This window comes from Scyliorhinus canicula, chromosome 6 (assembly GCF_902713615.1).
Source record: "Scyliorhinus canicula chromosome 6, sScyCan1.1, whole genome shotgun sequence".
NCBI classification, from domain to species: Eukaryota; Metazoa; Chordata; class Chondrichthyes; order Carcharhiniformes; family Scyliorhinidae; genus Scyliorhinus; species Scyliorhinus canicula.
Genome location: NC_052151.1, coordinates 29740993 through 30007875, shown reverse-complemented (window position 1 = coordinate 30007875; position 266883 = coordinate 29740993). Strand labels below are relative to the sequence as shown.

The 266883-nt window shown below is 47.9% G+C and overlaps 2 protein-coding genes across 4 annotated transcripts; both read left to right on the top strand.

Moving 5' to 3' along the window:
• Positions 1-24184: 24184 nt before the first annotated feature.
• Positions 24185-108792, top strand: tmem87b (transmembrane protein 87B). 2 transcript variants are annotated; one of them, XM_038799108.1, is made up of 21 exons: positions 24185-24481; positions 36221-36281; positions 50211-50302; positions 51656-51796; positions 51886-51939; positions 59349-59417; positions 59662-59703; positions 60490-60589; positions 61518-61579; positions 67483-67666; positions 69271-69370; positions 82911-83004; positions 87846-87917; positions 94408-94516; positions 94609-94667; positions 95689-95792; positions 97842-97909; positions 98225-98292; positions 101606-101655; positions 102797-102827; positions 106614-108792. In XM_038799108.1, exons 1-21 carry the CDS (start codon positions 24341-24343, stop codon positions 106653-106655), a joined length of 1743 nt encoding a protein of 580 aa, XP_038655036.1. In that variant the 5' UTR covers positions 24185-24340; the 3' UTR covers positions 106656-108792. The 2 variants fall into 2 exon arrangements, with proteins under 2 accessions (XP_038655036.1, XP_038655035.1); XM_038799107.1 differs by lacking the exon at positions 87846-87917 and adding an exon at positions 84480-84551.
• Positions 108793-125499: 16707 nt separating this feature from the next.
• On the top strand, positions 125500-193523 carry LOC119967065 (fibulin-7). 2 transcript variants are annotated; one of them, XM_038799104.1, is made up of 8 exons: positions 125500-125805; positions 157145-157304; positions 165346-165519; positions 180336-180461; positions 183366-183509; positions 187162-187299; positions 189287-189425; positions 192513-193523. In XM_038799104.1, the coding sequence occupies exons 1-8, from the start codon at positions 125731-125733 to the stop codon at positions 192883-192885; spliced, it is 1329 nt and encodes a 442-aa protein (XP_038655032.1). In that variant the 5' UTR covers positions 125500-125730; the 3' UTR covers positions 192886-193523. The 2 variants fall into 2 exon arrangements, with proteins under 2 accessions (XP_038655032.1, XP_038655034.1); XM_038799106.1 differs by lacking the exon at positions 180336-180461.
• The last annotated feature ends 73360 nt before the right edge of the window (positions 193524-266883 follow it).

Sequence of the window (266883 nt, the reverse complement as noted above, 5' to 3'; positions counted from 1 at the left end):
TTTTTATTACTCTTTCAGTAATCCCATGCTCAGCAAACATGACTCATGCTGCTGTGGTGATTGATGTAACTCAAATCTTTCACCCTTCTGCCTATCCAGTGCACAACTGATCTGGCTTTGAGCTCACAGTTCTCCATTCCCATGTGGCCTTCATGTATCTTCTGGAGAAGTTCTCTGTGCATTGTTTTGGGACGATGATTCTAGATCCAGCCAACAGACCACCAACTTCTAGTGAGATGTCATTTAAAAAAAAAATATTTTTATTCAGGTATTTAAAAATTTTGATAAAAATAAGATAGACAATGACATCAACATGGTATAATAAACATTCCCCCTCCCCCCATCTCAATCTTCAGACACCCCAACCATAAAACTTCAATCCGGCCCTCGCACCCCCCCCCCCCTCCCCCCCTCCCCCTCCCCCTTTGGAATACTGCATCTGCTGACATTTAATTTTCCCCGAGAAAGTCGACGAACAGCTGTCCGGGTGACCCCGACCATTGACCCTCTTAAGACAAACTTTATTTTCTCGAGACTGAGAAACCCAGCCATGTCACTAACCCAGGTCTCTAGACTCGGGGGCTTCGAGTCCCTCCACATTAACAAGATCCGTCTCCAGGCTACCAGGTGGTCAAAGGCCAAGACGTCGGCCTCTTTCGCCCCTGAACTCCCGGCTCTCCCGACACTCCAAAGATCGCTACCTCCGGACTCGGCACCACCCGTGTTTTAGTAACCGTGGACATTGCCTTAGCAAAACCCTGCCAAAACCCTCTAAGCTTCGGGCATGCCCAAAACATGTGGGCATGATTTGCTGGGCTTCCCACGCACCTCGCACACCTGACCTCTACCCCAAAAACCTGCTCATCCGGGCCACCATCATGTGTGCCCGGTGGACTACCTTAAATTATATCAGGCTGAGCCTGGCACATGATGAGGAGGCATTCACCCTGCTTAGGGCATCTGCCCATAGACCCACCTCTATCTTTCCTCCTAGCTTGTCCTCCACCGGAGTTTCCTCTGCCTCCGAAAGCTCCTAGTAAATATCTGAAACCTTCCCCTCTCCCACCCAGGTACTGGAGACTACTATCCTGTATCCCCCGTAGCGGCAGCAGCGGAAAGGCTGGCACCTGTTTTCTCAGGAAGTCTCACACCTGCAAATACCTAAACTGTTCCCTGCTGGCAATTCAAATTTATCCTCCAAGGCTTTCAAGCTGGGAAAGCTCCCGTCTATAAATAGATCCCCCATCCTTCTAATTCCTGCCCTCTGCCAACTCCAGAATCCACCATCTAGCCTGGTGGGATCCAAATCGATGCTCCTGCCACTCTCTTATATCTCCTCCATTGTCCCCAGATTCTCAGAGCCGCCACCACCACCGGGCTTGTGGAGTATCGGGCCGGCGAGAACGGAAGAGGTGCCGTTATCAGTGCTCCCAAACTGGTGTCTTTGCATGACGCCGCCTCCATCCGCTCCCATGCCAACCCCTCCCCCACTACCCACTTCCTAATCCCAGTAGTAATTGCAGAAGATCGGCAGCGCCAACCCACCCTCCCCCCGACTGCGCTCCCAGCAACACTTTTCTCACTCGCGGGGTTTTACCCACCCACACAAAGCCTGAAATAATCTTATTCACCCGCTTGAAAAAGGCCCTCGGGATGAAGATAGGGAGGCACTGAAAGACAAACAGAAATCTGGGGAGGACCGTAATTTTCACGGTCTGTACCCTCCACGCCAGTGATAGCAGGAGCATGTCCTATCTCTTAAAATCCTCTTTCATTTGTTCTACAAGCCGGGATAGGTTTAACTTGTGCAGTGCCTCCCATTCACGGGCCACCTGGATTCCCAGATATGTAAACGGCAGCTCTCCCACTCTCTTCTCCTGTCCTCTTGCCTGGATCGCAAACATCTCGCTTTTCCCCATGTTCAATTTATACCCCGAAAAATTGCCAAATTCCCCCAGGATTCGCATTACTTCCCCATCCCCTCCAAAGTGTCGGGAGATATATACAAGAGCAGGTCATCTGCATAAAGCAAGACGCGGTGCTCCACCCCCCCCCCCCCCCCCCCCCCCCCCCGAACCAGCTAGAGGCTCTTAACGCCATGGCCAATGGCTCTATGGCCAGAGCAAACTGTAACGGGGAGAGAGGGCACCCTTGCCTCATCCCTCGGTGTAGTTTAAAGTACCCCAACCTCAGCAGGTTCGTACGCACACTCGCTACTGATGCCTGATAGAGCAACCGCACCCAGTCAATAACAGCTCTCACCAAATCCAAACCTTCCCAGCGCCTCCCACAAGTAATTCCATTCCACCCGATCAAAATCCTTCTCTGCATCCATCGCTACCACCACCTCCATCTCCACCTCCTCTCCTTCTGAGGGCATCATAATAACATTTAAAAGCCTTCGAACATTGGCCTTGAGTTGCCTGCCCTTTACAAATCCCATCTGGTCTTCCCCTATCACCTCCGGGACACAGTCTTCTATCCTTGTGGCCAGGATCTTGGAGAAATCGGCTTGTATGACCCGTATTGCTCCGGATCCTTCTCCCGTTCCAGGATCAATGAAATCGAGGCTTGCAACATTGTTGGGGGGGGGGGGGGGGGGGGGGGGGGGGGGGAGGACTCCCTTCTCTCTTGCTTCATTAAATTTCCTCACCAGCAGTGGGCTCGATATTTCTAAAAACCTCTTATAGAATTCCACCGATTAGCCGTCAGGCCCCGGGGCCTTGCCCGACTGCATGTCCTCCAGTCCCTTGATTACTTCCTCAATCTTAATTGGGGCTCCCAGCCCTTACACCAGATTCTCATCTACCTCAACTGATCCAAAATCTGCCTCATCCCCTCCACCCCAGCCGGGGGTTCCAACTCATATAATTTACTATAGAAGTCCTTAAACACCTTGTTCACCCCCGCTGGGTCCAGGACAGTATTCTCACCTCAACTTTTTACTTTACCTATCTCTCTGGCCGCCTCATTTTTCCTGAGCTGGTGCGGCAACATTCTGATTGCCTTTCCTGTACTCTTAAATCGCCCCTCCCTTGCCTTCCTCATACTTTCCACTGCTTTTCCTGTGGTCAACAGCCCAAACTCCACCTGTAACCCCCACCGCTCCCTCAGTAGCCCCGCGTCCGGGGCCTCCGAGTATCTCCTGTCCACCTGGAGCATCTCCTCCACTAATCTATCCCTCTCAGCCCGTTCTGCCTTTTCTATGTGAGCCCGTTTCAAGATTAATTCCCCTCTGACCACTGCCTTCAGAGCTCCCCAAACCGCCGCTGCAGAGACCTCAACACGGCAGCATAGTGGTTAGCACAATTGCTTCACAGCTCCAGGGTCCCAGGTTCAATTCCCGGCTTGGGTCACTGTCTGTGCGGAGTCTGCACATTCTCCCCGTGTGTGCGTGGGTTTCCTCCGGGTGCTCCGGTTTCCTCCCAGTAAACCGGGCCATGGATCGGCCATGCTAAATTGCCCTCAGTGCCCAAAATTGCCTTTAGGGTTGGGTGGGGTTACGGGGTTATGGTAATCGGGTGTAAGTATGAGCTTGGATAGGGTTCTCCTTCCAAGAGCCGGTGCTGACTCGATGGGCCGAATGGCCTCCTTCTGCACTGTAAATTCTATGAAATCTATGAAATCATTTGTTTCCAGGTAGTTCTGGATGGACTTGTTAACCTGCCCACAGATTGCTTCATCCACTCGCAACCCCACATCCAGTCTCCACAGCGGGCATTGCCCTCTCCACACTAACCCATAGATCCACCCAGTGTGGGGCATGATCCGTCACTGCGATTGCAGAGTACTCAGTATACACTTCAGTATACACTTCCGGTATTAGTGCCCTGCTCAGAACAGAAAAGTCGATGCGAGAGTATACCTTGTAGACATGTGAGAAAAAGGAAACCTCCTTCGCCCTTGGCCGTGCAGACCTCCATGGGTCTACTCCCCCCATCTGTTCCATAAATCCCTTCAATTCCTTTGCCGCAGCCGGCCTCCTCCCTGTCCTGGATTTTGACCGGTCCAATGACTGTATTGAAGTCCCCTCCCATGATCAGGTTATGTGACTCTAAGTCTGGGATCTCACCTAAAACCCGCCTCATAAATTCCACATCGTCCCAATTCTGCGAATATATGTTCACGAGTACCACCCGCACCCCCTCCAGCTTCCCACTCACCATTATGTACCTACCCCCCTTGTCTGACACGATTCTCCCTGCCTCGAATGCCACTCGTTTGTTGATCAAGATCGTTACTACACTGGACTTCGAGTCCAGCCCCGAGTGGAATACTTGGCTGACCCATCCCTTTCTCAATCTCGTCTGGTCTATAACCTTTAGGTGTGTCTCGTAGCATTGCCATGTCCACCTTCAGCACCCTCAAATATGCAAACACGCGAGCCCTCTTGACCGGCCCATTCAGTCCTCTAACATTCCATGTGATCAGCCTGGACGGGGGAGGGTTTCCAGCCCCCCACCTCCCCCACTGCCAACTAGCCATCATCCTTTTTAGGCCAGCCTCTAGCTCACGCCCTCCGCCTCCTCAAGCCACCCTCGGGCAGTCACCGTTCCCGACCTCCCATTTGTCCCCCAGTAACAGTTCCTACCCTGTCAGCAAAGCAGCTACCCCCTCCCTCCCCCATAGCAACCACACTAGAAACCCAAACCCCCAAGTCAAGCTCCAGCTTAACACCTGCTCACCCCCCACTGCGCTTCCAAGAGTCAGCTGACCCATGCTGACTTGATAGGGCCTGCCCTTGGCACCAAGCAGTCTGTCTCCCCATTGTTCTCTCCCCCATGGAGAAACATTTTAAAAGCATCACATTCCCCAGTAAACAAACATCAGAAAAAACAGTGACGAAACAGCCACTTTCGAAAAATAATCACCCTAAAAGCAGAACCAACCCCAAAGCCCATTCCTCTTCTAACCAGCTCCTGGCAAGACAAAGTTGCCTTTAGCCATCCAAACAGCCCCTTATTACACATAGCGCTACTTAAATTTATACAATCCAGCACAACAAATCGCCGCCACAGTACTTCTCCAAGGCTTCAGTGTCTTTTAATTAGCCTCCAGCTTCATTTCTTTAATAAAAGTCCATACTTCGTCTGGCGTTTCAAAATAGAAGTCCTGTTCCTCATGTGTGACCACAGATGGGCTGGGTACAGCATCCCAAACTTCATCCCCTTCTAAAAGAGTCTTTGCCCGATTAAACCCAGCTCGCCTCTTGGCCAGACCCGCGCCCAGGTCCTGATAAATGCACAGCTATCAATTTTCCCATTTGCTGCTCCGTTCCTTCGTGGCCCACTGCAGAACGTGGTCCTTGTCCAGGAATTGGTGAAAGCGTACCACCATGACCCTCAGCAGCTCGTTCACTCAGGGCTTTTTCGCGAGGGCTCTGTGCATTCTATCCACTTCCAGGGGCCGAGGGAATGCCTCCGCCCCAATCAGCTTCTCCAGCACGTCCGTCACATAGATCCTCGCATCCGATCGCTCACTGCCTTCAGGGAGGCCGACAATTCTAAGATTCTGCCTCCTGGACCTGTTCTCCAGGTCCTCCAGCTTCTCCTGCATTCTTCTCTGGCGGTCCTTCATCATCTCCGCCTTGGTCTCCAGCACGGTTATGTATTCCTCGTGCTCGGACACCTTTTTCTCTACCTCCTGGATCGCTCTCCCGTGGGTCTCTTGATTCTGCACAACTTGATCAATTGAAGCCTTAAATCAGGTCCAGCGTGTCCTTCTTCAGCTTGGCGAAGCAATCTTCGAAAAACCTCACCAGCTGTTCCGTCGATCACTGTGCCATCTCCCTGTAGCCCTGCTTCTCTGCCATGCTTTCCCGCGCTACCAGCTCTGCTCGCGTCTTCCTTATAGGACTTTGTCTTCTCACACGGCCACTTCTGGTCCAATTCTCTATACACTGGAGGGGGATTTCTCCTTACTGTCTCACTCTCACTAATTTATCCCATAAAATCCCGAAAAAACAGGGGAAAAGGTCCAAAAGTCCGTCACAGGCAGGAGCTATCAAATGTGCGACCTACTCCTCCATGGCCGCCACCGGAAGTCCGTGAGATGTCATTTCTAATTAACCATATTATCAGGCCATGCCTCCATCACTTGCTGAGAGAATATCTGTAACTGTTTGACTGATCATTTCATGGTTTACTGAGATCAGTTGAAGCTCTTATAATTGGATAGCAAAACCATCTGTTTGAGAGATATAGAACATACAGTTAATGCCTTTTCCTTTGTGTGTTCCTCTGATTTGGGGTGTCCCCAGCTACCGAATCTCAGTTCCACTGTCAATCACGAGCATGGCATTGCAGCTTCAGAGTATCTTATAGAGTTTTACAGCACAGAAATAGGTTTTTCAGCCCATCGTGTCTGCACTAGCCATCAATCTCCTATCTATTCTAATACCACTTTCCAGAACCTGGTGCACTTCTGGTCACCACACTACAGGAAGTCTGGGATTACACCAGGAAGGTTGCATGGAAGCACAGTAGCACAAGTGGTTAGCACTGTGGCTTCACAGCGCCAGGGTCCCAGGTTCGATTCCCCATTGGGTCACTGTTTGTGCGGAGTCTGCACGTTCTCCCCGTGTGTGCATGGGTTTCCTCCGGGTGCTCCGGTTTCCTCCCACAGTCCAAATTAAATGCTTCTTAAACGTTGCGAGTATCCTGCATCTACTACCCTTTCGCGCAGTGAGTTCCAGATTCTCACCACCCTCTGGGTGAAAAAGGTTTTCCGCACATCTCCTGGATCATCTCCGTTGTGTTAAATCTATGGCCCCTTGACCTCTCTACTAAGGGGAAGAATCTTTTTCCTTTCTACCATATAGATTTCAATACCTGAATCAGGACCCCCCCCCCCCCCCCCCCCCCCCAACCTCAGCTTTATCTGCTCGAAGGAGAACAGCCCCAGGCTAACCAGCCTCTCTTCACAGCTGAAACACTGCAGACCAAGCAACATCATAGTGCATCTCCCATGCAACCTTTCTGGTGTAATCACAGACTTCCTGTAGTGTGGTGACCAGAATTGCACACAGTACTCTGGCTGTGGCCAAACATATATTTTATATAACTCCATCATAATCTCCTTGTTCATATATTCTATGCCTCGACTAATAAAGGCAAGTATCCCATATGCTTTTTTAAAATAAATTTAGAGTAACCAATTCTTTGTTTTTTCCAATTAAGGGGCAATTTAGCATGGCCAATTCATGTACCCCGCACATCTTTTTGGGTTATGGCGGTGAGACCCATGCAGATACAGGGAGAATGTGCAAACTCCACATGGTCAGAGAGCTGGGGCCGGGATTGAACTCGGTCCTCAGCGCCGTGAGGCAGCAGTGCTAACCACCACGCCACCATGCTGCTCCATTTGCCTTTTCAACCACCTTTTGAAGTGACCTGCTGCCTTCAGCGACCTAGGAACCTATGGACATGCACTTTGAACATCTCTCTGGTCCTCTCTACTTTGTAGCGTCCTACCATTCATGAAATGAAAAATGAAATGAAAATCGCTTATGGTCACAAGCACAGTAGCACAAGTGGTTAGCACTGTGGCTTCACAGCGCCAGGGTCCCAGGTTCGATTCCCCATTGGGTCGCTGTTTGTGCGGAGTCTGCACGTTCTCCCCGTGTGTGCATGGGTTTCCTCCGGGTGCTCCGGTTTCCTCCCACAGTCCAAAGACGTACAGGTTAGGTCGATTGGTCATGATAAATTGCCTTTAGTGACCAAAAAGGTTAAGAGGGGTTATTGGGTCACGGGAATAGGGTGGGAGTCAGGCCTTAAGTGGGTCAAGCAGACTCGATGGGCCAAATGGCCTCCTTCTACACTGTATGTTCTAGGTCTGTTCTATGAATTAAGTTACTGTGAAAAGCCCCCAGTCGCCACATTCCGGCGCCTGTTCGGGGAGGCTGGTACGGGAATTGAACCGTGCTGCTGGCCTGCCTTGGTCTGCTTTCAAAGCCAGCGATTTAGCCCTGTGCTAAACTAGCCCCATTGTGTATTCCCATGCCCTGTTAGTCCTCCCAAAATGCATTGCCTCGCACTTTTCAGGGTTAAATTCTACTTGCCACTGCTCTGCCCATCTGACTAGTACTGTAACTAAGACTTTCCTCCTCGCTATTTACCATGCCACTAATTATTGTGTCATCTGCAAACTTACTAGACTGATGGGTATCCATGAAGATAAGAAGCCAGAACTTCTTAGAGATGCTGTAATTGTGACCATCTTCAAGAAAGGTGACAAATCCGACTACGGTAACTTCAGAAGAATTTCCCTGCTGTTGGCACAGGGAAGGTCATTGAATGCATCCTCCTTAATTGCCTTTTTCCTGCGACTGAAGAGCTCTTCCCAGAGTTGCAATGTGAATTCTACCCACTACGAAGCACAATGGACATGATTGTCACTGAACGGCAACAACAAATAAAATGCAAGGAAAAGCACCTTGTACATGACCTGCTTTGACCTCACAAATGCCTTCAACACCGTCAATCATGAGGAATTATGGGGCTTCCTGCTCCAATTCGGGTACCCCCAAATATTTGTCAGCATCCTCCGCCTGGTCCATGATGACATAAAAGCTGCAATCCTGACCAATGGATCTACCAGACTCAGTCAGGCAAAGCAGTGCCATCGCACTGATGATCTTCTTATAATCAAAGAACCTCTACAGTGCAGAGGAGGCCATTTGGCCCATTGGGTCTGCACCAGCCCTCTAAAAGGCCTACCTCGGCCCAAACCCCACACTATCCCCGTAGCCCTACCTCGGGCCAATTTAGCATAGCCAATCCATGTAACCTGCACATTTTTATGGAAACCGGAGCACCCAGAGGAAACCCACACAGACATGGGGAGAAAGTGCAAACTCCGCACAGTCACCCGAGGTCGGAATTGAACCCAGGTCCCTTCCGCTGTGAAGAAATAGTGCTAACCACTGTGCCGCCCTAAGCTTCTCAATCTTCCTTTTTGCAATGGTCCATCACACCCTCAACAAGCTCCCTTCTGGAGTGGAGCACACTACAGAACAAATGGGAATCTGTTCATCCTTCACCGCCTGCAGGCCAGATCCAAGATCGTCCCATCTTTTGTCATTTCACCGTAGGCAGACAAGCTGCAAGCTGAGCTCCAAGCCATCATCAACACCTTCACAGAGGCCTATGAGAGCATGGGCATTACTTAAAACATCCATAAGACAAACGTCCTCTATCAACCCACCCCTGCCTCACAGCACCGCCTCCCTATTATCAAAATCCACGGCAAGGCCTTGCACAACGTTGACCATTTTCCATACTTTGGAAGCCGACTGTCAACAAGGGTAGACATCAGTGGTGAGATTCAGTATCACCTTCAGTGTGCCAATGCAGCCTTCGATCACCTGAGGAAGAGAGAGTATTTGAAGACCAGGTCCTCAGACCCAGCACCAAGCTCATGGTCTACAAAGAAATACGTAAGAACATAAGACTAGGAGCAGGAGTAGGCCATCTGTAGGCCTGCTCCGCCACTCAATAAGATCATGACTGAATCTTTTTGAGGACTTGGCTCCACTTACCCGCCTGCTCACCATTCCTTTACTGTTCAAAAATCTATCTATCTTTGCCTTAAAAACATCCAACGTGGTAGCCTCAACTGCTTCACTGGACAGGGAATTCCACAGTAGTGACTCCTCCCTCCTATATGACTCAGAGACATGGAGTGTGTACAGCTGGAACCTCAAAACTGTAGAGAAGTACGACCAGTGCTAATCCACAAGATCCTGCAAATTTATTGGCAGGATAGACACATCAATGTCCATGTTCTCACTCAAGCTGACATCCCAGCATTGAAGCATTGGCCATAATTGATCAGCTCCGCTGGGCGGGCCACATCTTTCGCATGCCTGACATGAGACTCCCAAAACAAGTGTTCTCCTTGGTGCTTCGACACAGCAAGTAAGCCCCAGCTGAGGCAGAGGAACCATTTCAAGGAGACCCTCAAAGCCTCCATGAAAAAGTGCAAAATCTCCACCAGCACCTCGGAATCTCTGGCTCAAGACTATCTGATGTGGAAGAAAAGCATTTGGGAAGGGATTGAATGCCTCGAATTTGATCACTGAGAACAAGCTGAAGCCAAGCATCAACAGAGAAAGGAATGCACTGCAGCCCCGGCACCTCACCCACTCGCTCCTCCAAGCACCATCTGCCCCAGCTGTGACTGAGATTGTACGTTGAGCATTGGACTCCTCAGTCACCAGTAAACTCGTTTTTAATGTAGAAGCAACTCAACAAAAGTATAGACATCAATGATCAGGTTCAACACCACCTTCAGTATGCCAGTGCAGCCTCGACCATCTGAGGAAGAGAGAGTGCCTGAAGACCAGGACCTTTGGCCCAGCAGCAAGCTCACGGTCTAGAAAGAAGTAGTGATCCCCCCCCCCCCTCCCCTATTTGGCTGAGATAAGTAGAGGAAGATAATGCTTCAGTCTTTTAACTAGTTAAAGGAAATTTCTGTTCATCCTGATCTAGATGTTGGACAGCAATGTAATAAATCAGAGATGCTGGAAGGGTTGAGAGAAGCGTTGGTACTGAGATAGAGATGAGTGTTCTCAGGTTGCATGTATATGATGATACGTTCTTGGATGATGTTGCCAAGGAGCAACATACAGATGAGGAATAGGAGGAGGACAATTCCCTGATGTAACATTGCTGGAACAGAAGAAAAGTCATGCAGCTGACTCTGAAGAACGCTAGTTAAGAATGGAACCAATCGATGGCAGTTTCTCCCAGCTAATTGGAGGAGGATGGTCCTGTGAATCAAGTCAATGGTTGCAGACTGGCCACTATGAACAAGGAGCAATAGTTTACCACAGTCACGTAGAATTTAATTTTCTAACTTTGACAAAGGTCATTCCAGTACTTAAGCAGAGGTCCACCAGATTGGAGGGATTCATACATGGAGTTAAAGGAAAGATAGACAAGGATTTTGGAAGGTGATAAAACATTCAAGGACTGAGTGGCAAAAGAGGGTGGAGGTGGAACAGCGGTTTGCACAAACAGAGGGGTCATGGTGGCAGATTTGAAGCAGGTGACTCTTCTCAGGTTCACCTGAGAAGAGGGAACTGTAAATAAAATCATTTAACGTGGTAGGTGGGGGTGGGGGGAGAGCAAGGGAGAGAAGTTAGATGGTCAGCACTTCAGTAGGAATAGGGTCAGGGAGGAGGAGTGGGTCTCATGGAAACGATAAGTTGAGATAGTGTGAAGGGACACAGGATAGAAGTTACAGGAGGCAGGGCTGGGGCAGGGGGAACCTTGGAGGAAGTTTGGCCTGGACGGCTAGGGGAAGGGAGGGAAGTAGCACAAGTAGCTGAATGGGTGGTCTCAAAATTTGGACAAAGAAGTCCATGAGCTGCTTGCACTTGTTGGACGAGGCAGGGGAGAGGGATTTCAGAAGATAGTTTGGAATGGAGAAGGGAGGCCACCGGTTATCTTTGCATTTCAGGCAGGCCAATTAGACTGGTTTTCTAGTGGGGCAGCACAGTGGTGCAATGGTTATCACTGCTGCCTCACAGCGCCGAGGACCCGGGTTCGATCCCGGCCCAAGTTCACTATCCGTGTGGAGTTTGCACATTCTTCCCATGTCTGCGTGGGTCTCACCCTGACAACAAGTATGCAGGGTATGTGGATTGGCTATGCTAAATTGCCCCTTAATTGTGGAAAAAAAAAGAAAATTGGGTGCTTTAAATCTATTTAAAAAAAAGACTGATTCTCTGGTACTATTAACTTGGCAGTTATCAAGGATTGAATTCTAAATTTATATCACCAATTCATCTGCTCTGAGCCGTACGGTAGCACAGTGGCTAGCACTGTTGCTTCACAGCTCCAGAGACCCGGGTTCTATTCCCGGCTTGGGTCACTGTCTGTACGGAGTCTGCACGTTCTCCCCGTGTCTGCGTGGGTTTCCTCCGAGTGCTCCGGTTTCCTGACACAAGTCTCGAAAGACCCGCTGTTAGATGAATTGGACATTTTGAATTCTCCCTCAGTGTACCCGAATAGGTACCCGAGTGTGGCGACTTGGGGATTTTCTCAGTAACTTCATTGCAGTGTCAATGTAAGACTACTTGTGACAATAATAAATATTATGATTATTACAGAAATTTACAGTCAACAAGCAGTTAATGCTGTATTGATGGTAGATAACTGAAATGCCTTTGTAACTTATTTTATTGTTTCAATTAACCCCATTTATCCTCATTCTTAATGTTTAAGTGTTGCTTCTGTGTGATTGTCAAGTTAATAAACAATTGTTAGCTCAAAATCTTGTAGTCTGAAATCTCTTGACAATTGGCAAGAATGGGTTTATTTATCCACTCAGCAAATTATGCAGCTCCTGATCGAGGCTGGGAAAAGAGGAAACGGTGGGTGAGTAGTGTAAACGTTAAGAAATTAAATCGGATTCTTACAGGACAACTGAACAAACCTCAGTGGTTAGCACTGTTGCTGCACAACGGCATGGCCCAGAGTTCGATTTTTGGCTTGGGTCACTGTGCGGAGTCTGCACGTTCTCCCTGTGTGCACGTGGGTTTCCTCCAGGCGCTCCGGTTTCCTCCCACAAGTCCTGAAAGACGTGCAATGAGGTGATTTGGACATTCTGAATTCTCCTTAAATGCACCCGAACAAGCACCGGAACGTGGCGACGAGGGGATTTTCACAGAAACTTCACTGCAGTGTTAATATAAGCCTACTTGTGCCAATAATAAAGACTATAAACATTATTGTTAATGTGCATTCTCCTGATTGCTATTGCTAGAAGAGAATATGGCCGATCATCAGAATTAACCTTGGCTCCTGATGCCCCCTTCTGGTCAAATAATTGTCAATACCGACTCTCAAAGATTTACACATAAATATTGGGTCATTTTAGCCCATGGGACCATGTCCCACCAAGGACTCACACTTGTAAAGAAGCCAAGAGAAGTAAATACATTTCAAAAACAATTTATGCTCGAGCAATCAAGTCATAGCTTCAAATTTGACTATGTTTACTTTCGGAGGTGAATTTACTGTTTGTATAGAGAATCTAGGTCATAGATTCTGGTCCGTGAGGATTGAATTCCATTGAAAATGTCAGTGTTGACACTTAAATAAACTGCCTAAAACACGTTTCTCAAATGTGTGATATAAACATGATAATGACCCGATCCGGTGAGAGAACACCAGAGGTGATCATCTCCCTGGACGCAGAAAAGACCTTCGACAGGGCCAAGTGGTAGTACCCCAGAGGTACTGGAGAAGTTCGGGCTTGGAGCATGCATGAAGCTCCTGTACAGCGCTCCCATGGCAAGTGTGCGGATTAACAGCACTTACTCTAAATACTTCCAGCTGCACAGAGGCACAAGGCAGGGATACCCGCTGGTATTCACCCTGGCAATTGAGCCATTAGCAATCGCACTTAGAGCAGCGAAAAACTGGAAGGGATCCGGAGGGGAGACAGAGAGCACAGAGTCTCGTTCTATGCGGATGACCTTCTCTACGGAAGCAGCATGGAGGGGAACAAGGCACTCCTGAAAGCGTTTGGAGCCTTCTCGGGCTACAAACCCAACCTGAGCAAAACTGAAATCATCCTGGTGAACCCCCAAGGGAAGGGCAGAGCTGGAGGGACTGCCATTTAAACAAACCCAAAACAAATTCCGCTACGTGGGGATCCAAATTGCCCACGAGTGGATACGGATTTACAAATGGAATCTGACAAGTCTGGTGGAGGAACTAAAGGAGGACCCGCAGAGGCGGGACACACTCCCACTCTCCCTCGGGGGCGGGTGCAGACATGCTGCCCAGGTTCCTCTTTCCGATCAGATCCATACCGATATACACCCCCAAGGCCTTCTTTAACACAATAGCCAAAATTATCATGTCATTTGTGTGTGTTTGGGTGTATGTATCTGGGCGGGGTGGGCCCGGGGAGGGGGGGGGGGGGGGGGGCATAGATCCCAAAACAATCTTTCAAAGAATGAGGAGCATGGGAGGCCTCGCCCTCCCAAGCGAGCATTACTACCAGTGGGCAGCCACAGCAGAAAGAGTGAGGGGATGGGTAAAGAAATCAGAAGCAGGCTCGCTAAGAATAGAGGAGAGATCCTACACAGAGACATCGCTCCGGGCTCTGGACACAGCAACGCTCCCATCCCCATTGCCAAGCACTCAGCAAGCCCAGTGAAAGCAGCCGCGTTCGGGACATGGAATCAACTATAACAACACCTGGTCTAAATGAAATGTCCGCTTAGGCCCCCATCTGCAACAATCACAGGTTTGTGCCAGCCAAAATGGACGTCATCTTTAAAAGGTGGACCCAGGATGGGGGTACACTGGCAGTTAGTGACTTCTCCATGGGCAGTAGACTGAAAACATTAGAAGAACTGATGGAGTGCCTTCAGCTGACTGGGAGAACGAGTTATGACTCATGCAAGTGAAAAAGTTCCTCCCTCAGGAAACGATAACGTAGTCACGGGAAACTGAACACACATTATTAGAAGAACTGTTGGATGCAGGATCCTTGGGGGGGAGGGGGGGTGGGGAGGGGGGGAGGGGGGGGGGGACTGCGGAGTAGAGAAAAATGAAAGGAAGACCTAGGGATTGAATAGGGTGGGGACTGTAGCAAAGCATTGAACAAGGTCAACTCCATCTTGACATGCGCAAGGCAAAGTCTAATGCAGCTAAACGTGGTACACAGAACGCATCTAACCAGAATCCAAATGAGCAAGTTCTTCTCGGAGCTGGAGGACAAATGTGAACTGTGCCAGGGAGGCCTGGCCAACCACACCCACATGTTCTGGGAATGGCCCAGACTGGATGGGTTTTAGACAGCCTTCTTCGAGGCAATGCCCAAGTGCTGGCCTTGAGAATTTTTTTTGTTTAAAATCCTCTCAATCGTAGTTACTCACTTAATTGCTGCTTGTGGGGTAATGCTGTGTGAAAAATACTTTTGAGGAAAATATGCTGCTGTGCTTCAATGCAGAAGCCATTGCCTATGGAATAGTTTTGACACGCTTCCAAAGGGTGTGGAAAATTGCTATTATTACTGAAGGTTATCTGACTCAATTTCTAAAAGACATTTTTATCTGTTTTGGCTTAGTTACTATAAGCTGACATCAAACCTATTGCCAGTTGGCCACAGGTTCCGACGAGATTTTGGGAAGAAGCTACCAGTATGCAAACTGAAAATTGTTATATATTAAAACATTCAGGGAGCAGAATAAAGCTTCGGGCTACAAGTTGCCATTGTACCCACCAGATCTGTATGTAAATCTCAAATTAGACAGGATTCATTTTTACGATCCCAACTTGGAATATTCAAGATCTCTCAAAGAAGCATGAGTTTTGTGACTGAGACCTTCTGACTTTCAGGCATTAGTCATGCATTTCAGAACAGAAAACAGACAGCATTTTGTGAAGCTCGGTCGGTCCCTGACCACTTTTGGATTAGACTATTTTTGCACACAGGATGAAAATGGCAAATGTGGCAAATTCCTGTCATTGCCTCCCAAGCAGTACCAATGAAATGTGGTTAACTCAAGATTTACACCTGACTTAACCCATCCAATTCCAAATATGTCACAGACTCATCTGCCTTCCCAGGCTAGGCCATCGTCTCACGATTCCTTGACATTATGGTTTTTATACTAGTAGGCCATTATGAGTGCATCAGCAATAATACAAAGATACAGTGGTGTCCTTGAACACCTAATGATTTCAGCAAGAGGCTCCTCTCTCTCCTTCACATCAAATTCCAAGTGAGTTGCCGAGTTTACATTCTGATGAGAATGTAGCTGCCTCTGCTTGCTTTTCTCTTCATATTTATGTTGTTCTTTTAATTAGCCATATTACCCATTACTTCTCTTTTACTTTTTCCAATTAAGGAGCAATTTAGCATAGCTAATCCATCTACCCTGCACAGCATTGGGTTATGGGGTGAGACCCATGCAGACACGGGGAGAAAATGCAAACTCCACCACACGGACAATGACCCAGGGCTGGGATCTAACCCGGGTCCTCAGCGCCATGAGGCAGCAGTGCTAACCACATCTCTCCTGCCATCGTAGGAATCAGCCCGTTAAACCTTTACTGTACTCACTCCATAGCAAGAACATCCTTCCTCAGATCAACGTGAATTAACAGGCAAATGATACTCAAATAAAAAGCTAATGTTAACTTTGATAGTCAATACAGGAAAGATATGTCTTCCACAACCCCAAACATTACACAGCCCTCAGCAATATGCAGTTCTTTATTCATGTGGGGTAGGTTAGGAATCCTACATGACAACTTCCACCCCCCCCCCCCCCCCCCCTCCCCCCCCCCCCCCCCGACACACACCACACACACACAAAGTTCAATGGATATACTTATCATCAGCAATACACACTTCTTCCCCTCGGGTCACAACTGTCCTGATTGGAACAGAGTTCCTTTTCAACTGACCAACCAATGACACCCTAGTTCATGGGCTTGGTCACTTAGAACATAGAACAGTACAGCACAGAACAGGCCCTTCGGCCCTCGATGTTGTGCCGAACAATGATCACCCTTCCACGTAACCCGTATACCCATAACCCAACAATCCCCCCATTAACCTTACACTACGGGCAATTTAGCATGGCCAATCCATCTAACCCGCACATCTTTGGACTGTGGGAGGAAACCGGAGCACCCGGAGGAAACCCACGCACACACGGGGAGGATGTGCAGACTCCACACAGACAGTGACCCAGCCGGGAATCGAACCTGGGACCCTGGAGCTGTGAAGCATTGATGCTAACCACCATGCTACCGTACTTCTGGTAAGACACCCAGTTCTGTACGCTTTCAAAGCTATTGATACAGCTTTCTGGGTTTTACATATTTGTCGTCCACTTGCACATTGCCTGCAATAGTTGCTGCATCTTTGTGCTGATCGCTTTCTGTCTCCGGCTCTCCATTATGTCTACCAGCTACATGGCCTGCATATGTTAACTTCCTTCCTTGCTGCTTCCAGGTCAAGGGTTTGCAGGTCACATCGACCAGTATTTCTTATTATCCAAGAAATTTGCAATTGACCACTTTACAGATGTGAACTCTCAAAAGTCTTTTTCAAACAATTAGATATTACACATTCTACAGGCATTGAAAAAAAAGACAAATTCTTCTTACTGTACTGCTTCCATGTCAAAGATTTCCATAATAGCATTCTTCCAATACCTTTGTTGGTGCCTATCCAGTATGTGGCTGACCTGGCTCTGAGCTTTCACTTTTCCATTCTCCTGTGGCCCGCACGTACCTTCTGGAGAAGTTCTTTGTGCATTATTTTGGGTCTGATAATTCTGGATCCAGCCAACCAGAACACCTCTTCGATAGGCCAATACTGCCATACATTTGGCTGTGTTTTCTGCATTTCTTTGGTCCATCCAGGATCATTTGCAGAGAGAACATCTGTAACTTTTCATCTTTACTAGTCTCATTTCTAATTTGACTCAATTGCAGTGGTATCACTTTCACTGCTGATGGGTCTTTATACCTCTTCTGTTGTGTTTCTCACGTGTAACAAAAGAGATAGGGCACCCCGCTCGCACCATTTCTCTCCCTGGCTTCTATTTCAGAGTGAAATTCCAACTCGGAAGCCTCAAGAGTAACTTCTGCAGTCTTGCTGGTGCTCTACTCAGATACTTATTTTAGATCTGCTCTAGTTGACAATAATCACGTTTCACTCTGAACCTTTTCTTGTAAGGATATTTATAGAATTGCTTGCATCCAGACATCACTGCAAGAAGCATTCTTTTTTAAAAAAGATTTAAAGTACCCAATTGTTATGGGCGAGGGTCTAGCGAACCCCGAAGTGTATCATAGTTCACTTGACCCACGCCTTTTAATCGATTGTGGTATGGGGAGCACATGGCCCACCTCTACAGGTGTGGTACAGCAGAAATGGAAAAATAATTTTTAAAGCAACACCATGTTTATTCTGTGAACTCAAGTTAACCTTTTTAAAACATACAGTGAACATCTTAGCAACCATTAATTCAAATACAACCCCCAAAGAATGTAACACTAAGTAACCCTTAATAACTTCCCAAACATCCAGAAGACAGAAGAAACACCTTTTAACAGAAGCACATTAGGTTTACATTCGCTACTGAGAACATTTATAATTCTGAATTCACCAAATGATCAAGAGATAGTCTTTTGATGGCAGAGAGATCAACAGTACACCTGTTCTGTCTGGCTTCAGCTCCAACACTGAAAACAAAACTAAATCTCCCTGCAGCCTGCTTAAAAACGAAAGTAAAAAGCTGACAGACAGCCCAGCTCCACCCACTCTCTGACATCACTGCAGTAGTAAACAGCCATTTCATAAAGGTACTCTCACTACAGATATTTATATACACACCCATTTATAAACACCCATTTCTTCAAGGTACTCTCACATGACACTATTATTTTTTCCAATTAAGGAGCAATTTTAGCGTGGCCAATTCACCTAACCTGCACATCTTTGGGTTGTGGGGTGAAACCCACGCAGACACGGGGAGAACGTGCAAACTCCACAAGGACAGTGACCCAGGGCCGGGATTGGAATCCGGGTCCTCAGCGCCGCAGTCCCAGTGCTAACCACTGTGCCACATGTCGCTCCCTGAAGCATTCGTTAAATGCTGGCATATCTGGTCACAGCTGATATTCGAGCTTTGGAGGTGAATGCCATCGGCTTTCCCTATTGTACCAAGGCTGCTCCCAGACCTTTTGTAGAAGGATCCTATGCAGAGTCACCTACTGGAGGCCAATAACAAAATTGGAGAAATGCTGGAGTGTTTAAAAGAGGAAATGCAAAATGCACAAAGCCAAGCAGAGCGGCAATATCATGAAAGTGCAAAAATGCTGGAAGACAGGCTGGAAGAGAAACACCAGCTACAGAGTTGTAACACAAAACTTGAGGAGATTGAACCATGGAAAAGTCGCAGCACAGAAGGAGGCTATTTGACCCAAGTTGTCATGCCAGCCCGAGGACACCCAGGTGCCCTTTCTAATCCCACCTTCCTCCCCCGGTCCAGAGCCCTTTAGCTTAGCGCACTTAAGGTACAGATCCAGGTACTTTTTAAAAGAGTTTGGGGTCTCCAACACCAACTTGGGCAGCGAATTCCAGACTCCCTTGACGCTCTGCATAAAATCTCTTCCTCATGTCCCCTTTACACCTTCTGCCACTTATTTTGAATCTATGTCCCCTGGTTCCAGATCTCGCCTCCAAGGGAAACAATTTTATCCTGTCCATCTTATCACTTCCCCTCACAATTTGTACATCTAATTAAGTCACCCCCTCAGCCTTCTTTGTTCCAAGGAAAACAACTCCAATCTATCCAATCACAGATGCGTAGCCAGGCCAATGGTGGACTGCACTCTGCTGCTTTAGCCTTGAAGAAGTGCCATGCATAATAGTTTACAGCATTCTTTCTGATCTGAATGGTTGTGTGAATCTATTTTCTCTGGGACTTATCATCAATTGTGGTTAAAAACCCAGCTGGTTCATTCATGACATTTAGTTAAGGAAACCTGCCACTTTTGCCTATTCCCGGCTGCACGCGACTCCAGCTCCACAACAATGTGGTTGACTCTTGGGTGCCTGGGCTGGATTGTCTCAGCCCAGGGCCGGGATGGAGAATCCCCGTGACTGGCGCGAATCGGGATGGGCCGAGCCGCCGTAGCAGAAAACCCAAGTCCCGTTCTAATCTGCTCTCAGCCGGCCGGTGCCAATGCGCATGCTTGGTCCCCGCGGTGCCCAGTTGACGCCGAGATCAGCAGCTGGAGCGACGTGGCCGTGCTGGCCCCCTGTAGGGGCCAGAATTGCTGATCCTGAGGCCGTGTTGACGCGGTCGAGAAACACCTCAGGATCAGAGAATCCTGCCCACAGTGTGGAGTTTGCATTTTCTCTCCGTGTCGACGTGGGTTTCCTCGAGGCATTCCGGTTTCCTCCCTCAGTCCGAAGATGTGCAGGTTAGGTGGATTGGCCATGCTAATTTGGCCTTAGTGTGAAGGTTAGGTAGGGTTCCGGGGATGGGTGGGGAAATGAGCTTAGGGAGGGTGCTCTTTCAGAGAGTCAGTGCAGACTGGATGGACCAAATGACCTCCTTCTGAACTATAGAGATTCTATGATCCTATTTAGAGGTGGGTAACAAATACTGGTCTTGCCAACGACAGTCACACCCTGTGAAATAATTTTGAAAAATGTTTTCTGGATTTTTCATTTTGAAATCCTAGTGCATCTTACGGTCCAACAAATACCGTAAAAGCAAAAGAAAAGGCAGCTGTTAGAAATTGAAAACAAACAGAAAATGCTGGAAACAGCGAACCAATCAACAACTGCAGGAGGAAACATTTCAGGTTAAAAAAGGTTATTAAAATGCATGGCCTTGATCTTTGTTCCACAGTCCTTCTTCAAAAGAGTTAACAGGATGATCATGAGCTTTGTCTGGGCGGGAAAATCCCCGTGGGTGAAGAAGGCGATGTTGGAGAGGAACCGCAGCGAGGGAGGGCTGGCTTTGCCGAGTCTGATTAATTATTACTGGGCGGCCAACAACGCTATGATAAGGAAGTGGATGGTGGGTACGGGGTCTATCTGGGAGCGGGTGGAGGCGGCTTCGTGCAGGGGCTCCAGCTTGGCAGCCCTGGTCACGGCTCCTCTACCGCTGCCGCCGGCCAAGTACTCCACCAGCCCGGTAGTGGTGGCGACCCTGCGGATATGGGGCCAGTGGAGGAGGCATGTAGGGGAGACGGGGGCGTCGGTTTGGGCTCCAATCTGCGACAACCATCGGTTTTCCCCCGGGAGTATGGATGGGGGGTTTTGAGTATGGCGGCGAGCGGGGGTGGGAAGGGTGGGCGATATGTTCCTGGAAGGGAGCTTTGCAAGTTTGAGGAGCTTATGGAGAAATTTGGGCTGGTAAGGGGAAATGATTTTAGGTACCTACAGTTGCGGGACTTTGTTCTCTAGGGGGGGAAGAAGGGGAGGGTAGAGTCTCGGGTATTTATAAGGTGCTCATGAGGGAGGAAGGGTCCCAGACGGAGGAACTGAAACTTAAATGGGAGGAGCTAGGCGGGGAAATGGAGGACGGGCTGTGGGCAGAGGCCCTGAGTAGGGTCAATTCGACCGCGACATGTGCCAGGCTCGGGCTGATTCAATTTAAGGTAGTTCACCGGGCCCATATGACGGTGGCTCTGATGAGCAAATTCTTTGGGATAGAGGACAAATGCACTAGGTGCGCGGGAGGACCAGCGAACCACGTTCACATGTTTTGGGCATGCCCTAAGCTGAGGGGGTACTGGGAGGGATTTGCGGATGTCATGTCCCGGGTGCTAAAAACAAGGGTGGCAATGGGTCCAGGTGTTGGCAATTTTTGGGGTTTCGGAAGACCCGGGAGTCCAGGGGGAGAAAGAGGCCGATGTTTTGGCCTTTGCTTCCCTGATAGCCCGGCGACGAATACTATTGGCGTGGAGGGACTCAAAGCCCCCGAAGACTGAGTTGTGGCTTGCGGACATGTCGAGTTTCCTGGGTATGGAAAAAATTAAGTTCGCCTTGAGGGGATCTGTACAGGGGTTCGCCCGGAGGTGGCAACCATTTATTGACTTCTTTGCGGGAGAGTGAGCTTCAGCAGGGGGGGGGGGGGGGTAGAGTAGAGTAGAAATGGCGGGTAGCACCGGTGGGAGAGGAGCGGGCTTGTGCAGTATGTTACGATTGAAGTATTGAAAGTACATGAAGTTTGCACATTTCTGCCTTTTTTGCTTTCTTTCTCTTGATGTCTGTAACTGTTTACAAAGCCAAAAACTACCTCAATAAAATTGATTATTAAAAAAAAAATGCATGGCCTTGACATCGATCATTATGCAATGCTTCGAGAGGTTAGTCAAGAGACACATCAAATCCATACTCCCAGAATGCCTTGACCCACTGCAATTCGCATACCGAAATTAAATTAAATGAAAATCGCTTGTCACGAGTAGGCTTTAATTAAGTTACTGTGAAAAGCCCCTAGTCGCCACATTCCGGCGCCTGTCCGGGGAGGCTGGTACGGGAATCGAACCGTGCTGCTGGCCTGCTTGGTCTGCTTTAAAAGCCAGCGATTTAGCCCAATGAAATAAACCAGCCCCTGCCATACCGCCACTAAAGGTACACAGCAGACGCATCTCTCTGGCCCTACACCCAGCCCTGGAGCATCTCGACAACAAGGACTTGAACTACAGACTCCTATTCATTGACTACAACTCTGCCTTCAACACCATAATTCCAGCCAAGATCATATCAAAACTCCAAAACCTAGGATTTAGCTCCTCCCTCTGTAGGTGGATCCTCCAATTCCTGACCCATAGACCACAATTAGTAAAAATGAACACCAACACCTTCTCCACGATAGTCCTCAATACTGGGACCCCGAAAGGCTGCGTACTTAGCCCCCTACTATACTCCCTCTTCACACGTGACTGTGTGGCAAACTTTGGCTCAAACTCCATCTACAGGTTTGCTAATGACACGACTGTAGTGGGTCAGATCTCAAAGAGTACAGGAGGGAGAACCTAGTGGCAAGGTGTACCGACAACAATCTCTCCCTCAACGTCAGCAAAACTAAGGAGCTGAACTAAGGACTTCAGGAATCAAAGTATCCTGCACATCCCTGTCTGCATCAACGGTGCCAAGGTGGCGATGGTTGGCCAGCTTCAAATTACGAGGTGTGCACATCACCAACAATCTGTCCTGGTCCACCCATGCGACACTAAGACCAAGAAAGCATAGCATCGCCTATACTTCCTCAGGAAACTAAGGAAACTTGCCATGTCCACTTTGGCTCTTACCAATTTTACAGTTTGGTATGGCAACTGCTCGGCCCAGGGTCGAGGGGAGGTTCTGGCATCATGGTGTTGTCACTGGACTAGTAAACTAGAGACCCAGAGTAATGCTCTGGGCACCCAGGTTCAAATCCCGCCACTACTGATGGTGAAATTTGAATTCAATAGAAATCTGGAATTAAAAGTCGAATGATGACCATGAAACCATGGTCGTAAAAACCCATCTGGTTCACTAACGTCCTTTAGGGAAGGAAATCTGTCATCCTTTTGCTGGTATGGCCTACATGTGACTCCATACCCTCAGCAATGTGGTTGACACTTAACTGCCCCCTCAAGGGCAATTAGGGCTGGGCAATAAATGCAGGCACAGCCTGCGATGCCCTTGTCACATGAACGAATAAAAGCACACCATAAGAAACTACAGAGTTGTAAACACAGCCCAGTCCATCAAGCGAAACCACCTCCCAGCCATTGACTCAGTCTACACTACCTGCTGCGTTGGGAAACCTGACAGCATAATCAAAGACCCCTCGCACCCGGGTTATTCTCTCCCAAACTCTTCCATCGGGCAGGAGATACAAAAGTCTGAGAATACACTCTGACAGATTCAAAGACAGCTTCTTCCCCGCTGCTACCAGACTCCTGAATGACCCTCTTATGGACTGAATTAATCTCTTCATGCATCTTCTCCACTGAGTACTCCACTTCATTTGCTTCACCCGATGTCTATGACATTGTGTATTTATCATAGAATTTACAGTGCAGAAGGAGGCCACCCTGCCCATCGAGTCTGCACCAGCTCCTCGAAAGAGCACCCCACCCAAGCCCACACCTCCACCCCATCCCCACAACCCAGTTACCCCACCCAACGCCAAGGGAAATTTTGTACACTAAGGACAATTTAGCATGGCCAATCCACCTAACCTGCACATCTTTGGACTGTGGGAGGAAAACGGAGCATCCGGAGGAAACCCACGCACACACAGGGACAACGTGCAGACTCCGCACAGAGACCCAAGCCGTGAATCGAACCTGGGACCCTGGAGCTGTGAAACAATTGTGCTAACCACTATGCTACCGTGCTGCCCCTAAGTTTTTTCATGTATGGAATTATCTGCCTGGACTGTACAAAGAACAATATTTTTCACTGTAGCTCGGTAGGTAAAGCTAAATCCAATTCAAATCCAATCTTTTGAAAGTCTCATCCTGAGACCAAGAGTCGGTGCGCAGACCGGGGACTCGAATCTACCACCGTCCCTTCATCGTTGGCCGCGATGCGAATTTCAGGCACGTGAACGGCGATCGACGCGGCAGTTTAAAAAAAGAGAGAACGTGACATGATGTGTTGCGGGCGCACGCGCATTTGGGCCGGCAGTGACGAGGCAGCGGCGCGCGCTGTCTCTCTCTCTCGCCAGCCATCGGCCCCGCCCCGCCCCCTTCCGCAAGCTTCCGGCAGGTAAAGCCCATGACGTCATCGGCTGACAGGTGAGCCAGCGAGGGGCGGGGCGAAGTGAGGCGGTGGAAAGATGGCTCGAGGTGGGCGGTCAGGATCAAGATGGGCAACGCAGGCCTCGGTCTTCTCTGCTCTTTACTTCTCCGCCTTCTTCTTTACCCGCGGCGCCCAGGCTGTACCAGAGCCCGGCTTGTGGAGCCAGACGGTGGGGCCGGTGAGTTAATTATTTTTTTTTACAAATCAAGTTGTTGGCGTTTTCGCACTCTGGGCAGATGGCGGCATTGGGTGCTGGCTGCTGATTTGGCAGGGATCCGACCTGTGATGCAAAATGTAATGTGTAGAGTAACTGCGCCCGCTGGCAACAGTTTGCTCTGGGGCTACTCGGGGGCTGCAAACTGTTGTGTCAGCCAAGGAGCGACAGCAGCCTGTCACCCACCCACAGTGACCAAAAACACATCGCACCAATGTTATCATTTAGATCATGTATTTCAAAGATAAATGTGTGCACATGTATGTATGTGTGAAAAATAGACCTCAATAAGTGGAACAACTACTGTTGAGCTGGAACATGGGGAAAATCCATCCGTAATGCTGCTAGACCTGCCAAGCATCAACTGGAAAAGTTGAAACATCTAGATCTCCCAAGCTGCTGGGTCCATACCTACTGTTCAATCTGTACATTCTCATTTCAAGCAAGTACAAATTTCACCAGTCAGCACATAATCAAGAGAATTGTTATCGTGTGGAAGGAGGTCATTGCACACCATGTTTGCACCAGCTCGCTGAATGACTATTATGACTCCATGCCAATCTCTTGCCCTTTCCCTATAACCCTGCCCATTGTTTCCTCTTTTTAAATAATCATCTGATGCCCTTTCAATTAAAACTGCCTGAATTGAATGCTGCATTTCCAGGCAAGTGCATTCCAGACCTGAAACACTTGCTGTGTGAAAGTTCTTTCTCACATCACATTTGCTTCTTTTACACTTCTCTTTAAATCTGTGCCCTTTTGTTCTCGATCCTTTTGCAAGCACCAAAACTACTCCTCATCAAAGAACTGGCTGTAAAACATGATGTACTGATTGTTTCCGATAAGCATCTTAAACTGTAGTGTGTGCTGTTGGATAACTTTTTGGACTGTTACTTGATTTTGAATCAGTTTAAGAAATAATTGATTGGATAGGTGTAGCGCTAACAATTATACTCAAAGCCGAGAGACTGGTTCAATAGAGGCTTTATTGTTGTACGATGTTGTCCCTCCATCTGCAACTGTAGACTAAGGGTCTGAGCAGCTCTCATACATTTATACATAAGCTCCCTGTGGGCGGAGCTAGCCGGCAGGGGCTTACCGGAGGAACCTGTATTACAGGTACAGGCATACATCCCCCTACTGCAGTACACATAACTACAGTGGTTATCTCACCACAATAGGCTGTTCTGTTTTTCAGTGGAAGCTGAGGAGAGATTTTAAAATTATTTGGGGCTGAGATAGAAAGAATAGGAAGGATCCCTTAGCAGAGAGATCGATAGCAAAGGGACAGGGCAGACTAGAGTTTTAAAGTAAAGAAACCTTAGAAGGGCGATGACGATTTATTTTCATTGCGAGCACATATTGAGTGCTTGGAGCTCTCAAACTGAAAAGGTAATTAGAAATTCTTAGCAAATTTAACCTATGCTTTGTTATGCACTTGTAGTGCCATAGCCTGCAATAGATCAAGAGCTGGAAAGTGCGATCAGACTGGATAGTTTTTTTTTGGCAGCACACATGATGAGCCAAATGGAGTGAATTTGTTTAGTTTCACGTGTACCAAGGTACAGTGAAAAGTATTGTTTTGCATGCAGCTCAAAACAAATCATTTAGTAAATAAAAAGAAAATACGTAATAGGGCAACACAAGGTACACAATGGCCTTCTACGCTGTAAATTTCTACTATATTGCAGTGTGGTTCAGTAGCATTTGTCAGAATGTTGCCCTTAGTGTTGGGTGGGGTTACTGGGTTATGGGGATTGGGTGGCGGTGTTGACCTTGGGTAGGGTGCTCTTTCCAAGAGCCGGTGCAGACTCGATGGGCCAAATGGCCTCCTTCTGCACTGTAAATTCTATGATAATCTATGTATTGATTCCAGAATTTGTTTGTTTTTTTATTTAGAGTAACCAATTCTTTTTTTCCAAATGAGGGATAATTTAGTGTGCCCAATTCACCTAGCCTGCACATCTTTGGATTGTGGGGGTGAGACCCACACAGACACGGGGAGAATGTGCAAACTCCACAATGATCCAGGGCTGCGATCGGACCTGGGTCCTCAGGGCCGTGAGGCAACAGTGCTAACCACTGCGCCACCTTGCCGCCTCTTGATTCCAGAGTTTAATTTCAAAAACGTGCTCTACTTGTGATTGAAAAACATAGATGAAAATTATGTTAGAACATAGAACAGTACATCACAGAACAGGCCCTCGATGTTGTGCCGAGCATTGTCCGAAACCAAGATCAAGCTATCCCACTCCCTGTCATTCTGGTGTGCTCCATGTGCCTATCCAATAACCGCTTGAAAGTTCCTAAAGTGTCCGACTCCACTATCGCAGCATGTTGGTCTTTCTCTTCCACAAAATTATACATTTTGCATCGCAAATGGGGGTTGCCTTGGTTTAAATAATCGTATTGGTTAATTTATATCAGGATCAAAGGGATGAGAAACATATCAGCCGTGATTGAATGGCAGAGCAGAGTCGATGAGCCGAATGGCCTAATTCTGCTCCTGTGTCTTATGGTCTTGTTTGGAGGATATCTCATCGTACTGCACATGAGGATATTTGTCCCATCATGTCTGTGCCACTTCTTGTAAAAAAGAGTTGTTCAATTTATGCTATTCCTTTGCCCTTTCCCCACAGCCCACAAACATGTTTCCCTTTATGTATTTTTCCAAATTCCCTTTTGAAAGTTAATCAGAAAGCTATGCACATCACTTTGGGCAGCACGGTAGTACAGTGGTTAGCATAAATGCTTCACAGCTCCAGGGTCCCAGATTCGATTCCCGGCTGGGTCACTGTCTGTGCGGAGTCTGCACGTCCTCCCCGTGTGTGCGTGTGTTTCCTCCAGGTGCTCCGGTTTCCTCCCACAGTCCAAAGATGTGCGGGTTAGGTGGATTGGCCATGCTAAATTGCCCGTAGTGTCCTAAAAAGTAAGGTTAAGGGGGGGGTTGTTGGGTTACGGGTATAGGGTGGATACGTGGGTTTGAGTAGGGTGATCATGGCTCAGCACAACATCGAGGGCCGAAGGGCCTGTTCTGTTCTGTACTTGACAGGAGTGGACAGTTAATGGATGATGTCAGAAACATTGCCATTGTTGTACAGGTTTTGTCTTTCTGGTCACAAGTGTATATCACAGAATCTGAGAAAACAAAATGAAGTGTATAATTTTCCTTTTCATTTAATTTCTGATCTTAGTATCTCGACTTAGCCTTTATCCATTAAATAAACAACCGTGTTAACACAGACCTATCAAGCTTTTGGACCGATATGTTCAAACAGGGCAACCAGATATGTGCGAATAGGACTGAGTTTTGTGTACTTTGAGGGTCAGATTGCAGGACGAGTAGGCTGCATATTTGATACTCCTGACATAGGAAGAAAGAATTCACATTTCAGCAAACTTAATCATTAATAACATTAAGTATAATCTGAAAAGTTCACATTTCTGAAGGTGATGAATTGGCTTGAGAATCTCAAACAATGACTAAAGGTCATTGCTCCAACAATTCTCATCATTCATTTAGCGATAAATTCAAAATTCCCTTCATGAGCCTTCCAACTGGTCTGAATAGTTTTTTTTTCCTTTTCAAAGAATATTCATTAATTTTAAAACCTCGGTTTAATCCTCTTAACCTTTTTATGCCACTGGAAGCAGTCCTTGTATCTCGAGGCTCTACTTGTAACATTTTGCCATTCAAGTAAATCTATAAACTTTGACCTTAATATCCTTTTTATTTCCAATTTTCCTTTTGGAAAAACATTTTATTGAAGGCATTTTTCAACATTCACAAAGACAAAAACGGCAAAACCTAAAGGACAACGGAAATACAAGCCCCAACCACCATACCAGGCCACAAAACCCCTCCATCCCCTCAGAAACCACCATTCACCCACATACCACCCTGGCACCCATCACCTCCCCTAACCCTAACCTTAACCCCCCAACCAGAGGCTACCCAGACCAAACAAAACTCCAAACCACCACCACCACCCACCAGCTGACGACGTAATCCTCCATGAAAAAAGTCAAAATACGGCTTCCACCTCGAAGTGAACCCCTCTTCCGCACCACGAATGGCAAACTTGATCTTTTTAAAAATAAATTTAGAGTACCCAATTCATTTTATCCAATTCAGGGGCAATTTAGCATGGCCAATCCACCTACCGTACACATCTTTGGGTTGTGGGGGGCGAAACCCACGCAAACACAGGGAGAATGTGCAACTCCACACGGACAGTGACCCAGAGCCGGTATCGAACCTGGGGCCTCTGCGGCGTGAGGCAGCAATGCTAACCACTGTGCCACCATGTTGTCCTGACTTGATCTTTTATAGCTGCAGAAATTCCACCTCCACACGGACAGTGACCCTGAGCCGGTATCGAACCTGAGACCTCTGCGCCGTGAGGCAGCAATGCTAACCACTGTGCCACCGTGCTGCCCTGACTTGATCTTTTATAGCTGCAGAAATTCCGCCAAGTCGCTCACCCATACCCTGGCCTTCGGTGGCTCTGGGTTCCGCCAGCACAACAAAATCCATCCTCGGGCTATCAGGGAAGCAAAGGCTGCCAGAACTATTCATGGGAAAGAGGGCCGATGCCCTTGCCTTTGTTTCCCTAATCGCCTGCTGCGGAATCCTGCTCAGCTGGTGATCAGCAGCACCACCCACAGCTGCAGACTGGCTGGCAGACGGGTGGAATTTATTCACCTGGAGAAGATCAAGTTTGCTATTTGGGGTTCACCATCTTTTTCCAGGAGCTGTTCGAGACCAGGAGCCAATAGGGAGGGGGGAAGCACGCGAGCCAACAGGGCCGCAGGGAACAGACAGGAAAGGGAGGGAAGTAGGGAGGGAAGTGGGGGGGGGGGGGGGGGGGCGGTGCGGCAGAGAAAAAGGAGGGGGAGGCAGGGTATCAAATGTAAGAACTTAAAAAAAAACATTTAAAAAAAAAGGGAGGCAAAGGTCAAAACATTGTGTAGTACCTGACCGGCGATAGCAGAAGGAGCACCAAAAACAGTGGCCTAAAACTGGTCCCCTTACATGAGGCTGCCTCCATCCGCCCCCACACAAACCGTGCCTCCACTGCCCCCCTCCTAACCATAGCAATGTCTGCTGCCCAGTAGTAGTTCATCAAATTTGGCAGCAAGTGGTTAAGGTCTGTCACGGCGCTGAGGTCCCAGGTTCGATCCTGGCTCTGGGACACTGTCCTTGTTGAGTTTGCATATTCTCCCTGTGTTTGCGTGGGTTTCGCCCCCACAACCCAAAGATGTGCAGGGTTGGTGGGTTGGCCACGCTAAATTGCCTTTTAATTAGAAAAAATTAATTGGGTACTCTAAATAATTTTTTTTTTTAAATGGTTAACGGTCTGGAATGCACGACCTGGGAAGATGGTAGAGCTGGATTTGCGTGTGACTCTTTGAGGGGAAATTGGATAAACACCTGGAGTGAGGGCAGCACGGCGGCGCAGTGGTAGCACTGCAGTCACACGGCACCAAGGTCCCAGGTTCGATCCTGGCTCTGGATCACTGTCCATGTGGAGTTTGCACATTTTCCCCGTGTTTGCGTGGGTTTATCCCCCACAACCCAAAGATGTGTAACGTAGGTGGATTGAACATGCTAAATTTCCCCCTAATTGGAAAAAATGAACTGAGTACTCTAAATTTTTTTAAAAAGCAACTAGAGTGAGAAAACTTTGGAGTTATGGAGAAAGAGCTACAGCCAGCTGATTTGTTGTTGCATAGAACTGACACAGACACATCAGACAAAATGGTTTCCTCCTGTGCTGTCATTAAAGTGTGAAATGTATGATAAATGAAAATACTTCATTAAGAAACTGGAAACAGGCAAATCCCGTTTTGACGTACTTCCATTTTACTGGAAATGTCAGTTTACAGAGCTGGCTGCTCCCCTCAACCATGTGAAATCACTTGAACACACACTTCCCTGTTCAATAAGTTGTGGAGGAAAGCAGAGAGTGGGGACTTTCTAAGAAGCATCTTGGCGTTTCACAGGAGTGAATTCCTGGAAGAGGTTTTTTCAAAATGTAGGCAGATCTCGGAGGTGAGAGTGATGAAGACAAAGATGGGGAAGAATCAGCCAGTTATAATCTATCCGGGGAAACACCAAGTTGTGAAATTAACGGATCTCCATCTGTCCACTAAACAATTTTTAAAAAAGTTTCTGTAGCTGCCACCTCAACTTTTTCTTGGCATGGTCCACCTGGATCTGGGATTTTCAATTCATTGCCTCCAGTAAATCCCTGGCATACTCCGGGTTTTCAAAAGCGATGAAACCAAGATCATGGGACTCCACAGTTATGGCCCGAAGCAGTAAGTATCTCAGGGAAATGGATTTTCTGAGTCTGGGCAGCACGGTAGCACAAGTGGATAACACTGTCCAGGATCCCAGGTTTGATTCCCCGCTGGGGTCACGGTCTGTGTGGAGTCTGCATGTTCTCCCTGTGTCTGCGTGGGTTTCTTCCGAGTGCTCCGGTTTCCTCCCACAGTCCAAAGATGTGCAGGTTAGGTGGATTGGCCATGCTAAACTGCCCTTGGTATCCAAAAAGGTTAGGAGGGGTTATTGGGATACGGGGATGGGGTGGAAGTGAGGTCTTAAGTGGGTCGGTGCAGACTCGATGGGCCGATTGGCCTCCTGCACTGTATGTTCTATGGAGAGGCAGCTGCTATGGAGATTGTAGCTCATACGACATGCAAATATTGAGTCTTGCTCTTGTTCTGAAATCCCACCTCCTCCCTTTCAGTTATAGGTACTTTTTCTTATTGTTTAGGGGAGTGATCCGTAAAGTCCCAGCCTCATGCTTCCCCAGCTAGATTATTATTTTTTTTTAAATTTAGAGTACCCGATTCATTTTTTCCAATTAAGGGGCAATTTAGCGTTGCCAATCCATCTACCCTGCACATCTTTGGGTTGTGGGTGCGAAACTCGCGCAAACACGGAGAGAATGTGCAAACTCCACATGGAAAATGACGCAGAGCCTGGATCGAACCTGGGACTTTGATGCTGTGAGGCAGCAGTGCTAACCACTGTGCCACCGTGCTGCCCTGTTAGATTATAATTGGCCAATTCATCCCCATCCATGTATCAGAGTGAGAAGCTGGCAGATGCTGATCTACCCAGGGTGAATAATACCGGTTTTAAGGAAAATCCTATTTTAAGGAAAGAATTCAGCCTCAACCCATTCTGTAAAAATAGGGTTTGCCTGTAATATGAATGCAAATTGAACACGTTTGGTTGATTCATTTACAAGGTAACTTGTGTTGATCTTCCAAGGTCAGTGTTAGAAGTGTAAACATTGAACAATGGCTGACCCATCTCTGAATGAAATGAGAGTTTTCTTGCATTTGAAGGGTCTCAAAGCAGACGTGGTGCTGTCACAGGTGAGCCATCTGAGGGTAAAGGACCAGATGAGGCTGAGGAAGGGTTGGGTGAGTCAGGTGTTCCATTCTGGCTTCAATTGTAGGGCACTGGGGGAGGGGGGGGGGGTGGCAGTGCTGGTGGGTAAGTGGGTGAGGTTGCAAATGGAGATGGTGGTGGCGGATCAAGGGGGCAGGTACGTGGTAGTGATGGGTGAACTGGAGGGGAGGTTGGTTGGTCTGCGTGTGTGCCCCGAACTGGGACGACGCTGGGTTTGTGAGGAGGATGTTAGCAGGAATATTGGACCTGGATACTCACCAGCTGCTAATGGGGGGGATTGGAATATGGTGTTGGATGGATAGGTCTTGGCCAGGGGTGGGTGTGGGGAGGGGGGTGGTGAAGAGGTGCTCGGGGGGCTTATGAAGGAGATGAGGGAAGGAGATGTGCGAGTAGGACTTATGAAGATGGGAGGAGTGGATCTGTGAAGTTTTTTGCCTCCACAGACCTGGAGTATTCCTTTTTCTCATCGGTAGACATAAGGCGTTGTTGGCGGAGGTAAAGAAGGCAGAGTACTCGGCGATCGTGATATTGGATTATGCGCTGCACTGGGTGGATGTGGTCATGGAGAGGGGGCTGGCCCAGAGGCAGGAGTGGAGGTTGGATGTGGGCTAGTTGGCGGACCCAAACTTTTACAACAAGATGGGGAGGGTGATGGAGGAGTATACGGAGTTCAATTGAAATGAGGAGGTCTCAATGTTGGTGGTTTGGGGGGCATTGAAGGACATCCCCCCCCCCACCTTCACCATCGCATCTGCAAACATTTCCACCATCAGCGGTACCAACTTGACTTTTATAAAAGGGGGAAGGTCATTGCATTTAAGGTGTGGATAGGGAGGCCCGGGAGGAGCGGCAGCGGCCGATAGAGGAGATTTTGGTGGATGAGAGATGCGCGGGGGAGCCGGGTCTGTTGGTGAGGAGGAAGGAGTTGCAGGCAAAGTTTGACCTTCTGTCTATGGGCAGGGCGGTTTGGTAGTTGAGAAGAGCTCAGGGCGTTGTGTGTGAGTATGGTGAGAAGGCCAGTCAATTGTTGGCAGGCCAGCTCCGTCGGCAGGCAGCGGCAATGGAGATTGTGTGTATTAGGGATAGGACAGAAGGGGCAATGGTAGCTCTGGAGCAGGTGAACAGGGTGTTTGACGTCTTTTTTATATGGGGTTATATAACTCTGAGCCGCCAGAGGATGAGTTGGCGATGAGGGAGGTTTGGAATGGCTGGAGGTGGGAGAGGTGGAGGAAGTGAAGGTAATAATGGGGAAGGTGCTGTCGGGTGAGGCGCCGGGGTCGGATGTGTTCCCACTGGAGTTTTATAAAAGTCAAGTTGGCACCGCTGATGGTGGAAATGTTTGCAGATGCGATGGCGAAGGTGGGGTATGCTTTACTGGATGGCAAATGCGGAGAAAGTGCAGGGTTGGAAGAAGGAGACGGAAGCTTTGTGGGTGCAGATGGGGGCAGAGTCCTGCAAGGGGTCGGGGCTGAAGGTGCTGGCAACAGCGCATCTGCCACTAGCCCCAGGAAAATATTCTGGGAATCCGATAAAGGAGAATCATGTGTTTGAGTTGTGATGATGGGAGGAGAAAGGAGTGAAAGAGGTGAAGGACCTGTTTCCTGGGGGGGGGGGGAGATTGGCAAGTTTAGAGGAGTTGGGTGAAGTATGGGCTGCAGCGTGAGGAAGGCTTTAGGTATGTGCAGGTGCGGAATTTCTTAAGACGACTTTTCCAAGTTTTATGTTGGCACTGCCCTCATTACTGGAAGACGTGCTGTCGGGGGGGAGGAAGGATGAGTTGGAGAGTGTGGTTGTCTCAGTGATTTATGGTTGGATTATGGAGGAGGATAACGAGTCGATGGAAGGGATTAAGGCTAAATGGAAGGCAGAGTTGGGAATGGGGCTGGAGGAAGGATTATGGTGTGAAGTGCTGCAAAGGATCAATGCCTCGACCTCGTGTGTGAGGCTGGGGTTGGTTCAGCGAAAGGTGGTGTATAGGAAGCACTTAACAAAGGTGAGGATAAGCCAGCTGTTTGAGGGGGTGGAGGATAATTGAGTGATGTGGGAGGGACCCAGCCAACCATGTCCATATGTTCTTGTCCTGCCCGAAGTGTATGAGATATCAGGGGTCATATTTTAGTACCATGTCCGAGGTCCTGCATATGGAATTGAAGCCGGGTCCACATGAGGCCATATTTAGCATGTTGGACCTGCCGGAGTTGCAGACGGGAGCAGATGTCTTGGCCTTCGCCTCACTGATCGCTCGCAGGCAGGGCTTGCTGGGGTAGAGGTCCGCTTCTCTTCCCAAATGTCTCTGTGTGGCTGGGGACCTGTTGGTGTTTTTTGGCCCTGGGAAAGGAAACATTTGCTCTCAGAGGGGCAGCCAGGGATTGGGGAGGTGGTGTTCGGGTACTGTTTGTGTTAAAATCTTGAATAAAAATATATTTCTTTTATAAAAGGCAATGGGTGGGATTCTCCGGTCTCTGACTATCAAGTTTGGTGATCAGCCGGAAAAGACGTTACCTGAGGCCCTCCCTCGATGCTCCGCCCCGATGGGCCGAGTTCCCGAAGGCGTGGGTCACTCATTTAAAAAAAAAATCATTTTATTGGCATTTTCCAAATTAATAAACAGTTTATTTATGTATATATATATATATGTTTGCCGCTTTGATTTATTGTGTTGCACAGAAATGTTGTCCTGTCCTTCCCCTAATTTAACCTATGTACATTTTGCTGCACTCTGGCTTGTCTTGTGGTGACGGGGGTCACGCGTGCTACTTTTTTTGGGAACCCAGGGTGGTGGCTGCGGACTGAGTCCAGTGCCGCTACAGTCGGGGGAGAGCCGATTCGTGGGCGGGGAGGGGGCTTTGGCGGGGGCTAAGGGCGCTGGTGGGAGGGTGGTTCGGGAGTGGCAAGCCTGGCCATAGGGGGTGACTATTTGGCAAGCTGGGTCCGTGCACGGCAGGTACCATGTTGCACGGTGCAGCCGCTGCAGGCCGCTGCTGTGCACATGCGCAGCCACGGACCCGGCAATTCTCTGGCCGTACCTGCAGCTGAAGCCGGGTGATCAACACTGCGTGCCTGCTAGCTCCCCACTAGACTGGGGATCGGTGGATCTTTTGCGCCGCTTCTTCAATCGGAAAACGCCATCATTCCCATGCCGGCGTCAGCACTTAGTCTCAGAATCAGAGAATCCGGCCCAACATTTTTGGCTGATAATTGACAGCTCTTTGCAAAGCTTATTCAGTCCTCCATAATTGTACTTCGGAAGCAAGGCTCCAATCGGAGTGCCCGAACATTAGAGAACAGCTTAACATCTGTGTTGAAAAGTGAGATGGATCAATATAAACTGCACTCGGTCAAGTCCTTGCCCATCTTAAGGAGCAAAGAAAAAGAGGCTTGAGTAAGGGTCAGAGGCAATGAACCACGTGATAGAGAATCAGTTAATCCTAACCCCACCCCTAAAATCTTGTCCATAAAAGAAGACGGAGCCCTAGCCATCCCTGAAGAGGCAAAAGATTTGGGATCTGGGTATTTCTCACAGATGACTGATGCAGGTTTGGTCGTGTTGGTTGCAGCTTGCTTGAGGTTCATGAGGAGAAAAATAGATTGCTAGGTTGCCTAATTTAGAGGAAGAAATCTACAGTGACACTGTGAAAATAAACATTTTGCTTAGAGAATGCAGTGAACATTAAGTTTGAGATGAGAAGTCCACACTTTTGAGATTTTAAAGGAAATTGGAGAATTGCTTAGACAAAAAGTTGATGAAAAGATCCCCATGAAATGTCATACTCTCTGAGACTAGCTGGATCTCTGAGGAGAAATTTAAGTGAATTCCAGAGGGCTGTGGCACACTCCAGGACTGATACCAGGAAAAGCGAATAAACGTTCACGTTATTTTTGGATAAGTGAAAATGTTGGGGGTAGGGGAGAAGTAAAATCAGATTTTTAGCACACATAATTAAAAGCCATAAAATTAAGTTGGTGCTTGCTTTCTTTGAAGTTTTTAAAAATGTATATAGAATTAAAAAAAAAAAATTTTTTTAAACATGAACTTCTTTGGTCTTTCGGTTAATTTACTGGGTATTCTGATTTCTCTTTAAGAATTAATGGTTTCCTCCGAGTTTGTGACACAATTATTATTTGATTTGGGGACGCAGTGATAGAACTAGAATAGTGGCGCTAGTGAACATAGTTCTAATTTTTAAACATACCTGAAACAATTTTATTTTGATCATTTTTTTTCTTGCTTTGCTATTTTTGACCAATGCTTATGATTCAAATTTTCTTTTCAGAACCATAAGCCACTGGTGTTCACAAAAACAATGTTTAACAAAACAGATATAGTACTTCAAGGTAAGTTAAGTTTATTTTGAACCCATGGTTAAGTCAGCAAGAGTTAATAAGTTGTGTAAAGAAATGGAGTTAAGTATATTTTTAACCTATTTTTTAGTTGAGTTGTAATTTTGCATGACCAAGTAACTTAATGACTTGAGATTTGTGCTTTCCCCTTTCTGCTGCTCCGTGTGGCTTCAGCAGCAGCAGTTCAATGTGATTTGAAACAAATTGTTGCCTAGTAATTTTGACACTGCAATTTTGATTATGAGAGTTTGTATCGATCTTTGAAACATAAAATATATTGTTTTAAAAAAAAAAGAAAATGTCAGTGACAAAAGATAAAGTGCTTTGGTCCATCTGTTTTGAATTTTTGTCATAAATCCTCTTCCTACTCTATCTCCTAAATTCTGATTATTTTTATGGTTTGTTTGCTCAATGTGAAAGTTGTCTACACTGGGAAATGTAATGTTTCCTGATTTTGCCGCCTGGTATCGTATCAAGAAATTCCACTGTTTTAAACAGGGTAATGCCTTAAACTTTGCTTGGCTATCAGAAGAGTGACTTCTGTTGCATCAGAGTATGGTGAAAATTTTGTATTGTTTTAGGGGTCTGGACTAGAGCCCCAATTTTGGTTAAGGTCCTAGATCAGAACACAACTATTTCCATTTAGTAAAACTGAGGAAATGTTACTGCATTGCAGGAGTGATAGCACTAACCAGTAGACAGCTTTATGTAAAATCAATCTTTAATTTGAGCACAGAAATAAGCACATTAGCACGAAAGAAAGTAGCGTTACAGTTAACAGGTACAACATCATAACTAACCTCCTGAAACCTGCCTCTACATTCCAATTGAGCAACCAGTATATTTCAAATATCACTTATGTATAAAGTTGACAACCAGGCTTGGCTTGCTTATTTTGGTGCAGTGTCTTAGGAGAGAGGAACCATTTTTTAAGGACCAAGCTGAAAACTTCTGCTTCGCTTAGAGCCCTGGAAGCAACTCTTTGTCCAGACAGACCTGGGCCCTTCCATTACCTACACCAGCTGCACTCAAAGCGTACAGCGTTCTTTTGTCTCTTGTTACAAGATGTGCCTTGATTTGTTTAGCCAGGCTCAAACTGTTACAACATTACGTCAACTTGCTTTCTGCAAACAGATAAATGGCTTTTAATATCCATTAACAAAACACTTTCCCTGCAAAAATCACAGATTAACACACCCTTTAACACACCTCAAGCAGACATACTGTCTGTAAGCATTTTGACCTAAGTTTTAATAATATTTCTGCAAAAATACAAACTATAAAATATGTCAATTTTTTATATTCATCACACTAGCTTCTCTATTCACCTTGGTACTGTTGCCTCAGAAGTTCCCAAGTCGCCATCCTTGGCTGATTGCTCTTCCTCATCTACATCTTGCTTCTTAAGAATCATTGAGTAATCATGACGTAGAAGGGGGCAATTGTCCCTCTCAAATCTATCTGACATTCTCTGTAACAGTTCAGTTATCCCTATTGTCCGGCTCTATCCCCATAGAACTACAAGTTTATTTCCTTCAAGTTTTCATTAGTTTTCTTTCGAAGTCACTGTGTTAATTTCACAGCCCTTGTAAGAAGCATGTTTGAAGTGATTGTGACTCGCGGAGTAAAAAAATCCTTCCTCACATCCCCTCTGCATCTCTTGCCAAAAATTTGAAATATGCGTCCCCTAGTGCCATCAGCTGAAGCAATCAATTCATCTTTGTCCTGGAAGGGAATGACAAAATTACAGAGACAGTGAGTCGCCACATTCCGGCGCCTGTTCGGGGAGGCCGATACGGGAATTGAACCCGCGCCCACTGTGCTAAACCAGGCCCTACTAAATCTGGATTGTTTGTCCATTCACAGAATCACGACTTGTGATGGGCACCATGTTTTGCAAGCAGATTCTGGTTGGTTATGGTCATAGAACATAGAACATTACAGCGCAGTACAGGCCCTTCGGCCCACGATGTTGCACCGTCCTCTAAAACCCTTCTAAAGTCCCTCTACACTATTCCCTTATCGTCCATCTGCCTATCCAATGACCATTTGAATGCGTTTAGTGTTGGCGAGTCCACTACTGTTGCAGGCAGGGAATTCCACACCCTTACTACTCTCTGAGTAAAGAACCTACCTCTAACATCTGTCATATATTTATCTCCCCTCAATTTAAAGCTATCTCCCCTCAATTTAAAGCTATGTCCTCTTATGCTGGACATCACCATCCGAGGAAAAGGCTCTCGATGTCCACCCTATCTAATCCTCTGATCATCTTGTATGCCTCAATTAAGTCCCCTCTTAACCTTCTTCTCTCTAACGAAAACAGCCTCAAGTCCTTCAGCCTTTCCTCATATGATCTTCCCTCCATACCAGGCAACATTCTTGTAAATCTCCTCTGTACCCTTTCCAATGCTTCCACATCCTTCCTATAATGTGGCGACCAGAACTGCACACAATACTCCAAATGCGGCCGCACCAGAGTTTTGTACAACTGCAACATGACCTCATGGCTCCGAAACTCAATTCCTCTGCCAATAAAAGCTAACACACCGTACGCCTTCTTAAAAACCCTCTCAACCTGGGTGGCAACTTTCAGGGATCTATGGACATGGACACCGAGATCTCTCTGCTCGTCCACACTACCAAGGATCTTACCATTAGCCCAGTACTCTGCCTTCCTGTTATTCCTTCCAAAATGAATCACCTCACACTTTTCTGCATTAAACTCCATTTGCCACCTGTCAGCCCAGCTCTGCAGCTTATCTATGTCCCTCTGTAACTTGTAACATCCTTCTGCACTGTCCACAACTCCACCGACTTTAGTGTCATCTGCAAATTTACTCACCCATCCTTCTACGCCCTCCTCCAGGTCATTTATAAAAATGACAAACAGCAACGGCCCCAAAACAGATCCTTGTGGCACGCCACTAGTAACTGGACACCAGTCAGAGCATTTCCCATCAACCACCACTCTTTGTCTTCTATCAGCTAGCCAATTTCTGATCCAAACTGCTAAATCACCTTGAATCCCATGCCTCTGTATTTTATGCAATAGCCTACCGTGGGGAACCTTATCAAATGCTTTACTGAAATCCATATACACCACTTCGACTGCTTTACCCTCATCCACCTGTTTGGTCACCTTCTCGAAGAACTCAATGAGGTTTGTGAGGCACGACCTACCCTTCACAAAACCATGTTGACTATCTCTAATCAAATTATTCCTTTCCAGATGATTATACAGCCTATCTCTTATAAACCTTTCCAAGACGTTCCCCACAACAGAAGTAAGGCTCACTGGCCTATAGTTACCAGGGTTATCTCTACTCCCCTCGTCAGTACTTTGCCTGTTCTGAACAGCTGAAGGGAAGCGCTGTTTGACATCATCTGCCAATCCTTGGAACGTATATACCTGGCAACACACGGGCGGTGAAATTCTTGTCCCACATTTCTCATTTGCGCGATACGACAGGTCATCTGTTTGGCTTCACACTAAAACCCTGTTAGTGACAAACAGCACTTGTGTTGCTCCTGCACGGTAGCAGCATGAAATGGCTAACTTCTTCAAAATAAATAAATAATGTTTATTGTCACAAGTAGGCTTTCATTAACACTGCAATGAAGTTACTGTGAAAAGCCCCTAGTCGCCACATTCCGGCAGTTGCTGACCTTGTTCTGCATCACAAACCAGCTGTCTAGCCCACTGAGCTAAACCAGCCTGAGGGAGACTGGGCACTTTTCAGGACCAAAAGTAGTGATTGTAGGCCCATTCATGTGTTTGCGTAATATATAGAGAGTGATGATATGATCAGGATTGAATCTGATCACATGGCAAACCAGTTTAAGATTGTAATTTAGGCTCACGGTGTGGCTCACTTATGCATGCTACATGCCACATATATTCACACACATCGCCCTATACTTTGCAGACAGAAGGAACATGTCCACACATTGCACTTTTCTCAACTATACAAAAGCTTCGTAAATGGCCAATCCCTGGCTCATTCGCCAGGCCAATGCCTTGAATAAACAATAAGCAATCAGAGTCGACCTGCATGGTTTGAATTCGAAGATAGCTGGGAAGTTGACTGTTCCATTCTGCATTCTCCATGGCACCCCCCCCCCCCCCCAAACCAATCACAGTCTACTTGCCAAGCAATCAGCTCTCTTCTCATACAGTATAAATATTGTTCCCCCATTACTGTTAGAAATTTCTAGTGAGCTATCCTTTTTTTTTGAAATAATTTTTATTGAAAAATTTTGAATTTATACAACAACAACGCACCATAGTAAAATACCAAAAATAACAATAATATTAACAATCACAAACATTCGCCCCACCTCCATGCACAACACAGCATTTTAACAACAACGCAAATTAACACAATATAAAGTTACAGAATAGACACTACAAAAAGGAACCCCCCCCCCCCCCCCCCCCCCCTCCCCCTCCCGGGGTTGCTGCTGCTATTGACCAAGATACCTATCTTTGAGCCAGGAAGTCTAGAAAAGGCTTCTAGTGAGGTATCCTAATGAGTGCAAGATGAAAAGCTTTGATAGTATTGTCCCTTGGTTTGTATGCTTCAAGTGATTCATATCAGCAAAGAAAAAACATTGGTGAAATTTAAGGGACTAAAATCTGACAAATCCCAGAACCTCATGGCCTACATTTTAGGGTTCTAAAAAAGGAAGATGCAGAGAAAGTGGTTATGCTGTTTATGATTTTCTAAAATTCCTTAGAGTCTAAAATGGTCCCAGTGGATTGGAAGTTGGCAAATATAATGTAGCTATTCAAAGAAAGGAGGAAGAGAGCGGGAAAATGGGAACCAAAGGCTTGTTAGTCTGACATCCGTCATTGGAAGAATACTGGAATCTGTTACCAAGCAAGTCTTTACAATGCATTTAGAAAACGCATGGAAAGCCGAGACAAAATCAGCACCAAGGCAAATTTATTTGTGTTCTTTGAGGATGTAATGAATTAGTATTGTAGATGGATGGGAATCAGCAGATGCAGTACACTTGGATTTCCAAACGGAATTCAGTAAGCTTCCACAAAAAAGTTTAGTGCACGGGGGGGGGGGGGGGGGGGGGGGGGGGGGGGAAGAATATGTTAGTGGGAATAGATGATTGGACCCAGAGTGTTGGGATAAATGGAGCTTTTTCCAAGTTCACAGCCTGTGACCAGTTGAGTGCCACAAGGATCAGTACTGAGGTCTCAGCTATGTATTATGTCATGGACGAATACAGAGAGACTTTGGCTCAGTTTCCTGACAATACAAAACTAGGTGGAATGCATGCTGTGAAAAGAACATGAGCCTGCAAAGAAATATTGTCAGATTAGTGAGCGAGCAACAAGTTGGTAAGTGGTGCCAGAGGCTGGTTTAGCTCATTTGACTAGACAGCTGGTTTGTGATGCAGAGCAAGGCCTGCAGCGCTGGTTCAATTCCTATACCGGCTGAGGTTATTCATGAAGGCCCCGCTTTCTCAACCTTGCCCCTCGCCTGAGGTGCGGTGATCCTCGGGCTAAATCACCACCAGTCACCCCTCCCCCTCAACGGTGTGAAACGTGTAATGTTGATGTTCAGTGGGATTTGGGTATAATCATGCAACATCCTGGGGGTTGCCATTGACCAGAAACTGAACTGGGCAGCATGGTAGCACAAGGGGATAGCACTGTGGCTTCACAGCGCCAGGGTCCCAGGTTCGATTCTCTGCTGGGTCACTGTCTGTGCGGAGTCTGCACGTTTTCCCCGTGTCTGAGTGGGTTTCCTCTGATGCTCCGGTTTGCTCCCACAGTCCAAAGACGTGCAGGCTAGGTGGATTGGCCATGATAAATTGCCCTTCGTGACCAAAAAAGGTTAGGATTACGGGGAGAGGGTGGAAGTGAGGGCTTAAGTGGGTTGGTGCATACTCGATGGGCCGAATGGCCTCCATCTACACTGTATGTTTTATGTTCTATGAACTGGACTAGCCATATAAATACGTAGCTACAAGAGCAAGTCAGAGGCTAGGAATCCAGAGGCAAATAACGCGCCTCACTCCGCAAAGCCTTCCACCATCTATAAGGCATGAGTCAGGAGTGCGATGGATGAGTGCAGCTCCAACAATCAAGAAGCTTGAGACCATTCGCGACAAAGCAGCCCATAGATTGGCACCTCATCCACAAACATTCACTTCCTCCACCACCAATGCACGGTCGTAGCAGTACGTACCATCTACAAGATGCACTTAAAGAACTCCCCAAACCGCCTTAGACAGCACCTTCCAAAACTTCAGCCACTAACATCTAGAAGGACAAGGGTAGCAAGTACATGGGGACACCACCACCCATAGGTTCCCCTCAAAAGTCACTCATCACCCTGACTTGAAAATGTATTATCATTCCTTCATTGACAAAATCCTGAACTCACTCCCCAAAGGTGCTGTGGGTAAAACTGCGCCACATGGACTGCATCGATTCAAGAAGGTAGCTCACTACTACCTTCTCGAGGGCAATTGGGAATGGGCAATAAATTCTGGCCTAACAACTGAAGTCCACATCTCAGTTGGACAGGGTTTTGTGAGACCATTCCTGGAATATTGTCTGCAGATTTGGTCTCCTATATTTGCATTGGAGGTGGTATGGTGAAGGTTCACTACATTGGTCTCTGGGATGTTTGTGTTATCCCATAATGATAGGCTGGGTAAATTGGGTCTATATTGTCTGGAGTTAAAAAGAATGAGTGGCCATCTCATTGAAACATACAAGATTCTGAAGGGGCTTGACAGGGTAGACATGTTGTTGTTGTTGTTGTTGTTTCCCCTAGCCTGGGAATCTAGGACATGGGGGCAGTCTCGGGATAAGGGGCCAATCATTTAGGATTGAGGTGACAAATCTCTTCACTCGAAGGGCTTGGAATCTTTTACCCTGGAGGCTTATGGATACTCTATTGCAGAATGTATTTAAGGCTTCAAAACTCAGATATTTGTTTCACTTGGCAGAGGGATATGGGAAGCAGGCAGCAAAATGGAGTTAAGGCAGAAGATCAGCTATTATTATGTTGAATGGCAGAGCAGGCTTTAGAGGCCATATGGTGTGCACCTGCTCCCATTTCCTGTGTTGTTATCTTTTACAGAAGATGGAGAATAGATTGTAACCTTGTACACTTCAATAAAATCTTCCCTCAATCTAATTTGCTTCAAGGAAAACAGCCACAGCTTCTCCAACCGAACCTTGCAGTGCAAATGCCTCATTTTTGGAACTGTTCTGGTAAATCTCCTCTGCGCACTTTCAAGGATCCTCACAGATTTCCTAAAGTACAGTGACCAGAACATGGTGCAATACTCTGGTTTGGGTGAAGCCATTCAACTCTACTTCTAACCCATTTGTCTAGATATGTTGTCAGACATCAGTTTTGAATTGAGATTCGCTTTCATCCAACTAAACGGTAGCAATGTGGAAATCATCGATGCCCGCCTGAAACTCTGTACACTTGCCGCTGATTCCATCCATCCCTCTCAGATTGATCACATCCTCTGCTTTCTATTCAACTTGAAGTTGAGCTTCCAATCTCTTTATCATTTCTTTCAGAAGATCTGTCTACTTCAACTCTGTAGTACCACCTACCTCTCCCTGTATGTCACTCAGCTGCCACCTTTTCGCTTGATCATTTGCAGTGCTATTCTGTCGGACCTCCCTTCTCTTTTATTCTACTCTAATATCTCTTTTAGATTTGGCTTTTTTTTAATGTGCATCCAAGCTCCTTTGATGTTTTACCATGTTAAATATATTATTTGAATGCAAACTGATTTTATAATCAAGTTTCATGATACTTTGAAATGGAAAAGTAACTTTGTAAAATAATATACTGGACTGTATTTCTACATGTTCCTGACCTTCTAGTGGTACAGAAGTAATTCTGTATTTGGAATGGAAATTGAAGGCCAGTAGTGATCTAATCATTTAACGTACCTTTATAATTTCACATCATCTCAAGCTGTGAAGAAACCATCGGCTACAAGACCAGGAAACACCAAGACTGGTTCAACAAGAATGACCACACCTTCCAAGAAGAGGAAAGCTCTCTGCTCCCGACAAAATGATATAGAACATAGAAAAATACAGCACAGAACAGGCCCTTCGGCCCATGATGTTGTGCCGAACTTTTGCCCTAGATAAGAACAAATTAATCTACACCCCATCACTCTACCGTAATCCATGTACCTATCCAATAGCCGCTTGAAGGTCCCTAATGTTTCTGACTCAACTACTTCCACAGGCAGTGCATTCCATGCCCCCACTATTCTCTGGGTAAAGAACCTACCTCTGACATCTTCCACCATTCACCTTAAATTTATGTCCCCTTGTATGGCCATCAATTAACTATGGCGGAGGTACAGAGATGAACTAGGGACATCAAGAACCCATGGTGGACTCTTAAAGATAAGGAGCTGCAACTCCTCACTGACGAGCATGACACCTGGAGCTTCTTCAGTGCCACCAAGGCAATGTATGGATCCAATACACAAGACCTCAAAATGGTGCGGAGTAAGGACGGAATCCTTTTGAGAGACAGAGAAAACATTGGTCTTCTACGGAAAGAACACTTCAAAGTACTCACAACCACAGATGAGGAAGTGTTTGATGAAATCTCCCAACTCTCCATCAAAGATTTTTTTTTTAATAAACATTTTATTGAGGTATTTTTGGTTTTACAGCAACCGACAAAATAAACAACATACATAAGTCTATAAACATAGTGCAAAAAGCCTGCTTCCTCCCTTACAAGTCCCTACTCTAATCTAAACTAACCCCTCCCCTTCTGCTGACGTTTAGTTTTCTGCAAGAAGTTGACAAATGGTTGCCACCTCTGGGTGAACCCTAACAGTGACCCTCTCGAGGCAAACTTGATTTTCTCCAAACAGAGAAAGCTAGCCATGTCAGATAGCCGTCTTCGGGGGCTTTGAGTCCCTCCAAGCTAATAATATCCACCTCCGGGCCACCAGGGAAGCAAAGACCATAACGTCTGCCTCTTTCTCCTCATAGATTCCCGGATCTTCTGACACCCCGAAAATCGCCACCTCCGGACTCGGTGTCACCCTTGTTTTCAATACCGTAGTAGACATGATGCCTGCAAACCCCTGCCAGAATCCCCTGAGCTTTGGGCAGGTCCAAAACATGTGGACATGGTTCGCTGCCCCCCCCCTGCACACTTTGCACATCTATCGTCTACCCCAAAGAACCTGCTCATCCGGGCCACTGTCATGTGAGTTCCCCATCAAAGATGATCTTGGACTCCACCAAGCGTGGACAAATTCAAAGCCGTAGTTAAATACATGAAAAATGGAAAAACCGCAGAAGTAAATGGGATCCCAGTGGAGATTTTAAAATTTAGGAGGAGAAGAGATCACCCATCATCGCCACCATCTTCAAGAAAAGAGACCGGCCGACTATGGGAACTATCAATTAATCCCCCTACTCTCCATCGGCGGGAAGATCATTGCCTGAATCTCCACCAGCCACCAGCTCCCAGTCTCTGAAATAATCTTTCCAGAAAGCCAGTGTGGCTTCGACCAAACCGTGGAACAGCGGACATGACTTTCACTGCTCGGGAACTCCCAAGAGTAATGCCAGGAGCAACATCATCCACTCTACATGGCCTTCATCGATCTTTCCAAGGCTTTTAACTCAATTGATCAGGAAGTGCTACAGAAGATCTTGTCAAAGGCTGGCTGGCCAGGTAAATTCATAAACATCCTCCGACTCCTCCATGTCACGATGTTGGCCAAAGTCCTCACTGATGGAAAAAAGATACAAACCTTCAAGGTCAAGACTGGTGTTGAATAAAAATATATATTTTTTAAAACTGGCTTCAAGCAGGCATGTTTCTTCGCCCCCACCCTTTTCTCCATCTTCATCGCCACTATCCTTCACCTTGTCAAGAGTAAGTTTCGCAGTAGAATGGACATCGTTTACAAGATGGACAGAAAACCTTTCAACCTCAAAAGGAAATCGACACTGACATCGCTGGTGGAACTTCAGTATATGGATGACATTGCCATCTCCACTCTCTCGGAAGAGAATTTCCAACTCATGATTGACACTTTCGCAGAAGCATACCAAAGAATCAGCCTCGAGTCAAGAAGACCTACCATTGGCCAAGACTTTGGCCACTAGGATTGAGGACTATGTCTCGGGAGTGATCAATGAGGATCAGACGGGGTTTGTGAAGGGCAGGCAGCTGAATATGAATTTGCGGAGGCTCCTGAATGTGATCATGATGCCCTCGGAAGGGGGGGGATGCAGAAGTGGTGGCGGCAATGGACACGGAGAAGGCCTTCAATCGGGTGGAGTGGAAGTACCTGTGGGAAGTGTTAGGCAGATTTGGGTTTGGAGAGGAATTTATAGAGTGGGTCAAATTGTTGTATCAGGCCCCGATAGCGAGTGTGTCGACGAACCGGCTGCGGTCGGGGTACTTTAGATTACATCGAGGGACGAGGCAGGGGTGCCCCCTGTACCCCCTGCTGTTTGCCCTGGTAATTGAGCCGCTGGCCATGGCGTTGAGGGAGTCCAGAAACTGGAGGGGGCTGGTTCGGGGGGGAGCATCGTGTTTCACTATGCGGATGACCTGCTCCTGTACATTGCGGATCCGGTGGAGGGGATGGGGGAGGTCATGCAGATTCTTAGGGATTTTGGAGACTTTTCGGGTATAAGCTGAAAGTTGGAAAAAGTGAGCTTTTTGTGATACATGCGAGGGGCAGGAAAAGAGACTTGGAGAGCAACTGCTTAAGATGGTGGAGAGGAGCTTTCGGTACTTGGGCATTCAGGTGGCTAAGAGCTGGGGTGCCCTGTACAAGTTCAATTTAGCACGGCTGGTGGATCAGATGGAGGAGGACTTTTAAGAGGTGGGACGTGCTGCCGCTTTCCCTGGCGGCCAGGCTGCAGTCCGTAAAGGTGACAGTCCTCCCCAGGTTCTTGTTCGTCTTCCAGTGCCTTCCCATTCTCATCCCCAAGTCCTTTTTCAAGTGGGTAAATAGGATTATTACGGGATTTGTGTGGGCAAACAGGACCCTGCGTGTTAAAGACTGTTCTTGGAGCGCAGTGGGGGGGGGGGTTTGGCGCTGCCGAACTTTTGCAGCTATTACTGGGCAGCGAATATATCCATGATTCGGAAATGGGTAATAGAGGGAGAGGGGGCGGCGTGGAAACGGCTAAAAGCGGCGTCCTTTATAGACACTAGCTTGGGGGCACTGGTGACGGCACTGTTGCCGCTTCCGCCGACACGGTATACCACGAGCCTGGTGGTGGCGTCAAAATTGAGGATCTGGGGGCAGTGGAGATGGCATAGGGGGGAGGCAAGGGCTTCAGTCTGGGCCCCGAGACGGAACAATCACAGGTTCGTTCCGGGTAGAATAGACGGGGGTTCCTAAGTTGGCACAGGGCAGGCATCAAAAGGATGGGGGGCTTGTTCATTGATGGGACTTTTGCTAGTCTGAGGGCGGTGGAGGAGAAATTTGGGCTACCCCGGGGAATACCTTTAGATACATGCGGGTTCAGGAGTTTGTGAAAAAGCAGGTGGGGGAATTCCCGCTGCTGCCTGCCCGGAGGGTACAGGACAGGGTGGTCTCGGGTGTGTGGGTAGGGGATGGCAAGGTATCGGAAATATATCAGGAGGCGGAGGAGGTCTCGGTGGAGGAGCTGAAGGGCAAATGGGAGGAGGAGCTGGGTGAGGAGCTGGATGAGGGCCTGTGGGCTGATGCCCTGGGCAGGGTCAATTCCTCCTCCTCTTGCGCCAGGCTTAGCCTGATTCAGTTTAAGGTGGTGCACTGGACGCATATGACGAGAATGAGTACGTTCTTTGGGGTGGAGGACAGGTGTGTGAGGTGCTCGGGGAGCCCAGCAATCATGTCCATATGTTCTAGGCATGTCCGGCACTTAGAGGATTTTGGAAAGGCTATGTCTAAGGTCTTGAACGGGTAAAACCAAGTTGGGGGATAGTGATGTTTGGGATATCGGATGATCCGGGAGTGCAGGAGTCGAAAGAGGCTGGATTTCTGGTCTTTGCCTCCTTGGTAGCCCGGAGAAGGCTCTTGTTAATGTGGACGGACGCGAAACCCCGAGGCTTGGGTCAGTGACATGGTGGGATTTCTCAGGTTGGAGAGGATAAAGTTTGCCTCGCGAGGGTCCTTGCAGGGGTTCTCCAGGCGGTGGCAACCGTTCCTTGACTTTCTCATGGAACATTAGGTGGACGTCAGCAGCAACAGCAAACCAGAAGGGGAGGGGGGTGGTTTGGGAAGTGGATGGATTTCATTTGTAAAGGGCAGATACCTGAACTCATTTTGTTAAGTTTTTTTCTGTTTTATTACTATGTTTTCTTTTCGTTTTTCTTTTTGTAGTTGTTTGTAAAAATTATTGAAAAATTTTGAATAAAAACAAATTTAAAAAAAAAGACCTACCCTACCCAGGGCAAGATCTGGTGTCTCCCTCCATCAAGATCAACAGAGAAACCCTCCCAAATATGGAACATTTCTCATACCTGGGGAGCCACCTCTCCTCTTAAGGCTGACATTGATGCGGAGATCCCAACATCATATCCAGTCTGCGGGTGCCTCCTTCGGATGCCTAAGAATGAGGGCTTTTAATGACCGTGTCATCCATGCTCATTGGTTTGAAGAATCCCTACAGTGTAGAAGGAGGCCATTCGGTCCATCGAGTGCTGACACCAAGATTCTCGTTTAAAAGACAGTCACCCTCCTAACTCTTCTATATGGCTCAGAAACGTGGACTGCGTACAGACGCCACCTCAAGATTCTGGAGAGGTACCATCACAACGCTTTTCCGCATCATCCGGGAGTATAGGTGTACTAACATCAGTATCCTTGAAGGAGCCAAGAGCACCAGCCATGATAATGCAAAACCAGCTCTGCTGGGCAGCCATGTGCTTAGGGGCACGTTAGCAGTGGTTAGCACCGTTGCTTCACAGTGCCAGGGCCCCAGGTTCAATTCCTGGCTTGGCTCACTGTCTGTGCGGTGTCTGCACGTTCTCCCTGTGTCTCTGTGACTTTCCTCCGGGTGCTCTGGTTTCCTCCCACAAGTCCCGAAAGACGTGCTTGTTCGTGTTGCGATTAGGGGGTCTTCACAGTAACTTCATTGCAGTGTTAATGTAAGTCTGTTTGTGACAATAATAAAGATGATTATTATTATTGTTCCGACTACCAAAGCAAATATTCTTTGCCCAGCTCAAGGAAGGCTTCCGAACAAGAGAAATACAAAGCAATCGCTTCAAAGGCATCTTGAAGGCTTACCTCAAGAAATGCAATATATCGACGTCATGGTCTGGGAGACCCTTGCTCAGAAAAGATCTACATGGAGGAACCTGCTGATTGAAGGGTCACAATTCTTCAAGGAAGACCGGAAAAGAATCCTGAGGAAGGAATATCAGCAATCTAGAGTCCAAGGATCGATCTCGCCTCCTGAAAACACCTGTCAAGTGTGCGATTGAAGGTGGGGCTCCAAGGTCGGGCTCATCAGCCATGCAAGAAATCTCAGAACCCTGTAACGCGGAGTCATTTAGGTGGACAATCATACTCATTAGCGAGTGATCGGCGAAGAATAGTTTCACAGTTGACCTGGGTGGTTATCGAAGTTACGCAAACAATCATTCCGGCCATGCCAATGAACTACAAAGTCACGCCGATATTCTGTTCACGAACTGACTTGGGGAATTTGTGTATGCAAGTAAGCAAAGAACCTATCTTGTTTGTTCCAAGCTAAGTGGTGTTTTGATCTTGTCAATTGATACAATTGAAAATTGTTATTTCATGAAGGGATAATTTCCTGAATCCCCTTTGTAACATGTTGTACATGTGCAGCAGTTTACCAAACAGTTGTAATATTCTAAAAGTTTCCGTTTATATATTTTTTTTCTTTTGCCCCCTTCATAGTTGTTTCATTCAAATGTCCTGAAGCAGTATCGCTTACAGTTGAATGGTACCTCAGATATTACCCTTGCCACAATGAATTTAATAATATTAAAGTAAGTATCCTGAGAAAATAATTTGTGTGCAAACTTAAAATGTAAAAAACGTTCATGCCTTTGTAGCTTTTTACAGTGGCAATGTAAACAGTCTTTGGTAAATATTCAAAGTACAAAATTGTAATTTTATTTGGGACACTAAACTTTAAGAATATCTGACTTCTCTGAATTGTCAACTATTGTCATTGGACCAGGCTTTTAATATGCAATGAAGCAAAATACTGCAGGTGCTGTAAATCTGAAATAAAAACAGAAATTGTGGGGGAAACGCAGCACCGTCTGTGGAGAGGGAGGAACAGAGTTAATGTTTCAAGTCCGTATGACTCTTGTTTCCTCTCCACAGATGCTGCCAGAACTGCTGAGTTTTTCTAGGATTTTCTGTCATTATGTGGAATGTTCACTTGTATTGCTATACTTGCTCGGTTCTTGAAAAACACATCCTGAGGGATACAATTGGTTGAAGGGGTGTAGCCTTTTGTAGCTACAAGGCAAGGGTCATTTAATGGGTTAATTAATTCCCATGAATCTCCACAAGGTCAGCACGGTAGCATTGTGGATAGCACAATCGCTTCACAGCTCCAGGGTCCCAGGTTCGATTCCGGCTTGGGTCATTGTCTGTGCGGAGTCTGCACATCCTCCCTGTGTGTGCGTGGGTTTCCTCCGGGTGCTCCAGTTTCCTCCCACAGTCCAAAGATGTGCAGGTTAGGTGGATTGGCCATGATAAATTGCCCTTAGTGTCCAAAATTGCCCTTAGTGTTGGGTGGGGTACTGGGTTATGGGGATAGGGTGGAGGTGTTGACCTTGGGTAGGGTGCTCTTTCCAAGAGCCGGTGCAGACTCGATGGGCCGAATGGCCTCCTTCTGCACTGTAAATAAAAAATTCTATGTAAGGTCAACACTGATTTGTTAAAGGGGTAAAGCCATTTAAGGTTTATTTATTCAGTGCAATGTCCGAATGAAAAACCATTTATTTGTTCATTCAAATCGTCACTAATCAATGGTCATATTATTAAGCTCTTCTTTGGGCTCAACTGCAAATATTTTTAGCTTTGCACTGATAAGACATCAGAAAAATACATTTGAGTTTAGCTGCATGCATTCAACCTAAAATTCAAACCCCAGTCGGAATCACAGTGTGGATTTTGTGAACTTTTCAGTAAAAGCTGCAACTGGCAAGTGATTATAAAATCTCCCCATAAAACTTAGTTCCTGTTACTTAAAGGAGGATAATCCTTTTGCAAGCTATTAGCAGAAATGCATCAATTTTCAGCATTTATTTAAAGATCTTAACATTTTGCTGCTCCTGGTCTCCTGATCAATCTAGTCGGTTTACATATTCTTTCCCTTTTGTTAGGATATATATGACAAAAGATTTTCCAGCAGTGGTGTTAGTAATAGTCTTGAACCTCACCCATTAAGTCACGGACAGTACATTGCACACAAGACTGAAAATATTGTTTGCAAAGAAGAAATCCAGGTCTTCCCAAAATTTAATGTGAGTATATGAAAGACGTGTTAAAATATCATAACTATTTAAATTAAAAAGCTCTGTCCTTCAATCTAACATATACCTTTCTATTTCAGATGAGCAAAGACCTACCCAAATCTGTGGTGGTACAGACATCAAATACAAACATGGTAATTAATTGGTGGTATTTTATATTTGCCTAACTGGAATACAGTTACAGCTTTAAAAAAAAAATTATCCATTTTTTTTTTCCTAATTAATGAGCCTACCCTGCACATCATTTTGGGTTGTGGGGGTGAGACCCACGCAGACAGGGGAGAATGTGCAAACTCCACACGGACAGTGTCCCAGGGCTGAGATCGAACCTGGGACCTCGGTGCCGTGAGGCAGCATTGCTAACCACTGTGCCACCATGCTGCCCGGAATACAGTTACAGCTATGTCAATTTTTTTCATCAACTTTAACTCTTAACATACTTAACTGATATTGTGGCCCCGGAATTAGTTGTAGTAATAATCATGATATGACTACCAGCAATTAAACATGGAAATTGAGAAGCTGCTGTCAGAGATACCCTGCCCGTCCGCAGCGAATGCTGCTTGGCCCTTGCTGATAGATTTAGCACTGAAAGCATTGTAATGGTTTGAACTTGGGATTCTTGCCCATTAGTACAGCATTAAGGACCGCTGAAAAAGTTAGGGCTCATACATTTAGGAGTTATTTAGTAGCATATCGGTGCAGAGTCAAGCAGATTAGAGTCGTGTGGGAAGAAGGGGTTTGTCAAATAGGATTTTCCTTTCATAAGCCAATTTGAGTCTAGTTGATTTGTTGCTCGTTATGCTTTCCCTTAATTTGCTCTGTTTTAATTACCTTTGCTCAAGAGTCGCCAGGTATCTTTCTGATACCACCACAAGATCCAAAACCGAATACTGATCAATGACTCGATACACCAGTTAGTAAGTTTGAAATCAATGCACATTTATTTACACACAGTCACTTATTACTCATGCACAAACACTACTCACTGAACTACAACTACTACTAAAAGCCTATACTTAGCTTCGAGTGCCCACTCAGTCAGAGGAACAATGGCTGTTGTCCAGTTCTGATACTGCTGGCTTCGAACTGGTATAGAATAGTAGCTAGGAGCGTCTATCTCGTAGCGTGCGTTGCCCTTAAACTTACTTGGCTGGTGCTTGGCGGGCCTCTCGTTGCTGAGAGCCAAAGGCCAAGGTGAAGATGGAGAAAATAAGAGTAAGAGTGCGAACTGACCTTGGGGACTCTGTTTTATAGTCCCCAGGGTTTCTAACCCTTCTGGGCGGATCCTGGACTTGGTCCCAATTAATTGGACCATGTCCCAATCCTTTGTATCGATTCTCTCCAATAACGGGGCGTTCCCCATTCGCTGGGCGGGCTCTAGGTGACCGTTGGCCTGCCTTTGTTTTAGCCTCCACTGGCGCCAGGGAGTCTGTCCTGGTACCGATTGTTTCAATGTTTCTTTTTGTCCCCGGAGATAGCTCATTACTATGCTAATGGCTTGTAGTTTCAGTTCTGTCTGGGTTGTGTAAGTTCCAATACACAGCAAACCTTGCACCTGCTTGTTTTTCTAGTGCTGTCCATTTTTCCCTGCACTCTTTGCGAGTACCCATTTTGGAATCGGGACGTGGCCACCCCAGGTGGCTACACTCCCTCCTTATGATCCTCAACACGAAGCGTGAAGATCACACTGCTGCGATGTCTTTGTTCTCTGACCAAGCGGGCACCCATGACTAGGCTGTACTCTGACCCTAACTATGCAACATATTTTTAACTAAACAATTTTACATACACACATCATCAAAACTCTATGGGGCGCTATGTCATTAAGGACATGCATTACAAAATAAATGAGATACCCTCAATTACAACACAGGAGAGAAGATTGGTAATTCAAAGGCTTTAATCATCTGAGAACTGAACAGCAGCCGAGAAGTGTGCTCATCACATGCTGCCGAGTGAGCCTCATCTTATATACCGTTTCCTGGGGGCGGAGCCCCCCAGGGTTCCAAGCCCGGTCTTAAAGGGCCAATGCATTAAAGGTAAGGTACCGTTACAGCAGCTACTGATAACATTCATCACAATAAAAAACTGGAACCTCTAACTATTCTCAATAAACTATCCTCACTCAAACAATTCAAAAATATACTAACATCTTAACTGTACAAAAATAGCAGCATTCAAATTTCTCTGGTTTGGCAGTCAAACACAGAGTTCACATTTCTTAATTCAACAAACGAGCACACACAAACAAAAAAACAAATGTACTTTAATCCATGTCAAGGGGTTCGGGGGCCTGGCGGAAACCGAAAATAGGGGATCTAATTCTGTATACCAGGGTGCGAGAGCGGCAGGCTCTCCTTCGCCATTTCTTCATTCGAATGGTCTGCACGATACTGCAAAGTATCGGCAGTGCTAAAAGTGCTCCAACGACATACGAGAGGGACTACCAAGTGATAAACTTGTCACACCAGGTCGGGGTACTGTTGACTGTTACTGGGCTCTGTACTGTGGGGGAGTGAATCATTGATGGCCTGTGGGGTGGGTGTGAGGGGGTTAGCGTTCGCACGCAACCAAAGGGATCCTGCTAGTGTCCATATAACAAAGATGGAGGTCGTCTTCATCTTCTCTTCTCTTCTCTTGTCTTTCTTCTCCTTGTCTTCTTCTGGAATTCTGTGAACACAAGCATAATATCTGTCATTATCTTGCTTAAGATCTCGTGTGTTTGTCTGTCTGTCCTTTATTGCCAATGACCCTTTATAAATGGTGAAATAGGATTTTCCTTTCATAAGCCAATTTGAGTCTAGTTGATTGTACTATGATTTACCAAATGTCCTGATACTTCCTTATTAATGCATTCCAGCATTATCCAATGACCAGTGTTAAGCTAACAGACCTATTCGTCTCTGCTTTCTGTTTTGCTCCTTTTATTGAATTAAGTTTAGATTTGCGATTTTCTAACCCATTGAAAATTTACCAGAGTCTAGGAAATTTTGAAATATTGCAACTGGTGCATCCACTTAAGACCCTAGGACAGTGCTTCCCAAACTTTTTCCCAAACTGTAACCCCAGGTTAATAGCTGAGCACCAGGGTTGGAGCGGGAATTGCTGAGCGAGAGCCAGTGGATTTTTCCACAACCGTTATAGAACATAGAACAGTACAGCACAGAACAGGCCCTTCGGCCCTCGATGTTGTGCCGAGCCATGATCACCCTACTCAAACCCACGTATCCACCCTATACCCGTAACCCAATAACCCCCCCCCTTTAACCTTACTTTAGTAGTACTTTAATACGGGCAATTTAGCATGGCCAATCCACCTAACCCGCACATCTTTGGACTGTGGGAGGAAACCGGAGCACCCGGAGGAAACCCACGCACACACGGGGAGGACGTGCAGACTCCGCACAGACAGTGACCCAGCCGGGAATCGAACCTGGGACCCTGGAGCTGTGAAGCATTTATGCTAACCACCATGCTACCGTGCTGCCCTCAGTTATGAAGAGACTGGTACCTCAGAGTTAAGAATTATGCATATGCGTGTATTGGAGCCTTAGCGCTGATTCAAGGACTGTCCCACCAGAGCTTCCACTTGACAGTTGCCATTGCTGCCCAGTATGGCCCCCTCCCTGGTTGGATGGTCAACATACTGTATCAAAAAGCACCCTGGACACATCTAACAAATTGCTCTCCATCCGACCCCCTGGCTGTAAGGGATTCCCAGTCAATGTGGGGGAAGTTCAAGTCACCCAGCACAACTACCCTGCTTTTTTCACAGCTTTTTAAGTATCTGACGACACAACTGTTCCTCTGTCTACTGTGGGCTGTTGGGAGATCTATAGTACACTCCCAACATTGTGATTTCACCCTTCTTATTCCTGAGCTCCACCCATAATGCTTCAGTACAAGATCCCCCCATGTGTCCTCCCTCAACACAGCATTGAGTCATAGTCTATGTTCTAAATGGGGAACTGCTTAGGAAATCAGAAGCACAAAGGGACTTGGAAGTCCTTGTTTAAGCTTCTCTTAAGGTTAACATGCAGGTTCAGTCGGCAGTTAGGAAGACAAATGCAATGTTAGGGAGGGATGTCGGGAGGGCTAGAATACAAGAGCAGAGATGTACTTCTTCAGGCTGTACAAGATCCATTTGGAGTATTGTGACTAGTTTTGGGCCCTGTATCTAAGGAAGGATGTGCTGGCCTTGGAAACGGTCCAGAGGAGGTTCATAAGAATGATCCCTGGAATGAAGAGCTTGTTGTGTGTGTAACTGTTGAGGACTCTGGGTCTGTACTCGTTGGAGTTTAGAAGGACGAGTGAGGAGGACATTGAAACCTACAGGATACTGCGAGGCCTGGATAGAGTGGACGTGAAGAGGATGTTTCCACTTGTAGGAAAGCTAGAACCGGAGGAAAAACTAGAACCAGAGGAAACAATCTCAGACTAAAGGAACGATCCTTTAGAACAGAGATGAGGAGGAATTTCTTCAGCCAGAGAATGGTGAATCTGTGGAACTCTTTGCCACAGAAGGTGGTGAGGCCAAATCTTCAAGACAGATAGGTTGATTAATAGGGCGATCAGGGGTTATTGGGAGAAGGCTGGAAAATAGGGATGAGAAAAGTATCAGCCTTGATTGAATGGCGGAGCAGACTTAATGGGCCGAATGGCCCAATTCTGCTCCTGTTTTATGATCTTATGAGATAGATTCATTATGATAGGGAGTAGAAGTTGCATTGGATTCTCACTTCCTTGTCGTATGCAAAACTCCATGTCAGCCACTTCTCTCTCCTAGGTCTCCCCGCAAGTGAAATTTCCCTTTCCTCAAGGGAGCGTGAACCCGAATATTAGAGATGTCCCACCTGTCTTCTGCTACTCCTGTTTATTATAGTCAGCTTTATCCTTGGAGAAACAAAGGATATAGTGAGACTCTGGCACACCATTTTTATGGGGATAGGTTTCTAGCTGTGGGCGTGTGGACAGGGCACCTGACCAAAGGACAGGACAGAGAATCATAGAATCCCCACAGTGCAGAACGAGGTCATTCAGCTCATTGAGTCTGCACCAACCCTCTGAAAGAGCACCCTCCCTAGACCCACGCCCCTGTCCTAACCCTGTCACCCAACCTTTGGACACTAAGGGGCAATTTAGTATGGCCAATCTACCTAACCTGCACATATTTGGCATGTGGGATGAAACCAGAGCATCCAAAAGAAACCCACGCAGAGACAGGGAGAATGTGCAAACTCCAAACAGTCACCCAAGGTCGGAATCAAACCCAGTTTCCTAGTGCTGTCAGGCAGCAATTCAAACCACTGTGCTATCCCATGTGTTGGGGGTTCCTGGAGGGACATGCTCGCAGATTGGGTGTTACTGGTATCTAGGAGATTGGGGATAGATATGAGGGGTCAGGGATGGGAGTGATACCAGGGGCACACAGGTGATTACTCACCCAAGCTCCTTTAAGGAGGTTGTTCACCTTCTTGCAATATTGCATGCCAGTCCCCTTGGTGTGACTATCAGCACTCATTACCACTGCCTCCTCCTCCCAGGCGTTGGTTGTTGCTGCTCACTGCTGTTTCTGCCCCACCCTGGGGAAGAGAGTAACTCTCTTCCTTCCCACACGTTCAGCATCCTGGTGATGTCTGTGTAGATGAACCTGAGAGCGTGTCTTTTCCCAGCCATCCTCGTGGCTGCTATGAGAGTATTTGTCAGCCTGACTGCGAATCCCAACTCCAGTGACTTAGATGCCTGGGGATCTGGGACTCTGGCAGAGTGGACAGCACGGTGGCATAGTGGTTAGCACTGCTGCCTCAGCTCCAGGAACCCAGGTTCAATTCCAGCCGTGGGTGACTGTGTGGAATTTGCACTTTCTCCCCGTGTCTGTGTGGGTTTCCTCCGGCTGCTCTGGTTTCCTCCCACAGTCCAAAGAAGTGCAGGTTAGGTGGATTGGCCATGATAAATTTCCCCTTAGTGTCAAAGGTTGGGTGGGATTACTGGGTTATGGGGATAGAGTGGAGGCATGGGCTTAAGTAGGGTGCTCTTTCCAAGGGCCAGTGCAGACTCGATGGGCCGAATGGCCGCCTTCTGCACTGTACGGATTCTGTGAATCGTTCCTCTGCGTTGCTCCCAGCAAATTTGCCGTGATTCTTCGATAGCGGGAGAGCATTGACTTTCGAATGGAGCCTCCCGGCCTATGTTGATTATCTGGAAGCAGGTAGCACTGTGGGTTGCTACCCGAGTGGTTTCCCTCCATCATAGAAAGCCTATGGTGTGCTAGCGTTCATTCGCAGAGGGATTGAATTTAAGAGCCGTGAGGTGATGATGCAGCTGTACAAAAGCTTGGTAAGGCCACATTTGGAGTACTGTGGGCAGTTCTGGTCGCCTCATTTTAGGAAGGATGTGGAAGCTTTGGAAAAGGTGCAAAGGAGATTTACCAGGATGTTGCCTGGAATGGAGAGTAGGTCTTAGGAGAAACGGTTGAAGGTGCTCGGCCTTTTCTCATTAGAACGGAGAAGGATGAGGGGTGACTTGATAGAGGTTATAATTTGATCAGGGGAATAGATAGACTGTCAGAGACTTTTTCCCCAGGTGGAACAAACCATTACAAGGGGACATAAATTTAAGGTGAATGGTGGAAGATATAGGGGGGATGTCAGAGGTAGGTTCTTTACCCAGAGAATAGTGGGGGCATGGAATGCACTGCCTGTGGAAGTAGTTGAGTCGGAAACATTAGGGACCTTCAAGCAGCTATTGGATAGGTACATGGATTACGGTAGAATGATGGGGTATAGATTAATTTGTTCTTAATCTAGGACAAAAGTTCGGCACAATATCGTGGGCCAAAGGGCCTGTTCTGTGCTGTATTTTTCTATGTTCTATATTGATGAAGGGTGCAACGTTGATAGTGGCTTGCGGCATTGCCAGCTGCTGGGAAATCAAAGCAGCCAGAGTCATTGTGGCACAGAAGGAAGTCATTCTGGCCATGCTAGAAAACATGAAAGAATTTTTCTCCGAAGATCTCTGGTATGATCTCTGTATATTGGTGGAATTATATCCTTATTTCCGCTGCCGTAAAATCCTGAATTGAAACAACATTGAAAAGTGAACAATGACTGAATGGCTACGGTACTGCTTTACGTCAAAGAGATCCTTCAGAATTCTACGTTTTTAAGGTGGGAAGACTGTCATTTCAAAGGTATCCCTGATTGGGTCAGCCAATGCTGATGCACGAGTTTCCTTATTTACAAATTCATTCAACATTCCAAAACAATGAGAAAATTCTTGATGCACTATATGACTGCAGTGTTTCCCCCAACATTCCCAGCCAGTATGTGAACAACCAGTCAGGAAAACGTGGCCTTCTTAGCATATTCCCCAGACTAATCATTGTGAGGTGAACAAATGAATGCAATTTTACCTTTGTTTTTGATTTTGATGTTGCTGCATCTTGAAAGGTGAATGCAAGTATGTGGTAGATAAAATGTAACTTTAGCGTCTTCTGTTCAGGAACTTAAATCTGAGTATAACTTTTGTATGTTGTTTCAAGAAAGCAGAAGCAAAAAACAGCTCGACTGCCAAGACCACTGACCGTGTCCGTGTGTCTGAAGGTGATAAGGTACTGCATCAACATTTTACTGTGGTTTAATTGTCACATCATGAGAGCATTCCTCCTGAGTTTTAATGCAAGTGAGAATTTATTTTCCAGTTTTCATTTGATTCTATATGAATTATAATCATTGAATATATTATGTCTGCACTATAATACTTAAGTGTGACCCTTACAAATATAGGAATTGCAACTTAGTTAACACAGCTAACGAGACAGCTGGACAGAAAAAAATGTTTAATTTTTTTTTCAGAATCATCATTCATTGCAGAAAAGAGACATTACAACTGAAAAGGTACAGAGTTACTTGTGGATTTAACATATTCAAATCGCTTCAATTTCATACAAACTTGATTCTGTTGATGTTACTATCTCGTGAACAAACTTTACACACTCCTTTGAGAGCAGCATCAAACAAAATGTATCAGGATATTTGTTTTATCTTACCAATTTTCTCCTCTCCACTCCTGAAAGTGTTGACCCCTTGTTCTTGCGGCCCTGGCTACTCTTCAGCAACTTTTCCAAATGATGAATGTACATGTATGAAGACTTATCAGTGGGTTTTAACTTGTTTATACCAGGGTTCCCATTGAGCCTGATATATCATCATCCAACATCCACTCATAACATTTCCACCAAAGACTATTGGAAAGCATTATGAAGCAGGGCCCATTAATATTTCCTACAACTAGCCAAGGCTCGTGGACTGGCAAAATTCATTTGAACTTTGCACAGGTCAGAGATTGGTCTGACCTTTTCATGCTGAGTTCCCAGGGACCTGGACATATTTAGGATTATACATGGGAATGTTTGCGGATTTTTTTTTTTTTTACACAGAGGGTAGTGGGTGCCTGGAACTCGCTGCCGGAGGAGGTGGTGGAAGCAGGGACGATAAAGACGTTTCAGGGGCATCTTGACAGATACATGAATAGGATGGGAACAGAGGGATATGGAACTCCGGAAGTGTTGAAGATTTTAATTTAGACTGCGCAGGCTTGGAGGGCCGAAGGGCCTCTTCCTATGCTGTACTTTTCTTTGTGATAAATCTCTTTACTATTTGATAAGTAATATTTTTTTCCAGTATGACGTCGTAGCACAGACCTGGAGAGATGGTCCATATCTATTTATTGTCTCAATCAAACCTCTTGGTGAAAGAATTGATCGCAACTGGAATCTAACAGGTAAATTGAAATCTACACAAATACTTAATTTTGAAAATAATGTAGTAGCTTTCATTTAATATATTTATATGTACTTTACCATACCTATGCTATAGGAACAAAATAATGGAATACAGAATATCCAGCTAGGTTTTACAGCATTTTTAACCGGTGTGTCTGTACTAACTCTTGAGGAATCTATGTAGTTCATTCCATTCTACTGTTTCCCATTTTGTTTTTTAAAACTTTTCCAATTAAGGGCCAATTTTAGTGTGGTCAATCCACCTACCCTGCACATCTTTGGGCTGTGGGGGTAAGACCCATGCAGACACGGGGAGAATGTGTAAACTCCACACAGACAGTGACTTGGGGCTGGGATCTAACCTGGGACCTCGGCGCCGTGAGGCAACAGTACTAACCACTGCGCCACGGTGCCGCCCGCTGTTTCACATTCCTGTTTTAAATTTTTTTAAAAAAGGATTCAGGATCTTGCAACCCAATCAAAATGAATGTAAACTTGCAATTGCTGGTTTAGCTATTTTTTTTTGGCTAGACCTGAACCCACTGGTTATTTAAATATTTCAGATACATTAAACCACCATTAAATATGTAACTGTAATTGAAAGCCTTTCTGTAGGGGTTGGATTAGCACAGTGGGCTAAACAGCTGGCTTGCAATGCAGAACAATGCCAGCAGCGCGGGTTCAATGTCCGTACCGGCCTCCCTGAACAGGCGGCGGAATGTGGCAACTAAGGGCTTTTCACAGTAACTTCATTGAAGCTGACTTGTGACGATAAGCAATGATTATTATTATAGGCTCCTGTGCCAATCTAATCCTGAAATACAATGTTTTATTTAGAAAATGATTTTAGCTTAAAGTTAGCACTTGATTATTTTCAAATAATATTACTCATTCAGAATTTTATAATCAATTGAAGTATCTTTGCAGTGCTGGTGTTAATGCAAGGTTCTCATGGATTCATCTCTGCAACTGAATTTCCACTGATGGTTGTAAGTAGAGAGTTCTATCCTCCGTTTATAATAATCATGACAGATTTTTGGTCCCTGCTTGCTGATGTTAAGTCAAACTTTAACGGAATGTTCCAATCCCTTGCTAATCCAGCTGTGTTATTTATCTGTTTAGCTGCATGATCTCAATGCAAGATAAGAGCAGGAGTAGATCAATTAATCTACTTTGCCCTTCAATACAATCATGGCTGATCTTGGGTTTCAACTCCACTTTTGTGCTCTCTCCCTATATCCCTTAATTCCCTCAGCTGATAAAGGAGCTGCGCTCTGAAAGCTAGTGATTCCAAACAAACCTGTTGGACTTTAACCTGGTGTTGTAAGACTTCTTACTGTGCTTTAATCAATTTATTTAATTAAAATAGTTGTTTATTTTTAATAATATTTATTGAGATTTAAAATACCACAACAAAATTACAAAATAATACAGCATCCAAAGCAACAAGGGCAAACAAAACAGATACAGCTTAACCCACATTAACACAGTATGGAACATGAAAACCACATCGCAATTGGCTTAATACCGTCATTCAATGGTATAGCCTTTTCTTCCCAGATTTCAAACTACCTGCACCCATGTAGGAGCAAGGAACGGATTTATCATATCTACCCTTGCAAAAACAAAAGAAAATGCATGGAAGAAGGAGAACCTTCCAAGCAATTTTTCACAGTGCTCAGCAAAGGTTTATACCAACAAAAAGGAAGGATGGTAGAAAGAGGGAAAATCGACCGTGGATATCTATGGAAATAAGGGAGAGTATCAAATTGAAGGAAAAAGCATACAAAGTGGCAAAGATTAGTGGGAGACTAGAGGACTGGGAAATATTTAGGGGGCAACAGAAAGATACTAAAAAAGCTATGAAGAAGAATAAGATAGATTATGAGAGTAAACTTGCTCAGAATATAAAAACTGACAGTAAAAGTTTTTACAAATATATAAAACAAAAATGAGTGGCTAAGGTAAATATTGGTCCTTTAGAGGATGAGAAGGGAGATTTAATAATGGGAGATGAGGAAATGGCTGAGGAACTGAACAGGTTTTTTGGTCGGTCTTCACACTGGAAGACACAAATAACATGCCAGTGACTGATAGAAATGTGGCTATGGCAGCTGAGGACCTTGAGATGATTGTTATCACTAAGGAAGTGGTGATGGGCAAGCTAATGGGGCTAAAGGTAGACAAGTCTCCTGGCCCTGATGGAACGCATCCCAGAATGCTAAAAGAGATGGCTAGGGAAATTGCAAATGCACTAGTGATAATTTACCAAAATTCACTAGACTCTGGGGTGGTCCCGGCGGATTGGAAATGAGCAAACGTGACACCACTGTTTAAAAAAGGAGGTAGGCCGAAAGCGGGTAATTAAAGGCCAGTGAGCTTAACTTCGGTAGTAGGGAAGATGCTGGAATCTATCATCAAGGAAGAAATAGCGAGGCATCTGGATGGAAATTGTCCCATTGGGCAGACGCAGCATGGGTTCATTAAGGGCAGGTCGTGCCTAACTAATTTAATGGAATTTTTTGAGGGCATTACCAGTGCGGTAGATAACGGGGAGGCAATGGATGTGATATATCTGGATTTCCAGATAGCTTTTGACAAGATGCCACACAAAAGATTGTTGCATAAGATAAAGATGCATGGCATAAAGGGTAAAGTAGTAGCATGGATAGAGGATTGGTTAATTAATAGAAAGCAAAGAGTGGTGATTAATGGGTGTTTCTCTGGTTGGCAATCAGTGCTAGTGGTGTCCCTCAGGATTCAGTGTTGGGCCCACAATTGTTCACAATTTACATAGATGATTTGGAGTTGGGGACCAAGTGCAATGTGTCCAGGTTTGCAGATGGCACTAAGATGAGTGGTAAAGCAAAAAGTGCAGAGGATACCGGAAGTCTGCAGGGGGATTTGGATAGGTTAAGTGAATGGGCTAGGGTCTGGCAGATGGAATACAATGTTGACAAATGTGAGGTTATCCATTTTGAAAGGATTAATAGCAAACGGGATTATTATTTAAATGATAAAATATTAAAACATGCCACTGTGCAGAGAGACCTGGGTGTGCTAGTGCATGAGTCGCAAAACGTTGGTTTGCAGGTGCAACTTGTGATTAAGAAGGCAAATTGAATTTTGTCCTTCATTGCTAGAGGGATGGAGTTTAAAACAAGGAAGGTTATGCTACAATTGTATGAGATGTTAGTGAGGCCACACCTGGAGTAGTGTGTTCAGTTTTGGTCTCCTTACCTGAGAAAGGACGTACTGTGCAGCTGGAGGGTGTGCAGAGGAGATTCACTAGGTTAATCCCAGATCTGAAGGGGTTGGATTACGAGGAGAGGTTGAATAGACTGGGACTGTACTCATTGGAATTTATATATCCTCATTGGGGATCTTATAGAAACGTTTAAAATTATGAAGGGAATACATAGGATAGATGCGGGCAGGTTGTTTCCACTGGCGGGTGAAAGCAGAACTAGGGGGCATAGCCTCAAAATAAGGGGAAGTAGATTTCAACCAAAGGGTTGTGAATCAAGGAATTCCTTGCCCAGTGAAGCAGTTGAGGCTCTTTCATTACATGTTTTTAAGGCAAAGATAGATAGTTTTTTGAAGAATAAAGGGATTAAGGGTTATGGTGTTCAGGCCGGAAAGTGGAGCTGAGTCCAAAAAAGATCAGCCATGATCTCATTGAATGGCGGAGCAGGCTCAAGGGGCCAGATGGCCTACTCCTGCTCCTAGTTCTTATAACGCAACAAAACCCCAAAGCTTGGCCCAAAACAGAACCACAATTACAACGAAAGGAGAGGTAGAGAGGACCGGCAACAGTCATGGTATGTTCAGATTATGGTCAGGCCCATCAGGCCTCCCAAACAGAAAAGGAAGGAAAAAGAGCTGGAAAACAGACCCATCCACCTATCCCACCAGATGACAATCACCAGTGAAGAACAGAGCATGTCACATAATCAACAAAATTAGAGGACCAGCTCCTCTGGCAGGAACCACAGGATAACCACCAAAGTACAGAACTCGACCCAACCCCTGTGCACCAGAGAGACAAGAAAATAAAACCCATCTTCTCAAAAAGAGGGGGATATTTGAAGGCCCAAGGGGCAACAGGATGACAGCACCAGGCCAGGTCCAGCCCAGCACCAACCAACACATTAAAAAAAATTATATCCCCGGGTCCTCCAGCACATCCCAAAAAAGGCCTACACCCAAGTCGCACACGTACCTGTCCATTCCCATTCAGAGCATGCACAAAGATGATTATTCCAGCCCTGGCCAAGAGGGGGTGGCTCCCACCAAGGAGAAAAGGAATCATCCGGTCACCCAATGATTAGGCACCCTGGGAGGGTAGGCTGACTCCCTCCTCTCTAGCACAAACACAGAGACCGCCCCAAACACAAGGAGATCAGCATAAGAAGACAACCCCATGCTCGCCTGAGTGAAGAGAAGACATGGGGAAGAGAAGCAAACCCCCAGAGGGGGGACACCCATCCTAGCTTAAAGCTACCACTGTCGCAGAAAGGATATCCAGAACATCCTCCCACTTCATTCGCCCAACCACCATAGAAGCCCAGGGGTGAAACACGAAAAGAGACCAAAACAGGAAGAAGGGACAGCCTCAAGAAGGAGACTGAAGAAAGTTAGTCCTGTCCAGGATACAAACTCTGCCCAGGCCAAAAAAGGATGAAGACGTGAATTCTTAATTCAAAGAATGTAGAAATCTAAAAGAAAGACCCAAAATGATTAGCTCTAAATGGGAGGGCTATCCTCAATCTTAATGAAGACTGAACAAACCCGACCAACCGTATCCACCCACCCTTCATCCAGCTCCACTCGTCCTCTTCAAAATGAGACGGGAGTGACAAAAATTACTCCCCTCCCCAACGACAAGGATTGCACAACACAGTTACCAGATGGAGTAAAATTATGCACAAGTCACACTTTCCATAATTGATTCAAAGTAGTTTTACTAATATGGGATAAAATACTCAATGATGCAGGCCATCATTGCTCACATTTCACACTCCAATTCAGGAATAACAATTAAATAAAGTCAACAGCATGATCAACAGGGAGTCACAATCAGGATTATTAAACAACTGTAGGACAGTTTGCAGGATAACGACGTCTTCCATGTTGTATGAGAAAGCAAAGGATAAGGCAGGATCAACGCAATCTCTCCAGGATTCCATCGATTGAAACACAAGACACCATAACTTTCACCATGCTGTCTCACCAACATCCAGGCAGTCCACAGCCTAGGCCCTGGCCGGCGGGCAATGTCTCGACCCACTCAGCCACCGCCAACCCCTCACAACAAGCATAGACAGCAGGATGATATAGGATCAGTGATCAGTGGGCCCTACCAACTATTGGCCTTGCAGACAGGATGCATTGTACTCTATAAAATCTGATGCCCCAGCCTCCAAATCAAGGTTACCAAATTAACCGTGAGGCGGTTGTGCTAACCACTCGGCCACCGTGCTGCCCTGAAGTGAGCTTTGATGACCTGCATCGCAGAGTCAAAATTCTCCATCAAGACAAAGGGCAGAATCTACTGGTCACGTTGCGCTTGAAAAAGCAGTGTGGCGCAATGCGACCGGTAGATGCCGGGAGATCCCACTTCTGGGATCTACTCAGCTCACCGCGCCTCAAGATGAACAGAGCTGGAGTTTGCGAAAACACAACCGCTCCCGCGTTCATATCATGTGATCCCCTCAGCCTTAAGTATATTTAATGATGGAGCATCTAAAGTAGAGAATTTGAAAGATTCACATCCTTCGAGTGAAGGAATTTCTCTCCATCTCCGACCCCTCATCGTGAAATTGTGCCCACGTGTTTTAAATTCCCCAGTCAGCGGAACCGACCTCTGTGTACCACGTCAAGCCTCTTTCAAAATTTTAAATGAGATGCAACTCTTCTAAACTCAGCAGAATACAAATCCAGTTTGCTCAACAACTCATCATTTGTGGGCAGCACGGTAGCATTGTGGATAGCGCAATTGCTTCACAGCTCCAGGGTCCCAGGTTCGATTCCGGTATGGGTCACTGTCTGTGCGGAGTCTGCACATCCTCCCCGTGTGTGCGTGGGTTTTCTCCGGGTGCTCCAGTTTCCTCCCACAGTCCAAAGATGTGCAGGTTAGGTGGATCGGCCATGATAAATTGCCCTTAGTGTCCAAAATTGCCCTTAGTGTTGGGTGGGGTTACTGGGTTATGGGGATAGGGTGGAGGTGTTGACCTTGGGTAGGGTGCTCTTTCCAGGAGTCGGTGCAGACTCGATGAGCCGAATGGCCTCCTTCTACACTGTAAATTCTATGAAATCTATAGGATAACTGTCTTATCCCAGGGACCAACCTATTGAACCTTCGTTGTTTCTGCGGCCAATGCAAGTATATCCATCCTTCAATATGGAGACCAAAACTGCACTGTATTCCCTGTGTGGTCTTACCAAAACCTTGAACAATGATACTGTAGTGTACTAAAGTCTTTCTGAACTTCAGCATGTACAAGTTTTAATGCCTTTTAAAATTATTCTGCTTTTCTATTCTTGGGAATGAAGTTCCTTACCTCCCTTCTTGAGGGTTGTTGGAGCTGCACTTATCTAGGCAGATGGAGAGTATTCCATCATACTCCTGACTTGTGGGTTACTCACCGCAAAATTCCCCACTATCAACATCTGGGAGATATCATTGACCAAAAATTGAACTGGACCAGCTATGTAAATACTGTGGGTAAACAGACCTAACCCTAAACAGGCCTATCAGACCTCATCATTTTTGGATGGGTAGGGTTGTTAAATTTCTCCCCTTGTGTGTATTTATACTATATTGTTTTGGATCTAATTTTTTTCCTACATATTTGGTCATTTCTTATTCTGATTTGTTCTTCTCTTGCAGTTTTACATGGTGATGTGCATCCTGTATATACTTTATGGCATCTTGTGGTTGTTTTGGTCTGCATGTTACTGGAAAGATTTATTGAGGATACAGTTCTGGATAGCTGGAGTTATTTTTCTTGGGATGCTGGAGAAAGCTGTTTTCTATGCAGAATATCAGAACACTAACACTCGTGGAATATCTGGTATGTTTAGTTCCTCCTCTGCTCAATAAACAAGAGTTAAACTGTTTAGCATATTAAATGTGACCAACAGTTAAGTTTGTGCATTCAACAAAATCAATTAATTTGGGCATATATTACCTATTTTAGATTCAAACTTTTAATGACTTAATTTCCCTCCCCAGTGTAATCAGATCTTTAGTGCCCCTCTTGCAGGTTAAAGCACAGCATTGTCAGCGATTTGTTTTAAAAGCTTCATAAGCCTTCCCCCCCCCCCCCCCCCCGCGCTAATTTTTCCAATCACGGAGCAATTTGGTGTGGCCAATCCACCTACCCTGCACATCTTTGGGTTGTGGGGGTGAGACCCACACAGACATGGGGAGAATGTGCAAACTCCACATGGACAGTGAATCAGGGCCGGGATCTAACCTGGGTTCTTGGTGCCATGAGGCAGCAGTGCTAACAACAGCACTACCATGCCACCAGCATCATAAGTCTTGATGCTGTTTTTTCTTTCTCACCCATCTTGACTAAACCATAGGGGAGGGATTTGCATTAAATGTTACATTGAGTTTACTGGGATCACTATCTTTATAGAACAATTGAGTGCTTCTGGCAATGTAGATGCAACATCCTAACCTTGGTTGCAGTTATGTTTTTCCTCCTGTTGAGAACAACCGGTGCAGTTGTGTTTGTGGAGCTCTTTGTCACAGTTCCAGTAGCTGTATGCCATTTTATCAATGGTGAATGTGTGCACACCAAATGATGAGCCGTGAATAAATCCGTAGTTGACAGATCTTCATTTTACAAGGAAAAATGTAAATGGGGTTTAAATGTCCAAATTGAAGTAAATGAATGGCAGTTTGTTTGGAAACCAGAAGGATGACTTTAACAAATATATATATGCCACTTTAAATACTGTTAAAGATTCATTGAAATGGGGGGGCAGCACGGTGGAGCAGTGGTTAGCACTGCTGCCTTACGACTCCGAGGACCCGGGTTCGATCCCGGCCCCGAGTCACTGTCCATATGGAGGTTGTATGTTCTCCCCGTGTCTGCTGGGTCTCACTCCAAAAAACCCAAAAGATGTGCAGGCTAGGTGGATTGACCCTTAATTGGGAAAAAAATAATTGGTACTCCAAATTTAAAAAAAAAGATTAATTCAAACATAGAAAGAATGTTGGCCACTCTGGGACCATGAGCATAATCTCAATAGAATGGGTTAATCAGATTTCACCATGCACTGATTGTTCATTCTCTTCCTATTGAGTATCGCCAAATATTGAAATTAAGAAGCATTTTCAAATTCCAGTTTGACACCCAAAATATTGTTCATTTTCTTTATTTTAAAAATGAGTTGGAAAGAAGTCCAGTGGATCCTATAATTTATGTAAAGTTTGTGCTGATCAAGGAAGAATGTGTATTTCTCTTAATTTGAGGAGTTGCGTGAAAGCAGCTCTGTCACTTCTCTCTGTTTTATTTGCTCCTTGAGTGCAAGGGTGGAGTTGGTCTCCAGTCACTAACTCACTACTTCTTCGCTTTGAGCATAGAAAACTATTTTTTGAATGTTAAAATTGTACATTGCAAGTTCAAGAGACACCTAATGGGTTTGTTTTCTTTTCCTGCAGTGCAAGGTCTCCTAGTCTTTGCAGAGCTTATTTCTGCTGTGAAAAGGACATTGGCTCGCCTTCTTGTGATTATTGTAAGCTTGGGATATGGAATAGTTAAGTAAGTATTTACTCAAATATAAATTGCATTGAATATAAATTTCAAGGAAACTGTAAATGGATTTTCTAAATATTGGAACAGGAGTAGGACATTCATTTGAGTCATGGCTGACTTACCTTTTCTGTGAATGCATTGCTACACCTACCTAACAAAAAAACTGTTTATCTCAAGTCATAAATTTCAATTGGCTTAGGAGCCATGGGATGGGATTCTCTGTTGACTGATGCCGGAATCAGGAAATGCGATTGGGTAGAGAATGGCGCGTGAGGCGACAATAGTGGCTGCCTCGGAGCGCCAACTAGAATGCCATGCTCCGGTGCCTCAACAGCGGTGTCCGTGCGTTCTACTCCACACGTTTAGTAAATGCCATTTGCGTATCATTAGCGGGCCTAACCTGGTATTCTTCAGGGCCTCCATGATGCCCCGCTTCCACCAGGAAGAATTACGGACGGTGATTTTCAGTTGCAAAAATCGGGAAACAGGCGCTATGGCTCCTGAAGGAGAGAAAGAGGGTATGAAAAGTGTCCCAACATCACCATAATGTGCTGGCAGTTGTGCCACTGTCCAGGGAGATGCTTCTGCCAGGGCCGTGGGGATTAGCGGAGGGGCAGCCAGGAGGTGGGCCGTGGGGTAGGGATGGATGGGCACGGAACACCATTGCTGCAGCCTGCAAGGCAACCATGCGGCTGAGCACACTGCTGACTGCCCACTGTGAACTTAGTGCCACGGGTCGTATGGGTGTCCACCAGGTCACCCCCGAGGTACCGTCTGGCCCCAGCCGACCTATCAATGGGGCGGAGCCAGTGCCATTAGGGGCTAGTTTAGCACAGGGCTAAATAGCTGGCTTTTAAAGCAGGTCAGCAGCGCGGGTTCAATTACCATACCAGCCTCCCTGTACAGGCGCTAGAATGTGGCGACTAGAGGCTTTTCACAATAACTTGAAATGAAAATCGCTTATTGTCACGAGTAGGCTTCAATGAAGTTACTGTGAAAAGCCCCTATGCGCCACATTCCGGCGCCTGTCCGGGGAGGATGGTACGGGAATCGAACCGTGCTGCTGGCCTGCTTGGTCTGCTTTAAAAGCCAGCGATTTAGCCTGGTGAGCTAAACCAGCCCCAACTTCATTTGAAGCCTGTTTGTGACAAGTGATTTTCATTTCATTTCATCTTGCTTGCTGGGGTGAGTATGTGTGAGGAGTGGAATGCTCGCGCGGCTGTAGCTTGTCAGCCTCTCGAGTGCTAATCCCGAGCCTGGCGAATCCAACACTGTTTTTCATTGATGAAATCACTCATGTTCCATGTGGTGCCGATGCCAGTTCATTAATAGTTCTGGAATTGCTCCTGGGCTGGCGCCAACATTGATATTGTAGAAGTCTTCCGATTCTATTTCAGCGTCAACACTTAGGGCGGGATTCTCCGATTGCTGACGCCGAAATCACATTCGCCGATTGGCCAGAGAATCAGTTTTTAAGCCGAAATCGGGGGTGACGCCATCTTTCAGATGCTCTGCCCCCTCAAAAACGGCGTAATTGCTGAGTACGCCGCACAAGGTCAGGACGGCCTCGGGACATCACCTGAGGTCCTCCCCCGATGCTTCCTGATTTCATCCTAAATGGTCCAGCTCTAATTTTAAGATTTTTTTTTTTTTTTAAATAATTTTTATTGAAATTTTTCGATACAAACATTTACCCCTACTACATTTTAAATTATAACACAACAAATAAAGTCAAGGAAGGGCTGCCACCGCCGGAAGAACCCCTGTACCGACCCTCTCAGGGCGAATTTGATTCTTTCCAATTGGATGAAGCTTGCCATGTCGTTTAACCAGGTGTTAACACTTGGTGGCCTTGTGTCCCTCCACTGAATCAAGATCCTTCTCCGAGCTACCAAGGACGCAAAGGCCAATATTCCGGCCTCCCTTGCCTCCTGTACTCCTGGCTCCACCCCAACCCCAAAAATCGCTAGCCCCCACCCTGGTTTGACCCTGGTTCCCACCACTCTCGATACCGTCCCCGCCACCCCCTCCCAGAACTCTTCCAGTGCCGGACACATCCAGAACATATGTACATGGTTCGCAGGGCTTCCCGAACACCTAACACACCTGTCCTCACCCCCGAAGAACCGACTCATCCTAGTCCCCGTCATATGGGCTCTGTGCAGCACCTTAAATTGGATGAGGCCCAACCTTGCGCACGACGACGACGAATTGACCCTCTCTAGGGCATCCGCCCATGTCCCATCTTCTATCTGCTCTCCTAGCTCCGTTTCCCACTTGTCTTTCAGCTCCTCTATCGGTACCTCCTCCACCTCCTGCATTATTTTGTAGATGTCCGAGACCTTCCCTTCTCCGACCCAGACCCCTGACAGCACCCTATCACTCACCCCTCTATCGGGAAGCAAGGGAAATCCTTCCACCTGTCGTCTGGCAAATGCCTTCACCTGCAGGTATCTAAACGTGTTCCCCGGGGGGAGCTCAAATTTCTCCTCCAGCTCTCCCAGGCTCGCAAACCTCCCCTCTATGAACATGTCCCTCAGTTGCCTGATGCCCGCCCTGTGCCAGCTCTGAAATCCCCCGCCAGTGTTCCCCGGGACAAATCTGTGGTTCCCTCTTAGTGGCGCCGCCATCAGACCCCCCACTTCCCCCCTGTGTCGCCTCCACTGCCCCCAGATTTTGAGGGTGGCCGCCACTACCGGACTCGTGGTATACCTTGTGGGGGGGAGCGGCCATGGTGCCGTTACTAGCGCCCCCAGGCTTGTATTGCCGCAGGACGCCCTCTCCATACGTTTCCAAGCTGCCCCCTCCCCCTCCATCACCCACTTGCGCACCATCGATGCGTTCGCCGCCCAGTAGTATCCGGAAAGATTGGGTAGTGCTAATCCTCCACTGTCCCTACTCCGTTCCAAGAAAATCCTTCTCACTCTAGGGGTGCCATGTGCCCACACATAGCCCATAATGCTGCTAGTTACCTTCTTGAAGAAGGCCCTGGGGAGAAAGATGGGCAAGCACTGGAACAGAAACAAGAACCTCGGGAGGACCGTCATTTTGATTGACTGCACCCTCCCTGCTAGCGACAGCGGTACCATGTCCCACCTCTTGAACTCCTCCTCCATCTGCTCCACCAGCCTTGAAAAGTTCAGCTTGTGGAGGGTCCCCCAGTTCCTTGCCACCTGCACCCCCAAGTACCTGAAGCTCTTTACTGCTCTCTTAAAGGGGAGCCGCCCAATTCCCTCCCCCTGATCTCCCGGGTGTATCACAAAGACCTCACTTTTACCCACATTTAATTTATATCCCGAAAAGTCCCCAAACTCCGCTAGTATTTCCATTAACTCCGGCATACCCCCTTCCGGGTCCGCCACATATAACAACAAATCATCCGCATAGAGTGATACCCGATGTTCCTCCCCTCCCCTTGTCAGTCCTCTCCACCCCCCTGAACCCCTCAGTGCCATCGCCAACGGTTCGATCGCTAATGCAAATAGTAAGGGGTACCTGGTACCTCGATGGAGCCCAAAATACTCCGACCTCCTCCCGTTTGTAACCACACTCGCCATCGGGGCCGAATACAGCAGCTTCACCCACTTGATAAATCCCTCCCCAAACCCAAACCGTTCCAGCGTCTCCCACAGGTATTCCCACTCCACCCTATCGAATGCCTTCTCCGCATCCAGTGCTACCACTATCTCAGCCTCCCCCTCCACTGCTGGCATCATAATCACATTCAACAGTCTCCGGACATTGGTGTTAAGTTGTCGTCCCTTTACGAACCCCGTCTGGTCCTCATGGATTACCCCTGGCACACAATCCTCTATTCTGGTTGCCAGGACCTTTGCCAACAGTTTGGCATCTACATTCAAGAGGGAGATAGGCCTGTAGGACCCGCACTGTACAGGGTCTTTGTCCCGCTTCAGGATCAAGGAGATCAGGGCCTGTGACATTGTCGGGGGCAGAGCCCCCCCCTCTCCTAATTTTAAGATTGTCATCTTGTTCTGGGTCCCTCACCAGAAGGAATAGTTTCTCTGTCAATTTGATCAAATCTATTTATTGTTTAAAACGCCTCGTCATCACCCATCAATTTTCTGTACTCAGGAATACAAACTAGGTTTATTAAATCTAACCTTGTAATTTAACCCTTTGTATAATTCTGATGAATCTATGCTGTACCCAGATGAGATCTGATCAAGTTTTTGTGCAACTGAGACGTCGTTTCTTCACTTATGAATTCTAATCTCCTTAAGATAAAGACAACATTTATTTTTTGCAAACATTTTGAATGTGTGCACTAGCTTTGACTGCCTTGGGGGCTGGTTTAGCACAGTGGGCTAAAACAGCTGGCTTGTAATGCAGAATAAGGCCAGCAGCGCTGGTTCAATTCCCTTACCATCCTCCCCACACAGGCGCCGGAATGTGGTGACTCTGGGCTTTTCACAGTAACTTCATTGAAGCCTACTCGTGACAATAAGCGATTATTATTATTATTAGGGAACCTAAATGCACAGCTACTAGTCTCACTTAAAGATCCACCATAAATAGGGCGGCACGGTGGCGCAGTGGTTAGCGCTGCTGCCTCACGTCACTGAGGACCCAGGTTTGATCCCGGCTCTGGGTCACTGTCCGTGTGAAGTTTGCACATTCTCCCCGTGTTTGCGTGGGTTTCTTTCCCCACAACCCAAAGATGTGCAGAGTAGGTGGATTGGCTACGCTAAATTGCCCCTTAATTGGAAAAAAAAGAACTGGGTACTCTAAATTTATTTTTAAAAGAATTGAACTTCATGTGTAAATTAAACATCACTATTGTTTGAGATAAAATAATTGGCACAAGGAGCTGTTTTAAAAAAAAAAAATGATATGGAATTGAATTGATGGAATCCTGGCAGTCGCCAGCCAGCTCAACCTCCTCGAGAAGCAAACACTGCCCTTATGCAGCACCCAGTGATAAATACCAATAGTTTCACGGGCCGCTGGGTGTCAATACTCTAATTCTTGTGCGAGTTGCAACATGGTTATTCTCCCATGGTCTTTCTCCAATCTTCCATCCAGACTTATGCCCCTGCCTCCAATTCCACCTTAATACTTCACTTCATTGACTCTGTAATCATGTATCCTATTTCCTTTGTCGTAACATTAGTAATAGAAGCATTAGTGGCAGAGGTCTTATGGTTTGAAAGAGAAAGAAGAGGGGAATTTCAAAGTCTAGGTTTTTGACCATTGCCCAATAAGTATCTCCCTTGTGTTAAAGATGCCAAGTAAATGAACATTGTTGCTGCTGCTATTCTGGCATAACCTAGGAGAAACATCAACTTTGTGCAATTAAGTAGAAATGTTGTGGGGCAGGAAGTTGGGATGTTTTAGGAGCATAACTTGATAACATTTTAATTCATAATTTCTGAACTAGTTTAAACATGTTTTTCTCCCTGGATCCTTAATGCTGTGGGGTAGAAACCTGATGATTGCCAGGAAACCTGATCTCCTCGGGCTGTTTAAGTTCTCAGCCAGTTGGGAATTGAGCAACAGCATCAAATAAGAACTCTCAACACCTCGGGGGATCAAATCCAGTCAAGCTATTAATCGATTACTGCCTTGGTGCTCTGACATGCACAGCGGCACATCATATAAACATTTAATTTAGGACACCAAATTAGAGAATTGGTGCAGCTGGTTTAGCACACTGGGCTAAATCGCTGGCTTTTAAAGCAGACCCATGCAGGCCAGCAGCACGGTTCAATTCCCGTACCAGCCTCCCTGAACAGGCGCCGGAATGTGGCGACTAGGGGCTTTTCACAGTAACTTCATTGAAGCCTACTCGTGACAATAAGTGATTTTCATACTGAGTTCAGTGAAATTGGTAAACTAATGGTTCATTCCTACCACCTTCATCCTCTGCAGATGAGACATCTCATTAAGAGAAAAGTTTTATTTGGGACCACTTTCACACACCTGATCGTTTGAGTGATAGGGAGGCTCGTGTCTCTCTGGGCTTGGATTATATATGGAGGGAGAAAATATTTGAACCTCATTCTGTGCTGGAAAGTCAATTTTTATTTGGTCAAATCCCATGGTTTGGTATTCAAACTCTACTCTTTGTACACTCGTACAGCAAATTACCATATTTCAGTACAACGAGACACTTAACCAGTTTCCATCAATGCCCTGTGCATTGTGTTTGGAGAAAATAAAGAAAATTTATACTAGCGTGGTGGAAGTTGATCTTGTTCAGCTCTTGCCAGAACCAGAGTATCCTAGTTCCAAAAGCATTAATGTACCTTCTGCCCATTTGGGTTGAATCTATTGGTATGCATTTTTGGCACTTCATTTAACTGTGGGATGAGCTGTTGGCCCATTTGTCCATTTTTAACAGTGGCACCGTCCGCCTCCAGGACACCAGCTATTTATATTTGTTACTGAAAACTCTCATCCAGACTGTCTTCCTTTGACATTCAGTGGCAGTATAATGGATGAATCCTACATTATTAACATCCTAGGGGTTACCATTAGCCAGAAACAAGAGCATGAGGCTGGGACTTTTGTGGATGATTGTAATATTATCCAATTGTCTGGATAAGTGCAGCTCCAAGAACACACTCAAAGCTCGACACCATCCAGAACAAAACAGCCCAGTTGATTGGCACCCCATCCTCCACCTTAAACATTTACTCCCTCCGTCTCAGTGTGGACCAGCTCACCAAGGCTCCGTTGACAACCCCTTCCATGCCCAAAACAAGAGCAGTAGATGCATGGGAACATTGCCACCTGCGGGTTCCCCTCAGAATCATACACACTGGATCAAAATCCTCAAACTCCCTTCCTAACAGAACTGTGTGTGTACTTACACCACTTGGATAGCAACGGTTCAAGAAGGTAGTTCACCATTACCTTCTCGAGGCAATAAATGATTGGTAATAAATGCTGGCCTTGCCAGTGATGCCACCATCCCGTGAATGAATAAATAAAAATAAATCAAGCCCTGTGCATCCATTTGTTGCCCAAATACATTGGCTCCTTATGCCCCATCAAATTTATTTGAAGCTACATATTTTGCCATAGCCTCGTTCCGTTCAGTTTTAGAAATGTTCTCTTGCCATGCGTTTTATTTCCAATCTCTCAATCCGGAATACTTTTTTTTTTTACTGCCCCCTCAACTGCTTTCTCTGAAAAGCCACCTTGCCCCGCTACGTTTCCTGACCTCTAAATCCCTCCTAAAGTTGAGTTTGATATCCTTTAATGCCCTTTCATGCCCCTCCTGTGAAGTGCCCCAAGAAGTTCCCATCATCTGCATCCTTCCATCTACGTAAGATGATGGATCAGAAGTTTAAACAATGTTGTATTCATGTTTTATTTGAAATTGTGATTGACAAAGTGTCCAAGCATTGAAGAACAAATAGCTGCTAATAAATAATAATCTTTATTAGTGTCAACAAGTAGGCTTACGAGACTTCCGGTTGCGGTGATGCGGAACAAAGTCGCACGTTCGGTGGCTCCTGCTTTTTTCGGTCTTTTGGGCTCTTTTAAGGGCCCGTAGCGGCGCTGGCTGGACTTTTCCCGGTGGGGGAACACATCTGTGTTTATCTGCCGGTGGATGGACTGGACCAGGAGAGGGGAGGTCAAAAAGTCGGCTTTGGAGCAAAGAAAGGTGCGAGGCAGGAAGAACAAGATGGCGGCGGGCAGGGAACCGGCACTGTGGCAGCAGTGGGCGCATGAGCAGCTGGAGCTGCTTCAGCGCTGCTTGAGAGCTGAAAGCTGAGCTGCTGGAACCGCTTAAGGCCTGAGTGGCCAAGCTCATGGCGACTCAGACGGCTCAGGGTGCAGAGATCCGCGAGTTACGGCACAAGGCCTTGGAGAACGAGGATGAAATCCTAGGCCTGGCAGTGAAGGTGGAATCGCACGAGGCGCTCCACAAAAAATGGCAAGCGAGGATGGAGGAAATGGAGAACCGCTCGCTGCGGAAGAATTTGCGGATCCCGGGCCTCCCGGAGGGGCCGGAGGGATCGGACCTGGGGGCCTATGTGGCCTTGATGCTGAACTCGCTAATGGGTGCGGGGTCCTTCCAAGGGCCCTTGGAGCTCGAGGGTGCCCATCGAGTGTTGCTGAGAAAGCCCAGGCCGAACGAGCCGCCAAGGGCAGTGCTGGTCCATTTTCACCGTGAGTGTGTGCTGAGATGGGCTAAAAAGGAGAGGAGCAGCAGGTGGGAGAACGCAGAGATCCGGATTTATCGGGACTGGAGCGCGGAGGTGGCGAAGAGAAGGGCTGGTTTTAATCGGACGAAGACAGTGCTGCATAAGAAAGGGGTGAAGTTCGGCCTGCTACAGCCGGCACATCTCTGGGTCACTTATAAAGACTGCCAGCTCTATTTTGATTCCCCGGAAGATGCCTGGGCCTTCGTCCAGGCAGAGAAGCTGGATTCGAACTGAGGACTGAGGGGGGGTTGTGGACTGATGTATATTGTCCAGAGGCTCTGCTCTCCCTGGTACTTCTTTGTTGATCCTTTTTTGTTTTTTCTATTTTTGGGGCTTTTCAACTATTTATTTCGGTGCCTTTTTCACTGGTGGAGGGTTGGGGAGCTGTATTGCAGGCCCTTTGGGTCGCGTGCCCTTTTCTTTCCCGCGTTTTAGGTCGGGGGGCGGGGTTTCAGATGGTAGCGCGGGCTTTTTTCCTGTGTTGCAGACGGAGTGGGAGGGGCCTGCACCAGGCAGGGGGAGTGGTGGTTGTGTCACACCGGGGGGGGGGGGGGGGGGGGGGGGGGGGGTCGTTGGGGTGGCGGGAGCAGGAGTCGGCTGATTTACGGAAGTACGACGGGAAGGGCAACGCAGCTGGGGGGGCAGAAGTTGCTGCTGGAAGGGCTGATGGGGGGGGGGGGGGTGGTCGGGTTGGGGATCTGCCACCGTGGGGAACGGGCCGTGGGGGTACTGCGGGCTCGTGGTGGGCCGAGGGAGAGTTATGGCTGACCGGTGCAGAGGGAGGGGGAAGAGCCCCCCGATTCGGCTGGTCACATGGAATGTAAGGGGGCTAAATGGGCCGGTCAAGCGGGCCCGGGTGATGGTGCATTTGAAGGGGCTGGGGGCGGATGTGGCTATGCTCCAGGAAACGCACCTTAGGGTGGCGGATCAGGTTAGGCTGAGAAGAGAGTGGGTTGGACAAGTGTTCCATTCGGGTTAGATGCGAGGAACCGGGGGTGCCGATTTTGGTGGGAAAGAGCTTGTCGTTTGTGGCGTCGAGTGTGGTGGCGGATAGCTGTGGCAGATACGTGATGGTGAGTGATAGACTCCAAGGGGAGCTGGTGGTGCTGGTCAATGTGTACGCCCCAAATTGGGACGATGCAGGCTTCATGCGCCGTATGCTGAGCCGGATTCCAGGCCTTGAGACAGGGGGCTTGATAATGGGAGGAGATTTTAATATAGTGCTGGACCCGGCCCTGGATCGTTCGAGGCCCAGGACCGGTAAGAGGCCGGCAGCGGCCACAGTGCTGAGGGGATTTATGGACCAGATGGGAGGGGTGGACCCTTGGAGGTTTGTGAGGCCGGGGCAGGGGGGGGGGGGGGGGGGGTGGAGTTCTCGTTTTTCTCCCACGTCAACTTTTTTGTCTTCAGGGCGCTAATTCCGAGGGTGGTAGGGCGGAGTACTCGGCGATAGCCATATCAGACCACGCTCTGCATTGGGTGGACCTGGAGCTGGGGGAGGGGAAGGATCAATGCCCGCTGTGTAGGTTAGAGGTGGGGCTGCTGTCGGATGAGGAGGTATGTGGGCGGGTCCGTAGGTGTATGGAGGGGTATTTGGAAGCTAATGACAATGGGGAGGTGGGGGTGGTCTGGGAGGCGGTGAAGGTGGTGGTTAGAGGGGAGCTGATTTCTATTAGGGCACACAGGGAGAGGGGCGAGAAAAATGAGAGGGAGAGGTTGGTGGAAGAAATGGTAAGGGTGGACAGGAAGTACGCGGAGGTCCCGGAAGAAGGGCTTTTGAGGAAGAGTCGTAGTCTCCAAGCGGAGTTTGATATATTGACCACCCGGAAAGCGGAGGCGCGGTGGAGGAGGGCGCAGGGGGCGGTATATGAGTACAGGGAGAAGGCAAGTCGGATGCTGGCCCACCAGCTCCGGAAGCAGGAGGCGGCGAGGGAGAGTTAGAGATGTAGGAGGGAGTCTGGAGTGGAGTGCAAAGGGGCATTAACGGGGTGTTCAGGACCTTTTATGAGGAGCTGTACTGGTTGGTGCCCCCTGGGGAGGAGGGTGGGATGGACCGCCTCTTGGACGAGCTGGAGTTCCCGAGAGTGGGGGAGGAGCGGGCGGAGGGTCTGGGGGCCCCAATCGAGTTGGAGGAGCTGTTCAAGGCGATGGGGAGTATGCAGTCAGGGAAGGCACCGGGGCCTGACGGGTTCCCGGTGGAATTTTACAAGAAGTTTTCAGACCTGTTGGGGCCCACTGTTAGTGCGGACCCTGAATGAGGCAAGGGAGGGGGGGGCCTTGGCCCCGACGATGTCCAGAGCATTAATTTCTTTGATCTTGAAGCGGGATAAGGACCCCCTCCAGTGTGGATCTTACAGGCCGATCTCGCTCCTCAATGTGGACACTAAGCTGCTGGCCAAGATACTGGCCAGGAGGGTGCAGGATGTGGTCCCGCAGGTCATTCACGAGGACCAAACGGGTTTTGTGAAGGGGAGGTAGCTGAATGTCAATGTGCGGCGGCTTCTCAATGTCATAATGATGTCGGCGGTGGACGGGGAGGCGGAGATAGTGGCATCGATGGATGCGGAGAAAGCTTTTGACAGGGTGGAGTGGAGCTACTTGTGGGAGGTGTTGAGGAGATTTGGGTTTCGTGAGGGATTCAATAGGTGGGTGAGGCTGTTGTATAGTGCTCCGGTGGTGAGCGTGGTGACGAATGGGAGGAGGTTGGAGGACTTCCGGTTGTCCCGGGGGACGAGGCAGGGGTGCCCCTTGTCTCCCTGCTCTTCGCGTTGGCGATCAAACCCCTGGCCATGGCACTGAGGGAATCGAGGAACTGGAGGGGGATTGTGCGGGCCGGGGGGGGAGGAGCACCGGCTGTCGTACATTGCGGATCCGGTGGGGGGGGATGCCAGAATGATGAGGATCCTGGGGGAGTTCGGAGACTTCTCTGGCTATAAGCTCAATGTGGGGGAAGAGTGAGCTGTTTGTGGTGCATATGGGGGACCAGGAGAAAGAGATAGGGGAGCTCAGGAGGTGGGACGCGCTGCCACTCTCCTTGGTGGGCAGGGTCCAGTCGGTTAAGATGACGGTGCTCCCGAGGTTTTTGTTTCTCTTCCAGTGTTTACCCATTATGATTCCGAAGGCTTTCTTTAGGAGGGTTAACAGGAACATTACGGGGTTTGTGTGGGCGCAGAAGACCCAGAGGGTGAGGAGGATATTCTTGGAGCGAGGCAGGGAGGTGGGTGGATTGGCGCTGCCCAATCTGTGTGGGTATTACTGGGCTGCGAACGTGGCAATGATTCGTAGGTGGGTGATGGAGGGGGAGGGAGCCGCATGGAAGAGGATGGAGGCAGCGTCCTGTGTGGGCACGAGTTTAGAGGCGCTGGTGACGGCCCCGTTGCCGTTCCCCCCGGCAAGGTACTCTTTGAGTCCGGTAGTGGTGGCTACCCTCAAAATCTGGGGGCAGTGGAGGAGGCATAGGGGGGAAGTGAAGGCCTCGGTCTGGTCCCCGATACGGGAGAACCACTGGTTTGTACCAGGGAGGATAGATGGAGGTTTTTTGAGTTGGCACAGGGCAGGTATCAGGCGGATGGGGGACCTCTTCCTAGACGGGAAGATTGCGACCTTAGAGGAGTTGGAGGGGAAGTGGGGTCTACCCCCAGGGAATTCCTTTAGGTACATGCAGATTAGGGTGTTTGTTAGGCGGCAGGTAGCGGAGTTTCCGCTATTGCCGCCAAGGGGGGTTCAGGACAGGATGCTCTCGGGGACGTGGGTCTGCGAGGGTAGGATCTTTGCAATTTATCAGGTGATGCAGGAGGGGGAAGAGGCCTCAGTGGAGGAGCTGAAAGCGAAGTTGGGGGAGGAAATTGACGAGAGGACGTGTGCGGACACCCTGGGGAGGGTGAATTCCTCCTCTTCTTGCGCACGGCTTAGTCTAGTCCAGCTAAAGATGCTGCATAGGGCGCATATGACTGGGACCAGGCTGAGCCGGTTCTTTGGGGGTGAGGACAGGTGTGGCAGGTGTTCGGGGAGTCCAGCGAATCACGCCCACATGTCTGGGCGTGTCCGGCGTTGGAGGTTTTGGAAGGGGGTGACGGGGACCTTGTCCAGGGTGGTTGGCTCCAGGGTGGAAACGTGCTAAGGGCTCGCTATTTTTGGGGTAGCATCGGAGACGGAAGTGCAGGAGGCGAGAGAGGCCGGTATTCTGGCCTTTGCGTCCCTTGTAGCCCGGCGCAGGATCCTTTTACAGTGGAGGGACACGAAGCCCCCGAGACCGGAATCCTGGATCAACGACATGGCCGGGTTCATTAAACTGGAGAGGGTCAAGTTTGCCCTGAGGGGGTCGGTGCAAGGGTTCTTCCGGCAGTGGCAGCCTTTTCTTGATTACCTGGTGGAGCATTAGAGCATCCGCAGCAACCCGGCTGGAGGGGGGGAGGGGGCGGGATATGGGTTTGTTATGGGGGTTTGTTCTTATGGTTCTATGTTTATTACTCTTGTTGTTAATTTATTGTTTTTGTATTGGGGGGAGGGGTTATTATTTTTCTCTTTTCGTTGTTGGGATAAAATTTGTTGTTGGAAAATTTGAATAAAAATTATTTTAAAAAAAAACAAACATTTTTTACATTAACACTGCAATAAAGTTACTGTGAAAATCTAGTCGCCACATTCCGGCGCCTGTTCGGGTACACAGAGGGAGAATTCAGAATGTCCGGTTCACCTAACAAGCATGTCTTTCGGGACTTGCGAGAGGAAACTGGAGCACCCGGAGGAAACCCACGCAGACACGGGGAGAACGTGCAGACTGCGCACGGACAGTGACCCAAGCCGGGAATCGAACCCAGGTCCTTGGTGCTGTGACGCAACAGTGCTAACCACTGTGCTACCGTGCCGCCCATTAGAAAGAGTAATTAAACTTACTAGCATTGTATTCTCTGAAATTTAGACAGTTAAGGGATGATTTGATCACATTTTGGGGGAACATCTAGGGTAGATAGGTAGAATTTATTTCGCTAGTTGCAGAGTTTATGACTGGGAGCATAGCCAAAATATTAGAGCCAGACCTTTCAAAAGTGAAATCGAGAAACAAATTTTCACTCAAATGGTGATAAAAGTTTCAAACTCTTTTCCGCAAATGGTAATTGATGCTAGATCAGTTAAAAATTTTAGCTAACAAAAGTCTCTCAATCTTTGTCTTAAAATTAAGAGATGAAGACAAAGATGGGTACATAGAGTTAGGTTGCAGGACAGCCAGGATCTCACTGAATGATGGCTGAACACACTCGAAAGACAAAATGACCCACTCCTGTTCCTTAATGGCCAAAAAGGTTAATTTTTCTAAGTCAATTTGATGTTTTTCTCTTAACTGTTGTATTATTTATATATTTATACAGACCTCGACTGGGCACAGTAATGCACAGGGTTATTGGTTTGGGAGCACTCTACCTGGTTTTTGCAGCTGTCGAAGGAGTATTGAGAATTACAGGGGTAAAGCGAACCAATTATTGCTTATTTAAAATGGAGAATATTTGTTTTTTTCACTGCCTTGCACTCCTAAATTCAGCAAAATGGAGAACTGCTTATACAAATTGTGATTCACCCACACATTCTTTCAACAGCCATTTTTCTCATTATAAATGTCCCAAACAATAGGTTGAGTTGAAGTATAAGGCGAAAGGTATCAATCAATTATAGCCTCCTGGATTGTATGCAAGTACTGTTAACATGCCACTTATATTTTTATTCTAGGTGGTCCTTTTTGGTTTTATTAATGTGAGGAATATTTCAGTTCATTTTATGCAGTTCAAAAATGCTGGATTTTTCTGAAAATGTATACTATACACATTCAGTGACTATTGAGCCACAAGCAAAAAGAAAAATACAATGCTGAACTATACAACTAAACCTGTAGAGCACAAGCCAGAAGAAGCAAACCACCTAGTTATCTACTCGGGTTGCATGTTTCATACTAAATCCAGTTTTAGTCACTAAGACACGAGAGGCATTCAAAACCAAGAAGAGATTGGAAAGAGCCAACAAGACTGACCCCTCTCCTCAGGGGACCAAATTATGATGAAAAATTGGTAGAATTTAGCTTTTAATTTGGAAAGTCAGCAACTTGAAAAATGATCGCTCCGTGGTATAGGAGGTAGTAATTGGAATAGAAAGGGTAGATTTGAGTAGATGTGAAAATACTGGAATTATTTAAACTCTTGGATGCTGTCATGGGGATGTGCAGGTTTATTGGATGGGTGAGCCTGATGGCCTTTCTCACCTTCTGATATTTTCACTTCCCCTCCTAATGCTGCACCTGTGATCAAGAACTTGGAGTGTTAGGATGACCCAAATTGTATTGCATTGCTCCATGGTACAGCACTTGGGGAGGGGGGCTTGTCTGTTAAATATCCTATATCCTTAGGTATCATTGTTTATCTGCTTAATTATGGTAAAGGGTGGCATGGTGGTATAGTGGTTAGCACTGTTGCCTCACCGCGCCAGGAACCCCGGACTCAATTCCGGCTTTGGCCACTGTCTGTGTGGAGTTTCTACATTCACACCGTGCCTGTAAGGGTTTCCTCCGGGTGCTCCGGTTTCCTTCCACAGTCCAGAGATGTGCAGGTTAGGTGGATTGGCCATGATAAATTAATTGTCCCTTAGTGTCCAGAGATGTGCAGCTTAGGTTATGGCATTACAGAAATTTGGGGGGGGGGGGGGGGGGGGGGTTGTGTGAATGGGTGGAGGGCTCATTTGAAGGGTTGGTACAGACTCGATGGCTGAACAGCCTCCTTCTGCACTGTAGGGAATCTATTCTAACAGGGAATATTATCTTTTCCATTATCGTCTAATTCTGAAGTTTAATTCTGTTTTCTATGAAAAGTAATCCAACATTTACACTTACTTATTTTTATCATATTGAAACCAATTCTAAGAAAATCTAACGTTTACTTTCTTTAATACTGCAGGATCGAAGAAGTGTGCCAGTCTTGGTGGCTGATATAGTTTTAGCATTAGTTGATTCCTGTTTTGTGTGGTTCATATCCTTCTCGAGTTTCCTGTGATCTGTAATATTGATCTTGAAATGAATTGTTTCTATATAAGAGATTATCGGCAAAGCTTTCAGATTCCATATCAGTGCAAAATGGAGAATATCAGATCTCTGTTTCAATTGAAAGGAAGTGGCTATGATAGTCAGCTGATCCAATATTGCCAGTTGAGTGCCCCTGCTGAAAGTTTGAGCCTAAGTGTACGGGGCTGGTTTAGCTCAGTGGGCTAGACAGCTGGTTTGTGATGCAGAACAAGGCCAGTAATGCGGGTTCAATTCCCGTACCAGTTTACCAGAACAGGCGACTAGGGGCTTTTCACAGTAACTTCATACTTGTGACAATAAAAAGGTTATTATATTAATTTTAGAAAAAAGTAATTTTGTACAGTGATAGAATATTATCCCCTGTCTTTCTGTCAGTTTCTATGAATTCCAGGCAACCAGTAGCACTTGATTCCCGCTGCTGTGCTGGAGTCTATTGAATGCAGGAGCATAGTTGTTCTGTTGGTGGACTAGCATTCCAGAGGCCTGGACTAATCAATCGGGCGGGTTTGTGAGGTTCAATCCCACAATGACAGTTTGTGAATTTGAATTCAATTAATTAAATAAATCTTGAATTGAAAAGCGAGCACATTGTTGTAAAATTAACGATTAACCAATGTCCTTTAAGGAAGCAAGTCTGCTATTCTTGTCTTCTCTGGCCTAAATGTGACTCCAAACCCACAACACTTTGACTCCTAACTACCGTCTGAAATGGCCGTGTAAACTATTGCATTGTATTAAAAACGTTGCAAAAGAATTTACCGCGCAAAAATGTGACTCATAACCACCACCTCCAGGGCAAGGATGGACCTCGGAAAGCTATTTTTCGATTCTTAAGCTTATCTTTATGCAGCATGTCTCTGAGCTTCATTCTTGTCCAAGGCCCATTGTAAACAACAGCCAACTTTGTCAACTATTAGTGTCACATTTTTGAACCAACCATTTAAAAACTAAATTTATGATATGTAAATGCCTTCCCTGAAATTTATCACCGTGGTATGTGTGAGCCAAACACTTCATGACTGAAACTAAATGAAAACAGTGCTGTGTTTGCTGGTATTAGTTAGTTTTGTCACAAAGGACTATTGTTCTCACTACCTAACTACCTTTATATATCTTGTGATTATGTTTATTTTCTCACACAATAATCACCAGTCCAGCATATTTGTTAGTTTGAAGAAAGTCTGAATGCTATTGCTCACAAAGGTGGCCTCAATGAGGCTCAGCCATAGGGGAGGTTCTATTTGTTAACTCATATTTGCGAAGAGTTCCCACTGATATGAGATTTATTTACCAATTTAAAAAAAATTATTTGAATATAATTTAGACTGAAATACTGAGTTTCAATATTAGAAAAGTGAATTATTCTAATGATGTAGCTGTACACTGAGATAAATGCAGCAACAACGTGTGCAAATTGAGTAACTTTCATGTTGGGCAATAAATTGGGGGTGGGCCAGGACTTCTATGGAAAGCAAATGTATTTTACAACAAAGAAAATAAAGTCCATCTACAGAATGGTTTTAAAAGAAAAATCCCTCTGAAGTGCAGCAAAGGGAACTCCTACATGAATGAAACTGCTGTAACATGTATGTGATAAACATGGTCTTTCTGTCACAAGGCAATGGGTGGAGGATGGTTACATTTTACAAATTGATTTATTTCATCAGTAAAATGTGGTTAAAGTCACATAGTAGCATGATCTTCTGGCACAATTTGCCCAATCATCTTCATGTTGGCCAGGAATTGTGGTGTCACGACATACTGCCATTAATTATAGTCCTTTTCCTGTTTTGTTTCATCTTTTATATTGGGAGTTTGGTCACCATAAGATATAGGAGCAGAATTAGGCCACTCGGCCCATCGACTCTGCTCTGCCATTCAATCATGGCTGATATGTTTCTCATCCCCATTCTCCTGCCTTCTCCCCATCACCCCTGATCCCTTAATTAATCAAGAACCTATCTATTTCTGTCTTAAAGACACTCAATGATTTGGCCTCCACAGCCTTCTGCGGCAAAGAGTTCCAGTGATTCACCACCCTCTGGCTGAAGAAATTCCTCCTCATCTCTGTTTTAAACGTTTGCCTCTTCAGTCTGAGGCTGCGGCCTCTGGTTCTAGTTTTTCCTACTCGTGGAACATCCTCACCGTGCTCACTCTATCTAGGCCTCTCAGTATCGTGCAAGTTTCAATAAAATCCCCCCACATCCTTCTAATCTCAGAGTACAGACCCAGAGTCCTCAACCGTTTCTCATATGACGAGCTCGTCATTCCAAGGCTCATTCTTGTGAACCACCTCTGGAAGACCAGACCTTCCTTCCTTGGATACGGGGCCCAAAACTGCTCTCAATACTCCAAATGGGGTCTTGTATTGCCGTCTCGACGTGAATGCTAACATTACATTAGCCTTCCTAACTGCTAACTGAACCTGAACCTTCACATTAACCGTAAGAGAATCTTGAACTCGGACTCCTGTCCCCTTGTACTTCTGCTTTCCTAAGCCGTTTCCCATTTAGAAAATAGTCTATTCCTCCAATCTACCTACCAATGTGCATAACCTCTCACTTTTCCACATTGTATTCCATCTGCCACTTCTTTGCCCACTCTCCTAGCCGGCCCAAGTCCTTCTGTAAACACCCCCTGCCCACCTCCTCAAAGTACCTGTCCCTCTGCATATCTTTGTATCATCTGCAGGGACCTAGTCCCTGTGTGCATGGTAGTATTTGATTCGCGGAAGGTTTTGTTAACTTCAGTAGATTCAGAATTTGATGGTTTGCAGGAAGCTGCAATGTCACCTGAAGTAAGACCAAACAGACACGAGAGCAATAAAATTAGTTGGGGACAGCCTCGCAAAGTATATACTACTGTCCATGACAGATTATATTTATACCACCTAATTCAAAATAACTTCACATTGAAGACAGGGCTGATCCTGGACCATGTGGGCTGTACTTTATAAAAGCCAATATTTCGCTTTTGGTAACACTGGCTAGGACCTGCTATTTGATGAAGACTATATGGTGCATCTGGACTGTTTGCCTGCTGTGTTTACTGCTTTTTGCTTGCTCTGCTGTAACACAATAAATTTTCTCTCTGCAAACCAGTCTCATTAGAGAGAATCCTCTCTACAATCTGTAATTTCAAACAGATGGCTTGTTATTGATTGTGGACCTCTGCTTTTGTCTTTAAACTGTTGCTTTCCAAGTTTCTCTAACTGGAATTGTTTAACATTTTAACTTTCTAGGGAAAGAAATCTGATTTTGAGCTTTTGGCCATTATCCCTTTGGCTTTGCTTGATTCCGGCTTGTGCTGGTGGATATCCTTTAATAATGATCACTGCTTCCAGTCTAATGTGTGAACTTTACGCCTCTATTTTTCACTCTTAAGAATCTAAACTTCACACTAGCATCAGACTGTTCTCACTGCTTTCTAAATTGATTGCTGAGTAAAAGTCACTTCAGCGTCATCTGTGTAAATTATTTTTTCTCAAAGCAGGCTGGTCTTCCAACGTTAAGTTAATTGTGTTCTGAAATTCTTTCGTTTCATACAACTCTTTAGACATTTGTGTCAATTTGGCTAAGTTGATAACAGTAAAGCCACTGATTAAAAGGCTAAAATCTCACTCTTGGGGTAGGATTTTTCGGTCTCGGGTGGAAAATTTGACATTCCTGCTACAATCCCATTAATTTTCAGCGGCACCAAAAATCCCAGCCATGAGCGAAGACGGAGGATTCTGGCCCTACAGTACGTGACCTGGGATAGTTGTGCAATGCTGAGAGAATGGGATGAGACATCCTTGCATTAATGTGCATCTTGCTGAAAAAGAACAATGCTGTTGAAGCTTTTCATCTTGTACTCCCCAGGGCAGATTTGAAAGAATACTATATTAATGTTGCTAAAGGCATTGCCTGAAGAACGCACAGGGAACAGTTAACTGCCCAGTTTATGTTTAAACTCAAACAGGCAGGTCGACTCGGGTCAAGGCATTGCCATGGGGAATGAACCAGGACAATGGCTGTCCCCCAAGCTTCTGTCTCATTAAAAAAAAATAGGCAGTGCACGAGCATGCTTCTTCTGCCCAGAAAGGACAGGGCTGTGTGGGAGAATACATGTAGCTTCAAGCACACCACAGTCAGCCCGACTGATAATCTTAAATTGTTTGTTGGTGTAATTCCCAGCACAATGAGCATTGTTTAGCAAGGGCTGTCCAACCGTGGAATCATATTTAATGTTGGACAGTATGTTTTGAATTTTATAAACACAGGCTGGCTGGGTGTAGTCCGTACTTGGCCTGTTGTGAACAGCCAAAGGGACATCCTGTTTAATATGATCCACCAGTCATTGGGACATACGGCCTACATACCTAGCATCACACCATAACTGAAATTCATGTACCACATTACTCATTTGTGTGATAGGTAGAACATCTTTCCCACTTGACAGCAGCACCATTCTAGTGGAAGATATAATTTTCATTGTCGCTACATTACAGCAGCGTGAAATGGCTAGCTGTTTCACACTGCTACTATTGTCACAATCCCAGCTGATAATACTAGAAAAGTCAGATCCCAGAGTGAAACCTGGCTTGATAGATTCTAACATGTTTCCTGAAAACTGGAGTTACTGAACAAATTTACAGGAGTCAGCTAATGGAACTTTCAGCACAAAAAAAAATATTTATTAAAAAGGAAAACATGAACTATATTACACTAGACAAAAACATTGGCTAGATCTCGTACAAACACAAGACGCTCCGAGTTCACACTATTCATAGACTTTACAGTGCAGAAGGAGGCCATTCGGCCCATCGAGTCTGCACCGGCTCTTGGAAAGAGCTCCCTACCCAAGCCCATACCTCCACCCTATCCCCATAACCCAGTAACCTCACCTAACACCAAGGGCAATTTGGACCCTGAGGGCAATTTAGCCTGGCCAATTCACCTAACCTGCACATCTTTGGACTGTGGGAGGAAACCGGAGCACCCGGAGGAAACCCACGCACAGACTGGGAGAACGTGCAGACTCCAAACAGACAGTGACCCAAGCCGGGATTCGAACCTGGGACCCTGGAGCTGTGAAGCATTTGTGCTAACCACTATGCTACCGTGCTGCCTTTATCCTATTCCTTTTTCCTAAAATGGTCACTTCACTGAGTCCAGAACTGACTTCAGTCAACTACTGACTCAATAATCTTGAAATATTTTCTTCTCAAGAGTTGAAAATCCCTGTCTTCACTCTGACAAATGTTGAACACACTTTCTGTGTCATTTGACCACTGCCGCTAAGCAACAGTAATTTTAATAATCGCTTATTGTCACAAGTAGGCTTCAATGAAATTACTGTGAAAAGCCCCTAGTCACCACATTCCAGCGCCTGTTCGGGGAAGCCGGTACGGGAATTTAACCCGCGCTGCTGGCTTTGTTCTGCATAACAAGCTAGCTGTTTAACCCACTGTGCTAAACCAGCCCCTTGTTGTTTGCTACTTTATGTTTGTTTCCCCAGGATCACTAAACTTTTAACCCTCCCCCATCTCTTCACCTTCGGGGTTGTAAAACATGATCAAAAATGTACATGTGCACAGACAATCCCAAAAGATGTAATATTTCAGTCAGCTGTCCATCCAGACACCAGGGCCGGGACTCTCCCTTCTGGGGACTAAGTCCCAACGCCGGCAGGAAAACTGGCGCCAACCACTCTGGCATCAACAGCCCCCGAAAGTAAGGAATTCTCCGAACTTTGGGGGGCTAGGTGGATGGCGATGGGGTTGGCCCCGCTACAGCCGGCGGCAAAGGGACGGCGCGAACCTGCGCATGTGTGGACTGGCCGGCGTATTTCTGCACCAGTGCAGGGGTTCTCCTCCGCACCGGCCCCCGGGCAATATGGCAGAGCCCTACAGGGGGCCGGTGCGGAGGAAAAAGGCCCTCACGGAACAAAACCGCCCGCAGATCGGTGGACCCCAATTGTGCGGCAGGCCACCGTAGCCCCCCCTCCCCCCCCCCCCCCTCTCACCTCCACCCGAGGACCGCCCCCGCATACTCGCCTGCCAGGACCCGCCGAATGGCCTCCTTCTGCACTGTAAATTCTTTTTTAAAAATGAAACTAAAGTCCTTTTTTGCTCATTTAACATACAAATATTCATATTCATCTAAATTATAGATTGGAATTAACACTATGCAGTAGCAACCCGAGTGATATACTCCACTAATAAGATGCTCCCATCCTGTCAAACAAACGTTCTGCATACCACACAAACGAAGATGGCACGGCGCTGAGAATCCGGGTTCGATCCCCGTTCTGGGTCACTGTCCGTGTGGAGTTTGCACATTTTCCCCATGCTTGCGTGGGTTTTGCCCCCACAACCCAAAAGATGTGCAGGGTAGGTGGATTGGCCACGCTAAATTGCCCTTAATTGAAAAAAAAATGAATTGGGCACTCTTAAAGTAATGTTTAAACATTTTTTAAAATCACACAAATGAGTAATGTGGTGCATGAATTTAATTGCCGGCATGATGCTGGTTATGTCGGCTGTATGTCCCAAAGGCTGGTGGATCGTATCAAACAGCACAACTCTGCAGCCGTTCACAACAAGCAAAATGCTGACTATACCTAACCAGTTTGTGCTTGAACCACAGATGGTGCAGAATAATACAGCTATGCTAAGCTAAGTCTGGCCCTGATTTCTTTACACCAGTGATACTCCGTTATTTTGAATGGAGATTCACATACCAAAATGCTAGTAGCTTGGGTCAAGTACTATCTTGTATTATCCCTTCAAGACCGCTGTATGGTTGGGCAGCACGGTAGCATAGTGGTTAGCGCAGTTGCTTCACAGCTCCAGGGTCCCAGGTTCGATTCCCGACTGGGTCACTGTGCGGAATCTGCACTTCTCCCCATGTGTGCGTGGGTTTCCTCCGGGTGCTCCGGTTTCCTCCCACAGTCCAAAGATGTGCGGGTTAGGTGGATTGGCCATGCTAAATTGTCCTTAGTGTCCAAAAAAGTTAAGTGGGGGTTGCTGTGTTGCGGGGATTGGGTAGATACGTGGGCTTGAGTGAGTTGCTCTTTGTAAGGGCCGGTGCAGACTCGATGGGTTGAATGGCCTCCTTCTGCACTGTAAATTCTATGATTCTATGATACATGAAGATATAAAGGGACTACAAATTACAAGTGGATTTTAGCAATAATATTGCTACATGATCAAACTGCATCCCTCCATAGTATATGGAAAGCAGTTAGGATTTGTAAAGCAATCTTTTGCATGCCTGCTGCGGAGTAGCACATGTGCTTCTCAGCAACTGGATGCAAGCCATATCCTAACAAATTTCTAATATCTAATGGCAGGGAGGATGGCTTCAAAAGTACTGTATCATAAAGGATAAGTTCAATGTCTGAATTGATTCCTTCCCTTAGCTGTGGCAGTATAGGCCACAAGACCCTTCTTGTGCCATAGCATCAGCACCTTCTTAATCTTCTACGCTTCCAGAATTTACAGAAAAAAATACTTCCCTCGTTTTAATTTGTTGCAGGTGGTTTCATTAATTTAAAAAAACAATTGTAAATTAATTCTACACTTAGGAAGTTAATCATTGAACTGTTTTGAGTCCCTCTGAAGACCATAAGACAGAGGAGCAGAATTAGGCCACTCGGCCCATCAAGTCTGCTTCGCCATTCAATCATGACTGATATTTTCTCATCCCCATTCTCTTGCCTTCTCCCCATAACCCCTGATCCCCTTCTTAATCAAGAACCCTATCGATCTCTGTCTTAAAGACACTCAGTGATTTGGCCTCCACAGTCTTCTGCGGTAAAGAGTTCCACAGATTCACCACTCTCTGGCTGAAGAAATTCCTCCTCATCTCTGTTTTAAAGGAGCGTCCCTTTAGTCTGAGATTGTGTCCTCAACTTCTTGTATTTCCTACAAGTGGAAACATCCCCTCCACATCCACTTTATCCAGGCCTCGCAGTATCCTGCAAGTTTCAATAAGATCCCCCCTCATTCTTCTAAACTTCGAGTACAGATCCTCAACCATTCCTCATACGACAAGCTCTTCATTCCTGAAGCTGAGACTGGGGTGGGTGTCTGTGTATGGTTGGTAGGTGTCTGTATAAACTGATTGAAAATTGATTGGAAAAGTCAGTTACCCTCACTAGTTCAGATCTGAAGACTCCCGCTTCATATAGAAGCCTGTGGCTATGATATGAATTCTTGATGTTGACTGTGTTGTCAACATCCGATGGTCAGCAAAGCTGAGGTGCTTTGCTGGATGGAAGTGTGAGTGATCCAAAAGGCTTTGGTGCTTTTCCTTGCAACTGACTGAAGTATTACTGATGAGAGATTCCTCACATAATTGAGCAATAGTAACAATTGCAGAAAAGTAGGTTTGCCAAGTTATTTTTTGCATGCTTGCTAGCTTAGTCATTGCTCCCTCTGCTGAATCCTCTTTACTTACAGTGCACAGTACCAAGCTGGGGGTGGTCTGTCCAGGCTCATATTTACCTGTAAATTTGGAAGGAATTATCTGCAAATTCAATTTATTTGTCTTTTAGAACAAGTGCAATCAAAGGATATGATGATTACATAAATGATAAGAGAAGGACAAGCCAAAAAAAGGATGGTAAAATATAATTAAATCAAACCAGAATTTGGAGCCCAATGGAACTAACAAATGAACAATTATTGGTGAGATGGGGGTTCAGAATGTAAGTCTAGTGAATCATTTAAACCAATCTCCTCTTAATTTGATCCCTGATTTGTCTTGAGTTAGCCAATCTTTAAAATCTAGATGACAGGAGAGGTGCTTCAGTTGAACCTTGATATCCTCAGGCTAGTAAAATAAACAAATGTCCGATTGTGTGTGGATGACTCGTGAGATAAGATTAGGCCTGGTTACGATAGTTCTCATTATTTCATAGCGTTGGGACTCTGTTCCTGTGTGTAAGTGCAGGAGGGCTGCTGGTGCCTGAGGAATTGTACTTCAGTTCTTCATGAGTTGAAGGGAAAATTGGAATGGCTGAAGGAGGTGTGAGGACCTTGGATCCACAAGCAGTACAACAAGGATTTTTTTTGTAATTTCTTTGAAAGGTCTCTGGAATCTGTAATTGCTTTTAAGAATGTCTGGAAAGGACTTTGCATCAATTGGAAAGGGAACAATAGTGTCTGTGTGGGTTTCCTCCAGGTGCTCCAGTTTCCTCCCACAGTCCAAAGATGTAGAGGTTAGGTGGATGAGTCATGCTACAATGCCCCTTAGAGTGGGATTGCAGGAACAGGACAGTGGATAGGGCCCTAGGTAGGGTGGTCATTTGAAGGTTCAGTGCAGGCGCGATGGGCCAAATGGCCTCTATCTACTGTAGGGATTCTATGATCAATTAAATAAAGAATAGCACATTGCAAACTGTGTAGCCACTTAACGTTGCATATTTGTCCGGGGAGTGAAGTGGATGCTTGTGGTTGCAGAAGACATACCTTTGTTTTACCAACCATTTCAGGTGAAATTCACTTTTTGATCATTTGCCTGTTAATTTGTGTTTAATTTGCATTGGCTCTGATTCATGTTAAAGTAAAAGCTACAACAAATAGACTTGTGTTAGTAATTTCTTCATTTGCGGGTTATTTCATCAATTTAATTATCTTAGTTTATGGTCTCCACACGGGAATGGCAACAGAGGGTGTGGGGAATGAATTTGGTACTTAGGATTCTGATATTTTTGTGAATAATAGTTTTCATGATGCATATGGTAATATCATTCTTCAAAACCTTTTTTTTTGTTCAATTTATGGTTCTTGAAGCATTTTCCTTAGCTTTTGTTACATATTTGTCAGCCTAGCTCAAACAATTAAAACTCTGAAATTAAGGAAAAATGCTGTGAAACTATCACTATACCGACATTTTACCAATACATTAATATTGGCAATCATAGGTAAGTCATTTTTCATTGCATTCAGTTTCCTCAAGTGAATTAAACTGTTATAGCTTCCTTTGTGTATTAATGGAATTTTATTAATTTTCTAGCATCAGTTGGGTTTATGGTGTGGACAACCAAAAAGTTCAGATTGACAACATGTCAGTCAGTAAGTTACCAAAGCATTTCATTTATTTATTTATTTATTTTTTCGCTGTGCTCTGTCAGACCTCTCCAAAATGCTACATGTTAGATGGAATGCATGTCACCAACGTTACCAATCCCATTTTGTAAACGTTGTCATGGCCATTTAAGGCTCAATATAATCGAAATGAATCGTAACAATTTCCAATTGAACGATCTTACTTGGGTATTAATCTGGAATCAATGCTCCAGTGCTTTTCCTGGCCCACTGTGCATTAAATGTCAGTATCAATACATGATGTGATTAAGCCTCCCCCCCCCCCCCCCCCCCCCCCCCCCCCCCCCCCCCCCCACACACACACACACACACACACACACCGTGCAACTGCGTATTTCAGCATATGTGCCTTGATAATTCTATGGCATATGTTCCTTAACATTAGTTTAATTTTCTTGCCCAAGGGTTCCTGGATAAAATTTTAAGATTACTTATTGCCTATTAAATGATGACTATTGGCAGAGATCCTAATTCTGCACTTGCTAAATGTCCAATTGGGATACAGCACCAGTAGACAATCTAGAATGGAAACCCTGACCGGTTCCCCTGCCTAAACCAGAATAACAAGAGGGCAATCTGCTTTCAAATACTGGGATTGAACATGGGATGATCTTCGTTTTGTGTTCTAGCCGTTTTTTCAGAGTGGAATTGATGGAAGCTTACTTACTTACCCTCAGTCAGATATATGATGTGAGGGATGGGGTTCAAAGGCTGAGTTATATTAATGGGATTGCACAAGACTACATATAGTTTAAGAGATTTCAAAATAAATCTGAGATTGTTAAACCCTTACCAAAAATCAGGGTTGCCTTGGCTGGATTGCTTTTAAATCTGCATGAAGATAATGTTTTACCACATTAGTTAGCAATTTGTTGGCAGTCATCCAGAATTGAGGTAATTTGACTGTTCCTTATTAAAATTTCTAATTTGTCTAAATTGACATGAAATTTGAGCCACTTTTAACTATCTGTCTTTCACAAATTACTAGGATTGGATGGAGCTATGGGTTGATGATGCTTTCTGGCGACTACTTTTTTCTGTCATTCTCTTGGTCATCATGTTTCTCTGGAGACCGTCAGCAAACAATCAGAGGTATAAGTTTACAATTCTTTATGCATATTTTAAATATTTATTTCCTGAGTTTCTCTCTTTCTCCCTTGACCACCTTCAGTTCTTTTTGCCATCCTGCAGTTTTGGATTGGCACTTTTTATTTTAAAAAAAAATCTCTCCATGTTACCATTCAAATGATAGCTGGGCAATCTGGATGATTTTTCAGGTTAGCAAATGGGAGCATGTGGAGTGCCAGAGGGATCAGTGCTGGAGCCTCAACTCATTACATTCTTCATCAATGATTTGGATGAAGGGACCGAATGGATGGTAACTAAGTTTGCCAATGACAGCAAGATAGTGGTAAGCTGTCAAGAGGGGATAGAGTGTCTGCAAAGTGATACATAGAGGTTAAGGGAGCAGGCAAACATTCGGCAAGTGGAGTATAATATATGGAAGCTTGTCTACTTTGGCAGGAAGAATAGAAGAGTAGCATATTATTTAAATGGAGAGAGTTTGCAGAACTCAAGTGTGACACAAGGATCTGGGTGTCTTGGTACCTGAATCACAAGAAGTTAGAATGCAGGTACAGCAAGTGACCAGGAAGGCCAATGGAATGTTGGCATTTATTGGAAGGGGGATGGGACATAAAAGCAGTAAAGTGTTATTGCAGCTGTTCAGGGCTTTGGTGAAATCACAGTGTATAGTTTTGGACTTGATAAATTATTTGAAAAAAGATTGAACTGTTTCTAACGCAATTATGAGAAGGTTCACTCAACTCATTCCTGGGATGAGCGGCTTATTGTACGAAGAAAGAGTGAACGGATTGGCCCAAGTCCATTGTAGTTTGGAAGAATGAGAAGGGATCTTATTGAAACATTTAAGATCCTGAGGGGACTTGGTAGGCTAGATACAGGGAGGATGTTTCCACTTGTGAAGGAGACTAGAAGCAGGGGACACAATTTACAAATAAGAGTTCTGCAATTTAAGAGTGTGATTAGGTGACCTCTTCTTTGAGGATCATTGGTTCACATTTCCTTTTTTTTAACCTTTTATAAAAAAAAATTGTCATCTCGGATTTCTCAGTTTCAAAACTTAATTTTTAATGTTGCATTATTAAACTGATCTTGCTACAAAACTCAATATTCAAGTCTCAAATAATCTGGATGATTCTTGGTGTGTTCCTAGATTTTTGGTGCGGCACGATGGCACAGTAGTTAGCACTGCTACCTCACGGCGCCGAGGTCCCAGATTCGATCCCAGCCCTGGGGTCACTGTCCGTGTGGAGTTTTCACATTCTCCTGTGTCTGCGTGGGTTTCACCCCCACAACCCAAAGATGTGCAGGGTAGGTGGATTGGCCACGCTAAATTGCCCCTTAATTGGGAAAAAAATAATTGCGTACTCTAAATTTTATTTTAAATTGACTAGATTTAGGGGCAGCAGGGTAGCATGGTGGTTAGCATAAATGCTTCACAGCTCCAGGGTCCCAGGTTCGATTCCCGGCTGGGTCACTGTCTGTGTGGAGTCTGCACGTCCTCCCCCTGTGTGCGTGGGTTTCCTCCGGGTGCTCCGGTTTCCTCCCACAGTCCAAAGATGTGCGGGTTAGGTGGATTGGCCATGCTAAATTGCCCATAGTGTCCTAATAAAAGTAAGGTTAAGGCGGGGGTTGTTGGGTTACGGGTATAGGGTGGATACGTGGGTTTGAGTAGGGTGATCATGGCTCGGCACAACATTGAGGCCCGAAGGGCCTGTTCTGTGCTGTACTGTTCTATGTTCTATGTTCTAGATTTTGCACTTGGACGGGGCGTGGGGGAGGGCGACGGGCAGTCACAGATGTGATTCCTGTTCTGTGTTCAAATAGCGGCTTTAGACCGATATGGTATAAGTGTGCTGTATTTTACCTCTGTGATAAGGTTGAGTTGTAATGCTTTGCCTTAAGCTCACTAAAAGTGTTACTTTGGAGATGCTGCTGAGGTTGTTGGCAGCATGAATCATTACTTTTTAGGAGGAAGGAGGATACTTTATTTTCTTTAAAAAAAACACTGCATTTTCTGATTCTGTCTTTCCCTTGGGTGTTTTTTTTAAACTTCAGATATGCATTTACTCCTCTTATTGATGACCCAGATGATGAAATGAATGAACTGGTTGGAACAAACTTTGGTATGTATCACTTGCATTTTGAGAATTTCAACTTCATTTACATTATATTTGCAGCAACTGCTGAATTGTAGCCACCGTAAGATCCTACATATAGTGTAGTAAAAATGAGTCATGGTTTCTTAAAAGGTTGGTTAGTACAGTCAAAACTGTGTAGAAACACTCTATTCATGTTTGTATAGTCTAAACATGAATTTTCTGAACTTGACAAAAGAGTTTTTCCAATGAGCAAACTCATTGTCTATATTTTAAAATAATAATGTGTACTGCAACAATCTATATCACTCAATCAAACCATTTCTATTGTGTACTCTAAAGCTGATGGAATAAAGGCAAGAACATCCAAAGTGGGGATTAATGGCACAGCAAAAAGAGGCTCAAGTTTGGTGAGAAGTATTTTTGCATGTTATTCATATCATGGAATCAATAGTATTGACCTTGGATAGATTTGAAATGACGTGAAAATGTTACTTATTTTGTATGTGCATTTTAATGGGCCACATTTTATGGTCACTAGCAAAGCAACAGGGCTCACCAATGACTTCCTAGAAAGCTGCCCTAGCGATCTCTCTAGCATGATTTTTCCCTCTACCGATGACTGTTTAGATATTGGCGAAGTTAAAGGGATATATCTTGGTGGTAGCAATGTTATTAGCAAGCAGGTAACCAGCTGACCAGAGTGAGGAATTCACAAACAACAAACCAGGTAGTTAAAAGCACTTCATCGGCAGGATTCTCCGTTCCTGAGACTAAAGTGTTGACGCCGGGGAAGGATTCGTGGACTTAAACGTCAGCAAAATTGGCGGCGAACCTGGACTGATTCAGCGACTGTGGAGGGGCTAGCTCTGGCACCACGTGGAGCGCAATCAATCCAGTGAAAAACTATGGGATTCACCGGGTCCATGATTGACACTCACGGGGAAGGCTGACAAGCTGCAGCCACAGATGCACATTACAATCCCTGCACACACTCATCCCAGCCAACAAGGTGGCACTGGTAGCGCTGAAGCGTGCCCATCTCGCTGATCGATCGGCTGGGACCAGAGGGTATCTAGTAGAGTGCCCTGGGGGACACACCCATATGACCTGTGGCCTGAAGCTCACAGTAGGCAGTCAGCAGCGTGCACAGTTGCATGGCTGCCTGGCCAGGACGCAGCAATGGTGCTCCATGCCTGTCCACAGCCCACCTCCTGGCCCCACTACACGCCCTGGCAGAAGCCCCCAGGCCATCGGCACAAGTGTCAGCAAGCTATGGAAAATGTTGGACACTTTGCGTACCCCCTCTCCCTCAGCAGCCACGACACCGGTTTCACGATTTTTAAAAGCACATATGAAACTCTCCGTCGGGAACTTAGCCCATCGGAGGTGGAGAATCGCGAAGATCCCTGAGAATACTGGGTCGGGCCTGTAAGTGATATGCAAACGATGTTTACTGGTCATGTGTTCTGGAACGCATTGACGGTGCTGTCGAGGCGATGGAGAATTGCGATTTGGCGTGAAATCGGCACCCACCGCGATTTCGGCGCCCGAAACGAATTTCCGTCCAATCGCTTTCCAGCGTCAGCCGCTGACACCTTAATTCACTTTAAAGAAGTCGATAAACGGCTTTCACCTCTGGGTGAACTCCTCTTCCACTCTTCATACAGTGAACTTAACTTTCGCCATATGAAGGGGGAGGGGCCTTATTCCCTGCACCTTCTCCTACCCCCAGCTAAGCTGATCCAAGAACCGCCTCATACCGTGAAGACTCCTAATCGGCTACCCCCGCCAACAGCGTCTTGTCCATTACAAAAAAGTCAACTCAGGAGTACACCCGGTGTACATGCCAAAAGTACAAGAACTCCTTTGCCCCTGGCCTCCCAAACCACCATGGGTCGGTCCACCCAATGGGAAACTACTGGAGAAGATTCTGAAGTAGAGAATCTATCTTCACTTGTTGAGGCAAGGTTTGATCAGGGTTAGTCAGCATGGCTTTGTCAGACAGAGGTCATGCCTACCAAATTTGATTACATTTTTTGAGCATGTAACCAAGTGTATAGGTAAGGGTAGTGCAGTTAATGTAGTTTACATGGATTTCAAGAAAGCCTTTGACAAGGTCCCACATGGGAGACTTATTAAGAAGGCAAATGCACATGGGATATAGGGTGATTTGACAAGGTGGATTCATAATTGGCTTAGAGGTAGGAGACAGAGGGTGACAATAGATGGCTTCCTTAGTGTCTGGAAGCCAGTGTCCAGTGGCGTGCCACAGGGATCTGTGTAGGGGCCCCTATTGTTTGTCATTTATATAAATGACATTGATGACTATGTGGAGGGTAGGATCAGTAAGTTTGCAGATGACACAAAGATTGGCCGGGTGGTTAACATTGAGGTTGAATGCCTTGGGTTACAGGAAGATATAGATGGGCTGGTCAAATGGGCAGAAAAGTGGCAAACGGAATTTAACCCTGAATAGTGTGAGCTGATGCACTTTGGAAGGAATAATGTGACAAGGAAGTATTCAATGAATGGCCTGACACTGGGAAGTTCGAAGGAACAAAGGGACCTTGACATGTTTGTCCAGAGATCTCTGAAGGCAGAAGGGCAGGTTAATAGGGCGTTGAAAAGGCTTATGTGACCCCTGCCTTTATCAATCGAGCCACAGATTACAAAAGCAGGGAGTTCATGTTGGGATTTATATGGAACATTGGTGAGGCCACAGCTGGAGTACTGTGCAAATCTGGTCGCCAGGTGGAAGTAATTATACTGGAGGGGGCACAGAGGCGATTTACCAGGATGTTGACTGGGATGGAACATTTCAGTTATAAAGCGACGTTGGATAGGCTTCGGTTATTTTCTCTGGAGCAGAGAAGACTGAGGGGTCACCTGATTTGAGGTATACAAAATTATGAGAGGCATGGACAGGATGGATATGGATCAGCTGTTCTTCTTAGTTGAAGGGTCAGTTACGAGGGGGCACAAGTTCAAGAGAGGGGTGGGAGGTTTAGGGGGGATTTGAGGAAGAACATTTTTACCCAGAGAGTGGTGACGGTCTGGAATGCACTGCCTGGGAGGGTGGTAGAGGCGGGATGCCTCACATCCTTTAAACTGTACCTGGATGAGTACTTGGCATGTTATAACATGGGGCCTCACGGTAGCATGGTGGTTAGCATCAATGCTTCACAGCTCCAGGGTCCCAGGTTCAATTCCCGGCTGGGTCACTGTCTGTGTGGAGTCTGCACGTCCTCCCCGTGTCTGCGTGGGTTTCCTTCGGGTGCTCCGGTTTCCTCCCACAGTCCAAAGATGTGCGGGTTAGGTGGATTGGCCATGCTAAATTGCCCGTAGTGTAAGGTTAATGGGGGGATTGTTGGGTTACGGGTATACGGGTTACGTGGGTTTAAGTAGGGTGATCATTGCTCGGCACAACATCGAGGGCCGAAGGGCCTGTTCTGTGCTGTACTGTTCTAAATTCTAAGTTCTAAATAACAGTCGAGGCTATGGGCCAAGTGCTGGCAAATGGGATTAAATAGGCAGATCAGGCCCTTTCATGCATCGGTGCAGATTCGATGGGCCAAAGGTCCTGTTCTGCACTGTATTCTGTGATTCTGTGAAGATTGTTACTGATCTACCTTGTGTTCAGACAAATCATTTGCTTTCCAATTTTGTGCAAACTTCTATACTTTTTCAGGATTTGGTTTAATATGTTTTTTTTAAAAATAGGATGAAGATTTAAAGTGGGTGGAGGAGAACATCCCTTCTATTACAGATGTGTAATTATCAGCATTTTATTAAATCTCTACAGTTATCTATTCTGATCTAATCTTTGCTTTGAGTATTTTATTTTTCTTACGCTTTGTTTTGTTCTTTGTGCCTCACTGACCCTGCACCATTTTCGAAATCTCAGAACACGACCTACTTCATGTTAATATAATCCAAGGCTCATGGCAAAGTCAAAATCAAGACGCAGAGCTTTTCTTTGCTGGGAGAGTTCCTTGACTTTGTTGAGTCACATAGCTCTCCTCGCAACCCCAGTGTCCCAGCTATCCCCCATCAGTATGTGTTCTAAGTACTTAATTAAACAATGACCTTCACCTGTGTATCTTAATGAACGTACTATTAACCCTCCACTCCCTTAGCCACTGCTGTTGTTCAACAACTTTAACAAAAACAAAGGGCACAGTGGTGACCTATTTGATCTATTTGTGACCCCTTTTTTAAACATTTCAATTTTTAATTATTCTTTACAACACCTTCCAGGCGTTGGGGGAGCCACTGTGCCCCAGTGGTTAGCACTGCTGCCTCACGGCGCTGAGGACCCGGGTTTGATCCCAGCCCCGGCTCACTGTCTGTGTGGAGTTTGCACATTCTCCCCATGTCTACGTGGTTTTCACCCCCATAACCCAAAGATGTGCGGGTTAGGTGGATTGGCCACGCTAAATTGCCCCCTAATTGGAAAAAAAATAATTGGGTATTTTTTTTTTTAAAGATTTAAAAAAAATAACTTCCAGGAGTTTCTTGCACTGGAAGTTGTTTTAATGAGCAAGCGCCTCCTCTTCCAGCATGACAACAGTGTCTAATGTTTCTATATTTCTGCTAAATGTAGCTCCCAGACAACCTTGAGCAAATGGCCGATTCTCCCAATAGTGTTTGCTAGTTAGTTGCAGTTACTGCAGTGTTCCCTCTGTGCACCAGTAGTGAAGATGCCATGCAGATTGCTTACATGCTGACCCGTTTAACATGCCATGTATATATGGCTGTCCCAAAATTTTGAAGGTGCCATATATTGAAATGAATAGGCTGAGAACAACACAGGAATTAGAGATCACTGTTCTGCTATTGCAATATATTCCATTTCAGTTCACCCAACATGACTATTCCCGTCAGCTAATGTAGCTTTCATTTTTGTTTCAGTGCAATCCCTCTGTTGTTGGATTCAGATGAAGTAAGTAGACTCTTCTTAGACCATTTTGTTAATTAAAATTGGTTCGCAAACCAGTTTGCTAGAATTAGAAACGTGTCTGCTGTTCCTTCTCTCTCTCCTTCCCCACCTTTTCAATAATATTGGTTAATTGCCAGTTGGCTAGTTGTTTACCTGGTTTGTACAGCTGAGATCCTAGCTGCAAGTAGCTCAGTAATTATGTCAACATTGCATACTTGTGTTGCTGCTGAGGGAGGTCCAGCTGTAAGAAACTTAGCAATGTTTTCAAGCTGCGTTTGTTTAGCAATAACACACTCAGTTTGGGTTCCACCAGGATCACTCGGCTCCTGACCTCATTACAGCCTCGGTTCAAACGTGAACAAAAGTGTTGATCTCCAAAGGTGAAAAGAGAGTTCACACCAAGGCAGTATTTGACCGAGTTTGGCATCAGGGGTTTGGCTAAAGTGGAGTTAATTGAAATTGGGGGGGGAAACACTGTCTGTTAATTTGAGTCGTACCTAGCACAAGGGAAGGTGGTTGTGGTAATAAAAACAAATGACTGCGGATGCTGAAATCTGAAACAAAAACAGCAAATACTAGACAATATCAGTGGCAAGTAGCATTCGCTCCACACAAATACCAAGCAATAACCATCTCCGACAAGAGAGAGTCTAAACCCCTTCCCCTTTGACATTCAGTAGCGTTGCTGAATCTCCTACAATTAACATCCTAATGGTTACCATTGACCAGAAACTGAACTGGTATAGCTTGAGGAAAATACTGTGGCTACCAGAGCAGGTTAGAGGCGAGGAATCCTGTAGTGAGTAACTCACCTCTTGACTGCCCAAAGCCACTCAACCCACAAGACACAAAACAAGAGGGTACTTTCCATTTGCTAGGATGAGTGCAGCACAGCAACACTTGAGAAGCTTGGCACCACCCAGGACAAAGCAGCTTGCTTGATTGGCACCCCATTCACAAACATTTAAAGTAAAGTTGCCACAGTCTCAGATGACCATTGGCTGATTTAACCCGAAAATCACCACACCTCGGGCAAGGGGCAAGGTTGAGAAGGCCGGGCCTTCATGAACAACCTCAGCTGGTACGGAATTGAACAGTACCACAGGACTTGTTCTGCAACTCAAACCAGCCAATGGAGTTAAACCGGCCCCCTAACAACATTTACTCCCTGCACCACTGACATCCACCTACAAGCTGCATTGCAGGAGCTCACCAAGTCTCCTCAGGCAGCACCTGCCAAACGCATGGCCACTACAAGTACAAGGGTGGTCACCACATGGGAGCATTACCTGCTAGATTCCCTCCAAGCCACCCACCATCCTGTCTTAGCAGTATATCGCTGTTCCTTCACTATTGTTATGGGAGCGGCGTTTTCAGAACCCCAAAATGTATCATGGAGTTTAACCAACCTCTCCCTTTAATGTATTGTTGCTTTTGAAGAGCACGGCGTGGTCTCCAGGTGTGGTATTACAATTATGGACACATGGGTTTTTAAACAGAAAAACAATGTTTATTCCATGAATTCAAATTAACCTTTTTAAATAAACATTGGATCACTTACCACCCTATACTTCAAAGATAACCCCGAAAATAATACAACACGAAATAATCCCTCAAAATGTTCCTTCAAACCTCCAAAAGTCTTAACACCTTTAAACAGAAACACATCAGGTTAAAGACATTACTATTATGAGTTTAAATCACCCAAATGATTCAGAGATAGTCTTTCCTGGCAGAGATCACCGCAGATCCAGCTCACTGCAAACACAGACACACCCAAGCTCTTTTCCTCAAAACTGGCTTTTCCTTTCAAACACCTCATAGCAAACCAGCCAGGCACTTTTTAGCTGCTCTCTCTCAAACTGAAACTAAACACTGCAAAATGGCTGAGCTAAAAACCCAGCTCCACCCACACTCTGACATCACTTCAGTAATATGAGCTGCTCCATTTCTTAAAGGTACATTGCTTAAACATCCATTTCTTAAAGGTACTCTCACATGACACTATCAAGGGATCAAATTCCTGGGACTCCCTCCCAAACACAGCGGGTGCACATACACCACATTGACTACAGTGGTTCAAGTTGGGGGTTAGTAAGTTTGCCGATGACACGAAGGTTGGAGTTGTAGATAGTGTTGAGGGCTGTTGCAGGTTACAACAGGACAATGACAGGATGCAGAGCTGGGCTGAGAAGTGGCAGTTGGAGTTCAACCTAGATAAATGTGAAGTGATTCATTTTGGAAGGTCAAATTTGAATGCTGAATACAGGGTAAAAGGCAGGCTTTTTGGAATTGTGGAAGAACAGAGGGATCTTGGGGTCCATGTACATAGATCCCTCAAAGTTGCCACCCAAGTTGATAGGGTTGTTAAGAAGGCGTATGGTGTGTTGGCTTTCATTAACGGGGATTGAGTTTAAGAGCCGCGAGGTTTCGCTGCAGCTTTATAAAACTCTGGTTAGACCACACTTGGAATATTGTGTCCAGTTCTGGTCGCCTCATTATAGAAAGGATGTGGATGCTTTGGAGAGGGTGCAGAGGAGATTTACCTGGATGCTGCCTGGACTGGAGGGCATGTCTTATGAAGAAAGGTTGAGGGATCTAGGGCTTTTCTCACTGGAGCGAAGAAGGAAAAGAGGTGACTTGATATAGGGTTCCAAGGTGATGAGAGGCATGGATAGAGTGGATAACCAGAGACTTTTCCCCAGGGCGGAAATGGTTGTCACGAGGGGGACATAATTTTAAGGTGAGTGGAGGAAGGTATAGGGGTGTCAGAGGTAGGTTCTTTACACAGAGTGGTGGGTGCGTGGAGTCAGAGACATTAGGGACATTTAAGCGACTCTTGGACAGGCACATGGACAGCAGTAAATTGAAGGGGTGATCTTAGATTAGGTTAAATGGTCAGCACAACTGTTCTATGTTCTATGATGCCTGCTCAGCACCACCTTCTCGAGGGCAATTAGGGATGGGCTTCTATTGCTGGCGTTGCCAATGAAGCCAACAGCCCAAGAACAAATAAAAAAAATACAAAGATTGTAGTCTGTGTTCTAGGCAGGTTCTGCACCTTTTTTTAAAATATAAATTTAGCGTATCCAATTCATTTTTTTCCAATTAAGGGGCAATTTTAGCATGTTAAATCCACCTACCTTGCACATGTTTGTGTTGTGGGGGCAAAACCCACGCAAACACAGGGAGAATGTGCAAACTCTACACAGGCAGTGACCCAGAGCCATGATCGAACCTGGGACGCCGGCGCCGTGAGGCAACAGGGCTAACCCACTGCGCACCGTGCTGCCCTAGGTTCTACACCTTTGAGGTCCTGCTGATATCTTGAGGAGAGGTTCTGTGTATGAACTCCTTAATTCCTTAGCTTAGATTTTAATGTGGGAGAATCAGTGTTATTTGATGTGTTTCCTGCAATATGTTGTAGTATTTGTGGAGGTGGAATGTACTTGGATAATCTGCCTGTCATATTTAAGGGGAACATAACAGTACCTTTGATGTAATGAAATGTCCCAAAGTATAATCACAGATAAATTTAAAAACAAAGTATGAAACCAGCAACATTAGGTAGAAAGTAGGTCACAGAACCAAAAGCTTGGCCAAAGAGGTAGATTTTAAGAAGTGCCTTAAAGGATGAAACTAAGATAGAGAGGTGGAGAGTTGTAGGGAGGGCATTCCAGAGCTTGGGGCCTACTTAGTTATGTATAAAAGTAGAAATGACATATGTTTGGAGTATTTTTAATCAAAGTAAAATTAATTTTAATTTCGCTGTCTCCCTTTCCAAATTAGGAAATAATGGCGACTAAATATGAAATGTCAAAGATGGAATGAAGTTTCTTGTGCTATGCAAGCCTGTATTCTACTGTGAAATTCACTTTGTGACACCGACTGAACCTCTGCACATCGTGTGTCCATGGACAGTGAAGGGCGGAGCGTTGCAGTTTGCTTGAGTTGCAAAATGGGCTGCCAGAGATGACGCTGTTCGTTTTACTTCCATATGCAATTCTCACATTCTAATTTTAATTTTAAATTTACCTTTGAAGTGAATAAAGTGGAAGTCCACTTGGCAGGAAACCAAGAATCTGCACTGCAAATAGACTTTGATATGACTCTCTTTTTAAAATATGAAATTGTTTTGTAAGTCCTCCTAGTCCCTCTCCCCTCTTGGAATGATACGCTCAGTTGACGCTGATTTAGAAAGGTGTCCTTGCGACAGAGTTCCATTAGACCAGCCCACATGGAACGTACAAAGTATCTTGAAATATTCGGTTCCTTGGAAGTTTTAATTTCACACCCACCCATAAGGCCGGTGTCTTGCTCCTAGCAGCATACTGTATGAATCATTTATAAATACAGTTGTCTTTTGCTTTGAATTGTAAAATGATAAGGATATAGGAGATACATATTACTGTTGGGGCACTGTATATTTTTTGTAAATTCAAAACAAACACCATTATTGTGACTGTCAAAGGGGAAATGGTGCTTATGTTTGGGTTGTAAAGAAGCACCTGCAAAGTCATGATTTATATTATCTCCTGTGCTATTTTCTTTCTTTTTTAAATCATGAAAATAATTGTATTGTAAATGTTCAGGTTAATGAACCAAATCTAACTGAGTGGACGAGTGAAACGCAGACTGAGATTGCACACACCAGTATGGTGATGCTGAATTCATCAGCCTTTCATTAGTAGCAAAAAGCTAAACAAGTTGATGTCTTGAGGCCTTCACTCTTCGTTCTTGCTGGAGTAACAGCAGTGGCTCTTGACACAGTTTGTTTGTTTTTTGGTGCGGTCTGAACCAAATTTAAAATATATTTCAACTTTCTTTTCTCCCATGCCACAAAGTATTGCTGTGGTTGGAGAGGTGCAGTGCTGCTAATATCCTCGATCCAGGTGGGTTCCTGATCACCTGAGGAGTTGTGAGAAGTAGCATCCTTGTGGTGGTCGTGATGCTCTTCTTTCCCTTTGCTCCAACCCCCGACTCTGCTTCCTTTCTTCCCTTCTTAACAAAGACAGCAGCTGAGATCAGAGCTTTGCCACGTGGACAATTGCAAATCTGTCCTTCCACTCTGGTAAAGAAAAGTGGAGCTCTGTCATACTATGTTGCTGTTGATGGTAACCGTGTTAATGGATTATATTTATTTTTAACTGGCCTGCGCATTGCCTCATGATTGCTGCAGCCCTTGACTGTTTTAAAACTGAAGAGTTACCAGTGTTGGACTTTAAGGCACAGTTCTGTTCTTGCATCAAACCAGTTGTGACAACAGGAGTACAATTTAAGTAGAATTTAGAGGGTGTTATGGAAGGTATTGAAAATGGTGAATTATTTTGGATATTACTGCAATAGGTTTTTCTTTTGTTTATATGTCAAACTATTGACTAAATATGCAAATGACTGATTATTATAGCAATCGTTACAAATATTGTAAAGGGAAGCAAAATATTGCCGTTACTAGAATAATGAGATAAAAGCATAAAGTTTGTGATGATACTCGGCAGATTTGTCAGCATCTGTGGCGAGAGAAACCAGAATTTTCAGTAAGAATTCTGATGAAAGGTTACCCGAAATATCCCCCCCCACCACCACAGCTGCTGACAAACCTGAGAGTTTCCACTCTCTTCTGTTTTTATTATAAATGCTGTATTTTTCAAAATTACATTTTTAACTCATTGCATTTTGGTAGTCATAAATCTTCCACAAATAACAATTTTCTTTTGTTAACGGAAATATGCACTTTTATTGCTTTCTCTTCAATAATGTTGACTTGTTTAAGATGATATTTTACTTACAAATTGTCTTGTTTCTATTGACTGTGGTCTGAAATGGTTATCGCAATTGCACAGGAATGGTAACCTGTGAAATCATGGTTTGAGTTTCTCCGTCCCTCTTAAATATTCATATCTGTGAAGAGATTTCAAAAATGTAAAAAAAAACTTTTTACTCCATTAAATGTAATACAAAAGCACAATTTTGAGCTACTGCTTTTCTAATTGAAAAAAGGTGTTTAAATACCCCGCTTTACACCTTACCTTTTCACTCATTACCCAGTTGTAGAAATTGAGAAGAGTTGTGACGAAGAAGTGATTATATCTAATAAAAGTGTACATGTATGAACATTAGATGCAATTGTCTCACGATGGGGGTGGGGGGGGGGGCACAACTGATCGAGGTGTACCACATTATGAGGGGCATAGGGTAGAAAGGGAAGGACTTTTCCCCACAGTAGAGGGGTCAATAAGTAGAGGGCATCGATTTAAGGTAAGGGGCAGGAAATTTGATGGGGATTTGAGGGAAAACCTTTTCACCCAGAGGGTGTTGGGAATCTGAAACTCTCCGCTCGAATGGCCTCCTGAGTAGCTGTTCCATGATTGTAGAGTCAAGTGTCAATAAAACAGACACCGGCCTGCAAGATGTGCCGTTGGTAATCTCATATCAGTTGTGTATGAAATGCACGAAATCGGAGCAGTAACCGACTATTTGGCCCTTCACACCCGCTTTGCCTTTCAATGAGATCATAGTTGATCTACATCAACTATGCTATCCTCATAATCTATTAATTCCCTTAGTGTTTAAAAATCAATTATAATATACTCTGACTATGCATCTACAGCCTTCCAAGGTCTTACAAAGATTCGCACCACTGGGTGAAGAAATTTCTCCTTATCTCAATCCCAATGGCTGATCCCTTCATTCCTCGTTCTAGACTCCCCAGCCAGGTAAAACATCCTTCCAGTATTTACCCTGTCAAGCCCCTTAAGAAGAGGCCAATCACCTTAAACTGGTATCCTCTGGTTCTAGTTCCTTCTGCCAATGGGAACAGTTACTCGCTCTTACTCTATCCAGGTCCCTCATAATATTGAATATCTCTATCAGGTTCCCTTATCTAAGGCATAAACCCCAGATTTTCCAGTCTATCCATTGAACAACTTTCCTTCATCCCTAGAATAATTTGTGTAAATTGTTTCTGCGGCCTCTCTAAATTCTTCACATCCTTCCTGAAGCCTAGAATTGGACACCACTCTAGCTGAGGCTGAGTCAGTGTTTTATAAAGGTTCATCACAAACTCCTTGTTCTTACACTCCATCCCTTTATTTATTAAGCCCCAAATCCTATAAGCCTTCTCAACCTGCCTGCTGCCTTCAATGACTTGTGCACAAACACCTCCAGATCCCTCTGTTATTGCACCCCCTTGAGAGTTGAACCCTTGATTTTGAATTGCTTCTCGTTCTCCTGACCAAGATGTATTACTTCACACTACTCTGCATTAAATTTAATCTGCCACATGTCCGCCCTTTCCACCAGTCAGTATGGATTAGACAATGCTGGGGATGTGGAACTAATTTTACTTCATTCTGACCAAGGATCTTTCACAGTAATTGTCAGAACAAGCACTGAGATTGGTGTCAACAGTTTACCCCTCATATTCTCCTGCTACATCAGAGTAATCAAGTGAGTCAGAAACAAAATATTGCAGATGCTGGAAATGTGAAATCTATATGGAAAATGTTGGAAATAGCCAGCAGGCTCGGCAGCATCAGTGGAGTTGGATTTATCTGTGGAGTAGGATTCAGCCATAATAGTGGCTTGGTTTCTGTTGGGTGAGCCCCAAGGGGGCGCACCAGCCCAGGAACATGTAGGTTCTCTGTTCCTCAAGGCATAAATCTGGAGGAGTGAGTGGGTGCTGCATAGCTTTGAGGGGCGGGGGGGGGGGGGGGGGGGGGCGGGTAGGAAGAAGAAATCCTGCTATTGGTACACGAGCAGTGCTAGAAACGCACTTACAATCCATCCAGCCCTCACTTTCTGTTAGCCTCCATATTTCCTGAGGAAGCACAATCACCAGCAGTAGAGCTGACAGCAAACCTGCATTTCCATCTCCACAGCTGCGCCCCCCCCCCCCCAATGTATCCGTTAAAATCGTAAGTCAGCTGGTTTGAAGTTGGTTGGGGTCAGATTGGGATCCAATTATAACATTGCACTGCCCAAAATCCATTCAATTTGGGGTTTAAAATTAACTCAAAAGTTTCAGTATGATGGCATTTCATCAGAGCGACCATTTCCTCTAACTCTGCAAGGCTGACTCCAGTACTCACCTCTTCCCTCTTTCTCCTACTATATTCCCTATGCACACACGAATGTGTGGCAAAATCTGGCTCCAACTCCATCTACAAGATTGCTGATAACACCGTATCTCGAACAAGAATGAGTCAATACAGGAGGGAGATAGAGAACCTAGTGGAATGGTGTAACATCAACAATCTCTCCCTCAATGTTAGCAAAACTAAAGAGCTGGTCATTGACTTCAGGAAGCAAAGTACTGTACACACCCCTGTCAGCATCAATGGTGCTGAGGTGCAAATGGTTGACAGCTTCAAATTCCTAGGTGTGCACATCATAGAACATAGAACACCACAGCGCAGTACGGGCCCTTCGGCCCTCGATGTTGCGCCGACCTGTGAAACCATCTGAAGCCTATCTGACCTACACTATTCCATTTTCATCCATATGTCTATCCAGTGACCACTTAAATGTCCTTAAAGTTGGCGCGTCTACTACTGTTGCAGGCAGGGCGTTCCACACCCCTACTACTCTCTGAGTAAAGAAACTGCCTCTGATATCTGTCCTATATCTATCACCCCTCAATTTAAAGCTATGTCCTCTCGTGTTGGTCGTCACCATCCGAGGAAAAAGACTCTCACTGTCCACCCTATCTAACCCTCTGACTATCTTATATGTCTCTATTAAGTCACCTCTCAGCCTTCTCCTCTCTAACGAAAACAACCTCAATTCCCTGAGCCTTTCCTCGTAAGACCTTCCCTCCATACCAGGCAACATCCTAGTAAATCTCCTCTGAACCATTTCCAAAGCTTCCACATCCTTCCTATAATGTGGTGACCAGAACTGCACGCAGTACTCCAGGTGCGGCCGCACCAGAGTTATGTACAGCTGCAGCATGACCTTGTGGTTCCGAAACTCAATCCCCCTGCTTATAAAGGCTAGCACACCATATGCTTTCTTAACAGCCCTATTAACCTGGGTGGCAACTTTCAGGGATTTATGTACCTGGATGCCGAGATCTCTGTTCATCTACACTACCAAGAATCTTGCCATTAGCCCAGTACTCTGCATTCCTGTTACTCCTTCCAAAGTGAACCACCTCACACTTTTCGGCATTAAACTCTATCTGCCACCTCTCAGCCCAGCTCTGCAGCTTATCTATGTCCCTCTGTATCCTATAACATCCTTCAGCACTATCCACAACTCCACCGACCTTCGTGTCATCTGCAAATTTACTAACCCATCCTTCTACACCCTCTTCCAGGTCATTTATAAAAATGACAAACAGCAGTGGCCCCAAAACAGATCCTTGCGGTACACCACTAGTAACTGAACTCCAGGATGAACATTTGCCATCAACCACCACCCTCTGTCTTCTTTCAGCTAGCCAATTACTGATCCAAACGCTAAATCACCTTCAATTCCATACTTCCTTATTTTCTGCAATAGCCTACCGTGGGGAACCTTATCAAACGCCTTACTGAAATCCATATACACCACATCAACAGCTTTACCCTGATCCACCTGTTTGGTCACCTTCTCAAAAAACTCAATAAGGTTTGTGAGGCATGACCTACCCTTCACAAAACCGTGTTAACTATCGCTAATCAACTTGTTCTTTTCAAGATGATTATACACCCTATCTCTTATAACCTTTTCCAACATTTTACCCACAACCGAAGTAAGACTCACAGGTCTATAATTACCAGGGTTGTCTCTACTCCCCTTCTTGAACAAGGGGACAACATTTGCTATCCTCCAGTCTTCCGGCACTATTCCTGTCGACAAAGACGACATAACCAGTAACAATCTCCTGGTCCACCCTCGCGACGCTATGACCAAGAAAGCACAACAGCCCCTATACTTTCTCAGGAAACGAAGGAAATTCGGCAAGTCCACATTGACTCTTAACAACTATTACAGGTGCACCATAGAAAGCACCCTATCTGGCTGCATCACAGCCTGGTAGGGCAACTGCTTGGCCCAAGACCGTAAGAAACTACAGAGTCGTGAACGCCACCCAGTCCATCATATGAACCCGCCTCCCATCCATTGACTGTCTACTCCTCCCACTGCCTTGGGAAAACAGACAGCAAGGCCCCTCCCACCCGGCTTATTCACTCTTCCAACTTATTTGATTGAGCAGCAGCTACAGAAGTCTGAGAACACACACTAACAGATTCAAAAAAACAGCTTCTTCCCGCTGTCACCAAACTCCTGAATGACTCTTATGGACTGATCTGACCTCTTCACAGCTCTTCTCTATTGAGTAGTACTGCACTCCTGTCTGCTTCACCCATGCCTGTGTCTTGTATTTACATTGTGTATTTTATGTTTGCCCTATGTATTTTCTTTCATGTATGGAATGATCTGTCTGGACTGTACGCAGAACAATACTTTTCACTACCTGGGTACACGTGACAATAAACAAATCCCGTCCAATCTTTCCATTCTTCATCCACTAAGCCTTACACTTCTAGAGCAAGACCAACCTAAAGAATTTCAGTTTCATAGAACATACAGTGCAGAAGGAGGCCATTCAGCCCAGCGAGTCTGCACCGGCCCACTTAAGCCCTCACTTCCACCCTATCCCCGTAACTCAATAAGCCCTCCTAACCTTTTTGGTCACGAAACGCAATTTATCATGACCAATCCACCTAACCTCCATGTCTTTGGACTGTGGGAGGAAACCGGAGCACCCGGAGGAAACCCACGCAGATATGGGGAGAACGTGCAGACTCCACACAGTCAGTGACCCAGCGGGGAATCAAACCTGGGACCCTGGCACTGTAAAGCCACAGTGCTATCCATTTGTGCTACCGTGCTGCCCAGTTCTATAAATACATCACTGCAGTCTAGTGCTACTATTACTGGGGAACTAATCAACCCTCTTTCTATGCTGGTTTTTAAAAGTCCCTGCTGTTTCCCACTAGCTTGATTGTTCACAACAGAAACACCGTAGCATCTCACCAGTTTTGAATGTCAACTTGTGTAAACCAGAGCTTTGCTGTCACCCCTTCCTCTCGGCCAGCAGGGGGTGGTCACGAGCTGTGTTTCTTACAGAGACTTTTTTTTATCGTGGAGACCTTCCAGATAACCAGTGGAGGGCACTGCTAACTATCACATTTGGTTAGTTATTTTTGTGTCCAATTAACCCTGAATCATCCATCTTCTCTCAATTGATGTGAGTTTTATAGACCTGTCTGGATAGTCAGTCCATCCCCTATGACCCATGAAATGAAAACTGCTTATTGTCACAAGTAGGCTTCAAATGAAGTTACTGTGAAAAGCCCCTAGTCGCCACATTCCGGCGCCTGTTCGGGGAGGCTGGTATGGGAATTGAACCGTGCTGCTGGCCTGCCTTGGTCTGCTTTCAAAGCCAGCGATTTAGCCATGGTTAGCCATTCATGGATAATCTAACGTATAAGACAAGGTGCCCCTCTGACAGGGTGCCCTTGATTCGAGGATGACATTCACTCGGGGTTCTGAGTTTCGGCAATGGGTCATCACAAAACACATCAGGCCAATGCCAGCCACTTGGGCAGAGAGGGCAGGATGTCCCACAAGCTGGTGAGATCTGGAGTACAGGACTTGTGGTCTTTCCTTTGCTTCCATGTCGCCACTCTGCCTCACCATTAAAAAATTGGGGGAGATTTACCGCACCCCTCGTGATGTCTTTGTTGCAGAGGGAGGTGACCCGCTGTTGGCTGACCGCGTGAGCTTCTCGTCCCGCCACCGTAATGGGTTTTCTCATTGAATCCACAGCCCCCCCCCCCCCCCCCCCCCCAGCCCTGCTGGGAGACCCATGGCTTGGGGGGGGGGGGTTGACTGTCGGTGGGACCAGAAGATCTGGCTGGCAAGAACGGCTGGAAAATCCCCCCCGCATTTTGACTCGGTCTGATGCATTTTGATGGACAAGTTGTTGCTGTTTTGACTGATTGGTAGCAGGTTCCTCCCAGTCATTAATCTCAATGCCAACATGCCTCAAGGAGATATTCAGAATGCCTTTGAAGCATTTTCTTTGTCCTTTTGTGGAATGTTGGCCATTTGTGATTTAGAAACGAGTTTAATGTCGATAAGTGTGAGGTTATCCACTTTGACAAAGGGTCATCTGGACCAGAAACGTGAGCCCTTTTCTCTCCTTACAGATGCTGCCAGACCTGCTGAGATTTTGCAGCATTTTCTCTTTCGGTCTCAGTTTCCAGCATCCGCAGTAATTTGCTTTTATTGCGAGGTTATCCATTTTGATCGAAAAAATAGAAAGGCAGATTATTACCCAAATGAAAAGCAAATTCAAAATACGTCTGGACAGAGGGATCTGGGTGTCTTTGTTCATGAATCACAGAAAGTCAGTCTGCAGGTACAGCATGTAGTTAAAAAGGCAAATGGAATGTTGGTGTTTATTGCAAAAGGACTGGAATATAAAAGTAGAGAAGTGTTGTTGCAATTGTATAGGGTGTTGGTGAGACCATATCTGGACTATTGTGTCCAGTTTTGGACTCCTTATTTGAGGAAGGATGTGGTGGCATTGGAGGCAGTTCAGAGGAGGTTCACCAGATTGATTCCGGGGATGAAGGAGTTGACGTATGAGGAGAGATTAAACAGTTAGGGCTGATATTTGCTGGAGTTTAGAAGGATGAGAGGGGATCTGTTCGAGGTGTATAAAATACTAAATGGGATTGATAAATTAAACGTAGACTAAATGTTCCCCCTTGTTGGGCATTCTAGAATGAGAGGTCACAGATATAGATTGAGAGATGAGGCGGAACTACATCTCGCAGAGGGTGGTGAATTTGTGGAACTTGCTGCCCCACATTACAGTGGGAATCTGAGTCATTATATGATTTCAAGAAAGAAATAGATATATTTTTGATTTTTTTTAAAAAAGGTTAAAGAGATATGGGCAACCGGTGGGGAGATGGATTTGAGACCTGGAAGTGATCGGCCATGATCTGATTGAATGACGGAGTAGACTCGAAGGGCTGAATTGCCTACTTCTGCTCCCATTGGGGAGGACACTTTTCGGCCATCTGGACGCAGCATCCACTCCATCGGAATAGTTTTGGCAGGAGTTTTGCCTGAATACTTTCTTACGGCTGAAGAGACAAATTCCCCATCACTCACAGGATGGGGAATTTGCCTCTCCTTAAGGATGACAATGCCATCCGTCAATGCTGGAAAGAACATTTCCAATAATTCCTCTGACGTGAATCTACAGTAGCAGCTGATTATCTCCAGGCTACGCCTCCCATGGGTGAATCCTCATCAATGGCAACAAGCAAGCAAACAGATGAAAAACAACAGAACTGGCGATGCTGAAGATATTCCACCTGAGCTCTTCAAAGCTGGCGGGCGTACGCTCACATCAAGGTTCCAGGCGCATCCTACAGATTTGGGAGGATAAAGAACTCCCTCCTCCACCACCACCACCACCAGGCCCCTCAAGACCTTCAGGAAGGGATGCGCTGTGGAAACTATTAAGTTGAAACAATCCCTGTTGTGAATAGCCGAGAAACTTCTGACGCACGTTGATGATGGCACAGTGGCTAACACTGCTGCCTCACAGCTCCAGGGTCCCGTGTTCGATTCCCGGCTTGGGTCACTGTCTGTGTTGGGTTTGCACTTCCTCCCCCTGTCTACATGGGTTTCCTGCATGAGCCCCGGTTTCCTCCCACAGTCCAAAGATGTGGAGAATAAGTGGATTGGATATGTTCATTTGCCCCTTAGGTGGGGTTGCGAGGATAGGGCTGTGGAGTGGGTGCTCTTTCAGAGGGTCAGTGCAGACCCGGAGGCCGAATAGCCTCCACTCCACCTGCACTGTAGAGATTCTAGGATTCTATGATAAATGCCATCAACATTTCCCTGAATTGCCTACTTCCAGTGGCTAACAAAATCCTCCTGAATAAGGAGCCCCACAATAAACTAATGAAGAAGGTTTGAGAACGTGGAGTCGGGGACAAGTGGCAGAATGGATTGCTAACTGGCTTCAACATTAAGTAGAGACTGGGTGATGAGAAATTTTGATGGAGTGGACAAAGAGAGAATATTTCTTCTATGGGGAAGAACAGCCTCCCCGAACAGGTGCGGAATGTGGCGACTAGGGGCTTTTCACAGTAACTTCATTTGAAGCCTACTCGTGACAATAAGCAATTTTCAACAGAACCAGAGACTATCGACATTAAACATCACCAAGAAATCCACCAGGGAATCCAGAAAAAAATCTTTACCCTTGAGTGTAAGAATGTGGAACTCATTACCACAGGGAGTGGTTTAAATGGTTGGTATGGATGTATCCTCTACAGACGTGGCATAGAGAGCAACCTATCCAGCTGCATCACAGCTTGGTATGGCAACTGCTCGGTCCAAGATCGCAAGAAACTGCAGAGTGTGGTGAACTCAGCCCAACGCATCACACAAGCTTGCCATTCACACATTGATTCTGTCTACATCTCCCGCTGCCTCAGGAAGGCAGACAGCATTATCAGAGACTTCTCACACCCAGGTTTTGCCTTCTTCCAGACCCTTCCATCAGGCAGAAGATACTGAAGACCCGCACATCTAGACATAGGAACAGCTTCTTCCCCACAGCTACTAGACTCCTCAGCGACTCCCGCTCGGACTGATCTGTTCCCTGTAAGAACATGAATGGTGATCAATTCAGGAATTGATCACCTGGGTCTTTAAATCAGACATTAAACCTGATGCCCAATCAGTTGTTCGAATGAATATACAAGACTCCCATACTGGAGGAAGGGAAGGGAGCTCTTCCTGTGTCCTGAACAATAATTCTCCTTCAACTAACACTCCCACAATTTGCTTAACGGGTTATTCAATTCATTGCTACTTCTGGGATCTTCCTGAGTACAATATAGGTTCAGTGTCTGCCAGAGTAATTCATTATCCACCAGAGTAATCCATTTCCCACCACAGTAATTCACTGTGTGCTAGAGTAATTCACAGTCCACCAGATTAATTCACTATCCACCAGAGCAATTCATTGTCTGCCAGAGTAATTCGCAGTCCGCCAGAGAAATTCACTGTCCACCAGGGTAATTCATTGCCTGTCATAGTAATTCATTGCCACTGGAATAATTCACTGCCCACAAAGTTATTCATTGTCTCCCAGAGTAATTCATTCCCCCCCCAGAGTAATTCAATGTCCACCAGAGTAATTTAATGTCCACCAGATTAATTCATTGTCCACCAGATTAATTCACCGTCCACCAGATTAATTCACTGTCCACTAGAGTAATTCACAGTCCTCCAGTGTAATTCACTGTCTGCCAGTGTAATTCATTATCTGTCAGAGTTATTCACTGTGTTCCAGAATAATTCATTGCCCACCAGAGTAATTCACTGTATGTCAGAGTAATTCACTGTCTGCCAGAGCGATTCATTGTTTGCCAGAGTAATTCACTGTATGTCAGAGTAATTCACTGTCTGCCAGAGCAATTCATTGTCTGCCAGAGTAATTCACTATCTGCCAGAGTAATTCACTATCTGCCAAAGTAATTCACTGTATGTCAGAGTAATTCATTGTCTGCCAGAGCGATTCATTGTCTGCCAGAGCGATTCATTGTCTGCCAGAGCGATTCATTGTCTGCCAGAGCGATTCATTGTCTGACAGAGTAATTCACTGCCTGACAAAGCAATGCACTGTCCGCCAGAGTAATTTATTGTTCACCGGAGTAATTCACTTCCCCCCCAAAAGTTATTCACTGTCTGCCAGAGTAATTCATTGTCTACCAAAGTAATTTATTTTGCCACAATAATATATATATTTTTTTAAATTTTAGAGGACCCAATTATTTTTTTCCAATTAAGGAGCAATTTAGCGTGGCCAATCCACCTAAACCTGCACATCTTTTTTGGTTGTGGGGGAGAATGTGCAAACTCCACATAAACAGTGACCCGGGGCCGGGATCGAACCGGGTCCTCGGCGCCATAGGCAGCAGTGCTAACTGCTGCACCACCGTGCCGCACTATTTACCACAATAATATATTGTTGGGAGAGTTCTTGTGGCGCATTGGGTAGTGTCCCTGTCCTTGAGCCAGGAGTTCTGTGTTCCAGGACTTGATGGGCACACCGTAATGGGACTGAAAGGTTGATTATCAGCCTGTAAAACCTTCCAACACACCTATTGCAGCCAATAAAGGTGGAGAGTCTCCTGGTCAGACATGCTTGACACAGAGTATAGCCACTGGCAACAGGCTAGTAGTAACCTATTCTAGGAGTGATGTGGAGATGCCGGCATTGGACTGATGTGAGCACAGTAAGAAGTCTTACAACACCAGGTTAAAGCCCAACAGGTTTGTTTCGAATCATTAGCTTTCGGACCACAGCTCCTTCCTCAGGTGAATGAAGAGGTGGAAACATATACATAGACAAGGTCAAAAATGCAATAGGATACTTTGAATGCAAGTCTTTGCAGGTAATTACGTTTACAGGTCCAGACGGAGCAACTGGAGAGAGGGATAATCACAGGTTAAAGAGACCCCTTATTTTGAAGCTGTGTCCTGTAGTTCCAGATTCAGCCATGAGAGGGAACATCCTCTCAGAATCGAGCCTGTCAAGCTCCCTCAGAATCTAAATGTTTCAACAAGGTCACCTCTCCTTCTTCTAAACTACAATGAATACAAGCCTAACCTGCTCTACCTTTCCTCATAAAACAACTCCTTCATCACAGGAATCAACACAATCTTCTCTGAACTGCCTCCAATCAAAGCATATATATTCTTCAATTCAGAGATCAAAACTGTACATAGAATTCTAAGCGTAGTTTTACCAACGCCTTGTTCAGCTACAGCAAGACTTCCTGAAATCTATACTCCAAAGCCCTTTCAATAACTTCCAAATCAATTGCTGTACCTGCGTGCTAACTTTTTGTGATTCATAGAGAAAGGCACCAGATCCCTCTGTGTCCCAGCATTCTGCAGTCTACCTCCATTTTAATAGTGTTTGGATTTTCAGCCTTGAGTCAAGAGGGCAGAGAACGAGGTCATTCAGCCCCGGTTGTCCATGCTGGCCCTTTGCTGAAAACTCCTGAAAGAACTTGACACAGCAGGTCAGCCTTTGGGAAAGGAATTTATTACTTAAATTAGGCCTGTTTTCGCTGGGATTTAGAAGGTTAAGGGGTGATCCGATCGAAGTCTTCAAGATATTAACAGGCAAAGACAGGGTAGATAAAGATAAACTATTTCCACTGGTTGGAGATTCTAGAACTTGGGGTCGGAGTCTAAAAAATAGGGCTAGACTGTTCAGGGGAGATGTTAGGAAATACTTTTTCACTCCAAGGGTGATAGAGGTTTGAAACTCTCACCCACAAGCAGCAGTCAAAGCTAGATCAGTTGTTAATTTTAAATCTGATATAGATAGATTTTTGATAAGCAAAGATATTAAGGAATATGGGCCAAAGGCAGGTATATGGAATTTGGTCACAGATCAGCCAAGATCTCATTGAATGGCGGGATGGGCTGAATGGCCGACTGTTCCTATGTTCCTAATATGGTAGTCACCACTGATATATACTATATATATATATATATATATGTTTTACGGTAAGGCCCCTGTACACAGGTACGGGGGTAGATCCCTACCTGCTTGCTCCACCCAGTAGGCGGAGTATAAATATGAATGCTCCCCGTACAGCAGCCATTTCGTCAGCTGCTGTAGGAGGCAACACATCTCTGTAATAAAGCCTCGATTACATTCTACTCTCGTCTTTGCATAATTGATAGTGCATCAATTTATTACACTGAGATTTTTCAGAGATGGACCTCCGCATCAAGTCGAGGTACTACCGTGCTGTAGTAGCAGCACGGTAGCATGGGTAGCAGCACGGTAGCATGGTGGTTAGCATAAATGCTTCACAGCTCCAGGGTCCCAGGTTCGATTCCCGGCTGGGTCACTGTCTGTGCGGAGTATGCACGTCCTCCCCGTGTGTGCGTGGGTTTCCTCCGGGTGCTCTGGTTTCCTCCCACAGTCCAAAGATGTGTGGGTTAGGTGGATTGGCCATGCTAAATTGCCCATAGTATCCTTAAAAGTAAGGTTAAGGGGGGGGGGGTTGTTGGGTTACGGGTATAGGGTGGATACGTGGGTTTGAGTAGGGTGATCATTGCTCGGCACAACATTGAGGGCCGAAGGGCCTGTTCTGTGCTGTACTGTTCTATGTTCTATGTTCTAAGTCGGATCGCCTGCAGCCTCATCCTCAAGCAGACAACGCCAAAAAGGATTTTGAACATTGGCTAGCCTGTTTTGAAGCGTATATCGGGTCTGCGCCAGATGCAATCCCAGAAGCACAGAAGCTCCAGATCCTGTACACGCAGCTGAGCTCCAACGTCTTACCCCTCGTCCAGGATGCGCCGACCTATGCAGAGACCATGACGCTACTGAAGGAAAACTACGCTCAGCGGACTAACAAAATCTACGCCAACTTCCCGGTAGGTCATTGGAAGATTTCTGGCGTGCCCTGCTTGCCCTAGTTAGAGACTGTGACCGCTGGCCATTTCGGCCACGGAACACTCGAATCTGATGATGAGAGACGCATTCGTTATGGGCATAGGGTCTGACTACACCGCCAGCGCCTCTTGGAAGGGGCCAATAGGGATCAAAAAACGAGCGCTCTTACTTACGGTCGCATCACGCAACGTCCAGGGCCCATGGGCGCTGCCATCTTGTCTCTCCCAGGACCAATGGGCGCACCATCTTGCCTGCCCCAGGACACGTGCAGCCCCAGGGCGCCCCCGTCTTGCCTCCCCCAGGACACGTGCAGCCCGTGGGCGCCGCCATCTTACCCGCCTCAGGACCCCTGCCCGTCGGGCACCTCATCAGGCCACTCATTGCCTGCAACCACCGACGACCAGCCGCGTCTCGCCTCGGTCACGATTGACCAGTCTCGACCACACGACCGCTTCAACAAAGGTGAAGGTCAAAGGGCATTAGATCTCTTGCCTGCTGGACTCCGGGAGCACTGAGACCTTCATTCACCCCAATACGGTAAGGCGTTGCTCCCTCGCGGTACACCCCGCTAACCAGAGAATCTCCCTGGCCTCCGGATCCCACTCCGTGGTGATCCGGGGGTACTGCATCGCCACCCTCACCGTCCAGGGCGTGGAATTCAGCGGCTTCCGCCTCTACGTCCTCCCCAACCTCTGCGCTGCCCTGCTACTCGGCCTGGACTTCCAGTGCAACCTCCAGAGCCTAACCCTGAAATGTGGCGGCCCGTGTGTGGCCTTGCGACCCTTAAGGTCGACCTGCCTTCCCTTTTTGCAAACCTAACCCCGGATTGCAAACCCGTCGCCACCAGGAGCAGACGGTACAGCGCCCAGGACAGGACCTTCATCAGGTCTGAAGTCCAGCAGCTGCTTCAGGAAGGCATCATCAAGGCCAGCAACAGCCCCTGGAGAGCCCAAGTGGTAGTGGTCAAAACTGGGGAGAAAAACAGGATGGTCGTTGACTACAGTCCGACTATCAATCGGAACATGCAGCTCGACGCGTACTCCCTCCCACGCATATCTGATATGGTCAATCAGATTGCACAGTACCGGGTCTTCTCGACAGTGGACCTGAAATCTGCCTACCACCAGCTCCCCATCCGTAAGACAGACCGCCCATACATGGTGTTCGAAGCAGACGGCTGCCTTTGCCACTTTCTTAGGGTTCCCTTCGGCTTCACCAACGGGTTCTCGGTCTTCCAACGGGAGATGGACCGAATGGTTGACTGGTACGGACTGCAGGCAACTTTCCCGTAACAGGACAATGTCACCATCTGCGGCCACGACCAGCAGGACCATGACGCCAACCATTCCAAATGTCGCCACACCGCCACTCTCCTCAACCTCACCTATAACAAGATGAAGTCTGTATTCAGCACGAACCGCTTAGCCATCCTCGGCTATGTTGTCCAGAATGGAGTTCTGGGGCCTGACCGCATGCGCCCCCTCATGGAACTCCCCCTCCCCCATTGCCCCAAGGCCCTCAAACGATGCCTGGGGTTCTTTTTGCATTACGTCCAGTGGGTCCCAAACTATGCGGACAATGCCCGCCCACTCATTCAATCCACCGTATTTCCCCTGACGGCTGAGGCTCACCAGGCCTTCAACCGTATCAAGGCCGCCATCGCCATGGCCGCGAAGCACGCAGTCGACAAGACTGCCTTTCCAAGTCGAGAGTGATGCATCAAACGTCACTCTGGCCGCCTGTGGTGAATGTGATTCACACCGGATTATAATCTGTATATACATGTGTCGGTATTGTAAGTGCAGTTGCACTACCTGTCCTCCAGGGGGAGTAGCTCTGGGAATGCTCGAGTTGTACGCCGCTTCTCCCTTGGCTCTGCCCAGGACTCCTCCCCGGAAGCTGCTGTATAAAGATCAGTGCCACATGGTCAGCCGGCCAGTTCACCGAAAGTTCAATGGCTAATAGGCTGGCTCTGTTGTGAGTATATTAAAACCGCTATTCTAATCCTACAAGCAAGTGTCCGTAGAATTGTTGGTTCCAACACCGCCACCCTCAACCAGGCAGGCAGACTCGTGGCATTCTTCTCCCGCACCCTCCATTCCTCCGAAACTCGGCACTCTGTCGAAAAGGAGGCCCAAGCTATTGTTGAAGCTGTGCAGCATTAGAGGCATTACCTGGCCGGCAGAAGATTCACTCTCCTCACTGACCAACGGTCGGTTGCCTTCATGTTTAACAACACACAGCGGGGCAAGATCAAAAATGATAAAACCTTGAGGTGGAGGATCAAGCTCTCCGCCTACAACACTGAGATTTTGTATCGCCCCGGTAAGCTCAACGAGCCTCCTGAGGCCATATCTGTTTTTACCATTCATGAGCAATGAGCTGCGCCAGTACCTGCTCAAAAGGGGCATTGCCTCGAACAGGACGACCAGCTACAACCCCAGGGGAAACGGGCAGGTGGAGCGGGAGAATGGGACAGACTGGAAGGCCGTCCAGCTGGCCCTATGGTCCTCCCGGCCTCCCGTTGGCAGGAGGTCCTCCCTGACGCCCTTCACTCTATTCGGTCGCTCCTGTGCACCGTGACTAATGAAACCCCCCATGAACGTCTCTTTGCCTTCCCTAGGAAGTCCACCTCCGGGGTTTTGCTCCCAACATGGCTGGCAGCTCCAGGACCCGTTCTCCGTAAACACATGCGACTCCACAAGGTGGACCCGTTGGTTGAGAGGATACAGCTACTCCACGCCAACCCGCAGTACGCTTACGTAGCGTTCCCCGACGGCCGCCAAGACACAGTCTCCCTCAGGGACCAGACACCAGCTGGTTCCACACACACCCCCCCCCCCCCCCCCCCCCGCTGCCCCGGCGCCACATCTCCCTTCCCCCAGCACACCCCACCACAGCCCCCGCTCCAGGACAATCCGTCCTCCCCTTGCTCCCACCCAGGGATGAAGAAGATTTCGACACGCTACCGGAGTCACCGAAGACCAAGCCGCCGCCTGAGTCGCCACCAGCACTGCGGCACTCTCGACAGCAGATCAACGCACCGGACCACCTGAATTTGTAATATTATCTGTAATTTTTAAACACAACTTTCTGTATATAGTTCTCCACCATTGAGCTGGACTCATTTTTTAACAGGGAGTGAATGTGGGAGTCACCACTGATGTATATACTGTATATATATGTGTTTTACGGTAAGGCCCCTGTATTACAGGTACGGGGGTAGATCCCTGCCTGCTGGCTCCGCCCAGTAGGCGGAGTATAAATATGTGTGCTCCCCTACAGCAGCCATTTTGTCAGCTGCTATAGGAGGCCACACATCTCAGTGTAATAAAGCCTCGATTACATTCTACTCTCGTCTTCTCGTAATTGATAGTGTATCACCTATGAAACAGACTAAAGCACCCCACCTTAACCTGACCCCAAGTTGAAAAGGGTCAGCAAATTTCCGAACTTTTCCCCTGGACCAAAACAACGGGGGGGAAGCAGTTGAAAGGTTTCACCTCATTGACTGATTGTGGAATCTTGCTGTGTAAAGCCCTTGAGAAGTGAGTTCCATTGCTCAAATGCTTGGCATGTGTTAAGGTGCTGTGAAGTGCTGTGTATTTTGCTGACCTTTGTAATTTGCATTTGAAAATAAAAGATAGCCAGGGGACAGTCTACAAATTGATAAGGTTTCACATCTAATGTGGAAACATACTTTTCTCATGTGAGCTGACGATGGAGACAGCTGGCGTCACCGAATAAGATTTTAAGAGCCCGCCAACAAACGAGGCAGCTTTTGCTCACATTCGGAGTATGTGGGGTTCGATTCTGAAATATGAGCAAGATAACTTGTTGCACCGATTTGCCCATTGTGCATATCGACAGGATCCTCCCAATCTCCTGCAATGACACTTGACATCGAATTGTGCAATATATATTTTTGCATCAATATGTAGAAACGACTTGTGAATCAGCCCTTATTTGACGATTACCTATGTGAGAGCTCTGAAATGCACTCACTGCAGGAGGTCATTTTGATTTGCTGTATTTAAGTGTGAAGTTGGAGCAATTTATTTTCGCTCTAAAATTCCACCAGTTTTTCCTCATCTCCCTAAAGGGGGCGGGACAATGTCATCCCGAGACCACAGCAGCCCTTCCTCACCCTGATCACACAGCCCAGGAGAGGTCAGACCTCTCCCTGCACACACAACACTCCTGTCCCGCAGTAAGGTGGCTGCTTCTGCAGACCCTGCCTGCCGGAGGAGGAGGAGGGAAAACAGGCTGCAGGCAAATGCCCTCGATGTGAATGCACCTGCCGGCGAAAGGCAGGGGTTTGTTTTTAACCTGGTGTGCGGACTGGACGGATCCCTGGAGGAATTGCCCGGGAGTGAGGGAGCAGAGGCCACAATGGTTCCTGGGATTCAGCACAGCCTCTTCCTCTACCTGCTGCTCGCCTCTTTCCACCCAGCCCAGGCTGCACAGGCAAGTGGTAATTTCACTCCTGCTCAGGGAAACAGTTGAGGGGGAACAGGGGAGGGAGGCAGGGGTCGTCTGTGAAACAAACAGTACATTGTGGAGTAAATCATGGGGCAGAGATGGAGGGATTCCAGGAGTTTCCACAAACTTACCGGGAAATCATACTGATGTGATGCATACACTGAGGTGAAACAAATCCGAGGCAGTGACATCCCAGGGAGAGGCTGGACAAACTGTCCCGCGAACGGTTCCTCGTTGACTTTTAAGGGACTGGCGGCTATTCAGTGTTTCTTCCAGCTGGCAATATGTGGTGGCCACTGAGAGAGGTTGCAAGATAGAGGATTTAAACGCTGCTGCCATTGAGAACTGTGTTGTCATCCGATTTACAGATATACCTGTCACCTTCACAAATCAACAGGCTAGTGTCATCAAAACACATCAAAACGAAGGGGCCAGCGTGCCTTACTTCATAATGTCAGACGATAAACTAAATCAGCAGAACCATCTATAACACAACTTGCAGCTAGTGACCAGCACACAGATATAATACATTACATAAGCAAAATGCAACACCAAGATATAGTACATTAATGATGGGTGGGCACAGTAAAACACCTTACAACACCAGGTTAAAGTCCCATCAGGTTGGTTTCAAATCACTAGTTTTCGGAGCACTGCTCCTTCCTCAGGTAAATGATATTGTACAGCACACACAGCTGTAGTACAAGACACAGCTATAATGCAGCAAACAGCTATAGTACAGCACACAGCTATGATACAGCACACAGCAATAACACAGCACACAGCTATAGTACAGCACACAGCTATGATACAGCACACAGCAATAACACAGCACACAGCTATAGTAAGGCACACAGCAATAACACAGCACAGCTATAGTAAGGCACACAGCTATGAATCAGCACACAGCAATAACACAGCACACAGCTATAGTACAGCACACAGCTATGATACAGCACACAGTAATAACACAGCACACAGCTATAGTAAGGCACACAGCAATAACACAGCACAGCTATAGTAAGGCACACAGCTATGAATCAGCACACAGCAATAACACAGCACACAGCTATAGTACAGCACACAGCTATGATACAGCACACAGCAATAACACAGCACACAGCTATAGTAAGGCACACAACTATGATACAGCACATAGCTCCAGTACAACACACAGCAATAGTACAGCACACAGCTATAATACAGAACACAACTGTAGTACAATAACAGTCACAGTACAGCACACAGCTATAATGCAGCACACAGCTATAGTACTGTACAATACATAATCATAGTACAGCACACTGCTATAATGCAGCACTCAGCTATAATACAGCACACAGCTATAGTACTGTACAATACATAGTCATAGTACAGCACTCAGCTATAATACAGCACACAGCTATAGTACTGTACAATACATAGTCATAGTACAGCACACTGCTATTATACAGCACACTGCTATAATACAGCACACTGCTATAGTACTGTACAATACATAGTCATAATGCAGCACACTGCTATAATGCAGCACACTGCTATAATGCAGCACACTGCTATAATGCAGCACACTGCTATAGTGCAGCACACTGCTATAGTGCAGCACACTGCTATAGTGCAGCACACTGCTATAGTGCAGCACACTGCTATAGTGCAACACACTGCTATAGTGCAACACACTGCTATAGTGCAACACTGCTATAGTGCAACACACTGCTATAGTGCAACACACTGCTATAGTGCAACACACTGCTATAGTGCAACACACTGCTATAGTGCAACACACTGCTATAGTGCAGCACACTGCTATAGTGCAGCACACTGCTATAGTACAGCACACTGCTATAGTACAGCACACTGCTATAATACAGCACACTGCTATAGTGCAGCACACTGCTATAGCGCAGCACACTGCTATAGCGCAGCGCACAGCTGTAGGACAGCACAAAGCTATAATACAACACACAGCTTTAGTACAGCACATAGGTATAATACAACACACAGCTATAATACAGCACACAGCTATAATATAGTACAACACACAGCTATCACACAGCACACAGCTATAGTACAGCACACAGCTACAGTACAGCACACAGCTACAGTACAGCACACAGCTGTAGTACAGCACAGAGGTATAGTACAGCACACAGCTATAGTACAGCACACAGCTATAGTACAGCACACAGCTATAGTACAGCACACAGCTATAGTACAGCACACAGCTTTAGTAAAGCACACAGCTATAATACAGCACACAGCTATAATGCAGCACACAGCTATAGTACAGCACACAGCTATAGTACAGCACACAGCTATAGGGCAGCACACAGCTATAGGGCAGCACACAGCTATAGTACAGCCCACAGCTATAGTACAGCACACAGCTATAGTACAGCACACAGCTATAATACAGCACACAGCTATAGTACAACACACATCTATAGTACAGCACACATCTATAATACAGCACACAGCTATAATACAGCACACAGCTATAGTACAACACACATCTATATTACAGCCCACAGCTATAGTACAGCACACAGCTATAGGACAGCACACAGCTATAGTACAACACACAGCTATAGTACAACACACAGCTATAGTACAACACACAGCTATAGTACAACACACAGCTATAGTACAGCACACAGCTATAATGCAGCACACAGCTATAGTACAGCACACAGCAATAGTAGAGCACACAGCAATAGTAGAGCACACAGCTATAATAGAGCACACAGCTATAGTAGAGCATACAGCTGTAGCACAGCGCACAGCTGTAGGACAGCACACAGCTATAATACAACACACAGCTATAGTACAGCACATCGGTATAATACAACACACAGCTATAATACAGCACACAGCTATAATATAGTACAACACACAGCTATCATACAGCACACAGCTATAGTACAGCACACAGCTATAGTACAGCACACAGCTATAGTACAGCACACAGCTATAGTACAGCACACAGCTATAGTGCAGCACACAGCTATAGTGCAGCACACAGCTATAGTGCAACACACAGCTATAGTACAACACACAACTATAGTACAGCACACAGCTATAGTACAGCACACAGCTATAGTACAGCACACAGCTATAGTACAGCACACAGCTATAATACAGCACACAGCTATAATACAGCACACAGCTATAGGGCAACACACAGCTATAGTACAGCACACAGCTATAATACAGCACACAGCTATAGTACAGCACACAGCTATAGTACAACACACAGCTATAGTACAATAGACAGCTATAGTGCAGCACACAGCTATAATACAGCACACAGCTATAATACAGCACACAGCTATAGTACAGCACACAGCTATAGTACAACACACAGCTATAGTACAGCAGCTATAATACAGCACACAGCTATAGTACAGCACACAGCTATAGTACAGCAGCTATAATACAGCACACAGCTATATTGCAGCACACAGCTATAGTACAGCAGCTATAATACAGCACACAGCTATATTGCAGCACACAGCTATAGTACAGCACACAGCTATAGTACAGCACACAGCTATAGTACAGCACACAGCTATAGTACAGCACACAGCTATAATACAGCACACAGCTATAGTACAGCACACAGCTATAGTACAGCACACAGCTATAGTACAATAGACAGCTATAGTACAGCACACAGCTATAATACAGCACACAGCTATAGTACAGCACACAGCTATAGTACAGCACAGCTATAGTACAGCACAGCTATAGTACAGCACACAGCTATAGTAAAGCACAGCTATAATACAGCACACAGCTATAATACAGCACACAGCTATAATACAGCACACAGCTATAGTACAGCAAACAGCTATAATACACACACAGCTATAGTAAAGCTTACAGCTATAGTAAAGCACACAGCTATAATACAGCACACAGCTATAGTACAACACACAGCTATAATACAGCACACAGCTATAATACAGCACACAGCAATAATACAGCACACAGCTATAATACAGCACACAGCTATAGTACAGCACACAGCTATAGTACAATAGACAGCTATAGTACAGCACACAGCTATAATACAGCACACAGCTATAGTACAGCACACAGCTATAATACAACACACAACTATAATGCAACACACAGCTATAGTACAGCACACAGCAAGAGTACAACACACAGCTATAGTACAGCACACAGCTATAATACAGCACACAGCTATAATGCAACACACAGCTATAGTACAGCACACAGCTATAGTACAGCACACGGCTATAGTACAACACACGGCTATAACACAGCACACGGCTATAACACAGCACACGGCTATAACACAGCACACGGCTATAACACAGCACACGGCTATAACACAGCACACGGCTATAACACAGCACACGGCTATAACACAGCACACGGCTATAACACAGCACACGGCTATAACACAGCACACGGCTATAACACAGCACACGGCTATAACACAGCACACGGCTATAGTACAGCACACGGCTATAGTACAACACAGCTATAGTACAGCACACAGCTATAGTACAGCACACAGCTATAATACAGCACACAGCTATAGTACAACACACAGCTATAGTACAGCACACAGCTATAATACAGCACACAGCTATAATGCAGCACACAGCTATAATACAGCACACAGCTATAATACAGCACACAGCTATAATACAGCACACAGCTATAATACAGCACACAGCTATAATACAGCACACAGCCATAATACAGCACACAGCTATAATGCAGCACACAGCTATAATGCAGCGCACAGCTATAATGCAGCACACAGCTATAGTGCAGCGCCCAGCTAGAGTACATAATGCATCTATATTACTGTATACTGCTGTTGGTGTCGCTGGCTTCGACCGGCATTTAGTGCCAATACCTTGGTGCCCTTCAGAAGGTAGTGATGAGCTGCCTTCTTGAACCGCTGCTGTCCATAAGTTGTAGGTACACCCACAGTGCTATTAGGGAGGTAGTTCCAGGATTTTGACCCAGCGACAGTGAAGGACGACAATATATTTCCAAGTCAGGGCCATGAGTTTCTTGGATGGGAACACACAGGTGGTGGGGTTCCCAGGTATCTACTACTCTTATCCTTCTAGTTGTCATAGGTTTGGAAGGTGCTAAGGAACATTGGTGATATGCTGCAGTGCATCTTGTTTATGGTACACACAGCTGCCACTATTCGTCGTGGTGGAGGGATTGAATGCTTGTGGAGGAAGGAGCAATCAAATGTCTGCTTTGTCCTGGATGGTGTAGCGCTTCTTAAGTGTTGTTGAAGCTGTACTCATCCAGGCAAGTGAAGAGTTTTCCATTACACTCCTGACTTGTGCCTTTTAGATTGTGGACAGGCTTTTAGGGGTGAGGAGGTGAGTTAGTTGCCGTAGGATTCCTAGCCTTTGACCTGCCCTGGTAGCCACAGTATTAATACGGCTAGTCTGGTTCAGTTTCTAATCAATGGTAACCCCCGGATGTTGATTGTGGGGGATTCAGTGATGGTAATGCCATTGAATGTCAAGGGGCAATGGTTAGATCCTCTCTTGTAGGAGGTGGCGTATGGCACCCTGGGTGATTGCACCGTCAATTCCAGCGCCATAGGCCCCGGAGTCCCTACACAAGTGAATTAACCAATAATTTGGATATAGCTTCACAGCGCCAGGGTCCCAGGTTCAATTCCCGGCTTGAGTCACTGTCTGTGCGGAGTCTGCACGTTCTCACCGTGGTCTGCGTGTCTGGGTTTCCTCCGGGTGCTCCGGTTTCTTCCCACAAGTCTCGAAACGACATGATGTTAGGTGAATTGGAGATTCTGAATTCTCCCTCGGTGTCCCCGAACAGGCGTTGGAATGTGGCGACTCGGGGCTTTTCACAGTAACTTCATTGCAGTGTTAATTTAAGCCACTTGTGACAATAATAATAAAGATTATTATCCCTCCCACCTGAGGCGGGCTCATGCTCTTTACTGACCCCCTTTTATAATATCTTTATTCCAGAATCTGAGGTGCCAAGCATCCTTGTTTAATTTAGCACCTTCTGGGGGCGATGAGTTGTGTGGCTAATACCACAATGCGGAGGTTGCGTGTGCAAAAAATAAGATGGCAGATCTCGGAAGAGTGCAGGGTGATGATGGTTATCTGAGGGTATGTCAATCGCTGATGGTTACCAATCATACTGTATTATAATGTGGCGTGCTGGTAATTAATACCGATCATATTGGGGTGATGACACTGCAGGTGGAAGCTCGTGGAGGTTTCGGCTGACCTCACACAGTATCAGGCAGCGAGCCTATATAAAAGCCAAGGGAAACCTGCACCCAGGGGAAAACGTCTATTCATTGAGCAGAACCAGTATCTGCTGCCACCTCATGGAGATTATCCTCAGTGAAGGGGAAAGAAGTGTGGCCACGAAGAGTTCCCATCGATCTTTGTAGAAACAAAAACTTACTTTATTTTACAACTAATATTATATATGGCTCCAGTAGCTCCCTATTGGATCTTCCTTAGTCGGTGTCTTATTGGCCCACTCTATTTATACACAGACAAACATTGTTCGAGGTCCCCCACCTCCTTATTGGGGGAACTTGTATTCCTTATTTTAAATAAATTTAGATTACCCAATTATTTTTTCCAATTAAGGGGCAATTTAGTCTGGCCAATCCACCTACTCTGCACATTTTTGGGTGGGTGGGGGCGAAACCCACGCAAACACAGGGAGAATGTGCAAACTCCACACGGACAGTGACCCAGAGCCGGGATCGAACCTGGGACTTCAGCGCCGTGAGGCAGCTGTGCTAACCACTGCGCCACCGTGCTGCCCCCGGAACTCTAATTCCTAACCACGGGATAGTTAATCATACCCACCCCACAAGACCCATGCAGGTTTTAACAGACAGGAAAGAAGACAAGGGACCTGTCCCGGGGGAATCCAACACTGTACATTTTATTGACAATTAGGGAGGGTAGGGTCCCTGTATTTTTCCTGAGGTGGTCATTTATTTAAATGGGTGGGTTCTGACTACCTTGGACCTGCTCTTCCACCGCCTCCCTGTCTGAGTGTCGTACCAGGCACTTCTAGGGATCCCTGCAGGGGCTGTTTAGCTCACTGGGCTAATCGCTGGCTTTGAAGGCAGACCAAGCAGGCCAGCAGCACGGTTTGATTCCTGTAACAGCCTCCCCGAACAGGCGCCGGAATGTGGCGTCTAGGGACTTTTCACAGTAACTTCATTTGAAGCCTACTCGTGACAATAACGATTTTCATTTCAGGTGCCAGTGAGTATGTGGCTTGATCACAACCAGTTTCTTTCTCCTCTGGGACAACAGACAGAGTTCTACGTCTGTGAGAGTGAAACTTGCAGCACGGGGTCAGAGTCTGGGCTCCCTCAATTTCCTCCAGCGATACGTGGTACTGGTGGTAGTTGTTTGGGGAGCCAAACGCCTTCATTTGGTTCACATGGTACCATCCGGCTTTACCGGATTAAATCAGTACTCTGTAAATGGATGGACTCGCCTTAACTACCACCAGGTCGGGTCCTGCACACCTTTTATTTATTTATTCATTTATGGGATGTGGGCATTAGGCCAGCATTTATTGCCCATCCATAGTTGCCCTTCAGAAGGTGAGCTGCGTTCTTGAACCGTTGCAATCCTTCAGATGTAGGTACACCCACTGGGCTGTAGGGAGGGAGTTCCAGGATTTTGCCCCAGCGACAGTGAAGAAACGGAGATATATTTCTTAGTCAGGGTGGTGAGTGACATGGAGGGGAACCTCCAGGTGGTGGGGTTCCCAGGTATCTGCTGTTCTTGTCCTTCTAGCTGGTAGTCGTCGTGGGGTTGGAAGCTGCTGTCTAGGGAACCTTGGTGAGTTACTGCAGTTCATCTTGTAGATGGTACACACGGCTGCCTCTGTTCATCGGTGGTGGAGGGTTTGAATGTTTGTGGAAGGGATAGCAATCAAGCGGGCTGCTTTGTCCTGGATGATGATGATCTTCTTGAATGTTGCTGGAGCTGCACTCATCCAGGCAAGTGGGGAGTATTCCATTGCAGTCTTGACTTGGGCCTTGTAGGTGGTGGACAGGCTTTGAGGGGGTCAGGAGGTGAGTTACTCACCGTAGGGTTCCTAACCTTTGACCTGCTCTGGTAGCCACAGTATTAATATGGCTAATCCAGTTCAGTTTCTGATCAATGGTAACCGCCAGGATGTTGATTTGGGATAGGAATGTGCCCGGCTGGAAGACTGGAACATTCACCTTCTGCCTGACCTCATATTCGATGGGGTTCACCTTGCCATCAAAGTAGGCTATGCTCTGCTTATTCCTTTTTCCCATTTTAACAGCTGCTGCCAGTTGTTGCAGCTTGACCGATTCCAACAGTGTTTGACCGCGATCTCATGGCTAAAGGCTGCCTGCTCAGGTTCAGATAAGTCCAACCCTAGCAGGGGTTTGATCCCAATCCCTGTTAGGAGTACATGGGGAGTGGATCTGGTGGATCTGGAAACTGAGTTCCGCACTACCGTGTGGACAAGTGTGGTTATTGTGCTGGACGGTCTTACGGATCAAGTCTTTGAAGTAGCGGTTCATCCTTTTCATTATCCCTCTGGGGTGGTTCTTTTCAGCTCCCGGTAATCAATCGTCAGCCTCCGTGATCCGTCCGGTTTTCTTCCCGGCCAAATTGGAGAATTATTGGGGGAGATAGCAGGGCGCAGGACTCCCTGCTGTGATAAGCTGTTGATGACTTTGGCCACCTCCCCCTCAGCTTGCTTGGGAAAGCCGTACTGTCTTTGAGGTTTTGATGCTGGGCCTTCTATAATGACTTCCCTATCATCTGGCCACAGTCATGTTTGTGGCTTGTGAATGCCTGTGTGCGCTTTGCAAGGATTTCCTGTGCCCCCACTTCCTCCGTCGTATCTGATGGTGGAAATTCTATCTTATAATAATCTATCATAATATTTATTGTCACAAGTAGAGTTACATTAACGCTGCAATGAAGTTACTGTGAAAAGCCCCTAGTAGCCACATTCCGGCGCCTGTTCGGGTACACTGAAGGAGAATTCAGAATGTCCCATTCACCTAACAAGCACTTCTTTCGGGACTTGTGGGAGGAAACCGGAGCACCTGGAGGAAACACATGCAGACATGGGCTGAACGTGTAGACTCCGTACAAAGAGTGACCCGAGCCGGGAATCGAACCTGGGTCCCTGCCACTGTGGAGCAACAGTGCTAACCACTGTGCTACCATGTGGGAATCGACCGGGGCAGAGGTCCAGCTTTCGCTAAATTACCTCAGTGTTTACCAAACTACCTTGACTATCTTAGTTCTGACTATGTAGTTTGTTCACCTCATGTTACAGAAACCTGGGACTGAATTCTCCGCAGACGGGATGCGCCTTTTTGCGGGCAGCCCGCGGTTTCCCGACACGTGGGGCTGCCCCACAATGGTAAACCCCAATGACCAGCCGGTATAACAGAGCACCCCGCCGACGTGCTGAAACAGAAATGTGGCGGGGCGGAGAATCCAGCCCCTGGTTATGACCCAATTTACTGGGCGGATGCCTGTACTTTCATCCACCCACTTGAATCCTGGCCATCACGTGGGGCACCTAACCTCTTACTTCAGGCTCAGGCTGGATGCTGGAGAATACAAGGTTGGTGGGTTCAAATTCAGAGCAACTAGGTCACTTCTTATTGAAGACTACTCAGAATGATGCCCATCAACTTAAGACTGGCTCACAAAGCCTACACAGGTGATCATATGGGCCCCCTCGATGATCTATCAGTGAGGGAACTCATACTCCAATTGGCCAACCAATAAAGCCAATTGGAGTTCATTACACCCCCCCCCCCCCCCCCCCCCCCCCCCCCCCCAAGGTCCAAGGAATTCCTGCCAGCTGGCATTCGTTTGAGCTTCTTCCTGCTCCTCATGTCGGGGTCTGTCACCTCTGTGTCGTCCGCCGGGTCGTTTTCCGAAGTGGGCGGGGTGTACCTTATAGGAGCCCGTCTTTTCCTTGATGACCTCCTTGGAAGTTGTTCTTCTTCCTCCTTGGGGAGAGGTGTCGCGGCGGCCTCGTCGAGCGTGTCCATCTCCGACTCTGACGACTGGATGACGAGGTCTGGAGAAATTGCTCGGGGCTGGGGTGTGGGTATCCTTTCAGTCTGGGCTATCCCAGCTTGAGGCGGTCCTGCTTCGCCTGCCTCCAGGTGTGGTTCCGCTGCCCTTATTTGGTCTAGGTGTTTCTTCAGCACCTTACCTCCTATTGAAACCTCATAGGATATGGGCCCTGTTTGGGACTCTACCGTGCCTTTGACCCACGTTGGTCCATTCCCATAATTCTTGACCCAAACCGGTGCCCCCACCTGGAAATGTCCCTGCTGCCGACTATTATCATGCCCCCTGCGTTGGGCCTCCTGTTGTTTCTCCACTTTACCCGTTAAATTTGGGAAAAAGAGACTCAGCCTCGTTCAAAGCCGCCTTCCCATTAAGAGTTCAGCTGCCGGTATGCCCGTTGTGGAATGCGGTGTGGCCCTGTAATCAAACAGCCAGCGGGAGACTTTTGTGTCCATTGACGCTGCCGGCTGCTTCTTGAGTACCACTTTAAGTGTCTGGACCGCTCTCTCTGCCAGGCCGTTGGTCGCTGGATGGTAAGGGGCCGTTTTGATGTGACGGACTCCGTTTTCTTTCAGGAATTTTCCAAATTCCCCACTTGTGAATGGCGTTCCGTTGTCCGACACCAATACCTCCGGAAGTCCATGTGTTGCAAACGAGGCCCTGAGCTTTTCAATTGTCGATGCTGTGCTTGCCGTGTTTACCCGGTGGACGTCCAACCATTTGGAGTGGGCGTCCACTATCAGCAAAAACATTGAGCCCATGAAAGGGCCGGCGTGGTCAATATGCAGGCGGGTCCACGGTCTGCCTGGCCATTTCCACGGGTGCAATGGCGCCGCTGGTGGCACTCTTTGCCCCTGTTGGCACTCCTGGCACTGACGTACCAAGGCTGCTATGTCTGTGTCCAAACCTGGCCACCAAACGTAGCTTCGAGCTAGCATCTTCATTTTGGACACCCCTGGGTGTCCGTGATGTAACTCGGTTAAGATTGCCTGACGGCCCTGAGCTGGGACGATTACCCGGGCTCCCCATAATAGGATACCGTCTTCTACGGTTATTTGGTCCCTTCTGCTCCAGTGTGGGTGCATCTGGGGCTCCACTGGTCTTTCCAGTTCCCCTGTTAGCAGTAAATGCTTCATCTTGGCTAAAACTGGGTCTTTTTGCGTCCACAACCGAATATGTTGTGCGTCTACTGGTAGGGTGTCCAAAAGATTTAGAGTCATTACTGTCTCCTCTACTTTTGGTATTTGCGGCGGAGTGTCCGGGAGGGGAAGTCTGCTCAAAGCATCTGCATTTGCTTCTCGCATTCCCGGTCTGTGCTCCAGAACGTATCTATACGCCTCCAGTAGCAACGGCCAGCGTTGGATTCTAGCTGATGCAATTGGGGGTATTGACTTGTCTTCTTTTAATAACCCTAATAACGGCTTATGGTCCGTCACTATGGTGAATTTCCGCCCATACAGATACTGGTGAAATTTTTTTACTGCGAATATCACCGCCAGTCCTTCCTTCTCGATTTGGGCGTACTTCCTCTCAGCCATCGCCAAGGTCCTCGAAGCATAGGCTATTGGCCGTTCTTCCCCATTCCTTCCTCTATGGGCTAAGACGGCTCCTACCCCATAGGGGGATGCATCACAAGTGACCACCAACTCCTTCCTTTGGTCATAATGCTCTAGGACATTTTCGGATGACAGCTGTTCCTTAATGTCCCTAAATGCTCGGTTTTAGCGGGTGGACCATTTCTATTCTTGCCCCTTTTTTAGGAGCTGGTGGAGGGGTTCTAGGATGGATGCCCTATTTTCAATAAATTTTCCATAATAGGTTACCAACCCTAGAAATGACCGTAACTCCTGGACCGTGGTGGGAGCTGGGGCTTCTTTTATTGCCCTTACTCTGTCTTCTAATGGATGTAAGCCTGACTCGTCTACTTTATATCCCAGGTACGTCACTTGTGGGGCCAGAAAAACACATTTTTCCCTTTTTAGCCGTACGCCTGCCTTTGCGAAATGCCTGAGCACTTCCTCCAGGTTCCTTAAGTGTTCCCTATTTGCCCTACTCGTGATTAAGACATCGTCCAAATAAATCACCACCTGCGGTAGTCCCTGCAGAATATTTTCCATCATACGCTGGAATATAGCGCAGGCTGATGACACTCCGAAAGGTAGTCTAGTATAACGAAAAAGGCCCTTCAGGGTGTTGGTCGTAGCGAACTTCTGGGAGCCCTTGTCCAGTTTTAACTGCAGGTAGGCGTGGCTCATGTCCAGTTTCGTGAACAAAAGCCCACCTGACAATTTGGCATATAGGTCGTCTATTTTCGGGATTGGGTATTTGTCCAGCAGTGCGTATTTGTTTACTGTCTGTTTGAAATCTCCACAGAGACGTATCGAGCCGTCTGGCTTCAAAATTGGTATCACCGGCGCTGCCCATTCCGAGAACTGTACTGGTCTGATAATGCCGTCGCGCCGTAACCTTTCTATTTCGTCAACTACTTTCTTCCTTAATGCAAAAGGTACCGGCCTGGCCTTACAAAATTTCGGAAGGGCTTCTGGGTCCACGTGCAAAGTTGCTTTGGCGCCTATGATTTCCCCCAAACATTCCTGGAAGACCTCCGGGTATTTTTGGAGTACTCCACTCAACTGCCCGCTTCCACTCTGAAAAAATTTCATCCAATCTAATTTGAGGTCTTTCAGCCAGTTCCGTCCAATTAAACTCGGTCCGGAGCCCTCTACTATAGTCAACGGTAATCTGAGCAATTGTTTCTCATATTCCACGGGTACATGAGTCGTGCCTAGAACTTCCAGGGGTTCCCCCGTGTAGGTTTTAAGTTTCGTCAATGTTTTTGTTAGGGTTAGTGGCTGGAGTCCATCTTTGATTTTTCTAAATGCTGCCACTCCCATTACTGATACGGCCGCACCCGTGTCTATTTCCATTATTGTCGGCCGCCCGTTCACCCGTGGAGTAATCCTAATGGGTTCTGCTTTGCAATATTATATAATTGTTCCCCTTCGGAGGAGGATGGGGCGTCTAGGTTGTGTACTTCCCTGCATCCCCACCTGCTATTCTTCTTTTGCCACCTCCTTCTAGGGTTTCTGTCGTTGTTACCCCACTCTGTCTGGTGCTAGAAACGGTCCTTCTCTGTTGGGGGAGCCTCAGCCAGTACTTCCCTCTGTCTCCAGTTAGTCCTGGCAGACTTGGGGGGCAGTTCTGGGGTTTTCCTTTTTCCCTCTATTCCTCAGGATTTTCCTGAGAGCAGCTATCTGGTAGCAGGGCCCGTTGTGGTACTCCCTCTCACAGGTATCTACCTCCATTGGCGTGCCCTAAAGTTCCTGCGCCCCACTTGCTGCCTTTTCTAGGGACAGTGCAAGCTGTAACGCCTGCCTGCAGTCTAGCTCCGTTTCCGCCAACAGGTGTTTCTGTATTGTGAGGTTGTTTATACCACACACTAACCGGTCCCGAAGCATTTCATTTAGCGTCGGGCCGAACTCACATTTTTCCGCCAGCCTTCTCAGGCGGGTCAAGAAATTTGTGACTGACTCCCTGTCTTCCCGCTTCGCTGTGTAGAGTCTGTACCTACGCAAAATGAGGGGTGGTTTTGGGTCGTAGTGCTCTTTCACCAATTCCGTTACTTCTTGGAAAGTTTTTGTGTCCGGCGCATCGGGATAAGTCAGACTATGTATAATGGAGAAAGCTGAGGGTCCGCACGCCGACAGCAGGATAAGCCATCTCCTTTCGTCCGTCATAATATCATTTGCCCAGAAGAAATAACACATTCTCTCCACATACTGGGACCAGTCCTCAATAGCCGGGTCGAATGCCTCTAACCTTCCAAAAAACAGCATTTTTAAAATGGCAAGGCTTACCCTCCGAGTGCGGCAGCTGGTCTCCACAAAATTCTTAGTTTACCTCGTCGCCACTGTAGTAATCCACGGGAGGCAGGAGGTCCGTCACCACACCAATATTTATTTACAATAACGATATTACAGGAGTGATGCACCATCGATTGCACGCGAGGCGAGTGATTTACCAATGTCAGGCTTTAATTAACTAGAACACAGCCTGGCGATCGTCTACAGTGGAAAGGGACGATCGTCAGGCTTCTGAGCATTTATACCTCATTGATAGAGGCGTGGTTAACTCAGCCTCTCGGCCAATCGGTCGAGAGGCACATGACCGACCAGGGCCAATGGTAAGCCGACGTTCTGGCCCAATGGCAGACGAGTATGCAGATCATATCATCACAAGGAGCAGCTCCAAACAGTGCTGCTAGCTGTCCAGTCAACTTAAGACTGGCTCACAAAGCCTACACAGGTGATTATATGGGCCCCCTCAATGAGCTATCATTGAGGGCACTCATACTCCAATTGGCCAACCAATAAAGCCAATTGGAGTTTATTACAGTGTCCAATTCTTAATTTAATTTAAGGACAGGCAGATGGTGTAATGCTTACGAAATCAGAAGCACAAAGTGACTTGGGAGTCCTTGTTCAAGATTCTCTCACGGTTATTGTGCAGGTTCAGTTGACAATTAGGAAGGCAAATGCAAAGTTAGCAGTCATGTCGAGAGGGCTAGAATACAAGAGCAAGTACTTCTGAGGCTGCATTTGGCTCTGATCAGGCCCCATTTGGAGTATTGTGAGCAGTTTTGGGCCCCGTATCTAAGGAAGGATGTGCTGGTCTTGGATAGGGTCCAGAGGAGGTTCACAAGAATAATCCCTGGAAAGAAGCTTGTCGTATGAGGAATGATTGATGACTCTGAGTCTATTCTCGTTGGAGTTTAGAAGGATGAGGGGGGATCTTATTGAAACTTGCAGGATACTGCGAGGCCTGGATAGAGTGGACATGGAGAGGTTGTTTCAACTTGTAGGAAAAACTAGAACAGAGATGAGGAGGAATGTCTTCAGCCAGAGGATGGCGAACTTGTGGAACATTTTGCCGCAGAAGGCTGTGGAGGCCAAATCACTGTGTCTTTAAGACAGAGCTAGATAGGTTCTTAATGAATAAGGGGATCAGGGGTTATGGGGAGAAGGCAGGAGAATGGGGATGAGAAAATATCAGCCATGATTGAATGGCGGAGCAGACTTTTGTTTTTAAATTTAGAGTACCCAATTATTATTTCCAATTAAGGGGCAATTTAGCATGGCCAATCCACCTATCTTGCACATCTTTTGGGTTGTGGGGGTGAAACCCACGCAAACACAGGGAGAATGTGCAAACTCCACACAGACAGTGACCAGGGCCGGGATTCGAACCCGGGTCCTCAGTGCCGTAGGCAGCAATGCTAACCACTGTGCCACCGTGCTGCCCATGGCGGAGCAGACTTGATGGGCCGAGTGACCTAATTCTGCTCCAATGTCTTATGGTCTTATTCTTTTGTACTGTACTTCGGTACGTGACAATAAATCAATACCAATAAAGTATCCAATTCTGTCCTGGGCCTAAGATTCAGGCTGTTGGCTATTTTACCACAACATCTATAATACAGCACGCAGTTATAGAACAGCACTCAGCTATTGTTCAGAACACAGCTATGGTAGAGAACCCAACGACAATACAGCACACAGCCAGAGTACAGAATGTCAAATTTCCGACATCCAAGTCTTTCTGAATTTAAGTTCTTTGCAATGCATGCGCAATGATCTTCTCCCATCAAGCCACATGTAAAATTTTCAAATTGAATTGCTGCAATAATAAACTCCACAGGCATTCAAATCCTGAAATACTCCATAAACCTCAGTTATGGTCGGTGTATAGAATTGCGCCTGGCACATCAAAATGCTGCAGTGCCAGATCCAAACATAAATTCTAGTTTTCTACAGTTGAATAGTTCTTGTGCTGCACATTGAACTTCCATGAAAAATATCCTCCTGGTTTCTCAAGTCCCTTTTCCTCCACCTGCAGCAAAACAGCATCAACACCCATATCGCTGGCATCAAAAACCATGTCATACTGTTCCATCTGATCAGGTGCTGCGAAAACCGCTCTCAAGCTGTCAAATACAGCCTGACACCCCTGTGTTCATTCAACTTTTCTATTCTTCTTCAACAAACCAGTTAGTGGAGCAACTACACTGCTGAAATGTTTCACAAATTTTCAACAAAATCCACTCATGCCAATAAATCACACAACTTTCCGTTTTGTTATAGGCACCGGGAACACGAGAATAGCTTTTTACTTTTGCATCCCATGGGACCACTTGTCCATATCCAACAGTGTGCCCTAAGTCTGTGACTATGGCATTCACAAATTCAATTTCTGCCAAAATTATAACCAAATTGGCTTCTGTTAGTTGGTCAAATAGTTCCTTCAAATATTGTAGATGTTCTTCCCAGGTCTGACTGAATACCGCAAAGCAATCAATATAGAGTGTACGATTGCTCAGCCCATCAATCACTTTGTTTATTAGTTTCTGAAATGTTGATGTTTCACTTTTCATACCAATGGGCATTTACCGTACATTGATACAAACATCCAGAGCCACAAAAGCTGATGGGTGGGATTCTCCCAACGGGAGTCTAAGTGCCGACGCCGGAGTAAAAACCGGAGTGTTTTACTCCGGCGTCGGTGCCCGTTCTCAGACCCCTATTCTCCTCCCTCCGTGGGGCTAGGAGGGGCGTCGTGGGATTTAGGGGGGGCGGGGCATCGGCGCGGCGTCAGAGACCCGGCGCCGCGTAAAAGACCCGGCGCCTTGGGTCCCGCGCATGCGCAGTTGGGCCGGCGCCAACTAGCGTATGTGCGGTGGGCGCCCTCCCCCAGGCCGACCCGAACAAACATGGCGGATGGATCCAGGCTCGCCGGTGGAAGAAAGGAGACCTGCCGACAGAGAGACCGGCCCGCCGATTGGTGGGTCCCGATCGTGTACCAGGCCACTCCGGAGGCTCCTCCGGGAATGGAGCCCCCCCCCCCCCCCCCCAAACCTTCGCGGCGAGTACCCGCCAGCAGCGACCAGGTGTGGACGGTGCCAGCCGGGACTAGGCCGTTTACGTGCGGCCGCTTGGCCAATCCGGGCCGGAGAATCGCCGCTTGCCATTTGCGGCGATTTTCCGAGCAGCCCGGCGCAATTTGCGCGCTGCTGGTTTCGGGGGGCGGGGGGGCGGCATGGCGCAATTCGCGCGGCGCAACGCCGATTCTCCCACCCAGCGAGGGGGTGGGGGGGGGGGGGGGGGGGGGGGGAGAATACCGCCCGATATTTCGAGTCTGCACTAACTCTCTGAAAGAGCACCCTTACCGAGGCCTATCCCCGTACCACACCTGACCTACATACCTATGTTCACTAATTTGCATATTACGATGGGTGACCTCCAATTATTGTAAGACCTCTTACTGTGCTCACCCCAGTCCAACGCCGGCATCTCCACATCCAATTATTGAGACTGGGCTCCATTATGTCATGTTGAAACATAAATTCAATTTATCTCCAGACTTGAGCCATTTTCACTGGTTTAATCTATACAGGTGTTACCTTATTGAAACTGAATCCCCCACAACAACTTCATGCACAGCCAAAGTTGCCTTTCCTGTCCAATTCCCACAAATTGCTTTGTGTAACTGCAGCAGATTTTGTAAGTGACTTCAGCTGTTACCTGGGGGCCGGTTTAGCTCAGTTGGCTCGACAGCAGGTTTATAATGCAGAGCTAGGCTAACAGCACAGGTTCAATTCCCACACTAGCTGAGGGTATTCATGAAGGCCTTCTCAACCTTGCCCCTTGCCTGAGGTGTGGTGATCCTCAGGTTAAATCACCACCTGCCAGCTCCCCCAACCCCAAAGGGGAAGCAGCTTTTGGTTATCTGAGACTATGGCGGCTTTACTTTATCTGGAAGGGATATTAACATTACATTTAAATTCTTAAGTACTCCTTCATTTTCCAATTTAATCAGAGGGAGGTCAATTTCAGAATCTTTCAGTTCTGTTCCTCCTCTTTACCTCCAGTCAGCACGGTAGCACAGTGGGTAGCATTGTTGCTTCTCAGCACCAGGGTCCCAGGTTTGATTCCTGGCTTGGGTGACTGTCTGTGCGGAGTCTGCACGTTCTCCCCCGTGTCTGCGTGGGTTTCCTCCGGGTGCTCTGGTTTCTTCCCACAAGTCCCGATAGGTAATTTGGACATTCTGAATTCTCCCTCTGTGTACCCAAACAGACGCTGGAATGTGGCGACTAGGGGCTTTTCACAGTAACTTCATTGCAGTGTTAATGTAAGCCTACTTGTGACAATAATAAAGATTATTATTATTTGTTACGAGCACCTCCTTGTGTTTATCCTCCCTGTAAATGTACCGCTTAAACATGTTCACATGGCGCACTCACTTACTCTTTCTCCTATCTGGAGTTTTTACTATATAATTTACGTCATTCAATTTCTTGCCTTCAATTATTCACCGGAGACAAATAATAACACTTTCTCCCCAGCTACAAAACTAGGAGCCTTTGCTCTGTTATCTGCATTTGCCTTTGTTACCTGCTGGGATATCTTTAAATGTTACCTGGCTATTTCACATGCCCTACTTAATCTTTCTCTGAATTTTGTTATTTTGTTTCGGGCAGCACGGTAGCAAAAGTGGATAGCATTGTGGCTTCACAGCGCCTGGGTCCCAGGTTCGATTCCCTGCTGGGACACTGTCTGTGCAGAGTCTGCACGTTCTCCCCGTGTCTGCATGGGTTTCCTCCGGGTGCTCCGGTTTCCTCCCACAGTCCAAAGATGTGCAAGTTAGGTGGATTGGCCATGCTAAATTGCCCTTAGTGTCCAAAAATGTTAGAAGGGGTTAATGGGTTACGGGGATAAGGTGGAAGTGAGGGCTTAAGTGCAGACTCGATGGGCTGAATGGCCTCCTTCTGCACTCTATGTTCTATATAACCCAGGGTAATAGTTTCAGAACTCTGATCCAGTGACTTCTCTTGAATCAGTCTGAGTGGTCTCTGATGAGACCATCAATTCACTAGACACGTGCTTTGCGATATGAACAGTGGTTTTAATCTACTTGCTACAGAGCCAGCCTGTTACACGTTGAACTCTCGATGAACTGGTCGGCTGGCTCTGGGCATTGATATTTATACAGCAGTCCAGGGGGAGGAGCCAAGGGTGGAGCCCTGTACAAACTCCTAAGCATTCCCAGAGCTACTCCCCCTAGTGGTCGGGCAACGCAACTGCGCTTACAATCGAACGGTCTCGTATACATGTCACAGTGTGAATTACAGTTACATTCACCACAGTCTCCTTACTTCGTAACCATACAGTAACTCAAAAGGGTTGAACCAACAAAGAACAAGAATAGAATCTCCAACCCCAATCATCAGGGTACTCTTGACTCTGCGCTCTGGTTTTTAACATTTGATGCCATGTGAATGAGGATAATAAGCTGATGACTGGAATTACTTTATTTCCAGAGTACTCATCATTTCTTTCAATAGCTGCAGCATGAAATTTGATCCCTGATAAAATTGTATTTCTTTTGGAAACCCATATCTTGTAAAGAACTTGGTTAATACATCTACTTTTGTAATGATTTCCCTGAAAGGAAATCTCGGAGGCACATCCACGATTGTCGATAAATGCCGACTCCCACTTTTAATCTTGGGAGGGGTCGTACACAATCAATCAGGACCATGTTAAAGGGTGGAATCGGAATTAAAGGTACAGGTTTAATCACTACTCGACAAGTATGGCATGTTTAACAAAATTTGACTACACATTTATGTGTGGTCCAGCCAATAGAAAAGGGGCAGCACGTTGGACAGTGGTTAGCACTGCTGCCTCACAGTGCCAGGGATCCGGGTTCTATTCTGGCCTTGGGTGACCACCATTTGGGAGTTTGTACGTCCTCCCCGTGTCTGTGTGGGTTTCCTCCGGGCGCTCCGGTTTCCTCCCACAGTCCAGAGATGTGCAGGTTAGGTGGATTGACCCTGATAAATTGCCCCTTAGTGTTACAGGGATGGGGGAAGTTGGATGTGGGAGTGGACATGGGTAGGATGCTCTTTTGGAGGGTTGGTGCAGACTCAATGGGCCGAATGGTCTCCTTCGGCACTGTGGGGTGTCTGATTTCTAAAAACTTTTTTTGTATCTTAGCTTGAGTTTTCCCCATTCCCGAATGTCTTACCATTGGGATTTTGTGGGTTGCTCTTAAAATGTAATTCCAACATCCAGATAGAATTACTACCTGGTGAGCCATAGCCCACTTCTCATCTGCTGAGACAACAGGTGGTCTCTGTTTCCTGATGAGCACAATATCTTTAAGGTAGTAGCACTCTGAATCTGTCTTGTCTCAATTTCAGAATAGTAGGTCTGATCAATCTTTTTCAATTCTGGATCCTTCTGTTTATACCTCCAATAGTTTCGAGAAGCTAAATGCCTCTCATTCTCTCTAACCTTCTCCTCCTGAACAATCTTTTCTAAAATAGACCCAGCCAAATGAGATTCGGATTCCTCCCCGTGTCTTTGAGATTCCTCCTTTTCATAGAATAGAATTTACAGTGCAGAAGGAGGCCGTTTGGCCCAATGAGTCTGCACCGGCTCTTGGAAAGAGCACCCTACCCAAGCCCACACCCCCACCCTATCCCCAGAGCCTATCCCCACAACCCAGTAACCCCACCCAACACTAAGGGCAATTTTGGACACTAAGGGCAATTTAGCATGGCCAATCCACCTAACCTGCACATCTTTGGATTGTGGGAGGAATCCAGAGCACCCGGAGGAAACCCACGCACACACGGGGAGAACGTGCAGACTCCGCACAGTCAGTGACCCAAGCCGGGAATCAAACCTGGGACCCTGGAGCTGTGAAGCAGTTGTGCTAACCACTATGCTACCGTGCTCCTCCTCCGGTCTAAGTTTGTGTGCCTCTGATCTTGTTACCACGCAGTCTGAAAACAACCCAGGATATTCTTTTTGTAAAATCTCCGTTGATTGTATTTCAGTAGTTTCTTTTAACCACTTTAGAGGTAGTTGAGATTTGAGATCCAGCGACTTAAAAATTTTTTTTTAGAGTACCCAATTCATTTTTTCCAAGTAAGGGGCAATTTAGCGTGGCCCATCCACCTAACGTGCACATCTTTTGGGTTGTGGGGGCGAAACCCACGCAGACACGGGGAGAATGTGCAAACTCCACATGGACAGTGACCCAGAGCCAGGATTGAACCTGGGACCTTGGCGCTGTGAGGCAGCAGTGCTAACCACTGCGCCACTGTGCTGCCACGAGGTCCAACAACATCATGTCCAAAAATGAAATGAGTTCCTGAAAAAGGAAGTGTCTCTACTATTCCAACAATTATTTTTGCTGTTTTCAAATTCATTCTGTATAATGAGATAGGTTTAAATTCCCCACATATTCCACTAACAATTTCTCCTGCAATATTCCTTCCTGATGGCATTATCTCAGTACATTAGTGATTGAGCGGCACCGGTATTCTTCAGATTTCCCTTCTATTCCCACAACGAAGGATACACGATCCCTTCACATGTGAAATATTTGACCATATCTGTAATCCGTCCTTCAGAATTTCCTTGTGTAGGTTGAGAGAGAAAACACACTTCGACCTCTCTGCCTAATTCTGTTTTTATCCCTGCCTATCTGTATGAATGCTACTGGTTTATCTCTCACTTGGGGTTTAGAACCAAAGCACTTTTATTTACAGAACCCTTCCGGCTCCCTTTCACCGCAATTGGTTTCCCATTTAACGAGCAGAAATTCAGCCTTGTATGTCCAGCCTTGTTACAGTTATAACAGAATATTATAGAATCATATTATCCCCACAGTGAATAAGCAGGCCATTTGGCCCATCGAGTCTGCACCGAGCCTCTGAAAGAATACCCTAACTAGGCTCCCGTCCTATCCCTGCAACCCCGTAGTCCCATTTAAACTGCACATCCCTGGATACATTGGGGCAATTTAGCATGTCCAATTTGATATACCTTCAATTCACAGAGAGAGCGAGTGAACATAAGGCTTTATTAGTCGTGAACTTGCCTAGCCAGTGTCGGTTGTGCAGATGAGTGCCACCCGCAGGTGGCCGGGTTATATATGGCCCCGGTGAGGGCGGAGCCAGAGGCGGAGCCCATCGGGGTTACAGGACAGTACCTGGAAGCAGCTCGTATCACCACTTCCAGGTCACAGGTTACATTAGGTGGATATAATGGTTGCAGTGTCATGCATTAAGGTGAACACATTCACCACACAATTATAATAATTGTATTATTGTCACAAGTAAGCTTCAATTAAGTTACTATGAAAAGCCCCTAGGCGCCACATTCCAGCGCCTGTTCAGGGAGGCTGGTACGGGAATTGAACCCGCGCTGCTGCCTTGTTCTGCATCACCAGCCAGCTATTTAGCTCACTGCGCTAAACCAACCCCATTCACCTGAACCTACACATCTTTGGACTGCGGGAGGAAACGGGAGCAGCGGGAGGAAATCCACGCAGATGCGGGGAGAACATGCAAACCCCACACAGACAGTGACCCAGAGCCGGAATCGAACCAAGGTCCCTGGCACTGTGAGGCAGCAGTGCTAACCACTGTGCCACCGTGCTGCCCGTATATATTACCGTACCCTACATAGTACCTTTTTTCCTTCACCTTTGCCGTCTGCTTTTTCATCTTTGGTGGACTGACATCCTTCAGTTCACTCCTTATTAGTCGTACTTTTCCCACTGCTGGGGTTTTCTATATCCTTTGCTGATCCCCATATGATCCTTTTCCTACATTCAACTATTTGTGTGAAAGTATCGGCTAAATCAGCAGTTTCTCTGATTTTTTTACTTTGTCCTTTGTCTAAATACATCTTGATTACTTGAATACTATTTCTAAATTATTCCCTAATCATAATTTCCCTTACATTTTTTTAAAGTCTTTTCTAACTTCAGTGATCAAAACCATTGATCCCATACCGACCTCCCCGAACAGGGGCCAGAATGTGGTAATTTGGGGCTTTTCACAGTAACTTCATTGAAGTCTAATTGTGACAATAAGCGATTATTAATATTATTAGAGTTTCTCGCTTGTGAACTCTACGAATGTTTGATTAGATGTCTTTCTAATAGTCCTAAACTTCAATTGATAAGCTTCAGGGACAAGCCCGTTAGCATTCAGCATTTAATAAGCTTTTAACTACTTTGTAGTCTATAAGTTGTTTTTCTCACAAGCTTGCATACACATGCATAACTGCACCTGACAGAATGCTCTGCAACATTATGGTCCAAACATCTTTTGGCCAATTCAACTTCAGCTTTTTCAAATTTGGTGAAAAACCTTTCAACTTCATCCTCTGTAAATTTAAACACTATACAAAGATTCTTAGTTCAATCAAATTCCTCAAAGGAATCAAACTCGCCACCCGAACCATTATCAGGTTCCTCCTCCTCTAACTTTAAGTCAGCACTTAAACCTTACGAAATTCTACTTTTATTTCTACCTGCACTTTACCTGCTAACCCTCTCAGCTGAGCCTCAGTCCAAGGTTTCAGGTACTCCACAGTTACATCTTCCACTCCCGGGAAGGTCTCAGCAACCACTAACACCACCTTGCAGTGCAACCACTTTAATATCCTTTAATACAAAACTCTGAGTTCAATAACCTCCTCGTGCTCTGTTATCACCTGCATGGGACCAACGGGGTGAGAGCAATTAGTCTCCCCGTGAGCCTGGTTGAGAATGAGCTCCCCTCCTGAGGGGCAGGGAGCTAACGGACAGGGATTAGATTTTGATATAAAAGTCAGCGAGATTTGGAACTGACACCGCAGACCACTCTGGGATCTGAAGAGTATTGTACATTTTATCGCTTTGCAATAAAGCTAGTTTCCACTCACCTCTAACTCGTCTGTAGTCACTAAATGCTCAGATCCTTTGGATTCAAAACTTTCAATGCAAACACGGAATTTTGATCTGGCAAAAGCCCCCAAATTTGTTCTGACTGTAGCTGATGTTATTGATGAGCAAGCCAGACCCCAGAGTGAAGTCTGTCTCGTTGATCATAAATCTTGTTTTTTATAATGAAAATGAAGATCTACTGACCCCAAAAGCATAAAATCCCAGTTACATCTTTAGAACTTTAAAAATTAAAAGATTTATTTAAAAGAAAAAAACTTAAGCACACAAGATAAAAGTTACACAGTTAAAACTGTCTTGAAGAAGAACCCCCAAAAACATGCTTTATCAAAAGTGCACAATTAAATTACCCTTTTGGCAACAATCGCTCATCGATTTTAACCATAAAATTCCAATAAATATTATCCAAGTCAAGGAATTGTGGTCACTTTTATGAAGGTACACTTCATGACTTCTGAGACACTGCCACTCTGGGGTGGAATTCCAAAAGGGGATTAGAAACAAACTATTTCCCAAAACAAAGGCTCTCCATACTGGTCCAAAGATGTGCAAGTTAGGCGCATTGGACATGCTAAATTGCCTCTTAATGTCCAAAGATGTGTAAATTAGGTGGAGTTATGGGGTTACGGATATAGGACGGGGATGTGGGCCTATGTAGGGTGCTGTTTCAGAGGGTCAGTGCAGTCTCGATGGGACAAATGGCCTCCTTCTGCACTGTAGGAATTATATGGTTCTATGGTCCTTGCTTAATACTGGCGAGCTGCGTCCAAGTCAAACCTTTCACAACGTCTCAGCATCCCACAGAAAGGAGCAGGTCCTCAGGGATTTCCCCCACAGCCACTCAACTCAGTTAAATATCTCTCTACTTATATTTTTCCCGTTTCATCTCAATTCCATTGTCCTTGAACACATTTTGAATTCAACTTCTCCACATGTAAAATTTTCCATTTTTCCTATTTTGCCTCTACCTTAGGTCGATAAAACTTTATATACCACCCAGTGTTTTGTAATAGAATGGCTGTTTAAGGACATTTTGCCACCCAACCATTATTTTTAGGCTGGCGGGCACCCGGTAACTGAGGGTCTCACTAACGAACTCAGGCAGGATGATGGGGTTGGGTGGGTGGGGGGGGGGGGGGCTGCCTCACCCGGACGGCCCCTTCAGACTGGTGCTGCCCTCCTTTTAGGGAGTGGGAAGCTCCAGCTTTCCATTCCTACCAGCCCTTCCCAGTCAAACTCACGTCTGCGAAATTGTCTAACAGGACTCGACAGGGTAGATGCAGGAAGGATGTTCTCAATGGGGGGGCGGTCCAGAATCAGGGGGTCACAGTCTGAGGATACAGGGTAAACCATTTAGGACTGAGTTGAGGAGAAATTTCTTCACCCAGAGAGTGGTATGCCTGTGTAATTGGGTAGCCCAGAAAGCAATTGAGGCCAAAATATTGTACGTTTTCGAGAAGGAGTTTTATATAGTTCTTGGGGCTAACGCGATCAAAGGATATGGGGGGGAAGCTAGATCAGGTTACTGAGTTAGATGATAAGCCACAATCATAATAAATTGTGAAGCAGGCTCGGAGGGCTGAATGGCCTACTCCTATTATCTACGTTGTTATTATAGTACAGCACACAGCTATAGTACAACACACAGCTATAGTACAACACAGCTATAATACAGCACACAGCTATAGTATAACACACAGCTATAATACAGCACACAGCTATAATACAGCACACAGCTATAGTATAACACACAGCTATAGTACAACACAGCTATAATAGAGCACACAGCTATAGTATAACACACAGCTATAGTATAACACACAGCTATAGTATAACACACAGCTATAGTACAGCACACAGCTATAGTACAGCACACAGCTATAGTACAGCACACAGCTATAGTATAACACACAGCTATAATACGACACACAGGCATAGTACAGCACACAGCTATAGTACAGCACACAGCTATAGTACAGCGCACAGCTATAGTACAGCACACAGCTATAGTACAGCACACAGCTATAATACAACACACAGGCATAGTACGACACACAGCTACAGTGCAGCACACAGCTATAGTACAGCACACAGCTATAGTACAACACACAGCTTTAATAGAGCACACAGCTATAATACAACACACAGGCATTGTACGACACACAGCTATAGTACAGCACACAGGAATAGTACGACACACAGCTATAGTACAACACACAGCTTTAATAGAGCACACAGCTATAGTACAGCACACAGCTATAGCACAGCACACAGCTATAGTACAGCACACAGCTATAGTACAGCACACAGCTAAAGTGCAGCACACAGCTATGGTACAGCACACAGCTATAGTACAGCACACAGCTATAGTACAGCACACAGCTATAATACAGCACACAGCTATAGCACAGCACACAGCTATAATACAGCACACAGCTATAATACAGCACACAGCTATAATACAGCACACAACTATGGTACAGCACACAGCTATAGTGCAGCACACAGCTATAGTGCAGCACACAGCTATAGTACAGCAGCTATAGTACAGCACACAGCAATAGTACAGCACACAGCTATAGTACAGCACACAGCTATAGTACAGCAGCTATAGTACAGCACACAGCTATAGTACAGCACACAGCTATAGTACAGCACACAGCTATAGTACAGCACACAGCTATAGTACAGCACACAGCTATAGTACAGCACACAGCTATAGTACAGCACACAACTATAATACAGCACACAGCTATAATACAGCACACAGCTATAGTACAGCACACAGCTATAGTACAGCAGCTATAGTACAGCACACAGCTATAATACAGCACACAGCTATAGTACAGCACACAGCTATAGTACAGCACACAGCTATAGTACAGCACACAGCTACAGTACAGCACACAGCTATAGTACAGCACACAGCTATAGTACAGCAGCTGTAGTACAGCACACAGCTATAGTACAGCACACAGCTATAGTACAGCACACAGCTATAGTACAGCAGCTATAATACAGCACACAGCTATAGTACAGCACACAGCTATAATACAGCACACAGCGATAGTACAGCACACAGCTATAGTACAGCACACAGCTATAGTACAACACACAGCTATAGTACAACACACAGCTATAATACAGCACACAGCTATAATACAGCACACAGCTATAGTACAACACACATCTATAGTACAACACACAGCTATAGTACAACACACAGCTATAGTACAGCACACAGCTATAGTACAGCAGCTATAATACAGCACACAGCTATAGTACAGCACACAGCTATAGTGCAGCACACAGCTATAATACAGCACACAGCTATAATACAGCACACAGCTATAGGGCAGCACACAGCTATAGTACAGCACACAGCTATAGTACAACACACAGCTATAGTACAGCACACAGCTATAGTACAGCACACAGCTATAATACAGCACACAGCTATAGTACAGCACACAGCTATAGTACAACTCACAGCTATAGTACAACACACAGCTATAGTACAACACACAGCTATAGTCCAGCGCACAGCTATAGTGCAGCACACAGCTATAGTACAGATCCCTGCTCTAATTACCAAAACAACTCTTATCAAAGTAACAAATAACATTACTCTCAGATCAGCTGGCATGGAGGTCAGGAATGTGAGTATACATTAGGAGCTGACGGCTATTGAGTAGACTAACTGTGCTCCTGCTGTCCATGAAAGTTTGGCTGCTTTGCTTCACCCTCAGTCTAACCAATGCACTGGATTGACTAAATTTGGAGCATGTCATATTTATTTGAGCATTATTATGATGGACTTGGATAGGGTGGTTAGGATGGAACTTTTTCCCTTAGTGGTGGGGTCAATAACCAGGGGGCACAGATTTAAGGTGATGGGCCAGAGGTTTAGAGGAGATTTGAGGAAAGACATTTTCACCCAGAGGATGGTGGAATCTGGACCTCACTGCCTGAAAGGGCAGTAAAGGTGGGAAACCACACAACCTTTAAGAAGCATTTAGATGAGCACTTGAAATCCATATAAGGACATAACAACTAGGAGCAGGACTTGGCCATTCAGCCCCTCAAACCTGCTCCGTCATTCAGTACAATCATGGCTGATCTCAGAATCACACAATAACACAGTGCAGAAGAGGACCTTCGGCCAGCCAATCTGCACCGATGCATTAAAGACACCTGACCTGCCAATCCTAATCCCATTTGCCAGCACTTGGCCCATAGCCTCAACTGTTATAACATGCCAAGTGCTCATCCAGGTACAGTTTAAAGGATGTGAGGCATCCCGCCTCTACCACCCTCCCAGGCAGTGCGTTCCAGACCGTCACCACCCTCTGGGTAAAAAGGTTTTCCCTCAAATTCCCCCTAAACTTCCTGCCCCTCACTTTGAACTTGTGTCCCCTCGTAACCGACCCTTCAACTAAGGGGAACAGCTGCTCCCTATCCACCCTGCCCATGTCCCTCATAATCTTGGACACCTCGATCGGGTCACCGCTCAACCTTCTGTGCTCCAGAGAAAACAACCCAAGCCTATCCAACCTCTCTTCATGACTTAAATGTTCCATCCCAGGCAACATTCTGGTGAAATGCCTCCGCACCCCCTCCAGTGCAATTACATCCTTCCTATAATGTGGCGACCAGAACTGCACCCAGTACTCCAGCTGTGGCCTCACCAAAGTTCTATAGAACTCCAACATGACATCCCTGCTTTTGTAATCTGTGCCTCGATTGATAAAGGCTGGGGTCCCATAAGCCTTCTCAACACCCTATTAACCTGCCCATCTGCCTTCAGATATCTATGGACAAATATTCCAAGGTCTCTTTGTTCCTTGGAACTTCCCAGTGTCAGGCCATTCATTGAATACTTCCTTGTCACATTACTCCTTCCAAAGTGTATCACCTCACACTGTTCAGGGTTAAATTCCATCTGCCACTTTTCTGCCTATTTGACAATTCTGTCTATATCTTCCTGTAACTCAAGACACTCAACCTCACTTTTTTTTTTAGTTATAAATTTAGAGTATCCAATTCTTTTTTCCAATTAAGGGGCAATTTAGCGTGGACAATCCACCTACCCTGCACATCTTTTCAGATTGTGGCGGTGAGACCCACACAGACACGGGGAGAATGTGCAAACTCCACACAGACAGTGACCCGGGGCTGGGATCGAACCCGGGCCCTCAGCGCCATGAGGCAGCCGTGGTAACCACTGCACCACCGTGCCGCCCTAACCTCACTGTTAACCACCCGGCCAATTTTTTTGTTCGCAAACTTATTGATCCTACCCCCACATAGGTGTTGAAGTCTATAAATGACAAACAATAGGGGACCCATCACAGATCCCTGTGGTACACCACTGAACACTGACTTCCAGTCACTAAAGAAGCCGTCTGCCATCACCTTCTGTCTCCTACAGCGAAGCCAATTTTGAACGCACCTTATCAAGTTAACCTGTATCTCATGTGCTCTTTCTAAGTCTCCCATGTAGGACTTTGTCAAAGGCTTTGCTGAAATCTGTGTAAACTACATCAACTACACTACCCTCATCTACACACCTGGTTACATGCTCAAAAAATTCAGTCAATTTTGTTGGGCATGACCGCCCTCTGAAAAGCCATTCTGCCTATTCCTGATCAAACCTTGCCTCTCCAAGTGGAGATAGATTCTCTCCTTCATAATTTTCCCAATAGTTTCCCTGCTGACGTGAGACTCAATGGTCTGTAGTTCCCTGGCTTACTTCTACAACCTTTCTTTAATAGTGTGACCACTTTAGCTGCTCTCCAGTCCTCTGGCACCTCCCCCGTGGCCAGAGAGGAATTATAAATTTGTAAGACTTCTTACTGTGCTCACCCCAGTCCAACGCCGGCATCTCCACATCATGACTCCAGACCCACAGCAATGTGGTTGACTCTTAACTGCCCCCTCAAGGGCAATAAGGGGCACAGCCTGTGACGCCATGTCCTATGAATGAATTTTTAAAAATACTATAAGTATATCAATGGAAGAGTAGGGATCAAGGGGGAAATCTGTGGGTGGAGCCAGAGGACATTGGTAAGGTGTTGAATGAATACTTTACATCTGTCATCACAGAGATTGAGGAAGTCGTTATGGATCTCGGGGACAGACTGTCATAGGGAGTGACAAGGTATTGGAGGTGTTGGCAGGCTTAAAAGTGTACAAATTTCCAGGTCAGGATGAATTGTGTACCTGGCTGCTGTGGGAGGTGAGGGAGGAGATTGCAGGAACTCTGACCCAAATTTATAATTCCTCTCTGGCCACGAGGGAGGTGCCAGAGGACTGGGGAGCAGCTAATGTGGTCCCACTATTTAAGAAAGGTTGTAGAAGTAAGAACAGTATTCCGTTCTGTTCAGTATGACGTTGGCCCTTCCTTTGTCTGCTGGTTTGATGACGATGTTGCGGTTGGTCTTGAGAGCGTGGATGGCGTTGCGTTGTGCTTGGGTGACGTTCGGGGCTGTCTTGTGTGAATGCAACTGATGAATCTGGCATTGACGCGACTCATGACGGCTTGAGCATACGTGTCGAGTCTAGGGCAGTGGCCTTCCGGAGGCGTCCAATTCGACTCTTTCCTCTTCGGTTGCCGCACCACAGATCTCTTGGTCTACTGTTTTGGTTCTTTGGTTGTCTCATTGGGTTCTCTGTCGGCCTCTTGAGGTCTGTGGAAGGACTTTCTGTACCCCACTAATGCCTTCATTGATTTGTTCCCTTAGTACTTGCTAAAAGGCTCTCTTTTCCTTCTCATCATATCTTGAATGTCTCTGGTCATCCCTGGTTCTCTGGACTTGTTAATCCTTCTTATTACCCAAGAGGAAACATGTTGGGCCTGTACCCCTCCTATTTCCTTTTTGAATGCCCCCCACTGCTCTTCTGTAGATTTCTACACAAGTAACTCTTGGCCAGATCCTGCCTTATTCTACTAAAATCCACTCTCCCCCAATCCAAAACCTTTTGCTTTGCAACTTGTCTCCCTTTGGCCTCAATTACACCATCCTGACAATTGTCCATAACCCTTCAACCCATTACTAATTAAACATCTGTCCATCTCCTCCTTAAATTAACTCATGTCCTGGCATCCACCACACTCTGGGATAGTGAATTCCACAGATTCACGACCCTTTGAGAGAAGGCTACAGACCACGTGCTTGACAATGGGATGAGAGTAAATAAGTGTTTGATGGCCGGCACTGGCACGATGGGCCAAAGAGCCTCTTTCCGTGCTGTAAAAACCCTATGATTCTATCACTCTATGTGTCGTCCAAAATACTTCCAGGCTTTTAGCTTCATTACCCTTGATAACAACCCAATGAATTTGGCCACACTCCTGAACAGCTGATATCAGAACTAATCCCCAATTTACTCCTCTTTTCATTGTGTAGGGTTGCCTGAACAGACAGAAAGTTCTAACTGCCATCCGACAAATGCAACAGTTCCTAAAAGGGCAAGAAAACCGTTTTACTGATGGAATCCGTAACATGAAAGCCAAGCTATCAGCCTTGCAGATATCCGTTACCAAACTGACAGCAGACCAACCCTCAGGTACGTTACCATCAGTCTCAGACATCAAGAGGCCCCCATTTCTCCAATCACTTCAGCTCAGTTGGCTGGACAGCTGGTTTGTGATGCAGATCAAGGCCAACGCCATGGGTTCGCTTCCCGTACCGGCTGTAGATATTCATGCAGGCTTTGTCTTCTCAACCTTGCCCCTCGCCTGAGGGGTGGTGATCCTCAGGTAAAATCACCACCAGTCAGCTCTCCCCCCTCAAAGGGGAAAGCAGCCCATGGTCATGTCGGACAGTGGCGACTTTATTTTTTAGATGGCGAGGCACTAATAGAAATACTTTTAAAATCTTTTAAATATCAAAAGTTCAGAAAAAAACTGACTACTGCACAACAGTGAATCTAGTAAATGATTCTGTATCGTATTTAAAAGTCATTTTCTGTCTTTTAAGATCTGGTTACACAGGAGTGGTGACTTTGCACTGTGATTTTTTGTGTGTGTTCATCATTGCCACTCATAAATATCAAAGAATATTTCTTAATGTAAGGGGAAAAACACAAATATCTCCGAAAACACTGCCCCATTGTGCTGGTACATGGAAGAATTTTTTTATGTTAGTGATTATGCCAATGGGTTTGAGCCAGAATTTACACACGAGCCTCATACCGGAAACGTGTGCAATTTTCAGCTCAATTTGTGCTGGATTGTCCATGGCAAGCAAAACAGAAACTCTCCTGCAATGTGCAAAAATGTAAGGATTGCCAAACCTCTGAGATTGGCCTGAAGCCTCCAGGAACTGGAGATCAATGGTTAGCACTGCTTCCTCACAGCACCAGAGTCCCGGGTTCAATCCCGGTCTCTGTCTGTGTGGAGAATACACATTCTCCCCGTGTCTGCGTAGGTTTCCACCGGGTGCATTGGCTACCTCCCACAGTCCAAATATGTGCAGCTCAGGTGGATTGACCGTACTAAATTGCCCTTTAGTGTCCAGGTTCGGGTTACGGGGATAGGGTGGGGTGGACTGGGGAGTGTAATAGAGTGCTCATTCGAAGGGTCGGTGCAGACTTGATGGGCCGAATGGCCTTCTCCTGCACTGTGGGGATTCTATGATTTCAGAGCATTGATGTGTGCAACCATGGAGGAAGAATATCACAGGGATATTAAAAAAGATTGTGTTTTGTTTTGTTGGTCACTTTTTTTACTAGATAAAAACTATTTAAAATGAAGTGGTTGAGGAGGATGGGGGTGATTTGGGAGGGGGGGGGGGTTGGCACCCGGGTGAGGAGAGTGAACTGGCTCCCCTTCTTTATTCAACCCCTCGGTTAGTTGCAACAAGGTTAATTTAAAAAGGATCCTTTGCCTTCGAGATACCTTTCCCCAGCCCACGTGTGGTTAGGTTTTAAAAGGTGCCAATTTTTTAAAAAAAGAACAAGGTTATTGGTTAATAAAACGTGAGAAAAAATAATAATAAAATTCAACATACACATGCACACAGATTAGAAATGAGAGGTGAATTCAAAATTAACGTTAAAGAAGGTTAAGTTAAGTTAAAGTCTGTGCAAAGTCTGCATGTTCTCCCCGTGTCTGCGTGGGTTTCCACCGGGTGCTCCGGTTTCCTCCCACAGTCCAAAGATCTGCAGGTTAGGTGGATTGGCCATGCTAAAATTGCCCTTGGGTTAGGTGGGGTTACTGGTTTACAGGGATAGGGTGAAGGTGTGGACTTAAATGGGGTGCTCTTTCCAAGAGCCGGTGCAGACCCGTTGGCCGAATGGCATCCTTCTGCACTGTAACTTCTATGAAGATATACAAATCAGTCTTTGACTTGTCTCTGAGCAATAGCTGGTGAAACATTGTGGCCATTAAGTTGGGTGATTCTATTGGAGCTGGCTTTAGCAGATAAGCAGTTGGTGTGGAGATGCTTGGTTCTGCAGGTAGGTTAACTGAATAGAACATAGAACAGTACAGCACAGAACAGGCCCCTCGGCCCTCAATGTCGTGCCGAGCAACGATCACCCCACCCAAACCCACGTAACCCGTATACCTGTAACCCAACAATCCCCCCATTAACCTTACACTACGGGCAATTTAGCATGGCCAATCCACCTAACCCGCACATCTTTGGACTGTGGGAGTTGCCCTGTTTCTTTTTAATCTGCGGCTTTGCTGACTTGTGACTTGCCTCCAGCAATTAGGGATCTTTTTCTACCAGCAAGTGCAGGAGTGCCCAGTGGATGCTCTTCAACTGTTACCTTCACCGCACACCCTAGCACAGTAGAACTAGAACATCAGACTAGTACACATGGACCAGGGTTGCAGTTGTTTTTTTAACCCCCTTGTGCATTCCTGGTACTGCTTTCTTTCAGCTCACATCATGCCCGCGTCTGGGTGATAGCCACAGGAGATAGTTTCTGCTGAGATGGTAATCAGCCCCCATTTTCAAGGCAGCCACAGGCGATTACACTTCAGCTTTTCCATTGCTTTGAAGTGTCTCTGTCAGAAAAAGGGTGCAAAATTCTATTCTCTCTGGACGAGTTGGTCAAGGGTAATCCATATCGGAATTTTCTAGAAAGGGATTACTTGTTTTAGCTAGTTTTTTCTTGTATGTCATTTTTATACAAATATGTCTTACTTTAGAGCTCATCAAGTCCATAAGTAATTTGGAGCAATGATCTCTTGTCATGACATTGACAATCAAATTGACAGTCATCCAATTGGGTAATGAGTTTTATCATAGATCATAGAATTTACAGTGCAGAAGGAGGCCATTCAGCCCATCGAGTCTGCACCGGCTCTTGGAAAGAGCACCCTATCCAAGGTCAACACCTCCACCCTATAATCCAGTAACCCCACCCAACACTAAAGGCACTTTTGGACACTAAGGGCAATTTATCATGGCCAATCCACCTAACCTGCACATCTTTGGACTGTGGGAGGAAACCGGAGCACCCGGAGGAAACCCACGCACACACGGGAGGGATGTGCAGACTCCGCACAGACAGTGACCCAAGCCGGAATCGAACCTGGGACCCTGGAGCTGTGAAGCTATTGTGCTATCCACAATGCTACCGTGCTGCCGTGTTTTCCAATTGGTGCAGGGAGGCAATATGTCACAAGGATGGATGTGGCTGGCTGATGGCAGGAGTGTGAGGGCAAGTCATGTGATGAAAGCTCCAAGAATACATTTAATCACAGTTGGCAACCCTATCTTGTGTGGAATTTGACCCCCCCAATCAGTTGAGTCACTGTAGAAGCAGCGGGCTGCTGTGATTCAGGACAATTGTAGGTTTCTCTGGAACCTGGACGAGTTAGTTAGATTGAAAAAGCTTCCCTCTCTTTTTTTTAATTTAAAAAATATATTTTTTTATTCTCCTCCTTTTTCACAATTTTTCTCCCGAATTTACACCCAACAACAATCAATAACCAACAACAAATCTCTCAAACCCCATAACAGTAACAACGATCCCATCCTCCCACCATGCCCAGACATCAGCCCGCATGTTAACATAAACAAATGACAAAGAAAAAAAGGAATCAGGGATTACCCATAGCCATCTTTAACATACATAGCCCCCCTCCCCCCCCCAACCCACCCACCCTTCCACCCCCCCCCCAACTAATGTTCAATGTTATCCAGTTCTTGAAAGTGCAGAATGAATAATGCCCATGAATTGTAGAACCCCTCCATCCTTCCCCTCAGTTCCAACTTAACCTTCTCAAGGGTCAAGTATTCCAACAGGTCCCCCTGCCCCGCCAGGGCGCAGGGTGGAGAGGCTGCTCTCCAACCCAGCAGGATCCGCCTTCGGGCGATCAATGAGGCGAAGGCTACAGTATCTGCCTCCGCACCCGTTTCCAACCCTGGCTGGTCCGACAGCCCGAATATGGCCTCCCGGGGACCCGGGTCCAGCTTCACATTCACCACCTTGGAAATTACCCTAAAAACCTCCTTCCAGTACTCCCCAAGCTTTGGACAGGACCAAAACATATGAACGTGATTAGCCCCCCCCCAACAACGCTCACACATATCTGGTTGTGTGTGGTTTAGCACACTGGGCTAAATCGCTGGCTTTTAAAGCAGAACAAGCAGGCCAGCAGCACGGTTCAATTCCTGCACCAGCCTCCCCGAACAGGCGCCAGAATGTGGCGACTAGGGGCTTTTCACAGTAACTTCATTTGAAGCCTACTTGTGACAATAAGCGATTTTCATTTCATCTTCTACCCCTTCAAAGAATCGGCTCATCCTCGCCCTCGTGAGGTGCGCCCTGTACACCACCTTCAGCTGCATCAGCCCCAACCTCGCACATGAGGTGGAGGCATTCACTCTCCGGGGCACCTCACACCAGACCCCCTCCTCTATATCCTCTCCCAACTCTTCCTCCCACTTCACTTTGATCCCCTCCAGTGGTGCCTTAGCCTTTTCCAACATCGCTCCGTTTACCGCTGACACTGTCCCCTTCTCCAGTCCCCTTGCCACCAGCACCTCCTCCAACAACGTGGAGGCCGGTTCCTCCGGGAAGCTCTGTATCTCCTTCCTGGCAAAGTCCCGAACCTGCATATACCTAAACACTTCTCCCTGCTCCAGCCCATACTTCGCTTCCAGCTACCTCAATCCTGCAAAATCGATTCCGAAGAAACAAATCTTTTAGGGTCTTAATCCTCTTCTCTTCCCATTTCTGAAAGCTTCCATCCCACCTCCCTGGCTCAAATCTATGGTTCTCCCGGATCGACATTTCCCTCGGCCCTGTCCCCAACACGAAGTGTTGGCGAAACTGCCTCCAGATTTTCCATGAAGCTATTACTACCGGACTCCCTGAGTATTTCCCCGGAACTATCGGGAGCGGGGCCATTGCTAGTGCCTGCACGAACTCTCCTCGATTCTGACCCACTGGGAATCAACCCCTCAGACCCAGCCCCGCACCTTCTCCACATTCGCCGCCCAGTAGTAGTACATCAGGTCCGGGAGACCCAAACCCCCTGCCTGCCTTCCCCTCTGTAGCAGCACCTTCCTCACTCTGGCCATCTTCCCTCCCCATATAAACGAGGTAATCCTTCCCTCAATCTCCCTGAAAAAAGACTTTGGCAGGAAAATGGTAGGCATTGAAAAAGAAACAGAAATCGCAGCAACCCATTCATTTTAACCGCCTCTACCCAACCCGCCAGTGACCGAGGGAGACCATCCCACCTCGCCAGGTCAGCTTTCACTCTCCCCACCAAACTAGTGATGTTGTATCTGCGAAGCCTTCCCCGCTCCCGGGCCACCTGCACCCCCAAATACCTAAAGTGGGTCCCTGCCCTACGGAATGGCAGCCCCCCCACCCCTGCTCCCACCCCCGGCCGAGACATCACAATATACTCACTCTTGTCCAAGTTCAGCTTGTACCCCGAGAAAGACCCAAATACATGCAGCAACTCCAATATTCCTCCTATCGACACACTCGGCTCTGACACTTACAGCAGCAAGTCGTCGGCATACAAGGACACCCTATGCTGTACTCCCCCCCCCCCCCCCCCCCCCCCCCCCCTCACTATTCCTTTCCATGCTCCCGAACTTCCCGAACTCTCCTATCTGGCTGCATCACAGCCTGGTACGGCAACTGCTCGGCCCAGGACCGCAAGAAACTACAGAGTTGTGAACATAGCCAGTCCATCACACAAACCTGCCTCCCACCCATTGACTCCATCTACACCTCCCGCTGCCTGGGGAAAGCGGGCAGCATAATCAAAGATCCCTCCCACCCGGCTTACTCACTCTTCCAACTTTTTCCATCGGGCAGGAGATACAGAAGTCTGAGAACACGCACGAACAGACTCAAAAACAGCTTCTTCCCCACTGTCACCAGACTCCTAAATGACTCTCTTATGGACTGACCTCATTAACACTACACCCTGTATGCTTCATCCGATGCCAATGCTTATGTAGTTACATTGTGTATCTTGTGTTGCCCTATTATGTATTTTCTTTTCTTCCCTTTTCTTCCCATGTACTTAATGATCTGTTGAGCTGCTCGCAGAAAAATACTTTTCACTGTACCTCGGTACCCGTGACAATAAACAAATCCAAATCGGGCATTGTCAACATGGAATTATGAATGGAAATTCATGTTTGACAAACCTGTTGGAGGTTTTTGAGGGTATAACCAACAGAATTGATAAAAGGGAGATGGTGGACGCAGTTTACTTGGATTTTCAGATGGCTTTTGACAAAGTCCCCCACAGGAGGTTTATTAGCAAAATTATAGCATACAACATAGGGGTAACATACTGGCATGGATCAAGGATTGGCTAAGGGGCGGAAAAACAAGAGTAGGAATAAATATGTCAGTCTTGCGTTGGCAGGCTGTAGCTTGTGGGGTACCACAAGAATCAGTATTCCAGCCCCAGCTGTTCACAATATATATCAATGATTTGGACGTGAGGACCAAAGCTAGGTGGGAATGTGTGTTGTGAGGAAGATGTAAAGCAAGAACATAGAACATACAGTGCAGAAGGAGGCCATTAGGCCCATCGAGTCTGCACCGACCCACTTAACACAGAACACAGAACAGTACAGCACAGAACAGGCCCTTCAGCCCTCGATGTTGTGCCGAGCAATGATCACCCTACTCAAACCCACATATCCACCCTATACCCGTAACCCAACAACCCCCCCCCCCTTAACCTTACCTTTTAGGACACTACGGGCAATTTAGCATGGCCAATCCACCTAACCTGTACATCTTTGGACTGTGGGAGGAAACCGGAGCACCCGGAGGAAACCCACACAGACACGGGGAGAACGTGCAGACTCCGCACAGTGACCCAGCGGGAAATTGAACCTGGGACCCTGGCGCTGTGAAGCCACAGTGCTATCCACTTGTGCTACCGTGCTGCCCTTGGATGGAACATGGCAGATGGAAAAATATGACGTTCTCCACTTTGGTAGGAGGAACAGATGCGCAGATTATTTTTTAAAGGGTGAGACATTAGACAGTAAAATGAAAAATGAAAATCGATTATTGTCACGAGTAGGCTTCAATGAAGGTACTGTCAAAAAGCCCCTAGTCGCCACATTCCGGCGCCTGTTCGGGGAGGCTGTTCCGGGAATCGAACCGTGCTGCTGGCCTGCCTTGGTCTGCTTTCAAAGCCAGCGATTTAGCCCAGTGTGCTAAACAGCCCCTGTTTACCCAGGGACCTGGGTGTCTTTGATCATAAGTCACTGAAAGCTAATATGCATGTGCAGCAAGTAATTTGAAGAATTTGAGTATAGGAGAAAGAAAGTCTTGGTTCAATTGTATAGCACCTTGGTTAGAGTGCACCTGGCGTAGTGTGTGCAGTTTTGGCTCCCTTACATCAGGAAGGATATTGTTGTCATTGATGGAATGCAACAAAGGGTCACCAGACTTGTTCCTGGGATGGTGAGACAATCTCGTGAAGAGGAATTGGGGGAAATGGGCCGGTATTCTCCAGAATTTCAAAGAATGAGAAAAAATCTCAAGGAAACTACACAATAGGAATAGACAGGGTCGATGCAGGTGAGATGTTTCTCCTGGTCGGGGAGGCAAAAACCAGCGTAGACAATTTCAAAATGAGGACCGAGATGAGGAGAATTATTTTTTATAATAATAATAATCGCTTATTGTCACCAGTAGGCTTCAATGAAGTTACTGTGAAAAGCCCCTAGTCGCCTCATTCCGGCCCCACATTCGGGGAGGCCGGTACGGGAATTGAACCCACGCTGCTGGCATTGTTCTGCATTACAAGCCAGCTGTTTAGCCCACTGTGCTAAACCAGCCCCAATTTATCATGGCCAATCCACCTAACCTGCACATCTTTGGACTGTGGGAGGAAACCGGAGCACCCGGAGGAAACCCACGCAGACACGGGGAGAACGTGCAGACTCCGCACAGTGACCCAAGCCGGGAATCGAACCTGGAAACGTTTTGCATATATTTATGATTCTGGATTATGATAAGTACAGAACTTACTTTGAATGCTTAAAAAGGTTGTGAATCAAACTAATCCCTTAATTTAAGCAGGTATTCCTGATGTGACTTGCATCGGCTCAGCTGAGAATTTCTTCTCTCTCTCTCCGTTTTGTTATAGTGACATTGTGCCCTGTGCTGGAGGCTCCGAAGCACGGCAAGAAATTCGGCTCCAGGTACAGAATGGATCATGAAGTGCACTTTGTCTGCCAGCCTGGCTATCAGCTGATTGGCTCCAGCACCAGAGTGTGCCAGCCCAGTGGGCGTTGGACTGGGGAGACTGCTAATTGTACAGGTACTCCAGTTTAAAGTTTCACAATTTCACTTTGGGGTGAGCAATTTGGTGGCATAGTGGTAATATCATTGGACTAGTAATCTAATGCTCTGGGTTCAAATATCACCAGGGCAACTGGTGGAATTTAAACTCAAATATTAAATCTGAAATTATAAACTTGCCTCATTAATGGTGACCATGGCCGCTATCATCAATTGTCACAAAAACCCATGTTCTTTCAGGAAGGAAATTTGCCATCTTTACTCAGTCTGGCCTACATGTCACTCCAGGCCCACACACAGCAATAATAATGATAATCTTTATTAGTGTCACAAATAGGCTTATATTAACACTGTAATAGGGCGGCATGGTGGCGGAGTGGTTGGCACTGCAGCCTCACAGCACCGAGGACCCGGGTTCGATCCCGGCCCCGGCTCACTGTCCGTGTGGAGTTTGCACATTCTCCCCGTGTCTGCGGGGGTCTCACCCCCACAACCCAAAGATGTGCAGGGTAGGTGGATTGGCCACGCTAAATTGTTGCTTAATTGGAATAAAAATAATTGGCTACTCTAAATTTTTTTTAAAAACATTGACACTGCAATGAAGTTACTGCGAAAATCACCTAGTCACCAATCTCCGGTGCCATTCCCTTCATTAGATAACATGGCATACGGAGGAATCCATGCTTTCTGAGTGAGACACTATCAACCCAAATCAGATGGAACCAAACCGCAACAGTCACTACTCCCATTAGTATTTAACATTTTTTCTAAAATGATTTAAGGATGCGTTTACTGCCATCGCCATGCATACGCAGTTGTAAGTTGATGATAGGCCCAGGTTAATGACCGTTATTTTTAACGGGGGAATTTGCAACATGAACCCAGCTTAATTCCTTTTAAGAACTATGCATCAAAATAAAGTGGCTTCAGTACTTTGCAAAACCGTATTTGGCTCTGCAATTCATTAATTCACTATTTTTCCAATGTTCCCTCTCTCTGCATCTCATTTTGTACCTCAGCCTCTCGGAATCTTTCTGTCTCTGCACATCTCTCTCTCTCTATCTCTGTGGCTCGTTCATTATATTTACATCACACCGGCATTTGCTCTCTCCCATCACACAGCCTCTATTTATGCATCTATCTGCCCTTCTCAAATCAGTGAATCATAGCATCCCTAGAGTGCAGAGGGAGGCTATTCGGCCCATTGAAGTCTGCACCGACCCCCTCTAAAAGAGCACCCTACCTAGGCCCATCCACCCGCACTATCCCTGTAACTCTCCCTAACCTTGGACACTAAGGGGCAGTTTAGCATGGCCAGTCCACCTAACCTGCACATCTTTGGACTGTGGGAGGAAACCGGTTCACCCGGAGGAAACCCACGCAGACACGGGGAGAACGTGCAGACTCCACACAGACTTTAGCTTAACTTAACCCACGCAAAAGCAGGGAGAATGTGCAAACTCCACATAGTCACCCGAGGTTGGAATCGAACCCAGGTCCCTGGCGCTGTGAGGCAGCGGTGCTAACCACTGTGTCACCGTGCTGCCGGTGTTGGTGCCCGGAGTCTCGCTTTCCGCCCAGCTGTGGGGCAATGTAGAGTCCGAGAATACTGCCTTCCAGCAATAACCCCGGTGTGTATAACAACCTGGATTGCGCTGCGGGGGACGTAGCAGGGGGCAAGGGTAATTAGTCGGTACCAGGAGCAGCTTGCTGCGATGCTGGGAACGGGAGTGCTGGTGTCCATAAACCATCGAGTATGGCCTGCTTAATTTAAATGGAATCGAGTGCATGGTTTCTGCACATGTGCAGACCAGTGGGCCTGTGCAGATGGGTATCAGCTGCCATGTGCATGGCTATGTTACGTTGGCAGGAGACACTGTATTGATTTAAACTGGATGGGTTAATGCCTGCATTACAATAGTAACATCGCACACATGTTTTAAACACTCGCACGTTAATACTGCATGCAGTAATTGAAAGGCTCACACTATTAGACTGAATTGGGATCAGAAATTGGTTCTTAACTGTTGATAATTGTACTTGGTGTGATCACGAATGTGGAACGTCTGACTTGACCTCGCACAGACTGTTACGCTCAAACTCACTCGATGTGCAGACCAGCCAATAGCTGGATTTCAGCGGGATTGAATAATAAAGTCTTTTATGGTGTTTCATGTCACTCAAAACCACCTTGATCAAAGTCAGCTGAATGCCCTTCCTGAAACCTGAAAAAAGCAGCATTGCATTCCTCTTGTGGGAACACCTGCATATCGCTCCCCAGCCGAATGAATTTTTTTTTTTGGTCTCACATTCCACCCTGAGCTTTCCTATCTTTCCCATCAGGCAGCCTCTGCCAGGGTGAGGCAACATGTGCTCGCATGCCCCGTGAACCCAGCCATGCTGCAGCTGCCAGACCTGACGGATTTCAGAGGTCAAGGACGCCTTTAGTTAATGGACTCAGACATCTCATTAAATCATTTCACGGTCTAACAGTCCAGAGATATTCCAGACATTCTATTGATAGGCAACGGTACCTAGTTCTGAGTAACTCTCTTGTGATGCTGGTTGCTGTAAGAGAACTCTGTGAGCCAGGACACACGGGGCTCAACTCTTTTGTCCGGGTGAATGGAGAAATACGCGAAGCTGAGGCTATTGTGATGAAAATACCCTTAAGACGCGTTAAAGGCTGTATTACAAGACCATGCATGGATTACGATGGAGGAGATCATTCTGCTCATTCGATCTAATTCTTCCACAGTAAATGGGAACAATAGGAGCCTGTTCTGCAACTTAATTAGATCCTGGCTCATCTGTATTTTGATTCCTTTTACTCACCTTGGCTCCATAACTCTCTTCCCAGCAGCACTGTGGAAGAACCTACACACGATCAATCACTACTGAAGCGAGATTGTAGTCCAATTGAAGGCTTTAATGAGCAAGTATTTACCCCAGCAGTTCCGGTACAGAATGACTGCTGTGGGTGAAACACAGACTCTTATGCTCCGCCTGCTGGGCGGAACCAGCCGGCAGGTTCTACCACTCACACTACAGTATAAGGCACATCCCACCTCGGTACCGCGATACCCTTGATATAGCCTACCACACCTACACCATTTCCAGATTTTCACTTTCTGTGAAGAAATGTTTCTCGGTGAAGGGTATGCTCTGATTTTAAGATTACGTCCCCTTGTTCTGCACTCCTCCACCAGAATAAATAGTTTCTCTTCATCTCTGCTGCCAAATCCTGGAACCATCTTAAGCACCTCAAACCGGTCATGCCTTCGTCTTCTTTCCAAAAAGGAATACAAACTTAGGGGTAAGCGATCCAGTCCCGCCCGCCTCAGGAATCATTGTGCACAGGACGGGTAATAACCTCGGGCGATAATTTCTGGTCTTGGAGCGGGAGGGGCGAACAAATGCCGCCCCAATCTCTGCAACCTGTCCTCATAATTTAACCTCTATTAGCGTCCCATACATCTGTGCTGCACCCCTTTGCCCCTAGCCCACTAAGACCAGTAAGGCAGCACGGTAGCATGGTGGTTAGCATCAATGCTTCACAGCTCCAGGGTCCCCGGTTCGATTCCCGGCTGGGTCACTGCCTGTGCGGAGTCTGCACGTCCTCCCCGTGTGTGCGTGGGTTTCCTCCGGGTGCTCCGGTTTCCTCCCACAGTCCAAAGATGTGCGGGTTAGGTGGATTGGCCAGGCTAAATTGCCCTTAGTGTCCTAAAAAATAATTTTAATGGGGGTTGTTGGGTTACTGGTGTAGGGTGGATACGTGGGCTTGAGTAGGGTGATCATTGCTCGGCACAACATTGAGGGCCGAAGGGCCTGTTCTGTGCTGTACTGTTCTAATTCTAATTCTAATATCTTTCTGCTGAGTGGGGGTGGCAAGAACTGAATGTTTCCCATATACAGTACAACCAGAGCTTTATACAACTGTAACGTAATTTTAAAGATATAATACAAGCCCCACCACTTACCATTCCTGAAGGCCCACACTACCCTAACCTCCTCTTTCTTGGCAAAATGTTCCCCTATTCACCAGTTTGTCTATTTTCAAGCAGGATTTTTGTGACCAATTAACCAAACCTTCAGCAAACTTCAAACCTCTAGTTCTCATCTGCACCATTAATTGGGGAGGGGTGGCGTGGTGGCGCAGTGGTTAGAACTGCCGCTTCACGGCACCAAGGACCCGGGTCACTGTTGGTGTGGAGTTTGCCCATTCGCCCCGTGTCTGCATGGGTCTCACCTGCACAACCCAAAGATGTGCCGGACAGATGGATTGGCCACGCTAAATTGGAAAATTTTTAATTGGAAGAAAAATGAATGGAGTACTCTAGATTTATTTACTTTTTTAAATTGCAGAAAGGATAGGCCTCCCTGCCAAGCCACTGCCCACCCCAACAAAAAATTGCTGCAAGGTTGGGGTGGGGAAGGGACCTGGAGGGAATCTTGTCCATGCAATTCCATGCCCCCCCCCCCCCCCCCCCCTCCCCCACACAACCCCTCCGGTCCCCTCACCTCAGAACCTAGGGGTAGGTAAAGTCACAGCCATGCTGGTGAAATGGTATGTCACAATGTCGGTGCCTGGGGTGCGGTGTCATACAGTTATCGAGCTTTATGCCATCAAGCAGCGACACGGCTGGAAACCCGATCTCGACTGCTGGAGAGACACCAGGTATTCCGAAAGAGAGTCAGAGAGGGCGAGTCACAACGAGGATTCTCTCCCACACTCGGGCTGGGTGTGTAACAGGATCATGGGAATATTCAAAATCAAAGTCAAGTTTTTAACAGGTCAGGAACAGCAACATTTTCCAAAATATTAATGGAAAATTATTGCATTCATATAATACTTTTTTTTAATAAACATTTTATTAAGGTATTTTTTGGTATTATAACAACAACACAATAAACAATTTACATGAAACTATAAACATAGTGCAAAAAGCCATCTCCCTCCCTTACAGGTCCCACCTTTATTAACCCCCCTACTCTAAGCTAAACTAACCCCCCCACCCCCGCCTTCTGCTGACAATTAATTTTCCGCGAAGAAGTCGACGAACGGCTGCCACCTCCGGGTGAACCCTAACAGTGATCCTCTCAGAGCGAGCTTGATTTTCTCCAGAGAAAGCTAACCATGTCCGACAGCCAGGTCTCCGACTTTGGGGGCTTTGAGTCCCTCCATGCGAATAGTATCCGTCTCCGGGCTACCAGTGAAGCAAAGGCCAGAACGTCTGCCTCTTTCTCCTCCTGGATTCCCGGGTCTTCCGACACCCCAAAAATCACCACCTCTGGACTCAGCGCCACCCTTGTTTTTAACACCTTGGACATGACATCTGCAAACCCCTGCCAAAATCCCCTAAGCTTCAGACATGCCCGAACCTGTGGACATGGTTCGCTGGTCCTCCCGCACATTTTACACACCTATCCTCCACCCCAAAGAATCTGCTCATCCGGGCCACTGTCATGTGAGCCCGATGCAGGACCTTGAATTGAATCAGGCTGAGCCTGGCACATGATGCGGACGCGTTGACTCTACTCAACGTGTCCAACCGTAGACCATCCTCTATCTCTCCTCCCAGCTTCTTCTCCCACTTGCGCTTCAGCTCCGCGATCTGCATCTCCTCTGACCCCGTAAGTTCCTTGTAAATGTCTGAGACGCTGCCTTCTCATACCCACCCTCTACCATGTCCTGAATCCCCCTTAGCGGGAAGATTGACACCTGTTTACGTAGGAACTCCCGCACCTGCAGATACCTGAATTTGTTTCCCTTCGCCAACCCAAACTTCTCCTCCAGTGCCCTCATATTCGGAGAGCTCCCCTCTATAAACATAGCCCCCATCCCCTCAATCCCTGCTCTCCGCCATATCCGGAACCCCCATCCATACTTCCTGGGGCAAATCGGTGATTATTACAGATTGGGGACTAGACCAATGCTCCCTCTGCTCTCACATGTCTCCCCCAGACTCTCAGGGCCGCCACCACCACGGGGCTGGTGGAGTACCGTGCCAGCATGGCAGAGGCAGTTGCCAATGCCCCCAAACCGCCTCCATACGCTCCCATGCCGACCTCTTCCTCACCACCCACTTCCTGATCATGGCTATATTTGCCGCCAGTATTAGTTACTAAAATTTGGCAGCGCCAGCCCGCCCTCTCCCCGACTCCGCTTAAGCATTACCTTCCTTACTCGCGGGGTCTTGCCCACCCAAACAAAGCCAGTGATCACTTTGTCAACCCGTTTAAAAAAGGACGCGGAATAAAGATGGGGAGACATTGAAACACGAACAGCGGCCCGGTGATTTTCTGGCCCGCGATGGGCCGAGTGGCCGCCCGTTTTAGGCCGGTCCTGCCGGCGTAAATTACAACAGGTACTTGTTGTTTTATGCTTCTTCAAGTAGCATAAGCTGCTTCCTCTGACAAAGGAAGGTTCAGACTTGGAGATAGGTTTAACACATTTATTGAACAGTTAACAATTCTCCTACTTGAGTTCGACTCGCCTGCTGATCTTACTATAGTAACTCAATCTAACTAACCAGTCTGCTCTAAGCCATACGGTGGGTGTGATGCTTCCTGATCTGCCCCTGTGTCTCTGAGTGTCGCCTATGGAAAAAGAAAGAGCATGTGTGCCCTGTCCTTTTATATGGGTAGCCCCCTTGTGGTAGTGTCACCTCTGGGCGTGTCTTGACTGCCCATTGGTCGTGTCCTATCTTACTGACCTATTGGTTGAATGTCTGTGTGTCAAGATGTCTCTGGTGCTCCCTCTAGTCCTTATTCAGTCCTAGTGTATCTACATTAACCCCTTGTGTATTTACAGTAATGCATATCACCACAGTACTTACTGGCGGGACCTGGCTGCACGGGCAACCTCCGGGGTCCTCGGGGGGAGGGGGGGGCGGGGGGGACAGGGCAGGGGGGGCAGGGCAGGGGGGGATCTGGCCCGAGAGATGCCCCCACAGTGGCGTGGCCCGCGATCGTGGTCCACCGATCCGCGGGCGGGCCTGTGCTGTGGGGGCACTCTATCCCTCCGCGTCGGCTGCTGTGGACCTCCGAACGGTGGCACAGTGGTTAGCACTGCTGCCTCACAACGCCAGGGGTCTGGGTTCATTTCCAGCCTTGGGTGACTGTGTGGAGTTTGCACATTCTTCCCATGTCTGGGTTTCCTCCGGGTGCTCCAGTTCCCTCCCACAGTCCAAAGGTGGGCGGGTTCAGTGGATTGACAATGCTAAATTGCCCCTTGGTGCCCAAAAGGTGAGGTTGGGTGTCAAGGATAGGGTGGGGGAGTGTGCCTTGGTAGGGTGCTCTTTCAGAGTGTTGATGCAGACTCGATAGGCCAAATGACCAACTTCTGCACTGTGGAGATTCTATGATTCTATTCTACGATCAATCCTCTGCTTCCTGCCACTCAGCCAATTCTGGATCCAATTTCCCAAATTCCCTTTTACCTTCTCTTACCTTCGCTATCGGTCACCCGTTTGGGACCTTGTCAAAACCTTGCTGAAGTCCAACTAGACGACATCAAATCTAGGATTTTTCTTTAATTTCCCGCCAATATCCTCACATCTCCTTTTTGTTCTCCTAATTCCCTTTTTAAGTTCCGTCTATGCGTCTCTCCGGGCTTCTGCCGTTTTGAGCCCTTGAAATCTGCCATAAGCCTCCCTTAGGGGGAGGAAGGTACGACTGCCACAACTGGCCTTTAAAAATGTCAGCAGCGACGGACTTTTGAGATTGCCAGCCATCCCGTGTGATGCGACCATCAATTCACTCATGACACGAGAGGAAGTAAACTGTGGCTTTAATAGACTTACAACTGAGCCTGCCTGCGACCAGAAGAACTCACAAGACCACAGCACTTTATACTTCCGGTAGTGGGAGGGGCCGTGGGCGAAGCCAAGGGTGGAGCCCTGTATGAGCTCCTCATCTCCCCCTGTGGGCAGAGCCACGCAACAGCTCACAGACGGAGCCCACAGGGACACAGTGATGCACAGTGTGAATTATGCCTTATACGTTCACCACATTCACCCCCTGTAAAGAAAATCAAGTCCGGCGGGGGTGACGGGTCTACAGATTGAGCCGGTCCGGTGGCCGAGTCGTCCGCTGGGATCGGCGGAGCACTGGGGTTGCAGCCTCTTCGGATGGCTGTGTGCTGACGGGCGGTGTGGATCTGAGGGTGGACTCGGGCTGGTTCGTTCGGAGCTTCGTTCCTGACCGGTGCGACGGGCAAAGGGGGGCACAGGAAACCTGTAGACAGGGGGCACAGGGCGTGGGGGGTCGGGTGGGGTGTAGTGTGAGGAGTACCTCGGCGGTGGTAGTGGTGGTCGTTCCTGCAGGCGCCAGGTCCCGGAGGGAAATGGTGTCCTGACAGCCGTCAGGGTGTTCTATAAAGGCGTAAGGCGCGATTCTCCGCCCCCCACGCCGGGTGGGAGAATAGCGGGAGGGCCTCCCGACATTTTTCACGCCCTCCCGCTATTCTCCCCCCCCCCCCCACGCCCCGAATCGCCGTTTTTTACGGCGAGCGGCGATTCTCCAAGGCCGGGCCTTCGCGCCCGTTTCAACACGGCAGCAAACACACCTGCTCGCTGCTGTCGTGAAACGGGTGCCAGATGCCCGTTTGGGGCATCTGGGGGCCCGATTGGCACGGCAGTACCACAGCCGTGCCAAGGGGGACATAGGCCTGCGATCGGTGCCCACCGATCGCGGCCAGTGCGTCCGTAACGGACGCACTCTTTTCCCTCCGCCGCCCCGCAAGATCAAGCCGCCACGTCTTGCGGGGCGGCTGAGGGAAAAGACGCCAACTGCGCATGTGCGGGTTGGCGTTGTCCAACCTGCGCACGCACGGCTGACGTCATCGGCTGCGTCAGCCGGCGTGACGCTTGACGTGCGGCCTTGACGACCGTTGTCAAGGCCGCACTGCCGTGACGCACGGGGCCGCGCTCCTAGCCCCGCCCGGGGGGGGGAGAATCAGCCCCGGAAGTGGGTGTGAAGGCTGCCCTGGGTCACAGCCTGTATGCGGAGAATCTCGCCCAAGGTGTGGGTTTGAGTGTAGCAGTAGTACCCTCTCTACCAGAGGGTCCGTTTTATGTGTCCAGACGTGCTTCCGGAAGAGAACCGGGCCCGGCGTCCTCAACCAAGAGGGGAGCGAAGCTCCCGTGGTAGAGCCCCTAGGGAAAACAAATAATCGTTCGTGAGGGGTCTGGTTGGTGGCGGTGCACAGGAGGGACCTAATTGCATGGAGCGCGTCGGGGAGGTCCTCCTGCCAATGGGAGGTCGGGAGATTTCTGGACCGGAGGGTCAGTAGGACGGTCTTCCAGACCGTCACATTCTCCCTCTCCACCTGCCCGTTCCCCCTGGGGTTATAGCTGGTAGTCCTGCTCGAGGCGATGCCCTTGTCGAGCAGGTACTGACGCAGCTCGTCGCTCATGAAGGATGAACCCCTGTCGCTGTGGACGTAGCTGGGGAAACCGAACAGGGTGAAGACACTGTGCAGGGCTCTGGTTACTGTGTGGGAGGTCATATCGGGGCACGGGATGGCAAACGGGAAGCAGGAGAATTCGTCTATGATGTTGAGGAAGTACACATTACGATTGGTCGAGGGGAGGGTCCCTTTGGAATCGATGCTCAGACGTTCAAAGGGCCGGGAAGCCTTTACCAGATGGGCCTTGTCTGGTCTATAGAAGTGCAGTTTACACTCCGCGCAGATCGGGCAATTCCTGGTGATGGCTTTTACCTCCTCGGTGGAGAAAGGCAGATTTCGGGCTTTGATGTAGTGGGCGAGTCGGGTGACCCCGGGTGGCAGAGGTCATTGTGGATAGCCTGTAATCGGTCGTCTTGCGCGCTGGCGCATGTGCCGCCTGACAGGGCATCTGGGGGCTCGTTGAGCTTCCCCGGCCGATATATGATATCATAATTATAGGTGGTGAGTTCGATCCTCCACCTCAAGATTTTATCGTTTTTTATTTTGCCCCGTTGCGAGTTGTCGAACATGAAGGCAACCGATCTCTGGTCGGTGATGAGGGTGAACCTCCTACCTGCGAGGTAGTGCCTCCAGTGCCGTACGGCTTCCATAATGGCTTGAGCTTCTTTTTCGATTGAGGAGTGTCGAAGTTCCGAAGCGGAGAGGGTTCGGGAGAAGAAAGCTACTGGTCTCCGTGCCTGGTTCAGAGTGGCAGCGAAAACGACCTCTGAGACGTTGCTCTCCACTTGAAAGGGGACGGATTCATCCACCGCCCGCATGGCGGCTTTGGCGATGTCCTCCTTGATGCAGTTGAAGGCCTGGCGGGCCTCGGCTGACAGTGGGAAGAGTGTGGTCTTAAATAGTGAGCGGTCTTTGTCCGCATACTGGGGGACCCACTGGGCGTAATAGGAGAAAAATCCAAGGCACCTCTTGAGGGCCCTGGAACAGTGAGGGAGACGGAGTTGTAAGAGGGGGCGCATACGGTCCGGGTCAGGCCCCAGGACCCTGTTTTCCATGACATAGCCGAGGATGGCTAGTCTGGTTGTGCGGAAAACGCATTTCTCCTTATTGTATATGAGGTTGAGTTTCTGGGCGGTTTGGAGAAATCGGTGGAAGTTGGCGTTGTGGTCCTGCTGGTCATGGCTGCAGATGGTGACGTTATCCAAATACGGAAACGTGGCCCGCAGCCCGTACTGGTCCACCATTCGGTCCATTGCTCGTTGGAACACTGAAACCTCATTAGGGCCATCCATGGAGAAAGGGGACCCGGAGGAAATGGAAGAGGCGGCCATCTGCCTCAAACGCCGTGTAGTGGCGGTCCTCCGGGCGGATTGGGAGCTGGTGGTATGCAGACTTCAGATCCACCGTGGAGAAGATGCGGTACTGGGCGATCTGGTTGACCATGTCTGCAATTCGGGGGAGGGGATACGCATCGAGGTACGTGAACTGGTTAATGGTCTGGCTGTAATCAACCACCATCTGGAACTTTTCCCCGGTCTTGACGACCACCACCTGAGCTCTCCAGGGGCTGTTACTGGCCTCTATGACTCCTTCACGTAGGAGCCGCTGGACTTCGGCTCTAATAAATACCCTGTCCTATAGGCGATACCGTCTGCTGCGAGTGGCTACGGGTTTGCAGTTCGCAGTGAGATTAGCGAAGAGTGGAGGGGGGTCGATTTTTAGAGTCGCTAAGCTGCATCTAGTGAGAGGGGGTAGGGGTCCACCGAAGCTGAGTGTGAAGCTTCTAAGATTGCATTGAAAATCGAGCCCGAGTAGGAGGGGGGCGCAGAGGTCTGGGAGTACGTACAGCTGGAAATTAGAGTAGCTGGCGCCCTGTATTGTTAATGTCGCAACGGTGCGCCCTTGTATTTGAACCGGTGCGATCCCGAGGGCTAGGGAGATAGTTTGCCGTGCTGGAAAGATAGGGAGCGAACAGCGTCTTACCAGGTCTGGATGAACAAAGCTCTCGGTGGTCCCGGAGTCGAAGAGGCACGGTGTCTTGTATCCGTTGACCTGAACGGACATCATTGAGCTTCTGAGGTGCTTTGGCCGCGACTGGTCCAAAGTGACTGCGTTGAGTTGCGGGTAGTCGGTGGCTTGATCAGCAGTGCTGGAGTGGCCCTGTGATGACTGTCCGCGGAGGTTGTAGTCGTCGATATGAACATCGGGTGATGGTCAAAATGGTGGCCCCCGTTGATCGCACGTGGTGGGTGATGAACAAGATGGTGTCCAAGATGGCCACCCCTGTGGATCGCACGTGGCGGGCAGCGAGGAAGATGGCGTCCAAGATGGCGGCCCCCATGACTCGCACAGGGCCGGCCGTGTGGGGGAGGATTGCCAAGATGGCGGCCCCCATGAGTCGCACATGTCGGATGGAGGCGGAGTCGGCAGACACGCTGCAACATTGCGGGGTCTGCAGGCCTGCGAGTTGGGGGAGCGATTGCTCTGGACAGCGGGGGAGTTAGAGGGTTTAGATTTAGACAGGCATACCTTAGCAAAATGTCCTTTTCGACCGCAGCTGCTGCAGGTCGCGTTGCGGGCCGGACAGTGCTGCCGTGGGTGTTGGAGCTGACCGCAGAAATGGCACGATGGCGCTCCATAGTGGGCGGGTGGCCGTGCGGCGCAGGCCTGAGGCAGTCTCCCGTCTTGGGTCCACGATGGGGTCGCGTGGTCGGTGGGGAACGAGTTCAAACTTTGAAACGCGACCTCCAGCGAGGTTGCTAGCGTTACAGTGTCCTCCAAGTTCTGGGCCCCTTTTTCGCGGAGACGCTGGCGCACGTAGTTAGACCGGACCCCTGCAACATATACATCACGGGCTGCGAGTTACATATGCTGGGAGGCAGTTACAGCCTGAAAGTTACATTCCCGTGCAAGAGCTTTTAGGTCGCGCAGGTAGTCCTCTAGCGACCCTGCGGGGCGCTGGCGGTAGGTACTGAAAATATGCCACGCGTAAACTTCATTTACAGGCCGCACGTATAGGCGGTTGAGTATAGCGAGGGCCTCGGTGTACGAGTCGGTACTATCAAGTTGCGTAGAGATGCAATGGCTCACCCGTGCGTGTAGGAGACTGAGTTTCTGCTCTTCAGTAGCAGAGGAGGTAGTCGACGCAGCCAGGTAGGCCTTGAAACACCGAAGCCAGTGTAGAAAGATTTCCTTCGCTTCTGCGGCCTGCGGGTCGAATTCTAGTCGATCAGGTTTGAGGGCTAATTCCAAGGTGGTTTTTTAAGTCTATTAAATTGATGCGACCATTACTTCACTCAAGACACAAGAGGAAGTGAACTGTGGCTTTAATAGACTTACAATGGAGCCTGCCTGCGACCAGAAAAACTGAGGGCAGACTCACAAGACCGCAGCACTTTATACTTCCAATAGTGGGAGGGGCCATGGGCAGAGCCATGGGTAGAGCCCTGTACAAGCTCCTCATCTCCCCCTGTGGGCAGAGCCACGCAACGGCTCACAGACAGAGCCCACAGGGACACAGTGATACACAGTGTGAATTATGCCTTATACATTCACCACACCATGCCTGCGTGCCAGGTCAAGAAATGCGTAGGCCCGAAGCCCAGCCGGGTGGACCGCCTCTTCCTGACGTCAACTCGCTGTCCATGTCCAGTTTTTTTCAGAAACTGAAAGTGGCGGCAGGGAGCAGGTCACTGGCCCCGTTTGCTGACGTCACGTGTCCTGGGCGCGAGAGAGATTCCTCCATTTTACAGCTGCCAGCAGTGGTGGCGTGAGCTCCAGTGAACAACCCATGAAGAAGAAGCTGAAAATAGAACAAAGTAGCAAAAAGATGATTACTTGAGGTGGGGGTTAATTAAATGTTCCCCTGCAAATCAGGAACCAAAGTCCATGTGTGTTATACGCACTGGCAAATGAAAGTTGAAAAATTTCAAAACTTCAAAGACATTTGAAGACTAAACATGGCGGGCGGGATTCTCGCTGCCCGGGGCCGGGCTGGAGTATCCCCGCAACCGGGCCACGCCGCCCTGACGCCAGCACGCGATTCTCCGCAGCGGCTTGGTTGGCGCGGCAGGGTCGTGGGCTGCTGTACACGGTCGGGCTGCCGATTCTCCGGCCCGGATGGGCCGAGCGGCCGCTCTAAAACGAGAGAGTCCCACCGGTGCTGCCCACACCTGTGGAACCGGGGGGGGGGGGGGAATCTCCGGTGGGGCCTGCCCGCGATCGTTGCTCACTGACCGGCGGGCCGGCCTCTCACTCTCCGGGCCTATTTTCTTCCGCACCGGCCCCTGAACACCCATGTTGCGTCGGGGCCGGCGCGTTGAGGGAGGCCACCGCGTATGCGCGGGTTGGCGCTGCGCACAGTTCGTGCGGGGATGGAAGGCTGGAGCGGCGTGAACCGCTCCAGCGCGTGCTGGCCCCTTGTAGGGCCCAGGGTCGGTACGCAAAGGCGTTTCCAACAGCATGGACAGTCTGCCGCCGAATGGGAGAATCCCGCCCTGTGAGTGCGAGGACAAACCTCTTTACTTTTTTCAATGGATTCAGTGAGATCTTAAATCATCAGTGGAAGTCATTCTCAGAAATGTAGCATTGAATAACAAAGCAGTGAGATCATGAGGACCAAACAAGCTTTGTCAAAGCTGTCATGTGAGAGTACCTTTAAAAAAATGGGTGTTTATAAATGGGTGTGTATATAAATATCTGGAGTGAGAGTACCTTTAAGAAATGGGTGTTTACTACTGCAGTGATGTCAGAGAGTGGGTGGAGCTGGGCTGTCTGTCAGTGTTTTACTTTCGTTTTTGAGCAGGCTGCAGGGTGTGTTTTAGCTTTGTTTTCAGTGTTGGAGCTGAAGCCAGACCAAGCAGGTGTACTGCTGTTCTCTCTGCCATCAAAAGACTATCTCTTGATCATTTGGTGAATTCAGAATTATAAATGTTTTCAGTAGTGACTTTAACCTGATGTGCTTCTGATAAAGGCTTTGTTTTTAAGTCGTATGGATGTTAAAAAGGAAAGCTTAAAGGATTACTTAGTGTTGTATTCTTTGGGGGTTGTATTTGAATTGATGGTTGCTAAGATGTTCACTGTATGTTTTAAAAAGGTTAACTTGAGTTCATAGAATAAACATTGTTTTGCTTTAAAAAATACTTTTCCATTTCTGCTCTGCCACACCTGTAGAGTGGGCCGTGTGCTCCCCATACCGCAATCTATTAAAGGTTGTGGGTCAGGTGAACTCCAAGATACACTTTGGGGTTCTCTAAACCCTGGCCCATAACAAAAGCGTCATCTGGACTCGAAACGTTGGCTCTTTTCTCCCCTACAGATGCTGCCAGACCTGCTGAGATTTTCCAGCATTTTCTCATTTGGCTAAATCTGTGGACCGTGGAGGTCGGCATTCCTATTTCAAGCCTGTTTGATCTCTCTCACAGACGTTAACGAGTGTGCCAGCAACCCCTGCCAAAATGGAGCGATCTGCGTGGATGCCGTGAACCAATACACGTGCTCCTGCTCGAACAGCTGGACGGGGCGTCACTGCCAGTATCCAGTGCAGACAGGTCTGTAACATCTGGGAGAGGTTCAATACCTGTCTGGATTTGGGGATTGTGAGAAGAGTATCTTGTTCCAGTGAAATTTCGGAAACAAACATTTCCGATTTCCTCAAGGGCATTAACATGGGAATGTGCTGCACGGAATTGTTACAAAGGCACACTTTAAAAACAAAAAAATAGAATTGAAAAGCATTTTCGGAAGCAAATTCTGCACATGCTGTGGTTTTACTTTTTAAAACCATGTGGTATCTGTTTCAGAAGCTTCTCTTTGAAGTACAGTTGTTATTGTGTGGAACGCACGCACATTCCACTGGGGTAATATGATCATGTTCGGTGAATAATAGTTTAACTTCCTTTTTAAGACACATAAACACAATATTGGGGAGCAGGATGAGAAGGCTGAATAATTTTCTCAACAAGACGTCGCTTCGCGATCATCATGATACAAGTTTGCCTTTCATTTGGCTAGGCGAGAATTAGACTCCAATTCTGGTGGCCATGCATTCATTCCCAACACACTCCCAGATGCTTAGGACCTGGGATTTATAGAATTGCACTGAAAGACTATTCTTTCCAATGGCGCAGTGGTTAGCACTGCTGCCTCATGGCGCCGAGGTCCCGGGTTCGATCCCGGCTCTGGGTCACTGTCCGTGTGGAGTTTGCACATTCTCCCCGTGTTTGCGTGGGTTTCACCCCCACAACCCAAAGCTGTGCAGGGTAGGTGGATTGGCCACGCTAAATTGCCCCTTCATTGGAAAAAATGAATTGGGTACTCTCAATTTGTTTTAAAACAGAAAGACTATTCTTTCCTTATACGATGGTCTGTTTGAGGTCCCATTTATTTTACTTTTTTTTGGATACGAGTAAGCAATTTATGACCATCGGAATGAAATCATTCCTTGTTGTATTTGGAAGAAAATGTTGGCACTTTTATATGAGACTCCTAGTACTGCTATTTTTAAAAAAACGTTAACTAATTATAGTGAGCAACAGGATTGCAGATTATTTCATACCAGGCAATTTTGATCCAAATTTCCAGGTGAGTAGTATTGGTGTGGTGAGCCACGTATGGCTATTGTATATACTCACTGTTGTTCTATTATTACTGTTGTCATCCACATCCACTATTGTAAATACTTACTGTTGTTGCTGTTACTGTTGCTGTTAAATCGTTGTGTTGATGCTGCTGTTGGCTCCGCCTGTGGCTCCGCCCCTCTGAGGAGGTATATAACCGGCCGATCTGGGACAGGCTCTCAGTGCGGGAGAAGCTACAGGTTGGCACACATCTAGTTGATTAAAGCCACTGTTCTTTGGTGCAAACTGTCTCGACTGAATTGAGGGTCATCAATTGGAAAGTAGAACATGGGGCTGGATTCTTCTTCTGCGCCCACTGCAAGATCGGCAAGGGAGGGACGGGGACCACGTGAAGATATTCTGGTTGCCGGGTGGACGCGACCATGGTTTAGGGTTGCTAACTGGGATTAAATATATTTCCTGGGGGGTTTCATCACTTGACTCGCCCTCCCCGCTTCTGCCATTAGTCAGACAACACATCCATCCTTGTGACACACCACCTTCCTACTCCAATCGGCAAACATAGCTCATCACCCAATTGGACTGTCAGCCAAACAGCCTTTTTTAAACCCCCATCTTCAATATTGTTCTATCTGGTCAAGAAAAGAAACCCCCTCTCCCCATCATTTTTAATGTCCCTATGCTTTTATTCCTCAAGGCTTGCACATACCAGTGTCCTGGAGAATCATCCTAAATTCCTGGAGACTCCAGGTCAATCCTAATATGGTTATATCTTTGCCAAAATAATATATAGTTTTTAAAAGGCAATTCAATCTTAAGCATTGCTGGCTTTTAGATATTAGACTGATATCTGACTGCAACCATAAGTTGACAGTATCTAATCATCAGGCACATAGCCAAGTAACACTGTTACAGGTTGAGCAGTGCCAGGCAGAATCCATTTGCTTCACAAAGCTAACATCTGGAATCTGCATTAACATAGCGGAGAAAGAGAAGGACTTGCTTTTATAAAGTGCCTTTCATGGCATTGGGAATGCCCCAAAATACTCTATAGACACTCTTGAAGAGTACTCGCTGGTGTAAAGTAAGAAACAGCAGCCAGAGCTCACAACTAGCAGCCGTAAGATCATCTCTTTCAGTGACGTTGATGGAGGGACAAATACTGACCACCTTTGAAGTAGTGTCACAAGACCTGAGGAGGCAGACGTGAGCTCAGTTAATGTCTCCTGCAAGATGAAAGCACCTCCCACAGTGCAGCACTCCCTCCGCACAGCATTGAAATGTCGGCCTAGGTTTGGTGCTCTGGTGTCTGGGGTCAGACTTGAATCCACAAAATTCCGAGGCAAAGGCGCTGGGCCATACCACTGCGGTGCTTGACAATTTAGTCTGATCTCCTTACCAAATTGGATTTGTTAGATGTGACGGTGTACCTTGGGTGCGTTTGCTACACTAAAGGTGCCGTGTAAATGCAAGTTGTTGTTGAAATTCCCAGCTGCAGAAAGATTAGATTTTACATCTCTTTTAATTATTGACCATCTCTCTCTCTTCGGTTTCCTTGGAGGACAATTCTCTGGGCTCATAACGTGTTATCAACACCACCAAAAGTAGTGGGAAGAATTCCTGTTTCTCCCAGGTCCTTGAAACAAAATAATTAAAGTCGGCGACCAAGTCAGATGGGGAAATTATGAACCCATGTTCTCCATTGAGTGGCGCCATCCAAACAAAAACAAAACAATCAATCCAGAATAAATAGAAGTATGGGGTGGAGAATTTATCTCCCAATTGTAGATGCAGCTTCTTGTAATCATTATGGTGCCAAAATCGGAGAACTGCACAAACAACTTTTCTGGTATCTCACTTTCTCCCCCTCCAAAGCTCCCATTGCAGCAGAATGGAGTGCGTTAAGTGACCTGTCCTTTAGTCGGAAGCCCCGATGTGCAAAGATTGACAGGACCCAACACTGCAGCTGTGATGCCGGGTTCCATATGAGTGGGAGCAGTGAGAACAGTGTGTGCCAAGGTAGGTGCGTGTGATGATCATAAAAATGCTCAAATTGTTAGAATGTTATCAAAAATCCAAACAAACTTGATTTCTTTTGTAAGTTAGAACGGCTGTGCTGGAATCGTCTCCAACCCTGTCTTTTATCCTTTCCTGACAAAAATCCTAATTCCTGTACTTGTCGGCTCCAAACTCAGTTCCTCCATGGCCTCCTCGCTAATCTCCCCATTTCCTTTGTCTTTCACTCACAGCTTATTCAGGAAATGAAGGGAAGTTAGTCAGCTCAGTTGGCTGGACGGCTGGTTTGTGATGCAGAGCCATGCCAGCAGCACGGGTTCAATTCCTGTGTTGGCTGAGGTTATTCATGAAGGCCACACCTTCCCGGCCTTGACCGCGCCTTCTTGACATCGCCTGAAGTGTGTCGGGGGCCCACCGATCTGCGGGCGGGCCTGTGCCGTGGGGGCACTCCTTCCTTCCGCGTCGGCCACTGTAGGGCTCCGCCATGGCCGGCGCGGAGAAGACACCCCTCTGCGCATGCGCTTGAATACGCCGGCCGGTCTGCGCATGCGCAGAACCATGCCGGTGGTTCTGCGCATGCGCGAACTTGTGCCGGCCCTTCGGAGCTGGTTGGCTCAGTGCCAACCCCTCCGCCGCAGGACTGTCCCCCGGAAGTGCGGAGGATTCCGCAACTTCCGGTCGGCCCGATGCCGGAGTGGATTGCGCCGCTTTTTACGCCGGCGTCGGGCCATCGCAGGGATTCGGGAGGATTCCGCTTCAGGAATCCATGACTTGCAACTTCCAAGATCCATCACCCTGACTTTTCAAACTCTACTGGCTCTCCTTACCACGAGTGAAATAATCTCAAGATCCTCATCTTGCTTTTCAGAAACATCTCCACAACCTCCCAGGGCCCCGCTAGCCCCCTGCTACAGGTAGGAGAATCGCTCTTGACTTTTCCAAGGAAATATCCCCATTTTGGAGAATCCAGCCCCAGATCTGGCCTTCAATCCCCCCCCCCCCCCCCCCCCCCCCCCCCCCCGGGCCTAATTCATCCTCGTTGCCTCCCTCTCTTTTCAGAAACCTTTCTTTTTTTGGACAACATCTCCTTTTATCCCCCATAGGTTTTGCAGCATTTCCTGCTCGGTTTTTGCTGCTCTATTCCCAGCTCGACTCTGAGATTCCTCTCCGTAGACCAGCAGAAGTGGTGTAGAAAGCAGAGTAGTTTGAAAGTGCAGCAGGAGCCCAGAAGGAAAGGAGCTGCTTTTTACTTGAATTAATTTCTGGGATATGAGTATTGATGGCGAGGTCGCTATGCCATCAGGCAGCACGATGGCATCGTGGGTAACACTGCTGCCTCACAGTGCCGGGGACCCGGGTTCAATTCCGACTTTGGGTGACTGCCTGTGTGAAGTTTGCACTTTTTCTCCGTGTCTGCGCGGGTTTCCTACCACAATGCAAATTGTGCAGGTGAGGTGGATTGGCCATTCTAAATTGCCCTTGGTGTCCAAAAAGGTTAGGTGGGATCACTGGATCACATGGATATGTTGGAGGCGTGGCATTAGGCAGGCTGCTCTTTCCAAGGGTCGATGCAATGGTCCCCGTCTGCTATGTAAATTCTATGATTCTACGAATGCAAAAAGATGTGCAGGTTAGGTGGATTGGCCACACTCAATGCTGGGGGTTCAGGGGAATGGGGCAGAGTGTGGGCCTGGGTAGAGTGTTCTTTCGAGCAGGGGGGTGGGGTCAGTGCAGACTCAATTGTCCGAATGGCCTCCTTCTGCACTGTAGGAATTCTATCGATCAATTGCCCATCCTGAATTGGCCTTGAGTAGGTGGTGGTGGCCATCTCCAGAGCCTGTATCTCAGAATTCTACACCAACCATGTAATAGGAAGGATGCGGCAGAATTGTAAAGCACTCTTCAATGCGTGTTAAAGTGGGTTGGTTAAGGGAATGCAGGATGTTCATGGGTGGGGAGCAGTAAGAGAGATGAGGGTAAGCAGAGACAAGGACATGCCACAGATGCTGCTGGGGTGATCCTGTGGTTAAAGAAAAGGATCCTTCATAAATACTATGCTGACGATAAGCCACTTTCCTCAATGCACAAGGCCTATCATGGACAGAATCGTGCAATTTGTGGGCATATTGTCCACCAGGCTGGCCTCTGTTTCCCCCTTTTGACATATAATCAACGGGAAGCCTCCAATAATAATCGCTTATTGTCACCAGTAGGCTTCAATGAAGTTACTGTGAAAAGCCCCTAGTCGCCACATTCCGGCCCCTGTTCGGGGAGGTAGGTACGGTAATTGAACCCGCGCTGCTGGTCTTATTCTGCATTACAAGTCAGCGATTTAGCCCACTGTGCTAAACCAGCCCCTAATAAATAAAGCCATATTGTATTTGCTACAATTGAAGATAATTTACATCACTGAAAACAGAGGACTGGATCAACTCGGGCCACCATCTGTGTATTGTCTGTACACTGATGTAAAGCAGAAATGGCTTAAGCCCTGGAAAAAAGAAAGATTTCAAGGCCTGAGAGAGGGTGGAGATGAGACTTTTGGTACCGGGGACGGGGGGGACGGGGACGGGGGACGGGGGGTCGGGGGGGGGGGGGGGGGGGGGGGGTAGGCTTCAGTCACGTGGAGAGATTAGAGAAGCCGGTTCTTTTTAGAGCAGAGAAGGTGAGAGTGAGATTTGAAAGAGGTGTTCAAAAATCATGGCCGGTTCTCATTATATTCATGACGAATAAATGAGGAGAAACTGTTTCCAGCAGCAGGAGGGCTGGTCAGCAGGAGGGCTGGTCAGCAGGAGGGCTGGTCAGCAGGAGGGCTGGTCACCAGGAGGGCTGGTCACCAGGAGGGCTGGTCAGCAGGAGGGCTGGTCAGCAGGAGGGCTGGTCAGCAGGAGGGCTGGTCAGCAGGACGGCTGGTCACCAGGGGGCAGCCATTTTGAATAATTTGCAAGAGGATCGTTGTGAGATGGGAATTTATTTTACACAGTGAGTTGTGAGTGAAAGAGCACTGCTTGGAATGGTGGTGGAATCAGATTAAACCACAGCTTTCAGAAGAGAATTGACTAAATACTGATGCACTATCAATTACTACAAAGGCGAGAGTAGTGAATAATCGAGGCTTTATTGAGCAAAGATGTGTGGCCTCCTGTAGCTGCGACCAGAATGGGAGCAGTTCCGGCGAGCACACACATTTATACGCCACCTACTGGGTGGAGCCAACAGGCAGGGATTTACCCCTGTACCTCTAGTACAGGAGTCTTACTGTACTACAACTAATATACAGGTACTACATCTAATATACAGTTAGTGGTGACTACCACAAATACTCAAAGTGAAACAAACGTGAAAGGTCGCGGAAACACTGGACTAATTGAACAGCTCTTTCAATGACTCAGCACACGTTACAGTGGGCCGAATGTCTCTTCCTGTGCTGTGCTGTTAAATGGTCGTGTGGTTCTGTAACTTCTGAGGCTGGGCACCACATGAGGAATTTTTTGGGGGGGCAGGCGATTGGGAAACGTCTGCCCAAGAGTCTGCAAGGTACAAGGTCTTACCAACTGCCGACTTTGTGAAGCCTGCCCGGCAGGACCGCTCTCACTGTATCCGTTGTTCTGTGGGGACCGTTGCATTCAGGAAATGTTTTCATTCTTCCACACAGATGTGGACGAGTGCGAGGTTTTCCAACTGGGAGGATTCGCCAGACTCTGCATGCACACCTGTGTTAACACCCCCGGGTCCTACCGCTGTACCTGTCCTCCCGCGTACAAACTTCTCGATGATGGCAGGAGCTGTGACGGTAAGTCCCCCCCCCCTATATGGCAGCCATGAGTGAAGTAACTCATTCTTGGGAAATTGATGTTACCGGCAAGGTAGGTCATTTATGGTCCAACCTTAGTTTGCCCTTCGAGAAGGCAATAGTGAAACAACCGTTTTAAACCATATACGGTGATGGTTAGATAGAGAGAATTGATTCAGCGATGAGGAATAATAGAAGTTATTGGGCAGGATTTTTAGGATGACAGGATTTCCCCTCCTGCCATCCCTTCCGATACTGCCTACCCCGCAGTCACTTAATGCTCCAGCAAGTGTTAACTAGCTAAAGTTAATTCAATTTCCCCCCTTCGCTCAGGCGGGGGGATTGGCCAGAGGTCTAATTGGCCAGTAGTCCAGTCCCTGCAGTATCTGTAGCCGCAGTGGACAGGACTGGAATTGCAAGCAGTCCCCAGAGCCTAACTCCCAGGAGCCCAGGTCCACATGAGTATGTGATTTTCAGGGCAGGGTTGTGAGGTGACACCATGAAGACCCGGGCAGAGCAGAGTGGGGAGTGTTGGTGGAGAGGCCAGGAGGAAAGGGAGGCTGCTGACGGAAGTGCCTTCCTACCCCCTTCCTTCCCAAGGCCTGTGGGTCAGGGCTACTACTTGGGCTGCCTCCTCTGCCCCTGAACTCCCTCTGCCAGTGTGAGAAACGGCCCTTACAGGTCAATAGGTGGTCGCCGTAGGGCCTGGGCCTTATCCATCCCAGCGTAAAGATGTGGAGAGGTGAATGTGGGCAGGAGCCTGGTAGGAAGGCTATCTGTAAAACTTTACTGACACCCCCCACTATCCCCAACCCCACCGACAAACATACTGTCGGGCAACGTATAATTCTGCCCCGTGTAACCCTAGGCAACAGAAGGCAAAGTTTAGGGTGCGATTCAGTGACCTCATTGCACCCGGTGTGGATCTGGGCACAACGTATGCGTGAATGGTATTCGTGACCTAAATCGGACTCCGTGCCGGACGTGACATCTCGCACAAGTCACCTGACTCGTTCTGCCTGCCGTGATCTGGTTCTCTCCCTCACTGGGCAAGATCCAGATCTGAATATTTAAATAAGCATAATTGCCAGGGCACAAACGTGGACCAGTCGTAATGGCCCCTATTTGATAGCCCATGTCATTGGGGGCAGGGCAGGGTGGCACCCTGGCACACCCCCTGGCACCTGGGCATCTTGGCACTGCAGGTCTGGCACCCTGGCAGCGTCACCCTGGCACCCTCTGGGACTGCAAGGGCCAGGGTGGCCAGGTGCAGGGTTGGCACTGCCAGGCGTCGGGCCTGGGGACTTTAACTGCTGTCCACTGAATCACACCCTCACCATGGCTCTTTTCAAATTGTTTTTGGGAATCCAAATAAAAGCAACAAGATTCCACTTCAGAACAGTGAACCCGACAGTTTCCAAAGTTTAGCATGAGCTCAGGAGTAATTTGTACGCAAATGTGGACCTGCGACAGAGTCAAGTGGGTTCAATGCGCATCCCTCGAGAGATGGGCTCCCTTCAGAATCATTGGCAAATGCCCAAGAAGATCTTTGCAGCCAAGGACTTCCCGGCTGGGCAAATAGCATATGTCACATGAAGAGGAAGGAGGCGATACCTCCAAAACAAGAACAAGGTCTTTATGAAATTTTGTTCCATTGTTCGAACAGATTAATTGAGTAATATTGTTAAGTAGCAATGCTAAATTAGTGGACAAGATTCCCTGGCCTCCCTACCGCTTGTTTCTCGGCACCTGGAGGCGGCAGGATCTTTGGTCCCACCGCTGTCAATGGGATTTCCCATTGAACCCACCCCACCCTGCCGGGAAACCCACGGCGGAGATGCGTGACCAGCAGGAGCGGAAGATTCCCCCCCAAGTGTGAACAGCAGGGAGATCTCATCCAGTAACACTGCCTTAAAAAAAATGTGAAAGATTGTGTGGTGTGTTCAAAACATGTTCTCATTTTTTACTTGTTGGCTGCTTCTTCCAGATATAGATGAGTGTGCAACATTACAACACAACTGCACAAGAGTGGAGACTTGTATCAACACAGGAGGAGGATTCCAGTGTGTTAATCCACAGTGTCCAGAACCTCATGGAAATGTCAGCTATGTTAAAACGTCACCATTGTAAGTAAAACTGTATCCGTAAATGAATTCATCCATGTCAGTCTTGAATTGAAATCCAAAGGTTGTGGGTTTGTGGTAGGCTATATTAGGGGTATCGCGGTACCTAGGTGGGATGTACCTTATACTGTAGTATGAGTGGTAGAACCGCCCAGCAGGTGGAGCATAAGAGTGTTTCACCCACAGTAGTCATTCTGTACCGGAGCTGCTGGGGTCACTACTTGTTCATTAAAGCCTTTAATTGGACTACAATCTCGCTTCAGTAGTGATTGATCGTGCATCAGGGTTCAAGTCCACTCTGACAATTTAGGCGTAGAATCTGGACTGATACTTCAGCGTTGTCCTGTCACAGCTTCTGTTGGATGAGATGGTAAAGTAAGGGCCCCGTTTTCCCTCATGAAATGAAAATTGCTTATTGTCACAAGTAGGCTTCAAATGAAGTTATTGTGAAAAGCCCCTAGTCGCCACAATCCGGAGGTTGTTCGGGGAGGCTGGTACGGGAATTGAACCGTGCTGCTGGCCTGCCTTGGTCTGCTTTAAAAGCCAGCTATTTAGCCCTGTGCTAAACCAGCCCCGCGGAACTATTCTGATGAAGCTTATTGACCTTAAACGTTGAGTCCATTTGTATCCACTGATCTTTGGACCATTTCCAGCATTTTACCTCCAATTTCCAGGAGCTGGAAATGCTCTTGCCCCAGTTTCTTAGTCAGGTCAATGTAAAGGGACCAGTAGCAATAATCAAGCAAAATTGGTGGAGTCCTCTTCCAATGTCCTAGCCAACCTTCCATCCTCACCCAAATCGTTAAACAGATAGTTCGGTGGCTTACCCCATGGCTGTTTGTGGGAGGTTCCTGCACTCCAATTGGTTGCCTCATTTCCCTATATGACAACAGTAGAGATGGGTGGAAATTTCTGTTTTCCCGCCAGCGGGATCTTCAAGACAACGGTGACCCCCCCCCCCCCTGCCGCCACGGTTTCTCCGAAAGTGGAGGGTACAAACAATGAGAAATCCCATTGACCGCAGCAGGACTTGAAGATCCCACCAGCCAATAGCGAGCCACCACTGCTGCAACTTAACAGGTGGAAAACCCTGCCTACATTTCAAACCAGTGGTGAAGGATTGCATGCCATCCAGGGACCACAATAGGTGTTTTGTAAATGTAAGTTCTTTCCATGAATTTGTGAATTTATATATAAAATAATTCCAGTTTATTATTAATAATTCCAGTTTATTATTAATAATAATTTTGGGCAGCACAGTAGCACCAGTGATTGGCACTGTGGTTTCACAGCGCCAGGTTCCCAGGTTCGATTCCACGCTGGGTCACTGTCTGTGCGGAGTCTGCACGTTCTCCCCGTGTCTGCGTGGGTTTCTTCCGGGTGCTCCGGTTTCCTCCCACAGTCCAAAGACATGCAGGTTAGGTGGATTGGCCATGCTAAATTGCCCTTAGTGACCAAAAAAGGTTAGGAGGGGTTATTGGGTTGTGGGGATAGGGTGGAAGTGAGGGTTTAAGTGGGTCAGTGCAGACTCGATGGGCCGAGTGGCCTCCTTCTGCACTGTACGTTATATGTCCTTTGTTTATGTTCAATACATCCATTCTATAGCTTGATAATCATGCACATCGCGTACTTAGTAAATTTATTCAGTAAATCAAAATTCTAAACTAAATTTCCAGTGCATTATTCTCGAGCTGCTCTCATATTACCCCTGAGTTTAGTTGGGTGGATTTAGATTATGGGTTTCTGCACCACTATGATTGGCGTCACTCTGGTAAGACACATGTGTCAGGAATTGGGGACGGTTCCTGTAGTTTCCCCGCGAGCCGCACACCATCCTGTCTTGGAAATATATTTGTTTCCTTTACAGGGCAGCAGGGTAACATAGTGGATAGCACAATTGCTTCACAGCTCCAGGGTCCCAGGTTCGATTCCGGCTTGGGTCACTGTCTGTGCGGAATCTGCACATCCTCCCCGTGTGTGCGTGGGTTTCCTCCGGGTGCTCCGGTTTCCTCCCACAGTCCAAAGATGTGCAGGTTAAGTGGATTGGCCATGATAAATTGCCCTTAGTGTCCAAAATTGCCCTTAGTGTTGGGTGGGGTTACTGGGTTATGGGGATAGGGTGGAGGTGTTGACCTTGGGTAGGGTGCTCTTTCCAAGAGCCGGTGCAGACTCGATGGGCCGAATGGCCTCCTTCTGCACTGTAAATTCTATGATTCTATATCATCATTCCATCACTGTGGCTGGGTCAAAATCCTAACAGCACTGCAGGTGTACCTACACCTCATGGGCTGCAGCGGTTCAAGAAGGCAGCTCACCACCGCCTTCTCTAGGCCAATTAGGGATGGGCAATAAATGCTGGCTCAGTCAGCGACACCCAAATCTAGTGAAATAGTAAAAAAGAACCTCTCAACTGTGGCCTCACGGTTCTGACAAGATGCCGCGCAGAGGCCAGGCAAATGGTGCCTGCCGAGCTGTGGCTGTGAGGACGTAGGAATCACATAAGGCCTTGGTCGCCAGACAAAATGTGATCTTGCAAAGGCCTGGGAGAGGGTTCCCCACCTCCTCGGCCTCACTTTTGACAGCAGAATTTGGCTTACCCACGGGAGCTATGTGTGGATGGAGATCATTGTCTTATTCTTAAAAAGTAAAATAAAGGGCAGCACGGTGGCCTAGTGGTTAGCACAACCGCCTCACGGCGCTGAGGTCCCAGGTTCGATCCCGGCTCTGGGTCACTGTCCGTGTGGAGTTTGCACATTCTCCCCGTGTCTGCGTGGGTTTCACCCCCACAACCCAAAAACGTGCAGAGTAGGTGGATTGGCCACGCTAAATTGCCCCTTAATTGGAAAAATGATTGGGTACACTGAATTTATTTTCTTTTAAAGTAAAATAAAGAACACACTCGTATTTATACCATCGATACATTTAAATAGAAACCAGGTGGACACAAACAGAGAGAGAAATAGAAGGTTGTGCTGATAGACTGAGCATAAAAAGAAGCATCGATACATTGAGCCAAATGGTCGGTTTCTGTAATTCCATGTATTTTTTTTTAAGAGGTCACAGTGTATCTTTTAATCTTCTTGTTTCCAGTCAATGTGAACGTTACCCTTGCCCTATGAACAGTAAATCCTGCCATCATGCCGCAAAGTCCATCTCCTTCCATTACCTGTCCTTGCCCTCACAACTGAAGCCTCCAGTCGCCCTATTCCGCATGGCCACAGCAGCTGCTCCTGGAAGGCCTGGGCCCGACAGCCTGCGTTTCGGCATTGTGGGAGGAAGCAACCAGGGGCAGTTTGTAGTCCAACGATCTGACAGGCAGACAGGCGAGCTCATTCTTGTTCAGCCCCTGAAAGGGCCTTGCACCGTAGAAGTGGACGTGGACATGTCGGAATACCTCGATCGCACTTTCCAGGCCAAGCATGTGTCAAAGGTCACACTTTTCGTCTCGGCCAATGGATTTTGAGAAAATATTCAGGGACCGCAGGTGTTTGGCTCGTGAGATTCATTTGAACTGTGACTTTTATTGTGGGAGATAATGGCCGGAATTCTGCAGCCGTTGCGATTCCCTGTTCCCGCTGGCGACGGATCCCTGTCCGTGCGTTCCCCACCTGCGAGAGCAGTGAATCCCGCAGCCAGCGAACGGCACGCCTCCAAGAAACACACGGCTGTTGGACCGGAGAATCCAGCCCAACTAGTTGGCAGCCAGAGACAAAGATCAGAGTCTAAATACCACAATGTAATGATCAGAAAATGTTACCTTGAACAATTTGGACTGAATCCTTTCCATTACCTGTTACTCTTCAATTGTATATTCAGTGTTGTTCTCTGATCAGCTGACTTCATCAAATTCTGTCATTGTAAGTAGACCAAATCATTTAAAATTTGTGCAATTCTCCCTGATTATCATGCGTTGCTCGTTTGCCATAGACCTGAATACATATGTCTCCGGTTTACCATGTTTCCTGTTCCCATCTAAAGTTTGCTGATGATACGACCATCTTGAATAATAACAAGTCAGAATACAGGAGGGAGATTGAGAACCTAGCGGAGTGGTGCAGCGACAACAATCTATCCTCAATTCCAGCAAAGCTAAAGAGCTGGTTATTGACTTCAGGAAGCACACCCCTGTCAGCATCAACGGGGCCGAGGTGGAGATGGTTAGCAGTTTCATGTTCCTAGGGGTGCACATCTCCAAAAATTTGTCCTGGTCCACCCACGTCGACGCTACCACCAAGAAAGCACAACAGCGCCTATACTTCCTCAGGAAACTAAGGAAAATCGGCATGTCCACATTAACTCTTACCAACTTTTACGGATGCACCATCGAAAGCATCCTATCTACCTAACAGCCTGGTATGGCAACTGCTCGGCCCAGGACCGCAAGAAACTTCAGAGTCGTGAACACAGCCCAGTCCATCACACAAACCTGCCTCCCATCCATTGACTCCATCTACACCTCCCGCTGCCTGGGGAAAGCGGGCAGCATAATCAAAGACGCTTCCCACCCGGCTTACTTACTCTTCCAATTTCTTCCATCGGGCAGGAGGTATAGAAGTCTGAGAACATGCACAAACAGACTGAAAAACAGCTTCTTCCCCGCTGTTACCAGACTCCTAAATGACCCTCTTATGGACTGACTTCATTAATACTACACCCTGTATGCTTCATCCGATGCCGGTGCTTATGTAGTTACATTGTGTACCTTGTGTTGCCCTATTATGTATTTTCTTTTATTCCCTTTTCTTCCCATGTACTTAATGATCTGTTGAGCTGCTCGCAGAAAAATACTTTTCACTGTACCTCGGTACACGTGACAATAAACAAATCCAATCCAACTATAGACCTGGGGCTGGATTCTTACGCTACGCCCGCCGCAAGAACGCCACGGGCGAGATGCGGACAATGGAGGGGCCAGAGAATCCCGCCCCTCGTGTCTGCCATGCATCCTATTTATCTTTAAGTGTCCTGCACCCGTGGAATTTCCATCAATCAATTAGAATATATTCTGAAAGGAAATAAGGGCACTACTCGACCAAGTTATCTTTGCGCAGAGCAACCAAACACTGAAGAAAACCAAACGCTGGCCTAATATTTACTCCTGTTCCATACAGACAGTTCCAGCAAGTTGACTTTACTTTAACCTTGGGCTGTTTGCTACAAAGAAGTTAATCTATTATTGTGTACTGTACAATACAATGCAGTGTTAATCTCCATCAGGCACTTAATAAAGCAGTGAGGTACAATGAGAAATATAATCATGACTTCCGAACAACATGTGTTCTTTGTTTAGACACAAAGAGAAAATGACCCATTGACCATCACTAAATTGCCTGACCTTATTAGGACAGTATAACAATATAATGGCCTGATGATGTTAGTTTTCTTACTATATTTTCAAGAGCTGGTAGCTTAAAGTTACTTATGGGATTATAGCTTTACACAGGAAGTTCTAAACAGGTTTCTTATAGAAGGCCTTTGATCCTGTGCCAGACATTGTTTATTCCAATTATTTTTAATAAAAGTATTTCACACTACACCGTGTTATATTGTTGGCTGCACAATAAACACTTGAAGTCCCATTCGTATCACTTCAGTAGTATCTTTATTCAGTATACAGGTCAGGAATCTCCTCTCCTAATCCGCCATTGTCGGAAAAGTGGGCAATGTTTTTTAAAAAATATTTTTTTAACATTTTATATCTAAACATTTACACAGCAAAACAAACTAACACATGTTAACAATCCTCCCCTTTACGAAAAAATTAACCTGCCCCACTAACAGTGACCAATTCCTTAAAGTGCAATATGAACGGACGCCATCTATGATAGAACCCCTCACAGTGAACTTGGCCTTCTCTGGGTACAGAAACTCCATCATGTCAGCTAGCCAGGCTGAGGCACTAGGTGGCATCGCCAGCCTCCAAAATCTGTCTCAGAACAATCAAAGGAGGCCATCCATCTCTGCACCCGTCCTTAACTCTGGTTGGTCCAAGACTCTGGATATAGTTACTAATGAACAAGGCTCTAACTCAACATTCAGGATTGCTGATATGGTGCATAAAAAAATACCCCTAACAACCCACCAATTTGGGACAGGACCAGAACATGTGCATGTGGTTCGCAGGCCTCTCAGACACCACTCTCACTTATCCTCAACTGCAAAAGATCGACTCATCCCGGCCTTGGTGAGGTGCACCCTAAACACCACCTTGAGCTGTACCAAACTCCACCTCGCACAGGGTGATGCAGCATTCACCCTGTGGTGGGATTCGCTCCACACCTCCTCCTCCAAGATGGATCCCAGCTCTTCCTCCCACCTGGCCTTCACTTCCCCCACCAAAACCTGCTCTTCATCCAAGATCCGTCCATATATCCTAGATGTGCCACCCTCCTACAACCCTGCACAGGAGAGTATCCTCTTCAATAAAGTGGACGGTGATGCTACCGAGAATGTCAGGAATATCCGTGGAACAGAGTCCAGTACCTGGAAGTACCTGAATGTATCCGCCACCTCAAGTCTTGCTTTCTCCTTCAACTCCTCCAAGCTGGCAAACCGCCCCTCCAGAAACAAATCCTTCACCCTCTCCAGCCGCTTAACTTTCCAAATTTCCCCAAATGTGGCATCCAATTTCGGCAGCTCAACAAAATGATTCCCACAGGTCGGGGCTGATCTTGGCACTACCCTCAACTTAAAATGCTGACAAAGTTGCCAACATACTTTCAAAGTGGCGACGACCACCAGGTTCGAAGAATATTTCGCTGGGGTATGGCAGAGATGCCGTCACCAGCGCCTCCAAGCTAGACCCTTTGCACAATCCCGCCTCCATCTGCAGCCAAGTAACATCCTAGTCCCCGCACCACCCCAACACCTTCTCCGCATTAGCTTCTCAGTCAAATTCGGCAGCGCCAACCCCCCAGTCTCTCTATCCCTCTGGAGGACCCCCGCTCCGAGTCCAAGGAGTTCTCCCCAGCCATATGGAGCCCCGTCGTGAGCTACTTCAGCCCCCGATAAAATAATGTGGGTAGAAAAACTGGGAGGCATTGAAATAAGAACACAAGTCATGATAAGATATTCATTTTAGTGGATTGAACCTGGCCGCCCAACAACAATGGAAGGCTGTCCCATCTCTGTAGATCTGCCCTGACCCCGCTCGCCAAGTTAGTGCAATTCAATTTGCGAAGCCGTACCAAATCCAGAGCCACTTGGATCACCCATACTGGAAACTGGTCCCAGCCAAACGGAACAGCAGCCCCCCCTCCCAACCCAGTTCCTCCCGCTGAAGGGCTAACCACAAAATGCTCGCTCTTCCCAACATTTAAAGTGGCCAATGTTATGGTGGTAAATGGAATAATCCCTAGCAAATACCCGGCAACAGATGGCAACCATTGTGGCAAAAGACCCACAGGGGTTTTATCACACTGTGCCTGGGGAAACAAAATAGTAAATATCAGTGGAGAGTGCTAGACCTTCAAGGCCACCTGGATTTTCCTGGTGTGTCCAGGTATTAATCACCAGGCCACAGGGAGCAATCTGTTAAATAAAACATTTTTTTCCCATTTTGTTGAATAGTTTCATTTATTTGGTTCTACAAAATGTTGGAACTGAGAGGTAAGGATATTTGACCGTGAAGAATCAGTTTGCTCTCCATGTGGGAAAGTGGTATGTCTTAAGGCTGACCATAGCAGCTATGTAATGGGGCAGGGCAGTTGGAATCAGGAAGTCATCTGATTAAAATCTTCAGGAATATGTCCAGCCCTAAACCCCACAGAGAAAATACATTTTCAGTCGGTTGGTCAACATGGAGATCAATGAAGCAGTCGCCAATGGGTTATTTCTTTAGGATTTCAATATCATTGGCCACTGTTCTCATGGTGAGTCGCACATGGGAGAAAGTTTCCTTGGTGTTTATTCCACTCTATTGGTCAAACTTTGGTGAAGCTTATGATGCAGAGGGAGCAGAGCCTGACAAGATTGAACTCCAATATTTTGGGCTTAACAATGAGCGAAGAATGAATTCCAACTACTTTCACCAGGAACATCCTGGTGTTCAGGATGTTGTCCGGAATTAAACTTGTATCAGTGGTCCATTTGCTTCCACAGCAATTTTATCCAGGTGTCTGCTGCTGTTCAGTGGATTGCATCCTAATCTGAAGTCACAAGGGTCAGAGTTCAAGTACCACTCCAGAAACTTGAGCATGATGATGTTTGAGTGTTGTCCTGTCTGTCTTCTTGTACGGGACCTTACCGTGAACAAATAATCTGTGTTGTAAAAGGGGATGAATATTATTTAACTGGAGGAAAGCTGCGGGATAGGGGTATTTGGGGGTCCCCGTGCATAAATCAAAAAAGGCGAGCATGCAGGTTCAGGGAAGGCAAATTCAATGTTGGCAGGAATGGAGTATAAAAATAAGGAAACCTTGCTAAAATTCTAGTTAGACCAGATCGGAATATTGTGGACAGTTTTAGTGCCATTATCTCAGGAAAGATCACTATTGGAGGCAGCCAAGAGAAAGTTTACGAGGTGGATCCCGGGTTTGAAGTAACTTTCTTATGTGAGGTTGATTAGTTTGTGCCTGTACTCATTGGAGTTTAGAAGAATGAGAGGCGACACATCGGATTCTCAGGGAGCTGGACAGGATGGATGCTGAGAGGATGTTTCCCCTTTTGAGACAGTCTAGGGCAAGAGGGCATAATCTCAAAGAAAGGGGATGTCCATTTAAGGCAGAGTTGAGGAGGCATTTCTTCTCTGAGGTCAATGAGTCTGTAGAATTCTTCACCGCAAAGAGCTGGAGAGATTGGTTAAATCTGTTCAAGGCTGAGATGGACAGATTTTTAATCAGTAAGGGAATCATGGTGTATGGGGATAAGGCAGGAAAGTGGAGTTTAGCATCATCATATCATTTCAGTCATGATCTCATTGAATGATGGAGCAGACTCAATGGGCCAAATTACCTGTTTCTGCTCTCATGTCTTCTGGGTTTATTGTTTCCTACATTACAGCATATTACTACATATCAAAATATTTAATTGCCTGTAAAACGCCTTGGACACTGAAATTGTGGAAGGTCCCCACAGGAGCAGACTTTTCTTTTTGATCAAGGCAGCGACTTAAGATGTTCTTTGTCCTTCAAAGACAGATGGTATATCATCTCACCAACACAAATACGAGATGATAGTACTTGCGCTAAAGTTGGACTAATGAGTGAAACTTGCCCAGAGTTTTCCTTGCCCTCTCTTACCCCACCCCATACCTCACCTCCTTCCCCCCCTATATCTGTAACCGGTGGCGAGGTGATATTATGCCGGCAGGTGGGGAGAGCTGCCATGGATGACCTGCACTATCTTATACACCCAAATCAAAGATTAGTGCTTTGTGGAAAGACCACTGTGCCTTTGTAGCTAGAGGTTTCATCACTCCTCCAGCTCTGGCACATTGCTTATCACTGATTTTCATAACTCCACCATTGTTCGCCGAGCCCTCAGTTGACTACGCCATTAGTCCTGATTTTTGGGCAGCACGGTACCACAGTGGTTAGCACAGTTGCTTCATAGCTGCAGGTCACAGGTTCGATACCCGGCTTGGGTCACTGTCTGTGTGGAGTTTGCACGTTCTCCCCGTGACTGCGTGGGTTTCCTCCGGGTGCTCCGCTTTCCTCCCACAGTCCAAAGATGTGCAGGTTAGGTGGATTGGCCATGATAAATTGCCCTTGGTGTCCAAGAAAAGGTTAGGTGGGGTTACTGGGTTATAGGGTGGGGGTGTGGGCTTAAGTAGGGTGTTCGTCCCAAGGGCTGGTGCAGACCTGATGGGTCGAATGGCCTCCTTCTGCTCTGTAAATTCTATGATTCCCTCCCTAACCTATCTGCCTCTCTTCCTCTCATTCTTTAAGATGCTCTTTAAAACCTATCCAAGTTTTTGGTCAGTGTCCTAATATTTCTTACCTGGCCCAGTGTCAAATTTGGTCCGACTCTATGCCTGTGAAACTTTTGGAATGTTTTACGAGATTAAAAATGCCATATAAATACAAGTTGTTTTTGCTTTTGCTGCACATGCAACTATTTGGAACCGCAGGGGAGAGATATGCAAGCAGAGATGTCCAATGGTTGAGCACCATGAGAGATGCTGTATTATTCCAGTCAGGGGCATTACCTGCTTGATCGGTACCTCATCCACAAAATGTCGCACAGTGGCAGCACCTCTAGAAGATGCATTGCAGAAATTCACCAAGACTCCTCAGTCAGCACCTTCAAAACGCGTGACACTAGCATGTAGAAGGACAAGGGCATCAGACACATGGGAACACCACCACCTGGAAGTTCCCAAATCAAGATACATCATCCATCTTGGACGGAGCAGGCCACCTTGGACTGGGTGTTGTGCAATGAGAAAGGATTAGTTGGCACTATGGTTGTGAGAGAACCCTTGGGTATGAGTGTCATAATATGATTGAATTCTTTAGAGATCATGGAGAGCATTAGCTCCATGCAGGCGGGGAGGCGCCGGGATCAGACAGTTCCTGGCGGACTTCTACAAAAAACTTGCAACAGCGCTGGCCGCACACCTGCGGGAGATGTTCACAGACTCGCTAGCTAGGGGCACACTGCCATCCACACCAGCACAGGCCTCAATTTCGCTGATACCTAAGAGAGATAAAGACTCAACGGAATGTGGGTCATACAGACCCATCTCACTGCTGAACGCAGATGCCAAAATACTGGCCAAACGTTTAGCCGAAAGGTGAAAAGGATGCATACCAGAAGTGGTCGCAGAGGACCAGATGGGTTTTGTCAAAGGTAGGCAGCTAACCTCGAACATCAGGCGCCTGCTGAACTGATAATGATCCCATCTGGGGAGAGAACACCAGAGGTGATCGTCTCCCTAGATACAGAAAAGGCCTTCGACAGGGTCGAATGGAAATATCTCATAGAGGTACTGGAGTGGTTCAGGCTTGGAACAGGGTTCACCTCCTGGGTAAAACTCTGGTACAATGCTCCCATGGCGAGTGTACGGACCAACAACACCAACTCCCAATACTTCCAGCTGCACAGAGGCACCAGACAAAGATGCCCACTGTCCCCGCTGCTGTTCACTCTAGCGATCGAACCATAGGCAATTGGTCCCAGAGCAGCAAAAAGCTGGAGGGGGATCCAAAGGGGCGGCAGAGAGCACAGAGTCTCACTCTATGCAGATGACCTGCTCCTCAACATTTCGGATCCACAAAGCAGCATGGACTGAATCATCGCGCTCCTGAAAGAGTTTGGTGCCTTCTCAGGCGACAAACTCAACATGAGCAAAAGCGAGATCTTCCTGGTGCACCCACAAGGTGGGGGGGGGGGGGGGGGGGGGGGGGGGGGGGCAGCACTAACAGGACTGCCGTTTTAAACAAGCCCGACACAAATTCTGCTACCTGGGGATCCAAATAGCCCAGCCTGACAGAGGAAGTAAAAAAGGACCTGCAAAGATGGAACAGACTCCCACTCTCCTTCGCGGGGAGAGTCCAGATGATCAAAATGAACGTACTGCCCAGGTACCTCTTCCTACAGATCCATCCTGATCTACATCCCCAAGGCCTTCTTCATAGCGCTGGACAAACTAATCATGGCGTTCGTATGGGGGGAGGGAAGAATGTTGGATCCCAAAGAAGGTCCTACAAGAAACTAAATCCAGAGGGGGGCTAGCCCTCCCAAACCTACAATTCTACCACTGGGCGGCGACGGCTGAGCGAATAAGGGGATGGGTCCAGGAGCCAGAAGCCGAGTGGGTGCGTGTGGAAGAGGCCTCCTGCATGGGAACCTCCCTCCAGGCCCTCGCCACGGCAGCACTCCCATCCCCACCCAAAAAACACTCCAGCAGCCCGGTGGTGATAGCCACCCTCCAATCCTGGAACCAACTGCAGCAGCAATTTGGCCTGACCAAAATGTCGGACAAAGCTCCCATCTACAACAACCATAGGTTCACACCAGCGCTGACTGACGCCACCTTTAAAAAGTGGGGACAGGACGGAGGGACACTGACAGTCAGGGACCTATACACCGACATCTGGGTCGCGACACTGGACGAACTGACGGAGAAATTCCAGCTAGCCAGGGGGAACGAGCTAAGGTACCTGCAACTCAAAAACTTCTTACGAAAGGAGACAAGGACTTACTCACAACCACCACGACAGACATTACTGGAAGAGTTACTGGACGCAAGCATATTAGAGACAGGAAACTGTAGCGACATGTATGACCGACTGGTCTTCGGGGTTTTAGACCAGCCAGACCTATTCTTGGGGAGGAGGGCGGACGCCCTTACCTTTGCCTCCCTGATTGCCCGCTGTAGAATCCTGTTCGGCTGGCGGTCAGCAGCACCGCCCAGAGCTGCAGACTGGCTGTCCGACCTCTCGGAATCTCTCCAAATGGAGAAAATTAAATTCGCCATCCGAGGGCCAGAATGTGGGAGCCATTCACCCAACTGTTCCGGGATTTGTTTGTGGCCAACAACCAAGCAGAAGAGTAGCCAGGTAGCCAGGAACCAGGGGAAAGCAGCCAAAACATGAGAGAGAGAGATAGACCGGGAAGGGGGGGGGGGGGGGGGGGGGGGTTGACGACAACTCAATCTAAGAGGAAGGAAAGGCGAACCACGAGGGAGGAGGAAAGAGACAGGGAACAATAGAGGAGAGCCAGGGAGGTAGGTGGGTGGGGGGCAGGAAAACGTTAACCAACTTGACATCCACAGGAACAGAGAAAAAGGAGAATACAGGCGGAGGACGGGAGGGCCGGCTGAAGCGACAATGTGCACGAGAAGACAACGGCGGCGGAATCCGTCCGGGAGAAGCAAAGGGCAACCCCGGCACCAGACCCATTCGAGGATTGCCCTCTGGAATTGTCTCGCCGGCACAAACAGATGCCTACTTATATATTTATATATCATATCCTGTGTACATAACGGCAAATATACTCTGTTCAAAAATCCAATAAAAAACATTTATTTAAAAAAAAAGCATCCTAGATAAAGAGAACTATAGCGACATGTATGACCGACTGATAGAAAGGGCCGACACCGTACTGGATGCAACAAGAATGAAATGGGAGGGGGACCTGGGGATTGAGATAGGGTGGGGACTCTGGAGCGAAGCACTGCATAGGGTCAACTCCACCTCCACGTGTGCAAGGCTCAGCCTGACGCAGCTAAAGGTGGTACATAGAGCCCACTTAACAAGAACCTGTATGAGTAGGCTCTTCCCAGAGGTGGAGGATAGATGTGAACGGTGCCAAGGAAGCCCAGCCAACCACGTCCACATGTTCTGGTCATGCCCCAGACTTGCGGGGTACTGGACAGTCTTCTTCGAGGCAATGTCCAAAGTGGTGGGGATGAGGGTGGAGCCATGCCCGAAAGTGGCGGTTTTCGGGGTTTCAGACCAGCCAGATTTCTTCATGGGGAGGAGGATTTTCGCCCTTGCCTTTGCCTCCCTGATCACCCGCCGTAGAATCCTGTTTGGCTGGCGGTCAGCAGCACCGCCCAGAGCTGCAGACTGGCTGTCCGACCTCTCGGAATCTCTCCAAATGGAGAAAATCAAATTTGCCATCCGAGGGTCAGACAACGGCTTCAACAGAACGTGGGAGCCATTCATGCAACTGTTCCGGGACCTGTTTGTGGCCAACGAACAAGCAGAAGAATAGCCAGGTAGCCAAGAATCAGGGGAAAGTAGCCGAGGCGGGGGAGGGAGCGGGGGATAGCAGCTAAACCTAAGAGAAAAGAAAGGCGAACCACAGGAGAAGGGGAGGGGGTGGAAGAGGGAGGAGACAGGGAACAATAGAGGAGAACCAGTGAGGTGGAGGGGAGGCAAGGGAATGACAGCTGGAAAGAGGGCACGGGAAACAATAACAAACTTGGCATCTACAGGAACAGAGAACAAGGAAAATCCGGGCGAAAGACGGGACGAACGGCTGAAGCGGAGGTGATTGTGAGACGACAACGGCAGCGAAAACCGTCCCGGAGAAGCAAGTGACAACACCAACACCAGATCCATTCGTGTATTGCCCTCTGAAATTGTTCTGTATTTGTTTCCTCAGCGCCCAAATGTATATGTACCCCCCAGTTTTCCCCACCCCACAAACAGATGCCTACTTATGTGCTAAAAACAATACTGCCAATTGTACAGAGCTGCTGTTGTTGAGCTAGCACATAATACCCTAGCAGTTACTTTATTCTAACTTTTTTTTGTTGTTTGTTTTGTTTTTTGGGCGTGTTCCCTTTTCTTCTTTGTGTATATATATGTATTCTATTTTGAGTACCTAACGGTAAATATACTTTATTCAAAAATCCAATAAAAAACATTTATTAAAAAAATTGATAGTGAGGTAGTTGATTCTGAACCCAGGGTTCTGAACCTCAATGAAGGTAACTATTTTGGTGTGAGGCATGAGTTAGCTATGATGGACTGAGAAACATTACTGAAAGGAAGGACAGTGGACAGGCAATGGCAGGCATTCAAGGTACGAACAGGTGAACTCCAAAAGTTGTTTATTCCTATTGGGTGCAAGAGTAGAAAGGGAACTGTGGCCAAACCAAGGCTTACAAGGGAAATTAGAGATAGTATTAGATTCAAAGAAGAAGCAAACAAATTGGCAAGAACAAGCAATAGACCTGAGGATTGGGAACAGTTTAAAATTAAGCAATGGCAGACCAAGGGATTGATTAAGAAGGGGAAAATACAACATGAAAGTAAGCTAGCAGGCAACATAAATACTGACTGTAAAAGTTCCTATAGGTATGTAAAGGGAAAAAGATTGATAAAAACTAATGTAGGCTCCTTACAATCAGAAACGGGGAATTCATAACAGGGATTAAAGAAATGGCTGAGGAATTAAATTCGTACCTTGCTTCACAAAGGAAGACATGAATAATGGGGGCGATTCTCCGAGCCCCGTGCCGGGCTGGAGATTTGCCGCAACAGCGTCACGGCGGCCCGACGCCCGTGCGCGATTCTCCGAGATGCGGATAATCGCCGCCATTTGTGCCGGCGCGTTTGGCACGGTACTGGCCGCTGGAATCAGCGGGGCCGCCGATTCTCCGGCCCGGATGGGTCGAGTGGCCGCGTGGATACGACAGAGTCGCTGTCGGCGGGAACTCTGCGCGAACGGTCGGGGGGCAGCCTGTGAGGGGGGGAGGGGGGCTCCTTCACCGGGGGGGCCTCCGATGGGGTCTGGCCCGCGATCGGGGCCCACCAATCGGTGGGCCGGCCTCTTCCCCCGGGCCTACTTCCCTGCACGGCCGGCCCCTGAACACCGACGCCATGTTGAGTCAGGGCCTGCGCACTAATGAAGTCACCCGTGCATGCGCAAGTTGGCGCGGCCCAACTGAGCCTGCGCGGGTTGGCGCAGTGCACATTTGGCACTGGGAAAGGAGGCTGGAGCAGCGTGAACAGCGGAGGCGTTCACGACGGCGCGAACACTTGGGCTCCATTTGGGAGAATCGCCCCCTATGTACCAGAGGTTCTGAGAAACACCAGTTTCAATGAGGAGCTGAAGGAAATTAGTAATTGTAAAGAAATGGTTTCGGGAAATTAATGGGATTGAAGGCGGATAAATCTCCAGGGCTTGATTATCATTATCCCAGAGTACTTAAGGAAGTGGCCCTAGAAATAATAGATCTATTGGTGGTCATTTTTCAAAATTCTTTGGACTCCTTTGGTAGCAAATGTAACCCCGTTATTCAAAAAGGGAGGTAGAGAAAATACAGGGAACTGTAGTGAGCCTAACGTCGGTAGTAGGGAAGTTGCTGGAGTCCATTATCAAGGATTTCATAGCACAGTATTTGGAAAGCAGTGGTATAATCAGACAAAGTCAGCACGGATTTATGAAAAGAATCATGGAATCATAGAATTTACAGAGCAGAAGGAGGCCATTTGGCCCATCGAGTCTGCACCTACCCTTGGAAAGAGTACCCTACCAAAGCCCACACCTCCACCCTATCCCCCGTAACCCATTAATCCCACCCACCTTTTTGGACACTAAGAGCAATTTAGCGTGGCCGATCCACCTAACCTATACACCTTTGGAGAAAGAAAATCATGCTTGACAAATCTACTAGAATTCTTTGAGGATATAACTGGTAGAATTGACCACACAGAACCGGTGGATATGATTTATTTAGACTTTCAGAGGTTTGACAAGGTCTCACAAAGCAGTATACTATATAAAGTTAAAGCACATGGGATTATGGGTAGCGAGATGGACAGGAAGCAAAAAGTTGGGATAATCAACTGTTTACATTATATATCAATGATTTGGTTAAGGGAGCTAAATGTATTATCCCCAAATTTTCTAATGATACAAAATTGGGTGGGAAGCTGTGAGGAGGATGCAGAGATACTTCAGTGGGAGTGGGATTTAGACAAGCTGAGTGAGTGGGCATATGACTGGCAGATGCTGTATAATGTGGATATATGTAAGGTTATCTGCTTTGGTAGCAAAAATTGGAAGGCAGATTATTATTTGAATGGGTGTGAATTGAAAGAGGTGGATACTCAGCGAGACCTTGGTGTCCTCGTGCATCAGTCGCTGAAAGTAAGCGTGCAGGCACAGCAGGCAGTAAAGAAGGTAAATGGTATGTTGGCCTTCATAGCGAGAGGATTTGGGTATAGGAATAGGGATGTTTTACTGCAATTATATAGTGAATTGTTGAGGCCACACCTGGAATATTCTGTGCAGTTTTGGTGTCCTTATCTGAGGAAGGATGTTCTTCCTATGGAGGGAGTGCAGCGAAGGTTTACCAGGCTGATCCCCTGGGATGGCAGGACTGGCATATGAAGAGAGACAAAGTTGGTTAGGATTATATTCATTGGAATTTGGAAGAGTGAGAGGGGATCTTATAGAAACTTTACAAATTCTAACAGGGTACATTCAGAAAGAATGTTCTCGATGGTGAGGGAGTCCAGAACTAGGGGTCATAGGTTGAGGACAACGGCTGAGATGAAGAGAGATTTCTTCACGCAGAGAGTGGTGAATCGGTGGAATTCGTTACCGCAGAAAGTAGTTGAGGCCAAAACGTGTAATTTCAAGAAGGAGTTAGATTTAGCTCTTAGTGATAAAGGAATAAAGGGATATGGGGGGAAGGCGGGATCAGGGTATTGAACTTGATGATCAGCCATGATCATAATGAATGGCAGAGCAGGGATGAAGGGCCGAATGGCCTCCTCCTGCTTTTATTTTCTACATATGTTTCTATATATCCTGACTGGGAAATGTTGGAAATATTAGGGATGGGTAATAAATGGTCACCTAGCCAGCAACATGTGCATCCATGAATGATTTACAAAAACCTCTTCTACTTCGCGTTGCACCCTAATAGTTTTGCTGCCAAGTCCAGACAGCAAACTGGACACAATTGGAATAAAACATCAACAACAGTATGCTATTGAGACAAAGAAATGGCAGATAGTCAACAAATCACCATGGCCATGTGCTATGCTGTGGCCAGTGCAAAGTATAGTGCGCAGAAATAGAAAGCTTGTGACTCCACCCCTCCCATGAACATTTACTCAATATGCAATCAGTGATAGTAATTTAAATCAAATAAGCACTTATCACCCAATCTTCAGTTGGCGGCAATCACATTGCCGATGCTACCCAATACCAACTTGAAGTTATATAGCTTCCAATGTACGGACTGATGCGGTTCAAGAAGGCAGCTCACCACCACCTTCACAGGGGCAATTAGGGATGGACAATAAATGCTGGCCCAGACCGTGACGCACACATCCTGTGGGTGAATAAATGAAAATTCAAAGATGTTTCGTAGGTGTGTTATCAGGCTAACCCAGCATTCAGCCATGTCAGGGAATATTAAGGCCAAAAGCTTTGTCTGTGTTAAGTTTTAAAGGGCATCTTAAATAATGTGAGGGAGGGAGGCCGAAAGGTTTAGGATCCAGAATTAATTCATTTAAACGATATGGGCATTGCTGGCTGGACTGATGTTTATTGCCCATCCCTAATTGCCTGTGAGAAGGTGGTGGTGTACTTCCTTCTTGAACTACTGTAGTTATGTTGCAGGTGCACCAAACAGTTCTTCAGGGAAGGAAATCTGCCTTCCTTATCGGATCTGGTCTACATGTGACTCCAGGTTGACTCTTAATATCTCTCTGAAATGACCTCACAAGGCACTCGGTTCAAGGGCAATTAGGGACTGTAAATTCTATGAAATTCTATGACTCACAGCACCAGAGACCGGGGTTCAATTCCAGCCTGTGGTGACTGTGTAGAGTTTGCACTTTCTCCCCGCGACTGTGTGGGTTTCCTCCAGGTGCTCTGGTATCCTCCCACAGTCCAAAGACATGCAGGTTAGGTGGATTGGTCATGCTAAATTGCCCGTAGTGTCCTTGCGTTGGGGGTGTGGGGTTGCAGGGATAGGGTGGGGTAGTAAGCCTTGGTGGGGTGCTTTGTTCAGTTGGTCGGTGTAGACTTGATGGGCGGAATGGCCCCCTTCTGCACTGTAGGGATTCTATGATTCTATGAAATGTCAACATCTCATGAAAGAGTATGTAGAACAAAAACAGTTTTCACCGTTGTGTCAACTTGGTTGAGAGTTAGCAATGTCTGGAAATTGTTGACACATTGAATATAAATCAGAAATGTTTTTCTTGTAAATCACTTAAGATGCTCCTTTTGACATTTTCTTGTTTCTTGGAGTCTAAATAAGTGATGAACCTTCAAAGCAAAATCTTTCTATCAGAGAGCAGTATAAAGGAGCCCAGATTCCTTGGAACCCCTTCACTCTCCATTGAGATGTTATGACTTGAAGTCATTACTTATATAATTCCTGCGTTAGTCAGCTTCACACCAGCTGCACTAAAAATGAAATAACACTGGCTCGAGTCCAAGAGAAAACTGTTCATACAGTGCTGAACCGCATACCTAGGCATGGAAAGGTTATTTACACTACAATGCTTCGGGCATGCTTCACTTGCATGGCTACATTCAGAGACTATCCTTACAGTCCTTTTTGTTTTGCTGTTATTAAGTTATGAAAGGCCACTTTAAGCCGACTGTTAGATGTCAAATCATAGGGGTGAATTGGTCTTTGAAAAAATTAGGAAAGAAATGGAATATGTCATAAAATGGACATCTGACTCACTATTTGTGTTTTCTGAGATGCATTGATTTACCCTCATACACTTGACAATCAGCTTACTATCTCTGTGCCAGTGACAACTCTTCATAGAGCTGTGTACTGCAGGGGTAATTCCCTGTTCTTTGCCTTGTCGTGTTCTTCCCCGTCAACTCAAATCTTCATGCGATGTAGGGCTTGGGATCTGGATTTTACCTACGAATATCTGAGTACCTTCCCCATTACTGGATCGGTTGTTGTATATCTTTAAACTTGAGATGAAGTTACATTATCTACGAGTGGGAAATGTTCTTCAGGGTCATGTTTGACTTGTAACGGCAAATGTGATAAGTTTCAGAATTTGCATGCTGCTCAGACTTGTCATACTGGATATCGTAAGTGTGCGCCGACAATATCAATGATTATCTTGCAATCTACATTTATATGGCCCAAAGTTTGTAGTTAAGGGTCGATGATCAGTTGAAAGGGTAAAATGACGTGCATAAAGGTAATGGCGGAACATTCTTAAATCAAATATGATGCTCAAGGCTTCTTTTTCTAGCTGAGTGTAATTCATTTTTGTGCTAGTAAGAGCGCGTGAAGCAGACGCGATTGGTCGTTCCTCTCCGGAAGGCCTCATGTGCGAGACAACTGCACCAACCCATAGGGTGAGGCACCGCAAGCTAATTGCAACTTCATTTTTGGATTATAATGAACAAACAGCTCTGACTCCTGTAAAACTTTGTTCACTTCACTGTCTGCATTCTCACATTCTTCTGACCAGTGCCATGTCTGTTTCACACATAGCAACGTTGGTAAAGGCTTCAATTGTATTGCTAAATTTGACACAAATTTGCCACAACAATGGATTAATTCTAAAAATGACCTTAATTATTTCACATTTTTAGGACATGGTGCTTCTAAAATTGCTAACATTGTCTTCAGTTCCTTGTGTAAACCATCTTTGTTGATAATATGACCAAGGTCATTTATGGATGAGTTGAAAAAGTGACATTATTACATTTTTACTCTCCCATTGTGGATTTGTACCCACATCAGGGTAGCTTCCAAGTTCTCCAAGTGTTCCTGTTCACTTGAATGGTGATGAGTATGTCATCTAAATAATATTGCATTCCATTCAACCCACTCACAATTTTATCCGTGGATCTTTGAGAAAGAGCAGGTGTTATTCCAAAAATTGGTCTTCTGTAACGAAACAGGCCTTTGTGCATTACAGTGGTAGTAGTGGCTGTGATTCAGCAGCCACATTCACCTCCAGAAAAGCGTGTGAAAGATCAATTTTATTGAATTTCTGTCCTGCAAGCAAGTCTTCTATCAGCGGCATTGGATAATGATATACACACAAAACTGGATTAATAGTCATTTTAAAATCTCAACAAATTTTCACTGAGCCATCCTGTTTTAATACAGGAACGATTGGTGTCACCCAATCAATTTTAGCAACAGATTTGATGACTACTGGCCGTACTCATCTTTCCAATTCTTCTTCAACTTAAGGCTTGATGGCATGTGGCACAGTTCTAGCTTTGCAATATTTGGGTGTGCTACCTGGCCTGACTTTTCAGTCAACTTCAACTCCACTGTCACTGCCTAGTGAATCTTCTTGCACTTCTTCAGAAGTTCAAAAAGCAAGTTGCTTTTTGAATCCACGAATTGTTTGACTGTTTCCCAGTTAAGCCTAAACTTAGGCAAGTATGCTCTTCCAAAGAGAGCAGGAAAGTTTCCACAATGTGAAGAGGCAATTTTGCTGGCTGCTCATTTGCTTCTACTGTCACCATAATGCATCCTTTTAATGGGTTTTTAAAAAAATTTAGAGTATCCAATTATTTCTTCTTTCAATTAAGGGCAATTTAGCCTGAGCAATCCACCTACTCTGCACATCGTTTTGGGTTGTGGGGGTGAGACCAAAGCAGAAATGGGAGAATGTACAAACTCCACACGGACAGTGACCCAGGACCAGGATCGAACCTGGGACCTCAGTGCCGAGAGGCAGCAGTGCTATCCACTGCACTACCGCGCCACCCATTTTAAAAATAAATTTAGGGTGCCCAATTAATTTTTCCCAATTAAGGGACAATTTAGCGTGGCCAATCCACCTAGCCTGCACATACTTTGCGCTGTGGGGGCGAAACCCACGCAAACACAGGGAGAATGTGCAAACCCCACACGGACAGTGACCCAGAGCTGAGATTTAACCTGGGACCTCAGCGTCGTGAGGCAGCCGTGCTAACCACTGCGCCACTGTGCTGCCCCCTTTTAATGGTATTACCTCTTAGAATCACATTTGATGATTTTAAAGACAGATGCCTCAGCTTTTGATGATAAATTGTCTGAGATATTAGAGATACTGCTGCACCCACAACCACTTTCATTTTAACCTTATGACCTACAGGTTTGGATATGTCCAAAATGTTGTTGATCTCCCTGCATTGGCAAAACACCTCACTTTAGCTCTTGCTGTAGCTCGGTTTTGTTGTCTTTTGAATGATCTTGAGCTTCATCCACTAATTTGTAGCTAGATTGTTCATTTGTATCTTTCCTCTTGCATTTCTTAGTGTAGAGTGTCCAATCTTTGTACAACGGTGACATGATTGCAGCTTTGTTCATTGAGGCACCAGTTTTGTGAATCTTCACTCCAGCTCCTATCTGCGAAGCTTCTCTCGTAGCAAGCTCCATTGATATGGCAACTTCCACAGCAACTTTCAGAGTTAAATCACTTACAGTAAGCAACTTCCGCTGAATTGCTTCACGGCGTAACTCACAAACCAGCCTGTCTCGAAGAGTATCATCAAATGTTGTACCAAATTCGCTAATCTTCTTAAAGTTGCTGTGAACTATATAATGGTTTGACCTTCTTCCTGACTATGGCGGTGAAATCAAGGCTTTTCTACAAGCAGTTTCGGAGAGAAATATCCGTCTACATGTTTCATTAATTCACTGAAGGCCTTGTGTCCTGGCCTTGCTGAGTGGACAAGATTCTGTAGCAGCATAAATGTCAACTGAGCTAAGAAATGTTGTGACCTTTAGACCCCTCAGTGCCTAATTAGGTATTAAAAACAATTGGGGACGCGGAGAAGGCCTTTGACCGGGTGGAGTGGACGTATTTGTGGGAGGCCCTGGGGCGGTTTGGGTTTGGGCAAGGTTTTGTAGACTGGGTCTGGTTGCTGACCCAGGTGCCGGTGGCGAGTGTGCGGACAAACCGAGTGAGCTCGGAGTATTCCAGTTGGAGCCGGGGGGACGAGGCAGGGATATCCACTCTCCCCATTGTTGTTTGCCTTGGCTATAGAGCCATTGCCGATGGTGCTGAGAGTGTCAAATGACTGGAAGGGGCTAGTCCGGGGGGGTGGAACACAGGGTCGTGTTGTATGCGGACGACCTACCCCTGTATATTTCTGACCCGTTAGGCGGGATGGGAGGGATTATGTGGATCTTAAGGGAATTTGGCTAGTTCTCGGGGTATGAATTGAACATGGGTCAGAGTGAGGTATTTGTGATCAAGGCGAGGGGGCAGGGGAGGAGACTGGGGGAGTTGCTGTTTAAAGTGGTGGGAGGGAGTTTTCAATATTTGGGTGTTCAGCTGGCACGGGGATGGGAGCAGTTACATAAATTAAATCTGGCCCGATTAGTTGAGCAAATGAAGCAGGACCTTCGAAGTGGGACGTGCTCCCATTGTCACTGGTGATGGTTCTCCTGAGATTTTTGCTTGTCTTCCGGTGTCTTCCTATTTTTATCCCAAAGGCCTTTTTTAAGCGGGTTAATGCGCTGATTTCTGGGTTTGCATGGGCGGGTAAAGCCCAGCGAGTGGGGAAAGGGCTGTTGGAGCGGAGCCGAGGGGGAGGAAGGGTTGGCCCTTCTGAACTTTAGGAATTATTACTGGGCAGCAAATATAGCCATGATCAGGAAGTGGGTAGTGGGGAGCGGGTGGAAGCAGCGTCTTTGTAGGGGCACAAGTTTAGGAGCACTGGTAACGGCACCTCTGTCATTCTCGCCGGCTCAGTACTCCACAGGCCCGGTGGTGTTGGCAGCTCTGAGGAGGCAGTGTCGGTGTGGGCTCCAATTTGTGCCAATCACCGGTAAGTGCTGGGGAGGTTGGATAGGGGGTTTTGGAGGTGGCAAAGAGCAGGATTGAGAGGTTGGTGGATCTGTTTATCGTTGGGAACTTTCCTTGTTTGGAGGATTTGGCGGAGGTGTTTGAACTCCCAGGAGGGAATGGGTTTCGTTATCTGCAGGTGAGGGATTTTGTACGGAGGCAGATTTCGACCTTTCCGCTTCTACCGCCACAGGGGATACAGGGTAAGGTAGTTTCAAAAACGGGAATGGGGGAAGGAAAGGTCTCGGAAATTTATCAAGAGCTCATGGAGTGGAAGGGAACCCAGGAAGGGGAGGTGTAGCGCAAGTGGGAAGATGAGCTGGGAAACGAGCTGGAGGCAGGTCTGTGGGAGGATGCTCTGAGTAGTCTTTTTTAAAAAATATTTTTATTAAGGTATTTGAAAGTTTTTATAATAATAATGACAGAAACATGTATAATAAACATTTCCCCCCCATCCCAATCTTCACACACCCCAACCATAAAGCAACAATCCGACCCTCCCCCTGATTTTCCCCGAGAAAGTTGACGATCGGCTGCCACCTCTAGGTGAACCCGACCATGGACCCTCTAAAGGTGAACTTTATCTTCTCGAGACTGAGAAACCCAGCCATGTCACTATCCCAGATCTCTACACTCGGGGGCTTCGAGTCCCTCCACATTAACAAGATCCGTCTCCGGGCTACCAGGGAGGCAAAGGCCAGGACGTCGGCCTCTTTCGCCCCCTGACCTCCTGGATCTTCCGACACTCCAAAGATCGCTACCTCCGGACTCGGCACCACCCGTGTTTTTAGCACCGTGGGCATTGCCTTAGCAAAATCCTGCCAAAACCCTCTAAGCTTCGGGCATGCCCAAAACATGTGGACATGATTTGCTGGGCTTCCCGCGCACCTCGCACACCTGTCCTCTACCCCGAAAAACCTGCTCATCCTGGCCACTGTCATGTGTGCCCGGTGAACTACCTTAAATTGTATCAGGCTGAGCCTGGCACATAATGAGGAGGTATTAACCCTGCTTAGGGTATTCATCCATAGATCCACCTCTATCTCTCCTCCTAGCTTGTCCTCCCACTTGCCTTAAAGCTCCTCCATCGGAGTTTCCTCCGCCTCCAAAAGCTCCTGGTAAATATCTGAAACCCTCCCCTCTACTGGTGACTACTCTACCCTATATCCCCCACGGCGGCAGCAGCGGAAAGGGCGGCACCTGTTTTCTCAGGAAGTCTCGCACCTGCAAATACCTAAACCCGTTCTCTGCTGGAAATTCAACTTTATCCTCCAAGGCTGTCAAGCTGGGAAAGCTCCCATCTATAAGTAGATCCCCCATCCTTCTAATTCCTGCCCTTTGCCATCTCAAAACCCACCATCCAGCCGACCCAGTACAAACCGATGATTATTATAAATCGGGGTCCAAATCAATGCTCCCTCCACTCTCTTATATCTCCTCCATTGCCCCCAGATTCTCAGAGCTGCCACCACCTCCGGACTTGTGGAGTATTGGGCCGGCGAGAACGGAAGAGGTGCCGTTATCAGTGCTCCCAAACTTGTGTCTTTGCATGACACCACCTCCATCCGCTCGCACACTGACCCCTCCCCCACTACTCACTTCCTAATCATGGCTATATTAGCCGCCCAGTAGTAGTTGCAGAAGTTCGGCAGTGCCAACCCACCCTCCCCCCTGACTGCGCTCCAGCAACACTTTCTTCACTCGCGGGGTTTTACCCACCCACACAAAGCCCAAAATAATCTTATTCACCCACTTGAAAAAGGCCCTCGGGATGAAGATTGGGAGGCACTGAAAGACAAACAGAAATCTGGGAGGGACAAACAGAAATCTAGGACCGTCATTTTCATGGTCTGCACCCTCCCCGCCAGTGACAGCGGGAGCATGTCCCATCTCTTAAAGTCCCCTTCCATTTGTTCTATCAACCGGGATAGGTTTAACTTGTGCAGTACCTCCCATTCCCAGGCCACCTGGATTCCCAGATATCGAAAGCTCTTCCCTACCATTCTAAGCGGCAGCTCTCCCAGTCTCTTCTCCTGTCCTCTTGCTTGGATCGCGAACATCAACTTATACCCCAACAATTGCCAAATTCGCCCAGGATTCGCATTACTTCCCCCATCCCCTTCAACGGGTCTGAAATATACAAGAGCAGGTCATCTGCTTAAAGCGAGACCCAGTGCTTCACCCCTCCCCCCTGAACCAGCCCTTTCCAGTTCCTAGAGGCTCTTAACACCATGGCCAATGACTCTATGGCCAGAGCAAACAGCAACGGGGAGAGCCCTTGTCTCGTCCCTCGGTGTAGTTTAAAATACGCCGACCTCAGCCGGTTCGTACGCACACTTGCTACTGATGCCTGATAGAGCAACTGCACCCAGTCAATACAGCCCTCACCAAACCCAAACCTTCCCAGCACCACCCACAGATAATTCCACTCCACCCGATCAAAATCCTTCTCCGCATCCATCGCTACCACCACCTCTGCCTCCTCTCCTTCTGAGCGCATCATAATAATATTCAAAAGCCTTCGAACATTGGCCTTGAGTTGCATGCCCTTTACAAATCCCATTTGTTCTTCACCTATCATCCCCGGGACACAGTCCTCTATCCTTGTGGCCATATCTTAGCCAGCAGTTGCTCTGAGTAGAGTCAGCGCGTCCTCATCATGTGCCAGGCTCAGCCTGATACAATTTAATGTGGTTCACCGGGCTCACATGGCGGTGGCCCGGATGAGCAGGCTTTTTGGGGTAGAGGACAGTTGTGCGAGGAGGGCTCGCGATTCATGTCCATATATTTTGGACATGCCCGTTGCTTAGGGGATTCTGGCAGGGAATTGCCGGCGTCATTCCACGGTGCTTAAAACGAGGGTAGCGCCGAGTCCGGAGGCGATGATTTTTGGAGTGTCGGAAGACCCGGGAGTCCAGGGGCGAGAGAGGCTGACGGTTTGGCCTTTGCCTCCTTGGTAGCCCGGAGACTGATCCAATATCCTGGAGGGGCTCGGAGCCCCCGAAATCCGGGATATGGGTTAACGACATGGCTGGGTTTATCAGGCTTGAGAAAATTAAGTCGTCCTGAGAGAATCAGTCTTAGGATTCGTTCAGAGGTGGCAGCCGTTTATCGACTTCTTTGGGGAAAACTAAACTGTTAGCAGATATGATAGGAGGATGGGGGTGGGGTTAGGGGATGGGGTGGGGTAGGGGAGTTAGTTTTGTTTAGTTCAGACGGGATCAGTATCAGGTTGGCTGGGTATGGTTGTTGGCTAGCGGGGGAGGGGGAGGGGGAGGGGTTTGGGGTGTTGTAATGAATTATGTTTACAATTGTTTTCGTACTTTCTGTTATTATAAATCATAAATGCCTTAATAAAATGTTTTTAAAAAAACAAAAAAACAATTGGAATCATCCTTTATATGAATTCTGTGTTTCATAATCCTCGTCAAATGCGTCCATGGTGCCCGTTTCTCCCTCCATTTCTGGATCCCAGCTCCCAGGGTCTACACTCCTTCCCTTCCAACTGTGTTGGAAAGACTGACACAAACAATCCCTTGAACAAGCAACTAGTGGGCAGCACGGTGGCGCAGTGGTTAGCAGTGCTGCCTCACAGCGCTGAAGTCCCAGGTTAGATCCCGGTTCTGGGTCACTGTCTATGTGGAGTTTGCACATTCTCCCCGTGTTTGCGTGGGCTTCGCCCCCACAACCCAAAAGATATGCAGGGTAGGTGGAGTGGCCACGCTAAATTGCCCCTTAATTGGAAAACATGAATTGGATACTCTCAATTTATTTTAAAAAACAAGCAACTTGTAAATCTTTCCCTTTTTTTCCTGAATATTTCTACCTTGTGGTGGCCTGTTCAGAGTCGGCAGACTTTGAAATCCCCCGTTCCCCGCAGCCTGTGCAGCTTCACCCTGTGCGTCGTCGCTCCAGCCCAGACCCCACTCACTGCAAGTTGGTCTTCTCACTCAAAGTTGCTGTTGAATCATTTGTTAAACCTTCATATCAGCGACAGCACTTTGCCTGATAACTGTGTGTGTGCGCGTAAGCCCAGTCCCAAGAATCTACCGGTGCTCCCGATACCGTCCCACAATTAATCAATGAAAATCTTCTTTCCAGCGATTCTTTCTGCCTCAATGTAAGAAGTCTTAAAACACCAGGTTAAAGTCCAACAGGTTTCTTTGGAATCACTAGCTTTCGGAGCGTTGCACATTGTGGATAGCACAATGGCTTCACAGCTCCAGGGTCCCAGGTTCAATTCCGGCTTGGGTCACTGTCTGTGCGGAGTCCGCACATCCTCCCCGTGTGTGCGTGGGTTTCCTCCGGGTGCTCCAGTTTCCTCCCACAGTCCAAAGATGTGCAGGTTAGGTGGATCGGCCATGATAAATTGCCCTTAGTGTCCAAAATTTCCCTTAGTGTTGGGTGGGGTTACTGGGTTATGGGGATAGGGTGGAGATGTTGACCTTGGGTAGGGTGCTCTTTCAGAGCCGGTGCAGACTCGATGGGCCGAATGGCCTCCTTCTGCACTGTAAATTCTATGATAAAGGTGAGTTGCCAGTTCTCTCTCCTGTTTGTTTCTTTGTTGCCACAAAGAGAAAAAGTATCGAGGTGCCCACACTCTGCATTCTTGTAAAACAAGACTGTCATAATATACATCCAGGTACATGATGGTGTGCAGACAGGCAGTGATTGACACACAGGATGACCAGTGAACACACAGAACACAGCAGGTAATCACCAGACAGGACACGACCACTATAAAGCCAGAGGGCACTAGTTTTCCCGCTCTCTCGGGATCCAGCCTCTGAGACAGTCAGGGCTCGTGAGCAGTAATTCGAACAAACACCATGTGGTAGTAAGATAGTCTGGTCAGGTTAGCCTCAGGTCTCCAGTCAAGTCAGCATAGTGTCAACCCACAGTTATAGTATGTATGATAGTTAAGAGTTCAATAAAATCGAGTTGCATTTCTTCAAGTGTTGGAAGCCTGTCTCTCTCACTGCTGCAGTAAACGCAGACCTCGCAGACCCAGCTTACCCAACACATCAAAGACGAGGTAATAATTAAGGGTGTTGCTAATCAAGTTGGTGATCTGCCCAGAGCCTGTACAAACACTGAAGTTACTACACATCACATGACAGAACCTGCAAAAATGTATTCCCAGATACATAACAGTTGCGTCTTGTAGTTTATACAGGTAATTCTTTTCAAAAACTGACAGGATTAGACAGGGTAGATTCAGAAAGAATGTACCCAATGGTGGGGGGTCCAGAACTAGGGGTCATAATTTGTGGATTTTAGGACTGAGATGAGGAGAAATTTCTTCACCCAGAGAGTGGTGAATCTGTGGATTTCACTACTACAGAATGTAGTTGAGGACAAAACATTGCGCAATTTCAAGAAGGAATTAGGTATAGCTCTTGGGCTAAAGGGATCAAGGGATATTTGGAAGGTGGTGGTGGGGGGCAGGGAAGGCAGGATCAGGGTATTGATGTTGATGATCAGCCATGATCATAATGAATGGTGGAGCAGGCTCGAAGGGCCGAATGGCCTCCTCCTCCTTCTATTTTCTATGCTTCTTCTTTATTTTGGGGTTAAAGAATCATTGACTGGCTCCTGCAAAGATACAGACAGGTCTTAAAATTGACAAAATAACCTCATAATGTGTTATTGATGCCTCGGGTGTGATTGGGGTTGGAGGAGAATTGCTTTGGTGCATGCCCAAACATGGCAGGCAGATCATGGAGGCTTCTCGAGAGATTTGCGATACTCGAAACTCCTCGTGAGATCTAACCAGATCTCGTGAGACAGCGAGATTCAGATTAGCGTATTTAATTGACCCTTTAGGCTCATTTAAATATTTCCGCCAAGGCCCAGGAACTAACACCTGTTCCTGGGAGACCTAGCATGATGCTGTTTAGCATTGGTCCACACAAACATGGCCCCGGTGCAATGGCCCCTTGGGGTGAGTGGGGGGGGGGGGGGGGGGGGGGTCTTCCAGGCTATTAGAGGCCCCCTGTCAGGCTCTGGGCAGGATGGTACCTAGCATCTTGGCACTGCCAGAGTGCTTGGGTGGTACTGCCAAGCTGGCAGAGAGAAGGTGCCAGGGTTCCAGCTTTCCCATGCCTGCAATTGGCCCGGGGAAGCCTTGCCCTTGAGAGGTGGGTGAGGATCTTCTAAGAGGTAAATTGGGGCCTAGAGGCCATGGTAGTGATTCTGCGTGGGGTTGAAAATGATGTCCAGATCTCTTCCTCCAGGACGTGAGGTAAGTGAGGCCTTGGCAGTACGTTCCCGACCTTGGCCAAAAAAAATGACCGAGTCCCGTTAGATAGAGGGGTATTTCTCAGCACTGCGGACGTAGAGAAAGGCCCCAAAACAGGACTCCATTTTTTGCGGATAAAATTGTGCACAACAGCTTATATGGTTTCTCCTTTAGTATTTTTGCTGAAGTGTTGCTTCGCAGCGCCTCAGTCCCGGGTTCGATTCCCGCTTTTGTCACTGCCTGTGCGGAGTTCTCCCCGTGTCTGTGTGGGTTTCCTCTGGATGCTCCGGTCTCTTCCTACAAGTCCCAAAAAACGTGCTTGTTGGGTGAATTGGACATTCTGAATTCGCCCTCTGTGTACCCGAACAGGTGCCGGAATGTGGCGACTAGGGGATTTTCACAGTAACTTCATTGCAGTGTAAATGTTAGCCTACTTGTGACAATAATAAAGATTATTATTATTATATTTTTGTTGGCTGTATGAGCATTTGCTGAAGGTGAAGGTGTGCACCATTTTACCATGTTTTCATGGCCTTATCTTCTATTCCCTCATTCGCAAACTTATCCGTTGGTACATACGGAGGTGACAAGTGTAATGATGAAGCTGAACCAACTGTATTGCTGTTCTATCTTTTTCTGTATTCATATATGCTGGGGAAACTTAGGCTGTGCTGCACCATTCCTGAGGATTTGTTGTATCATTTGTAAAAACGGAAAAATTCCAAAATAAATATGTCAAAAAAAGGGACGAATGAGCAAATCCTTCCTTGTATAATTATCGTCACATTTCTTTCACATTAGAAGAATAATTTTGGAATATTTGGGGCTGGATTCTCCAATAATGGGGCTATGTCCCTAAACTGGCATAAAAATGCTGGCGTTTCAATCTGGACTTACCTTAAGAGAGTCCTGAGCGATTCTCTTACCTGCAGGGGGATAACAGGGCCCTGGATTGCTCCATGCATCTCTGGCTGCAGCCTGCAGCGGCCGCCCCATGGGAAATGGCGCATTCGGACCGCGGAGTGGCACCAAAAATGTAGGCCCCCCCACCCGAGATCGCGTGCACCCGCTGGTCCATGATGCCCGATCGCGCCCCTGGTCGTCCATTAACCCCCCCCCCCCCCCCCCCCCCCCCCCGTGATCGATCCTCCCCCGCCCCCCCACCAGGGGGATCGAACACCGCAGTCGCCACACGACGTTCTAGACGGCCGATAGGTGGTTAGAACCACGCCGTCCCACTAGAAAGGCGGAGGCACAGTGGAGGAAGGCACAAGGGGCAGTGTACGAACATGGTGAAAAGGCGAGTAGGATGCTGGCTCATCAGCTCCGCAAGCGGGATGCGGCAAAGGAAATTGCTGGAGTGAGAGACAAGAGTGGGAATGTGGTGCGGAAAGGGGTAGAGGTGAATGAGGTCTTCAAGGACTTTTACGGGGAACTGTACCGGTCGGAGCCAACGGGGGAGAGGAGGGGAATGAAGAGGTTCCTCGACGGGCTTTCTTTCCCGAAGCTGCAGGAGGAGCAGGTGGAGGGGTCGGGTGCGCCGATTGAGCTGGAGGAGCTAGTTAAGGGGATCGGGCAGATGCAGTCAGGGAAGCCACCGAGGCCGGATGGGTTCCCGGTGGAATTTTATAAAAAGTTTGTGGACCTAGTGGGCCCCTTACTGGTGCGGACACTTAAAGAAGCGTGGGAAGGGGGGACTTTGCCCCCGACGATGTTGCGGGCGCTGATCTCGTTAATCTTAAAGAGGGACAAGGGCCCCCAGCAGTGCGGTTCATACAGGCCCATATCTCTCCTCAACATAGATGCCAAGGTGCTGGCAAAAATCCTGGCCACCAGGATAGAGGACTGTGTGCCAGGGGTTGTACACGAGGACCAGACAGGTTTTGTGAAGGGAAGGCAGCTGAACACGAATGTGCGGAGATTGTTGAATGTCATCATGATGCCGGCGATTTAGCATTGCTGCCTACGGCGCTGAGGACCTGGTTTCGAATCCCGGCCCTGGGTCACTGTCTGTGAGGAGTTTGCATATTCTCCCCGTGTCTGCGTGTGTTTCGCCCCCACAACCCAAAGATGTGCAGAATAGGTGGATTGGCCACATTAAATTGCCCCTTAATTGGAAAAAATAATTGGGTACTCTAAATTTATTTTAAAAAATAAAATAAAATAATAAATAAATAAATAAATAAATTAAATTAAAAAATGATGCCGGCGATTGAGGGGGAGGCAGAGATAGTGGTGGCGCTGGATGCGGAGAAGGCCTTCGATAGAGTGGAGTGGGGGTACTTATGGGAGGTGTTGGGGAGGTTTGGATTTGGTGAAGGGTTTATTAGATGGGTGAGGCTGCTATATGAGGCCCCGATGGCGTACGTGGCCACGAATGGGAGGAGGTCGGAGTACTTCCGGCTTTACCGAGGGACCAGGCAGGGTTGCCCCCTGTCCCCCTTGTTGTTTGCACTGGCAATCGAGCCGCTGGCGATGGCGTTGAGGGATTCAGAGAGGTGGAGAGGCTTGGTGCGAGGTGGAGATGAACATAGGGTGTCGTTGTATGCCGATGACCTGTTACTGTATGTGGCGGACCCGGTGGGAGGGATGCCGGGGGTGATGGAGCTGCTAGCTGAGTTTGGGACCTTTTCAGGTTATAAACTAAATTTAGGCAAGAGCGAGGTGTTTGTGGTGCACCCTGGACACCAGGAGGAAGGAATTGGTAGGCTCCTGCTTAGGCGGGCAGGGGAGAGTTTTAGGTACCTGGGGGTGCAGGTGGCCAGGGACTGGGGGACCCTTCACAAACATAATTTCACCAGACTTGTAGATCAAATGGAGGAGTTCAAGAGGTGGGACATGTTGCCACTGTCGTTGGCGGGAGGGTGCAGTCCGTCAAAATGATGGTGCTTCCAAGGTTCTTGTTCCTCTTTCAGTGCCTGCCCATCCTTATCCCCAGGGCCTTCTTTAGGAGAGTGACTAGCAGTATCTTGAGCTTTGTGTGGGCACATGGGACTCCGAGAGTGAAGAGGGTTTTCCTGGAGTGAGGGAGGGATAGAGGCGGGCTGGCGCTGCCCAACCTTTTGGGGTACTATTGGGTGGCCAATGTGTCAATGGTGCGTAAATGGGTGATGGAGGGGGGAGGGGTGGCGTGGAAAAGAATGGAAATGGCGTCATGTAGAGGTACGAGCCTGGGTGCCATGGTAACGGCGCCATTGCCGCTCTCCCCTAAGAGGTATACCACGAGCCCGGTGGTGGTGGCGACCCTAAGAATCTGGGGACAGTGGAGACGACATGGGGGGAAACAGGGGGCTTGATGGAGGCTCCATTGGGTAGCAATCATCAGTTCATCCCGGGGAACAAGGATGGGGGATTTAGGGGGTGGCAAAGGGTGGGCATCAGTAAATTGAGGGACCTGTTTATTGGCGGGAGGTTTGCGAGCCTGGGGGAACTGGAAGATAAATTTGGGTGTCCCCTAGGGAACATGTTCAGATACTTGCAGGTAAAGGCGTTTGCTAGGCGACAGGTAGAGGGATTCCCTTTGCTGCCCTCGCAGGGGATGATGGACAGAGTGCTTTCGGGGGTGTGGGTCGGAGAGGGGAAGATGTCTGACATCTATAAGGTAATGCAGGAGGTGGAGGAGTTGTCAGTGGAGGAGCTGAAGGCTAAATGGGAGGGGGAACTTGGGGAGCAGATAGAGGACGGGACTTGGGCGGATGCCTTGGAGAGAGTCAACTCTTCCTCCTCATGTGCGAGGCTTAGTCTCATCCAATTTAAGGTGCTGCACCGGGCCCACATGTCCGGGACGAGGATGAGTAGGTTCTTTGGGGGTGAGGACAGGTGCACCAGATGTTCGGGGAGTCCAGCGAATCATGCCCATATGTTCTGGGCATGCCCAGCACTGGAAGAATTCTGGAAGGGGGTGGCGAGGACGGTGTCGAGGGTGGTTGGATCCAGGGTCAAACCAGGGTGGGGACTCGCGATTTTCGGAGTTGCGGTGGAGCCGGGAGTGCAGGAGGCGAAAGAGGCCGGTGTCCTGGCCTTTGCGTCCCTAGTAGCCCGGCGGAGGATCTTGCTGCAGTGGAAGGATGCGAGGCCCCCAAGTGTGGAGACCTGGATCAGTGACATGGCGGGATTTATAAAACTGGAAAGGGTTAAATTTGCCCTGAGAGGGTCAGTACAAGGGTTGCCAGTTTTGCGCGGAGAATCCCGGTGGGGATCTCTGTCAATGGACCCCTACCCGGGACTGGAGAATCGCGGTGGGGATCTCTGTCAATGGACCCCTACCCGGGACTGGAGAATCGCGGTGGGGATCTCTGTCAATGGACCCCTACCCGGGACTGGAGAATCGCGGTGGGGATCTCTGTCAATGGACCCCTACCCGGGACTGGAGAATCGCGGTGGGGATCTCTGTCAATGGACCCCTACCCGGGACTGGAGAATCGCGGTGGGGATCTCTGTCAATGGACCCCTACCCGGGACTGGAGAATCCCGGTGGGGATCTCTGTCAATGGACCCCTACCCGGGACTGGAGAATCCCGGTGGGGATCTCTGTCAATGGACCCCTACCCGGGACTGGAGAATCGTGCCAGTCCCGATTTCCGGGTTGACGACCATTCTCCGCCCCCACACTGAACGTGATTGCGGCGCAGAGGCCCGGAGAATCCAGCCCGTCGACGATCCCACATCCCAAATGTGCCCGATTGGAAAACTTTCTTGCAAAACAATCAGATGGTGCTGCCCACATCTGTCTCTGCCATTTCAAAGGAAGGTACCATGGTTACCTGGCTGTTTATACAATCTTTAAAGCTTCACAGGAAAGGTTTATTCCTCGTTCTCAAGCAGATATCATCATGGTGTCCTCGTCATATTATTTTTTAAGTGTTTTTATTAATTTTCCCAACATTTATGTCACATATTTCAGTTTGTATGATTAGTTTACAGGTTTCATAGCCACACATATTATTTGGGACGGCAACTAAGGAAAGAACTGACGTTGCCTGACAAATATGTATTTTTTATTCCCATTGACTATTTTTAAATGATTTTACCAATTAAGTGGCAACTTAGCGTGGCCAATCCACCTACCCTGCACATCTTTTTGGGTTGTGGGGGTGAGACCCACACCGATATGGAGAGAATGTGCAAACTCCTCACAGACAGTGACCCTTAGCCAGGATTGAACCCGGGTCCTCAATGCCGTAGGCAGCAGTGCTAACCACTGGTAACCACTGTATGCCCCCTTACATGACAAGTATAGACTAAAGTACAATGAGAGAACATACAAACACGTATCACTATACGTATTTGCAACTACTTATTTCTCCCCTTCCATCACCATTAGCTCCATACAGCTGTTCCGCCTTGGCTACCCTCCTGACACTGGCCCCAGCGTGAATTGCCCCGTGTGTTGCTGCTCCCCCTGGGTCACCACTTGTCCTCGGGCCCCCTCCGCTGTAGTCGTGCCCTGGCTGTTTTTGTTCCCAGGGCTTTTATCATCCCCCTTCTCCCCTACCCCTCCCCTCCCTCCTTTGTGCTCAGTGTCTCTAATGTGCTGTTCTCCCCTTTCCCCCTTCCTTCCCCTTGTCCCTACTGGTTGCTAGCTACAAACAGGTCTTGGAACAAGTTGGTGAACGGCTTCCGCGACTTGTGAAAACCCTCCTCTGACTCGCGGTTGGTGAATTTTATCTTCTTCAGTTGGAGTAATTCGGCCAACCAGCCTACGGCTTTGGGTGGTGCTGCTGATCGCCAGTGGGGCAGGATTCTTTGGTGGCCGATTAGGGAGACACAGGCAAGAGCGTCAGCCCCTCTCCCCATGAAGAGTTCTGGCCGGTCTGATACCACGAAGACTGCTGCTTTTGGACTTGACTCCACCCTCAACCCCACAACCTTGGACATTGCCTGGAAAAAGGTTGCCCAGAACCCCATCAGTCTGGGGCAAGCCCAGATCATGTGAGTGTGGCTGGCTGGGCCTCCCATTCACATTTGTCCTCCACCTCTGGGAACAACTGTTCATTCGGGTTCTGGTTAGGTGCGCTCTGTGTACCACCTTTAGCTGCATCAGGCTCAGCCCTGCACATGTGGAGGTGGAGTTTGTCCGATGTAGTGCTTCGATCCTGAGTCTCCCCACTACTTCTATGCCCAGTTCCTCTTCCCATTTCTCCCTCGTCTCGTCCAGAGTCTCCTCCAACAGTCGCCCCTACAGGTCCCCATAGTTCCCCTTTCCTAGGTCACCCAACACTTCCTCGTCAGTGGGCCTCGGCATATTAAATGATTCCATCTGACATGTTCCTTATTCTTGTGCTAAAATCGCGCCAAGCTCATCCCTCCCTATCTCTGTAATCTCTGTAATCTCTTCCAGCCCCAAAAGTCTTAGATAACTTTATGTTCCACCAATTCTTGTGTGCACCCCTAATTTGATTTGACTCACCATTGGTGACTGTGCTGAAATTCCATCTCGAAACCTTTTTGCCTCTCCACCTTCCTCTCCTCTTTCAAGGGACATCTTATAAGACTATTGGCCGGTATTCTTTGCCCCACCCACAGTGAGTTTTCCGGCGATACAGGAGGTCTGCCATTGGCTGCCGGGTTTCCCAGCGGCACGGCCAGTAAGCTATGGAAAACATCAGTCTTGGGCAGAACTGGGAGATCCCAACACTGGCCAATGGGTGGCTGACTGCGCCCTCAGAAATGCTGCAGTCCGGAAAATCCCATCCATTCTCATTGGCCAAGCTTTTGGTCACCTGTGGCTTGTTGTCAATTGTCGTCTCATTGTGCCCCTGTGAAGTGCTTTGGTATGTTTTAAAGACCACAGGACATAGGAGCAGAATTAGGCATTCGGCCCATCGATTCTGCACCGCCATTCAATCATGGCTGATATGTTTCTCATCCCCATTCTCCTGCCTTACATTCACCTGCTGGAAAACGGGACCTCTGACCTGCAAGACACAGTAAAACTAGCCACCTCGTTTGAGGTGGCCTACCAGAGCCTCAGTGCGCTCTCCACGGGCCCGACGAGGCCCTCGTGGGCATCATCATCGCGGCCCCCATCAGATCCGACTACGTCACAGGCCTGTGCCACATGGCTGCCCGTCCAGACTGGGGAACCGCAGTGCCACTTCTGCGGCCAGGTCAACACCCCCGGCAGCACTGCCCAGCCCGCACAGCGACGTGCAGTGACTGTGGCAGAAAGGGACACTTCGCCAGAGTCTGTCTGGGCCGACCTAAAGCCCAGAAGTCGAAAACTCACCAGGCCCGACCCATGGACTCACAGGCCCGCCGACCCCGCAATGTAGCTGCATGCCAGCCGGGAACGCGCCCTTCAGACGCATCATCAGCCTCGTGCAACTCGTGGGGGCCGCCATCTTGGCCGCCGGCTCCTACATTGACTGACACGTGCGACCAATGGGGGCTGCCATCTTGGCCGCCGGCACCGGCCGACACGTGCAACTGATAGGGGCGGCCATTTTGTGACCCCAATACCGCCGACCACACAGTCTACCCGCAGCTTTGTCAGTCACCCTCGACCAGTCGCAGCCAAAGCACCTGAAAAATTCCATGATGGTCGTCCGGGTCAACGGGCACGAGACCCCCTGTCTTTTCGACTCTGGGAGCACGGAGAGCTTTGTTCAACCCCAGGCGCTGCTCCCTTCACATCCACCCGCATCCCAAACAATCTCGCTTGCCTTCGGATCCCATTCGGTCCAGATCCGGGGGTACTGTATCGCTAACCTCGCAATGCAGGGCGCCGAGTACGCTCGTTTAAAGCTGTACATCCTCCCTCACCTCTGCGCCACCCCCTACTCCTTGGATTAAACTTGAAATACAGTCACCGAAGCCTAACCCTACAGTTCGGCGGACCCTTACCCCCCCTCACGGTATGCGGCCTGGCGACCTACAAGGTCCCCTCCCCTTCGCTCTTTGCGAACCTCACTCCCAGCTGTAAGCCCGTTGCCACCAGGAGCAGGCGGTACAGTTCCCAAGACATGATTTTTATCAAGTCGGAAGTCCAGCGACTGTTGAGTGAAGGGATCATCGAGGCCAGCAACAACCCCTGGAGAGCACAAGTGGTGGTCATCCGGACCGGGGAAAAGAATCGGATGGTTGTGGTCTACAGCCAGACCATTAACCGGTTCACGCAACTGGATGCGTACCTGCTCCCCCGTATAGCGGAGATGGTCAACCAGATCGCGCAGTACCGGGTGTTCTCAATGGTCGATCTGAAGTCGGCCTACCACCAGCTCCCGATCCGCCCGGAAGAGCGCCACTACATTGCCTTCGAAGCAGCCGGCCGACTCTTCCACTTCCTCAGGGTCCCTTTCAGCGTCACTAACGGTGTCTCAGTTTTCAGAGAACCATGGACCGAATGGTGGACCAGTACGGGTTGCGGGATACAAACCCGTACTTGGACAATGTTACCATCTGCGGCCATGATCAGCAAGACCATGACGCCAACCTTCAGAGGTTCCTCCAGGCCGCCCAAACCCTCAACCTCACATATAACAAAGAGAAGTGCGTTTTCCGCACTACCCGATGAGCCATCCTCGGCTACATCATGGAGAAAGGAGTCCTAGGGATCGACCCCGACCGTATGCACCCTCTCACGGAACTTCCCCCTCCCCACAGCCTCAAGGCCCTCAAATCATGCCTGGGGCTGTCCTCTTACTGTGCCCAGTGGGTCCCCAACTATGCGGACAAAGCCCACCCACTTATTAAAACCACCACATTTCCCCTGACTGCTGAGGCCCGCTTGGCCTTCAGCCGCTTCAAGGCCGACATCACTAAGGCCGCAATGGACAAGTCCGTCCCCTTCCAGGTAGAGAGCGATGCGTCAGACGTCGCCATGGCCGCCGCCCTCAACCAGGCGGGCAGGCCAGTAGCCTTCTTCTCTCGAAGCCTCCAGGGGTCACCTGGCTTACCCATTTCATTAAGGCCCGCAATCTGCCCTTCTCCACCGAGGAGGTCAAGGCTATGACCAGGGACTGCCAAATCTGCCCGGAGTGCAAACCACACTTCTACCGGCCAGACAAGGCCCATCTGGTAAAGGCCTCCCGGCCCTTTGAACGCCTCAGTATTGACTTCAAAGGGCCCCTCCCCTCCATCAACTGTAATGTATACTTCCTATCCATCGTTGATGAGTACTCCCGCTTCCCCTTTGCTGTCCTGTGCCCCGACATGACCTCGGCCACGGTTATAAAGGTATTGCACAGCATCTTCACCCTGTTCGGTTTCTCTGCGTACGTCCACAGTGACCGGGGCACATCTTTCATGAGGGATGAGCTGCGTCAGTTCCTGCTCAGTAAGGGCATCGCATCGAGCTATAACCCGCAGGGAAACGGGCAGGTGGAGAGGGAGAACGCGACGGTATGGAAGGCCATCCTTCTGACCCTCTGGTCTAGAAGTCTCGCGACCCCCTGCTGGCAGGAGGTCCCCCCCTGATGCCATCCACTCCATTAGATTGCTCCTCTGCACAGCCACGATCAAGACCCCTCACGATCGTTTGTTTCTCTTCCCTAGGAAGTCCACCTCCGGGGTCTCGCTTCCATCCTGGCCGATGACTCCGGGATCTGTCCTTCTCTGGAAGCATACGAGGAGCCATAAGACCAACCCCCTGGTTGAGAGGGTCCAGCTGCTGCACGCCAACCCCCAGTACGCCTTCGTTGCGCACCAGGACGGACGGCACGATACGGCCTCCGTACGGGGCCTGGCGCCAGCTGATTCCCCTGCCAACGCATCTCCTTCCCCGCTGTATACTGCCACCCTCAGCGCCCCTTACGCCCCCCTGGATCTCCTGTATTGTCCCGCGCCTGCACTGCCGCCACCCACCAACCCCCTGTCTACCGCCACCCCTCAACCGTCTCCGACACGCCGGACTGAAGCTCAAGCTCCAGACACCACACCCCCGGAGGCACTACCTACAACAACCATGCCCGCCGCATGGCCAGAGCTGAGGAGGTCTAAAAGAATGATCCGGCCTCCGAACAGACTGAATATTTGATGACCCCCACGTCACCCCCGCTGGACTTGATTTTTTTTAACAGGGGGTGAATGTGGTGAATGTATACCCTGAACACCATGAGCTCTTAACTTATTTAATAGTCTCCTATGCGGCACCTTGTCAAAGGCCTTCTGGAAATCTAAATAAATCACGTCCACTGATTCTCCTTTGTCTAATTTCCTTGTTACCTCCTCAAAGAACTCTAACAGATTTGTCAGGCATGACCTCCCCATGACAAAGCCGTGCTGACTCAGTCCTATTTTACCATGCACTTCCAAGTACTCCGCGATCTCATCTTTAATAACAGACTCTAAAATCTTACCAATGACCAACGTCAGGCTAAACGGCCTATAATTTCCCGTCTTCTGCCTCCCTCCCTTCTTAAACAGTGGTGTTACATTAGCTACCTTCCTGTCCTCTGGGACCCTTCTGCCTCCAGTGATTCCTGAAAGATCATCACCAATGCCTCCACAATTTCCTCAGCTATCTCTTTTAGGACCCTGGGGTGTAGTCCATCCACCGTGATTTATCCACCTTCAGACCTTTCAGTTTCCCAGAACCATCTCCTTAATAATGGCCACTGCACTCACCTCTGCCCCCTGATTCTCCTGTAGCTCTGGCACCCCACAGGTTTCTTCCATCGTGAAGACTGATGCAAAGTAACTATTCAGTTTGTCTGCCATTTCTTTGTTTCCTATTATTACTTCTGCAGCCACATTTTCTCGTGGTCCAGTGTCTATTATTGCCTCTCTCTTACCTTTTATATATTGAAAAAATCTCTTCATATTTTCCTTTATATTATTAGCCAGCTTGCACTCATACTTCATCTTCTCCCCCCTTATTGCTTTCTTAGTTGTCCTCTGCTCGCTTTTAAAGGCTTCCCAATCCAATGGTTTCCCACTAATCCTCGCCACTTTGACTGCTTTTTCTTAGGCCTTTATGGTGTCCTTGACATCCCTCATCAGCCATGGATGCCTTGTCCTCCCCTTAGCATGTTTCCTCCTCCTTGGGATGAATTTCTGTTGTACTTCCCTAATAACCCCCAAAAGCTCCTGCCATTGCTGTTCCACTGTCTTTCCTGCTCGGCTCCTTTTCCAATCAACTCTGCCAGCCCCTCCCTCATGTCTTTGTAATTACCCTTATTTAATTGTAATACCGTTGTGGTGAATGTATTCACCTAAGTATGAACTGTCTGTATAGTGCTGTGACCTATGACCTTGCACTGGAACTCTGGTGGGCTCCGCCTCTGACTCCGCCCTCCCCGGGGAGATATACAGACCGGCCACCTGTGGGTGGCACTCATTTGTACAACAGACACTGGCAGGCAAGTTCCTGGATAATAAAGCCTTATATTCACTCGTTCTCAGAGTCTCGTGGTGAATTGACGGTATAACAACCGTTACATCTGATTGCAGCTTCTCCCTCTCAAACTGCAGGGTAAATTCTATCATATTGTGGTCACTGCTCCCTAAGGGTTCCTTCACCTTAAGTTCCCTAATCAAGCCTGCCTCATTACACATCACCAAATCCAGAATTGCCTGTTCCCTAGTAGGCTCTGTCACAAGCTGCTCCAAAAAAATCATCTCTTAGACATTCCACAAATTCCATTTCTCGGGATCCACTGCCAACCTGATTTTCCCAGTACACCTGCATATTGAAGTCCCCCATGACTATTGTAATATTGCCTTTTTTACATGCTTTTTTTATCTCCTGGTTTATTTCAACGGCTCTGTATGAATTCTAAAATGGCTGTTTCCTAAATAAAGAGTTTCCCTTATCATAGACAAAGGACTAAGTAGTTAATTATTTCAAAGAGCCAGCAGATGTGTGATAGGCTTCCTTCTGTCCTGCAAATTTTTATAATTTTAGATACTGAACAAAGCTGTAAAATACTATAAAAATCCATTTAAAAGATACACACAGTTCAACGTCAAGATATTTACTTTGGAATTTAACTGCAGGAGGTAAAGCTACAGAAAGCAAAAACGATTGCATTTAATTCTAGTCTCTCTTTGCTTTAACAGATGCAAAGTCTGCCAACCCACACATACCTCTGGAACTTCAATTTGGAAGGCAGTGTCACCACTGATTATAAAAGAGTACACATTAAAGTCTCTGTTCGTGCACACAGTGACTCTTTGTCAGGCCATCCAACTTCGAGTGAAACCCATTGGAAGGTAAATCTATGTAATTTCCTTGAAAACCCTGGCATGGAATCATACAAAACAGCAGGAAGTCATTCCATTCATTGTGCAGTACCTGCACCAACTCTTTGATAAAACGAAATCCTTCTGTTTTACTGTAACCCTGCATAGATTTCATTTTTCTGTAAACCAAGCTTTCGACCTTTCTTTTGCCCTCGGTGAGGAATGCCCCACCAAGGCCGTACTTAGGTTCACACCTCCCCGATCTCTCGACCTCCCCTATTGTGGCCTCTGGATCCCCCCCCAAAGCCCCAATTTATGTTAGGGGGTACTTGGGGCCCCCTCTCACCCAACTCATAAGGGCAGGGCACCTCACGCCTGATCCCCAGCACGGGGAACCTGGCACCTGGGCATCTTGTCACAGCCAGCCGAGCAACCTGGCAGTGCCCCTGGCACCCTGGTGTTCCTTCCTGGGCCTTGGGATAATCTGGCACTGTGGTGAATGTCACTTAGTAATTCACACTGTATTTACCAATACTATTGTAAGCGCAGTAGCGTTATCCGACCACTAGGAGGAGTAGCTCTGGGAATGCTCAGGAGTTTGCACAGGGCTCCACCCTTGGCTCCGCCCACGACTCCTCCCCTAGACTGCTGTATAAACAACCGTGTCCAGAGCCAGCTTGAGTTCATCGAGAGTTCAACGGGTAACAGGCTGGCTCTAAAGTAAGTAGATTAAAACCACTGTTCATATCTGAAAGCACGTGTCTCGTGAATTGATGGTTCCATCAATTTAATCTACTTGAGAACAGTCAGAATCGATCATGGAATCAGCCCTCAAGCCTGGACGCCTAGAACTCGACCCACAGGATGCAGAGGCTAAAGAAATCTTCTCCCACTGGCTGCGGTGCTTTAAGGCCTACCTGGCAGAAGCGAGCTCAGCTGAAACAATAGAGGAACAGAAGTTAAATCTACTGCACGCGAGGGTGAGCCACAGAATCTCTACGCAACTAAACTCGGCCGGTTCATGTACTGCAGCGCTAGCGATACTCGATAAGATGTATGTAAGGCCCATTAACAAAGTTTACGCACGCCATGTGTTCACGACTCGCCGCCAGCGGCCTACAGAATCACTCGCCGAATTTCTAAGAGGGCTCAATAATTTATCAAATGACTGTAACTATCAAGCGGTTACCGCGGCCGAACATAGAGAACTTGCTGTACGCGACGTTTTTGTAGCGGGCCTCAGGTCTAATTATGTGCGCCAAAGACTGCTGGAAAAGGGGGCCCAAGACTTATAAACAACTGCGGAAATTGCTACCACGATGGAGGTCTCTTTCCGCAGCCTCACCTCGTTCCCCTCGGACCCCGCGACCCAATCATGGGCCCCCGACCAGCGACTCCCCCAGGCCTGTCCACGCGGCCGCCCAGCCACCATGCTGCCCCAGCCAGCTACTATGCTGCCCCAGCCAGCCACTATGCTGCCCCAGCCTGCCATTTCTGCGGCCAGAATCAGCACCCGCGGCAGCACTGCCCGGCCCGCAATGCGACCTGCAGCAGCTGTGGGCGGAAAGGCCACTACGCGAGAGTGTGCCTCGCAAAAAGGGCCCGAGCTTCCAACTCCCCAGCGGCACAAAGTAATCGCTTCCCACACCCGCAGGCCCGCGGGGCCCGAAACGCTGCGGCCTATGCCCCGACCCCGCCCCCTCCCACCACGTGCGATCCATGGGGGCCGCCATCTGGGAAAACCTCCACCACGCGGCCGGCAACGTGCGACTCATGGGGGCCGCCATCTTGGACGCCATCTTCCTCGCCGCCCGCCACGTGCGATCCACGGGCCCAACCTGCATCTCCGCGCTCGGACAACTCATCGGAAGAGTACGACTATGAACTCAGAGGGCAGTCATCACGGGGCCACTCCAGCACAGCTGATCGAGCCGCCGACTACCCACAACGCAGCACAGTCACCCAGGACCAATCGCGCCCGAAGCATCTGCAAAACTCGATGGCAGAGGTCCAAATCAATGGGCACAGCGCGCCATGCTGTAAGGGAATCTCACAAAGGACTGTAAACCCGTAGCCACTCGTAGCAGGCGATACAGCCTGCAGTATAGGGTGTTTATCAGATCAGAGGTCCGAAGGCTTCTCAGTGAGGGGATTATAGAGGCCAGCAATAGTCCCTGGAGAGCTCAGGTGGTGGTTGTAGAGACCGGGGAAATATTCCGCATGGTTGTCGACAATAGTCAGACTTACGCTCCTCGACGCGTAGCCCCTCCCCAGGATTGCAGACGTGGTAAATCAGATCGGCTAGTATCGGCTCTTTTCCACGGTGGATCTGAAGTCTGCATATCACCAGCTCCCAATCCGCCCGGAGGACCGCCACTACACGGCATTCGAGGCCGATGGCCGCCTCTTCCATTTCCTCCGGGTCCCCTTTGGCGTCACTAATGGGGTCTCGGTGTTCCAACGAGCAATGGACCGAATGGTGGACCAGTACGGGCTGCGGGCCACGTTTCCGTACTTGGACAATGTCACCATCTGCGTCTATGACCAGCAGGACCACAACGCCAACCTCCACCGTTTTTTCCAGACGGCACAGAAATTAAACATCACCTACAACAAAGAGAAATGAGTTTTCCGCACAAACAGACTGGCCATCCTCGGCTACGTCGTGGAATACGGAGTCCTGTGCCCAGACCCGGACCGAGGACATCGCCAAAGCGGCCATGCGGGCGGTGGATGAATCCACTCCATTCCAGATTGAGAGCGACGCCTCAGAGGTAGCTCTAGCAGCCACTTTAAATCAGGCAGGTAGACCAGTCGCATTTTTCTCCCGTACCCTCTCTGCTTCAGAACTCTGACACTCCTCAGTCGAGAAAGAAGCACAAGCCATTGTGGAGGCTATTCGTTACTGGAGGCACTACCTCGCAGGTAGGAGGTTCACCCTCATCACCGACCAACGATCGGTTGCCTTTATATTTGATAACTCGCAAAGGGGCAAAATAAAAAATGATAAAATTCTTCGGTGGAGGATCGAACTCTCCACCTATAATTACGATATTAAGTATCGACCCGGGAAGCTCAACGAGCCTCCGGATGCCCTATCCCGCGGTACATGCGCTAGCGCACAGATTGACCGACTGAAAGTCATCCACAACGACCTCTGCCACCCGGGGGTCACCCGGCCCGCCCACTACATCAGAGCCCGAAACCTGCCTTTCTCCAACAAGGAGGTAAAAGCGGTCACCAGGGACTGCCCGATCTGTGCGGAGTGCAAACCGCACTTCTATAGACCAGACAGGGCCCACCTGGTCAAGGCTTCTAGGCCCTTTGAACGCCTCGCGATTGATTTCAAAGGGCCACTCCCCTCAACTAACAAGAACGTTTACTTTGTAAACGTTGTAGATGAGTTCTCCCATTTCCCATTTGCTATCCCGTGCCCCGACATGACCTCCCACACAGTCATTAGGCCCTGCATAGTATCTTCACCCTGTTTGGTTTCCCCAGCTACGTACACAGCGACCGGGGTTTGTCCTTCATGAGCGACGAGCTGCGTCAGTACCTGCTCGACAAGGGCATTGCCTCGAGCAGGACTACCAGCTACAACCCCAGGGGGAACAGACAGGTGGAGAGGGAGAACGCGACGGTCTGGAAGACCGTCCTACTGACCCTCCGGTCTAGAAAGCTCCAAGTCTCCCAGTGGCAGGAAGTCCTCCCAGACGCACTCCACGTTATTAGGTCCCTCCTATGCATAGCGACCAATCAGACCCCCCACAAGAGGCTCTTCATTTTTTCCAGGGGCACTACCACGGGGGTCTCACTTCCGGCATGGCTGAGGACACCGGGCCCGGTACTCCTGAGGAAACACGTCAGGGCACACAAAACCGACCCCCTTGTCGAGAAGGTGCGCCTGCTCCACTCCAACCCCCAGTACGCCTGCGTCGAGTTTCCTGACGGCCGCCAGGACACAGTATCCCTCCGGGATCTGGCACCCGCCGGATCCAGCGCCCCCTCTACCCCCACAGAACGACCCCTCACCCTACACCCCGTGCTGCCGCCCCCTCGCGCTCCCGAGCCCACGAGCTCGCTCCACCAGTTTCGTGCACCCGCGCCGGCCAGCCCCCAGCGCCCCCAGTCCCCGGTCGAACCAGAAGAGTATTAAGCTCGGACACAACCCTCCCAGGAGTCCGCCATCGTACCCCAGCACACTACACCCATCCAGCCACCGCAAGAGGCTGCAACCCCGGTGCTCCGCAGATCACAGCGGACAGTTTGACCACTGGACAGACTTACTTTGTAGACCACCACCCCCGCCGGACTTGATTTTTTTGCAGGGGGTGAATGTGGTGAATGTCACTTAGTAATTCACACTGTATTTACCAATACTATTGTAAGCGCAGTAGTGTTATCCGACCACTAGGGGGAGTAGCTCTGGGAATGCTCAGGCGTTTGTACAGGGCTCCACCCTTGGCTCCATCCAGGACTCCTCCCCCTAGACTGCTGTATAAATAACCGTGTCCAGAGCCAGCCGGAGTTCATTGAGAGTTCAGGCTGGCTCTGAAGTAAGTAGATTAAAACCACTGTTCATATCTGAAAGCACGTGTCTCGTGAATTGATGGTTCCATCAGGCACCAACATATTTAAGTAAGCCTAACTGTTCACTTAAATATGTAAATCTGGATCACGCCCAGTGAGGGTGAGATCCAGATTGTGACGTCTGACAAAATCTCGTCAGATCTCGCGAAGCATTCCGAGAGTCGCAAACCTCGAGAGTAATGGCCTTGCTGCATTACCGAGTTGGGCGTGACAAGGCCATTTGATTGTGCCAATTGTATTTTGTAGTTTAAGGCAGTATGTGAGAATGTGATTCCATTTTTTAGTACATGATTGGACTCAGCCAGATTTACTTCAAATGGATAAGGATGTTGGAACTGGAGGATATGTGTAGATCAGTGCCAAACTCTCTTGAAAAGATAAAAGGACACCTTGCAGATTATAAGAAATGTATTGACACCAGGACACTGCCCTGAATTCGTCTTTTTCAGAAACAAGGACATTGCCTCAGATCTCCAAGGTGAATGTTTGCACACAAAGACCCAGGCTGCAGCTAATTAACATCAGCCAAACACTATTTGGAAATGAGCTTTGAAGGGTCACATGAGGCAGCCATCTTGGTCACCCTTTAAACAAAGGCTTAAGTGGTGACTGCTCAACTGTACAGTCAACAGTAGCAGTAAGGACAGCAACGCCTACTCCAGGCTTGTCCAACTGGAGATCCAAAGATCCCCGGAGCTACTGTTCAATAGCTGGTAAAACAGGCGTTAAGTTCAAAATGTAGGTAAGTGAATGTCAAGATTTTGCAATAGCTGTTCCTCCAATTATAGACTGTCCCATGTTGGCTGCTGATGGGAGAGAGAAACAGTCTCTGATTGGGGTAACCGTGATGAGAGTGCCTCAGGGTTGTTAGAGTCAAGGGAAGAAGGTGTGATGGAGCCAGAGCCTGGGAAACAGAGGTGCCTGACTACACTCATCCAGGCAAATGGAGAGTATTCCATCTCACACTCTGGACTTGTGCCTTGTAGATGGTGGACAGGCTGCGAGGAGTCATGTGTAATGAAGCAGGGTTAATGTCCAAAGACGTACAGGTTAGGTGGGATTCCGGGATAGCGCGGGATAGTGGGCCTAGGCAGGCAACTCTTTCAGAGGATGACTTCCGGTGGCTGTGATGGATCAGTAAGCCACACATTTGGGAGCTCCCGTTTTAAAGAGATTTTTCGGCTCTTTTGAGAGCCCAAAACGGAAATTTTTCGACGTCTCCCGGTGGGGGAAGGTGTGCTGAACGACTTTCCCTGCAGTCCATGACTCGAACTCGGAGTGGAAAGGGGGAAAAAACAGCAGCAGCTCCTCAGAAAAAACGGGGGAAGGGATCCAAGATGGCCGCCGACAGAGCTCCAGAGGAATGGAGACTCTGGGCCCAGGAACAACAAACTGATCTCCTGCGCTGCTTTAAAGAATTCAAGGATGAAGTACTGAGCTCTCTGCAGGAAACGAACAGAAGGCTGTCAGAGATTCAGTCCACCCAGGGTGCTGCCATCAAGAAGTTGCAGACGCAGGCCATTGAACGAGAGGAGGAGGCCGTGGTCCTCGTGAGTAAGGTGGAGGGGCACGAAGCACTCCACAAGAAGTGGCAGGAACGCTTTGAGGAGCTGGATCACCGCATGAGGCGGAAAAACCTGCGGATCTTGGGCCTTGCAGAGGGGCTGGAGGGATCGGACCTGACAGCCTATGTGGCTGTAATGCTGAATTCGCTAGTGGGGGCCGGATCTCTCCATTTGCCCTTGGAGCTGGAGGGAGCGCACAGGGTGCTGGCCAGGAGGCCCAAGGAAGATGAACCCCCGCGTGCGGTGCTGGTGAGGTTCCACCGGTTCAGTGATCGGGAGTGCGTGCTGCGCTGGGCCAAGAAGGTGAAGAGCAGCAATTGGGAGAATGGGGTAGTGCGGATCTACCAGGACTGGAGTGCGGAGGTGGCTAAGCGGCGGTCCGGATTTAATCGGACGAAAGAGGTGCTTTATAGAAAAAAGATAAAGTTTAGAATGTTGCCGCCCGCGCGCCTGTGGGTAACTTATTTGGACCGGCACCATTATTTCGATTCCCCGGAGGAGGCGTGGGCCTTCGTGCGGACGGAGAAACTGGACTTGAACTAGGGGTTGGGGGTTGCGAGGTCGGCTGTAAGATATTAGTGCTGGATTCTGCTGTTGCTGTGTTCTCTTTTTCTTCTGTTGTTTTCTTCTTGTTTTAGTACTTTTGCAATTTTGATATGGTTATTTACGGAGGGTTGTTCTGCTATGTTTTTGTTTTTGTGCTGTGGGACATTGTCTGGGCTGTGTATCTTGAGGGGAGGGTCGGGGGGGTATGTTGTATTCTATGCCGGAGTGGGGGTATGGAGTGGGGCTGATATTTGGGAGCTGCGTCAGAAGGGTGTGGTGGGGCAGTGCAAAAGCGTGGGCTTTCCTCTGGTTTCCCGTGCTGCGGGGCTGGGGGGGTGGAGATGGTGACGGGGGAGGCGGGGCCTTAACTGGTTCTTCCCCGCGCTGGAGCGGTGCCAGGAGGAGGGATAGATTGGGGGATGATCCCACTTCGGGAGGGGTCGGGCTATTGGCGGGAGTTTCCGGGGTCAGCAGAAGTTAGCTGACCCACGGAAGTACAATGGAGGACGGTTCGCGGCTGGGAGGGTTCCTAGCCTGGGGGGGAAGGGAGGGGGGGAAAGGGGAATACCGGGTTGCTGCTGGTAGGGTCAAGAAGGAGCTGGTGGGGGCTGGGGGGACAGAGGTGAGGGGTTGTCGCTATGGGGACGGGGTCGAGCAGGGGGTGCTGGCCTGGGGCGGGCAGTCAACGGGCTATGGCTAGCCGACGGGGGAGGGGGGAGGGACGCCCTCTGATCCGGTTGGTCACCTGGAATGTGAGAGGGTTGAATGGGCCGGTGAAGCGGTCGAGGGTACTGGCTCACCTGAAGGGGCTAAAGGCGGATGTGGCAATGCTTCAGGAGACCCACCTGAGGGTGGCGGACCAGGTCCGCCTGAGGAAGGGATGGGTGGGGCAGGTTTTCCACTCTGGGTTGGATGTGAGGAACCGGGGAGTGGCGATTCTGGTGGGGAAAAATGTGTTGTTTGAGGCATCGGAGGTGGTGGCGGATAAGGGGGGTAGGTATGTGATGGTTAGGGGCAGGCTACAAGGAGAGAAGGTGGTACTGGCTAGTGTGTATGCCCCAAATTGGGACGATGCGGGCTTTATGAGGCGTATGTTGGGACGGATCCCGGATCTGGAGGCGGGAGGTCTGATCATAGGGGGGGACTTTAATACGGTGTTGGATCCTTCACTGGATCGGTCCAGCTCTAGGACGGGTAGGAGGCCGGCGGCGGCCAAGGTACTGAGAGGGTTTATGGACCAGATGGGTGGGGTGGATCCATGGAGGTTTGTAAGGCCGAGGGCACGCGAGTACTCTTTCTTCTCCACGTACATAGGGTCTACTCTCGGATAGATTTCTTCGTGGTGAGTAGGGGACTGATTCCGAGAGTGGAGGAGGCCGAGTATTCGGCCATTGCAATCTCCGACCACGCTCCGCATTGGATAGAGTTGGAGATGGGAGAGGTGCGAGACCAACGTCCGTTGTGGCGGTTGGATGTGGGGTTGTTGGCGGAGGAGGAGGTGTGTAGGACGGTCCGGGCAAGTATTGAGGGGTACCTTGAGATGAATGATACGGGGGAGGTTCAGGTGGGGATGGTCTGGGAAGCCCTGAAGGCAGTAATTCGTGGGGAGCTGATATCCATCCGGGCACACAGGGAGAGGAGCGAGAGGAGTGAGAGGGATCGACTGGTGGGAAAGATGCTGGAGGTGGACAGGAGGTATGCAGAGGCACCAGAGGAGGGACTGTTGGGGGAGAGGCGCAGCCTGCAGGCTAAATTTGATTTGCTGACCACTAGAAAGGCAGAGGCACAGTGGAGGAAGGCACAAGGGGCAGTGTACGAACATGGTGAAAAGGCGAGTAGGATGCTGGCTCATCAGCTGCGTAAGCGGGATGCGGCTAAGGAGATTGCTGGAGTGAGAGATAAGAGTGGGAATGTGGTGCGGAAGGGGGTAGAGGTGAATGAGGTCTTCAAGGATTTTTACGGGGAACTGTACCGGTCGGAGCCAACGGGGGAGAGGAGGGGAATGGAGAGGTTCCTTGACGGGCTTTCTTTCCCGAAGGTGCAGGAGGAGAAGGTGGAGGGGTTGGGTGCGCCGATTGAGCTGGAGGAGCTAGTTAAGGGGATCGGGCAGATGCAGTCAGGGAAGGCACCGGGGCCGGATGGGTTCCCGGTGGAATTTTATAAAAAGTTTGTGGATCTAGTGGGCCCCTTGCTGGTGCGAACACTCAATGAAGCGTGGGAGGGGGGGACTTTGCCCCCGACGATGTCACGGGCGCTGATCTCGTTAATTTTAAAGAAGGACAAGGACCCCCAGCAGTGTGGTTCATACAGGCCCATATCTCTCCTCAACGTGGATGCTAAGGTGCTGGCAAAAATCCTGGCCACCAGGATAGAGGACTGTGTGCCAGGGGTTGTGCACGAGGACCAGACAGGTTTTGTGAAGGGAAGGCAGCTGAACACGAATGTGCGGAGATTGCTGAATGTCATTATGATGCCGGCGATTGAGGGGGAGGCAGAGATAGTGGTGGCACTGGATGCGGAGAAGGCCTTCGATAGAGTGGAGTGGGGGTACCTATGGGAGGTGTTGGGGAGGTTTGGATTTGGTGAAGGGTTCATTAGATGGGTAAGGCTGTTATATGAGGCCCCGATGGCGTGCGTGGCTACGAATAGGAGGAGGTCGGAGTACTTCCGGCTTTACCGAGGGACCAGGCAGGGTTGCCCCTTGTCCCCCTTGTTGTTTGCACTGGCAATCGAGCCGCTGGCGATGGCATTGAGAGATTCAGAGAGGTGGAGAGGCTTGGTGCGAGGTGGAGAGGAACATAGGGTGTCGTTGTATGCCGACGACCTGTTACTGTATGTGGCGGACCCGGTGGGAGGGATGCCGGGAGTGATGGAGTTACTAGCCGAGTTTGGGACCTTCTCAGGTTATAAATTAAACTTAGGCAAGAGCGAGGTGTTTGTGGTGCACCCTGGAGACCAGGAGGAAGGAATTGGTAGGCTCCCGCTTAGGCGGGCAGGGGAGAGCTTTAGGTACCTGGGGGTGCAAGTGGCCAGGGACTGGGGGACTCTCCACAAGCATAACTTTACCAGGCTGGTAGATCAGATGGAGGAGGAGTTCAGGAGGTGGGACATGCTGCCATTGTCATTGGCGGGGAGGGTGCAGTCCGTCAAAATGACAGTGCTTCCGAGGTTCTTGTTCCTTTTTCAGTGCCTGCCCATATTTATCCCCAGGGCCTTCTTTAGGAGAGTGACTAGCAGTATTCTGAGTTTTGTGTGGGCACATGGGACTCCGAGAGTGAGGAGGGTGTTCCTGGAGCGAGGAAGGGATGGAGGTGGGCTGGCACTGCCCAACCTTCTGGGGTACTATTGGGCAGCCAATGTGTCAATGGTGCGTAAATGGGTGATGGAGGGGGAAGGGGCGGCGTGGAAAAGAATGGAGATGGCGTCATGTAGAGGTACGAGCCTGGGTGCCATGGTAACGGCACCGTTGCCGCTCTCCCCTAAGAGGTTTACCACGAGCCCGGTGGTGGCGGCGACCCTAAGAATCTGGGAACAATGGAGACGGCATCGGGGGGAAACAGGGGGCTCGATGGAGGCTCCATTGGGTGGCAACCATCGGTTCATCCCAGGGAACACGGATGGGGGATTCAGGGGGTGGCAAAGGGCGGGCATCAGCAAATTGAGGGACCTGTTTATTGGCGGGAGGTTTGCGGGCCTGGGGGAACTGGAAGATAAATTTGGCCTTCCCCAGGGGAACATGTTCAGATACCTGCAGGTAAAGGCGTTTGCTAGGCGACAGGTAGAGGGATTCCCTTTGCTGCCCTCGCAGGGGGCGATGGACAGAATGCTTTCGGGGGTGTGGGTAGGAAAGGGGAAGGTGTCTGACATCTATAAGGTAATGCAGGAGGTGGAGGAGTCGTCAGTGGAGGAGCTGAAGGCTAAATGGGAGGAGGAACTCGGGGAGCAGATAGAGGACGGGACTTGGGCGGATGCCTTGGAGAGAGTCAACTCTTCCTCCTCATGTGCGAGGCTTAGTCTCATCCAATTTAAGGTGCTGCACCGGGCCCACATGTCCGGGACTAGGATGAGTAGGTTCTTCGGGGGTGAGGACAGGTGCACCAGATGTTCGGGGAGTCCTGCGAACCACGCCCATATGTTCTGGGCATGCCCAGCACTGGAAGAATTCTGGAAGGGGGTGGCGGGGACGGTGTCGAGGGTGGTTGGATCCAGGGTCAAGCCAGGGTGGGGACTCGCGATTTTTGGAGTTGCGGTAGAGCCGGGAGTGCAGGAGGCGAAAGAGGCCGGTGTTCTGGCCTTTGCGTCCCTAGTAGCCCGCCGAAGGATTCTGCTACAGTGGAAGGATGCAAGGCCCCCAAGTGTGGAGACCTGGATCAGTGACGTGGCGGGATTTATAAAATTGGAAAAGGTCAAATTTGCCCTGAGAGGATCAATACAAGGGTTCTATAAACGATGGCAGCCTTTTTTGGACTTCCTGGCTCAGAGATAGGTAACTGGGTCAATAGCAGCAGCAACCCGGGGGGGTGGGTGCATTATTGTTGTGTTTATTCTGTAACTTTATAGTGTGTTAATATGCGTTGTTGTTAAAATGCTGGGTTGTTCATGGGGATGGGGCGAATGTATATGATTGTTAATATTATTGTTATTTTCGGTATTTTACTAAGGTGTGTCAATGTTGTATAAAATCAAAATTTCTCAATAAAAATTATTTTTTAAAAAAAAACTCTTTCAGAGGATAGCTGCCGACTCGATCCGAATGGCCTCCTTCTGCACTGTAGTGATTCTATGATTCGAACTAGTAATGCCACAATAGACGACCTTTTGGGAAGATCTTTCGGGAAATACAGTTGATAATATCCACACTCACAAACAAGGGGCGGGATTCTCCCCTGCCTGGCGGGACGGGGTGTCCAGGCGTAGCGGAGTGGCGCCAACCACTCCGACGTCGGGCCTCCCCAAAGGCGTGGATTTCTCCGCACCTTTAGGGGCCAAGCCCTCACATTGAGGGGCTAGGCCTGCGCCGGAGTGGTTGGCGCCACGCCGACTGGCGGCAAAACCGGCGCCAACAGCCTTTGACGCCCGCCGGCCGGTGTTGGGGCTGGCCAAAAGGCCTTCGTCAGTTCGCGCATGCCGTTGACATCACCACCGGCGCATGCGCGGTAGGGGGGTTCTCTTCCGCCTCCGCCATGGGGGAGGCCGTGGCGGCGGCAGAAGAAAAAGAGTGCCTCCACGGCACTGGCCCACCCGCTGATCGGTGGGCCCCGATCGCGGGCCAGGCTACCGTGGGGGCACGGGGTCCGATTGCCCCGCGGCCCCCACAGGACCCCTGGGGGCCCGCTTGCGCCGCCAATCCCGCCGCCACCAGAGGTGGTTGAAACCACGGCGGCGGGAGAGGCCTCTCAGCGGCGGGACTTCGGCCCAGCGTGGGCCTGAGAATCACCGCAGGGGGCTCGCCGATCGGCCCGGCGCGATTCCCGCCCCTGCCAATTTCCGGGTGCCGGAGAATTCCGGCCACGGTGGGGGCGGGACTTTCGCCGGTCCCGGGCGATTCTCCGACCCTGCACGGGGTCGGAGAATTTCGCCCAAGAACATTAAACTAAAACAAAGCCAATTTCATTGATATGAGGAGAGGACTGGTTAGTTTAATTAGACAACGAGACTGAAACGTATGGAGTTAAATGAACAGTGGGAAACATTTAATGCAAAACTTTAAAGTTTCAACAAAAATACATTATTTTGAAAAACAAAAACTCAGCAAAAAAGTGCCATCCCTGGCTCACTTGGGAAGGAAGTATTAGATTAAAAGAAGAGGTTTACAATTTGCTAAAAGAAATAGGAAATCCGAGGATAGGGAGTGTTTTAGAAACCAGCAAAAGCCCATCAAAAATTTTATCAATAGGAAAAAAATACAATGAGTGTCAACTAGCCAGAAATATGAAAACAGATTTAAGAGCTTTTTTAAGTGTATAGAAAGGAAGAGAGTAGCTAAAATAAACATTGGTTCCCGGGAAGCAGAGACAGGAGAAATGATCATGGGGAATGAGGAAATGACAGAGGTATTGAACAAATATTTTGAGTCTGTCTTCACAGTAGAAGACACAAGTTTCATACCAGAACTTGACAATAACTAAGTAGCTCAAAAGAGTGAGGAAATGAAGGAAACGAATATCTCACTAAATCAGAGGATAAGTATTGAAGAAGCATAATGGACTAAAATCTGACAAATCCTCTGAACCTGATGGTTCTAAAAGAGATAGCTACAAAGATAATGGGATGCATTCTCCGCTGTCGGGATTCTCCATTCTGCCGGCAATTTGGTGATTTCCCAATGGCATGGGGCTGCCAATAATGGGAAACCCCATTGGCTGGCTGGCCAGATGGAAAGTCCCGCCCAATGGATGGGGTAGGTATAATTTTCCAGGAACGATACCATGAGTTTGGAAGTTGGCAAATGTTACACTGCTTTTTAAGAAAGGAGAGAGAGAGAGAGAAAGGCCAGTATCATTAACCCAATATCAGTTGGTAGGAAAATTATTGGGCAAAATCAAAATGGCAAAGTGTCAGTTCCAGTGACAAAAACTATACAAATCGCACCGGCACCAGTGGTGGGAAAGCTCAGCCTCTTGAACAAGTTTTTTTCTTCACGTGACCTGTGAACTGAGTGTGGGCTTCTATTCACACTGCCGTTGTCCTCCCCAAGTGAGAGGATCTTCATGTCTCAGCAGGCAGGAATTCAAACCACTTCTGTGTCCCCCACTCTTCCCTTGCAGCCTGGCTTCTAATGGAACCCCACCCACAGTATCCCCCAGTGTTGAACCTCTGCATTCACCTCCTGCTACCCACTTTCCAGCCCCCACTAAGGACGGCCACTCTCTCAGCAGTGATTTGGGCACAGGCCCAGCAAGGAAAACACAGGAAGCGATGCCCGTACGCCAGCTTCCAGACCCCTTGGAGCAAGACATTCTCCGAAATTAAGGCCTGCTCCCCCCAAGATAGAGAGACTGAATCCTGACCCCAAGTTGAACTTGTCGTGTGTACCCATGTCCTACCCAGTGTACCCTAAGCATTGAACACCCTAATGATTCATGGCTGCCTGAGTGCTCACCTCCAATATCCCCCTCGGAGTTAAGGCCACCAGGTTCGCGTTTATACAAACCAGCTGTAAATGGCATCTGCGTGATGTTACGCTGGCACCTGCTGAATAATCACTGATGGGGGGAGGAGTTCTGGAGTGAGTGCTCAGTAATGACATACTAATGTATCAAAACAACGTTCCTGGGCTACTGCGGCATGTTTTGTGTTCCTCCACCGGTGATGAGGGCGGGGGCGGGTGAAAATGGAAAATTCCGATCTCACCGGAGAGAATTGCGTTTCCCGTTCTCTCTGGATTTTGAACTTGCGCTGCTGTTCTCATTGATGACTAGTGTGGGTTCCAAACCACCCCCAAAACCCACCCCAACTTAGAAAAGCATACTATAATTAAAACAAGTCAATATAGTTTTACTGAAGAGAAATCCTGTTTGACAAATATATTAAAGTTTTTTGAGGATGTAATGAATAGGGTAGATAAAGGAAAACCGGGAGATGTAGTATATTTGGATTTCCAAAAGGCATTCAATAAGATGAATTATAGAAGGTTAATAGGCAACTTGGAGTGGGGGCAATATATTAACATTGATAGAGAATAGGTTAATGATTAGAAAGCAGAGATTGGGCATAAACAGGGCTTTTTAAGATGACAGGCAGTGATGAGTGGAGTAACGCAGGGATCATGACTGGGGCCTCAGCGATTTACAATCTACATTAATGATTCAACAAAGAGATGGAGAGCGAGGGAGGCATGGTGGTGCAGTGGTTAACAGTGCTACGTTACAGCCCAGGGACCCGAGTTCAGTTCAACCTTGGGTGATTGTGTGGTGTTTTCACCTTCTCTTCGTGTCTGTGTGGAATAAGGGAGTCTTGTTAGAATTGTATAGGATTTTGGTGAGACGACATCTGGAACACTGTACACAGTTTTAGTCTCTACATTTAAGAATGCGTATACCTGAGCAAAGGTTCATTACATTGGTCCCTGGGGTGAAGGGGTTGTCTTATGATGAGAGGCTGAGCAAATTGCACTTGTATTCTCTGGAGTTTAGAAAGAGGAGAGGCGATTTCATTGAAGCTTACAACATTTTGAAGGGACTTGATAGGGTAAACGCTGAGAGATTGCTTCCACTGGTCAGGGAATCTAAAACAAGGGGGCGCAGTTTCAAGTTAAGGGGCCGATCACGTAGGACTGAGATAAGGTCAAATTTCAAAGGGTTGTGAATCTTTGGAATTTTCTATCCCAGAAGTTTGTGGACATTTAAGGTTGGGATAGACAGGGAATCAAGTGGTATGGGTGTTAGGAGACAGTTAACAGACAAGGAGTGTTTAAGTTAATAAGTGTAAGTTAATGGTTATGCCCATCACTGGGTGCAGGGCATAGTGCTCATGTCACTGGACTAGTAATCCCAAGAGACCCAGGGTAATGCTCTGAGAGGGCAGGAGTTCATATCCTGTCATGATAACTGGTAGAATTTTTATTTTTTTTAATTAAAAAATTTTTTTTAGTGTACCCAATTCATTTTTTCCAATTAAGGGACAATTTAGCATGGCCAATCCACCTACCTGCACATCTTTGGGTTGTGGGGGCGAAACCCACGCAAACACGGGGAGAATGTGCAAACTCCACACGGACAGTGACCCAGAGCCAGGATCGAACCTGGGACCTCGGCGCCGTGAGGCAGCAATGCTAACCACTGCGCCACCGTGCTGCCTCAACTGGTAGAATTTAAATTTATTTGGGACTATCCACTTAATTTGTTATCTTGTTAATTTGACCCTTTTGTTTTTGATTTGCTCAAAAAAAAATTCTAAAGGGGAAACAGGTGTAATGTGAGGGAGTTTAATGTCAATAAGAATAAAGATCTGTGGAAGAAGGCAAGGGCTGGGATTTCCTGGCCCTGCCCGCCGCCCCATTCTCCTGTCCCGTCGAAAGTCAATGGACTTTGGGTTGGCCTACCGCATCTCTCACAGCCGGTCCCACAATGGCAGGGCCAGGAAATCCCAGCCTTGGGTATCTGTCGGTATTTACCTACCTGAGGTTTAACAATGGGAGATGGACAGGAAAGTGGTGTTGCAGCCCATGACCATTCAATGGTGCAGCAGGCTCGGCGGGCTGTATGGCCTACTCCTGCTCCTATTCTTTGTGTTCTTGTGTTTCTGTCCTGCACACATCCCCCCACAATATTCCAATCTTTTCTCTTCTTCCCTGCAGACACTGAGTCCAAGAGAGGTATGATTCCAAAGGCACTGGTCCTTTGGGGAAATGGTCATTTCTCACAAAGGGTAGTGTTAGTGAGGAACATGATCGTTCCTCGGACTTTCGGGTAAGATCAAGCGTAGGATCAAGCCTGACATCAGGTGTAGTGCCTGCTCTTGTCAGCTTGGATCTCGTAGGCAGTATTCTCTGGCCCCTTATCGGTGGCCCCCAATCGGAACCCTGGCCATCCTGGAGGCCCACCCCGGTGACGGATCCCCTGACCCCACCAGGACGGCCGCGGACTGGGTCCGCTGCCGGCACTCCAAGCTCCCGCCGGGTGAAACCATGTTAGAACCACGCCGGCGGGAACTTGGGCAGCTCCCGGCGGAGAATCGCTGCGGGGGCCCCTTTCAATGGTCCCCGACTGCCGCCGCGTCGACAGTGCACGCGCGAGTGATGGCGATTCTCCGGTCCGCGGAGACTCGCGGGAAGGCGTCAGACCCGATCGCGGGTCTGATGTTCTATTCGCCGTCCCTACGCCAAGCGCGATTTCGGCGCGGAGGCTCGGAAATTCCCACCCATGATGTTTAATTTAATCCAGTCAGATGCCTCATTAGTTATTTGAAATAGCAAACTGTTAACAAGGCTGCACCAAACTTGGAGCTCAATCTAACTTAATAACAAAACATCCTTCTTTAAAAGCAAATGACTGCGGATGCTGGAGTCTGAAACAAAAACAGAAAATGCTGGACAATCGCAGCAGGTCTGACAGCATCTGTGGAGAGAGATGGTGTCAGACGCTGTCAGACCTGCTGCGATTGCCCAGCATTTTCTGTTTTTGTTTAAAACATCCTTCTAAATGGCTGTTATTTAGCCTGCCCGTTTTGTAGGAATTACAGGAGATTTCCCTCTGAACAGATCCTGTGGAGACTCTGTGAAAGGTTCTACCAGAAAAGCAGAGGCTGACCGAAACCGTGAGCTCCTCTCAGGTGTGAGCCACCTGTGAATCAGCTCAAAAAGCGAGAAATGATCCCCCCATTCAACACTCATACGGTTTGCAAACAAACAAGGGAGCAATTTAAAAGCCTTGAGTGATTGGCATTTGAGCTGACAGTTTCAGCACAGACTCTAGCCTTGCTGATTTTCCATGGTCTCAGTCACTGAATTATATGTTGAGCACTGCAGCGACTCAAACCTGATGAAGCTGCACATTTTTTTCTTGTTCATTTTCTACATGTTTCCGCCTCTTGTGAGAAAGGCAATGTGGAGAGTAGCAGAACATTGTTGGTACAAATGCCACTCCAGACACTTAAGCACAAAAATCCGGAGACACTTAAGCACGCTCTAGTACAGGACCAAGGGAGTGCCGCACTGTTGGAGATCCTGCTTTTCAGATGAGACACTGGCCGGAATCTTCTATCCTGGTTCACAGCTGGGATTTCCTGGTGCCGCTGAATGTGAATGGGGTTTTGGCTGGAAAGCCACATTTTACTGTTCTCACTTGCGACGGGTCCCACCACAAACAAGACCAGAGATTCCCACCAACTAAAGCAAGGCCCCATTTTCTCAAGTGGATGTAACAGATCCCATGGCCTGATTTTGGCCAATATTTATAGAAAATCAGAGGCAGGATTCTCTGCTTTACCGCCAGAGCTGAACCGCACCTGATTTGCACTCACGCTGGGAGCGCAAATCCGGAAGCAAGTCACAATGTAAATTTCTGCATGGCGAGGATTGCGAGGGATTCCCTGGGGAATTTTGTGCCATTTTGAGTGGGTGGACCTATAACGAGATTGTTTCCACCGCCCCTCCCCCCCCCCTCCTGTAATGCAATTCAGCCCCATCCCAGGATTTTCTGGGTCAACCCCCCAACAGTACGAGGGTGACTTGACTCCTCACCAGAGACCCTCTAATTGGAGAGACCCCCCTAATTAGAGAAACCCCCAGCAGAGACCCCCTAATTAGAGGGGCTCCCACCAGAGACCCCCAAAAGAGAGACCCCTGTCTGGAAGATAGAGAGCAATCCAGACAGATGCAGTGGGAAAAAAAATCACTGCTTTAAAACTCACCTGGGCCATGCACCTGCTTGCTCAGGCAGAGGAAGCTTCACCTGTCAATTCCTGGAAAGAGAAAAACAGTCAATTGGGTTTAAACCGCCTCACATCTTTGATCTGCAATACTTTGATTCATATCAATGTGAAATTGATTTTACTAGGTTGTGATTGACAGCTTCCACACACAGCTAGCTGACTGGATTGTTTAATGTCAACATGCTTGAGTGGATTTCAGGTAGTCAGCTGTGAAACTAACTGCAATGTTTATAAACATCGAGCTACAATTGACAGCTCCTGGACCACGACAAAGACAGTTAAGTGCTTTCTGCAGAGAAAAAGAGTAAGTGAGAGCACATAAAGCACTTAACTGGTTAGTTACTCAGCTAAGTACTCCATAGGCATTCAAGGGAAGGGAGATGAGTGAGACACTGCAGACAGCTGCTTGTGCGTGGAAGATGTCAATCACGTCGTAGTGAAAGCTGGGGGTGTGGGGGGAGGGCAGTTTATCTTAGTTCGCTGGACAGCTGGTTTGTGATGCAGAATAAGGCCAAAAGCGCGGGTTCAATTCCTGTACCAGCTGAGGTTACGACAAAGATCCCACCTTCTCAACCTTGTCCCTCGCCTGAGGTATGGTGACCCTCAGGTTAAATCACCACAAATCCGCTCTCAAAGGGAAGAGCGGCCTATGGTCCTCTGGCACTATGGCAAAAAGATTTGGGGCTGGATTCTCCACCGGCGGGATGCTCCGTTTTGTCGGCAGCCTGGGGGTTTCCCGATGGCGTGAGGCTGCCCCACAATGGGAAATCCCATTGACCAGCTGGCGCAATGGAGAATCCCATCAGCGGGGTGAAACAGAAATGTGGTGCGGCGGGGTGGAAAATCCAGCACCTGAAGGGTTTAAACACAGTGACTGGTGTTCTCTTTCCAGGAACTGACAGGTGCTGCTTCCTCTGTCTCAGCCAGCAGGGGTCTCTCTTATGAGGGGGCATCCAGACAGGTGTCTCTCTCATGCGGAAGTCTCTCTAATTAGGGGTCTCTGGTGGGATCTCTCTAATTTGGGAGTCAGGGCCATGTTTGTCAAGACCTGCACCAATTCTGACCCATGTGATTCCCGGCCCAGAGGACCAGAGAATCACACGGGCCCAGAGAATATGGCGTCCGGCCTTCCCGCTGGTGCAATGTGCAAGCCTCGACCTCGACAGTAGCAGGGGTCCAGAGCATCGGCAGGGGATGGCACCGGATTCTCCGCTGCATCAGGAACTCCGCTACCTGTGGTGGAGAATCCAGCCCCAGATACCTAGTCATTACTACAGTTCTGGGTGTGGAAGTTGTTGGGCGAAAATTGTTTTTTTTTTCACACTATAACTGTAACCGCACTTCAAATGTATTTTATTGGCTCTGATGCAATTTGGGATATATTGAGATTGAGAAAAGCACGACAAGAATGCCAGTCCTTTGAATTGTTTTGAATGGCTTCTGGTGTGTCCCTTATTATGGAGGTAAGCTCCTGAAAGAGTTTGGAGCCTTCTCGGGCTACAAACTCAACATGAGCAAAAGTGAGATCTTCCCAGTACACCCGCAAGGGGGGGGGGGCAGCACTAAAGGGGCTGCCGTTCAAACAAGCCCGACATAAATTCCGCTACCTGGGGATCCAAATAGCCCATGACTGGAAAGGGATCCACAAATGGAACCTCACCAGCCTGACGGAGGAAGTTAAAAAGGACCTGCAAAGATGGAACACACTCCCGCTCTCCCTCGCGGGGAGAGTTCAGACGATCAAAATGAACGTACTGCCCAGGTTCCTCTTCCTGTTTAGATCCATTCCGATCTACATCCCCAAGGCCTTTTTCAAAGCGCTGGACAAACTCATCATGGCGTTCGTATGGGGGGGTAAAAATGCTAGGATCCCAAAGAAGGTCTTACAAAAAACAAAAACCAGGGGAGGGTTAGCCCTCCCGAATCTACAATTCTACCACTGGGCAGCAACAGCCGAGCGAGTAAGGGGATGGATCCAGGAGCCAGAAGCTGAGTGGGTGCGTGCGGAGGAGGCCTCCTGCATGGGAACCTCCCTTCGGGCCCTCGCCACGGCAGCACTCCCATCCCCACCCAAAAAACACTCCAGCAGCCCAGTGGTGACAGCCACCCTCCAATCCTGGAACCAACTGCGGCAGCAACTTGGCCTGACCAAAATGTCGAACAGGGCTCCCATCTGCAACAACCATAGGTTCAAACCAGCACTGACCGACGCCACCTTCAAAAGGTGGAGGCAGGACGGGGGGACACTGACAGTCAGGGACCTATACACGGACGACAGGATCGCAACACTGGACGAACTGACAGAGAAATTTCAGCTAGCTGGGGGGAACGAGCTACGGTACCTGCAGCTCAAAAACTTCCTACGAAAGGAGACAAGGACGTACCCACAACCGCCACGACAGACACTACTGGAAGACCTACTGGACGCAAGTATCCTAGAGAAAGGGAACTGTAGTGACATGTATGACCGACTGGTAGATAGGGACGACACCGTACTGGACGCAACAAGGAGGAAATGGGAGGACGACCTGGGGATGGAGATCGGGTGGGGACTCTGGAGCGAAGCACTGCATAGGGTCAACTCCACCTCCACGTGCGCAAGGCTCAGCCTGACGCAACTAAAAGTGGTACATAGAGCCCACTTAACAAGAACCCGTATGAGTAGGTTCTTCCCGGAGGTGGAAGACAGATGTGAACGGTGCCAAAGAGGCCCGGCCAACCACGCCCACATGTTCTGGTCTTGCCCCAGACTCGTGGAGTACTGGACAGCCTTCTTCGAGGTTATGTCCAAAGTGGTGGGAGTGAGGGTGGAGCCATGCCCGATAGTGGCGGTCTTCGGGGTTTCAGAACAGCCAGATCTATTCCTGGGGAGGAGGGCAGACGCCCTTGCCTTTGCCTCCCTGATCGCCCGCCGTAGAATCCTGTTTGGCTGGCGGTCAGCAGCACCGCCCAGAGCTGCGGACTGGCTGTCCGACCTCTCGGAATCTCTCCAAATGGAGAAAATCAAATTTGCCATCCGAGGGTCGGACGACGGCTTCCACAGAACGTGGGAGCCATTCATGCAACTGTTCCGGGACCTATTTGTGGCCAATGTACAAGAGGAAGAATAGTCGGGGGAAGGTAGCGGGAGGGGGGGGGGGCTACAGGTTCATTACGGGGGTTCGATGGCTAGCTAAGGCCCAAAACCAAACTAAATAAACATGTTGAGGGGGGGGGGGGGGGGGGGGGGGCGCAGTTACTACTACGAAGATGCTTACCTGTAAATATGTATGTTAATTTTTGCGTGTTTGTTTTTTTTCTTTTTTCTTTCTCCTAACAATTTGTAATTTGTTCAATATAAAATATGAAAACTGAATAAAAACATTTATAAAAAAAAATAAAAAAATTATGGAGGTAAAACTCAATTTAATTGGAGGGGAGAGTGTGGCGACGAGAATTCTAAATTAGCAATAATATACCTGGCTGCGCAGTACACATGTTGGCCTCAATGGTAAGGAAAATGGGCAACATGGTGGCTCAGTGTGCAGTCTCACGGCACCGAGGTTCCAGGTTCGATCCTGGCTCTGGGTCATTGTCCCTGTGGAGTTTGCACATTCTCCCCCATTTTGCATGGGTTTCGCCCCCACAACACAAAGACGTGCAAGGTAGGTGGATTGAACATGCTAAATTGCCCCTTAAATTGTAAAAAAAATGAATTGGGTACTCTAAATTAAAAGAAAAAGGTATGGAAAATGAGGTGGGTGTACTATGGGCAACCGCTCCATTAATGCCCATCTTCTGCCTCCATGAAAGCCAGATTTCTCCACCAGCGACTTGCAATTGAAGTAACTCCATGACGTCTTCCGGGGTGTCTTCCTATTTTGCGGAACTGGATTAACTGGGAATGCAGAGTCCAAGAAAATTGGGTGAGCAACGAGGGCCTAGGGTGAGGGATCCTGCCCAATTTAATTTCAATGGATGTGACCTAACCATGTCCCATCCAGTCCTTTTTGCTGCCTGGTAGGCGGGTGAATCTTCCTTTTTCTATCTCCCATATTTGCTGCATCAAGGCTATCCTATAGCTCCAGGCCCTCAAGGCGCCGGGAGCAAGAAAATCTTCCTTTCAAGTTTCTTATGAAGAAAATTGACAAGTATCCAATAACCACTGACTGGAATGTAGTGACTAGGGGCTTTTCACAGTAACTTCATACTTGTGACAATAAAAGGTTATTATTATTATATAAATGGACAGAAAGGTGATAAGGTTCATTGGTCATGTAGCCTGTCATTATCTTCCATTTCTGCTTACTCATGAAGAACGATCAGTTAGATACAGTAGCAAGCTGAGGGCCTCTGGAACTGTGCCCCAGCCAAGACACCTGAACTGGGGGTGAAAATAGAAGATTAATGAATTAAAGGAAAGCTCATCAGCCTTGCTTCTGCATTTGTTCATGGGATTTGGTCATCACTAATTATTGCCCATCCCCAATTGCCCTTTGAACTGAGTGGCTTGCCACGGCCATTTCAGAGGGCTGTGAAGAGTCAACTACATTGCTGTGGGTCTGGAGTCCTAATTTGCAAACAAATCCTCAGTCTTATCTCTCTTAAACTAGATCTTACTACGGCTTTGACAGAGTAGCCTTGAAAAGCAATTTCACAGGCATGAACTCAAACAGACTTCAATATATTAGTACACATAATATGTAATTAGTTCTATTAGTTTAACCATTCTATCTTTTACAAGCATAAAGTATCGCATTGTAGCCCTTGCCTGAACTGTATGAGTCATTGCATGGGCCCCTTCCATAACTTTCCCTTTCTCAAGGTGAGCTATGTGTAGTTTTACTCACACACACATTTGCCAACATTGACAAATTGACAGTTCTCAGTGAAGCTAAACATCATGCTTTGCTGTCCAACCTTGACATTACAGTTTCTTGAAAAGAAATATGACAGAATGATTATTATAGACAAGCCATAAAAACCTATTGAACCAACACCAAAAATGCCTCAATACCACGGCTATTCACTGAGCTGGTGGAGTCCGGAAGCACATATCTGTCAGATTGGTCCTGCAGCAGGCAAAAGGAGAGGTCGAAACATTTGATTTTGTCTTCATCAATCTACCGGTCGCATATGCATCTATCCATCGGGGGTGGTGGTGTATGCTTGTGTCTGTCTGTGCTCACTCAGAAACTGAGCTCCAAGTCATTGTTGACTTCTTATCTGAATCATATGAGAAACTGGGTCTGTCACTAAACACCGGAAAACTAAGGGCCTCTTCCAACCAGCTATCACAGCACAACGCCTCCTCCATTTGATTAAGATCCTCGAATAGGTGGACCATTGTCGCAGGATATTGTTGCAGGAGTTCCGCAGGATGGTATCCTAGGTCCAGCCATCTTCAACTTTGTTTTGATTCGTTCAAAGGTGTGGGTTTCGCTGGTTAGGCCAGCATTTATTGCCCATCCCTAATTGCCCTTGAGCTGAGTGGCTGGTGAGGCTATTTCAGAGGGCATTTAAGAGTCCGCCATATTGCTGTGGATCTGGATTCACATGTAGGCCAAGCCAGGTAAGAATGCTATATTTCCATTCCTAAAGGGCATTATTGAACCAGATTGGTTTTTATGTCAATGGTTTCATGGTGAGACTATTAATTCCAGATTTTATTGGATCCAAATTTCACTATCTGTCATGGTGGGATTTGAACCCGAGGTGACTCACCAATCTCATGGGCAATTAGGGATCAACAGTAAATGTCGGCCTTGGCAGCGATGCCTGCATCCTGTCAAGGAACAAATTTTTTTTAAAAAAAATTTATTTTTGCCGTGTCTTGACAGCCTCCTCTCAATGAAGACAGACAAGGACAACAGATTTCATCATTGCATCATAGAATTTACAGTGCAGAAGGAGGTCATTCAGCCCATCGAGTCTGCACTAGCCCTTGGAAAGAGCACCCTACCCAAGCCCACGCCTCTACCCAAGCCCACACCTCCACCCTATCCACGTAACCCCACCCAACCATTTTGGACATTAAGGGCTATTTAGCCTGGCCAATCCACCTAACCCGCACATCTTTGGATTGTAGGAGGAAACCGGAGCACCCGGAGGAAACCCACGCAGATACGAGGAGAACGTGCAGACTCCGCACAGACAGTGACCCAAGCCGGGAATCGAACCTGGGACCCTGAAGCTGTGAAGCAACTGTGCTAACCACTGTGCTACTGTGCTGCCCACAAATGTGTCATCTCAGCCTTTAGTCAACTGAGGAAAATACTATTTGAGAGCCAGGATCTCAAACAAGAGATTAAGGTCATGTTTACCAGGCAGCACTCCTAAATGCTTCAGAGACTCAAACAATTTACAACAGGCACCTCAAAGTACTGAAGAAGTACCAGCAGCGGTCACCTCACGGGATCCTCCATATCCGGTGGCAATCCTTTCCCAAGCCAATGTGCCCAGCAACGAGGCGTTAATCACTCAAAACCAGCCCCACTGCATTACATGTGCAGTTCTTTTGCTTGACACCAGGCTCGCGAAGCAACTGCTCCAGTTGCAACTCCCTCATGGCAGGAGAGTCCCAGGAGAACAGTAGAAATGCTTCCGGAATATCCTCAGGGCATCCTGACGAGCTCAAACGTCCCTGATGACTGAGGGGAGTCCCTGGGCTGTGACCACCATAATGGAGAAGATTTATCCAGGAACGCAGCAAACATGTTGATAAACTTTGTTGGAAATGTGGTGAAGTTGAGACACGGAGTGAGCAAACAAAGAACAATGAACAATACAGCACAGAAACAGGTCTTTCGGCCCTTCAAGCCCGTACCGGTCATGATAACAACCTTTGCCAAAACCCTCAGCACTTCCTTGTGCTGTATCCCTCTATACCCATCTTATCAATGTGTTTGTCGAGATGCCTTTTGAACGTCGTTAATGTATCTGCTTCCACAACATCTCCTGGCAACGCGTTCCAGGCACTCACCACCCTCTGCATAAAAAACCTGCCTCACACATCTCCTCTGAACTTTGCCCCATGACCTTAAACCTATGCCCCCTGGTGGCTGACCCCTCCACCATGGGAATGATTGTTTGCCCATCCACTCCATCCATGCCCCTCATAATCTTGTAGGCTTCTATCAGGTCACGTCTTTCTAATGAAAATAGTCCGAGTCTATGTAGCCTCTCCACATAGCTAACACCCTCCAGACCAGGCAACATCCTGGTAAACCTCCTCTGCACCCTCTCCAAAGCCTCCACATTGATGGACTATCAATCACGACGAGACGAGAGTAGAGTGTAATTGAGGCTTTATTAAGCAGAGATGTGTAGCCTCCTGCAGCTGCTGCCGAAATGGCTGCAGCTCGGTGAGCCCACACATTTATACTCCGCCTACTGGGCGGAGCCAGCAGGCAGGGATCTACCATCTACTCCCGTACCTGTAGTACAGGAGCCTTATCGTATTACATCTTGTATGTGATATATACAACAGTGGTGGCTACCACATTCACCCCCTGTTAAAAAAGAGCCCAGCGGCGGTGGTGGAAAAATTATTTACATGCATTTTAAGGTTAACATTTTGGGGAAAGTTCACAAATTCAGCCGATCGGGTGCCTTGATCCTCCGTTGTGAGGGCCACAGTCCTGGTGGCGACGCAGGCGTCGGCTCGGCCACCGATGACTCTGGGAGCGTGTAGATCTCACCTTCATCCCCGGGTGGGACCAAGGGGATGATGGATCATCCTGGAGCAGGGGCTGTGGTACGGTGCGCTGGGGGGAGGAAGGGTGACGCCGGAGCGGGGGGGGGGGGGGGGGGGGGACCCAGCTGGTGCCAGGTCCCTGAGGGAGACTGTGTCTTGGTGGCCGTTGGGGTTTGCATGGAGTAGCTGTACCCTCTCGACCAACAGGTCCGCCTTGTGGGGCCGCACGTGCTTGCGGAGGAAGACGGTTTCTGGAGCTGCCAGCCACGGTGGGAGCGAAACCCCAGAGGTGGACTTACTCGGGAAGGCAAGGAGACGTTCATGGGGGGTTGCATTAGTTGCAAAGTAGCGATCGGATGGAGTGAGGGCATTGGGGAGGACCTCCTGCCAGCGGGAGACCGGGAGGGTTTTGGACCGTAGGGCCAGCTGGACGGCCTTCCAGACCGTCTCATTCTCCCGCTCCACCTGCCCGTTTACCCGGGGATTGTAGCTGGTCGTCGTGCTCGAGGCGATGCCCTTGCTGAGCAGGTACTGACGCAGCTCATCGCTCATAAAGGAGGATCCCCGGTCGCTATGCATGTTGGCGGGGAAACCGAACAGAGCGAAGATGGTGTTGAGGGCTTTGATGACTGTGGCAGACGTCATATCGGGGCATGGGATAGCGAAGGGGAATCTGGAGTATTTGTCGACCACGTTAAGGAAGTACGTGTTTCGGTCGGTGGAGGGGCGGGGCCCTTTGAAATCCATGCTGTGGCGTTCAAAGGGGTGGGAGGCTTTCACTAGATGCGCGTGGTCTGGCCGGTAGAAGTGCGGTTTGCACTCCGCGCAGACCTGGCAGTCTCTGGTGATAGCCCTGACCTCATCAATGGATTAGGGCAGATTGCAGACCTTTATGAAGTGAAAAAACCAGATGATCCCTGGGTGACAGAGGGCATCGTGTAGGGTTCGGAATCGGTCCACTTGTGCGCTGGCACATGTACTTCGGAATAGGGCGTTGGGGGGTTCGTTGAGCTTACCGGGGCGATACAAAATCTTATAATTGTAGGTGGAGAGCGCGATCCTCCACCTCAAGATTTTATCATTTTTGATCTTGCCCCGCTGTGTGTTATTGAACATGAAGGCAACCGACCGTTGGTCAGTGAGGGGAGCAAATCTCCTGCCAGACAGGTAATGCCTCCAATGCATTAGTGACGCCAAAGGGAACCCTAAGGAAGTGATAAAGGCGACCGTCCACTTCAAACGCAGTGTACGGGTGGTCCGCCTTGCGGATGGGGAGCTGGTGGTAGGCAGATTTCAGGTCCACTGTTGAGAAGACCCGGTACTGTGCAATCCAATTGACCATATCAGATATGCGTGGGAGGGGGTACGTGTCGAGCTGCGTGTACTGATTGATGGTCTGACTGTAGTCAACGACCATCCTGTTTTTCTCCCCGGTTTTCACCACTACCACTTGGGCTCTCCAGGGGCTGTTGCTGTCCTCGATGATACCTTCCCGCAGCAGCCGCTGGACCTCAGACCTGATGAAGCTCCTGTCCTGGGCACTGTACCGTCTGTTCCTGGTGGCAACGGGTTTGCAATCCGGGGTGAGGTTTGCAAACAGAGAAGGCGGGTTGACCTTAAGGGTCGTGAGACCGCATACAGTAAGGGGTGGTAGGGGTCTGCCGAGTTTCAGAGTGAGACTTTGGAGGTTGCACTGGATGTCCAGGCCGAGTAGCAGGGCAGTGCAGAGGTTGGGGAGGAGGTAGAGCCGGAAGTCGCTGAACTCTACACCCTGGATGGTGAGGGTGGCGGTGAAGTACCCCCGGATCGCCACGGAGTGGGATCCGGAGGCCAGGGTGATTTGTTGTGTGATGGGTCGCACGTGGGGGATGCAGGAACAATGGGCCTGGTTACAGCGGCGATTGAGCGGGCCTGGCACACAGCGGCGAAATGTCCATTCTTCCCGCAGGCCATGCAGAGTGCGCTCCGCGACGGGCAGCGCTGCCGGGGGTGATTTGTCTGTCCACAGAAGTAGCACTTGGGTCCCCCGGGGTTGGCTGTGGGCGGTCGCTGGTGGGGTGAACGATGGGGTGTTTGCTGGTGGTGTCCACGATGTCCAGGAGGGGGGCGCCGTGCGGTCGAGGGCGTACGCTTGTACATTACAAGCGTAGGGAGGCGACCGTTAGTGTGGTCGCGAGTTTCTTGGTCGTCGCGAGGTCGAGGGTAGCCCCTTCTAAGAGGCGCTGGCGGATGTACGCGGACCCTATGCCCGTAACGAAAGCGTCCCTGATTAGGAGTTCGGAATGTTCAACGGCCGAAACGGCCTGCCAATCGCAGTCCCTCACCAGGGCGTGTAGGGCACGCCAGAAATCTTCCACAGACTCACCGGGGAGTTGATGCCGCAGGGACAGGAGGTGCCTGGCGTAGAGTTTGTTGGTCTGCTGGGTGTAGTTCTCTTTCAGTAGCGCCATGGCCTCAGCGTAGGTCGGCGTGTCCCGGATGAGGGGAAAGATATCGGAGCTCAGCCGTGTATACAGGACCTGGAGTTTCTGTGCCTCTGAGGGTGGTTCTGTCACAGATCCGACGTATGTTTCAAAGCAAGCTAGCCAGTGGGCGAAGGCTGACTTGGCGTTATCTGCTTGAGGGTGCAGCTGCAGGCGATCTGGCTTGATGCAAAGGTCCATCGTTGTAAAATCTCTGCTTAATAAATTGACGCACTATCAATTACGACGAGACGAGAGTAGAGTGTAATCGAGGCTTTATTAAGCAGAGATGTGTAGCCTCCTGCAGCGGCTGCCGAAATGGCTGCAGCTCGGTGAGCCACACATTTATACTCCGCCTACTGGGCGGAGCCAGCAGGCAGGGATCTACCATCTACCCCCGTACCTGTAGTACAGGAGCCTTATCGTATTACATCTTGTATGTGATATATACAACAGTGGTGGCTACCACATTCACCCCCTGTTAAAAAAGAGTCCAGCGGCGGTGGTGGAAAAATTATTTACATGCATTTTAAGGTTAACATTTTGGGGAAAGTTCACAAATTCAGCTGATCGGGTGCCTTGATCCTCCGTTGTGAGGGCCACAGTCCTGGTGGCGACGCAGGCGTCGGCTCGGCCACCGATGACTCTGGGAGCGTGTAGATCTCACCTTCATCCCCGGGTGGGACCAAGGGGATGATGGATCATCCTGGAGCAGGGGCTGTGGTACGGTGCGCTGGGGGGAGGAAGGGTGACGCCGGAGCGGGGGGGGGGGGACCCAGCTGGTGCCAGGTCCCTGAGGGAGACTGTGTCTTGGTGGCCGTTGGGGTTTGCATGGAGTAGCTGTACCCTCTCGACCAACAGGTCCGCCTTGTGGGGCCGCACGTGCTTGCGGAGGAAGACGGTTTCTGGAGCTGCCAGCCACGGTGGGAGCGAAACCCCAGATGTGGACTTACTCGGGAAGGCAAGGAGCCGTTCATGGGGGGTTGCATTAGTTGCAAAGTAACGATCGGATGGAGTGAAGGGCATTGGGGAGGACCTCCTGCCAGCGGGAGACCGGGAGGGTTTTGGACCGTAGGGCCAGCTGGACGGCCTTCCAGACCGTCTCATTCTCCCGCTCCACCTGCCCGTTTACCCGGGGATTGTAGCTGGTCGTCGTGCTCGAGGCGATGCCCTTGCTGAGCAGGTACTGACGCAGCTCATCGCTCATAAAGGAGGATCCCCGGTCGCTATGCATGTTGGCGGGGAAACCGAACAGAGCGAAGATGGTGTTGAGGGCTTTGATGACTGTGGCAGACGTCATATCGTGTCCCGGATGAGGGGAAAGATATCGGAGCTCAGCCGTGTATACAGGACCTGGAGTTTCTGTGCCTCTGAGGGTGGTTCTGTCGCAGATCCGACGTATGTTTCAAAGCAAGCTAACCAGTGGGCGAAGGCTGACTTGGCGTTATCTGCTTGAGGGTGCAGCTGCAGGCGATCTGGCTTGATGCAAAGGTCCATCGTTGTAAAATCTCTGCTTAATAAATTGATGCACTATCAATTACGACGAGACGAGAGTAGAGAGTAATTGAGGCTTTATTAAGCAGAGATGTGTAGCCTCCTGCAGCTGCTGCCGAAATGGCTGCAGCTCGGTGAGCCCACACATTTATACTCCGCCTAATGGGCGGAGCCAGCAGGCAGAGATCTACCATCTACCCCCGTACCTGTAGTACAGGAGCCTTATCGTATTACATCTTGTATGTGATATATACAACAGTGGTGGCTACCACATTCACCCCCTGTTAAAAAAGAGCCCAGCGGCGGTGGTGGAAAAATTATTTACATGCATTTTAAGGTTAACATTTTGGGGAAAGTTCACAAATTCAGCTGATCGGGTGCCTTGATCCTCCGTTGTGAGGGCCACAGTCCTGGTGGCGACGCAGGCGTCGGCTCGGCCACCGATGACTCTGGGAGCGTGTAGATCTCACCTTCATCCCCGGGTGGGACCAAGGGGATGATGGATCATCCTGGAGCAGGGGCTGTGGTACGGTGCGCTGGGGGGAGGAAGGGTGACGCCGGAGCGGGGGGGGGGGGGGACCCAGCTGATGCCAGGTCCCTGAGGGAGACTGTGTCTTGGTGGCCGTTGGGGTTTGCATGGAGTAGCTGTACCCTCTCGACCAACAGGTCCGCCTTGTGGGGCCGCACGTGCTTGCGGAGGAAGACGGTTTCTGGAGCTGCCAGCCACGGTGGGAGCGAAACCCCAGAGGTGGACTTACTCGGGAAGGCAAGGAGACGTTCATGGGGGGTTGCATTAGTTGCAAAGTAACGATCGGATGGAGTGAAGGGCATTGGGGAGGACCTCCTGCCAGCGGGAGACCGGGAGGGTTTTGGACCGTAGGGCCAGCTGGACGGCCTTCCAGACCGTCTCATTCTCCCGCTCCACCTGCCCGTTTACCCGGGGATTGTAGCTGGTCGTCGTGCTCGAGGCGATGCCCTTGCTGAGCAGGTACTGACGCAGCTCATCGCTCATAAAGGAGGATCCCCGGTCGCTATGCATGTTGGCGGGGAAACCGAACAGAGCGAAGATGGTGTTGAGGGCTTTGATGACTGTGGCAGACGTCATATCGTGTCCCGGATGAGGGGAAAGATATCGGAGCTCAGCCGTGTATACAGGACCTGGAGTTTCTGTGCCTCTGAGGGTGGTTCTGTCGCAGATCCGACGTATGTTTCAAAGCAAGCTAGCCAGTGGGCGAAGGCTGACTTGGCGTTATCTGCTTGAGGGTGCAGCTGCAGGCGATCTGGCTTGATGCAAAGGTCCATCGTTGTAAAATCTCTGCTTAATAAATTGATGCACTATCAATTACGACAAGACGAGAGTAGAGTGTAATCGAGGCTTTATTAAGCAGAGATGTGTAGCCTCCTGCAGCTGCTGCCGAAATGGCTGAGGCTCGGTGAGCCCACACATTTATACTCCACCTTCTGGGCGGAGCCAGCAGGCAGGGATCTACCCCCGTACCTGTAGTACAGGGGCCATACCGTATTACATCTCGTATGTGATATATACAACAGTGGTGACTACCACACACATCCTTCTGGTAGTGTGGCGACCAGAATTGTGCGCAATATTCCAAGTGTGGACTTATTACAACTGTAGTATGACTTGCCAGTTTTTATACTCAATGCCCCGTCCAATGAAGGCAAGCATTCCAGATTCTTTCTTGACTACCTTGTCCACTTGTGTTGCCACCTTCAAAGATCTGTGGACATGCACACCCAGTTCTCTGACTTTCTATATTCTTAAGAGTTTTGTCATTTATGGTATATATTCCCCTCTATGTTAGACCTACCAAAACCATCCTCCAAAAAAAACATCTGCCCAACCCTTCAAGCAGCATCTGCGCTGCACGTGGCAAATGTCTACAGATCGCGCATTGGACTTATCAGCGATCTCAGAACTCATTGAACCGGAGTGAAAGCCGTAGCAGGTAAGAGTGACCACCACACAATCCTTCTGGAGATGAAATCCTCCCTCACTTTGCGGACACCCTGAATCACATTGATGTGGCAAAAATAATAATAATCTTTATTGTCACAAGTAGGCTGACATTAACTTTTTTAAAAAATGTATTTTATTACAAACATGTATCAAAACTGGTTAACGCAAATAAGCATCCCGGGAGACATACTTCCCAACAATCAACGATACAGTCTGTACAGATATTCCCTCGTTTTCACCCTGTCCCCCCCCTTCCCCCCCCCCCCCCCCCTTGACGAACAGCCCCTCAAACACGGTCACAAACATCCCCCACCTTTTCTCAAACCCCCTTGCTGAGCCCCTTAACTCATACTTTATCTTCTCTAACCACAGGAAGTCATACAGGTCACCTAACAAAGCCGCTACTCCTGGTGGCGATGCCGACCGCCACTCCAGTAAAATGTGCCACCGTGCAATCAGAAAGACGAAGGCCACGACATTGGCCTTCCTCCCCTCAATGCGCTCCGGCTTCTCTGCAACCCCAAATGTCGCCACCAAAGGGTCCAGGTCCACCTCCTCCTCCACTGTCCTGGCTAAGATCGCGAACACTCGCACCAAAATCTTCTCAATTTTTTGCAACACCAAAATATGTGCGCGCGATTCGCTGGCCCCCGCCCACACCTCTCACACTCATCAGCTACTCCCTGAAAGAACCCATTTATTCTCGCCCGAGTCATACGCACCCTGTGCACCACCTTAAACTGTATCAGGCTCATCCTTGCACAAGAGGAGATCTTGTTTACTCTTAGCAGTGCCTCACTCCATTCTCCCCAATTGATTCCCCTCCAACTCCGCTTCCCATTTGTAGGCTTACATTAACACTGCAATAAGACCATAAGACATAGGAGCAGAATTAAGTCACTTGGCCCATCGAGTCTGCTCTGCCATTCAATCATGGCTGATATTTTTCAAATCCCCATTTTCCTGCCTTCTCCCCATAACCCCTGATCCCCTTAATAATCAAGAACCTATCTATCTCTGTCTTAAAGACACTCAGTGATTTGGCCTCCACAGCCTTCTGCGACAAAGAGTTCCACCGATGCAGCACCCTCTGGCTGAAGAAATTTTTCCTCATCTCTGTTTTAAAGGATTGTCCCTTTAGTCTGAGATGGTGTCCTCTGATTCTAGTTTTTCCTACAAGTCGAAATATCCTCTCCACATCCACTTTATCCAGGCCTCGCAGTATCCTGTAAGTTTTAATAAGATCCCCCCCCCCCCCCCTCATCCTTCTAAACTCCAACGAGTACAGACCCAGAGTCCTCAACCGTTCTTCATATGACTAGCTCTTCATTCCAGGGATCATTCTTGTGAAACTCCTCTGGACCCTTTCCAAGGCCAGCACATCCTTCCTTAGATACGGGGCTCAAAACTGCTCACAGTACTCTAAATGGGGTCTGACCAGAGCCTTATATAGCTTCAGATGTACATCCCTGATCTTGTATTCTAGCCCTCTCGACATGAATGCTAACATTGTATTTGCCTTCCTAACTGCCGACTGAACCTGCACGTTAACCTTAAGAGAATCATGAACAAGGAGTCCCAAGTCCCTTTGTGCTTCTGATTTCCTAAGCATTTCCCCATTTAAAAAATAGTCTATGCCTCCATCCCTCCTTCCAAAGTGCATAACCTCACACTTTTCCACATTGTATTCCATCTGCCACTTCTTGGTCCACACTCCTAGCCTGTCCAAGTCCTTCTGCAGCCCGCCTGCTTCCTCAATACTACCTGTTCCTCTACAGATCTTTGTATCATCTGCAAACTTATCAACAGTGCCTTCAGTTCCGTCTACCAGATCATTAATGTATGCTGTGAAAAGCTGTGGCCCCAGCACCAACCCCTGAGGCTCACCACTAGTCACCGGCTGCCATCTGAAAAAGACCCCTTTATCCCCACTCTCTGCCTTCTGCCAGTCAGCAAATCCTCTATCCATGCCAGGATCTTGCCCTTAACACCATGGGCTCTGAACTTATTTAACAGTATCCTATACGGCACCTTGGCAAAGGCCTTCTGGAAATCTAAATAAATTATGTCCACTGGTTCTCCTTTGTCTAACTTACTTGTTACTTCCTCAAACAACTCTAACAGATTTGTCAGACACGACCTCCCCTTGACGAAGCCATGCTGACTCAGTCCTATTTTACCATGCACTTCCAAGTATTTCGCGATTTCGTCTTTAATAATGGACTCTACAATCTTACCAAAAACCGAAGTCAGGCTAACCAGCCTATAATTTCCCATCTTCTGTCTCCCTCCCTTCTTAAACAGTGGTGTTACATTAGCCACTTTCCAGTCCTCTGGGGCCCTTCCTGCCTCCAGTGATTCCTGAACGATCACCACCAAAGCCTCCACAATTTCCTCCGCTATCTCTTTTAGGACCCTGGGGTGTAGTCCATCCGGTCCAGGTGATTTAGCCACCTTCAGACCTTTCATTTCCCCCAGAACCTTCTCCTTAATAATGGTCACTGCACTCACCTCTGCCCCCTGATTCTCCTGGAGCTCTGGCATCCCACTGGTGTCTTCCACTGTGAAGACTGATGCAAACTATTCAGTTCCTCTGCCATTTCTTTGTTTCCTATCATTACTTCTCCAGCCACATTTTCCATGGTCCAATGTCTATTTTTGCCTCTCTCGTACCTTATATATATTGAAAAAACTTTACCTTCATAATACTACCTAGCTTGCCTCATATTTCACCTTCTCCCTCCTTTATTGCTTTTTTAGTTGTCCTCTGCTCGCTTTTAAAGGCTTCCCAATCCTCTGGCTTCCCACTAATTCTCGCCACTTTGTATGCTTTTTCTTTTGCTTTTATGCTGTCCTTGACTTCCCTCGTCAGCCATGGATGCCTTGTCCTCCCCTTAGCATGTTTTCTCCTCCTTGGGATAAATTTCTATTGTGCCTCCCGAATAACCCCAAAAACTCCTGCCATTGCTGTTCCACTGTCTTCCCTGCTCAGCTCCTTTTCCAATCAACTCTGGCCAGCTCCTCCCTCATGTCGTTGTAGTTACCCTTATTTAATTGCAGCTTCTCCTTCTCAAACTGCAGGGTGAATTCTATCATATTGTGGTCGCTGGTTCCTTCACCTTAAGTTCCCTCAGCAAGTCTGCCTCATTACACATCGCCAAATCCAGAATTGCCTGTTCCCTGGTAGGCTGACTGAAATTTCCATGAAAAGCCCCTTGTTGCCACATTCTGACGTCTGTTCGGGTACACAGGGGGAGAATTCAGAATGTCCAAATTACCTAACAGCACGTCTTTCGGAACTTGAGGGAGGAAACCGGAGCACCCGGAGGAAACCCGCGTAGACACGGGACGAATGTGCAGACTCCGCACAGACAGTGACCCAAGTCGCGAATTGAACCTGGGACCCTGGCGCTGTGAAGCAACGGTGCTAACCACTGTGTGACTACTATGCTGAATGAGCAGAGCAGATCTAGCAACCCAAAACATTCTGACACACAAACAAGAGTACTACCTATGCACTGAGCCAAACTGACCCGATAGTGGAGCAGGGAGTTTAACGAGGGGAAATAAATTTGCTGCAAGTTGAAGTCAGCTGAAGTATGTCACTTCTAACAGCTGAAATTAGTCACCCACCTGGTTTCATTCAATGAAACTACTTTCTCTGATGCCTTTATTATTTTTTTATTCTGAGATCACCTTTTTTTCAAACTATGTCTCAGAATATAATGTGATTTATGAAGAACTTAGCTGGGAAATGATGGGATATTTGAAGAATGTAGAGAGGGTAACAAACTGCACTAATCTTGAAAATAAGCCTCTCGCATTGCTCCCTTAAGGGGATTTCACATGGTTACATGGTTGAAACACAAAAAGGTACTATTACAGCTGCTACAGCGTGAGGCATCACCATTCACTGGCATCTACCCTTGAACATGTCATGCGTGTAAATGTAGACCAGATTTATGCCAGTAGAAGTTTAAAATCAACAATTACATCATTACTCCAGTGCAAGGATCACCTTAGGTTCAAGTAGTTAGGAAAAACAGAAAGCTGTTGCAATATTTTCCAGTTTTAAAATGTATAAGAAAAGTATTAAATGGTTACATCAGTTCTGATAAATTGCAAACCTGTCTCACCTTAGAGAGGATTATATTTTACAGTATTTGTGTCATTGGGGAGGAAGTGGTATAGGGGTATTGTCACTGGACTAGTA

What these genes read in the sequence shown, in the direction of transcription:
- tmem87b (XM_038799108.1), top strand. Translation starts at nt 24,341, where the DNA reads ATGGCTCGAGGTGGGCGGTCAGGATCAAGATGGGCAACGCAGGCCTCG. An exon ending in TTGGGATATGGAATAGTTAA is followed by an intron (nt 69,371 to 82,910) that starts GTAAGTATTTAC and finishes ATATTTATACAG; the next exon opens with ACCTCGACTGGGCACAGTAA. An exon ending in GAGTATTGAGAATTACAGGG is followed by an intron (nt 83,005 to 87,845) that starts GTAAAGCGAACC and finishes TTAACTTTCTAG; the next exon opens with GGAAAGAAATCTGATTTTGA.
- LOC119967065 (XM_038799104.1), top strand. Translation starts at nt 125,731, where the DNA reads ATGGTTCCTGGGATTCAGCACAGCCTCTTCCTCTACCTGCTGCTCGCC. An exon ending in GGAGACTGCTAATTGTACAG is followed by an intron (nt 165,520 to 180,335) that starts GTACTCCAGTTT and finishes TCTCTCTCACAG; the next exon opens with ACGTTAACGAGTGTGCCAGC. An exon ending in CCAGTATCCAGTGCAGACAG is followed by an intron (nt 180,462 to 183,365) that starts GTCTGTAACATC and finishes CCCCCTCCAAAG; the next exon opens with CTCCCATTGCAGCAGAATGG.